The 288,358-nt window shown below is 34.8% G+C and overlaps 2 pseudogenes; both read left to right on the forward strand.

The window, feature by feature from the left end:
- Window positions 1-48,288: 48,288 nt before the first annotated feature.
- Window positions 48,289-48,744, forward strand: LOC131837224 (pre-mRNA-splicing regulator WTAP-like; annotated as a pseudogene).
- A 7-nt stretch (window positions 48,745-48,751) lies between these two features.
- On the forward strand, window positions 48,752-217,461 carry LOC131837225 (pre-mRNA-splicing regulator WTAP-like; annotated as a pseudogene).
- The last annotated feature ends 70,897 nt before the right edge of the window (window positions 217,462-288,358 follow it).

A 288,358-nucleotide genomic window follows, 5' to 3' on the forward strand; every position in this document is an offset into this window, starting at 1 on the left:
AAGATCAAAGAACAAGGACCTATTTTTCTTTTAAACTGAATTGTAAATATGAGAGTTTTAACATTGTTTTGCCATTAATCAGAGATCTCAGAGAGGAGCTGTTAGTCAGGAGTTTGTAAGACTAGCCTTAGAATCTATGAGGACTCAGGACCTCAGAAAAGCTGTTATACTCAGTTATAGTTTATTACAGTAGAAGGATACAGATTCAAATCAGCAAAGGGAAAAAGCATATTGAGGAACATTCAGGAGAAACCAGGCACAAGCTTTCAGCTATTTCAATGGCATTGCATGGATGCACTTATTTTTCCAGCAACTATGAGACAGTATGTGCATATTGTTTGCAGCCAAGGAAGGTCTCCCAAGTCTTGGTATCCAAAATTTAACTGGGGTTCGTACATGTAGGCATGTAGCACTTCTATAAGTGACCTCAGCTACACAGACTCCAGCTTCTTGGAGGCCAAACATTCATCGTAAATTTTATTAGTAGTATAAACTATCAGATCAAAGTGATACAACATGGCTGGAGGATTCAGGCATGCAAAAACAGGATTTCACCCTAAATCATATTGTTAGCATAAAGATTGAAACAAACAGTAATGCCTGCTGCAAAGCCTCAAGTATACTACAAGGGCTGTGAGCTTTTATTCCAGGAGCCAGGAAAGGACCCATCCTGAAGATAGGTTTGTTTTGGGAACGCAAGGGTTTGAGTAAACCATGGGGAGTTAATTTTTTCCTGCACAGTCCAACCCCTGGCTCTTGACTGAATTTGACTGTAGCAAAATGATTATATTTTCTTGGTTATCTACATTTAGTATAGCACTGATATAATAGATACAGCATTAGTAACAGTGTGTCCGTAATTCTCATTAGGAGAAGGTAGGGTAGTGTAAAGATAGGCTTAAAGCAAGAATCCATTCTGTAGAGCCCTAACATATATTTTCATATTTCTGCAGTTTTTAATTACTTCTCCCTTGATCTATATGCCTTCTGATGTACTTGTGTGGGGATATTTAGCATAAAGATTATCTAATGGTTAGCCCAAATGAGTTCTTCCTCTGGCCAGTAATTTTCCATCACAATTACATCTTAAAAAGGTTTTAATTTAATCTTTCAATGTTTTGATAACCAGTATAAGTATTATCATAGGACTTATTTATATATTTTTATGACAATGCCAGTGTTACATCATATCACAAGCTGATCATGGAACAATTCAGTTTCATTGCAGAAATTGGGAAGAAATAAAGAGATATTTGTTATACGTACCCAAAATAATCAACCCTTTCCCATATACTAATTTTTATTAATGGGCAACATCACAGTTGGCCACGATTCAGTTGTTTCTCAGTTCCAAGTCAGTTTGGAACAAGGCCAGACACATTGCCTTAGTCCAAAGGCTTATACTGAAGCTATTTATTTTGTGTTTTAATAATCTAGGCATCCCTTCCTCCCCTATGGATGTTAGGCAGAATAGTTCCTATTCTGTATGTCATCTCTATTGTAGATAATTTGGGGATTATTTCAGTCTTAACAGTATTAATCTTCTGACCCATGACCCTGCTCACACCCAGTTCCAAATGCATCACTCCATCCTGTGATAGATTGCTATTGGACCTGTCTAATCTATCAGCTTGGTTGGTGCAGCAATATCCAAGTTCGTCGTTACATGACAGGAGCTACTTTACAAATCATGTTGAAGGGTATGCTGTAAATGGTGTTACCTCTCTATAGAATAGTGAGGATATACATTATGATTAAGAGCTGAAATTCTGACAGGCAAACTTGGTTTTCCATACCCGTGTAACAATTAGGTATGTGTATAATAATAGGATTTATTTTTCTAAATAGAAAATTTGTTTAAAACCTATCTACAATTATAAATTCACTCCTTAAGATAGTCCTCTGTGTTTAGATTGAAGCAGGCTTTTATCTGTTGCTTTAGGCCATCTTTGATCACAAACACCTGCCTCCATCAAAATTTTGAGCTTACCTATATATATATATATATATATATATATATATATATATATTTAAGATTTTATTTATTTATTTGACAGAGATCACAAGTAGACAGAAAGGCAGGCAGAGACAGAGGGGGAAGCAGGCACCCTTCTGAGCAGAGACCCTCCAGATGCGGGGCTCGATCCTGTGATCATGACCTGAGCCAAAGGCAGAGGTTTTAACCCACTGAGCCACCCAGGCGCCCCTTTTTATATTTTAAAAAGTGGGGAATAGTCATAGAACTAGGTATACATCAGATTACTCTCAGGCCCATGGTCTATTACTCCTTTCTTGTGAAAAATATTATTTTTAAATTAAATAATATAGAATGTCCTAACCAACATTAGGATAAGAAAGTTTTGGGGGACTCCTGGGTGGATCAGTCTGTTGGGCATCTGCCTTCTGCTCAGGTTGTAGTCCCGGGGTCCTGGGCTCAGGACAGGCTCCCTGTTATGCAGGGAGTCTGCTTCTCCCTCTGCCTCTGCCTGCTGCTCCCCCTGCTTGTGTGCTCTCTTTCTGCCTCCTGAATAAATGAATAAATAATCTTAAAAAAATAAAAATAAAAGAATAAAGTTTTAGGTAAACTTCAGGATTAAATAATAAAGTTTAAATAAAATGTGTTATTTTTGTTAAGTTTTATAAAAAACTTATATAAAAATTTATGTTTTATAACTATACTGGAAATATTTTATGAGTTTAATTTGTTACTTTTAAGGTTCTTTCTGTGAACAAAAAGGTCAGAAAGTGACTTTAAATGTACAGTCTATAGAATTCCTTTAAATTAAAATATAAATTTAAAAAAGCTATTTTTTTTTAGTATGCAATAGAAAAAAAAATAGGAGAGTTGATTAATCATATTAAAATATAGGGATCCTGGGTGGCTCAGTGGGTTCAGCCTCTGCTTTGGGCTCAGGTCATGACCTCAGGGTCCTGGGATCCAGCCCGCATCAGGCTCTTTGCTAAGCAGGGGTCCTGCTTCCCGCTCTCTGCCTGCCTCTCTGCCTGCTTGTTACCTCTCTCTGTCAAATAAATATATAAAATCTTTTAAAAAATCATATTAAAATAAAAATTAACAGTATCAGACCTTTTGGAATTGATATTCTTGGTGTTACCCTGATTTTAATTATGTTTACTATCTCAATCTCTCTAATTCAGTCTTGATAGGATTTAATAAGGAGTTTAGATATGTCTTAACACTTTCAAATTAATCAAAATCCAAGTAATTTAATATTTAAAACATTCATCAAGAAGCTAAAGGTATTGTGATGCCACCAACGTTGGCTTTCTTTTTCAATATCCCTTTGGATATTCGAGGTCTTTTCTGGTTCCATATAAATTTTAGAATTATTTGTTCCATTTCTTTGAAAAAGATGGATGGTACTTAAATTGGCAAAGAAGAAGTCAAATTATCACTCTTCGCAGATGATATGATACTATATGTGGAAAACCCAAAAGATTCCTTCAAATTAAGATTTTGTTACTTGATACTGTGCAACTTCCATATAATTACTAATACTTGCTAATTAAAATTGTACTTCATTAACCTACAACAAACATACTGTACACCTTTTGTGGTGACTGTTCATATTTAAAGGGCACATTATACTTTATTCAGATATATTCATATATAATCCACCGTGAACTCTAGTCGGTTAATCAAGAAAACAAAGGCCATTCTAAGGACTTAAAACAAGAAGGTATTTAATGTAGGAACCTAAAGTCTTCCAGAGGCATGGTTCACATAAGAAACATAATCATTCAAGCATCAATTGCAGGATTCTTGTGCAAGCCTCCTTGAATGATGTCATCTACTTATAATATCCAGTTATTGACTAGTATAAGCTTGTCCAGAAGTTTCTAAAAATTTGCAATCTAAAGCTTTTGGGCAGCTTATACCATATAATAATATTTTCCTTTCTTTTCATTTTCCAAATCACTTATGAATGACTTTCATTAATGGAATCTAACCCAAAAACTCCTTTCAAGGAATTCTGAGAAATGGAATTCCCAGAAGTCTTCCCTCAGGTGTGAGAAGAGGCAGAGCAGAGTTAATATTCAATAATTAATTATACTCGAGACTATCATTTATAAAAGCTAATATTGCCCTGATTTCATTTCCCAACCATCTGAGAGAAAAGAAAAATGTAAAAACAATTCATTTGGCTTCTTTGAATTCAGTTTGATAGCAATTTATCTAATTTAAGGTTAATTTGGGAGCAAGAACTTAAAATGCAGACAAGAAATGATTTTTTTTGTGATAGATACATGTGCATAGACTGCAGTAAATAATAAGGGAACATCAAGAATGAAAAATGGTGTATCAGTATGTGAAACAGACTTGCCTAAGATTTATTTCATCAAAGTGACCAGATTGTTCATATGATATGGAGTAATTTTCTCTACATAGCCATTTATTCTTACCTTGTTCTCTATTTGCATAAAGCCCCATTTTAAAAAAATGTCCTTTCTCATTAATTTTTTGAAAATAATAAAACTGCATACATAACATCATCATAGTCTTAATCCTAAATGGAAGGTACTATCTCAATTAATATCTTATGCAGTTGCTACAGATTACTCCAAATTTTCAATAAATGGTTTGTTGTATATTTTATATATCATCCAATTATGCATTCTATTTTATATACCATAGTGTCTAGCATTTTATTCTATTATTATTTCCTTTAGGCAATCTTTTAAATACCTAATAAAATCTGTATGGATTATTAATCTCCAAAAATTATATCATTATTTTAATTGATAAGATATTTTAGACAGAATTGAAGTCTTGATCCCAATCTCTTCCTTCTCTTATCAGAGGCCACATTTTTCCTAAAATAAGTATGGGTCAGGCTGGTACATATATTAATGTTTTTATTACACTCCATTGTTTCTACAAATACTATAATGATCTTTCCCCAGGTTATTCCTGATAATATAGGTTATTATAGTTACTCATTTCCCACCACTATATGATGTCTTATTGTAAAAGTATATCAAAATTTATGCATTTCCTTATGAGGTATTTAGGTTGTTTCCTTTTCTTTCTCTTTTAAAAGCAAGGTCTTCATGCATATCCATGTATATATGTGTCTTCTTAGTCATGTATATAAGAATTTCTCTAAAGGATCTAAGATCAGAGTTTGCTTCAGAAACCACTGTAATAGTTTCATCTAACTGCCAGATCCACTGTCATTTTTACCTCTTTCACTTCCCAATACATTTCTACTCATTTTGAGTATATATTTCAAGCATTGCTTAAATAACATTTTCTTAAAAATGGAAAGTCATTTTCTTATGTAACTTGGGCACAGAGGTTAAAATAAGGATCTTTCCATCAGGAAGCCTGTGCCAGATATAATAAAGAAAGTGCAGGGTACTAAAAATGGTGAATACAGAAATAGAAGACAATTGATCTCAGAAGCTAGAAAAGTCTTTTACAAGTAAGGTAAAACCCGAAGGATAAATAGAAGCCACTCATTTGAAAGGAAGAATTGTAGAAAATGCTTAATACACAGAATATAATAAAAGTATTAAATGCTCAAATGTCTGAGCATAGTTCCATGTGACTTAAGTCTGTAAGAGTGTCAAGTAAAGAGGTGAATAGAGAGAACCCAATTCATTTAGGAACTCACATGCCATAATAAAGTGTTTTTATTTCATCTTGAGGGCAATGGAATTTCAGAATTATCATTTCAGCAGGTAAGGAGATAAAATGTAACCAAGTGAGATACAAAATAGGAAAAGTAAATTTTAAGGAAGTCAGTTAATTTAGACAAAATACTGTAGTGACTCAGGGAAGTGGCATTGAGGTTCTAGAGATGTAGCTGGATTTGATAGGCATTGAGGAGATTGAATTGCCTGGCTTAGTGATTACATGATACTAGAGTTAAAGCAGAGAGTCATCCATAAAAATTGTGCAGTTTAAGGAAGAAAAGTCACATCCATTTTAGGCTCAAACACACATTTTTAATGGATATATTCAGGAGTATATATAGGACATTTGATACCCAGAGTACATCATTTTTTAATATTTCCCCTTCTACAGGCAAAATTTTCTCAATAATAGTCTTATCATCATGAATAATAACCAGAATTTCATGAGTCATTCTTTAGTTTCAAAACCGTTAACAAGAAAATGAACCTAAAGTTCAAAGACATAATTCAATTTTAGTAAAATACTGCATATATGAACTGAACTTGGTAGTTTACCAGAAAACAAAAAACAACAAAAAAAACTTGGTAGTTTTTTTTTTCAAGGTTAATAAAGGCTTTAATTTCACACACACAAAAAAATTCTGTGCATAATTTGAAAGGGAAACAAAAACAAGAAAAAACTGTGAAGGATGCAGAGGAACCGTTCTGCTAAAACACAGAAAAAGTGTCACTTCATACAAACAACCTAAAGAATCAGAGTCAAGTCACTCTGAACACAAAGAAAGAAAATCACCTCACAAAAAATGTGGCTGAAGCTGCCAGCAAATCTGGTCGTGGCTCAGTTAGGCAAAGTGTAGGGGACACATCCTTCTGTTTTCCTTTCTATGGCGTTAAGTAAACAACACGACAACAGGCTAGAGGAATTGGGGTGGAAGGACAAGGTCAGAGAGGGAAGGAAACCTGGGGACAAGAGGTGTGTGGTCTCACTCCCTGTCTCTCCTCTGTTCTTGAAACAGACCAGAGCAGTTGATTGCTCTTATTTTGGCATTTGAGCTATTGCACTTGGGTTTTGATCCAGACCCTCATCCCCTCTATTGTTTCACCAGTGAACATGCCTATACTTTAATGTATAATGCCTATACTCTTAAAGTACTTTAAGAAAAGTTCAATGTTACTAAAATCAACTACTTACATTTATACTGACACAAATATAGTGTCCAAGATTCCTACTCTTTTTTACTGTTTTAAGTTTTAGAAGCAGATGAAATCTCTATTAGTCTCGTGGAATGACAGAATTGAAGTACTCAAGGTCCATTTTTTTTCTTTTTAACAATTATTGTAATCTCTTTGCCAATTTAGATTCTACTGTTTAAAAGCAGTAATGAGAAGTACTATAGAGCTTTGAGACAAAATGTGTTCCAGATATTCCCAACCATTATGAACTTACTTTCGGAAAGAAACATGGATAGGTGAGTTGCTATGTGTCAGGAAGCCAGCTGCATAACAGCGAGATCTCTAGATTAATTCAATTTAGTCAACAATGTACATTGTCAATGTTTATTAAAGAATAAGTAATGAATAGTGTTAATCTGGAGCAATGTATATGCAAACTGTGCAAATACACATAAATAAAATTGATGGTTTTATATATATATATATATATATATATTTATATACACACACACATAAGTAGTGTGATAGTTATATATTATATATTGTGTTTATATGCACTTAGAAAGATAAAACACTCAGTTGTTTAAAGGCTAGTGCTAAGTCTGGTAATGCTTTACACCCTATAACAATATCTAAGGGAGTGAAAAACAGCCTGTATCATTTTACCTCTGCTTGCTAATAACAGCATATATTGAATCTGTTTACTATATCAGTTAGTCACTTTTTTCTAAATCTGCTCAAAATCACCTGATAGACTAGGATAAAAGGGACAGGAGAAACCTTTATCAGAAACAACAAAGGGTTTTAGAAGATATTTAAATTCTCAGAAGAATTGGAAAAAAAAAACTTTTTTTTTAAATGAGTGCTTTATAGTGAGAAGCTCTAGATATACTATCATATCTAGACTGTCTTTTTAAAACTTGGTATTTATAATTAAACGACCATGAGTTAATGGACTATCATGCTCAGTTCTATAATCAAGAAAAAGGGATTTGCTATTAGATTCTACTTAGGGCAGAAAAAAAAAATCAATTATCTTCTCTGTCTCTTTTTTATAACATTTGAAGATTGATTTTCATTAAAGGTTTTGTGAATAATTGTCATTTAACATAACACAGTACTTAACTAAACTCTCCACTTATGGAATCAAAGATAAAATTTATAAAGTTCAAGGGAGACTGGGTGGCTCAGTTGGTTAAGCATCTGACCTTTTAAAAAAAAATAAAAGATTTTATTTATTTATAAGAGAGAGAGTGCAGGGGGAGGGGCAGTGGCAGAGAGAGAAGAAGAGAATGTCAAGCAGACTTTCCTCTGAGCTAGGAGCCTGATGTGGAGCTCCATCTCAGGACCCTGGATCATGACCTGAGTTGAAATCAAGAGTCCAGTCACCCCAAGGGTCTGACTCTTGATCTCTGCTCAGGTCTCAATTTCAGGGTAGTGGTTTCAAGCCCCCCATCAAGCTCTAGGCTGGTGTGAAACCTACTTTTAAAAAGTTATGAATTTCAAAAATATGCCAGTTTGAAATTTTCAGGCAATTAAAAAAAAATTTATTCATTTATTTGACAGAGACAGACATAGTGAGAGAGGGAACAGAAGCAGGGGGAGTGGGAGAGGAAGAAGCAGGCTTCCCATGGAGCAAGGGGCATGATGGGGGGTGAACTGAGCCACAGTAAGATGCTTAACGATTGATCTACCAGGTGCTCCATTTCAGGCAATTAAAAGGGTACACATAGAAAAAACTAAGGACATATGTGGTAGAATAATAGCAAAAATAAAATCAATTTTCAAATTATATATATATATATATATATATATATATATATATATTTTAAGATTTTATTTGTCAGAGAGAGAGCGAGCGAGAGCGAGCACAGGCAGACAGAGTGGAAGGCAGAATCAGAGGGAGAAGCAGGCTCCCCGCGGAGCAAGGATCCCGATGTGGGACTCGATCCCAGGACCCTGGGATCATGACCTGAGCCGAAGGCAGCTGCTTAACCAACCGAGACACCCAGGTGTCCCTCAAATTATATTTTTAATTATTATTTTTTTTAAAGATTTTATTTATTTGACAGAGAGATCACAAGGAGGCAGAGAGGCAGGCAGAGAGAGATAGAGAGAGGGAAGCAGGCTCCCTGCTGAGCAGAGAGCCCATCAAATTATATTTTTAATAAACAATTTTAACAAATATTGTGGCTTTCATCATCTCCCATAAGTTGTAGCTATACAGGTTGGTTTGCTTTGTTGATGAAGCAAAGTTTCTAGAAGTCAGATAATCTGGATTCAAATTTTTCAAATTTTTCTTCTATAAAATTCTGAGTAGTGTGACCAGATCAAATCATTGAATTTCTGTATGTCTCAGTGTATGATCTGAAATCATGTATTTCCACTTTATAAATTTGTTTGCATTATAAATCCACTTCAAATCCACTACTCTAGCTTCAACTTTCAATGACTTGAACTGTTTCTCCTTCCACCCTTGAGGAACATAACAGTTCCACATAGCTGCCTTTATGATTGATATTTAACCCCATATATATTTCTTCTATCCTGTTAATACCTTTAGAAATTTTTTTAAGCAATGTCTTTCTTTTTTTTTTTTTCTTTTAGGAATATTTTATTCATTATTGTTTCTCAAGTTAAGTCATTTTAATTATGTTTTTTATTTTTTGTATTTTAGTTAAAAATCTGCTTTAATTTCAAAACTAATTTTCTCTTTTTAATTTTTTTAAATTTTTAATTGACATATAATGTATTATTACCCTAATGTATTATTAGGGTACAGGTCTGTGAATCACCAGGTTTACCTACTTCACAGCACTCATCTAGCACATATCCTCCCCAGTGTCCATAACCCAATCACCCTCTGGCTACCCCCTTGCCCTGGCAACCCTCAGTTTGTTTGTTTTATGAGATTAAGAGTCTCTTATGGTTTGTCTCCCTCCCGGTTCCTTCTTCTGTAAGGGATCCCAATCCCATACACACACACACACACACACACATACATATACATATACATATACATATACATATACATATACATATATGTGTGTGTGTGTGTGTGTGTGTGTGTGTGTGTGTATCTCACTTCTTCTTTATCCATTCATCTGTTGATGAACATCTAGGTTCTTTTAATAGTTTGGCTATTGTGGACATTGCAGCTATAAACATTCGGGTACACTTGTCCCTTCAGATCACTACATTTTGCTGCTATAAACATTCGGGCTTATGTGCCCCTTCAGATCACCACATTTGTATCTTTAGGGTAAATACCCAGTAGTGCGATTCCTGGGTCATAGAGTAACTCTATTTTCAACTTTATGAGGAAGCCCCATGCTGTTTTCCAGAGTGGTTGCACCAGCCTGCATTCCCACCAGCAGTGAAGGAGGGCTCCCCTTTCTCCATATCCTCACCAGCATCTGTCATTTCCTACCTTTTTAACTTTAGCCTTGTTAATTTTAGTCATTCTGACTGGTATAAGGTGGTTATACCTTATTGTGGTTTTGATTTGTATTTCCCTGATGCCGAGTGATGTGGAGCACTTTTCATGTGTCTTTTGGCCATCTGGATGTCATCTTTGCAGAAATGTCTGTTCATGTCCTCAGCCCATTTCTTCATTGGATTATTTTTTCTTTGGGTGTTGAGTTTGAGTTCTTTATAGATTTTGGATACTAGCCCTTTATCTGATGTCATTTGCAAATTTCTTCTCCCATTCCATCAGTTGTCTTTTGGTTTTGTTGACTGTTTCCTTTGCTGTGCAAAACCTTTTGATCTTGATGAAGTCCCAGTAGTTCATTTTTGCCCTTGCTTCCCTTGCTATTGGCAATGTTTGTAGGAGAAGTTGCTGTGGCTGAGGTCGAAGAGGTTGCTGCCTGTGTTCTCCTCAAGGATTTTGATGGATTCCTTTCTCACATTGAGGTACTTCATCCATTTCGAGCCTATTTTCATGTGTGGTGTAAGGAAATGGTCCAGTTTCATGTTTTCATTTCATTACAGTGGCTGTCCAATGTTCCCAACAGCATTTGTTGAAGAGACTGTCTTATTTCCACTGGACATTCTTTCCTGCTTTGTCAAAGATTAATTGACCATAGAGTTGAGGGTCTATTTCTGGGTTCTCTATTCTGTTCCATTCATCTATGTGTCTGTTTTTGTGCCAGTACCATACTGTCTTTTTTTTTTTTTTAAAGATTTTATTTATTTATTTGTCAGAGAGAGAGAGAGAGTGAGAGGGAGCACAGGCAGACAGAGTGGAAAGCAGAGGCAGAGGGAGAAGCAGGCTCCCTGCGGAGCAAGGAGCCCGATGTGGGACTCGATCCCAGGACGCTGGGATCATGACCTGAGCCGAAGGCAGCTGCTTAACCAACTGAGCCACCCAGGCGTCCCAGTACCATACTGTCTTGATGACAGCTTTGTAATAAAGCTTGAAGTCTGGAATGGTGATGACACCAACTTTGCCTTTCTTTTTTAATATTACTCTGGGTGTTTGAGGTCTTTCTGGTTCCATATAAATTTTAGGATTATTTGTTCCATTTCTTTGAAAAAAAAAAAAAAAGGATGGAATTTTGATAGGGATTGCCTTAAAAGTGTAGATTGCCTTAGGTAGCATAGACATTTTCACAATATTTGTTCTTCCAATCTATGAGCATGGAACATTCTCCATTTCTTTGTGTCTTCCTCAATTTCTTTCATAAGTACTTTATAGTTTTCAGAGTACAGATTCTTTGCCTCTTTCATTAGGTTTATTCCTAGGTATTGTATGGTTTTGGGTGTAATTATAAATGGGATTGACTTCTTAATTTCTTACTTCTTAATTTCTTTTTCTTCTGTATTGTTGTTGGTGTATAGAAGTGCAACTGATTTCTGTGCATTGATTTTATATCCTGATATTTTACTGAATTCCTGTACAAGTTCTAGCAGATTTCGAGTGTAGTCTTTTCGGTTTCCCACATGAAGTCACAAATCTTTTAACACAGAGTTAAAGCTTGATTTATTCTTTCTAACCCTGTGTCTTTTGATTGGGGCATTTAGCCCATTTACATTCAGGGTAACTATTGAGAGATATGATTTTAGTGCAATTTTATTGCCTATAAAGTGACTGTTACTGTATATTGTCTCTGTTCATTTCTGGTCTATTACCTTTAGGCTCTGTCTTTGCTTAGAGGACCCCTTTCAGTATTTCCTGTAGAGCTGGTTTAGTGTTTGCAAATTCTTTCAGTTTTTGTTTGTCTTGGAAGATTTTTATCTCTCCTTCTGTTTTCAATGATAACCTAGCTGGATATAGTATTCTTGGCTGTATGTTTTACTCGTTTAGTGCTCTGAATATATTATGCCAGTTCTTTCTGGCCTGCCAGGTCTCTGTGGACAAGTCTGCTGCCAATCTAATATTCTTACCATTGTATGTTACAGACCTCTTGTCCCAGGCTGCTTTCAGGATTTTCTCTTTGTCACTAAGACTTGTAAGTTTTCCTGTTAGATTGACAGGGTATGGACCTATTCTTATTTATTTTGAGGGGGGTTCTCTATGCCTCCTGGATTTTGATGTTTGTTCCCTTTACAATATTGGGGAAATTCTCTACAATAATTCTCTCCAAATACCTTCTGCCCCACTCTCTCTTTCTTCTTCTTCCTGAATCCCAATTATTCTAATGTTGTTTTATCTTATGGTATCACTTATCTCTCGAGTTCTCCCCTTGTGGTCTGGTAGTTGTTTGTCTCTTTTGCTCAGCTTCTTTATTCTCCATCATTTGGTCTTCTATATCACTAATTTTCTCTTCTGCCTCATTTATCATCACAGTAAGAGCCTCCATTTTTTATTGCATCTCATTAATAGCTTTTTTGATTTCAGCTTGGTTAGATTTTAGTTCTTTTATTTCTCCAGAAAGGGCTTTTATTTTTCCAGACAGGTTTCTCTAATATCTTCCATGCCCTTTTTGAGCTTAGCTAGCACCTTGAGAATTGTTATTCTGACGTATTACCAGTGTCCATATTGATTAGATCCCTAGCCTTCAGTACTGCTTCTTGTTCTTTTTGTTGTGGTGAGTTTTTTGCCTTGTTCTTTTATCCAGATAGGAATATATGAATGAGAGAATAAAATGCTAAAAGGGTGGCAAAACTCCAGAAAAATGTGCATTAACCCAAATCAGAATGGACCCCAAATCATGGGGAGGAAGGGGTAAAAGAAGTTCCAAAAAATTAAAAAAAAAAAAAGAAAAAATATATATATTAGACTGGTGAATAGAACAGAGCCGCCCACTCCTTAATTTGGGGAGTATTTTGGTCTCTTAGAGGAAACTACCTCCCAAAATTTTAGAGAAAGAAAAAAAATACACAAAAATAAGGGTAAACATGATGAAGGGATGGAATATGACTGAAAAGAGGAAAATTTTTTTAAAAATTCTAAAAAAGGAGTTGATAAGATAAGTTGGTTGGGAAAAGGGGTGCCTGGGTGGCTCAGTGGTTTAAGCTGCTGCCTTTGGCTCAGGTCATGATCTCAGGGTGCTGGGATCCAGTCCCGCATCGGGCTCTCTGCTCAGCAGGGAGCCTGCTTCCCTCTGTCTCTCTCTGTCTGCCTCTCCATCTACTTGTGATTTCTCTCTGTCAAATAAATAAATAAATAAATAAATAAATAAATAAAATCTTTAAAAAAAAAGTTGGTTGGGAAAAGAAAGAAAGAGGAGGTGGAGAGAATTTGCTCAGGCTGGAAACTAGAACAAACCTCTGTGCTAGATTTAGAGTATATTTTGATCTATTAGAAGTTGTATCCCAAATTTTTTAAGAAGAAAAAACCCTTTGTGTATACAAAAAATAAAGTTAAATACAGTGAAGGATAAAATATGACTATAATAATGAAGGTTCCAAAAGATTTTTTTAAAGAAAGGTAATGTTAAGATAAACTAGTTTACAAAATGTTAGAAGAGGAAAGAGTAAAACTTAAAAAAATTAGAAAAAGAAACAAAAATTTAAAAATTTTTGATTAAATTTGCAAGACTAAATAATCATGGAAAGAAAGCCATGAATTCCATGCTTTGCTTTCCCCTCCTCTGTAATTCCACTGCTCTCCTTGATCAGTGAGCTTGGTTTTGGCTGAATGTTCTTGCTGATCTTCTGGGGGGAGTGGCCTGTTGTGATTCTCAAGTGTCTTTGCCCAAGATGGAATTGCTCCACCCTTTCCTGGGGCTGGGCTAAGTAATTTCGGGTTCTCTCTGGGTAGGTTTTGTTCCCTGAACACTTTCCCTAGAGCTCTGGAGGATGGTAATGAAAATGGCAGCCTCCCAATCTCTGGCCTGGAGGAACTGAGAGCTCAGGGCCCCATTCCTCCGTGCGCTCTAGGAGAAAAGCAATCAACCAGTCCCTTCTCCTTGGCCTCTGGCCGTGCTCCGAGCTCAGCTGGCACGAGACCCATCATGTCTCTTTCCACCTGGAGTGGAGACAGAGCCCCACCTGGAGTCCCTAAACCCTGCAGATCCCTGCCGCTCTTCCAGGGGGGTCTCCCCAGATCTGCCTCTTGTGGGGTCCCTGCTCAAAGAGCAGTGGTATGATTGTGCCACAGATCAGTTTAAGGTTACCATGAGTTGAGAGTTCATCCCTTGGCTCCATCTGTCGCCGGCTTCCCTGCTATAATATCTGTGAGCTCTGCAACACTCAGACACCTCTGATCCTTTTATGACCCCACAGGACTTGAGACCATGCTGTCCCCGTGAGGGCTCCACCCCCAGTTAGCCTCTGGAATTATGTCCCTCAGTGGAGCAGTCTTTTAAAAGTTTTGATTTTGTGCTCCACTGCTCCACCACTTGCCAGGAGCCAGCCCCTCCCCTTGCAGTCTATCTTCCCTTTGCTTTGGATTCACTTCTCTGCTGGTCCTACCTTTCAGAAATTGTTCAATTTTCTGTTTCTAGAATTGCTGCTCTTCTTCTCTTCTATCTCTTGGATTTGTAGATGTTCGGAATGGTTTGATAAACTATCTAACTGTTCTCCTGCTACCTGATGTCATCTCAAATCATTTTAATTATGTCATCAGTAACCATCCAGATACTTAACAGATAATGCTTTAGTTTTTAAATGCTCCATTTGAAACAAATCTATGTCTTAGAAAATATAAACTAATAAACCAAATTTTGATTGGATATATTTTATTAAACTCAACAGTTTATTCAATAAATTCATTTAGAATATATACATCATAACTCCACTGAATACTACCTAATTTATCTATCTAATTTTCTTTCATTAATAACATATTTCCCCTAAAGATATTTGACTTTTTATATGTAACCACCAAGCAATGAAAGCACATCATGTGTTTATGATTAGAAATTCAGTATTTTCATCATTAAATATACATGGAAAAGTCAAACAAAAATACATCTTATGAATTTGAATCTATAACAAATAATATCAGTGTACATTTTATGAGAAAATTGATGCTGTAAGCAGTCATTAAAATCAAATATAATGTAAGCAAACTGTAACATACATTTACAAAGATAATGAGAGGGGGTGCCTGGATGGTTCAGTAGGTTAAGCATCTGCCTTTGGCTCCAGTCATGATTCCTGAGTCCTGTGATCGAGTCCCACAGCAGTGCTCCTTGCTCAGTGGGGAGGTTGTTTCTCTGCTTCTCCCCTAGCTCATGCTCTCTCACACTCTCTTTCTCTCTCTCTTCCTCTTTCTGTCTCTCCTCAAATAAATAAAATCTTTTAAAAAAATCAAGTTTAAAATGCCTGGGTGGCTCAGATGGTTAAGCGTCTGCCTTCAGCTTAGGTAGACCTAAGGTCCTGGGATCGAGTTCCACATCAGTCTCCCTGCTCAGTAGGGAGCCTGCTTCTATCTCTGCCTCTTCCTCTCTCTGTCCCTCATGAATAAATAAATAAAATCTTTTTAAAAAAGATAATGAGAGGTATAAAAAATTGTCATTCTCCATATGCAAGTAAGAAGTACCAATCTTTCCACTGATACTAGTTTTGAAGACCTTACATACATTGGAAAGTTTTTTGAAAGGTGAAGCATTTTACATCACATATTGTATAATAAAGTGATAATAATACAAGATTTGCTTTCCCAGTGTGATGACAAAAGAGCCATAATTATTGCCAAGTCAATTTACAAATGGCTAATTGCAAGAATAAATAATTAACAACAAACCAGAACTAACAAGTTGTGATTACAACGTAAGTGCTAATCTTCCAGTTTGTCAAATAAATGAATACATTTTGGAAATAGAGATAACTGTAATAAATAAGTCAATAAGTAGTGTCATTTAGCTATGAGTGAATATATTCATCTTTTGACATTTTAAATAAATAATGATTTTTGTGTATAACTGCAAGTAATATTTTATTCCCAGTTTGTCCTTTTATAGTGTCACGTTTGTAACGATCCAGTGAAGACTATGTCAGCACTTTCATTATAAAATCCATATCTGAAGACATTATATGTGATAAAAATTATTTTCATAATGAAACTTGGGTTGTTGGGGCGCCTGGGTGGCTCAGTGGGTTAAGCCGCTGCCTTCGGCTCGGGTCATGATCTCAGGGTCTTGGGATCGAGTCCCGCATCGGGCTCTCTGCTCAGCAGGGAGCCTGCTTCCCTCCCTCTCTCTCTCTGCCTGCCTCTCTATCTACTTGTGATTTCTCTCTGTCAAATAAATAAATAAAAATCTTTAAAAAAAAAAAAAAAAAAAAAAAAGAAACTTGGGTTGTAAAAGCTCTTCCTAGGAGATATTTTAAATACGTTTTAAAAACTGATTTTTTACAGGAGGAGTATATCTGATTATGAGAATGGTGTGTATTGATAAGTGATAGGCTATTAGTGTCCTAAATTACCTTTTTTCTGCCTTTTAATGAGTATTTCTGACAAGAAAAATAATGGATGTTATTAAATAACTTCATTAAAAATAAATAAGCATTACATTATTTCTATAAATATATATTTAAACCAAGGCAATAATTGATACACTACTTTGCCTTTTCAAGGTTGTTTCCAATTCTTATTTATTTTTTTATTTTATTTATTTATTTATTTATTTATTTATTTATTTAGATTTTATTTATTTATTCAACAGAGAGAAATCACAAGTAAGCAGAGAGGCAGGCAGAGCGAGCCGGGGAAGCAGGTTGTCTGTTTAGCAGAGAGCCCAATGCAGGGCTTGATCCCACGACCCTGGGATCATGACCCAAGCTGAAGGCAAAGGCTTTAACCCACTGAGCCACCCAGGTACCCCATGTCTCCAATTTTTTAAAAAAGAGATTGATAGGAAGAAAAATACGTATGAAATTATTTGAGGGCGCCTGGGTGGCTTAGTGGTTAGGCTGCTGCCTTCGACTCAGGTGATGATCTCGGGGTCCTGGGATCGAGTCCCGCATCGGGCTCTCTGCTCAGCGGGGAGCCTGCTTCCTCCTCTCTCTCTCTCTCTGCCTGCCGCTCTGCCTACTTGTGATTTCTCTCTGTCAAATAAATAAATAAAATCTTAAAAAAAAAGAAATTATTTGATAAATTTGATCTTACAAAACCTACTTTAACCAAATTTGCCAGTTTTTAATTAACTATATAGAAAATAAAGGTAACCAAAATTCTTCTTACCACACTTCTGTATTTTAACTACTTACATTTTAAACAAGCCAAAAAAATTTGAGAGTAAAAAATTAACAAATACTAATATTGAAAAAATATCTTACTTCTTCATGGTCAAATTCAATGTAAGATTACTAGCAGAACAGACATAAAAGTAAAACTATTAAAATATTATTTCAACATAATAGATGTCTTGTAGAAAATAAAAAAATTATATTTATTTTAAGTAAAAGTCTGTATTAAAGTCCACAACTGTAAGAATTATATTAAAATTCTAATTTACACTATTTCATTGATTCAATCATCAATATTTTTTTACTACTCATAGAGCTTCTAAAATTATTTTATGAAGAAGATAAGGTTTTATAATAGCAGTTCTAAAATCTGGACATTTCATGGTGCAAATCTTCCCTCAAAAATAATTTTTTAATGAAATTCAGCAAATACAATCTTTGGAATTACTTGCTATACCTCTGTTAGGGTTTGTATTCATAGTAAGATTTCTAAATTCAGTAACTTTTTCAAAATAAAAAAGTATGTATATCATATGTTCTCTTGTTATAAAATACATAAAACAGATTACAACTATTTTTATCTAAAGATTTACCTAAGTGAATATTTAAAGTGGTAAAAAATAAAATAACTAGTATTTCTGTAAAATTTTATATATACTTTCCTGAAAATATTTAAGTGTGTGCTAGATATTTAATTATCTTGTTCTTTACTAGATTACTTTTGAAATAACCAAAATAACATAAGAGTTGTATCAAACCTCCATGATTTGGAGTAATATTATCCTTAGAACAGATACTTGAAGGACTGCTAATGTAGTTAAAGTACTTGTGTTGAGTTAGAAAAAAGGGACAAAAATTGGACTTAGTGATTATTTTTCTGATGAAATGCAAGAAGTGGAAATAAACTAATTTAAAGAGTCTGCCCAGTCAAGCTAGCCACCTAACTGGAATAGATGCATGTTGAATATGAGAGGCCTTTGGGGCTAAGTAGGAAGCATATGCTAGGTTCCTCCTTTCACTCCAGCTACACTACCTGAGACATTAGAGAGTCCTGGGAAGAGTCTACCACTTCCAGTCAAGATCCAGTAAAAGGAACCAGATTAACCTTCCCAGCCAAAACAGTTAAAAATAAGGAAAAATATGTGGGGGAAAAATGACACTCAAGACATTAGATATCAGTAAATAAATAAATAAAAGAGACCCATCGAAGATGGGGATCAAACTAGGAGTGAACTATAACTGGCTTAGCATATGACTTGGAGAAAGTGTACAAGGTACAATCTAGAGGGGTAAATGCAAGCTAAGCCGAGCTCTCACCCTTAGTCAAGATTCCAGGGAAGTAAAGATTAATAGAATTTGTAGGGCATATTAAAAGAAAAGAAGAGTCATGTGGATAAAGAGGGTTGCAGAGATCTATGCAGGATCACACTTGAGTATTCAGGTGGGTCTTGGCCACAGCATGCCAGGGAAGAAAATACCGGAGTCTAAGGAAAGAATCAAAGTAAGAGTAGAGGTATCATGAGTGCCAGGAGCTCACATAGGGCCTGCAAAATGCCTGTTCCCAAAAGCCAGTTTGGAAAACCTCATAATTCAGGATACGTCAATTAATATAGTAAAATTCTTCCTCGATTGCAGGGAAAAAGTTAACCCTAACATAAAAACAACTCCTCCCCTGCCACTGTTCCCTACAAAAGTAATGGCAGTTTAAAGAAAACACTAATAGATTACATTACATTACATTACAAATACCCTATGCCCTAGAACAGTTTTAAAGGCTATTAAAGAAAGACAAATAATGCAGCACTCCAGAAGGTAAAAACCACAATGTTTGATATTTAATCCAGCCTTGCCAGACATGCAAAGAAGCAGAGAAATACAATTCCTAATGAGAGAAGTCACACAGGGCTGACCCCCAAATGACAGATTATATAATTAGTAGAAAAGACATTAAAACAGTCAATATGACTATATTCTATGTGTTCAGTTAGCTAGAGCAGGTGTCAGCAAAATTTACTTATTTATTTGTAAAAAACCAGATATTAAAAACATAGGTTTTGTGAGCCATATAGCTTCGGGTATAACTGTAGTGTAAAAACAACCACTGATAATATGTAAATAAATGAATATGACTGTGTTTCAATGTAGGATTATTCACAAAAACTGTCAGAAATTAGCCCATGGACTATAATTTACTGACTCCTGAGGTATAAGAAATAATTCATATTGCAGAAGACAATACAGAAGAAAATATTTCTGAACAAATCGGTGGAAACTATGCTGACACAGAGACTAACAGATACAACAGAAGTTATCCAAAATGTAGCATAGATGAAAGATAACTTTTTTGAAAAGCATTAGTGAACTGGGACGAAGCTTCAAGTAACCAAATAACGGTGTAATTGGAGTGCCCCAACGAGAAGAAAGCAATAGAGTGACAAAAAATACTTTTCCTTTAATACTTTAAATCTTTCACTCTATCCTCCTCTCTTCCCATGGCTTTTTAAGAGAGATCCAATGTAATTCTTATTTCTGATCCTCTGTAAAAGAGGTGTCTTCCCTGCCCCTCTCCACCTCTGGCATCTTTCAAGATTTTCTCCTCGTCTTTTATTTTCTGCGGTTTGCGTATGTTATACCTAGTGTAGATATTTTCATGTTTACTAGTTTGGTGTTCTCTGAATGTCCGGGGTCAGTGATTTGGCATTATTAGTTTTGAAAAATTCTGTCATTATCGCTTCCTTCCTTTCTTCTTCTTCTGGTATTCCAATGAACACGCATGTCTTTTATAATTGTCTCATTGTTCTTGGCTATTCTGTGCTATCTTTTCTTTTTTTTTTCCCCTTGCATTTCAGTTATAAGCTTCTTTTGACATTGCTTTAAACTCATTGATTTTTCTTCTTTGGTACTCTTTATTATACTGATGGTTTGAAAGGCATCCTTCATTTCTTTTACGACATTTTGATGGCTTCCACTTCCTTGTGATTCTTTCTTAGATTTTTGATCTGTGCTTCCATTATCCACATATTCTTGTATGTTGTCCAGTTTCTCCACTAGATCCCTTAGCATATTAATGCTAAATTTATAGTCTAATAATTCCATTATCTTTGCCATTTCTGAGTCTGTTTTCTCTACCTCTTTAAGATGTGTTTTGTCTTTTAGTATGCTTCATAGTGTGTCGTTATTGTTGCTGTTCTTGCTGTCATTGTTGTTCTTGTTCTTGTTGTTGAAAACCTGTTATGGACTCCCTTGTGCCAACTCAGAAATCATATCTTGAAGCCCTCACCCTCAAAACAACTATACTTGGAGTCTATTTTTGTGTGTGGTGTAAGGAAATGGTCCAATTTCATTTTTCTGCATGTGGCTGTCCAATTTTCCCAGCACCATTTATTGAAAAGGCTGTCTTTTTTCCATTGGACATTCTTTCCTGCTTTGTCGAAGATTAGTTGACCATAGAGTTGAGGGTCTATTTCTGGGCTCTCTATTCTGTTCCATTGATCTATGTGTCTGTTTTTGTGCCAGTACCATGCTGTCTTGATGATGACAGCTTTGTAATAGAGCTTGAAGTCCGGAATTGTGATGCCACCAACGGTGGCTTTCTTTTTCAATATCCCTTTGGCTATTCGAGGTCTTTTCTGGTTCCATATAAATTTTAGCATTATTTGTTCCATTTCTTTGAAAAAGATGGATGGTACTTTGATAGGAATTGCATTAAATGTGTAGATTGCTTTAGGTAGCATAGACATTTTCACAATATTTATTCTTCCAATCCAGGAGCATGGAACATTTTTCCATTTCTTTGTGTCTTCCTCAATTTCTTTCATGAGTACTTTATAGTTTTCTGAGTATAGATTCTGTGTCTCTTTGGTTAGGTTTATTCCTAGGTATCTTATGGTTTTGGATGCAATTGTAAATGGGATTGACTCCTTAATATCTCTTTCTTCTGTCTTGCTGTTGGTGTAGAGAAATGCAACTGATTTCTGTGCATTGATTTTATATCCTGACACTTTACTGAATTCCTGTATAAGTTCTAGCAGTTTTGGAGTGGAGTCTTTTGGGTTTTCCACATATAGTATCATATCATCTGCGAAGAGTGATAATTTGACTTCTTCTTTGCCGATTTGGATGCCTTTAATTTCCTTTTGTTGTCTGACTGCTGAGGCTAGGACCTCTAGTACGATGTTGAATAGCAGTGGTGATAATGGACATCCCTGCCGTGTTCCTGACCTTAGCGGAAAAGCTTTCAGTTTTTCTCCATTGAGAATGATATTTGCGGTGGGTTTTTCATAGATGGCTTTGATGATATTGAGGTATGTGCCCTCTATCCCTACACTTTGAAGAGTTTTGATCAGGAAGGGATGTTGTACTTTGTCAAATGCTTTTTCAGCATCTATTGAGAGTATCATATGGTTCTTGTTCTTTCTTTTATTGATGTGTTGTATCACATTGACTGATTTGCGGATGTTGAACCAACCTTGCAGCCCTGGAATAAATCCCACTTGGTCGTGGTGAATAATCTTTTTAATGTACTGTTGAATCCTATTGGCTAGTATTTTGTTGAGTATTTTCGCATCTGTGTTCATCAAGGATATCGGTCTATAGCTCTCTTTTTTGGTGGGATCCTTGTCTGGTTTTGGGATCAAGGTGATGCTGGCCTCATAAAATGAGTTTGGAAGTTTTCCTTCCATTTCTATTTTTTGGAACAGTTTCAGGAGAATAGGAATTAGTTCTTCTTTAAATGTTTGGTAGAATTCCCCCGGGAAGCCGTCTGGCCCTGGGCTTTTGTTTGTTGGGAGATTTTTAATGACTGTTTCAAACTCCTTACTGGTTATGGGTCTGTTCAGGCTTTCTATTTCTTCCTGGTTCAGTTTTGGTAGTTTATATGTTTCTAGGAATGCATCCATTTCTTCCAGATTGTCAAATTTATTGCCGTAGAGTTGCTCATAGTATGTTCTTATAATAGTTTGTATTTCTTTGGTGTTAGTTGTGATCTCTCCTCTTTCATTCATGATTTTATTTATTTGGGTCCTTTCTCTTTTCTTTTTGATAAGTCGGGCCAGGGGTTTATCAATTTTATTAATTCTTTCAAAGAACCAGCTCCTAGTTTCGTTGATTTGTTCTATTGTTTTTTTGGTTTCTATTTCATTGATTTCTGCTCTGATCTTTATGATTTCTCTTCTCCTGCTGGGCTTAGGGTTTCTTTCTTGTTCTTTCTCCAGCTCCTTTAGGTGTAGGGTTAGGTTGTGTACCTGAGACCTTTCTTGTTTCTTGAGAAAGGCTTGTACCGCTATATATTTTCCTCTCAGGACTGCCTTTGTTGTGTCCCACAGATTTTGAACCGTTGTATTTTCATTATCATTTGTTTCCATGATTTTTTTCAATTCTTCTTTAATTTCCCGGTTGACCCATTCATTCTTTAGAAGGATACTGTTTAGTCTCCATGTATTTGGGTTCTTTCCAAACTTCCTTTTGTGGTTGAGTTCTAGCTTTAGAGCATTGTGGTCTGAAAATATGCAGGGAATGATCCCAATCTTTTGATAATGGATGAAGGACCTCAATGTACGAAAGGAATCCATCAAAATCCTTGAGGAGAACACGGGCAGCAACCTCTTCGACCTCTGCCGCAGCAACATCTTCCTAGGAACAACGCAAAAGGCAAGGGAAGCAAGGGAAAAAATGAACTACTGGGATTTCATCAAGATCAAAAGCTTTTGCACAGCAAAGGAAACAGTTAACAAAATCAAAAGACAACTGACAGAATGGGAGAAGATATTTGCAAACGACATATCAGATAAAGGACTAGTGTCCAGAATCTATAAAGAACTGAGCAAACTCAACACCCAAAGAACAAATAATCCAATCAAGAAATGGGCAGAGGACATGAACAGACATTTCTGCAAAGAAGACATCCAGATGGCCAACAGACACATGAAAAAGTGCTCCACATCACTCGGCATCAGGGAAATACAAATCAAAACCACAATGAGATATCACCTCACACCAGTCAGAATGGCTAAAATCAACAAGTCAGGAAATGACAGATGCTGGCGAGGATGCGGAGAAAGGGGAACCCTCCTACACTGTTGGTGGGAATGCAAGCTGGTGCAGCCACTCTGGAAAACAGCATGGAGGTTCCTCAAAATGTTGAAAATAGAACTGCCCTATGACCCAGCAATTGCACTATTGGGCATTTACCCTAAAGATACAAATGTAGTGATCCAAAGGGGCACATGCACCCGAATGTTTATAGCAGCAATGTCCACAATAGCCAAACTATGGAAAGAACCTAGATGTCCATCAACAGATGAATGGATCAAGAAGATGTGGTATATATACACAATGGAATACTATGCAGCCATCAAAATAAATGAAATCTTGCCATTTGCAACAACATGGATGGAACTAGAGCGTATCATGCTTAGCGAAATAAGTCAAGCAGAGAAAGACAACTATCATATGATCTCCCTGATATGAGGAAGTGGTGATGCAACATGGGGGCTTACGTGGGTAGGAGAAGAATAAATGAAACAAGATGGGATTGGGAGGGAGACAAACCATAAGTGACTCTTAATCTCACAAAACAAACTGAGAGTTGCTGGGGGGAGGGGGTTTGGGAGAAGGGGGTGGGATTATGGACATTGGGGAGGGTATGTGATTTGGTGAGTGCTATGAAGTGTGTAAACCTGGTGATTCACAGACCTGTACCCCTGGGGATAAAAATATATGTTTATAAAAAATAAAAAATTAAAAAAAAAAAAAAAAAAAAAAACAACTATACTTGGAGATGGGGCCTAGAATGAGGTGATAAGTGTTAAGTGAGGTCCTAAGAGTATGGCCCTAATCCAATAGAGCTGGTGTCCTTATAGAAAAATAAGACACCAGAATTTCTCTCTTTGCCATGTGAAGAAATGCTCAGACATCTCTTTGCAAACCAGAAAGAGGGCTCTCACCAGAAACTAGATCAACTGGATTCTTTTTTTTTAAATTAATTTATTCATTTTTTATTTATTTTCAGCATAACAGTATTCATTATTTCTTCACCATACCCAGTGTTCTGATCTTGAACCTTCTGGCCTCCAGAATAATTATTTATTAATTAAAATTAAATTTTCCTTTTGTAGAAATAGTTTTTATTTAGTCAATCAGTATGCATTTCTTTCTTTCTTTTTTTTTTAATTTTTTTTTTTGGTTTCCACTTTTGTCTTTTAATAAAGATACCAGTCCTATTGGATTAGGGCTTACACAAATGACCTCATTTAATTTAATTACCCCCTAAGAGACCCTATCTACAAATAAGCTCATATTCTGAAGTACTAGGGGCTAAGACTTCAACATATGAACTTCTGGAGAGGAGAGACACTATTCAGCCCCTGATACACATCATAATCTATTTTTTTAGAAACCAGTAATAAGGAGAAAGTCTTAAAATCATCCAGATATCAAAAGAACACATTGTATACAAAGGTGCAAAGGTAAAAATAATAGTAGACTGCTTGTCCAGTTTGACACAGAGGAATATGAAGAGACCCAAACATCTGATCAGCTTTGCCTACAGGACATTTATTGATTTCTGGGAACTACATTGGAGGCAGGCAGTACTATGCTGCATGTTCTCAAGAGCCAAAAAGAGAAGAAAAGAAAAGAAAAACCTCTCATAATTTCTAAACATTTAGAAGTCAGGTAACTTCTGTACTGGAGGTGGCCTTCTTCAGTCTTTCAGCCAGTCTTTTTCTAACTAGAGATTTGGCAGAGTTTAAAGCTGTGAGGTGGAAAGTGGGGAGTATAAAATGAAGACAAAGGGATTTACTCAAAACCCACACAGAGCAAAACTGAATCTCCCACAGTCTTCAGTCTCTCAATTTAAAGTTGGTATTATTTTACTCCTTGACTTTGCAGACTCTCAAGGATGGAGAAGACATACAAGACACACTTTTCCTTAAAGCCACACAAGGGAGTAGAAATTTACAACAAGAAAGGAAAAAAAAAAAAAAAAAAAAAACAGCATCTCACCTCTAAGCCTTTGATAAGAAAAGGTTTTTTTTTTTAATTTTATTTTATTTATTTTTTTATTATTTTTATTTTTTTATTTTTTTTATTTTTTATAAACATATTTTTTATCCCCAGGGGTACAGGTCTGTGAATCACCAGGTTTACACACTTCACAGCCTCCTTTAAAGAGCCTGACACATAGAAATCTTCCAAAGCCCAATAAAACATTTAATTTGCATTCTGTGTGCCTGGAAACATCTTCCAGATCCTTCTGACCCCAACTTATTTGTGTAGAGTTCCCTGTCAGAAGAATTAGCTCCCAAATTTGTTGGTTAGGAAAAGAGTGCAATTAACACTCCAGGGGACCTACACACAGAACAGCTTTATCTTGCAAAACAATGATACACATTTTATGTTTTGATAAACATAGATAATTAGAAACAGTTTCTGTTTCTAGCACTTAAAATTTTGCTCTGGTTAGATACCAATAGCTTGATTTTTGTAGATATTAAGATGCCATAAAATAAAAGCTCACTTATACTGAGCCACAGATTTAATGTAAGGAAGGTCAAGCTGAATATTTATGAATGGGATTAACAGATTCTGAAATATATTAAAGGGAGTATAAGGTGAAAAATGCAGTAAAATTTAAACAAGTCAGAAAATTCTGACTAAAGCATGAAGAATTTCTAAAACTTACCAGAAGAGCAATCAGTATTTTTTCACCTTAATTAAACATTTACTTAATGAACTAAAATAGAGTAATAGAACTGCTGGGGACCAACTTAAAATAAAAGTGAAAGAAATATCAGGCAGAGAAATTATGAAACAAGGAGGAAAAAGAAAAGAAACCTGGAAGATGGATCAGATTTATATAACAAATAATGGGAGATCTAGAGATAAAAATAACAAATGATAAAAAATAATTGAGAGCATAGGATATTTATCTGAACTAAAGAGGGACCTAAGTTGCATAATGTATAGGTTCATTAATTCCTAAGGAAAGTTATTGAAATTATACTTACAGGTATACACAAATATCTTAATGAAAGTCCTGAATTTCACAATTAATTAAAAAATTTAAATGTTCCAGAGAAAAGAAAAATGATACTTTTACACTGAAATCATATTGAAGTTTGATTTTTTCATTTTATTTATTTATTTGACAGAGAGAGAGAGAGATCACAAGCAGGCAGAGAGGCAGTCAGAGAGAGAGAAGAGGAAGCAGGGTCCCCATCGAGCAGAGAGCCTAGTGCAGGACTTGATCCAAGGACTCTGAGATCATGACCTGAGCCGAAGGCAGAGGCTTAACCCACTGAGCCACCCAGGTGCCCTAATCATGTAAATAAATTCTTATATGATATAAAAAATGGTGCGATAAAGGCATTGGAACCCTAAAATTTATACTGGCTAGGATAAAATTTTCCTGTTCATGGCAAGAAGACCAAAAAAAAAAAAAAAAAGGAAAACACAAAAATTGAAGACATAACAAGACTATTCCTCTCATATAATATTTAAGAAAAATACATATTCTAACGTAGTTACCGTATTAGGGAGTAAGGTTTACTTTCAAAATGTTCCTAACAGTTGAAACACATATGTTCTCTTATGTGTATCTATTGCCAGAAATATTAACCAACATAAGTGGTAACACAAAGAGTCAAATAGTCAAATCCAATTCCCAAGTACCATATAGATAACACTTAATGATTTAAAGAATACAGGGAATTCAAGACATAGAGTAACCATTCTTCCTTGGAAGAATCCAGGACATTGGACAAACCTTTCCATAAATCCTTTTTCTCCATAATTAGAATGCCTTCTATATCAGATTTAGTATGCAAAATTCATTCAAACCAATTTACATGGAGACCTTACGTATAAAGATTGCTATTTCACTAATGGAATATCCTCATTTTACCTTCCACTGTTAATTCACCTTATATGCTCATCCTCCATTATTCATCCAACTATCATAAACTCTATAAAATCCATAAGTTAAAGGAGTTTTGTTGTTTTGTTTTTTACAATAAGTGGCCCAGGTTTAAAACAATTCATAGATAATGAAAATGCATTAGCTTTCTTCTAATAAGCATCATAAGTAGTTCTCAAGAGGTCTGGATTGCTAGTATTATTCTCCAGCCACTCCGGGTGGCTTGTCATTGTAGTATCTTAAACAAGTAATAGGAACAAAGAGAATATATCAAAACTCAAAAAGGCAATAAAAGTAGGAAAAGGGAAAAAAGAAAGATGTAAATGCATAATGGTAAGTCATAAAATATGAACAACCTATTTGTTTATTGTACTAAATTTGAATGGGATGAATTCTCCATGGAAATAGTAACAAAAAGCTGTATATAATACAAATAGAAAACATGGGGAATAAAGATTGTGCAAAGACAATTTAACTGCATGAATATATAAATATGCATATAAACTGATAAAGTTTATTTTATCTACATTTAGGTTGAGACAGACAAAACAAATCTCAAAAATTTCAGATAATTAGGAATATCAGCAATAACATGTTTAAAAAATTATAGTGTAGCTAAATTAGAAATAAATATATAAATATATACATTATATGTGTTTGAATAATTTTTATTTTATTAGTTTTTTTATAGTTTCAAATTTGTATTTAAATGCCTGTTAGTTAAGGGCACCTGGGTGGCTCAGTGGGTTGAGCATCTAATCTTGGTTTTTGGTTCAGGTCGTGATCCCATGGGTCTAAGATCAAACCCCCTTTCGGGTTCCATGCTTAGTGAAGAGTCAACTTGAAGATTCTCTCCCTCTACTCCTCCCTGAACTAACTAACTTTCTCTCAAATAAAATAATAAATAAATAAATAAATATACACATACATATACATATATATGTTCTCATTAGTTAACATATAGTGCAATATTAGTTTAAGGTATAGGATTTAGTAATTCACCACTTAATATACAACACCCCGTGCTCAACATGAGTGCCTTCCTTAATACCCATCATGCGTTTATCCCATCCTACCTCTCATCTCCCCTCCAGTAACTCTCAGTTTGTTCTCTGTGGTTAAGAGTCTGTTATATGGATTGCCTCTCTCTTTTTGTTCATCCGTTTTATTTCTTAAGTTCCACAAATGACTGAAATCATATGATATTTTCTTTCTCTGACAAATTTATTTCACTTAGCATAATACTCTCCAGCTCCATCCACGTCATTATAAATGACGGTATTTCATTCTTTTTAATGACTGAGAGTAATATTCCATTATGTATATATATATACCAGTTCCTTTTTTTTTTTTTTTTAAGATTTTATTTATTTATCAGAGAGAGAGAAGACTCAAGCAGGGGGAGGAGCAGACAGAGGGAGTAGCAAGTTCCCCACTGAACAAGAATCCCAATATGGAACTCAATTCCAGGACCCTGGGATCATGACCTGAGCCAAACACAGACACTTAATGGACTGAGCCACCCAGCTATCCCTATAGCACTTCTTTATTCATTCATCAGTCAATGGACTTTGAGGCCCTTTGGCTAGTGGGGACATTTAGCTACTGTTGATAAAACTTCTATAAACATCAGGATGCATGAACTCCTTCAAATAAGTATAGCTGTATCCTTTGGACAAATATCTAATAGTGCAGTGGCTGGGTCATATGGTAGTTCTATTTTTAACTTCTTGAGAAACCTCCATACTGTTTCCAGAGTGGCTGCACTCTGGAATGCAGTTTGCATTCCCACCAACGTGTAAGAAGGTTCCCCTTTCTCTGCATCCTGGCCAACATCTGTTGCTTCCTGTGCTGTTAACTTTAGCCATTCTGACAGGCATGAGGTAGTATCTCATCATACTTTTGATTTGTATTTCTCTGATGATGAGTGATGTTGAGCATCTTTTCATGTGTCTGTTAGCCTTCTAGATGTCTTCTTAGGAAACATGTCTATTCATGTCTTCTACCCAGAACTAGATTTTTTTTTTTTTTTGAGTGGTGAATTTGGTAAGTTCTTTACATTTTTGGGTCCTAATACTTTATCAAATGTTCCCATTGCAAATATCATCTTCCATTCCGAAGGTTCCTTTTTGTTTTGTTAGTTGTTTCCTTCACTGTGCAGAAACTTTTTACCTTGATGAAATCCCAACATTTCATTTTTCCTTTTATTTCCCTTGCCTCATATCTAGTAAGAAGTTGCTATGGCTGAGGTCAAAGAGGCTTCTGCCTGTGTTCTCCTCTAGGATTTTTATGGTTTTAAGTCTCATATGTAGGTTTCATGCATTTTTAATTTAGTTTTGTGTATGGTAAGAAAGTGGTCCAGGTTCATTCTTCTGTATGTAGCTGTCCAGTTTTCCCAACCTGATTTGTTGAAGATACTTCTTTCTATTGAATGTTCTTTTCTGTTTGTTAAAGATTAGTTGACCAGATGGTGGTGGGTCCATTTCTGGGTTTTCTATTCTCTTCCATTGATCTATCTGTCTGTTTTTGTGCCGGAACCATAGTGTCTTGATCACAGATCTGTAATGTAACTTAAAGTCCAGAATTGAGATGCCTCAGCTTTTTGTTTCTTTTTCAAGATCGCTTTGGCTATTAAGGGTCTTTTGTGGTTCCATATAAATTTTAGGATTGTTTCTACCTCTGTGAAAAATGCTGTTGGTATTTTAATAGGGATTGCATTCAATGTGCAGATTGCTTTGGGTAGTATAGACATTGTAACAATATTTGTTCTTCAATTTTTTTTAAATGAAGCCCAATATAACTCCAATATTAGAAAGGAAACCACACTAGAAATTACAAAATATTTAGAATTAAATGGTAATAGCATTATATATCAAAACAGGAAGGATAAAGCTAGAGATAATGTAATTGGAGATATTGAAGTCTTAAAAAAAATTTTTTTAATAAATACTGTGCTGAAAACAAATGCACAGCTTTGTGTTAGTTCAGGCTATTATAACAAAGACCATAGAAGCCATGGTTAATAAATGAAAGGAATTTATTTTTCACAGTTCTAGAGGCTGAACGTCTGTGATCAGGTTTATCAGCATGGTTTAATTCTGGTAAGAACCTTTTTTCTGGTTGTAGACTCCCAATTTCTCAAGTCTTTACATGGCAGAAGACAGAGAGTGGAAAAAAACTTTGTTCTGACTCTTATAAGGGCATTAATTCCTTTCACAAGAGCTCCACCCTCATGAATTTATCTCATCCTTGTTACCTGCCAAGGCCCTGCCTCCTAATACCAGTGCATTACAGAACAGGATTTCAACATACAAATTTTGGTGGGGATATATTCAGTTAATAACAAACATGTCATATTGAATAACTCACTAAAATTATAAAGAAAATAATCAAAAATAACTATAAAGAAGGAATAATAAGAAGAACAGAAATCATGAAATAGAAAACCAAACAATAAGAGGCTTTAAGAAGTTAAAAATGGAGAGGCACCTGGGTGACTCAGTGGGTTAAAGCCTCTGCCTCTGACTTAGGTCATGATCCTGGGGTCCTGCGATCGAGCCCCACATGGGGGTCTCTGCTTGATGGGGAGCCTGTTTCCTCCCCTCTCTCTCTTCTTGCCTCTCTGCCTACTTGTCTGTCAAATAAATAATTAAAATCTTAAAAAAAAAAAGAAGTTAAAAATGGAACCCTTAAAAAAATCTGTGCAATAGACCAATCTCCACTGATACAGTTAAAGAGAAAAGTGAAAACAGTATTAGGAAGAAACAGTGGACATGATTTTATCACTTAACAAAAATATTTATTCCTTTGCTAATGGAGAACTTGAGGACATAATTTTTATATAATATTTTTAAATAAATCAGATGTTAGACATAATTTATGTATTTGAATGTAGTTATTGTCTTAAATATAACTGTATGTATATAATAATATTTTTACTATAATGTTTCTCTTCTGACCAGTAACACAAAATAAATAGTGAAAAGATAAAAATTATAATTATTTTAAATTGAACTTCTTAGTTATGGGTAAAAATATGGGCTGTGAAGATCACTTCTTGTAATATTTCCTTTAATGAAATTTAAATGAAAATTAAATTGACAGAATTTTTCTGGTATTATTAAGGTCTGAGAAGAGAAAAAAAGATCATAAATTATGTACAGTGATATATATCCACGTGTTTTATGAATTGGCAGGCATTCATTTGTAGTTATTATTTTGTTAATTCTGTTTTGGATCACATGAGAATTTTCAGCATATCTGAAACATTACAGATTCTATGGCACTCAGCTGGAGATCTTATAAATTTGATACATTGGCATTTATCATTAAACATCATGCCATTTTCCAGCCAGCCTTCATGGCAGTGTTCATGTCCCAACTAACTTCTGTACATTTTGCATAATGTTATATCTAACATTATATTGAACATTTGAATAACTTCAAGATATGCCAGTATATATATTTAACCATTCTGTCAAAAATCATTCTGTTTAATTTCATATGATAAATCTTTTAAAACTCAATCTACTCATTGTCTGAGATCACATTATAATGCACTTAAAATTTCTTCCTCCTTCACTTTTATTTTTAAAATATTTTCCTAGATAGAATGGTTGGTAATACTTTGAGGAACATTAAAGGACTTATATCCCCATATATTGTTTAGGACAGTCAGATATCATTGTAAGTAGTGCGTGAATGTGTTAATTTTTTTGATGCCAAGAGAAATTACACAAACTATTTAATACTTATTAAGTATACTTTCTTGTTAGCAAATGATCATAGCAATATTTTAATTATTTTACTTTAATAAAATACTTTGCTCTTCACCAAAGTATTTACAGGAGTTTACTTGTTAATAGGTAATAATAAATCTTTCCTTTCTCAATCTATTTACTTCTACCACACTTGCATATTATTTTATTTATTTATTTTGAAATTATTATTTTTGTTTTAGTATAGTTGGCATACAGTTCTATTTGTTTTGGGTATACAATATAGTGATTCAACTCTACATGCTATGCTCACAAGCGTACCTTCTGATCTGTCACCCAATAATGCTATTGTATTATCATTTACTGTATTCTTTATGCTGTGCCTTTTATTCCCATGATTTATTCATTCCGTAATTGAAAGCCTGTATCTCTCACTCCCTTTAACCCATTTTGTCCTTTTCCCTGACCCTCTTCTCTCCAGCAACCAGTCTGATCTCTGTATTTATGACCCTGGTTCTACTTTCTGTTTGTTTACTCATTTGTTTTGTTTTTCAGACTCCACATATGATTGAAATCATATGGTATTTATCTTTGTCAGTCTGACTTATTTTACTAAGCATAATACCTCAAGGTCCATCAATGTTGCTGCAGATGGTAAAATCTCATCTATTTTTATGGCTGAATAATATTTCCCTCTGTGCATATGTGTGTATACATACACACACATACCACATCATCTTTATCCATTCATCAATGGACTTCCATATCTTGGCTATTGTAAGTAATGCTGTAATAAACATAGGGGTACACATATCTTTTCAAATTACTGTTTTTGTTTTCTTTGGATGGATACTCAGTAGTAAAATTATTATGGAGGTTTTGAGAAACCTCCATACTCTTTTCCAAAGTGACTATCCCAATTTATATTCCCACCAAGAGTACACAAGCATTCCTTTTTCTCTACATCCTTGTCAAAACCTGGTATATTTTGTCTTTTTGATTTTAATCATTCTAACAGGAGCAATGTGATATTTCTTTTGACTCTATTGACTCTCTCAAATCTTTTCTATCTCCTTAATATCACCTTGGCTTCTTCATTCTTTTTATTTAAAATTTAAGTGAAAGTCTGGGCGCCTGGGTGGCTCAGTGGGTTAAGCCGCTGCCTTCAGCTCAGGTCGTGATCTCAGGGTCCTGGGATCGAGTCCCGTATCGGGCTCTCTGTTCAGCAGGGAGCCTGTTTCTCTCTCTCTCTGCCTGCCTCTCCATCTACTTGTGATTTATCTCTGTCAAATAAATAAATAAAATCTTAAAATTTAAGTGAAAGTCTTATTTTTTTATATATATATTTTTATAAACATATATTTTTATCCCCAGGGGTACAGGTCTGTGAATCACCAGGTTTACACACTTCACAGCACTCACCAAAGCACATACCCTCCCCAATGTCCATAACCCCACCCCCTTCTCCCAACCCCCCTCCCCTAGCAACCCTCAGTTTGTTTTGTGAGATTAAGAGTCACTTATGGTTTGAATTAAACCTACTCTTTCTAACCCATTCTCTGTCTTACTACTACTATTCTGGCTATCTCTTAACAGCCTCAGTGATTTCCATATTCTGATTCAGTTTCCTCATCTGACACTCAGTTTACTTTGCCTTTATTTCTATCAGTACACTGAATGAACCCTCATTAAGGTCAGCAATTACCTCTGTTACTTGAAATTTAAAGATTTATGTCTTATGTAACTTGACCTTATATCATCATTCTATATATTTGATAATTTTTCCAAATTGAAAAACACTCTCCATCCATAATTCCCTGAAACTATGGCTACTTCTTCTCAGCCTTCTTTTAGAACATATAACTCTACCTTTAAATCTTGGAGCTGCTAAAAATGTAGGCCCAGTTTCACTTCTGTAGATATTCTTGTCTTCAAGGGAGTAATGTCTCTGTCACTGACTACCTTTTCAAACAACAGCTGTCGGTACTTAGAACCTGCATATACTGACTCCTTTGTCACACATCTGACATCTGATTCATTGGTATCTCATCTTGAACATCCCAAAGTCATCTAAAAACACCATTTCAAAAGCTGAAACTTTAATGTCCTCTGTAAGATTACTTTCTCTTCCCCATCTTAGTGACCAGGATCATCCACCTCTAGTTCATAGGTAAGAAACCTAGGCATCCTCTCTATACTTCTCCTTATTGTTACTACCCCATCCTTCCCCAAATCAGTCCACCACCAAGTGTGGCATATCTTACTTCCTAGACAGCACTCAAGTAATTAATTCTTTCTATTTTAACTGGCAAAACACCTCCCCACAGTGCTTAAGAAAGAGAAAATTGCATGCCATCTAAATTGACTTTTGTGAAGCTATATAATCTCTTAGCTTTAGTTTCTTCTTCTATAAAAATAAAGCCCCATGTTGGACTCTGCCTGTCTGCTTTCCCTTTCCCTCTTCCCCTCTTCCCCTCACCCCACTCACACAGATACTCTCTTTCTCTCTCTAAAATATATCCATATATCTATATATCTACCCATATCTATCTATCCATAGCTATATAAATATAGACATATCTATATCTATATCTATATCTATCTATCTATCTATCTATCTATATAATATGATGTTTAATGGAGTCACAAAACTGGAATGGCTTACCTTAACGTGTGGGTGCAAAGAAAGCTTGATTCATAGTGTGGCATCATAAAGGACCTGAAGGATGAACCCACATTTGTTCATGATAAATGTGAATAGCCCTCCAAATGGTAGCATGTACAGAGTTGGCATGTGCACTTGTCTTGACTTGGGGTGGGGCCTGGAGTCAATGTTAAACTATTTGGAGGGGGTTGGGGAGAAGGGGGTGGGATTATGGACATTGGGGAGGGTATGTGATTTGGTGAGTGCTGTGAAGTGTGTAAACCTGGTGATTCACAGACCTGGGGATAAAAATATATGTATATAAAAAATATATGTTTATAAAAAATAAAAAATAAAAAATAAAAAATAAAAAAAAATAAAAAATAAACTATTTGGAGTCATAAAGTTTAAATCAAACAGTTAAATACCTCACAGTTAGCTAAAACTTTGACTTACAATGGAACAATACTTCATCTTTCCCTTCACTATTCGTTTATGTCCAAGTACATTTTGTCTCAAAGAGAATGATTCTAAATAAGCAAACAATCACTCAAACAACTCAACATGTTTAAAAGTATAAATCCAAATGCCTTTTGATGGGGGTCATAACCCCACTCTTCTCCTCTCCCTTCCACTACCTTCCTCTTTTTTCCCCTTGCTTTCATTCTTTCTTTCTTCTTTCATCCTCTTCTTTTCCTTTCTTCCTTCCTCCTTCCTTCCTCCTTCCCTCCATTCCTCCCTCCCTTTCTTCCTTCTTTCTTTTCTTTGTTTTGTTTTTTCAATAATGCCTATGCTGCTTTGCTTATTTTTTTCTTCTTTAGTCCTGTAGGAATTCTAAGAATTCTAGATAGTTAAACTCCGTCTAGTCTTCTGGCTTAAATACAGTTTTATTACTCATACACACACACACACACACACACACACACACACAGTTTGCTAAGAAAGAGAAGTGAGTGAGTAAATAAAACGAATTTGAAGTATTTGCAAAGGAGATGAAAGAATATAAATCATTCCAGTTCTGTCTGCTCTAATACCACTTTCATAGTGCTAATATCAGGCATCTATAATTTAAAAGAATTCACTCAGGAATGGTTGCATGTGTAGTCAACAGAAGGTGTTGTTATATAAGTGTGTTAAACAGAAATTCATATGTGCAGAGTTTCTTGAAAGTACAAATTCTGATTGCCTGGATGTTATATGTGAAGCTCTACTAGAATAAGGAATTGGCAGGGATAAAATTTGCTGTTTTTTTTCTGTTAGAGTATCTGCTTTATTTTCATAGAATTTAGTGTTAATTTTTAGTTTTGTTTTGGACCTTTGAGTCTATCTATCTGTTAAACAGAAATGTGTCTGTAACTCAATTTTATAAAGGCCATAGCTGTCTAAATCAAAATCCAACCTGATATATGAAACCACGTTTATATCTGAAATTATTAATCTCTCTAACTGCCTACATAGACATCAGTAAATGAAAGTGAAAAATGTCAGTGAAATGGTCTGCTGAAATGAATAATCTATTTGGCGTTTATACATAAGTCTACTGTGGAAACTAGATATTGCATGTTCATTATTTTTGTTTAAATATTTTAGTGTCTTTTTGAGTATTAATAAAATTCCTTGCATCATGATTTAAAGTAAATCATCAAGATCTGTCAGCTTTTTTTTCCTTTGTAGTATTGAGTTTGAAGTGAATTCAGTAGCCTTAGTCATGAGTATTGCCTTAGAGTCTTTTCATTCCTAGTGACTAGAACTGTGAGCTGACAAACTTGTCCTTACACTTTGCCAGTATTGAAACTGTTACAAAGGGATTATGAGATTTATCCAGGGCCAGAGTGCTAGTCATTGACTAGTTGGCTGAAAATTATGTTGCAGATGCCTAGTTCTTAACCCAATTGGCTGTGTAACATCCCTAGAGAACACTGGTGCTAAAAGATGCAGGCTGTTTCAATTTACTCTTTTAATTAAAACATAGAACTGGAGAAGAAACAAATAAAAAAGATGAAAGCAGAGCTTAAAATATCCTCTAGCTCACCCTCAGTATTCTTTGTTACAATTCTGCAGTAAGCCTCCCCCAACATATCTCTGAACAACTGCCACTTTTTCTATTTCATTATGCAACATGCCACATTTACAGGCTCAAAATGATACTTTACATTCCATTTCCTCAACATAGCATCATTAGAAGGAGCACATAATTCCACACACTGACGCCTAGAAAATGCAGTGTATTGTGTTACTTCATTATACTTCCTCGTTTAGTTAGAAACTGTAGATTAAAGAATCCATCAACAACTCTTATCAACACAAAGTGTTCAAAACCTATCAAATATAGGCAGCAGCTTAAGAGTAAAATAATAGAACTTGTTTTTAAGAGATTGGTATTAACATATGTTGGTGAAAAGAGAAGGACTAAAAACACAGTGTCGCCTAAGTCATTTATACATATAAAAACAGATCCCCTTTCTTCCTCAAGAAAAACTCATTCTGGATTTAAAGGTACTAAAAAATAAAATTGGAAAGAATTATTTTAGGTGGCATTATATATTCATTCATTCAGCACAAACTGGGTCTATGCTAAGCTTTAAGGAAATAGACAGATTTGGCTCTTCCCCACAAGTAGTTTATATTCTATAAGGTGGGGCAGACAATATGTATTTACCTACACAAAAAACAGATACTGATAAGTGGTAAGTATGGAAAGAAAATCCAGGGCATAAAGAATTTGCTGTTGAATGAGCTTGAGTATATGACTTGTAAAATTTGGATACACTACATTTTTTCCAGTTACTTTTATAACTATAATGAAAATAAACACATATTTAAAAGAAAAAAATAATTGACAATTCTGGATGAAAATCTAAATATAAAATGGCAACAAGATAGTTTAGTGCTCTGGCAAACTTACTGTGTCTGTTTAAATGTCCATGATAAAACAGGTTTAGGTATGATCAGGACCTATAATTAATGTAATTGAAAATTATACAGCTATGTGCTGTGGCTTCATTGTCTTTCTTGGCTTTGGAGAAATATTCCAAGATAGGGCTACAGAGAGAGATGATTAGGTTATGTTTACCTGTGTTATTAATACAAATAATTCAAGTATGTTCTTATTTGACAGGGGCATGCCTATTTTAAGTGCAAGAAAACCTTCATATACAGTATAATGCGGTGTTGATAATACAGATTCTGGAGCCAGGATCACTGTATGTGAATCTCAGTTTTGCCAGTTAACTGAATTATATAATACTGGACAAGATATTTAAACTATCTAGCATCAGTTAACTCAACTATTAATTATAGAAACATAATATTATCTTCCTTACATGTTTTTGTATGGATTAATTGACTTGATACATATATGCATATTTTATTTATTTTTTTAATTATTTTTTTTATTTTTTATAAACATATATTTTTATCCCCAGGGGTACAGGTGTGTGAATCACCAGGTTTACACACTTCACAGCACTCACCAAAGCACATACCCTCCCCAATGTCCATAATCCCACCCCCTTCTCCCAAATCCCCTCCCCCCACAAACCCTCAGTTTGTTTTGTGAGATTAAGAGTCACTTATGGTTTGTCTCCCTCCCAATCCCATCTTGTTTCATTTATTCTTCTCCTACCCACTTAAGCCTCCATGTTGGATCACCACTTCCTCATATCAGGGAGATCATATGATAGTTGTCTTTCTCTGCTTGACTTATTTCGCTAAGCATGATACGCTCTAGTTCCATATTTTTTTTTTTTTTAAGATTTTATTTATTAGGCAGAGAGGCAGGCAGAGAGAGAGGAGGAAGCAAGCTCTCTGCTGAGCAGAGAGCCTGATGCGGGACTTGATCCCAGGACCCTGAGATCATGACCAGAGCCGAAGGCAGCGGCTTAACCCACTGAGCCACCCAGGCGCCCCTATATGCATGTTTTAAAACAGTGCCACCTTCATGTTGAATATTCAATAAAGAGTATGGTGATGTTGAGGCTTATAATAATACTGATGCTAGAATATTAAGAGACAGTGAAATTTATTTTTATTAACATATAATGTATTATTTGCTTCAGGGGTACAGGTCTGTGAATCATCAGTCTTACACAATTCACAGCACTCACCATAGCACATACCCTCCCCAATGTCCACCACCCAGCCACTAGCAACCCTGTTTCTTTCCTGAGATTAATAGTCTTATGGTTTGTCTCCCTCCTGGATCCCATCTTGTTTCATTTGTCCCCCTCCTACCCACCATGACCACCCACCCTGCCTCTCAAATTTCTCATATCAGAGAGATCATATGATAATGAGACAAATTTAAACTTGCCGTATGAGATCAATAAATGGAATTGTGGACTATGGTTTTTGCGTTGTCTTGCATTCATACATATATAAGTTAATGTCCAATCAGGAGAGAGATACTACACATTAATTCGAACTGGGGAGTTTCAATATAAAGAATTATTAATTGCAACAGAGGACTAGAGTAAAAAGGGATTGTCTAGTAAGAAGTAGAGAACTCTAAATATAGAAACAGCAGCTGCTAACCCTAGGGTTGAGACCAAATGCCTTGCAGTAGTCTCCTGCTTCCCTGAGGCTGACGTGCAAGCCTTTTTACAGAAGGCAGAGCTGCTAGTCATGACAAGGAAGTACCAAACCCTACCCTTATCTTTAATTTTAACCCTAACCTTAACCCTATAGTAGAAACTGCCATAAATCTGCCCTCTGGGATGTCAGGAAAGCTATCCTTTGTGGGGGCTGCCGACTATCATGCACCGAAGGAACAGGACATTGGGGAAGCTGAGTGTGATTCAGGAGTCTGAGGTGACTCCGTGGTGATGGGAGAAGGTAGTAAGGAAGGTGGGGGCAGCAGAGGGCCCACAGGTATGCACTGTAGGAGCTGGGAGGAGAAGAACCTGCAAGCACTGAAGGAGCTGGAGAGAATGTCCTCCAAAATGGAGGGGTCTGGGTGCTCAGAGAAGCTGTGAGCCCCTTGGTGTTGCTGGCCTCTGTGTTCCACAGGAATGGGCACCGAGAGGTGCAAGTGCTTGCGGAGTCCCTTGATGTGAGTCAGCAGAACTGAAGTGGGAAGAAAAACCCCTTCCTGGAACGCCTCTTCAGTCTCTTCTACTGACAAAGCTTCTTGACAGCGTAACAGGAAAAACAAAACAAACAAAAACTATTTGAAGTGTCAAGTATCATTTCAGAAAGCTGTCTAACATGGTCAGTTTGGAGCTGGAAGGCAGTAAGACAATAACTGGTACATTATGACAAACAAAAACATTAAATATGAAAAGTTCCTATTTCTATTCTTTCTGCTAATTTATTAAACATACTTCATTCCAATGTGGATTCTAGAAATCCTTATGAATTGGAAAATCCACAAATACTATTTGCATTTACAGTACTGAAAACAAACTCTTTAATTGACAACCAATCCTTAAGAAAATTGTGTACTCATGGGGCGGTTGGGTGGCTCAGTCATTAAGTATACATCCAACTCTTGATTTCGACTTAGGTTATAATCTCAGGAGCCTGAGATCCAGCCTGGCATCTGGCTCCCCACTCATTTGGGAGTCTACGTAAGATTCTGTCTGCCCTTCCCTGCCCCCTACTCACTTGCATATGCAAGCTCTCTCTCTCTTTCTCAATCATTTAATTAAGGAAAAAAAAAAAAAGAAGAAGAAATTATACTCTTTAGGAGAACTATTGACCAGTGACATCATCTTTTAGAAATTTATTTGTATTCACATATTGCAAACTTTTCCAGAGATCTTTTACTATTTTAACATAAAAGCAATCCTGTCTCACATTAGTTTTTATATTACTTCACCCATCAGCAGCATTCCCTCCTTGTTGAAACATTTTAAAATATGGGTTCCAAACTGCCAGATTCTCCTCTAATACTGCTTCTATTCTTTCCTTTTCACTTGCCAATCCCTACAAGTACTATTTGTTCGTTGACCTCTTGTCTACCTCTGTTTATTTATGAGGCTCCTCATACAATCCCATGCCTTCTATCAGGATTGAAGACTCCCATTTATAAGAATATAGTACAAGCACTGTTATTATTATTTTTTAAATATACTCAACAGACAGACTGGATGGGAGGAGGAAAGGAAACAACCACATTTGGCATCTTCAACCATGCTAGGTAACAAGGAATCCGCATCAACCCTGGAACACAGGGATAGGCAGTCAGGATCAATGGCTTTTCAGTAGAAGCAATAGAGAGTATAATATGGAAGGATCCAACAGGTCTAAGAATGAAGATAATGCAACAAATTCTACACCCTAAGCAAGAGGTGTTAGGCAGAGTAACAAATAGGTGAGCAAATATGAGAAAACTGACAAAATTAAAAATCCTCACACATTTCAGTAATTGAAAACTGCAAGAGAAACTTCCTTTCCCATTGATAGAAGTTTACCCTAAAACTCTGCAAGGGGCAGAAATGCTAGGTGCAAATTCCGGGACTCCCGATGTAGAGTGGTTCAAATATGAAGAGAGATTCAAAGAAGGCCTAGTTCAAAGTAGTATAACAGCAAAAAACTTCATAAACACAAGAGAACTACTTTAAGGGACAGATTTGTTGAGCTCTGAAAGATACAAAAAGATACAAAGGAAGCACCCTGAATTGAATCATATACGAGAAATAGAGATGTGAGCACAAACAAAACAAAACAAAAGGTTTGTCTGTCTTTCTTTCTTTCTTTCTTTCTTTCTTTCTTAATCCCTCGTAAAAATATAAAGGGAAGAGTCTGAATATCATTGATAGAGTCAGGGACGCTAACCTACTCTATCTTAGCACTGTATGTGGAAAATTCCTTCTAATAATCTAGGAAAAGTCAGCTCTTTTAATCATGAAAAATCAGTAAGAAATTAATAATCAATTCACCTATACGTATTTTGTAACAAAAGGTAAAAATTAATGAAGCAACAGTCCAAAAGTTAACAAACACTCCCCCACCACACACACATACACACACACACACACACACACTAGAAAAATACAGTGTCCAAGAAGATGAGAATAGCAACAATTTTTCAAAGTGAGTCATAACAAATTAAGAAAATGATAAAGTAATTCCTATGAACAGAATGTGCTTAAAATTAGATGGTTAAACTACAGCACAGTGTTACAGGAAAGCTCACAGAACTTAGAAATAAAATTTAAAAAATCATTTTAGAAAAGACTATACTCAAAGGTATACAAGAGTGAACTGACATAACAGAAATCACAGGAAATAAAAAAATGATGAGCTGAAATTATGATATAGAAGCAAAAAAGGAGAGGCAACAAGTTTCTAGATTTATGGTTAAAGGAGATAAACAACAAAAACAGTTCTGCCAGAATGATTAGATCAATAGAAGAAAAAAATATTGAAAATCATTCATTAAGAAAAATTTCCTGAATGAAAGCTCAAATATGCATATTTAAAAACCATATACATTACATAGTGAAACAAAATCCAAAATGTTCAACAGTGAGACATATCACAGTGAAATTATTGGGTTTTCAGAATAATAAAAAAATTATTTTGGACATCCACATAAGAAAATCACGTGCTTTTAAGGGAAAGAAAATATGATTAGACCCATAATTTTTTAAAGGAACATTTCATTCCGAAACAGATTGAAGTAATCTATTTGGGATATCTAATTTTTCTATCAAGCAAAAATGTCTTTCAAAAATAAATGGAGAGAAAAAGACTATGCAAAATACCTGGGAGTATTGATCTTTGAAACCCTTCCATAGAATGATATAGATAAATTATGATGATTTGAAGAAGATTTTTCATATATTATGGAAGTGAGTATTTAATGTTGTTAAAAATCCAGGAAAGAATGATGGCTATGAGGATGATAAAACTGGATACAAGTGCATAGTCCCCAAAATATATTAATGAAGCTAATAAAGATAGATAGATAATGGATAAAATAAATAAAATTATGGAATGGACTGCCTTGCAGATATGAACTTGGAATGAAAAAATCAGATATTTAGAAAATGTGGAATGAACCAAGATACAGTATCTTACACAACAGGGGAATATGTGTGTTTATAGGATATTACCATAAAATAATTAATAGGCCAAGAGTACTGAATACCAAAAGTAAATAATACTACATAATTATATATAACTAATATTGTATAATTATTATATAATAACTAATACTATAATTATATAGAATTAATTTATATAAATATATATAAATACATGACATATATAGCAGATAAAACATTTTAATATGTGAGAGAGTCCCTTCCTATTTCTTAATATGACCAAAATAATTGATCTCAGTTCTGTAACTGCATGTGTGTGGGTTGTAATATATACTGCATATAATTATACAACAAATATTACTTTCATTTTAACCCCCTGACTTCATTACCCTCATTGTCCACATGCTCTTTTACTGCAGCCATGTGGAACTTTTTGGGTTTCTTAAATACCTCAAGTATCTCTATTCTTTCTGTTACATAAAGAGGTAAAATAAAAGGTAAGGGGGATGAAACAGAACCATAAGAAGAAACTGGGGAAACACATTTTGAAGCGAATTGCCATTTTTCTCTTGCACTAGTAGTATAGCATCAAACAGAGCTATTCTAGTTCTAATTAACTAATATTTGCTCATAAATAGTTTCTTTGTTACTGCCAGAGTCAAATGCTTTCAAAATTAATGTAATTTTGTCAAATCTTTCCTTAAAAGTGACTTTACTTAAAATTACCCAGATAAACAAAGTCTAACACAATAATAGCACATGATTTGAGTTTTCCAATATTCAGACCCATCCCAATCTAATATCTACATTTCCAAAGAACTACAACTTTTCACCTATCACATAACCTGTATTCCCAACATACCAAACATGAGATTTCAATAAAAAATATCTGGCTTTTAATATTCTCTTTCCCCCTCTTCTACTCCCTAGAATTTATTTCCTCTATTATTCATTAGCTGTGTCCTATTATTTTCTTTTTTTTAAAAAATCTTTATTTGTTTATTTGACGGAGAGTGTGTGTGAGGAGGGAGAGAAGCAGGTAAAGGGAGAAGAAGAAGCAGGCTCTTCCCTGAGCAGGAAGCTTGATGCAGGGCTGGATCCCAGGACCCTGGGACCCAGGATCCCTGAACTGAAAGCAGACACCTAACTGAGCAAGCCATCCATGTGTCCTATTATTTCAAGTAGAAGCTTATTCTTCACCTTTGTGTGCTCCTGTGTGCATGGCTAACAATCTATATAATGGTTAAATGAATTTGTATGTCAATATTAAATGAGTTTGTATGTCAATATTCACTTATTTTTCTTAAGGTTTATTTATTTTATAGAGAGAGAAGGAGTGGGTGTGGGAGGGGCAAAGGGAGAAGGAGACAGAGTCCTCGGCAGCTTCTGTGCTGAGTATGAGGCCCTGTGCAGGACTCGGTCTTGTGACCCTGAGATCATGACTTGAACTGAAACCAAGAGTCCAGTGCTTAATGGACTGTGCCACACAGGCATTCCTCAATATTCACATCTACACCTTATGTTCATGGAGAGGAGGTGGTGGTACCATATTTAATCTCTCTTTAGGCACATTGCAGAGTACTTGGCACATAGTTAATGTGTAGCAAATATTGATTAGGTAAATAATGGATGAAAGTTGGAAGAATGTTATAGAAATTCATATAGGCTAAATTTTCATTAGGATGATGAAAGAGAATTTTTGCTGAGTTTGTATGTAAACTGAATCATAGAGGAAGAGGATTATTCAAGAAAGGAAACAGTATACTAAATTGCCAAAGAAACAAACAAACAAAAAAAAATCTGAAGTGATAGAAAATATCAAGAATATGAAGCTTGCCTCTATTTTGGAATATTAATGCTAAGAACAAGTTGAGATTTAAAAAAAAATCAAACAGCCTGTAATTAAACCCATAAACCTCTCAAATATAGTTCAGAGAATCAGAAATTAATATAAGGATCAATCTGAGATAAATTTAGTTTCCTAGAAATTATATATAGAGGGAAAAGAGCTCAAGGAAACAGTAGTAAAATAAATATTAGAACCATTCTTATTTTGCTAACTTGCTGAAACAGAGCAATGATATACTATATACTCAATTTTTTAAGAATGAGTGTCTTAACCATAAGTTTAAGTTAAATAGTTTTAAAAAAGAAATGACATTATTACATTTTAATTTTTATTCAACCTCCAAAACACCATAATACAAAACATAGTTATTAAGTATTTTCCTAACTCACTCACAAATCCACTAAATTATTTCTTAATTTATAAATTATGCTTATATTTTTCTTTAATCCTATCACATAAAATTTGTAGACCTTAATAGAAAATGTATTATTTTCTACATATCTTTATGATATGTAAAGATAAAATAAATAACTTTTGGTGAATATTTTTTTTTTTAAGATCTTATTTATTTATTTGGCAGACAAGAGATCACAAGTAGGCAAAGAGGCAGGCAGAAAGAGAGAGGAGGAAAGCAGGCTCTCCACAAAGCAGAGAGCCCAATGTGGGGCTCGATCCCAGGACCCTGGAATCATGACCTGAGCGGAAGGCAGAGGCTCTAACCCACTGAGCCACTGAGGTGCCCCTTAGTGAATGTTTTTTGCATCCAACAACCCTCATCTTCATGAGATCAAGGATCATATCTTATTTATCTTGACATTTCAATGCTTATTCTAGTGACTTGCACTTTGAATACACTCACACAGCGAGAAAGAAATAACAATAGCATTTATTAAGAATTTATTTTCTTCTGGGGAGCCTGGGTGGCTCAGTGGGTTAAAGCGTCTGCTTCCGGCTTAGGTCATGATCCCAGGATCCTGGGATCGAGCCCCGCATCGGGCTCTTTGCTCAGCAGGGAGCTTGCTTCCTCCTCCCTCTCTGCCTGCCTCTCTGCCTACTTGTGATCTCTGTCTGTCAAAGAAATAAATAAAATATTAAAAAAAATTTTTTCTATGCAATATACATTGTGTGAATCACCATATATAATTTTAGCAATAGCTTGATGTTATAGGTACTTATATCTTCCTCTTTTTTACAGAAGAAACTAATGCTGAAAGATGAACAGTTAAAGAAAGAAAACTCTGCTAAAGTTGTATCACTGGGAAGTAGCTTACCTAAAATTTGAATCTCGGCAGGCTGGCTCTCTGTTATGATTCTATAATTACCAGAGGATACTCTTTTTCTAGAATGGAAAACAGATAAATAATTAAAAGCATGGTTACTTTCGTTTTGAAATTTGGGAAGAGCAGTTATATATCTTATATAGGTTTTACATTTTTACTCTGGTGATAAAGTCAGTATATGTCACACATACTTGATTTCAAATTGCTTCAACATTTATTTAGCAATAATTAAATTTGAGTTTATACTTAATGTAATCTATCTGTGTGTAGTACCTGTTGAGAAACAGTTCTCCCTGGGTCTCGTGGGGTTTTTTTTTGAATGTGTGTTTGCTTTTGGTTTTTGATGTAGCGTTCAATGATTCATCCATTGCATATAACACCCAGGGCTCAAAGCACTGGCTGCTGTTCTTCCAGACTATTTTGCAAGGATATTTTCATAGCAAATGGCCTTGAAGATAAAAATATTGTCACTTCTGAAACAAAGGGAAGGTACGCTAATTTCAATTTAGGAGAGATTTGAATTCTCTAAATGCAGAGTTCCTCTCCTATAATATAATCCACCCTATATGTGTGCAGTTATCATCTGGCTCTCTTTCTGTCTGTCTCCCCTTAAAACTGGGAGTCAGAGAACTAACAGAAATAAAGTGGATACTCTGGCTACTGCTATTGATTAACAATAAACTGTCCGTCTTTGAGTCAGGAATCTATCTACATACATAAAACCATAGCAAGCAAATTCATTAGTTTATGTATAGTATGAACCCCTAGACCCTTTAAAGTTCCTAATATATACATTATATGATTTTTTCATTACATATTATTAAATGAGTTATTTTTTAGGAAAGACATTTGCTGAATTTATCTAATATTTTAGAATATTTTAAAGACTCTAGATTTGAATGATTTGAAGAGACCATGAAAATTCATCAAAGATTGAATATGTAAGCATTTGAACTATTTGAAAAATAAATATAAATCTATTCCTGATCATCTTGAATATATATTTGGCTGGTAATGAATATTTTTAAAGCATTAGACCAGCTGTTCACAACAGGAGCCAATATGTCTCCTGGGGAATATTTGGCAACATCAGGAAACATCTTTGTTACACATTGCTTGAGTTACATACATTCATTGTTTGTCTCAACTGGGAGTAGTATTGGTTATTACTATCATTTAGCTGATGCAGACACCAGGGATGTACAGGACAACCACCCATAATGAATTATTTGGTACCAAATGTCATTTATGATCATGTTGCAAACCAGTTACACATATATGTGCTTCCACATCTGAATTTGAGAAATCTAAATCAATTTTCTCAATGATAAGAATGAATCTGCATATAAAATTTTAAGAATGTGAATATCTCTAATTTATCTATCATGTCTATAATACAATATTTCATGAAACTCAAGCCATAACATAAATGATAGCAAATAGTTAATAGAAAACCAAAATTTCAATCATTCTAAATTTTAGGATATATTTATATTTAGACATATTAGAGTAATATAGTCAAGACTTTTTTATTATTATTTTTGGTAATGAGGTATAACCAATAATGTATATAAAGAAAACAAGCTTTTATCATGTATATAGATGGGCATGGATGGGTATGAACATTAAAAAGAAATTATCCTGTATTTGGTTACCTAAGTCTATGCTATTACTATGGAAGCTGCAGTACTGTATTATCTATTTGTTATTCAAGGAAATTCTGTAATTTATATATATTACTTTCCAAAATCGTAATGTTGTGTTTGAATATTACCCGGTTTATAGAACAATCCTTAAGCATCCATGACTTTACAATTATAATTATAAAATTATATGTATGACCAGCATATGTGTATGCATATATGTATATATGTATACATGCATGTATACACAACTAGTTACATATAATTAGCTAACATGCACCAAATATCTGTGTTGTAGGGTCAAATAAAATTTGTCAAAATTGTTCTAATTGGTATAGCATTATCTGGTTCACAAGTGTGGCCCAACAGTGTCTTCATTCATATCACCCAGTATTAGTAGGATCCATCTACATATAATCAGAATTTTATTTTTCAGGGGGGAATTAACACTGTTTTAAAGACTCCAAAGAGAAATCCAGTATCGCTGTACCTGGCTGGCTAGTCGGGTAAGCATCTGGCTTCAGTTCAGGTCATGATCCCAGGGTCCCAGGGTCAAGTCCCATATCAGTCTCCCCACCCAATGAGGAGTCTGCTTCTCCCTCTCCCTCTGCTCCTCTCCCTGCTCATGCTCCACTCTCCTGTTTATGCTCTCTTTCTCATGCTCACTCTGTCTCAAATAAATAAAATATTTTAAAATAATAAATAAATAAATATCCAATATAGGAAGAGGAGCACAAGGGATATGGCAGGAATAAGAGTTGGGGAGCTGGGGTAGCATGTCTGGTGGCCTGAGTTGCAAGCAAGCAGTGCTGTCTTGGCCTATGTGACTGGCGCTAGCATGGCTTCTGTCTGGAGAGGATGCAAGCTGACCATTGAGGAACCTCTTCTCAGAAAGTTTTAACTGAGTGAAATAGACTTCAGAATTATGGCATAAGATGAGTTAATTCTCAGATGGAAACAATAGGAAGTATATGTTTAAGCTTTGGAGGGCAAGTGCACAGATCTTAATTCTAATGATGTAACTGGCTTAAGGGAGTCTGAAGAAAAACTAAAGCCAGCAACAAGAGTCTGCACACAGGGAAAATAATCCTTGTAATGTGACTAGCAACCAAAGAGGAAGAGATACAAATGTATACTGCTCAAATCCAGTATGGCAAGCAAGTCTAGCAGCCAAGCATTGCCCAAATGAGATCAACAGATGTGGTAGACCCAGCAATCAACTTGTTTTTTTTTTTTTTTTCTAAGAATGAAAGGTGAATTGGAACAGACTAATGACAAACTGAAACAAGCCTGAAAAAACTATGTACTTGGAAGTTTATGCTAGAAGTAGTTAACAATCATACTCCCCAGTTGAGACTTCCCTGATTATCCCACTAGGAAAAGCTATAGTGGGACAGCTAAATACTCCTTTCCACAGTAGTATTTAGACTTTTTGAGGGGGAAAAAAAAAAAAAAAAAAACAGGCCATAGTCTTATACTTTCCAGCTTGAAATTGTTCATGTAAAACTTACCAGATGAACCTTGTGTTGTACTTTTTTCTCTTCCCTCACCCCTGGCTTCAGAGGCCTCTTGGTGAAGGACTATTCCAAAGAAGTAGCCACTTCAAAAACTTCCTTCTATCAGCTTTCCCAGGGATGTGTTTTACACCTTGAAGCAAAGTTGGCTTTACAGAAAAAAATACAGTGAGGAGCTTAAGCGCAGTGAGAATGAATTGAATTCTTCATCACTCAACTTGACAGAAGTAGAAGGTATGCTGAGCACCATTCTAGTTTTTCAGCAGCAACTGAAAGAGTCATGCCAGTAGTTGGCTCAGCACTAATAACAGGGGTTTCATGCTCCAGCCCCAAGTAACAGCAGAACTACATCTCCTGAGCCTGAATGACAGGCAGAGGCCACAGGTAAAGTTGGCTGGCCAGTGGACCAAGTAATGGCTGTTCCTCCTGGCAGAGGACATTTGGGTTCAGATTTCACAGGAAGAGGGACATAGCCAGAGATGACTTTCCTTCTTCTCCAGATAATGGTAATAAAGCTTCCAACAGCTCAGAAGGGAGAACTGGAAGAGGAGATAGTAGTTAGGCAGACCAACTCAATGCAGGGTATGGAAGTGTTGACTTTCGCACTGGCAGTGTTCAGTTTCGTAATATTTTTTTCCAACAAATTTTTGTACTGTGCCATTTAATTTGGGGGTGATTCTGTCCAGTGAATCAACACATATTTTATTACAATTTAATTTTTTTCAGGGTGTTTTTTTTTTCTTTTCATTTTTTTTCTTTCTTTGTTTCAATACCTTTGTCACTTTGGAAATTGTAACAGTTAATTACTTTGTTGCTAAAAGGACATTTTGTGTAGGGTCAAATTACTGTTATGTGACTTAATGTATAGTTATAAATGGAAATCTTTCCTTAAAGCATAACACAATTATGTTTATAAAAATTTCTGTCTATCCTAGGATCTGCACAGGATAAGGGCATTCTTACCCATGCTAGAGTTAGCTATTAGAATAGATGTAGGTTTATGACTGCCAACTTTGCCAGTATAATAGTTTTAATGTAAAATTTGGACTTGCTGATGGAGTCCTATTGTACTTTCAGGGTTAGATACAGTTTTCCCCATCATACATCTGTGCCTTTTCTCTTTAGGTGACTGAATGTTTAGGAAATTTATGTGTATAGTACTCAGTTTTTATGAACTGTTGTATCCTGTTAATGCATACTGCTCTATGATTCCAGTATATCTTACCTATACTGAACAAACCTAAATAAAATTTTTCATTGTAAAAAAGGAAGAAAGGAAGAAAAAAAGAAAGGAAGAAAGAAATCTGGTATACCCAACACTTACTTCTACTACTTGGTTGGATAGTAACAGAATTTCATGGAAGGGTGTGATAATACAGCCATTTGGGAATTGTTTTTGCAAGTAGAATTAAAACTTGTAAGATTCCAAAGAGGATAAGTAAATTAAGTACTACATTCACAATTGAAGGACTCTATTCACATGTATTTAAGACAAAAATTTCATTCTGCATCAAAATTTTAGCCTTTTACTCAAATTATATCAGTTGTTGAATATATTTTAAATAGAGTTTTAAAATATATCTTACTGACTGAATAAATACCAATTCTAAAGATTTTCTTTCAAAATTCTGAGTTTTTCAGAGTCCATAGTCTCTCAATACTGTTATGCTGAAAATAAATAAATAAAATAAATAAAATTAAAAAAAAAGAAAAGAAAATTCTGAGTTTTTAAAATATAGATTTACTTACATTTTCATTAGTCATTATTTTATCATATGCAACCAGAAGTGTTTTCTACAATGTGTGTTTTGTTTGTACAGGTTGAGTTTGTCCAGGGATACCTGGCTAGCTCAGTTGGTAGATCATGTGACTTTTGATCTCAGGGTCATGTGTTTGAGCCACATGTTGGTTATGGAGCCTACCTAAAATGTCAAAAAAAAAAAAAAAAAAGTCCAAAAGTAAAATGAAGGAAGTAATGAGGGAAAGTCGAGAGAAATTATGAATTAAAATAGTATTTAAATGCTTATTAACTCTACTGAAGAGAAAAAGCCTTTCCATCTACATATATGGTTAAAGGAAAATGTTTCTTTTTTTTAATGGAGATGTAATGGCCTAAAATATTATATTAGTTTCAGGTGATATTTGGAAATATTGCAAAATGATCACCACAATAGGTCTAGTTAACATTTATTGTCATACAGTTTTTTGCTTTGTTTTGTTTTTTTATGATGGTAACTTTCAAGATCTACTCTTTCAGCAACTTTCAAATACACTGTATAACTATAGTCACCATGCTGTACTTCACATCACCATGGCTTACTTATTTTATAAGAATCAAATTCCTAGGCCATTCACATTGAGAGTGATTATTGTTAGATATGTTTTTATTGACATCGTGTTACCTTTGAAGTCTTTCTTTCTGTAGGTTGTCTCTATATTTCTGTTCAATGCTATTCTTAGGATTTTTCCTCTTTTATAGAACCCCCCTTAATATTTCCTGCAATGTCAGCTTGATGGTTGCATAGTCTTTTAAGCCTTGCCGGTCTTGGAAACTCTTTATCTCTCCATCCATTTTAAATGTCAGTCTTGCTGGATAAAGTATTCTTGGCTGCATGTTCTTCTCATTCAGTGCCCTGAATATATCTTGCCAGCCCTTTCTGGCATGCCAGGTCTCTGTGGAAAAGTCTGACATTATTCTGATGGGCTTTCCTCTGTAAGTAAGGAGCATCTTTGTCCTAGCAGCTTTCAAGAGATTATATCTACAATTATGATTCCTTAGTTTGACTATCAGGTGCCTTGATGTTTTTCTGGAATCTATAATCTTGAGTGGAGACCGTTTGGCCTCTAGTACATGAACGCTGGTTCCATTCGCATAATTGGGAAAATTTTCTTGAAGAACTTGTTCCACTATATCTTCTAGACTTCTTTTTTTCTCCTTCCCTTCAGGGATTTTATAGGTAGTAACCTCTTCGATATCAGCCACAGCCACTTCTTTCAAGATATATCTCCAAAGGCAAAGGAACAAAATTAAAAATGAACTTTTGGGACTTCATCAAGATCAAAAGCTTCTGCACAGCAAATGAAACAGTCAACAAAACAAAGAGGCAACCCACGGAATGTGAGAAGATATTTGCAAATGACAGTACAGACAAAAGGCTGATATCCAGGATCTATAAAGAATTTCTCAAACTCAACACACACACAACAGATAATCATGTCAAAAAATGGTCAGAAGACATGAACAGACACTTCTCCAATGAAGACATACAAATGGCTATCAGACACATGAAAAAATGTTCACTAGCTATCAGGGAGATTCAAATTAAAACCACATTGAGATACCACCTTACACCAGTTAGAATGACCACAATTAGCAAGACAGGAAACAGCATGTGTTGGAGAGGGTGTGGAGAAAGAACCCTCTTACACTGTTGGTGGGAATGCAAGTTGGTGCAGCCAATTTGGAGAACAGTGTGGAGATTCCTCAGGAAATTAAAAATAGAGCTTCCCTGTGACCCTGCAGTTGCACTACTGGGTATTTCCCCCAAAGATATAGATGTAGTGAAAAGAAGGGCCATCTGTGCCCCAATGTTTATAGCAGCAATGGCCATGGTCGCCAAACTGTAGAAAGAACCAAGATGCCCTTCAATGGACGAATGAATAAGGAAGATGTGGTCCATATACATTAGGGAGTATTATGCCTCCATCAGAAAGGGTGAATACCCAACTTTTGTAGCAACATGGATGGGACTGGAAGAGATTATACTGAGTAAAATAAGTCAAGCAGAGAGAGTCAATTATCATATGGTTTCACTTATTTGTGGAGCTTAACAAATAGCATGGAGGACAAAGGGAGTTAGAGAGGAGAAGGGAGTTGGGGGAAATTGGAAGGGGGGGTGAACCATGAGAGACTATGGACTCTGAAAAACAATCTGAGGGTTTTGAAGGGGCGGGGGTTGGAGGTTGGGGGAACCAGGTGGTGGGTATTGGAGAGTGCATGGATTGCATGGAGCACTGGGTGTGGTGCAAAAACAATGAATACTGTTACGCTGAAAATAAATTTAAAAAAAAATTAAAAAAAGAATCAAATTCCTACACCAGAAAACATGAATAAGTGAAAACTGATTTTCTTTTTTTTTAATAATGGAATTTTCAAAGCAATTAAGAAACTTGAGATACCAGGTAAGGAAAAAGACAGGGATTAAACAGGTATTGTTTAAACATCTGCATTACCCAAAGGAGTCCACAGATTCAGTGCTATCCTGATAAAGGTAATATCAGCATTTTTTCACAGAGCTAGAACAAACAATCCTAAAATTTATATGGAACCACCAAAGACCCCCCCATAGTCAAAGTAATATTGAAAAAGAAAAGCAAAGTGGGAGACATCACAATCCTAGACTTCAAATTATATTGCAAAGCTATAATGATCAAGGCAGTACTGTACTGGCACAAAAACAGACACATAGATCAATGGAATGAAATAGAAAACCCAGAAATGGACCCACCTCTTTTGGGTCAACTAATCTTTGACAAAGCAAGAAAGACTACCCAACAGAAAAAAAGAGTATCCTCAACAAACAGGGCTGGGAAAACTGGACAGCTACATGCAAAAGAATGAAACTGGATCTCTTACTTATACCCTACGTAAAAATAAATTAAAAATGGATGGAAGACCTAAATGTGAGACAGGAAACTCAAAATCCTAGGGGAGAATACTAGTAGCATCCTCTTTGACCCTGGCTATAGCAACTTCTTACTAGACATGTCTCCTGAAGCAAAGGAAACAGAAACAAAGATGAACTATTGGGCCTTCATAAAGATAAAAGGCTTCTGCACAGTGAACGAAACAATCAACAAAATTAAAAGGTGATCAACAGAATGAGAGAAGGTATTTACAAATGACATCTGCTAAAGGGTTCGTACCCAAAAATCTATAAAGAATTTATCAATTTTAATGTATTATAGGACAAACTGCCCCACACCACTATGCCTATACCTCCACTGAATACTATTTTTATCCTTCTTCCTTTCTATATTGACATAATTTTCTGAAAATAATCAAGCAATGCTTATGTTGCTTGACACCATTCCTTTTTCTCTTCACTATTTGGTGTTTTGTAATCATCAGGATACTCGGCAAGTTTCGGTTTCCTCTTTTCCTTGGGGATTTTCCAGCAGCAGCCATCTCAAATGATAGGTGGTTACATCTGTATCGCTCTATGCAATCAATAGAATCACATCCAAAATATGTATCTCAGACTTTTCAGAAGCACGAGAGAACTGAAGGCTATATTGGATTGTGCCCTGGTGAAACCTGTGTTTTCTATTAAAGAGTAAACATGGATCAGTCAGCCAAATATGAAAGTCTATTTGCCACATGGCTGTTCTTAAATGTTTCCTGGGAGATGTCAGTGAATCTTCCTTGGGATCCTGTGTTTTTCTATAGTCAAAATTATTTTTTATCTAGTTCAGATGATCAGCCACACCCAGCACACAGAACAATGCATTCATTGCCAAACTCACTACATTTAATGAATGTTTTGCTTTCCAATATGTTAGCTTACTTTTGAGTTATGTATTTTAATTATGCATTTTAATCATTCCCAATTTGTGATAAGAAACAGTTTATTACCTTCATTTAAAGACCTTTCTTTTAAGGTGCTGCAGATAATAAAACTTAAACTACTCTCAACAACCAGTCATGGATACAACTTTCTTTTTTGTTCACTAATGTACATGTTAGGGAGAATACTGTCTACTGATGAGTTCCAGAAATTCTCCATGAGCAATCTTCAGAGATTGGTACCATAAATGTGCACAGTGGCTAATGTTGATATTTGCTAGTTCTTTCTCACTGGTGCTTCTGATGAAATTAATAAATGTCTTTTGTGGAATATATGGATGTTTTTAAAAAATGGAGCCTTGAGTTGTATCTGTTTGAATTTGCCAGTATTTCTGAATAAACACATTTTGATTTTCAGTTGTTTCTATTTATTTCTATCCATATACATTTAAAACAAAAAATGTTAAAGGTGTTAGGGTGGAAAATTTTATCAATGTTCCCTTTTCCAGCATATCAGGTATTATTTCTTCAGATTTCCATTAGATCTTTCATCATTTATATAGACTTCTAAAATTAAAATTTACTTTTATTTGTATTATCCACATTCTTCTATTTATTTCTTTGTTCTATCAAAAACTGCATTAAATTTAACTCAACAGAGAAAAACTGTCTATCAGATACCATATTTTAGGCCACAGAAATATAAAATATTAGTTTAGCACTTGTATTTTTTACATTTATCCAAACAATTACAAATAACTACTGAATTGTATCTACAATCATGCAGCAAGTAAAACGATATATTTTAAAATTTGATAGGTAGTAATCAAATAAACATTTATATTTTGTGATGAAGTATGATGGAACTCTTTTTTAAAATAGGAATCTTTTGTAAAAGTTGTGCTGGTTACAGGATTTAAAGGAATATATAGAGATATATTGCTTTATGATTTTGTTTAAGTAGAATCTTTATAATAATAGATTGCATTATAATTGGGTATAGTACATGTTATTCCCTACACTTTAGAGTTATTCACATGGTGAATGTTTCATAATCTAGAAACAGAAATGGAGAGAGTACACAGATGGAGATGCTCCCTTGGGTAGAGCACTTGAACACTGGTGTGACACTCTGTATACAATGGATAACATCACAGGAATGGCCATTAAGTTTTACAACATAAATTTAGCAACTCAGTTTTATAAACAGTATGATTCTTAGGTCTTTACCACCTCTTCAGCTGGAATATGTTATAAAGATAATTTGATTTCCTTCAACCCAATTTTAATAATCAGTCCTGTCTTTTTTTTTTCCTTTTTTGTATTACTATTTAAATAAAATTCAAACTATGGGGAGGTCTTTTATTTTAAAAAATAGTCAATAGATGAACAATAAATTATCAAATATTCATTTGTTTGGATATACAATGTGATGTTGGTTAAATTGTCTTTTATTTAAGGTTATCCTGAAATGTGGAGTTGTGAAATGTGCTGTAAACTACAAATTACCCATTTTGCTACAAATAAAATTAATTCCATTTATTTACTGAAATTCTCTACCTATAACCAATAAATCTGTAAATAAACAGGATACTGAATTCATAAAACATGTTTATAAAGTAAATGGGAAGGTGGTAGGACTAAATACGCAATTACAAGGCATAGAACTGCGTGATAGCAATAACAGTATCTATGATTAGGAAGTTTCTATGCAGGGAATTAATCAAATCATCAATAATGGAAACAAAAACTTTAAAAACTCTGTCAGAACCAAGGCCACCATCTGAATGTGAAACATAACAATAAGAGCTGTCAAATTATCTTCCCATTAGAGTAAATGTGGTATTTTGACATTTGAGAAATGGCTATACTTAATTGGAGGAATTTTGTATATACTATTATAGAAGATGAATCCATAGTTGGGTTATAATTTGAGTGACTAAGTAATAATTGTATAAAGGAAATGACATGGTTTTCACAGAAACCTCAAACTTCTAATATTCCTTTGATTTTTTTATATATTTCAGGTTGTCTCCAGAGTTACTTGAAGAGGTAGTGCACATGGTCAATTAACACAGGTATTTTCATTCACTTGTGGTTCACATTCTTAAAGTGGAATTTTGAAGTATCAGACTTGAGGAGTTATTCAGAAAGAACCAACTGGTTCCTTGGTTCATGTGCTGTGATTACTAAACTATCTCCTGCATATCTACTGATTAACCTTGTAACAGGTTACCTTCTGTAATTTTGAACAGAATGAGACTTAACAGAACTTAACTTTAGTTCTCTAGCCCAATAACCTTGTGACAAACTTGGCCTTCATCTGCCAGGTACAATCCACACAAATAATAGTGATCATTCATTTGGCATCATACTTTAAATGAAAAAGGAGTATCGTTCACAATGAATGAGTTTATGTATTATTTATATTTATATTATATATATACTATTTATATGTATTTGAATTATTTCATTTATAAGCATTAGGTGGATTTAGGAGAAATTATGAGAAGAATCATAATTTGCTTATCATCTTCCCATATACTCTAACAGAACTGGTAATTAGAAATGACAGCCATTTTTTTAAATTCTTTTTTTCTTTACCTCTATTCTTTAAATATAGGCAGTTGAATGAAGAATGCTATATTTACTATATAGTAAAGAATACTATATTTTAATTTTTCATTGAAATTCACATCATATCCAACTTCTTTATATAGTTTCTACTTTTTAAAAATTTAATTTCTTTGCTGTGTAACAGATTTCATTGTTTATGCACCACACCCAGTGCTCCATGAAATACATGCCCTCCATAATACCCACCCCCAGGTTCCCCAACCTCCCATCCCCCTCCCTTTCAAAACCCTCAGATTGTTTTTCAGAGTCCATAATCTCTCATGGTTCATCTCCCCGTCCAATTTCCCTCAACTCCCTTTTCCTCTCCATCTCCCCAGGTCCTCTGTGTTATTTGTTATGCTCCACAAATAAGTGAAATCATATGATAATTGCCTCTCTCTGCTTGACTTATTTCAGTCCCATCCATGTTGATACAAAAGTTGGGCTTTCATCCTTTCTGATGGAGGCATAATACTCCAGAGTGTATATGGACCACATCTTCCTTATCCATTCATCCGTTGAAGGGTATCTTGGTCCTTTCCACAGTTTGGTGACTGTGGTCATTGCTGCTATGAACATTGGGGTACAGATGGCCCTTCTTTTCACTACATCTGTATCTTTTGGGTAGTGTAGTTTCAGGGTCATAGGAAAGTTCTATTTTTAATTTCTTAAGGAATCTCCACACTGTTCTCCAAATTGGCTGCACTAACTTGCATTCCCACCAACAGTGTAAGAGGGTTCCCCTTTCTCCACATCCTCTCCAACACACGTTGTTTCCTGTCTTGCTAATTGTGGCCATTCTAACTGATGTTAGGTGGTATCTCAATGTGGTTTTGATTCGAATCTCCCCGATGGCTAGTGATGATGAACATTTTTTCATGTGTCTGATAGCCATTTGTATGTCTTCATTGGAGAATGTCTGTTCATTTCTTCTGCCCATTTTTTGACATGATTGTCTGTTTTGTGTGTGTTGAGTTTGAGAAATTCTTTATAGATCCTGGATATCAGCCTTTTGTCTGTACTGTCATTTGCAAATATCTTCTCCCATTCCGTGGGTTGCCTCTTTGTTTTGTTGACGGTTTCATTTGCTGTGCAGAAGCTTTTGATCTTGATGAAGTCCCAGAAGTTTATTTTTGCTTTTGTTTCCTTTGCCTTTGGAGACATATCTTGAAAGAGGTTTTTGTGGCTGATATCGAAGAGGTTACTGCCTATGTTCTTCTCTATGATTCTGATGGATTCCTGTCTCACTTTGAGGTCTTTTGTCCATTTCGAGTTTATCTTTATGTACGGTGTAAGAGAATGGTCAATTTTCACTCTCCTACATATAGCTGTCCAATTTTCCCAGCACCATTTATTGAAGAGACTGTCTTTTCCCCACTATATATATTTTCCTGCTTTGTCGAAGATTATTTGACCACAGAGTAGAGGGTCCATATCTGGGCTCTCTACTCTGTTCTACTGGTTTATGTGTCTATTTTTATGCCAGTACCATGCAGTCTTGGTGATCACAGCTTTGTAGTACAGCTTGAAATCAGGTAACGTGATGCTGCCAGTTTTGTTTTTCTTTTTCAACATTTCCTTAGCAATTCAGGATCTCTTCTGATTTCATACAAATTTTAGGATTATTTGCTCCAGCTCTTTGAAAAATACCAGTAGAATTTTGATCAGAATGGCATTAAAAGTATAGATTGCTCTAGGCAGTATAGACATTTTAACAATGTTTATTCTTCTTATTCTTCTTCTTAATATTTATTCTGTAGTTTCTTGAGTACAGATCCTTTACCTCTTTGGTTAGGTTTATTCCCAGGTATCTTATGGTTCATGGTGATATAGTAAATGGAATTGATTCTCTAATTTCCCTTTCTGTGTTTTCATTGTTAGTGTACAAGAAAACAACTGATTTCTGTACATTGACTTTGTATCCTGCCACATTACTGAATTGCTGTATGAGTTCTAGTAGTTTGGGGGTGGAGTCTTTTGGGTTTTCCATATAAAGTATTGATGGGGTCCATTATCAAAGGAATGAGACTGAGACAAAGTGAAAATTATGCAAAGCTTTATTCGATGTCAAGCATTAGAAGTCAGACTGACTGGCCAGGGCTGCCTCCAAAAAGAAAGACACCCCCCCCTTGTTCTTACAGGCTAGTTTTATAGGGCACAACCACAGATTTCTACATATGTGGCTTTGGCTGATTGGATGTCTCTTACCTGTCTGGCCTTATTTTAGGTGTATGTTTTAGCAATGGTAACCCGGAACCTATATCAGTAACTGCTGAGGCGTTTATTAAACAACAAAATGGCTACCTGGCAACATGGAGTCACTAGGTCTAAGCAGGCCCAGGCAGGCCCAGGGGTTTAACAGGTTTTTTTTTTTTTTTTTAAGATTTTTATCTATTTATTTGATAGACAGAGAGAGATCACAAGTAGGCAGAAGACAGGCAGAGAGAGGGGGGGAAGTAGGCTCCCCGCCAAGCAGAGAGCCCGATGTGGGGCTCAATCCCAGGACCCTGAGATCATGACCTGAGCCAAAGGCAGAGGCTTAAACCACTGAGCCACCCAGGCACCCCGGGGTTTAACAGGTTTTAACATGGAATCGGCCCCAACAGTATCATCTCATCTGTGATGAGAGAGAGTTTGATTTCTTCATTGCCAATTTGGATACCTTTTATTTCTCTTTATTGTCTGACTGTTGTTGCTAGGACTTCTAATACTTTGTTGAACAAGAGTGGTGAGAGTGGGCATCCTTGTGTTCCTGATCTAAACTGGAAGGCTGTGAGCTTTTTCCCATTGAGGATGATATTTGCTGTGGGTTATTCATAGATTTTATGAAGTTGAGGAATGTTCCCTCTATCCCTATACTTTGAAGCGTGTTAATCAGGAACAGATGCTGGATTTTGTCAAATGCTTATTCTACATCAATTGAGAGGACCATGTGGTTCTTCTCTTTTCTCTTATTGATTCGTTCTATCACATTGATTGATTTACGAATGTTGAACCATCCCTGCAACCCAGGGATGACTCCTACCTGGCCATGGTAGATAATCTTTTTAATGTGCTGTTGGATCCTATTCGCTAGGATCTTGTTGAGAATCTTAGCATCCATATTCATCAGTGATATTGGTCTGAAATTCTCCTTTTTGGTGGGATCTTTGCCTGGTTTGGGGATCAGGGTAACGCTGGCTTCATAAAAAGAGTCTGGAAGTTTTCCTTCTGCTTCAATTTTTTGAAACAGCTTCAGGAGAATAGGTGTTATTTCTTCTTTGAAAGTTTGGTAGAATTCCCCAGGGAATCCATCAGGTCCTGGGCTCTTGCGTTTTGGGAGGTTTTTGATCACTCCTTCAATCTCATTACTAGATATCGGTCTATTCAGGTTGCCAATTTCTTCCTGGTTCAAGTTTGGAAGTTTATAGTTTTCCAGGAATGCATCCATTTCATCTAGGTTGCTTAACTTATTGGCATATAACTGTTGATAATAACTTCTGATGATTGTTTCTATTTCCTTGGTGTTAGTTGTGATCTCTCCCTTTCATTCATAATTTTATTAATATGGGCATTCTCTCTTTTCTTTTGGATTAGTTTGGCCAATGGTTTATCGATCTAATTGATTCTTTCAAAAAATCAGCATTATGATCTGAGAATATGCAGGGAATAATCTCAGTATTTTGGTATCGGTTGAGCCCTGATTTGTGACCCAGTATGTGGTCTATTCTGGAGAAGGTTACATGTGCACTTGAGAAGAATGAGTATTCTGTTGTTTTAGGGTAGAATGTTCTGTATATATCGATGAGGTCCATCTGGTCCAATGTGTCATTCAATGCTCTTGTTTCTTTATTGATTTTCTCCTTGGATTACCTATTACTGAGAGTGACATGTTAAGATCTACTATTAATGTATTCATATCAATATGACTCTTTATCTTGATTAACAGTTTTCTTATGTAATTGGCTGCTCCCATATTGGAGGCATAAATATTTACAATTGTTAGATCTTCTTGGTGGATAGTCCCTTTAAGAGCTATGTAGTGTCCTTCTTTTTCTTTGACTACAGTCTTTAGTTTAAAATCTAACTTATTTGATATAAGAATTGCTACTCCAGCCTTCTTTTGAGGCCCATTGGCATGAAAGATGCTTCTCCATCCCTTCACTTTCAGTCTGTATGTATCTTTAGGTTCAAAATGGGTCTCTTGTAGACAACATATGGATGGGTCCTGTTGTTTTATCTAATCTGCAACCCTGTGTCATTTTATGGGCACATTTAGGCCATTCACATTGAGAATGATTATTGAGAGATGTGTTTTATTGACATCATCATGTTACCTGTGAAGTCTTTGTTTCTATAGATTGTCTCCATATATTATTGTTCAATGCTATTCTTAGGATTTTTCCTGTTTTATAGAACCCCCCTTAGTTTCTACTTTTGAGATAACAGATCATACTGCATTGGTATCAATATAGGACTAGATAGAGGTTGTCTGTAAGAATGTGTAGACAATAGGATTATACTGTTTTTCTCCATTATATTAGAGATGAAGATGCCATACTAGTTCAAAAATTCCCAACTAAGAAATTACATGTTAAAATGTATTCTGTGGTGATGTATTTCTCTCTTATTATTAGGAGAATTTAATAACCAAATTTATTATTTGGTTATTCAAGAGAATTGAATAAGAAAATTAAGGTTATTTGGTTGTGTTAATTTAAGTAATAGATCTTCCTTTTCAACATGCTAATACAAGTTCACACTTTTGAACTGTAGTGTTTACTGTAATGTAAATGCCAAAATATATGAGTTATCTTCTGCTAAAAATTTTATTTTAAAAGTAATATCTATTTTAACAAAATGTGAAAAAATCAGAATCTACATTTAGATGTATCTGTACAACTAGTGCTCAGGATAGGGTTTAACAGCAAGGGGTCCGTCTATGAATCTCAACTCTACATTTATTGCTTATTGAACTGTGAAAAAAAATGAACCAATCAAATAGACATTTTGGGAGTGTTTGATTGAGTATGATGTATATGATATGCAATAAAATATAATTTAATGTTGCCATTATTTGAAACGGTAAACTAGTTAAGGAAATTTACAGATTTATAGTAGTAACTTTAAGATAACTAAAAAATTTTACTTGTGTTAAATTTTTACATTCCTTTTTCACTGTTTCTGGCTGGGGATTTCTCATGACATTGCATGGATAGAGTTGTTGCAGACAGAGGATCCTTTCAAAGACTTCTTTAGTCAACTATCTGGTTCTGAACTGGGAAGACTTGAACATCTGGGAGCTAGAGGAGATTACACTGCTTGTATGTCTCTCTCTATCTGTCCTGTCTATTTGCTTTCTCCAACAAGACAGCTTCAGGGGAATCAAACATTCTCCACAAATACTCAGGGCTTGGTAGGCATAAATCCTAATGGAGAAAGACCTGAGAGAAACCTGTTGGCAAATGTCCAACAGCATCATCTCTACTACCTTTTCTCTTTTACAAGTGCATCAATATGCTGGCCCATTTTTGGAAAGTGAGAAGTTAGACTCTAGTTTTTGTGAAAAGATTGTCCAAAAAAGAAATGCTGATGAGTTTTAAAATCACCATTGTCTGCCATCTGCCCACAAATTATTTATATTCCTTCCATATTCACAGTAAACTCTCCTCCCCTCAACTGACCAGTGAAATTGTATCTTTTATTGCATCAGGCATAGGCTCAGATTCCAGCATCTCATCTTTTCAATCAGGTTCAGGTATAGAGAAAGCAGTATGGATGCCATTCCCTGAGTTCAGCAACTTAAGTCCAGTTCTTCGAATGTGAGCCTTAATCTAAGGAGACAGTTATGCTCTCCATCCCCACCACACCAAAGAGACAACAGTGGGACAGGAATAAGGTAAGTGCTATAGTCTCTTCATCTTAAAATCAGCATGTGAGGGGAAACAGAAGGCAAACAAAAGTCATTGTGGTGGTAGAAGGAACCATTTTTAAAGAATGGTATAGCATGACTTTCATTTGTTTTCAAAAGTATGGACGAGAAATCGGAAATAAAATCCTATCAGATAAGAAAAAAATGAAGACTATTTGGATAACTATTCCTTAAACTGAGCCCTGGACTACATGCTTCAGAATAAACCAAGATACTTAAAAATAAAAATACAGATGTCTACATTTCAGCACTGTTCTAATGAAACATATTTTTTATTTGGAACCTGGTTATTTCATTTTTAGCAAGGCCATGAGGTGATGATTTTGTAAATTACAGAGACACACTGAATAGAGCTAATGCATATATTTCAAAGATTTTAAAAATGAAGAAAATTAAAGTTTTAACAAGTATAAATTCTATATAAAAACAAACAAAACAGTAATACTATGGAACCAGATCATGTTGGTGGGCATTTTTTTAAAACAATGGGATAGTTTAAATCTCATTAATTTTTTATATTGAATTTGAGATGGGAGTGCTAAAAGTAAGGAAAAACATTGAACTATATGAGGTGATTACATAAATGCATGTCAGACAGGAAGCATCGCTCTTGATTCTGAGAAAATTATGTTATCACAATTCATTGTCAATATTAAAAATAAAAACGGATTTTAGTGCTAAAATTATAAATTGTTTGGATAATAATGTCTATAGATGATGGCAGAGAAACAATAAAAATATTAAAACAGACTAAAAAGTCAAAATAACTTATATTTTAAAGTAAATGTGAGGGCTGCCTGGGCAGATCAGTTGGTTAAGTATCCAACTCTTCATTTTTGCTCAGGTTGTGAATTCAGGGTTATGAGATAGAACCCTGTGTCAGGCTCCTCACAGGGCATGGAGCCTGCTTAAGATTCTCTCTGCCTCTCCCACTGCCCTCCCCCATTTGCCTGTGAAAAACAAGAAGTGAATGTGAAAGATACATAGCAACTATATATAAAGAAATACATTATTTTATATAAAATTCTTAGCTCTTGAGTAGCACCAAAAATACAATGAAAGAAAAGTATCAATGTAGTACAGAAATTTAAAAAATTCATTCTATTTGTTAGGGGCACCTGAGTAGGTCTAAGTCTGTTAAGTCTCCACATTTTGGTTTTGGCTCAGGTCATGATCTCAGGGTCCAGGGATCGAGCCTGACATGGGCTCCACACTCAGTGCAGAGTTTGCTTCTCTCTTTCCTTCCCCCTCTGACCCTCTACTACCTGCCCCCACTGTGTACATGTATACATGTATGCTGTCTCTCAAATAAATGCATAAAATCTTTTTTAACAATTTCATTCTACTTGTTCCAAGTATCCAATGAGAAAGACAGTACAGAGGGGAGAAAAAGCAATTTCAGTTTTCCAGAAAAGTAGTAGATAAGTCTTATGGATACAATAATAAATATAGTTCATGGGAACAAGGAGAAATTTTAAAGAAAAAAATCTCTTTAGTGTGAAATTTAGCTAGAAATATAGAAGTTATATTCAACCTATGCCAAGTAGAGAGCAATTAGAGCCTAAGGCAACCTATTCTCTCTGGTTACACAGAGTTGGTCTCAATGAATTTTCCAGAGAGTTAATAAAAATATACAAAACCAAGAAATACAGTATAATAAACTCACCCCAAAAATTCACAGGAAGAGTAGATTTCTAATGATGATTTGTAGGACAACTGTAAGAATATGTGTAATCTTCAGTGTGACTACAGGTAACATGGCTTGTAGGGAGAAACTACAGCAAACCATTGGGAAAGAAGCAAGATAAGAAGAATGGCAAAAAACGGAAAGAATTTGGCATCAATATTTGCAGCTTTATATGGAAAAATACAGAACTAAAGATGTCTGTTAAACAATAAAAATTGGTATGTTGGAAGATGAAAAAAGACTTTAAGCATAAGACTTAATCGGATAACCTCAAAATGTTTGAATTCAAGTATTTGAATTCAGAATATTCAAGATAAGGTATAGAATGTGTTCAGTCTTGTGAAAGGGAAATTGAGGATTACATTTCTGGTATAGCAAGAACAAAAACCCTAGTATCAATAATAAGAAGGAAGCATAAATGGGTTTTGTCCTAGATATTATTAGCAAAACCTAATCCAGGAGTGTATAGTTAATGTCGTTTAAAGTTATAGTGGTGACCTGAATAATTTTCCCAAACTATACAGAATAATTGTTTTCCAAGATTGTGAAATTATACTATCAAAACCTAATTTTTATCTGTTATTAGTCTCAGTCTCATTATAATCACCTATGAATTTGAGGGTATTTGGTCAGAGCAACATGGTCCGTAGAAATGGTCAACGAACACTGTCATAAAAACTGAAAAGTGAGTTTCTCCCAGTTGACCATACATTATATTACAGAGCATCTCAAAAAGATGCAGAGATTTGGCTTGTATTAAGTGATATTGAGGCATGGTTTTACTTTAGGTGAAGTACTGCCAGAAAACAGGATCAATAGTCTATTTTTATATGGAAGTGGAAGAATTGAAGCAGGGCTAAAGCTGAATTTAGTAAAGAAGCTAAGAAAGATATATGTTTATATAGACATTTATATAGATGTATGCTGAGAGAGAAAATCAGTTTTATGGCCTTCATGTTTTTTATCTATGTTTAGACATAGTTTGTCTTGTTTTAACTCTCTCCGTCCTAATTATGAGTAACCTTCATGGATAATAGTGTTCTGTAAAAATATCTGTGATCATCAGGAGAGCACTGTGTGCTCTCTCTTAGTGCTAGGCCACTTACTTACCACTGACAGTAGTGGGAGTTTTTTATTTTCCCTCTTTCTCACATATAAACAACAACCAAGAAGTGTCTTCAGAATATGAGTGTGTGTGTGTGAATTTAAATCTGATGCCATGTGGATAAATGGTAAATATCTTAGATCTTCTCACCCCAGGATAAGTCCATGAGTTCAGTTCTCTCTCAAACAATCCAGTCCTGACATTGGAAGCAGTTGGGGTCAATGCAACTCTTTGTCTTTTTCTGTCTTTTGTTATCTCTGTTACTAATAACACCTCATGTAGAATTATAAAATATAAATTATAAAATATAAAATAAAAATGACAGAAAATCCAGCTTATAGAAATATATTTGAGTAATTGTAGCATCTTGGCTTGAATTGCTTTAGCATTTACGAGAGCAACAAGGAAGAGTTTATATATATATATTTTAATTTTATTTACTTATTTGACAGAGAGAGAGATCACAAGCAGGCAGATAGGCTGACAGAGAGAGGGGTGGGGGGAAGCAGGATCCCTGCTGAGCAGAGAGCCCAATGTGGACTCGATCCCAGGTCCCTGAGATCATGACCTGAGCTGAAGGCAGAGGCTTAACCCACTGAGCCACACAGGTGCCCCAAAGAGTTTGTATTTTAACATTGTAATTTTACTACATCATTATTATAATACCTCCCTGTTTCCAATTTATTACAGAACTGCATATGTTGGCACACAACTTGTTTTGATGGTGTTCTTTTCTCTCATATGTATATACATCTGTATGAAAATTTCATGGAGAACTTTTTTAAGTAGTTATGGTATGATCGGGAAACACAGTTACTTTGTTCTTATTGTTAATAGTGTCTACCTCCAAGTAATGATTTTACAGAGAAATCTTGAGGGGAGAGTCTCAGAAAGGTTACTGAGATGAAGGGAGTGTTTTTAATATAATGAAACAATGTAAACTTACATATATGTAAGCTAGTGAAATAATGCCAATAGTGAACTACCTCAGTGGGAACAGAAACACAGACTCAGAGATGAATATAAAAACAAGACAGAACACAGACATCAAAAAGGCAGGACTTCCCACCACACATGAAATGGATTTTGAACAAATTATATTTGGATCTCAAAGGACAGGGTACCGGAGCTGACAACCAGGTTATACACCTGAGATCCCCTGAGGATGGTGCTGTAAACAACCATCTTTAATGTAATTATCTCCCTAGAATTGAGCCAGGACAATATTTTTATTATGACTGACAAACTTTAAATACCTGATTATGGAGAGTACTAATTAACACAGCTCAGGCCATGTTCATACCTCAGGAGATATCAGTGCCATCTGATGAAGTTGTAGAAAGTGTTTTGTAATCAACATTAAAGCCTATGCAGGATACAATTAGAAATTAAATGTTTCAGATGAAAAGCCATGCATATGAAGTGCTTTGCAATCACCATCCTGTGATTAGGAGCAAGTCATTCCTCCAAATGTAATGTGTGTGGAGACATGCAGAAAATAAGATAACAAACCAAGCAAATAAATTTTGAATTCTCTTATCTAATTCATTTAGCCAAAGAATTCTTGGGTTGAATAGGTCCTCCAGCTGTCAAAGCATATAAAACCTTACATTTTCTCTTATGCTGTGGTATAGTCACTCAGGAACTACTCAAGTAAATAGGTATTTGGTAAAGTGAAGGTTATCTGGGTCTGTAGGAAAAGCTCTACGTGGTGTATTATGACCAGAGACTGACAAATATAAAGGTACTAATGTGTCCAGCCTCCCTTAACCCCCAAAAGAAAGGATTCAGTTGCAGCATGCAGATATGTGGACTCTCAAATTTTCTAGGAAAGAAACATGACATTCCTATATGTCCTTACTTCTTTGGAATAAAGAACATTGAGAAGTGAATGGGAGCTATGTGTAAAGATTTTTCTCCGAATTTCTATAAATTCGTATAAGGATAGAGAAGCCCTCCTGATGGACCCACTCAGTCTTGAGGTGACTTAGAAATTAGGAAGTCTGGACACTTAAAGTTTGGGTCTGAGGCTTTACTCATTTCCAGTACTCATCCTCGATCAGGATCAAGGAGAAGGCAGTGATTCCACCTGTTAGATTAGCACCAGTGAATCATGAACTGTAAGCTACCGACAACTCTAACTTGCAGTATTTTGGTACTTAAAATGAGTGTTATTTTCTAAACTGCTTGTATAATGAGATTGTCGTTCTGATAATAGATTTTTTTTTTTTTGTAAAGTTAAAGGACATAATCCTCACAAAACATCATGATGCCTGTTGTATAACAAATACGCAATCAATATGAGCAATTTATTTTTATTCATAAAAACTGTCAATCCATATTTTAAGTATTCTGCACATTATATATGTATACTCTTCTCTTTCAACCCATATGTCTCTGTTGAAACTCAGTTTAGGAAACTCTTCATGAAAGCTTTGAAATCTCTAACTGATGTGTCCAAGTCTGGTGCTAGGAGTGTGCCATTTCCTGAATTTGTCCCCTTCAGACCTTCAGATTTTGTTTAGACTTACTGCACCCATGAGAAGAGTTCCTGGACCCTCAGCTATAGCGCTGTACCTCCCAGGCTTCAATCCACTGGGATTGTAATGTATGATTCTGTGAGTCACCATTCCTAACTGACCTTCCTATAGCTCTCTTGTCAGTACTCTTGACCCATTGACTGAGCAGGGATGTCAATATATGTGTTAGTATACTTGGGTATTAAGTAAGGAAAATGAAATTTGTGTTACCCAATTGAATGAAAGTAATAAGAACACTAGTTCCTTATTAGAGAGAGAATGTAGGAAAAGAAAGAAATATTTTCTTTTTCTTTTTTTTTTTAAGATTTTATTTATTTATTTGACAGATAGAGATCAAAAGTAGGCAGAGAGGCAGGCAGAGAGAGAGAGAGGAAACAGGCTCCCTGTTGAGCAGAGAGCCTGATGTGGGGCTCGATCCCAGGACTCTGGGATCATGACCTGAGCCGAAGGCAGAGGCTTCAACCCACTGAGCCACCTAGGCACCCCAAGAAAGAAATATTTTCTATATTTTATTTCTGCATTTCATCTCTTTTTTTGGGGGGGAAGGGAGAAGCGTGAAAGGAAATAAAAGGTGAAAAAAAGTCAAGTATGCTCTGTGTTCAGAATAATTAGAGTACAGAATGTCTAAAATTGTGAGAAGAAGGAAAAGCGGATTAGACATGACATGGGCCTATTAACTCAAACCCGAGTTTTCAGGTAATATGCCCAAATGATTTGAAGATAATTTTTCATGTTATTTTCTATAACCCAAGTGTGGATGGGTGCATTACTTTTCTGTTTGCTCCTTTCAAGAATACAATGAAGATTTAGTTATTCTACTACTGAAATATATTTACCTCTCTTCACTGTTATGGACAAGATGGGACCTGTCCACTGAGACAGGGCAGCTGACACTCAAAGTCATCAGAGATTCTAGATCATAGTTCACTCTAGAGGATAATAAACATTACCTCTGAAAAAAACAAACCCAAATGTTCCTCTAGCTATCATTTCCCTTTAGAAAAATACAAATATAAAAGAGTGATAACGAATATACAAAAAATTATACACTGAAGGTGGGTGTCCTGGAGCCATCCCTAGAGAAGAATTAAGATTAGAAAGAACAAAGTTGAAGTTCTCAACAAAGTCAAACATTTTATTGTTCTGTGTAAGAGAAGATAGTTCAAACCTTAGTATCATCCAGAGATGTGTGTTTCCATGAACATCATTTCAACTCCTGACCTCATTCTTCTTTCCAAGTGTTCACACTTGCATATATTCTCCTTCTCCCCCTCCCTTCATATCCCCCACAATTTTCCCTCTCTCTCCTCACCTTGAAGGCTTTCAGTCCAAAACATACTTCTCCTAGTCTTTGGTAAGTCACCCCCTATTCACAGGAGGAAGTGCTGTCTTGTGATTCCTTTCAGAATTCTCATTCTCACCTGATATCAAATGTCTTAGTCAAAATGCATTTGCAAAATATATAAAGCTTATGAATGCTAATGGCTGAAGTGTTCTGTTCCGAAGCTACTTTAATGGAGAACGACACTTCGATTAGCTTCTTTTTGTGATAGTCTCAGTTAGACCTCTGTCAAAAACATCATTTTCTCTCTGTGGCAACAACCTAATGGCATACTGAAGAAAGAATAGTACCTATATTAGGAAGGATTTGACCCTGTCCTCTAAGCACAATGGTATCCTATTATTGTGCTGAGGAACATTAGTCTTTGTTCTGTTCTGCCTATGGCCTGTGCCACAAAGAAACCACAGGAATCAATGTTCTTTTAGTTTACAGAGGAAAGAGTAAAGGGTCTGATCCCAGTCTTTCCTTTGAGTGAGAGCCTTGTAAGAGATGCCAGTCTTTACTCAGCAACAGTCTTCCTTTTGGCATAATGATGGGAGCAGGCAAAGAAGACTCAGAATTATTTGTATCTTTTTTGAAATTACTCACTCTGATTCCTAAAATCAGTGTGTACAGAGACCAAAGTCTTTTTCCTCTAAGCAACCCTGAAGAAAACCTGTTTCCAATTTTATGCTTTATCCAGAAGTATATAATGAGATAAAGATGCAATTTTAACCATATTATTTTCCCAAATTTTGGAGTTCTATGTCTAACAAGCTTTACAACAATTTAAAACATTGTCAAAAAGGAAACTCATTCAAACTCTTTTAAAATTACGGTTTATTTTCTTTCACTTAGCATTGGTTAATGCTACTCATTTCTTTCTTATACTCTACTTGTGTTTGTTCCTCCTACTTTGTGTGATGTTTTAGGCTAAATACATCTGAATCTATGTGGCAACACATTGTTTTGAAAACTAAAACTGTATCAATATAAATATACATAATTATATATGTTATATTCATAAACTATACATATAACTGTTATTTTGCACTGCCTTATATAGAATGATGTTCAAATATGATTACTTACAGGAATAATCTAATATTCATATTTAATAACAATAAAACTCAGAGTCTTACCCATGTTTTTCAATGGGGAAAGTATTTCCCACAAAGGTGCATTTTGGAAATATATGGAGGTGTTTTCAGTTGTCATAATGATTATGTAAATATTATAGGCAGGAGCTATTGATGTTACATGTTTTATAAAAAAACATGTATTGGTGCAATACACTGAAGAGTTTTGTGTCCTCTTCAGATTTTGAAAGCCTCATCAAGAATCATGAGGTCAAATATGTTTTTAATTGTCTATTATTGTCTGAATGCATTTTACATAAAAAGATAACATATTTTTGCACTGTTCTAGTACATACTGATTTTTTTCTAAGAATACAATATTAGATAAATGCAGAAAATGCTTGCTTTCTCTGCAAAAAGTTGTCATTTCAGAAAATAATATGAATGATGACTGCATACTTTTTGAAGTATTTGATTATTGATAAAACATAGTTGCATTAACTACCATTTGTAGCATTCAAAGATTTTACACACACACACACATATGCACAAACATACACACACTCCTTAAACCAAGTGCAAAATACAAGGAAAAAATCTAATCTGCTGTATGTTTGCTTACTCCTAATAAATACATTTCTAAAATTTATGACTTCTTCATGATGTATACTAATTTCTGGAAAAGACTATTATTAGCTGAATGGGACTTCTTTCTCTCTCTTTTCTGGTCACTCTACTTGTCCCTTGTGGCAAATCTCCTGAAAACTCACGCCTTCCAAAAAGTTGAAACTGATTCTTGGTCATAGTAGAAGTGAAATAGTGGATATTAACATCAGAGTTTTGCTAACTTCAGTGAGTTTTCCACGGCATAACTTGCTTGTATGTTGTGAGTTTTTATGCTAACTGTCCTCTCTCAATTATGAATAAAAAATACCATATATATGTATAGATGTATAAAATTTAATATTCCATTACCTGCAAATTTAATATTTTATTAATCAGAAAACTGAAACCATTCTTATAATTTTGTTACTCAAAATTTTTTTTGTTTCTTTCTTTCTTTTAATTAAGTTTTTAATTTTAATTCCAGTATATTTAACATACAATGTTAGTTTCCAGTGTACAATATAGTGATTCAACAATTCTATACATAACTCAGTATTCATCATAAATATACTCTTAATCCCCATCACCTCTTTCACCCAAACCCTCTACTCAGCTCCCCTCTGGTAACAATCAATTTGTTCTCTATAGTTAAGAGTCTCAAAATTTTTAAAGGCTTTATAGTATTTGAAAAATTTTAGATATATAGCACATCAGAATTGAAAGTAAAAACCTGCCTTCAACAATTGATCATGCTTACTACTAAAGTTACTAAAGTCTCAATAATATCGAAAGGGTTTTTGAATTGGGGCACCTGGGTAGGCTTAGTTGGTTAAGCTTTAGACTCCTGATTTGGGTTCAGGTCAGGATCTCAGGACACTGGGATCAGAGCCCCATGTACCTTGGGCTCTATGCTCAACTGAGGCATCTGCTTTTCTCCCTTTCCTTCTGCCCCTCCCATTTGCACTCTCTCTCTTTCTCTCCAAAATAAATATATCTTAAAAAAATAAAGTGTTGAGGGGTGCCTGGGTGACTCAGTGGGTTAAAGCCTCTGCCTTCAGCTCAGGTCATGATCCCAGGGTCCTGGGACCTAGCCACACATCGGGCTCTCTGTTCAGCAGGGAGCCTGCTTCCTCCTCTCTCTGCCTGCTTCTCTGCTTACTCTCTCTCTGTCAAATAAATAAAATCTTAAAATAAATAAATAAATAAATAAAATGTTGGCTCTAGTTGTGAGTTGCTGATGAAGCACAAGTTTCCTCTAATATATACTTTATTATCAATTTATCTGGTAGTTATGAATTATGCATTATTAAAATACAGCATTTATCATTTTTTTTAACATGGCATATATTCCAGTATATTTTCTTTTTTTAATAAATATGTTTGATTATTAAATTCGTGTTTCAAAATGTAATGGGATTCTGTCTAGTAGTAACTGCAACTTTGTAATATTTTTAGTAAGTTTTAATATTGGATTTTCTTTTTTTTATTTTATTTTTTTTTAATTTTTTATTTTCTAATTAATTTTTATGTTATATTTTTATTTTTTACTATTTTTCTCCTACACTTTTGCCTACTTGTTGATTACTATATCTTTACAAGAAAAACCTGGAATTGTCATTTTTGAGAGTATTTCCCCTGATGTGTGGAATGGGAATGTATTTGGAATCTGCAGATTTTCAGCATGGTTCCAGTAATGAAGTAGCAATGCAGTGTTATATATGAGGCTACATGAATATCAAACTAAATCTGGCTTTTGGTTTTGTAGTTCTTAGTGATATTGTTTAAAGAATATATTTCCTGATAATCACCCAATAATTTCATTGAATGAATTAAATTAACCTTTTTACTTAAATAAAAATAGCTAAGTAATTATGAAATAAAAGCATTATTTTGGATTTACAACAGTACAGAGTTCTTCAAATGAGTAAGACTTTAGCACTTAGTTTAATAAAATATGCTTCCTAAAATATACAAAGATGTCATCAGACATTTGAGATTCTTCAGTGTTTATCTTGTTTCAAAAATAGCTTTAATTATTAAAATAAATCAAAGGAAGAAGAATTTTTATAACAGGTAAAAAAATAAGGAATGTAAATATCAGTGTCCATTAATTTCACTGGGCCACAGACACATATTCTTTTACATATTGGCTATAGTTTGCTGTCACACTGCAAGGTTAGTGTGCATTTGAGTAAATGCAACAAAGATGGTATGATCAGCAAAATTTAACATATTTACAATATAAAACTTTAAAGAAAAAAGTTTTTGACCCCTGAATCGAATAAATGAATTTTAATAATGTCTCAAGTATGACAAAGAAGAATGGGACAAAGGACCTGAGTAGATATTTTTCTAATGAAGACATGCAAATGGCCAATAGGTAATGAAAATGCTCATTGTAACTAATCACCAGTGAAATGCAAAACCAACCCACAATGATATATAATCTCTCACTGTTAAGATGTCTAAAATCAAAAGTTAACAAATGCTGGTTGTGAATGTGAAGAAAAGGAAATCCTTGGGCATTAATTGTTGGTGGGAATGTAAACTGATGCAAGCACTATGGAAAACAACATGGAGGTTTTTCAAGAAAATAATCTATTCTTTGGGAAAAATGTCTAATCAGGTCCTTGCTCACTTTTTATTTTTATTTTTTTTTCATTTGTTGCTATTGAGTTTTATGAACTTCTATGTTTCAGATATTAAGCTTTTATTGGTATATGGTTTGAAAATTCTTTTTCCCATTTCTTAGGTTGCCTTTCAATTTATTGATGATTTCTTTTCCTTTCCAAGATTTTTAGCTTGTTGTGGTTTCACTTGTTGGTTTTTTGTTGCCTTTGTTTTTGGTGTCTAATATAAATATAATTGCCAAAACCAATGTCAAGTAACTTATATGCTGTATTTTCTTCCAGGAGTTTTATGGTTTTAGGTCTTACATTCAAGTCTTTAATCAATTTTGAGTTGAATTTTATGTATGGTTTTAGACAGTGGTCCAGTTTCATTCCTTTGCATGTGGCTGTGCAGTTATCCCAACACAGTTTATTGAAGAAACTATCATTTCCCCATTGTACATTCCTGGCTTCTTAGTCAAAAAGTAATTGACCATATATTTATCAGTTTATTTCTGGCCTCCCTGTTATGTTTCATTTATCTATTTCTCTATTTTTATACCAGTGCCATACTGCCTTGATTACTACAGCTTTGTAATATAGTTTAAAATCAGGAAGCAGGATACCTCCAGCTTTGTTCCTTTTTCTTAAGATTGCTATGGCTATCCAAGGTCTTTTGTAATTCCATAAGAGCTAGGGTGTATTACGCTAAGCAAAAATAGGTCAGAGAAAGACAAATACCCTATGATTTCACTCATTTGTGGAATTTAAGAAAAAAAAAAACAGATGAACATAGGGGAGGGGAATAAAAAAAAAAGAGAGAGGGAAGCAAACCATAAGAGATAACTATAGAGAACAAATTGAGGACTGCTAGAGAGGAGGTAGGCAAGTGATGGGCTAAAGGGGGGACGGGACTAAGGAAGACACTTGTGTTGAATACTGGGTGTTATATGTAAGTGATGAATTGCCAAATTCTACAAAAAAAATTTTTTGTTGTTGCTATGAAAAATGCCATTTGATTTTTGATAGGGATTTCATTGATTCTATAGACTGCTTTGGGCAATATGGGCATTTTAATAATATCCATTCTCCAGTTCATGAGCATAGAATATGCATTTACTTGTGTCTTCCTCAATTTCTTTCATTAGTGTTTTATAGTTTTTTGGTTTATAGACTTTTTACCTCCATAGTTAAATTGTTTTCCTTAGTATTTTATTGTTTTGATGTTCTTATAAATGGGATTATTTAATTTCTTTCTGATAGTTCACTGTTGTATAGAAACACTACTGATTTTTATATATTGACTTTATGTCCTATAGCTTCACTGAACTATTTATTCCATTTTTGATGGAATCTTTAGTTTTCTATATATAATATGGAAATATATAAAATTTGTATAAAATAATATGTCACTCTGCAAATAGAGACAGTTATACATACTTCTTCCTTATCTTTTTCATCTTATTTTATTTTATTTTTACCTAATTGCTCTAGCTAGTAGGTAAAAGTGAGCTTGTTCCTATCTTAGAAGAGAAGATTCCAGCTTTTCACTGTTGAGTCATATTAGCTGTGGGCTTGTCAAATACAGTCTTTATTAGGTTTAGATACAGTTCATCTATATTCAATTTTTGAGAGTTTTTATCATGTATCTGTTGATAGGATCATATAAGGTTTCATTCTATCAATGTGGCATATCACATGAAAAAAGACCAAAACATTTTTGCCTTAGTTGAACTATCTTTGCATCGCAGGATAAAATCCCACTTGATTGTGTTGTATGATTCTTTAATATATTGTTGAATTTGGTTTGCTAATATTTTGTTGGGGATCTTTGTATTATGTTCATCAGGGATACTGCCCTGTAGTTTGTTTTTAGTTAGTGTCTTTGTTTGGTTTTTATGTCAGGGTAATGCTGGTATCATAAAATGAGTTTACAAGTGTTTCCTTTTCTTCAGTTTTTTGGAAGAATTAGAGGAGTGATTTTAATTACTTTATAGATTGTTGATAGACTTCACCAGATCCTGAGATCTTCTTTGAAGGTTTTTGATTACTTATTCAATCTCATTGCTAGTAATTGGCCTATTTATATTTCTATGTCTTCATGATTCAGTCTTAAAAGTCATACATTTCTAGGAACTTACTATTTCTAATTCCTTGGCAAATATTTGTCCATATCAATTTCTCATGATCCTTAGTCTTCCTGTGTTATTAACTGTAATGTTTCCTCTTTTCATTTTTTATTTGAGTTTTCTCTCTTTAGTTCATAGCCTTAAACATAGGCTAATCAGAAACCAGATCCTCGGGGCGCCTGGGTGGCTCAGTGGCTTAAGCTGCTGCCTTCGGCTCAGGTCATGATCTCAGGGTCCTCGGATCGAGTCCCGCATCGGGCTCTCTGCTCAGCAGGGAGCCTGCTTCCCTCTCTCTCTCTCTCTGCCTGCCTCTCCATCTACATCTACTTGTGATTTCTCTCTGTCAAATAAATAAATAAAATCTTAAAAAAAAAAAAAAAGACCCTTCTGATGAACAATTAAAAAAAAAAAAAAAAGAAAAGAAAAAGAAAAAAAAAAAAAGAAACCGGATCCTCAGGCAGCATCTGGGTAAAGTATGTAAACCCTTCCAGGAAAAAACTGGGAGACTGGTATTTTTGTCTGGCATCTCTGCATTAAACAAGGAGGAGGAAGGAAGAGCAGCAGGAAATGTTCTCACACTGTTAGCAACTGTTTCTTTCTTTGTTATAATGTTACAGTCCTGTGGGACTCATAAACACCAGCCCCACTGGCTCTTGGTACTAGCTGATTTGAGGGCTCATCTGTCAGGTGGCAGGTTTAAAAGTTAGGGCACTATGTTTGATCTTCAGAGAGAAGCTGGGAGTTCAGTTTCCTCCCAGTTGTAAGGTGCTGTGTTGGAGTTTATGGCAAGAGTGAGTCTCAGGTTTTTTACCCATTTCAGTATGTATTTTCTCAGTTGCTTGATGTGGAGGAGTCACTCAACTAGTTTGGATTTTTCTCAGAGGAAAACAGTTCATGTGTCGCTTTATATTTGGTGCAAACTTGGGAGGACAGAAATTCAGGAACCTCCTCTATCGACATCTTGATTAAGTCCTGGGATTCATGCTTGGTTCTCCATATCTTTCAACAGTACAACCCAACTGTTCACTAAGTCCAGAAAATCCAATTTCTGTATATTTCTGCAATTGATTGGGTACCTTTCTATGTTCTCTGTTTATGCATTAATTCTATTCTTCATCATGAATAACTGGTTTGTTCTTTGCCTCATCGGTTTCATTCTTCACACTCTCATCATTGTTATCTTTAGACTTTAATTAAATTCTACTTGAAATCATTCAGCAGGCTCTCCAAAAATATAAAAATAATATGGAATTTCATTCATAGTCTGGATTCTCTCTAGCATTTCAGTTTTGCTGTCAGTAATGTGTTAATCTTTCTTGTGGTTATACACACAGGACCTTGTTAGGATTAAATTACATATTCTATCCAATAGGCTGTTCAGGGTGTAATCTGTGCCATGCATTGTTTTAATTATGCAATAGGGAAATTAATAAAATATAGGCCATACATTTAGGATATGTTTCATCCAAGATCTGATCCCAATGAATTTTTGTATATGATTCTGGTGCAGTAAAAATGTTTTTTGGTTGGTTGGTTGTCTTTTCATGTTTTGTTTTGTGTTTTGGGGGTTTGTTTTTGGTCATGAATGCCACCGAATTATTTTTCTATGGTTAACCAACTTTAGTCACTTAAGTAACTTATATTTCCCCACCTTCTATATCCCTTTTTCTTTATGGATATTTTAACACTACATTATATATTATTATATTCTGCATTATATTATTGTTATATTTTAATAATATTATTTCTGCATTATATTATTAATTCTGAAATTATAGAGATATTACTCTAAAAAATCTTTATAGCCTTTTGTATATCTAAGTAATGTATCCAAGTAATTGTTTATTAAGTGTTCATTTATTTAGTTAATAAACTTAAAATAAATCAGGACATAAGGATACCATTTATTACAAAGAGGCAACATTGTGCTTAATGCATTTATTGTAAGAGTTCTTGGCTAAGTATTTAACTAATATTTTTGAAGAGTGATTTCAATGTTTGGTTGGCCTATAAGAGTTAATGAAAGCTCCAAACATTATTAGTATTTTTAGGAAATAATAGAAATCAGAAGAAGCATTCCTTGGGCTTTATAGTTATGAAATATTCTATAAAATAAGTTTTATAGTTGATATTTTTGTCTGGAAACAATAAGTTGGGTTACATGGCCATGAGAAACCCCTCTTCTCTATTTTTAGTATAAAAAGAAATCTTGAAAATTGATCTCTGAGGATGTAGAGGTGCACTAGGTGAAAAATAAAAGAATGTTGATATCACTATTGCCTGTAGTAGAAATGTCACAGAGCAGTTACAACTCTGCTATATAACCTAACCTTTCTATGTACTGGCCATTTATTTCTTTAATTTCTTGACAATGGAATTGTGCACTTTTCTTAGTTTAAATTAGAAATGTCTTCTGGACATTTATCTTCATTGTGACCTCCTGTATAAGGTTCAGGGATTTGGCTGCTCTGATACTTAATAGAATCTCTTCAAGTCTTTAATATATAGTGCCTATAGATACAGTGGTGTTAAGCATGATATAATCATTTCCATTTAAACACATATCTCTTTTTTGAAGTTATGCATTTTACACTGTAAAAATATGATGAATTAAAATCATAGCTCATGGAATGAGTTATTATATACAGTGTTAGCCATGTTCCAATACAAAACAAACATAAAACGGCCACTCCTTTGTTGAAACATGAATATTTTTAAACAATGAGGCTATTTGTTATTTGTCCACTTTAGCAAAATTTAAGTGGAATCCACCCTAGGCAATAATCCTGGTCTGTCATTTTTATATACAATCTCAGATCATGCATCTTTTTCCTAGCATCTCTAAGTATAGCTCATGTCTCTGCTCTCTGATCCTCCTGTTTCTAGTTCATTTTACCTGACACTATTGCAGATACTATTCTGCAGATTTTACCAAGTAGACATTATTATCGGAATCATTTTACTCTTAGCTTTTAAATAAAAGGACTTATGTCTTACAAAAAGAATTTTGGGTCACTAGGCAAAGGGGGGTTTGTGAGGCTGGCTAGTAATATACTTAAAATTGCACTGGTTTTAAAGTAGATTAGGTTTGTTGCTGCTGCTGCTGCTTCTTCTTCTGGGTGATTTTTTTGGCGGAGGTGGGGATGGTAATAAGGTTAAATATGTCATTTAAAGTGTCCCACTGAGTCAAAAGCTCTATGTACCAAGACCCAGATAGTGGAGACAAAATAGTTTGCACCCTTAATCATTGACTTCTAGTGAGTAAATATTATACTTAATGTTGTTTTAGGAAGTGCTGAAAATGTGATTCTGCCTGTCATTTCCACTACTGGGCTATAGAGTGTCCTAGAAAGAGATGTAATTTTGGTCCACACCTTATTTTCAAATATAAACTCTATTCTTTTATTCAGGGAAGTCATAATTCATTTTCTTCTTCAAATCTATGAAGTTTAAATGTGAAAATTACATCGTGGTAAATTGCAAGAAGGTTGATACATTATTTGATTTAGAATAAAGGATTTATAGCTAAAAGAATTTCTGTCATTTTTTTAATGTGCTGGTAAAGTGATAAGTACCTGAAAGTTAAAGAATTTGTAAACTCTATTTATATTTTTTTATCCTTTTGAGAGGAAAACTCTATATTATCCTTGATTGGAACATCAGACAGCTGCTACAGTATAAAATTACGGTTGATTTTCTATTATGACTAAAAATAGCTAGTGGGAATGTAATTCAGAGAAATACAACACAAAACTTATTTTGCCTCTAAACTTTCTAAATGCAACAGCTGTTACATGAGCCTATATAATAAATAATTAAATACTTCCATAAACTCAATAGATATAAAAGCTATGAGGATATCTTTTAGCAACATTATCTTAGAATATTAACTAAGTTAGCTATGAAGAACTAAAAAAAAATAATGTTTTGTTGGCAGTAAGACTTTTAACAAGCTAGGAAGTTGAAATGGTACAAAGTAAGACATAGTTTTGATAATTATAAGTAGGTGATATAAGTGGATATAAATGATATCAGCTATGTAATAAAATAATTGTTCTAAATTACACCATTACAGATATAAATCAGTATTTATACAGATGAAAATGAAAGCTAGTAAACATATAAATATTTATATTTCAGGTGAATGAGTTATTTAATCTTCCAAAAGAAAAAAAAAATTCTGAGGGAAAGAAGTGAATATTTTACAAAATCTAAAATTAGTTTAAATTTAGTTTTGTTAGAAAATGTTCTAAATATTAAGTGAAAAATTAATATTACCATGTTTACATACCATGAGGGGGAATTATTTTCTGTAAATTATTACTGTGTTTTGTTTGGTTGTTGATGTAATTTCTTTCCGTAGGACTCCACAGAGCTGGTTTTGTCTGTTTTTCTTTGATGTCAGAAGAAATCTAAATATAAACTTTCTCTTTCTGATTTTTTGTGGACATGAAAAGAATACTTAGATTGATAAAAGGTACATAAATTTACACATGCTAGTTCTTACAGATAGGGCTGTTTATACATACTCATCACAAACACATAATGCTATACACTCAGTTTCCATTCAGAACAATCGTTTGTACTTGAGTCCCTCCATAGTACCTTGATTCCAGGATTGCAGTTTTCTCGTTAGAAGTCAACATTTCTAATTAAGATTTTATATTCCACCCATTCCACCTTTCTCTAAATAAAATATGTTGTTTTCTTTATTTTCAAATTCTAACATTGTCTTAAGTATGTGTGCCTGTCCAATTTGGTGCTGGTAAAAATAATTTTCACTTAGTAGAGCATAATCCTTAAAAAAGGAGCTTTTATGTCCTTTCAGTATATTCTCAGTTGATTTAATGCATATACTTTCATAATTTTCATATAAATTCGTCAATTTATTTCCCACTTGAAACTACTTTGTTTTCTTATGTGTCAACATAATGGCACTTATCTAAACTTGCAAGTAATTATCCTATAGATAAATTAGCTCTTTTTGTTTGTTTCTTCTCCATTAGAATTTAACCTTTATAGACATGATCATCTTTATTTTTGTTGTTGCTAATCAACATCATGTGCCAGATATTAGCATGGAGCTTGGGATCTAGAAGATAAGAAGTAAATAAATAATTTAAATGGGGGGAAAATGGCCAATAAGAAATTAGTTAAAGCAAGTCCTAACATAAATAATTTTCCTATAATAATCTGAACTATAATCTGCTTCACTGCACAAAATATTTAGTAGGATTTATTTACGCACAGACTATGTTCGTTAATTTTAGGGAATTAAGGAATTCAAGTTGTGTTGCATGGTATAAAGTAATTAAAAATAGCAAAGGAAAAAGTTGAAAAGTCTGTGATAGATGGAGATGAGATTAGGAGAGGTCTCATCTGTGCTTCTTGGACCTTGTCCTTCACCTTCATTTTCAAGGGTCAACCAGAGATTTGAATAGTTGATGTATTCAAAGCCTGTGTCTCCCTACAGAAGTCTCCTTTTCTGAATTTCTTCTCTCACCAAGATCACTCAAAACTCTGTCCTCTGATCTCTCAGTCAGTAAGACTGAAGCAGACTTAGGATACTTCACATAGCACCTGTCAAATCCTACCCTCAGGTGAAAAGCTTTAAGAATGAGAAAATCGCCCAGATCTTTCTCTTCTTCCAAGTGTCAACTCAATTTTAGTTTTTCCCAGTTTTTTTTTTTAATTCAGTTGGCTATTTGTAGTATTTTATCTTAAGTTAGTAAATGTTATAAATAGATGTCCAGTTTATAAAAAAAAAAAAAAAAAAAAAATAGATGTCCAGTCCTATATAAAATACTTCACCTTTACTAGAAGTAGAACTCCTCTACAACTTTTAGTTCATTTTTTAAAGAAAAGAACAAGTGAAATAAATATATTATACTTTTTTCATTTTCATTTTTTTTTAAATTTTCATTCCAATATAGTTAAGATGCAGTGTTATATTAGTTTCAGGTATACAGTATAGTGATTCAACACTTCGATTCAACACCCAGTGCTCATTAGGGTAAGTACACTCCCTAATCCCCATCACCTATTTAATCCATCACCCCACTCACCTCCCCTCTGGTAATCATCAGTTTGTTCTCTATCAGTCTATTTCTTCATTTCTCTCTATATATCTCTTTCTCTCTCCGTCTCTCTTTTTTTTTTCCTTTGCTTGTTTGTACCACATATGAGTTGATATATAGTATTTGTCTAACTGACTTATTTGCTTTGCATTATACTCTGTAGCTCTATCCATGTTGCTGTAAATGGCAAGATTTCCTTCTTTTTTATGGGTGAATATATATATCATATCTTCTTTATCCATTCTTCTACTGGTGGATATTTGGGATGCTTCCATGATTTGGTTATTATAAATAATGCTGCTATAAACATAGGAATACATGTATCCTTTTGAATTAGTCTTTTTTCTAATTAGGGGGTAAAGTGTCCAGTAGTGTGATTACTGGATCATAGGGTAGTTCTATTTTTAACTTTTTGAGGAACCACCATATTTTTTCCACGGTGGCTGTACCAGTTTGTGTTTACACCAACAGTGAGAGAGGGTTTCTTTTTCTCCTCCTTGCCAACATTGATACTGCTTTTGTTTTTGATATTAGCTATTCTGATAGGTGTGAGGAGATACCTCATTGTGCTTTTGATTTGCATTTCTGATGATAAGTGATGATGAGCACCTTTCCATGTGTCTGTTGGTCATCTGGATGTCTTCTTTGGAGGAAAGTCTGTTTATGTTTTCTGGCCATTTTTAAATTGGATTATTTGTATTTTGGGTAATGAATTGTATCAGTTCTTATAGATTTTGTATACTAACCTTTTAGCAGAAATGTCATTTGCAAATATTTTCTCCCATTTGGTAGGTTGCCTTTCAGTTTTGCTGATTGTTTCCTTCACTGTGCAGAAGGTTTTTTTTTTTTTTATTTTGATATAGTCCCAAATTACGTAATACTTTATTATATGCAAACATCTAACTTTGACATTATGGAGGAATGTCACTACCATGGTTCCCTAGAGATTTTGCCCGTATCTTTACAGGCAAAGTTTTGAATTTCAGCTCATTTTAGTTAATCTTTCCAGAATTTCCATCGTCCCTACCCACCTTGGATTAGACCTGAAGAAAATGGCTGCTTAGCTGCAGTTTAAAATTACCTCCTCATCATTAGGACAACTTGTGTTGCAGTTATCCAGCCTGTTTTGTCTCAGAATCATGTTTTTTTGTTGTTGTTGTTGTTGTTACTGTTTTGTTTCATTTGTTTTGAATTTTTAGAATCATAGGAGCTAGAACCATTGACATATTCTTTTCTCTATGTCACTGGTAAACTGTGTACATTGAAACTGGCTCATTTTATCTTTACTGGTCAAATCAATCAGGCTCTCCCATTTGCTCTATTTTTTATGTGCTTAACAAAGATGATGAAGTCCATCAGGCAAGGATTATTAAAGCCACCTTAGAGTCTGTCTGTCACAGGTACCGTTCCCTTACAAGGTATGCTAGGCATTGTGTGTATAAAAATTTTTTTTAAGTAGAGAAGATTTGAGCTTCTGAATTTTGTTAAATCTTTCCTTTTGATTCTTGCCAGAATTGGGCTAGGAACATTTAATATACCGTATCCCTTTAATACAGTTAAGAAATTAAATGACTTAAAGCTATTTTCTGATTCTGGGAAGTCTAGTTTATCATTTTGGGATTTAAAGTCTACTGTTGGTGACAAGATGCTGTTTGGAGCCCCCTTTTAGCAAGATGTGCTACTCAAACACACCACTTACAACATCCCCTCTCATGCCAGTTAATTTACTCTCAAAGTTTCTCTGGTTCTTTGCACAGTTTCTCTACTCTACCACCAGTTTTGGAATTAGCAGTTGTCTCTAGAGGCTCAATTGTTTCCTCCTTCCTAAATTTTAGCCCAGTAATTTCCTACCGTCATGGTGATTCTTCAGTGGCTTCCAAAATACGATTTTTCCAAGCTCTTCCAATCATTCTCAACTGGAAATTTGAACGAACCTATGGACCACTATTACCACAAGTAAAACTCTTTAAATATTTAAAAGTATTACTTTACCTGTGATTTCTCTGTATTTTTGTTTCAAATTTTAAGTATGTTCAAACAATGTCCATAACAAAAATTATACAGGCTACATAAAAATAAGAATTATTAAAGTTATTTGAAACGATACTTTTTTTTTTCATTATGGATTGAAATAACATCTCTACCAGATCCCAGTATGGCTTTTTCATATTCCATTCTGAAATAGCCACAAACCCTTGAGAGTTACAAACTAAATGCCAAAACACTCATTCTCCCATTAGACAGACAAAACTGGAAAAATAATGAATTCAGATAATGGCATGACCTCATTTAGATATATGAAACAGAGCCCTCCAACAAAATTAAGGGTAGAGTTTCATATGGGTTTAAAGTACACCCTCAAGACTCTGCCTGGATTAGAAACTGGCCCTGACATTTCTTTACTATGAGAACCTGAAAGTGTTGCTTCAACTGCGTAATCCTCTTTATTCCTATCTGTAAATCAGGAATGATTATCAATGATAATAATTAGACCTACCTATTTGTTAAGGTTGTTTAAAGGAATACATGAATGGGAGGAAATCAGAGAGGGGGACCAACCATGAGAGACTCTTAACTATAGGAAACAAACTGAGGGTTGCTAGAGGGGAAGTAGGCAGGCGGATGGGGTAACTGGGTGATGGGCATTAAAGAGGGCATGTGATGTGATGTGATGTGATGAGCACTGGGGGTTATACACAACTAATGAATTACTGAACTCTACATTTGATGTTGGCTAATTGAATTTAAATTAAAAAAAGAAAAGGAAATACATAATTTAGTATATATAAAATTCTTAGAATGATATCTGGAATATAGTGCATTTTCAATAAGAGGAAAATACACTCCTCCAAAATAAGAGTAAGCAAGAATAGGAAACTTGGAATCTTGGAGTCATTAACTTAAGAAAAGAAAGAAATAAAAGAATTTCTCTGGATCATGGGGGGAATTAAGTTTCAAATTACTCTTGTGTCACAGCATAGAAAGCAAGAAGCTGAACTGAAAACTCTAAATGGCATAACTTTTCTTTAGCTGGTATGCTTACTGATTAATTTGATGCTCGTTTTTTAGAACTCTTTTTGCAATACTATTCAACTCTGCCATCTACTACAAAAGCCTTTCATTAAAGTACACACAATTTTTGTTACTGAATGTGCCTTACTCAAGTTTCTTACCATTTTCATGACCACAAGCCTAATACTATCTGAGAATTACAAAATTAAAATCTGTTTACAACTTCTACTTGAGGGGCGCCTGGGTGGCTCAGTGGGTTAAGCTGCTGCCTTCGGCTCAGGTCATGATCTCAAGGTCCTGGGACGGAGCCCTGCATCAGGCTCTGTGCTCAGCGGGGAGCCTGCTTCCTTCTCTCTCTCTCTGCCTGCCTCTCTGCCTGCTTGTGATCTCTGTCTGTCAAATAAATAAATACATTAAAAAAAAAAAAGATTTTAAAACTTCTACTTGAAAGTTTAATTTTAATCATAAACCTATTAGTTTTCCTATAATTCAGATTGAATTTGTTGACATTTGTCAACATCACTATTTTAACAGAATGTAACAACTTAAATTTACTGTAATAATACTTCTAAATATTATTTCTCAGGATAATAAAGATTATGAAATTTCTCCCAACCATCCAAATAACAGTGCAGATAACTCAAATGAAAACAGTTGTTAACTAAAATAAAACTACTCAAGGGGTGTCTGGGTGGCTCAGTTGGTTGTTTCTCCCTTCGGCTCAGGTCATGATCATGGGGTCCTGGGATTGATCCCTGCATCTGTCTCCCTGCTCAGCAGAGAGACTGCTTCTCCCTCTCCCTTTGATCCTCCCCATTGCTCATTCTCATGCTCCTGTCCTCTCTCTTTCTCAGATGAATAAATACAAAAAATCTTTTAAAAAATAGTAAATAAAATAGAACTACTTAAGAACATTCATGCCTATTATTTTATGCAACACTTGTTTTATAAGTTCCAGAAAAGGAACCTAAAAAGAACTCCTTGGTTTTGTGTGCTATATCCTTTGTTTTTGTTTTTTTTTTTCCCCCTTGTTTTCAGTTGTATTAATAAGTTGAGAAGAGCTTTGAATAATATAATGTAAAAATAATATAAATCCTAGATAATTGTTAAATAAATATTTTATAATGACAATGGAAAGATCCAAACCTTTTCTAAACACCCAAACCTTTCCTAAGGATTTTTTAAATATTATTTGATTTGAGAATTTATTTAAGAGTTTAATGCTAATATGATACAAGTAATTCAATTAAATAGATGAATACTTTATTATTTTATACATATTAGTACCTTTAGTAATTAATTTTTGAGGTAAGGCCTTACACTCAATACATATATGTCCTAGTATAAGTTCTTACTTTACTTACTGATAGCTGCTGCCTGGTATAAATGTCAGCTTGGATTTTATTATCATTTTCACTGTCCTCTATCACTAAGAAATAAATCTGTAGAATAATCCTGTTTATTCAGGGAGAAAAGCATTGTGTTATTACTATAAAAATATTTTTTGTCATTGCTTTGATTTTTATCACCAAGTGGGAAAAGTTTCATTTCTGGAGAATTTCTAACTACATAAAGGGAGGTGTCAGATATATGATTGAAGTAAGATATTTTGGTTATAGTAATGAGAATATGCAATATTGTGGTAACCTAATTTTGAATGACTGAATGAGCAGGAAAATAGACTAGCAGAACCTCATTCTTGAAATTCTCTTTGCATAAATATTTATTCTAAATACCTATATCGGTTATAAAGCTCACATTTACATACTTGATATTGTAAAACTATCACCTAAAATCAGTAGTGAAGTGATGGAAAAGCTTCTTTTTGTAGTTATTTATCTGAAATCCAGATTGATTTATATAGTATCATTTGTGTTTTTTTGTCAGACTCCCAGCTCCTTAATTTTGGACACATAGTTCAGCTCCATTGTTTTTATGCCATAAAAAACAACAACAACACACAAAAACACTCTATGAGTACATGTTTTTTTGATTGAATACACAGCAGAGTGCCTTTGATTTGCTTTTGGTGCTGGATTTATTTACTTATTTACTTATTTCTGGATTTTATTTTCCCGATATATTTCTAATGTAACTGATATTTTGCTATATTAATTCCTCCTAGCCATTTTCTATATTCTTTTATTTCCTTTTTTATTCTCTGACTTTTTTGCTAATCTCCTTAATTTATTTCAATTTATACATAACTACACCATTTTAATTTATTAACATATCTGGTACTAAATCTTTAAACATTAAAACAGACAAACAAAAATCAACAACTGTAATGATGTGCTAACAGAAGAGTAAAAAAAAAAGTTAAAAAAACAAATTGCACAGGCTTTTAAAAATAAACCACTCATCATTAAAATGTAAACAACTGTTAAATATATCTTATTGAACATATGAGATCCAAATAAGTTATGGAAAATAAACTATACATGTGATTATAAATTATATGCAAATGCACATACAAACACACAAATTTTAGTAGCCCCAACCATGTACCATGATACCTATTTAAAATTAATGCATAGTACATACCAAATTGTATACATTTTATGTTATTTCACAAGAATGTGTATTTTCTAATTATTGGTTGCAGAATTCTATATTTCTCCCTTTGTATTGTTCAGATTGTTTTTACATTTGTGTTTATTTGTTTTTTGTGTCTATCTTTCCTATTTGACCCATCTGTAAATAGCTGATATGAATTAGAATGTCTCATTTTAGTGGACTTAACAATTTCTTCCTCTAATTTTTTTTTTAAAGGTTTTTATTTATTTATTTATTTGACTCTAATTTTATCAGTTTTACTTAATATATGATAAATCTATTCCATCTAAACGTTTTCTAATTGCCTAATTCTAATCACCTTTGATGAATTACAGATTTTATCATGATGTAATAACTCTATTTATTCTTAATATTGATTTTTAAAGTCCATATAATTTTAATTTATATAAACAACAGATTTTTTGCTCATTGTTATTTTTATATCATGCTTTCATATTCAACTTCCTTGAGTGCTTAATCTTTATAGGTATCTCTTGTAAAGAACAAAAGACATTATTTAAATCAAATCTTACAAGGCAGGTTAGTGCATTTAAATGTGTTGTAAAATCAGCTACTTGATCCCCATGTTGCAACACCACTTCCTCATATCAGGGAGATCATATGATAGTTGTCTTTCTCCGCCTGACTTATTTCGCTAAGCATGATACGCTCTAGTTCCATCCATGTTGTCGCAAATGGCAAGATTTCATTTCTTTTGATGGCTGCATAGTATTCCATTGTGTATATATACCACATCTTCTTGATCCATTCATCTGTTGATGGACATCTAGGTTCTTTCCATAGTTTGGCTATTGTGGACATTGCTGCTAAGGGTTGCTGGGGGGAGGGGGTTTGGGAGAAGGGGGTGGTATTATGGACATTGGGGAGGGTATGTGTTTTGGTGAGTGCTGTGAAGTGTGTAAACCTGGTGATTCACAGACCCGTACCGCTGGGGATAAAAATATATGTTTATAAAAAATAAAAAATTATATTAAAAAGACATGGAAGAAACAAACAAACAAAAAAAATCAGCTACTTGAAAATGCATCCAAAAATTTAGTTTAAAAAAATCTGCATTTTTTAATTTTACTTTTAATCCTTTAAATATTTTCTATAGTAGACATCTGCACAGTTTACTTAAAACAAGAGTTTTAGAATACTGTCACCAATGATTTCCCACAATTTTGTCATGTGAAATATTAATTCTAGGTTGTGTGCGTGTGTGATTTATTTTGGTTTCTTAAATCTTATTTATTCGACACTTAAGTCTTATTGACGAAGTCAACTGCCTTCATGATCTCTTTCATATCTTCAGCATTTTACTTTCTCCAAAGGTATTTTCAACATGTTTGTATGATAAATCTGAGACCTTATGTTTATGAGATTGTTTATAGAATGGCCTTATATTTGGTAAATTTGTTTGGATATAAAATTCTAGAGAGTGTTATCTTGTTGAAAATAATGCTGTATCCTGTACCCCTGGGGATAAAAATATATGTTTATAAAAAATAAAAAAATTATACTTAAAAGAAAATAATGCTGTATTCTTGAGAATAGATTCTTAAATCTTGCTATTGAAAAATCGAATGCTAAGTAGACCCTGACTCATTTGTATGTATGATCATTTTTTAAAAAAAAATTTAATTATGTTCTTATTATATATTCTTAAGTATCTCTGTATTTAAATTGGTATATTTCCCTATCTTAGTAGTCTATAGACTTCTTTATCCTGAGGTTGTTCATTCTTCTTACATTCTACAAAACATGTCTGTTTAAGTATTTTTTTTCTGTTCTTAATTTTTTTCTTTCTTTCTGAGATTTGGGTCATTAGGATTATGGTAATGAGATGACAGCATTTCTCTTTTATCTTTCGTACACAGTATTTATCTTCCTTAATTATTACTATATATTTATTATTTATTTGTCCTTTTTTACAGCATTTTTGGAAGTGCCTATCTGAGGTATCATTTCAGTAATTTTTCCCCAGCTGTATTCATTTTATAATATATTCAGTCTATTCTTTTCTATACTTCAGTAATCACATTCTTAAACATAATATTGCCATGTGGATTCCTCTTGTGATTTTTTAGTTTATTACATAATGATTCTCATTTTCTGTTTTTTTTATTTTAGTGTGATTAATAGGTTTATATTTTATTATTTTTCTCTCTTTTATGGTAGTATCTTTTTTCTTTTCTCTTTCTTTCTTTCTTTCTTTCTTTCTTTCTTTCTTTCTTTCTTTCTTTTTTTGATTCAGAATCAGTTTCCTAAACCACTACATTTATTTTTTTAATTAACATATAATGTATTATTAGCCCCAAGGGTACAAGTCTGTGAATTGCCAGGTTTACACTTCAGAGCACTTAACATAGAATATACCCTCCCCAATGTTTATAATCCAACCACCCTTTCTTTACCCCCATACCCAGAAACCCTCAGTTTGTTTTGTGAGATTAAGAGTCTCTTATGGTTTGTCTCCCTCCCGATCCCACGTTGCCTCTCAACTTCATCATATCAGTGAGAGCATATGATAGCTGTCTTTCTCTGATTGACTTACTTTGCTAAGCATAATTATGGTAGCCTGTTTCTGATAGAATTCATATTTCCATTTTGTTTTTCTTTTAGGATAATCTGTTCTCTTCCTTTGTCTTTATAATCTCAATTAAAGTAATAAAATTCACTTAAAATCACTCAGAGATATTAATTAACAGCATGCTGTATATTAACTTTTAATATTTTATTATGCATAAAGTACATTTAGGATTATATACATAGTTATATATAAATTCATATATGTTTATAAATGTAAGCATAACAGCATATTTTCATACATGAATACCAATTAAATTCATTTCAACCCTAAAGAAATAGGTTAAAATGTACACATTAAAACATACTTATTATTCTTGGGGCGCCTAGGTGCCTCAGTGGGTTAAGTCTCCACCTTTGGCTCAGGTCATGATCCCAGGGTTCTGGGATTGAGCCCCACATCGGGCTCTCTGCTCAGGGGGGAGCCTGCTTTCCCCTCTCCCTCTCTGCCTGCCTCTCTGCCTACTTATGATCTCTGTATGTCAAATAAATAAATAAATTCTTTAAAAAATAAAATAAAATAAAACATACTTATTTTTCTTTACAATTTCAGACCAAATTATACAATAGATGTATATTTTTAAATTTTAAATAGAATGTTTCTAATATTCTAAATTTAACATATTTTCCACCTTTAATGTTCTTTACAATTTACAGATTTTCTCAAAATTTTTCCAGATAAGAACTTTAGAGGGAATCTGACTTCAGTAAATTTGACTGAAGAAGGGTGAACACTTTGTTTTTTTTTAAACCCAAAGCATTCTCTGTATGGCTCAATTTTGAAAATGTCAGCATTTGTATGACATTTTAAATTTCATCATCAAGGCCAAGTACTCATTAAAGATGTTTTTAAAAATAGATCAATTGAGAAATCATATAATTAAACTTTATACAAAAAAGAGTGCCCCAGTGATTTAAAGTTATATCATAACTATGGAATTTTGTAAAGCATGAAAAGTTTAAACTTTCACTTAGGTTTTTCTCTATTTTCCTTAGGAAAAAAATGATTTATGTTTAAGACAATACTTTCTATATAGTGAAGCTATATAACATAAAAATTTAAAACTCTGTTTAATACCAAATTACATATACAGGTTTACCTGATAAATTGTGTAATATATAATTTCTGTCATTTGATTTCTATAGTTTTCAGGAAAGATATTATTTACATAAAATATGTTATATAACTCCATAAATTGAATAATCATATAGAAATTATCTTTTGACATATGGATGTTATCTACACGTTTATTCTTTGATAAACAGCGTTCATTAAAATTTGCCCTTAGAAAACCAAGATGTGATAAATCAATGACAGATTTAAAATAATGAAAACAAATAAATATTTTTTTTCATTCTGGGATGCTATACCAATAAGCATTTTTTTAATAAAGACACTAAACTAATGGTCATCAAATACGTAACTTTGTGCCACTTGAACACCAAGTTACAGCAGGAAGAGAGACTGCAATTATATAGTAAGTAGAAATAATAAAATTAAACTTTTTGACCAGATAATCCATCTTATAACCATGTTCCCTGGGAGAGGCCAGAAGTCATATCTGTTGAGAGACATGTCTTTGATGTTTCTGCACATTGTATAATCAGAGGTGCTGACTATTTTTGTTTCAGACTACATTTATGGGAGTGTATTTTTTTGAAAGTTCCCTGGCACATCGAGTTGTCCCTCTTGAGTAAAGGGAGGATTTACTCACTTGTATCCTGTAATAATAAGTTTGAGTTTACCAAAGTTGGAGTTCTGCAGTAGTGACACAAACCCATGGTGTGTGTCGCATCTACTTTAGCCTCTTGTTTTACCACTATGATGGTTGTGGGAGAGGTATTACCACCAACATAGGGCTTAAGACAACACAAATGTGGTATGTCACAGTTTTTATAGGGCAGAGGTTTGGTCACACCATGATTCAAGACTTTATTCAGGCTCTCACTGGGCTGAAATCTTAAGTTTTAAGTAGAGCTGTGGTTGTCACCCAGGGCTCAGAGGCCTCTTCCAACCTCATTAATTGCTGATAGAATTAATTTCTGTGCAACTATAGGGTCTGAGGTGTCTGTTTTGCTGATACCTGTCTGCAAATGACTGCTTTCAGCTCCTATAGACCATCCTTAGTTCCTTGCCATGTGGCCCCACAGAAAATTAGCAAGCATGTTTTCATGGTTTCTGGCCAATCTGAGCATGTCTGCAACCAGGGAAAGATAACCCTCTGCGTTTAGAGAACTCATCTGATTAGGTCAAGCCCACTCAAGATAGTCTCCCTTTTGCCATATAACATAACATAATTGCAGGAATGATAGCTCAAAATATTCACAATTTCTTCTAAGACTCAAAGGAAGAACAGGATCACTGGGATCATCTAAGAGTGATACCTATCAGAGTAGCCAGGAGAAAGTGACACAGATACAAGTTATATAGCTTGTTATGCAATGTGCAATAAAGTCAGTTGTCTTTGAGAGAGGAATCGTGTACCATCTTCCAATAATTTATTGGTATAAATTGTTTTCTTCAAAATAGGGTAATATCTCAGACAATTTTCAATTTTTGACAATTGCCTTCACCAAACCAGTAGCTAGTGCATTGGCTGGAAAGACGCAAAATATATTTGAGAAACTGGTTGTTTATTTCTTCTTTAAGCTGAACATAATAGTAAGGTGTGTTTTGTTGGAATTGAGCAAACTGACATAATGCTACATGGTAGCATGTCACCTTCAGATCTCATTATGACGAGTATAGGGAGAGTGTCCCAGCATTCTCATATTGGTTTCCTGATGTAAAATGAGAGTAGAAATTACAGTAGAAAGACAAAAAGGGAAGCTTCTGAATATGTCCTCCTGCCTCAGCCAAGATGGTATATCAGGTGCCTTCCTGAATCCCATCAGGAAATGCTGAGACTAGCAACCGCATCAAAAGATTTATATGGGTTCCCTATAATATCCTTGTTTAGATCACTTGTCTGGATCTTTAAAAACTACATGGAACGTGGAAAATGACAGCAAACTACCAGAAACAAGATAGCCCCCAAACCAACTGTGGTGTCTTGGACAAGTGTCACTGCCACAAGATAAACAGGAAAATATGCTCTTAACTATGCTCATAAATAAAAAGATCATATCAATTATTTTAATGTGGGCAAGATAGCCGCATAGACTCATGTCTTATTCAAGATTATGTTAACATTTGTTGTTTTGTAGAAATATAGTCTTCAGGGAATTTGGTAGTCTTGAACATTCCTGAGAATATCATGTTGATCCACTATATTGATGACATTTTGCAGTTATGCAACAGGATCTGATAAGCAGGAAGTGTAAGTGTCTGCACGCCATAGAAAGACACATGTAAATGAAAGGATTGAAGATAAGTCTTATGTAGATGCAGAGACTCAACACAACAATAGTTAGGACTAGTCAGGACCAGTTATCTTGGTCCTGTTGGATTTACTGCTTTAAGATAAAGGTCACACTGCTACAGAACTTTTAAGGATCAAATATTTGTATTCCTCTCAAATTTATATGCTGATATCCTAATGCCCAATGTGATGATATAAGGAGGATGAGGCCTTTGAGATATGATTAAATTATGAAAGGGGTACCCTCATGAATAAAATTAGTATCTTAATGATGGAGATCCCAGAAACCTTTCTTACCCTCTTTGCCATGTAAGGATGCAGCAAGAAGAGACCACCTAAGAATCAGGAAATTGATCCTCACCTGACACTGAATCACACAGCACCTTGATCTTGGACTTCCTAGACTCCAGAACTGTGTGAAATAAATTTCTGTTCTGATAAGCCATATAGTCTATAGCACTTTGTTAATGCAGCCTGGATGGACTAAGGTACTCACCAAATCAGAGAGTCATGTAGGTTAAACAGCAGTCTACCTTACCCCAGAAATTATATATTTGAGATGGAGCTCAAACATACACAGTTTTTCATTTCAATCACCTCTTTCACACCAGGTCTTCTCCTTAAATTATACCTGGGGCCTAAAGTGGGGGAAGAAAAAGAGCTCAGTCTGGTTAACAGATGGGTTGACCCAATATGATATATGAAGTGAAAACAGAAGATGAACTGCTACAACACTATGAACTAAGTAAGGCATGTCCTGGGTCACTGGTGAAGGAAATACTCCCAGTGGCAGAAATGGAGCAGAACACTTGGTCAGTCATTTTTTTTTTTTTAAATGAAGGTTGAAATGGTCCAAATTAAGAACATTCATAGACTGTTAGTGCGAGAAATGGCTTGACTGGTTGGCCAAAGGCCTATAAGGAGTAAGTTTAGAAGACGAAATGCAAGAAAATGTTGGGAGAAGGCCTCTGTATAAAACTGCATAAAAAACTGTATTAAACTGCATATAGAAAAGCATAAAGTCACAGACCTTCATATTTCATATTTATGTCCACTGGAGTACTTCACTACAAAAGATCTTTTCATGCATTTAGACAAGATAATTTTTGTCTATAATAGCTAGTCTTTCTCATTGGTTGGTACAATGGTGTATATCAAAAATGAAATGCTTGATTTACTACCCCGTGAGCTCCCAAAACCTGCTGTTGACTATAAGAATTATTCTGTAGGCGGTATAATAATGGATCATGATCATGGAATCAAGTTTTCCTAATCTAGCCTACATTTTACAGAAGCTGTATCTAACGGGAAATAGATTGCACGTTTATATTCTAAACAAAGACATCAGCTCAGAGAAAAATCCCTGATGAGTTTGAGTAATATTCTTGAGGATACAATAATTACACAGAACTAGTAGCAAATCTATAATGTTCAAATATATTAAATCAAAAGACAGAAATATCTCTGGTATTCCAAACAGTTATTTCTAGTGAACCATTTAGAGATTTCCCCCCTGCCCTCAAAATTCCTGAATCCTTAGTTTTGTGGAATCTGAGGTCAGGAGTCCTGGTAGGAGTAGTGAGAGCTGATGAAGTTGCTTCTACAAGGGGTGCACAAGCAGATGTTGTAGTTATTGCCTTGCAAGCTGGGCTCTTCGTATGGAATAGCAGACGGAGTTACTGTACTTGCATGGGTCATTGGATCTGATGACCATCAAAAACTAGATTTGCTACATTATGGGTATAGGAAAATGTATGGAACCCCTGAAACCCACTGCTAAGTCACTTCATTCTTGCAAGCCTGATGGTGGTAAATGGGCAGTTCCAACAGCCATGGGCCATAAAGGATAAAACAAGTAGGGGTTTGATCTCTTTTTCTTTCTTTCTTTTTTTTTTTTTTTTTTTTAAGATTTTATTTATTTATTTGACACACAGAGATCACAAGCAGGCAGAGAGAGTGGAGGAAGCAGACTCCCTACTGAGCAGAGAGCCCAATGCAGGGCTCAAACACAGGACCCTGGGATCATGACCTGAGCTGAGGCAGAGGCTTTAACCCACTGAGCCACCCAGGCGCCCCATGAGGTTTAACTTCTTTGGGATAAAATCTGTGATCAACCATCCTAGATTTTCTGAAATACTAGCCACGGATAAAGACAATCTATCTTTGGTACTGGAGTGGGGCAGAAAATTTTAGTTTGGAAAAAGTTGCAGCAATAAGGGATGTAGCTTGTTCCATTAACACTTCCGAATTATGTCTTTTGTAGATAATGCAGACTGTGTTCCTAGACTACTCCAAGATTTGTTACAATTTTAACTTCTTTCTGTTCTAAATAAGATTTTTTTTGTTGTTGTTATTTTTTGTTTCAGTCACTTGAAATCAAACTGAATACTAATAGAAAATTCTGTATGTAAAAGAGATTGGTCCAGAAAAGCTTTTTCAAGTGAAAGAGCAAACAGATGGGAATGTAACACTAGGGAGTTCTAATATTTAAGGTTTGTGAAGGGGATGACGTCCCTAAGGAGAATAAAATTGCTGGACCAGAAGTTAGTACAAAACTAATGATGTTGAAGGTATTAAGCCAAAATAAGATTTCAAGTAGGAAGAAGCAGTCAATAACATCAGTTATCATAAAGAATCAAACAAGATAAAAATAGCAATACTCTTTTTTTCTTTTTCTTTTTAATTTGGTAATTACTATTTATTTGGTTAGTAGTATAGCTTCTCTGATTTTAAAACTCAATAATACATACTTCCCTTGCACTAATTTTGTTTTTACTCTATGGAGTGTATTTTCATATTAGCAATATTATTTTTTATACCCACTATTTTCAAGTGGTTCATATTTCCAATATCTTTTTCTATACTTTTTTGGAAATGCTTATGCTTATTTAAACTTTTGGTTTTGATGTTCTATTAACACATTTTTAGAAAATATGAAAGAGAAAAGGTATGAGCCCACATACCAACATATTAATACCCATATAATAAGAATCCAAAATGAAGGGTAGTAGTAATATATGGGAGAAAAATAGTTGAAGAAATAATGATTAAGAATTTTCTCATTAAAAAAAATGAGAAATCGTCTACTTAACATCAGATAGTGAAAAAGCACAATATTAAAAAAAAATTATATTCACAACCAACATAGAGGAATTTAAGAACACAACATACATCAACTAAGATATGCATATTTTTGAATACACATAAAAATGACAATATACTAAAATATGTAATTTTATATGCTAGCAATTAACAAAAATGATTACAACTGCTATTTAAAATTGCGTCCAAATACATGATATATTTGAGGATAAATTTAACAATATGCATGGGGAATCAATCTCCTGACCAGAAAAAATCTGTGTGTGGGGGGAGGGGAACCATGAGAGACTGGACTCTGAAAAACAATCTGAGGGTTTTGAAGGGGTGGGGGGTGGGAGGTTGGGGTACCAGGTGGTGGGTATTATAGAGGGCAGGGATTGCTTGGAGCACTGGGTGTGGTACAAAAATAATGAATACTGTTATGCTGAAAATAAATTTAAAAAAATAATAAATAAATAAATAAATAAATAAAAACCTGTGTGTATTTGGACCCAACCATAGGCAATTACAAAAGCTTTACCTGGCAGACCTCATGGGGAAGAGCTGCCTTCCCTATACCAGATTTGGTGCACAGTCAGTACACTGCAGTATCTAAAGAGAGATACAGTCAGGGACTCATGCTCTCCTAGCTGGCTATCTTCTTCGGCTTAGCTACATTCCTAGTCCAGGTGCCTTCCATTTGGAGTTGTTTATAAGGGAAATCTGAAGACATTATTCTCAACAGTACTCAGTACTTTTCTGCTCCTATTCCTTTCCCCATCCCTCTCCACTGTCCCTATGTCCATAAAACTGGAGGCATCTTTTTTTGGGGGGAGGGGGTGGAGAACTCTCTCAATACTGTAATGATCCTTTCCTCTCTCCGTGTGGTGATCCACCTAGGTGATAGTCCATGAAGGAAATGGAACAGGAGGCAGTTGGCATCCTCTCTGTTTTTAGATTCTTGCTTATACTGTGGCAATAAATGATTAAAGTCTTGACTGTCACTTTCATTTCTGGCTTGTTGCTTTAATTTTCTATCCTTACACCTGGTAACGCAACTTTCTCTTCAGCTCATTTGAGACCCTGACAATGTATTTAAAACTTTTACACTTAAAAGTACAAACATTCTTGAGAGAAATTAAAGAAAAAAGATAAGTTGAAGAATTGGAAAAGTCAGTATTTTGAAGATATCCATTCTCCCAACTTCATCTAAAATTCAGAGTGATCTTAGAATCCCAGTCAGGTTTTGTTTTGTTTTGTTTGTTTGTTTGTTTGTTTGTTAATAGTTTATTTATTTATTTGACAGAGTGATCACAAGTAGGCAGAGAGGCAGGCGGGGTGGGGGGGAGCAGGCTCCCTGCTGAGCAGAGAGCCCCATGTGGGGCTTGATCCCAGAACCCTGAGATCATGACCTGAGCCGAAGGCAGAGGCTTAACCCACTGAGCCACCCAGGTGCCCCATTTTGTTTGTTTTTTTAACACATTGAAAGAAAATTCTAAAATTTATGGAAAGATGAAGGATGTAAAGTAGTCAAAATAATTTGAAATGGATGAACAAACTGGAAAGATTTATAGCTTATTTAGTTTCAGTGTAAAAGAGAGTGTGGTATTTAAATAAGGATAGGTATATATATTAATAGAACAGATTACAGAGTATAGATATGACCACACACAAATGATCAAGTGCTTTTTTTTTTTAATTTTTGTTTTAGATCATGTTGGAATGATTTTTATTTTCCAGAAAAGTTTAAAATAGAGCACTGATATTTTCCAAATTTCCTTTATCCATTTCCCATAAGGTTAACATCTTACATAACCATGGAAAATTTGTTAAAACCAATAAATCAATATCAGTAAAATACTATTAACTAAACTGTTGACTTTGCTTGGATTTCAGCAGTTTTTCCAAGTTTTATTTCTTTGTTTTCTGTTCCAGGATGTAAAACAAGATACTATACTGTATTTAGTTTTCATGCCTTAGTCTCCTACAGTCTGTGAGTATCTCTCTTTCCTTGTTTTCCATGACATTGATACTTTTGAAGACTGTCTTGGTCTCTGCTCTCCTAAGAAATCACAGGAAAATGCAATCTTTTAATCCACTTAAGTTTTATCTTAGTTCTAGTATCAAATGCTATATATTTTGAACTTTTTCTTTTTTTCTGATAACTTAAAAAAAAGTGAAGTCATTTTATTAGTTTAAAAATATTTTGCCAAATGTATTAACTCAAGTCTTTGTGAGATGTCCTTTATCACTTGCCAGGAAGTTATCGTTTTGGTATCTCAGGCCAAAGTACCAAATACTAAATCCTTTTCATCCTCACCATCTAATTAACCAACTGTTCAATTCCACATTGCCATTTTTCTTCCAAAATCTCAAATTTTCATTTTTAAAGTGTTTTGATTATATAGATACCAAAGTTGCATAGTTACATAATTAGTACCTTGTTAATTTATATTAAGTCATTGCTAAATTACTTCCTCTTCAATGATAGTAGTCATTATCCTATTGCTGTATATTTTGGAATAGATACTTTTTTTCTTATGACCAGTTGAATTTTGGGGGTCTGGAAAAAGTGTAAACATTTATTCTAGTGCCATATAAAAGTCAGGATGCACTTTTCACCAATAATTCAATAACCCAACTACCTTTGGGAGAGTATCATGGGAAATTTTACATATCTGATTATAGAAGATTTAAGTTCTTTTTAATACTCCATTTTCTACTGATCTTACATCCAAATTCGTAATAAAATGTTGACAAAATGAAGTGATGTTGACAAAATGAAGTAAATTCATAATGTTGACAAAATGAAGTAAAAATCACAAGGTTAAAAAGTATGCTCAATTAAACAAATATTCTACTTTGTTCTACAAAGATTATCTTCTCTGAGTTTGGAAATCTAAACAAAGCTGTTGAAATGCTTCATTCATGTTTCTGGCATTAAAACCAGTACATAATTCAAATTAAATGCTCCAATAAACAAGGTTCTAATTTATTATTTTACTTGACTGCGTATTCAAGAAATCACCTGTTGTATTATTAAACTTGCACCACCTCATTTTTCTTTTATGATTCATTTTGTAACCCATTTAGGTACTGACATAAAAGCAAGTCAAAAGTTTAGAGAAAAAATTCTTTATCTATGCTTGTTACCAAAATCCAGCTTCAGCTGCCCATCACTCAAAAAGCCAGTACTCAAGAAATGAGTTTTGATTCAGGAGGCCAGCCACCTGGGGAGAAGATAGACTCTTGTCCAACCCTGAGATTCTGCCTGGCCCAGGGATTTTTTGAAGGACTTTAGGGCAGTGAATCAGTTAAGGGAGTTCAATGGTCTGTAACATTTCTGGCTTACAAGCAGACTAGATGGTGCCAGTTATAGACCTTATCATTGTGCTCAGAGGTTGTGCAAGAGGGGTCTGGTCCCTTAGTTCCCAGGGGTTGTGCAAAAGGGACTTGGGGTCGGTTCCTTGGTGCTAAGGGTGGGGTTGTGCATGAGGGTCTGGTTTCTGTTTCATGACATTTAGAAGTTCTCTGGTTTTGGATTTTTGTTTAGGAAAGAATGCATAATCTATAGATATACTAAGAAAGGTTTTACTAATGAATCATGTGAGCTATGTGTCTGTTGAAGCTGAAACGCTATTAGGGTGGCTGGAGGGGTCAAGGCAACTTTATGCTCAGTAATATGATTTAGTTTAAATACTTAAATATAAATCTATCTTTTAGCCCTAAATGTGCAATTAGATGTTAAGAGCTATATAATTATTTTCAGAAATACATATTTAAGCTTGAGTTTATTTGCCAAATTACATTTATACTCACCTGACTGTGCTTTAGTTAGGAGTGCTAAATAGTGTACACTTAAAAATTGAGATGTAATTTAAATACCATAAATTCATACTTTAAAGTATTCAATTCTGTTTGTTTTCTATATTGACAAAGTTCTGCAACCATTGTGTCAACCTTCTCTAGTTTTAGAATATTTCATCCTAAAAGTTAAGTACGTATGCATTAGCAACCACTCCCTTTTCCTCCTTCTCCTATCCTTGGAAACCATTAACATACTGTTTTTATAGAAATACTAATTTTTACTTTATATATAAATGGAATTACACAGCATGTGATTTTTGTGTCTAGTTTTGTCATGTAACATAAATGTTTAAAGATTCCATGATGTGGCATATATCAACACTCCATTTTGAAGTCTAAATACCATTCTAGTATATAGATACAATGTATTTTATTTATCTTTCCATCAGTTGATGGACATTTGAGTTGTTTCCCTTTTTTGTCTGTCAAAATAATGCTGCCATGAACATTTATGTACAACTTTTCATGTGAACATGTTTTCAATTTTCTTGTGGATATACTTAGAAGTGGAATTATTGGGACATATGCTAACTCTGTGTTTAACTTTATTGAAGAATTAAAATGCTGTTTCTCCAAAGCAAATGCAATCTTTTACATGCCCACCAATGTCTATGAGGTTCCAATTGCTACATTTCCTCACCAACACTTGTTATTGTCTATGTCTTAATTACAGCTATTCCAGTGGCTATAAATTGTATCTCATGGTTGTTTTGATTTGTATTGTACAGATAACTAAAACTGCTAAAAACATTTTATGTGCTTATTTGCCATTTATATAGCTTCTGTTTTAAAACTAGAATCCCAATAAGTTAGGAGAAATATGGTAGGGTAGGAGCTAGAAAAGCTGAAGAAAGTTAGTTGCAGACTTTTAAGTCTTTCTTAATCTCGATATTATTGAGTTTACATTTAGTTAGCCAACAATTTCAATCAATATGAAGAAACAGCAATATTAGTAAAAACAACTAAGAGCTATACATTTTAACATTACATTACTTTCCTTAGGAAAGAGTTTAGATACTGTGTCTAGATGGGCACTTGCCTTGTAAAAATGATTGAATCTCAATGAAAATATTTGAATTATCTAAACTTCAAGAGTCCTTTTAACCAAAGCAATTTGTATTGTCATATTCCTTATGTTTATTCTCTCTACATTCATCCAAGCAGCTCCATCATGACTTACAAATGCTATTTCCTTAGATCTGTTTGTCTTATTGAATGCTTAAAAACATATAGCATTCAAATTATTGAAAGGTCAAATACATATCTAAATTATATAATATATAATATTAATACACATTTTAAAAATATAAAACTAATTATTAAACCAAAAGCAGCGCTCTGGAAATAGTCAAAGTTTTACACAAAAGAGAAGTTATCTAATTAGCCAGAAAGGCATGTAATACATTTTTAAACAAAATTTTTGCTTGAAAATAGTAATGAAACCATTAATAATATTGAAGATAAAAAATGAAAACATTATTTATCAATCTTTCTTCTGAGGTTTCAAGAACTTCCATATAATGTACACTTGGCCATATTTTAAATAATCTGTAAAGAATTGAGTACCAGAGCTACAGAAGTTTCATTAACATGTTGCTGTTAACCCAGCTTCTTTTGTACTGACTTCATGAAAGTTAAATGAGAAATTGTCTCACATGAGGTATCAGATTTTTTTCTTAAAGTGAACTTTTTTAGAGTACATAGATACCAAGAACAATTCAGTTTTTCACTCAGAAGGAAGTTAGAAACACACTTATCACTTGTGCTATTCACTGTCACCTTCTAATGTATCTAGTTTCTAAGGCATCCTACTATAAGTTACTTATATCCCAGTGAACAACAGTGCCAGAATTGATCAATGATTAGTACTTGCTTTCAGTTTTTTGGCACTTGACATTACAGGGTTTAGTGGTAGTTCATTCCTATCTAGTATATTCTATTTTTTAAGTATTTTACCAGTTTATTTTGTATATTGTTTATTACCTGCACTAAACTGTAGTTTTTATGAGGGCAGGGTTTTTTCCCCACTTTGATCATAGCTCTATTGTCAAATCATTGAACATGCGTGGTGAAGGTAGATGCTCAACAATTGTATGTTGAAAAGAATGAATCATTCTTAAATTGGAAGTTAGATATATACATATCACCACCCAACTCTTCATTCAACAAATACTCGCTCAGGATCTAATATGGGTTAGGTCCTCTGATACAGTGTGGAAGTACACGAATGAACTTGTAGTCTTGTCCAAATGTTATTATTGAAATTTATGGAATTTTGTCACTATGGGTTGTATATAACAAACCTTTAATTTTTTGCTGTAATAATGGAAGATTTTTAAATTAGATTCCATTCTGGATTAATGAATGTTTTGTGTTTTGCTACAAGGCGTTTTTCCTGACCATGACAAGGTTTATTAAACCACTCAATGGTAAGATAGAGTTCTTTTCATAATATTTGAGTGTTTTGCTTACCAAGAGTCAGCTGTTTGGGCCACAAAGCTATTTATATCAATTGTAGGTATTATTATATTTAAAAATAGTTTTATATCCTATAGACCAATGAAATATGGGTATAAAATAATACAGATTGCTCTTTCTATAGGAAATAGTTTGAAAGTTGCTGAAAGATTGATAAATGGAATGAAATAAAATGCTGTTAGTTATAGGTAAGAACTTTTTAGAGCTAGTATTAAAAACTCTATAGAAAGTGATGTCAGTTAAGTATACTTCTTTCTCTGCTTTAAGAAAAAAACCTGAACATTATATATTAAATTATTTAAAGCACATACAAACATGCAGGTCACATGTGTAACAGTTTTATGATTCTCTGAAATAAATTTGTTCTATCATATGCAGATTTGGGGCGTATGATATAATAGAAAAGCATACGGGAGTGTTTAACATGAGTTAAAAATATCACCTTTGCTATTCATAATCTATGAGAATGAACATCAAAAGAGCTAATTTCATGGTCTTCAGTTTTCTAATCTGTTAACTTTTTGTGATGTTTCATAATATACAAAAACAAAGTAAATGCCAAAACAAGATGTCTCAAAAATTAAAGACAATGTTGCAAATATTTAATTCTTAGAAGTTAAAGTAAATTTTAAATAACACAAAACATTAACTTCCCTGAGAGTCTTCATTTTTGTGTTTTATGACAAAATTGGTGAACATAGATCAATTTACTTCAGTTTGCTTTGACCTTGGTAAAATGGTTAAAAATGTATTCAAGCTGGGTATTAGGGTACATGTTCTTTCATATAAACTCACTTGCTTTGCTTAATTATGAATACTTTTGTTTGTGCCGGTATGATCAAAATCGCCTTCACTAATTTTGCTAATTAAGATTTCAGGTATTAAAGGGATGTTGACGTATTCCCATAATAACATTCACATATCTTTGTATTTTTTCCTACTAACGTACTTATAAAAACGAGAGTCTATAGAGAATACTGAAGTTTTAGAAAATGCAGCAAGTAGGAAGAGATAGTAATCAAATAAGACAATATTCTAATATCATAGCAGGTTAACAGCCCCCCACAGAATCACTGTCAAACCTACAAATGTAAGACTACCATTTACTTTACAAGTGTATCCACATTTCACTTGTACTTATACATGTAATTCATGAATATGCAAACATTTTTACATATGTAAATACAGAAAAACTGAATATTAAGTCCCTAGGTAAAATCTACATCATTTAATATACAACATAAAATCAAATTTCTAGAGAGGGGGGTTTGGAATTTGATTTACTAAGGAAATTGATCTGTATAGAATATAATTAAACTCTTGAATATTAAATATACATTTTTTTCTAATCACTGTTTCCCACATTTTTGTCAGGACACAACAGAAAATACATGCAGAGTAAAATGGAATACTGAATCTTTATGTTTTAAATCATACCACTTCCAACATGGTCATATATATTTTGGGTATTTAAACATTCACATTTTTCCTGTAAAATTTTCCTTCTAACAAGATACAGGAAACCCCATGGTAATTTTCCATGGGAAACAACTCCACACCACCTTTCATATTTGTATTTATGAACTTAACAATTGATCAATAGGCAGACACCTATAAAAAAACTAATGTCAAATACCCCATAAATGTGTGGGCAAGGGAACTGCTGGAGGAAAAAAGAGGACATAAGTTTTAATATTGCTGAATAAGTACTGAATAAATGACTTACACTCAAATGACTAAGTAAAAGGAAGGAAGAAAGGAGAAATGGATAGAAGGAGAAAGTGGAGAGTGAGAGTCTCATTGACACCAAACACAAAATTGATTTAAGATGGTGGTAGAAAGTTAGAGATCTTGACTATATCAACAGATAATTTAGCTGCTCTTTAAAAAATACATTTATCCTCAGTTAAAAAAGATGTGGTCTTGAATCTCTACTAGCTTTTGATTAAATTTTCAATGATAAAGGACACCTGTTAGATATCACTGCTCAGTAAGAACACCATTCTTCAGTCCAGTGACAAAGAAAGTAAATGCATTAAATGCATAAGTAATTATTTTAAAAATGCATAAATTATAAAAATGCATAAATAATTATAGATACTAGGCTATATAAAATATTCTAATACTTAAAAGTAGATTATTTAGAAAGTACTCAGATCAAAGTATCTGTGTAACTTTGAGGCTATTATCCACTATTAATTGCCAAGTGAGATTTTACTGAGCTGACCCATCAACTTCTTTTTTTTTTTTTCAAATTTCTGAAACTAGTTGTTTTGGTGCTGATTGTTCCTGAAGGCTTTTCTTCACTTATTTTCCCTGATGTGTTAATAATATAAACAGAGATTTGTTGAGTATGTACTGCTCTTCTAACATACTTGTCATTAAATGCAACATAATAACAATAGACCTAGAAACACTGTAAGATTACAAAACATTACTGTGGAATTAAATATTTTCATAAAATGAGTGGTAGAGTTTTAATAATACACATGGCTTTTTAGCTTTAAGACTACAATTTTTGTTCCTTCTCGTTTATTGGGGAGAGGTTATATAATAGATAACACTTAAGATTATGTACTACATTTTTATAAAAATCTTATTTTGCCATAAATGGAAATATATATTCAATGAAGGCCAGGAAAACTAGAATAATAAAGAGAATTTTAAGGATTGATTGATAATTTGTCCTTAGGAAAAAATAATGGGGAAAAAAGGACTAGTAAAAAAAACAAGTGTTATTAATAATTTCACTTAAAGTTTATTATATGAATTATTTAAGAAAGAGTTGTCATTATTGTATTCACTGGTCCTAGCATCCTTTTTTCAAAATGATAAATTTTCACAGAATACCAGGATAGAAAGAAAAAGATAGAATATTAAAATTTTGGACTATTGCCTCTTGTGTATTAAAAATATATTGAATGTCTGATAAGCAGCTATTTAAATTAATTAATATTTACATCTTAATATATAAAATGTTTGGAATATTTTAGTCCAAAACTAACTTTGATACAGTGTTAAACTCTTCTACTATTTTGAATTTGATGTTGGATACATAACTATATAAATTTTCCAAAAATCATAAAATTGTATGCTTAAAAGAGTGAATCATACTCTATTTAAATATCTCAATAAAAATGTACAAATTATAAATTGCTTTTAACATTCATTATAGAGCAGACTCTATATATAATAGAAGAAATTTCCTGCAATGCAAATAAACTGCATAGAATTATTTTACAATTTAAATAATGACATTATAATTAATTTTTGAGAAAATTTTTTTAAATATATTTGAATTATTTATCTTTAAAATACTAATATGTAAGGGGAGCCTGGGTGTCTCAGTTGGTTAGGTGTCCATCTGACTCTTGATTTTGGCTCAGGTCATAATCTCAGGGCTGTGAAACTGAACCCCGCATCAGGCTCTGCACTGGGTGTGGAGCCTGCTGAAGATTCTTTCTCTCCTGGGATGCCTGGGTGGCTCAGTTGGTTAAGGTCCAACTCTTGGTTTCTGCTCAGCATGATCTTGGGGTCCTGGGGTTGAGTCCCGTATTCAGCTCTGCGCAGAGTCTGCTAGAGATTGTCTCCCTTCCCTTTGCTCTTCTCTTTCTCTCACTCTAAAATAAATAAACAAAACCTTAAAAAAAAAGATCTCTCTTCCCTCTGCCCCATTACCCCCGTGTGTGCATGCATGCATGCTTGCTTTCTCTCTCAAAAAAAAAAAAAAAAAAAAAATCCACAAAACCCTGTACAATACGTGTTTCAAAGATCAAACTATTGACTTACTATATATTATGTGATAATTTTAAATATTTATATAGTAAATAGACTTTGTATGACTGTTTTCATTAAATACAAGAATCTGTTTTTCTTTTCAAAGGGCTAAATATTACATATCAAGGACTATTTCTCAACTAACATTTCTCAGAATTTTACAACATAATTATACTGTTAATTATGGAATTCTGTAATATATAATACAATTTTATTTAGGAATTATCTCAAACTTATAGACAAGTACAGTAAAGAGACCTGGATTATAATTTTGAAATACTGCAGTTCTCCTATGTTCTGAGAGAGTTTGTTTAGGTGTATTATCTTCTTTCCCCTTCTAACTTCTGGTGGCTCTCAGAAATCCTTGGCATTGCCTGGCTTAGCAGCAATATCATTCTAAGGTCTTTCTTTATATTCTCATGGCTTTCTTTGTTTGTGTCTTTGTGTTTTTTCTTCTTATAAGAATACCAGTCATTGGGGCACCTGGGTGGCTCAGTGGGTTAAAGCCTCTGTCTTTGGTTCAGGTCATGAACCCAGGGTCCTCGGATCAAGCCCCATATCAGGCTCTCTGCTCAGCAGGGAGCCTGCTTCCTCCTATCTCTCTGCCTGCCTCTCTGTCTACTTGTGATTTCTGTCTGTCAAATAAATAAATAAATCCTTAAAAAAAAAAAAAGAACACCAGTCTTTGAATTTGGGGCCCACCCTAGATCCAGTGTGATAGTCTCTTCAGATCCTTAGGTAATTACATTGTCAAAGACTCTAATGATAAATGAAATGACATTCTAAGATTCATTGTGCACATGATTTTTTTTTGGGGGGGGAGGTAGGATTGAAATTATTCATTCTTAAATGTTTAATAGAATTCATCCATGAAATATGAATATCTTTTGGGGAAGATTTTCTTTCTCTAAGATTTTATTTTTTTAGAGTAGTTTTAGGTTCACAGGAAAATTTAGAGGAAGGTACAGAGCTTTCCATGCTCTCTGCCCCCATTCATGCGTAGTCTCCTACATTATCAGCAGTTCCTACCAGAATGTTACATATCCTACAACTGATGGATCTACTTTGACACATTTTAATCACCCGAAGTCCAATCTTTACATTACGGTTCATCCTTGGTGTTGTCCATGCTATGACTTTGGACAAATTTATAAAGGCATGTATCCACCAGTGTAGTACAGCAAATATTTTCATTGTGCTAAAAATCTCTCGTTCCCTGTCTATTCATCCCTCCCATACCTGAAACCTTGACAGTCAATCTTTCTATTGTTTTCATAGTTTTGCTATCTCCAGAATGTCATATAGTTGGAATTCTAAAGTATGTAGCCTTTTCAGAGAATTGGCTTCTTTCACTTAGTATTATAAAATTAAGTTTTCGGGGTACCTGGGCATCCAATACTTGATTTTGGCTCAGGGCAGGAACTCAGGGTGGTAGGAACCAACCCCACTTTGGCTCTGTGCTCAACATGAAGTCGGCTTGTCTCTCCTATTCCCCATCAGCCCCTCTGCCCATGTACTTCCTTTCTTTCTCTCTCTCTTTCTCTCTCTCTCTCTCCATAAAGTAAATACGGTTTTGTTTGTTTGTTTGTTTATTAAGTTTCCTCCATGCCTTTTCATTGCTTGATAGCTTCTTACTTTTGACCACGGAATACTATATCATTGTCTGGAGGCGCCATAGTTTATTTATCTATTCACTTACTACAGGACATCTTTGTTGTTCCCAACTTTTGGCAATTAAGGATAAATTTGCTGTAAATATCCATAAGAAATTTTTGTGGGGATATAAATTCTGGAAAGATTTTTAGTAACCAATTAAATATATGTAATTGTTAAAAAACTAGACAAACTATTTCTTTTGAGGCATTTTTGGTAATTTGTGCTTTTCAGGGAATTCATCCATTTCACCTACCTTTTTACATTTATTGATTATAAATAATAAATAGATTAGGAAATCCAAATATCTCAATCTCTTTCCTTATTATGTTATAACTTACTAATAGTTCCTAATGTTAATTCAATCTCATTTGACAGGTGTTATCTACACAAGATTCCTATTTGTGAGCCATAGAACCCAAGCAAGTTTTTTTTATTATCAGTGGATATTAATTCTTATCTGGTTTCTTACTGGTTTCTATTTTGATGTTATTATCTTTCCATTAATATATCATTACTATTTTTAAAAACAATGCATTCCTAGAATAATAAAGTGAGTTGCAGAGCACTGCCTTATTTTGTGTTCTGTAACCAAGTTCTCATAACATCTAGACAATTTCTGCTCTAAATGTTGAGTATGTTTGCAGTTTAAGGTAAGGTAAATGGTTCTGGTATTTTGAGGGGGAGACATTAACCATTTATTTACTTTTAATGTTTCTAGGACTAATATTTTCTATTTTTGAGTCAGTTTTTAAGTTGTATTTTTCTAGTAATTTCCTCTTTTCATATACATTTTTACATCAGAAAATATTAGACATATTTTCTCAGTGTTTGTTTAATCTCTATAGTGCCTGGGATGTCTCCCTTTTAACATTTAATACTATGTATAAATTCTCTGATTTGTTTTTTATTCAGAATATAGAGATTTTTTTTTGAGTGTCGGGGTGGCTTAGTCATTAAATGACTGTCTTTGCCTCAGGTTGTGATACCAGGGTTTTGGTATCATGCCCCGTGTCGGACTCCCTGCTCCCTGGGAACCTTGCTTCTCCCTCTCCTGCTTCCCCTGCTTGTGCTCTCTCTCTTGCTATCTCTCCATCAAATAAATAAAATAAAAAAGTAAAAAATAGAGATTTTTCTATATGATAATTATTTCCAGATAATTAGTTTTATTGATCTGTGTTGGATATTTGATTATACTCTATTATTTCTGCACTTACATTTAATATTTTCTTCCTTCTAATTCCTTACTTTATTATATTGTTCTTTTTCTAATTTCAAGTGTTGAAAACTTAGATTGTTTTGCTTTTTCCTGAGTAACCATTTAAGAGTATAACTCTTTGTCTAAGAACTATTTATTGCCTCTAGGTTTGAAAATTAGTGTTTTTCTTGTGATAAAATCTAAGTATTTTCAAATTTGTCATGATTTCTTCCTTAACTCATGATTTTTTAGAACTTATTTTTTTAATTTAAAAATATATGTGGCTCTCAAAAATTTTTAAAAATCAACTGTAATACAATGTAGTGAGGAAATATATTTTGTATAATATGAACTTTTGTTAATATTTAAGGGCCAGCTTTATGTCCTAGCATCCAGTCATTTATTAAAAGTGCATCCTTAAACATATATACTTAAAAATGTTTATATTCTAATTGCTAATTCAGAGTTCTTAATATATTTGTCCATTGGATCAATCTTACTAATTGAAGTTCTAAAGTCTTCCATAAACTTAATGACTTTTTGTCTTCCTTCTCTGATAATTATAGTCATAAATATATTAAAATTCCTTATAACATAGTAGGTTAATTCATTTCTCTTTATGTCTGTCATTTTTGAGGTTTATTCTTTTAAAACAAAGTTTAGTATTTTTATGGTTTTGGTCATTGAAATAGTTTTCATTAAATATTTGCTATATTTCCTTAATTTAAGCTTCAGTTTTTTTCTAAATTAACATATAGTTCCCCTCTATTCTCCGTATGGAATTTTTGAGTAACAAAGATTAAAAATTGGAAAAGAGAGACACCTGGGTGGCTCAGTTTGTTAAGCTTTGGACTCTTGATTTTGACTCAGACCATGATCTCAGGGTCTGAGGTCAAACCCCACAGCATTGGGCTCTGCAATGGGCATTGAGATTCTCTCTCTCAATATTCCTCTGCCCCTTTTCTGAAAAAAATAAAAAAATAAAAGATATATGTACAGTCTTAGAATTAGCTTAAAGATTATAACATTTGGAAAGAATACCACCAGATAAGATACTTTGCCCCATCTATCTTTTATTTTTGCTATTTCCTAGAAAATAAACATTTCACCTGCTTCTTAACAAGGATTGTGATTGGAAACCTTAAAGTAAAACTATCAAATATAATTAGTGTATTAAATATGTCAGGGGTTTTGTTTGTTTTGTTATGTTTTGTTTTTTGGAGAGAAGGGGAGAGAGTATGGAACTTGAGCATGAGATTGGGAGAGAGGCAAGAGAGAGGGAAGGAGAGAGTCCCAAGCAAGCTCCACACTCAGGGTGAGGGAATCACTGAACTCCATCTCCTGACCCTGAGATCTTGTCCTGAGTCAAACTCAAGAGTCAGAGGCTTGACTGAGCCACCCAAGCACTCCTCCAGGTTCTTTTTTTTTTTTTTTTAAACAAAACAAAACAAAACAAAATCCCCTTCATTTTCTTCTCTGAGTAGTGCTTCCACCATGTCTCAAACATGCTGTATTTTCTTTTGACTTAGACCTTTGTAATCAGTCGATCATTATATAGGTACAGCTGGAACAGGTTAAACTTACTATTTAATTAAGTAGACATGATTAAATGTACTGGTTTCTCGGGTTAATACAGCTGAGAGAATCTAACACTGTACCAGCCCAATGCCTAGATGGTGGTAATCAAATGCTAAATAAAGATTTAATTAATCTAATTAGTTATTTTAATAAGTGACAGAATATTATCTGTTCCAAAAGCTAAAATAATATGTTTATAAAAACAGAATGGTTACTTGTAGGTTCAGTAGATTGAGCCCATATGGATGAGATGGCGTTTAAAATAGGCCATGGTTGGCATGTGGGACATTGAGATAGAAGTAAAGATAATTTCAGTTGTAGGTAAAAGGGTGAGCAAAATCATAACAGAGAAGTTGTGGTTCTTTGATAAAAAAAAAAAAAAACTAACAAAATATATTTATGCAAAATATCAATAATATTAAGATGAGTTTATCTCCTTTCAGTGTTTATGGTAGATACAAATATCCTGTGGCCCACTTTCTGTCAGTCATTCCTCTCTTCCTTGATCATGATTATGTTGGTGTAGTAAAGTGACCAGCTGAAAAGCTATTCTATAGTCTTCCTTGCAGTGGCTGCTGCCATGTAATCAATTTCTTTCTAACAGATGTAGGAAAAAGCTGTTGAGCGAATCTTTCATAAGTTTATTAAGAATGGTACAGGAGGGAGTTGACTTAGCCTGCACATGTTTTTTGTTCATTGACTTTTCCTTCCTTTTATCTTAGTTCCCACAATATTAACATTATGAATGGAACTCCTATAGTAACTTGGAACTGTGCATAAAAGAGTACAGAATAAGAATGAAAAGAGTCTGGGTTCCTAAAAACACTAAAGAGCTTCAGGACTAGCCCTGGACCACCACCTTTGTATTTCTTCTTATGTGATAAAGGTAACCCTCCAATTCTTTCAATCCATGTTACCAGAATTCAGTTGCAGTTCCTTGATTATATATTATGAAGGTCAAATTTTATTTTTAATTTATAAGATATATATCTTTTGAAAACAAAACTGAAATTAACATTCCCTTGACAAAATACTACTTTATGTTAGTAATGAACATTATTTTTATCATGTATTTTAAATAATTAAATATTAGAAATTAAATATTGAAATCGTATTTTTCAGATACTAGTGAACACATATTACCCCAAATATTTAATGCATAGTACTTATACAGTGCTACAGAAGTTTGTTTATTTTTTCATGGTATAAATCAGCATTAATGACATACAGAAATACACATTTTTGGATTTTCTCTTTAACTATGGACATTGTAATAAAATTGTATACATTGAAAGAACTATTTTTTTCAAGATTTTTATTTATTTATGTGTGAGAGAGAGAGAGCACAAGCAGTGAGAGGGGCAAAAGGAGACACAAAGAGACAAGCAGGCTTCCTGCTGAGTGGGGAGCCCAATTTGGGGCTGGATGTGGGGCTCGATCCCAGGACCCCAAGATCATAACCTCAGCTGAAGGCAATCATTTAACCAACTGAGTCACCCAGGTGCCCTGAAAGAATTATTTAAATAAGCACTGGCATAAGCATGGTTAATTGAATTGCATATAACTTACACCTCAACTAAACCTCATAAAGAGCCTCATGTGATTTTTTTTCCTCATGTGATTCTTAAAAGGGTTTAACACTGAGTTATTTATTCACACAAATGAATTGTACATGTCTTAAATATGAAAATCTACTGAATGAAATACCACTTAATTTCCTTCTTTGTATGATAAAGAAAATAGTTGTCAGAACCACCATGTTGAAACAAGTTTTAAAAGTTCAATTTTGCCTGTTCTAGCAGCTTGCTGTTGTGAATATTTCATAGATTTTTTTAAAATAAACTAAGCTATGAGGAAGTGGTGATGCAACATGGAGGCTTAAGTGGGTAGAAGAATAAATGAAACAAGATGGGATTGGGAGGGAGACAAACCATAAGTGACTCTTAATCTCACAAAACAAACTGAGGGTTGCCGGGGGGAGGGGGTTGGGGAGAAGGGGGTGGGATTATGGACATTGGGGAGGGTATGTGATTTGGTGAGTGCTGTGAAGTGTGTAAACCTGGTGATTCACAGACCTAGGGATAAAAATATATGTATATAAAAAATATATGTTTATAAAAAATAAAAAATTAAAAAAAAAATAAAAATAAACTAAGCTAATTTAAGGTTGATGCTGAATCTGTCATCTGTGAAATTCTTCACTTTATTATTCTTCCATCTTCTCTGTGATGATGATCTCCCAGTGTATATCATTCAATTAAACTTTTGTCTATAGAGCTGCTTTTACTTATCTTGAAAACTGGTTTTGTTTCCTGCAATTCAGGCCCACATGAAAGCTTTGGTTCAGGATTGTTGGAATGGTTCTGTATGCAGTTTCTAAAAGGACACTGAATCTAGAGAAGTATGGTAACAATCATGATTATTTTGGGTGTTTCAGTTAGTCATAATACTGGATTATAGCCTATATCTTCTGGAAAATTAACCAGAGATTCTGTATGTGCTAAACCTGCACAAATTCTAAAATGTATTTAACCAAACTATTGCTTCTTGGGCCAGTAACAGATTTTTCTGTAGGGTTAAGTGGGCTCCAATGATATCTGAAATATTTGTATTAGTGGGACTGCATATTCCAGTCAGTATTTGGTGCATTTAAACTTGAATGCAAGTATGCCTGCATGCATTGCTTTTTCCGAGACTTTAGAAAGAAGAAAACCCTCACAAACCAGAACACCATGCATTTTTATCAGCTTGCTTAGAGAAATAGTCTGACACAATTTATTTTCATTTTGTGTCTCTCAAGGTAAAGTACATGCTCCAGGGTAAGAAAAGAAATAGGGAACAGATCTTTCCCTGAATTGATAGACATGACATTTGTGCAAGTAGGTAGATAGAATGATTCACAAAAATGGACTAGGAAGGAAGAAAGGTGAAATGTAAAAACTGGAACTAATGTTATCAACTCAATCTGTTATCTGAGCTCACAAGTTAAACATAGTATTGCAGTGTCAGCATTCCTCCAGGAAAGTAGAACGCTATAAATACCCACTGCTTGGAAGCGATATTTGACCTATAAAGAACCATCATCCCAACAGTACTTGCTGCAAAAATTGGATAATGGTTGTCTGCAAAGTGGCAGACTTTCTTTGGAGTCTGGGCTGAAACAGAGGAATTCTGTGTAGAATAGCAATAGAATATGTTGTGAATTTTCGGGTTTTGATTGACATGTTTTGTTAATTAAACATTTTCAAGAATTACCAGATTTAGCTCAGTATCCTGAGCACTGCCTTAACAGAAACTGTGATATTTCAGTTGCAAACTGTACTAAAATTCTAGTTGGATGGTGCAATCCCATAAAATCTGTAATCCTAATTGATGGAATAGCACTATTATTTCCTGTTTCAAAGCATATGTTCTTAGGGCTAATGACTTAGAAGTGTTTAAAACACAAGTTAAAGAATATTTAAAAATCCTTAGGCTTATCTTCATTTTGGTTTCTTTTATGTTTGGGCTGATCAGAAAAATGCTAATGGCACAGATACTCCAGTATTTTCCCTTTTGCAAAAAAAAAAAAAAAATGTTGATTTTTTTGATCTAGCAACACTGTTTTTCACACTTTTCACAGAACACGATAGCATTTGCATTAGGCATCAGTCTCAGAGCAACAGATTTTTTTAAAGGTTATTTACCATGCTCTTTTCTGAAACAATTTCTGATAACTCTCTGTTAGCAGCACTGTGACTGCTACTGTTCTAACATTTGATTTCAATTTATTTAGCTTCCATCCAACCTGAAAAAAACTAATCTTAGTTATGTACACTTTCACAAATGCTCATCTTCTCTAAAATTCTCATTCTTTGTTATGCCATATATTATGATAAACAATTTTAAATTATCATTTTAAAAATACCATGAATCCTCTACAGTGGTCAAGATAAACAGGTTAATGTTTTGATTTTCTTGATAAAATCCTTTTTAGTTACTCTTATTTCTTCATCTCCATATCTGTTTTATCATTGTGACTTTGATCCTCACAATGTATCTCAAAGGTGACCAATTGGGACAACTCCCCGCAAACTTTCTTAGTTATGTCTCCATTGTGTCTCGTATCAACTATAACAACATCTCTAGCAGATTTCCCTGCATCACTTCTTTCTCACTTATAATCCACAGCAGTCAGAGGACCTTTAAAATCTAGTTTATACTATCACTCTTGCCTATAAGCTCTCAGAAAGTTCCCATATTACTGAGAGTAAATTCAGACTCTTTTCCCCTAACTAGAAGACCCTGCCTACTTCCTCAAATTGATTTTCCATTATTATTCTACTATATTCCATGATATATTCTAGATATATCAGTCTCACATTGCCATGCTTTCTCTTGCATCTTCTTGCCAAATATCTTCTCAAATCAACTTTTCATTCTTAGAAAATCCTTCTCCATTCATGTATCTAAATTACCCCACTAACAATACAGACTTCTAGTTCTAGAATGAATAAGTCATGGGGATGAATGGCACAACACAAGGAATATAGTCAATGATATTGTATTAGCATTGTGTGCTGACAGATGGTAGCTACACTTGGGATGAGCATAGAAAAATGTATATAGTTGTTGAATCACTACGTTGTACACCTGAAACTAATGTAACATTGTGTGTCAACTATACTCAAATAAGAAAATTAAAATTAAAAACAATTACATTTTCACTATTATAAATAAATAACACCCACTATTATGAGGTGCTCCTGCATACACTATCTGATTTTAATTTCTTTAAATTACATGCTAAAATATCGCATAGATTTTGTTACTTTATTATTTGGAATATCTCCTATCCAGTCTGAGAATATAAGCTTTATTAGAGTAAATCATCAATAAGCTGTTGATCATTTGAATGAGGCAGAAAAAATGTTAGGAAAAGAAGATAAAAATTGCAAAAGAGTAAATTAAAAGAGGCTTTCAAACAATAGATAAGGTCTAAAAGAAAAACAAAAGAAATACTAATCTCTCTTTTCCTCCATGGTCATCATTTTCTTGCATTGTTTACTCTAAATGTAATATCATCCCCCACTGCTATACAAGCCCAAATTTTCATAAATTTTTAAGACCTAAATACAATTTTTTGAGTGACACTTTACAGGATGTCCAGGGCTAAAGTAATTCCTTTTACATTAAAATACCTGAAACATTTTATCTGTACTTCATTAATACTACTTAGCATCAACTTAAGATGTAGGTCTGGTTTCTACTTCTATATCCCTACTGTCCTGAACATGATTACATCCATATTATGAATTTACTACTAACAAATAACAGACAGGACTCAAACATGTATTTATTGGAAATAATTTATGTTCCATGCTTTCCAAATCAGATTCATAATGTATTAACATTATGTCACTATTCACATAATCATATATATTTTTAAAACTTTCATGTTTATTTGAAAAAGTGGAGATTACATATTTAAATAATATTTAAATATTTAACTATACATATTTTCTTCCATTCCATTTGTTTATATACTTGTTTGCCTTTTTTATTTCTTTCTAAATGTTTTTATACTAAGTGTATAAATTCCCCTTGGCCACTATCTAGAATTTCTGGAAGAAGAATCTCTCAAGTTTAGCAATAATTATTTTTTAAATTTTTTTATGTTTTATAAACATATATTTTTATCCCCAGGGGTACACGTATGTGAATCGCCAGGTTTACACACTTCACAGCACTCACCATAGCACATACCCTCCCCAGTGTCCATAACCCCACCTCCTCCAACCTCCCTCCCACCAGCAACCCTCAGATTGTTTTGTGAGATTACGTGTCACTTAGGGTTTGTCTCCCTCCCAATCCCATCTTGTTTCATTTATTCTTTTCCTATCCCCTTAAGCCCCCAAAGTGCATCTCCACTTCCTCATATCAGGGAGATCATATGACAGTTGTCTTTCTCCGACTGATTTATTGATACCCTCTAGGTCCCTCCACGTCATCACAAATGGAAGATTTCATTTATTTTGATGGCTGCATAGTATTCCATTGTGTATCTATACCACATCTTCTTTATCCATTCATCTGTTGATGGACATCTAGGTTCTTTCCATAGTTTGGCTATTGTGGACATTGCTGCTATAAACATTCGGGTGCATGTGCCCCTTTAGATCACTATGTTTGTAACTTTAGGGTAAATACCCAGTAGTGCAATTGGTGGGTCATAGGGCAGTTCTATTTTCAACATTTTGAGGAACCTCCATGCTGTTTTCCAGAGTGGTTGCACCAGCTTGCATTCCCATCAACAGTGTAAGAGGGTTCCCCTTTCCCCGCATCTTCGCCAGTATCTGTCATTTCCTGACTTGTTGATTTTAGCCATTCTGACTGGTCTGAGGTGATATCTCATTGTGGTTTTAATTTGTATTTCCCTGATGCTGAGTGATGTGGAGCACTTTTTCATGTGTCTCTTGGCCATCTCGATGTCTTCTTTGCAGAAATGTCTGTACTTGTCTTCTGCCCAATTCTTGATTGGATTATTTGTTCTTTGGGTATTGAGTGTGCTAAGTTCTTTATAGATTTTGTATACTAGACCTTTATCTGATATGTCGTTTGCAAATATCTTCTCCCATTCTGTCAGTTATTTTTTGGTTTTGTTAACTGTTTCCTTTGCTGTGCAAAAACTTTAGATCTTGATGAAATCCCAATAGTTGATTTTTGCCCTTGTTTCCCTTGCCTTTGGCGATGTTCCTAGGAAGAAGTTGCTGTGGCTGAAGTTGAAGAGGTTGCTGTCTGTGTTCTCCTCAAGGATATATTCCTTTCTCATATTGAGGTCTTTCATCCATTTGAGTCTGTTTTCATCTGTGGTGTAAGCGAATGGTCGGTTTCATTCTTCTGTATGTGGCTGTCCAATATTCCCAACACCATTTGTTGAAGAGACTGTCTTTTTTCCATTGGACATTTTTGCCTACTTTGTTGAAGAATAGTTGACCATAGAGTTGAGGGTCTATTTCTGGACTCTCTATTCTGTTCCATTGATCTATGTGTTTGTTTTTGTGCCAGTACCATGCTGTCTTGATGATGACAGCTTTGTAATAGAGCTTGAAGTCTGGAATTGTGATGCCACCAACTTTGGCTTTCTTTTTCAATATTCCTTTGGCTATTCAAGGTTTTTTCTGGTTCCATATAAATTTTAGGATTATTTTTTCCATTTCCTTGAGAAAAATGGATTGTATTTCATAGGAATTGCATTAAATGTGTAGATTGCTTTAGGTAGCATAAACATTTTCACAATATTTCTTTTTCCAATCCATGAGCATGGAACATTTTTCCATTTCTTTGTGTCTTCCTCAATTTATTTCATGAGTACTTTATAGTTTTCTGAGTATAGATTCTTAGCCTCTTTGGTTAGGTTTATTCCTAGGTATCTTATGGTTTTGGGTGCAATTGTAAATGGGATTGATCCCTTAATTTCTCTTTCTTCTGTCTTCTTGTTGGTGTAGAGAAATGCAACTGATTTCTGTGCATTGATTTTATATCCTGACACTTTACTGAATTCCTGTATAAGTTCTAGCAGTTTTGGAGTGGAGTCTTTTGGGTTTTCCACATATAGTATCATATCATCTGCGAAGAGTGATAATTTGACTTCTTCTTTGCCGATTTGGATGCCTTTAATTTCCTTTTGTTGTCTGACTGCTGAGGCTAGGACCTCTAGTACGATGTTGAATAGCAGTGGTGATAATGGACATCCCTGCCGTGTTCCTGACCTTAGCGGAAAAGCTTTCAGTTTTTCTCCATTGAGAATGATATTTGCGGTGGGTTTTTCTTTTTCTTTTCTTTTTTTTTTTTAAGATTTTATTTATTTATTTGACAGAGAGAGATCACAAGTAGGCAGAGAGGCAGGCAGAGACAGAGGAAGGGAAGCAGGACCCTGCTTAGCAGAGAGCCTGATGCAGGACTCAATCCCAGGACCCTGAGATCATGACCTGAGCCGATGGCAGTGGCTTAACCCACTAAGCTACCCAGGTGCCCTTTGGAGATTTTAGATGACTGTTTCAATCTCCTTACTGGTTATGGGTCTGTTCAGGTTTTCTATTTCTTCCTGGTTCAGTTGTGGTAGTTTATATGTCTCTTGGAATGCATCCATTTCTTCCAGATTGTCAAATTTGTTTGTGTAGACTTGCTCATAGTATTCTTATAATTGTCTATGTTTCTTTGGTGTTAGTTGTGAACTCTCCTCTTTCATTCATGATTTTATTTTTTGGGTCCTTTCTCTTTTCTTTTGATAAGTCTAGCCAGGGGTTTATCAATCTTATTAATTCTTTCAAAGAACCAGCTCCTAGTTTTGTTTATTTGCTCTGTTGTGTTTTTTTTTGTTGTTGTTGTTTGTTTGTTTCTATTTCATTGATTTCTGCTCTGATCTTTATGATTTCTCTTCTCCTGCTGGGTTCTGGGTTTCTTTGCTGTTCTTTCTCCAGCTCCTTTAGGTATAGGGTTAGGTTGTGACCCTGAGACCTTTCTCGTTTCTTGAGAAAGGCTGTACCGCTATATATTTTCCTCTCAGGACTGCCTTTGCTGTGTCCCACAGATTTTGAACCATTGTGTTTTCAGACCACAATGCTCTGAAGCTAGAACTCAATCACAGGAGAAAATTTGGAAAGAACCTAAATACATGGAGACTAAACAGCATCCTTTTAAAGAATGAATGGGTCAAGCAGGAAATCAATCTTTTGATACCTGTTGAGACCTGATTTAGGACCCAGGATGTAATCTATTCTGAAGAATGTTCCATGTGCATTAGAGAAGAATGTATATTCTGTTGCTTTGGGATGAAATGTTCTGAATATATCTGTGATGTCGATCTGGTCCAGTGTGTCATTTAAGGTCTTTATTTTCTTGTTGATCTTTTGCTTAAATCATCTGTCCATTTCAGTGAGGGGAGTGTTAAAGTCCCCTACTATTATTGTATTATTGTTGATGTGTTTCTTTGATTTTGTTATTAATTGGTTTATATAGTTGGCTGCTCCCACATTAGGGGCATAGATGTTTAAAATTCTTATATCTTCTTGTTGGACAGATCCTTTGAGTATGATATAGTTACCTTCCTCATCTCTTATTATAGTCTTTGGCTTAAAATCTATTTGATATGATATAAGGATTGCCACTCCTGCTTTCTTCTGATGTCCATTAGCATAGTAAATTGTTTTCCACCCCTCACTTTAAATCTAGAGGTGTCTTCGGGTCTAAAATTAGTTTCTTGAAGGCAACATATTGATGGGCTTTGTTTTTTTATTCATTCTGATACCCTCTGTCTTTTGATTGGGGCATTTAGCCCATTAACATTCAGGGTAACTACTGAAAGATATGAATTTAGTGCCATTGTATTGCCTGTAAGGTGACTGTTACTGTATATTGTCTCTGTTTCTTTCTGATCTGCTACTTTTAGCCTCTCTCTTTGCTTAGAGGACCCTTTTCACTATTTCCTGTAGAGCTGGTTTGGTGTTTACAAATTATTTCAGTTTTTGTTTGTCCTGGAAGCTTTTTATCTCTCCTTCTATTTTCAATGATACTTAGCTGGATATAGTATTCTTGTCTGCATATTTTTCTCATTTAGTGCTCTGAATATATCATGCCAGCTCTTTCTGGACTTCCAGGTCTCTGTGAATAAGTCTACTACCAATCTAGTATTTTTACCATTGTATGTTACGTATTTCTTTTCCCGGGCTGCTTTCAGGATTTTCTCTCTGTCACTAAGACTTGTAAATTTTATTATTAGGTGACGGGGTGTGGACCTATTCTTGTTGATTTTGAGGGGCATTCTCTGCACCTCCTGGATTTTGATGCTTGTTCCCTTTGCCATATTAGGGAAATTCTCTCCAATAATTCTCTCAAATATACCTTCTACTCCCCTCTCTCTTTTTTCTTCTTCTGGAATCCCAATTATTCTAATTTTGCTTCATCTTATGGTGTCACTTATCTCTCGAATTCTCCCCTCGTGGTCCAGTAGCTCTTTGTCCCTCTTTTGGTCAGCTCCTTTATTCTCTGTCATTTGGTCTTCTATATAGCTAATTCTTTCTTCTGTCTCATTTATCCTAGCAGTGAGAGCCTCCATTTTTTATTGCACTCATTAATACCTTTTTTAATTTCAACTTGGTTAGATTTTAGTTCTTTTATTTCTCCAGAAAAGGCTTTTATATCTCCCGAGAGGGTTTCTCTAATATCTTCAATGCCTTTTTCGAGCCCAGCTAGAACCTTGAGAATCATCATTCTGAACTCTAGATCTGACATATTACCAATGTCCATATTGAATAGGTCCCTAGCCTTTGGTACTGCCTCTTGTTATTTTTTTTGTGGTGAATTTTTCTGCCTTGTCATTTTGTCCAGATAAGAGTATATGAAGGAGCAAGTAAAATACTAAAAGGGTGGCAAAGACCCCAGGAAAATATGCTTTAACCAAATCAGAAGAGATCCCAAATCCTCGGGGGGAGAAAGGGTATAAAAAAGAGGTTCTGAAAAAAAAAAGAAACAATTAAAAAAAGAAAACAAAGAAAAAATATAAAAAAGAAAATAATATAAATAAAATATAAAATAAAATATGTAAAAGAAAATAAATAAAATATAAAAAAGAAAATATATTAGATAAACTAGCTAAAAAACGTTAAAAAAGAAAAGGGTAAAAGTTAAAAAAAATATTTAGCAGCAGAAAAAAAATTAAAAATAGACTAAATTAACTGCAAGACTAAAGAATCATGGGGAGAAAGCCGTGAGTTCCGTGCTTTGCTTTCTCCTCCTCTGGAATTTTGCTGATCTCCTTGGTATTGAACCTGCACTCCTTGGTAGGTGAACTTGGTCCTGGCTGGAATTCTTGTTGATCTTCTGGAGGAGGGGCCTATTGTAGTGATTCTCAAGTGCCTTTGCCCCAGGCAGAAATCCACCACCCTTACCAGGGGCCGAGCTGAGTAATCAGCTTGGATTTGCTTTCAGGAGCTTTTTTTTTTTTTTTTTTTAAATTTTTTATTTTTTATAAACATATATTTTTATCCCCAGGGGTACAGGTCTGTGAATCACCAGGTTTACACACTTCACAGCACTCACCAAATCACATACCCTCCCCAATGTCCATAATCCCACCCCCTTCTCCCAAACCCCCTCCCCCCGGCAACCCTCAGTTTGTTTTGTGAGATTAAGAGTCACTTATGGTTTGTCTCCCTCCCAATCCCATCTTGTTTCATTTATTCTTCTTCTACCCACTTAAGCCTCCATGTTGCATCACCACTTCCTCATATCAGGGAGATCATATGATAGTTGTCTTTCTCTGCTTGACTTATTTCGCTAAGCATGATACGCTCTAGTTCCATCCATGTTGTTGCAAATGGCAAGATTTCATTTCTTTTGATGGCTGCATAGTATTCCATTGTGTATATATACCACATCTTCTTGATCCATTCATCTGTTGATGGACATCTAGGTTCTTTCCATAGTTTGGCTATTGTGGACATTGCTGCTATAAACATTCGGGTGCATGTGCCCCTTTGGATCACTACAAAGTACAACATCCCTTCCTGATCAAAACTCTTCAAAGTGTAGGGATAGAGGGCACATACCTCAATATTATTAAAGCCATCTATGAAAAACCCACTGCAAATATCATTCTCAATGGAGAAAAACTGAAAGCTTTTCCGCTAAGGTCAGGAACACGGCAGGGATGTCCATTATCACCACTGCTATTCAACATTGTACTAGAGGTCCTAGCCTCAGCAATAAGACAAAAGAAGGAAATTAAAGGCATCCAAATTGGCAAAGAAGAAGTCAAATTATCACTCTTCGCAGATGATATGATACTATATGTGGAAAACCCAAAAGACTCCACTCCAAAGCTGCTAAAACTTATACAGGAATTCAGTAAAGTGTCAGGATATAAAATCAATGCACAGAAATCAGTTGCATTTATCTACACCAACAGCAAGACAGAAGAAAGAGTAATTAAGGGATCAATCCCATTTACAATTGCATCCAAAACCATAAGATACCTAGGAATAAACCTAACCAAAGAGACACAGAATCTATACTCAGAAAACTATAAAGTACTCATGAAAGAAATTGAGGAAGACACAAAGAAATGGAAAAATGTTCCATGCTCCTGGATTGGAAGAATAAATATTGTGAAAATGTCTATGCTACCTAAAGCAATCTACACATTTAATGCAATTCCTATCAAAGTACCATCCATCTTTTTCAAAGAAATGGAACAAATAATGCTAAAATTTATATGGAACCAGAAAAGACCTCGAATAGCCAAAGGGATATTGAAAAAGAAAGCCAACGTTGGTGGCATCACAATTCCGGACTTCAAGCTCTATTACAAAGCTGTCATCATCAAGACAGCATGGTACTGGCACAAAAACAGACACATAGATCAATGGAACAGAATAGAGAGCCCAGAAATAGACCCTCAAATCTATAGTCAACTAATCTTCGACAAAGCAGGGAAGAATGTCCAATGGAAAAAAGACAGCCTTTTCAATAAATGGTGCTGGGAAAATTGGACAGCCACATGCAGAAAAATGAAATTGGACCATTTCCTTACACCACACACAAAAATAGACTCAAAATGGATGAAGGACCTCAATGTACGAAAGGAATCCATCAAAATCCTTGAGGAGAACACGGGCAGCAACCTCTTCGACCTCTGCCGCAGCAACATCTTCCTAGGAAGAACGCAAAAGGCAAGGGAAGCAAGGGAAAAAATGAACTACTGAGATTTCATCAAGATCAAAAGCTTTTGCACAGCAAAGGAAACAGTTAACAAAATCAAAAGACAACTGACAGAATGGGAGAAGATATTTGCAAACGACATATCAGATAAAGGACTAGTGTCCAGAATCTATAAAGAACTTAGCAAACTCAACACCCAAAGAACAAATAATCCAATCAAGAAATGGGCAGAGGAGAGTGGGTTAAGTCGTGATCTCAGGGTCCTGGGATTGAGCCCCGCATAGGGCTCTCTGCTCAGCAGGGAGCCTGCTTCCCTTCCTCTCTCTCTGCCTGCCTCTCTGCCTACTTGTGATCTCTCTCTGTCAAATAAATAAATAAAAAATCTTAAAAAAAAAAAAAAAAAAAAAGAAATGGGCAGAGGACATGAACAGACATTTCTGCAAAGAAGGCATCCAGATGATGAACAGACACATGAAAAAGTGCTCCATATCACTCGGCATCAGGGAAATACAAATCAAAACCACAATGAGATATCACCTCACACCAGTCAGAATGGCTAAAATCAACAAGTCAGGAAATGACAGATGCTGGCGAGGATGCGGAGAAAGGGGAACCCTCCTACACTGTTGGTGGGAATGCAAGCTGGTTCAGCCACTCTGGAAAACAGCATGGAGGTTCCTCAAAATGTTGAAAATAGAACTGCCCTATAACCCAGCAATTGCACTATTGGGTATTTACCCTAAAGATACAAATGTAGTGATTCAGGAGCTTTTGTTCCCTGAATGCTTTCCGTAGAGTTCTGGAGGACGGGAATGAAAATGGCTGCCTCCCAGTCTCTGACCTGGAGGAGCTCGAAGCTCAGGGCCCCACTTCTCAGTTCACCCTCAGAGAATAGCGCCCAATTACTCCCATCTCCCTGGCCTCCAGCCGCACTCTGAGCTCATTAAGCCTGCAGCCAGTTCAAGGTAACCCTGAGCTGAGGGCTCACTCCTCGGCTCCATCTCTGTAGCCGGCTTCCCTGTTCTAATACCTGTGAGCTCTGCGACACTCAGACACCCCGATCCTTCTGTGACCTTGTGGGACCTGAGGCCACACTGACCCCGCGTGGACTTCACCCTGATTTAGCCTCTGGCGCGATGTCCCTCAGGGGAACAGACTTTTAAAAGTCCTGATTTAGTGCTCCATTGCTCCATTGCTTGCTGGGAGCCAGCCCCTCCCCACGCAGTCTATCTTCCCATTGCTTTGAATTCACTTCTCCGCCAGTCCTACCTTTCAGAAAGTGGTTGATTTTCTGTTTCTAGAATTGCTGTTCTTCTCTTTGATCCTCCATTGGATTTATAGCTGTTTGCAATGTTTAGATAAGCTATTTAACTGATCTCCTGCTACGTGAAGTAGTCTCAGCCTGCTACTTCTCTGCCATCTTGACTCTTCCCCAAGTTTGGCAGTAGAGTGAAATGACTCTTCCAGTGTCATTTTATTTAGTGAATTTTATTTAGTGAAATGACACTTCCAGTGATTTCAAAGAGTTTAAATATTTCAGTATTAAGGGCAGTGGTTTTGCTTTGTTTTTTTTTTTTTTTTTTGCATTATTGATCAATCAAATACAGGTGATTATAGATCTAGATATATCAAGATAGATATGTATTTAGATATGTATATATCAATATAGATATCTAAATATATAGGTATAGTTATTTACTTAGATATGCATAGATGTGTGTTTAGGTAGTTATATGTTTATATGGATTAATGGCTAGATATAGATAAAATTTTTTCCTAGTACTTAACAAGGTAGGAGCTTGATATGAAAAATTTCCATCCTTTTCCATATCAGCCTTTAGGTGTTTAAGCTCTTTGGTTAGGATTACTAAGAGAATAAATTCAAAACTAATATCAAATTATGGTTTGTCTGCCTTCAAAGCTCTTGGCTGTGCCCTTCAATCTTGGTCACTCTTTCTGCCTCAAAACAAGGTGACCTCTATGTTCTTTGAGAATATCATCCATATTTTCCTTCTGTTTCAGGATCCTAGGTACATTAACCTCTATGTTAATAGAGGTTACAGAGTGACCTCTATGTTCTTTGAGAATATCATCCATATTTTCCTTCTGTTTCAGGATCCTAGGTACATTAACCCACCAGTATTTCTAATTGTCATCTAGAAAGCTTAAGTGTACACCTTAGTGATGGCAGTTGGACAGGGTTCAATTGCTACAGAAATGACTCATGAGACCAAAATTACATTTTTTATAAACCTATGGTTTATTACAAGAACATTTTTACCATATAGCAACATATTTTTTAAATATTTTATTTATATTTTTGACAATATTCTCACAATTGTTAAGATCGAGCCCAACATTGGGTACTTAGTGTGGAGTCTACTTTAGATTCTCTCCCTTTCCCTGTCTCCACTCATGCTGTTTCTCTCTCTAAAATAAATAAATAAGATCTTTAAAAAAAAGAAAATTACAATTACATTGAAAGGCTGTCTCACACCAAGTGTTCAGAGAGTCAATTCAATATCTAACCATCTTGCCTTTGCAGGGGTATTACAATATGCTTTCTCTTTTGGGCCAGGGTCAAATATATCATAGATGTAACACCATGGAACCAGGGAGTCCAGTATAGAGTATTGGCTCAAACTTATATCCTGTAGATCACATATGCTTGGTTTTACTCTGTAACTTGACCCAGCATCAGAGCCCTCTAATAGGTCTCACAGAGACACATGCAAACCCTCAATCTCTGTGATCAGTAAACTATGCTCACAAACTTAGACTGATCTTTGTAAAAATGGTTATAAAATAACAACTAAAGCGGTGCCTGTGTGGCTTAGTCATTAAATGTCTGTCTTTAGCTCAGGTCATGATCCCAGGGTCCTGGGATCGAGCCATGTGTTGGGCTCTCAGCTCAGTGGGAAACCTGCTTCTCCTTCTCACCCTGTTTTTTTTTTTTTTTTTTTTTTTTTTTTTTTTTTTTACCTCTCTCTGTCTAACATATAAATAAGTAAAATCTTAAAAAAAAAAAAAAAAGATAACAGCTAGTGGGTAAGTGGGTAAGCTGATGCCTCAATGAGAGGCTGATGTCATCCAACATTATTTCCATTATTTCAGTAAAATGGCTCAGGACAATTCCAGATGTACTGGAATTAACTCTCAAGGCACAATATATATTATAATAATCAGAAGTACTTTTTTTAAATCAGAAAGCATTTTTGAACACTTTCTAGATGATATGGTGCAATGCAACTGAAAAGCTTACTCTTTCTGACAGACCCCAATTTACCAGTTTGTCCCAGTCCCTCAGATTGACATACCCAATAATTTTGAGATTCATATGTGTGATTTTTCATTTTAATTTATGTATGACTATTTTTATAGAAATTATCTGGTCTCCAACCTTTTATCAGCCAGTCCTTTCTTTTTTCTATTTTAATATGAAATGTTACTTGTTACTTCATTACATAGATTAGATTAAAAATGAACTTCTCTATTTAGGAAAAAGGTAAAAGGATTTTCTACTCCTGCTTCCTTTACATTCCAGTTCCCATATGATCCCTGAATATCATCAGGCAAATCCTAAAACTCCTGAAGCACAGCTTGGAAAATTACTGCTCTAACTCTATCCTGTTGTATAAAATATAAATCTGAGACACATTGAGGCCAACATTTATTTGTAAAGAAGTTTTGCATATTAGTAAGAATGTTGATAAGAATCAGATTTTTTCTCTAGCTTCCCAGGGTTCTTCTCAAATGGGAATATCAATAGCTGTCCAATTGGCACATAGATAATATTTTCTTAGAAATAGTACTATTTATAGAGCAAAATTAAATGGTAATTATAAAAATGTTAATTTAGGCAAATAAACATGCTCCCATAAATGTATGTAATCTTTTAATTCGTAAAGATAATCTTTTCTTTTTAAGATTTTATTTATTTATTTGACAGACAGAAATCACAAGTAGGCAGAGAGGCAGGCAGAGAGAGAGGGGGAAGCAGGTTCTCTTCTGAGCAGGGCTCGATCCCAGAACCCTGGGATCATGACCTGAGCCGAAGACAGCAGCTTAATCCACTGAGCCACCCAGGTGCCCCAGTAAAGCTAATCTTTTTATCAGTAAATATATTCAGCTTATGGAAAAGTATCATATCCTTAAATAATTAGTGTCTAAATGTTTTCTACAATATCTGTTGATTATCTATGTGCTAGTCTCATTTAATCATTTTTGCTAAATGCTTATTAACCTGGTGGGTTTTTTTGCTGTTTTTTTTTTTGTTTTGTTTTGTTTTGTTTTTTTTCTTTCACAGAGGTACATAAAATAATGCTTTTGTCTTAGAGTGGATGATACCTTCGTTTCATGAGATACATATATTTAGAAAGATTTTCTTTTTCTGTTTTAAAGATTTATTTATTTATTTATTTGAGAGACAGAGAGAGCATGAGAGGGGAGGGGTCAGAGGGAGAAGCAGACTCCCTGCCAAGCAGGGAGCCAAATGTGGGACTTGATCCAGGGAATTCAGGATCATGACTTGAGTGGAAGGCAGTTGCTTAACCAGCTGAGTCACCCAGGCACCTAAAGGATTTTCTTATGTCAGTTAGGCCAATGCATTAGCTGGGTTTGAGAGTTCAGTCACAGGTTTAACTTTACCTAAAATTCAGTTTCACTCAAAAGATAATGTTCTCTGTGGCTTTTTGCCACACTTAGTCTCTATCCATACTATGTTTGATGGAATTATTGTTCATAGTTACCTGGCCCCTTTTTGTAGATGCAGAAAACTGCACTCCAGTGTAATCAATGCTAATCAACCTGGAGCTGTAATTTGCTGCCAAGATAAAACATCCTGACCACTGCCATGTGAATTGCCTCAACTCCAGTTGAAATCAGATTTGGCCAGATGACCTGCTAAGACAACAGAATGTGAGCAGAAGTGATATACTTCAAAAATCATTGCACTATTTTTGCCATTGCCTTTTTTCCCCTCTACCACAACAATTATAGGACCCATCCAAGGGTAGCTCCTTCATCTTGTGTCCAAGAACAAAGACTTTTGGGACATGTTGGCAGCTGACTCAAAGCATACATTAAACAAAAGCAAAAGATAACCTTATGTGTCAGCCCCTGAGATTTGGGAGTTGCTTATTTTTACAGAAGAATTTAATGAAAATTGACCAAGATGAATTCATTTGTTAAAATATTTATTTTTGTTGGTTAAGTTAGAAATTTTAGCCTTCTGAAATGAGTTGTTAGTATGGCAGCTAACCCCCTTCATATACCTTGTTTTCTTGAGGGAGAAACAAACAATAAACACATAAGCAAATAAAAGAAAAATATTGTTTCTAAGAGCATTAGGTGTTATTGGAAATACATAATAATGTGTCTTTGAAAATAAGTATTTCTAGGATTTGAATATGATGACTAGGAAGGTATGTCTAAGAGGCATAAATTTGTGTTAAAACTCTAAATGACAAGAAGACACTAATAATATGAATATCTGAGAGCACAAGTTTCTAAGGAGGGTTTACAAAAAATTCAAAGATTGGAAGGTAGGAATAGAACATATTAGAAGAACAGAAAATATCATGGAGGACAAGGGGTGTTAGAGAGGAGAAGGGAATTGGGGTAAATTGGAAGTGGAGGTGAATCATGAGAGTCTATGGACTCTGAAAAACAATCTGAGAGGTTTGAAGTGGCAGGGGTGTGGGAGGTTGGGGTACCAGGTGGTGGGTATTATAGAGGGCACGGATTGCCTGGAGCACTGGGTGTGGTGAAAAAATAATGAATACTGTTTTTCTGAAAATAAATAAATTGAAAAAATTAAATAAAAAAAAGAAGAACAGAAAACAAAACAAAACAAAAAAAACAACCACCACCAGTAAGCATGACATATGATGAGCTAGGAAGGCAATGGTAGAAATGTATCTGAAAAGGTGGCAAATGCCAAGTTACATCAGGCCTTGCAGTCTGTTCCTAGGTGAGTTCACAATTAATATCGCATACCTGTAGCATGATTTCAATACATAATACATCAGTGCCATCATTAATACATCCTGATATCATTAATCTATTCCATTCAATTCTTTTTTCCTGGCCTATTTCTTTCCTCTCAATTTCATTGTCACCTTTGGTCCTTACCTCTTAAGCTATACTAAAGATATGGACTTGATGGGCACCTAGGTGGCTCAGTTGGTTAAGCCACTGCCTTTGGCTCAGGTCATAATATTGGAGTCCCAGGATCAAATCCCACATAGGGTTCCCAGCTTCGTGGGGAGTCTGCTTCTCCTTCTGACCTTCTCCCCTTTCATGCTCTCTCTCAAATAAAAATATTTTTTAAAAAGATATGAACTTGGTGATTCCTCCTGTACTACAGTATACATTGACTTTCTGAAATATCTCTTTTTTGTCACTTAACATTCTAGTTCAATCTAATTTCACCTCCAGGACCTTCTCTGGTGCCAATCACCCTGTGGTTAACTAGCATGTCTGATGAATCTCATCTCTTCTTCGAAGAAAGCAATACAAAAGTCTTTCTTTTCTATTTTTTTTTAAATTTATATGTTCTCAGTCAAATTCAAGTTTTTATTCAGAAAGGTATTCTCTCTTTGGATTGTTAGATTGTGGAGAATCAATATTTAAGTTAGTTTTAGGGTCAGTTATTAAAAAAAGTAAGCATCAACTCTGTCTTCTGAATATGATAACTATAAACTTAAAATATTTTGTCTTTAGTATTTTCTTAAAAATGAGAAATCAGTTTTCTGTTAGTTTAGGGCATAGAAATAGCTAAAACTAAGATAATAGTTTTATCTATTTAATCACAAAAGGATAAGAAAAATCTCTTTAGTTAAAAGTACCTGGATATGGAGTAAAAAATATTGTCTTCATGTGTATCCTTTAGCAATTTATTTAATAGTCCTGAGTATCTACTTTCCCTGTGTATCCTTTTAGTCCTCTGATATTTGTGTGTATCAATCAAAAATAAATATTCTAGAAACTGAATTTTCACAGTATTTACATGGGGAAGCAGGATTAAACTAGAGACTTTTTAGGAATGAAGAATATATTAATGAAATTAAGACACATGTTTGATTCGGAGCTTTTTAGAAGATTATTGTATATATTACAGTCATTGGGATTAATATATACAATATATACACAATATTTTAATTAATAAAATATATGCAATATATATATACTATATATATATATATATAATAGTTAATCAATAATGAGTACAGATGAAAAGTTCAGTATAACACCTAACATTGTTAGTGTCATTAAATAATAACATTGCATCGCTCTCTGCCTACTCAAGAATATTTTTTACGGTACTGAATATCTCAGTCTGAGAGTTCTTCAACATTGTAATTTTATATATTACATGTGAAGATGTAAAGGGATTAAATCAATACTGAATTTTAAAACTATTTTAGCTAAAAAATATATGTTGGTTAACAGATCTAATGTGTTTGTCCAAATAATATTAAATACATTTTCCAAAAATTTTCACTTATTAAATATAAAATTGGATAGAAATTTCTGTCTAAACCCTGGTCCCATTGAGGACATGCTATTCACATTATGGCTTGTTCCCCTGGCTAGATCCTCCCTGCTGGCAAGAAATATAGCACAGCCTATAGATAACCCCAAATTAGAACTCCCAAATGCTGGCAGGAGATGTTCAGCATCTGGCAACTGAGGCTTTTTAGTATTTGCCTCTACCTCTTTTCAGTTTTATTTGCAAATCCCAAATTATTAGATGTCTTTTACTCATATGCTTCTATTTACCCTAAACAATTCACTTTGCCTGAAATACATCTTATCATATGTAATGATAATTTTCAAGACATAAAGCTTATAATAAAAAGTTATACTCTGAACATGAAAGAATCATTGTAAACTCCAAGCATATTGGCAGCCTATGGCTGACTCAGGAAAGCAAATTCATGAAAGAGAAGCGTGATTCAATTTAGATAAAAGGAGAACTCCTGTTATTATCTATAAAAACATGTTTGATAGGTACTCCGTCCTGAGGGAGGTGGGGTGGTAATTAGTAATTTCAGGTAAAAGGTTGCTGTAAACAGATAAGAAACTAAAATGGAATTTACTTTTGAAGCTTATAGACAAACCAAGCTTTTATTTTTTATTTTATTTATTATTATTTTATATTTTTTAATTGAAGCATAATTAACATACAGTGTTCTCTTAGTTTCAGGTATACAATAACTATTTAGCTTTTCTATACATTCCTCAGTGCACTTCCAGATAAGTATACTCTTAATTACCTTTATCTGTTTCACACACTCCATACCACTCATCTCCCCTCTGGCAACTACCAATTTGTTCTCTGTATTTAAGAGTCTGTTTTTTGTTGTTGTTGTTTGTTTGTTTCTCTCTTGTTTTCTTTGTTCATTTGTTTTGTTTCTTAAATTTGACATATGAGGGAAATCATATGGTCTTTGTCTTTCTCTGATTGACTTATTTCACTTAGCATTATACCCTTTAAGCCCATTTAAGTTGTTGCAAATATCAGGATTTCATTATTCTTTATAGCTGAGTAATATTCCACTGTGTGTTTATACATATGTGTGTGTACATGTCACATCTTCTTTCCATTCATTTATGGATGGACACTTGTGTTGCTTCCACATCTTGGCTATTAAAAATAGTGCTGCAATAACCATAGAGGTACATTTATCTTTTTGAAGATAAACACCCAAGTAGTGGCATTAGTGGATCATATGGTAATTCTTTTCCAATTTTTTTTTGAAGAACCTCCATATTGTTTACCACATTTTCTAAAGAAAACATACAGATGACCAACAGATACATGAAAAGATGCTCATCCCAAGGCTTTCACTGGTTCTTATCGGTTACGGGTGGATTTCAGTTAATATATTATTTACATATGCATCTTTGTGTAAATATATTAATTGGGTGCTTTTGAATTTCAGGTATTTCAGGGAGATGGAAAACATTTTTAATATGATATGCTTCTTAACACTGTCTAACTTTGTAAATGATTCAAATGTATATTTCTCTTTTTTTTTAAGATTTTGTTTATTTATTTGACAGACAGAGATCACAAGTAGGCAGAAAGGCAGGCAAGTGGGGGTGGGGGAAGCAGGCTCCCAGCTGAGCAGAGAGCCTGATGCGGATCTCAATCTCAGGACCTTGGGCCTGATCCCAGGACCCTGGGATTATGACCTGAGCTTAAGACAGAGGCTTTAACCCACTGAGCCAGCCAGGCACCCCTCAAGTGAATATTTCTAAATCTATTCCACTAAAAATACATAGTCAGATCTGAGTTCAAATTTTGGCTTAAAATAAAAAATAAAGACTAGTCTCAAAAATTCTCAGGCAGACAAAACCAGTTTAGGGATACATACAAAGTTTAATTTAACTTGTTTTGCAAGACTAACGACCACCTCATGTCAGTTTGGGGGAACCATTTAAGTTTCACCTGTAAATTCTGGAGGCACAGGCAAGAGATAACCAGGTCATTAGTTATATTTCTGATTATAATTTATCCCTAAATGAAAATTAAGATTTGTTTTTATGAAAAACATTAATCTGTAGTTTTTTAATTTTATATGAGTAAGAGTGTGTGTGTGTGTGTGTGTATACACAAATGCAATATTAATTTGAAAAATACACATGAGCATGTGGTCAGGATATTATAAAAGGGTTAATGTTTTCTCTAGTCATAGGTTTAGAATGAAACAAAACAGGAAAGGAAATACTGCAGAAATACATTAAATCACATATTGAGATACTTTTCAATAGGTAAAAGACATGCAGTTAAAACACCTCCTTAGTAGGGTGCCTGGGTGGGTCGTTTGGTTAAGCCTGCAATTCTTAATTTCAGCTCAGGTCATGATTACAGGGTCATGAGATCAAGCCCCGTTTCAGGCTCAGTGCTAGGCATGGAATCTGCTTAAGATTTTCTTTCTCCCTCTTCCTTCCCCACCCCTCCACCTAACTCTCTCTCTCTCTCTCTCTCAAACAAAACAAACAAAAACATGTCTTTAGTTCTCCCAGATATACAAGTTATGTGATCAAGTCTGTTCAATATCAGCTTGTGCTTTATGTTGATAGATTTTCTTTCTTTGATATTTCATTAACTGTGACTTCAACTTTTCATAATCTTGTTATGACAGAAAACTCTAATCCATTATTTTTAAAGCTAAATTTTGAAAACAACTCCATTTGGAGGAAAGTTACAAGTTGCATTTCTCATGACAGTCATCAGGGTTTTATTATGCTATTTATCATTCAAAACTGTTATACAAGAAGTAGTACATTTTTAAAGAATATAATAAATTCCCAAAGTTAGAGATCAATAGGATCTAACGATATTGTACAGACGTTTTAATGCCTGTCAAACTGTAATATACATAACACTGATAATATTCAGAATTTTGTGTAACATTGATAAATTACTTATTTAATTTTACATTTATTGCTTGATAATGTATCTAGAACAGGAAAATGTAAAAATGTATCTAGAACAGGAAATCAATGACTTAATAGTTATTATTCCTAGGGCATGTCTTAGACATTCTGAATTGATTTAAAATTTAGTAGAAAAATATTACATGGTTATTAGTGTAAGTGGTATATAGATATGACAAACACTGTCAAGGTATTCAGGGAATACCAAATTTTGAGGATTATTGCCAAGATATCTATTAAATATTTTATAATAATTTTAAAATATCAGAAGTCATACTAGTTGTTTTTGTTACCTAAGATCATCTCAACAAAAAAAGGCCACATTAAATGATCAATTTAACCACATAATCTTTTAACAACTGCATTCCTGCTTCTAAGTGCATTAAGTTCACAGTTCGTAAGTCGTTTGTTGTAATCTTTATATTATCTTTATGTAATCTTTATATAGTCAACAAATATTGACTTTAAGAGCAATCTTCAGATTACTCTTTTTCCCCAAAATCTTGGCTTGAGATAATCACAGAAAGAAAGCACAGGATATATTTAAATCTTTTGTGTCTTGGGACACCTCAGTGGCTCATTTGGTTAACTGTCTCCCTTCAGCTCAGGTCATGATCCCAGGGTCTTGGGATTGAGCCCTGCATCAAGCTCCCTATTCAGCAGAGGGTCTGCTTCTCCCTTTCTCTCCTCTGCCTCTCCACCAGCTTGTGCTCACACATGCTTTTTCTCTCTCTCAAATAAATAAATAAAATCTTAATAATTAATCAATCAGTCTATTGTGTCTTCACCATGGTACTTGCTTCATATAACAATAGAAACAGGGTCTGCCATATATGCAACCAAATAACATTTTTGGACAAAGGAATGACATCTTTCTTTAGAAACATGTCCTGGAACCATTTTGTTGTAGACTCTTATTTATGATTATTTTATAAATAAGTCAGGAGTAGTTTGGCAAAAGTTCCTAAGCAAGAACTTAGTGAAATATTGCTTATAATAAGTAGCTAAGAGTTTTGCATCATTATCTGTTATTTTATTTGTTTTATTGATGTCTATGTATGTTACTTAAATCCTGGTCCTCAGAACAGTTGTAGTATAATCACCTGTGGTGATCATCAAAATGCAGTTTTATGAACCACCCTTCAGCTAGAATCTCTATGGAAAGGACCTGAAATCTTTACGATTTCCTTGTGAGGTTCTAAATTACACTGAAAATGAAGTATGAGAATCAGGGATACTTACAGGATATCCTTTTTTTTTTTAAGATTTATTTATTTATTTGAGAGACAGAGCACCCATGTGTGAGTGGGGGGTGGGCAGAGGGAGAGACTCTTCAAGCAGACTCCCTGCTGAACGTGGAGTACAACTCAGAGCTCCCTGCTGAGCATGGAGCCCAACTCAGAGCTCGAACCAGGACCCATGAGATCAAGACCTAAACCAAAACCAAGAGTCAGGTGCTTAACTAACTGAGCCACGCAGGTGCTCCATCCTACAGGATAGTCTAATAGAGGTCATTGTAATGTTGGTTGACAGTGCACTTCTTTTTTTTATTTTTTTTTTTTTTTTTATTTTTTTATTTTTTATAAACATATATTTTTTATATACATATATTTTTATCCCCAGGTCTGTGAATCACCAGGTTTACACACTTCACAGCACTCACCAAATCACATACCCTCCCCAATGTCCATAATCCCACCCCCTTCTCCCCAACCCCCTCCCCCCGGCAACCCTCAGTTTGTTTTGTGAGATTAAGAGTCACTTATGGTTCGTCTCCCTCCCAATCCCATCTTGTTTCATTTATTCTTCTACCCACTTAAGCCTCCATGTTGCATCACCACTTCCTCATATCAGGGAGATCATATGATAGTTGTCTTTCTCTGCTTGACTTATTTCGCTAAGCATGACAGTGCACTTCTTAAGAGTTCTTTTTTTGTTTTTATAAAGTTACTATTTATATAGAACAATACAGTTTGCAGATGCTTGTGTACATACTCAGAAGTATTTTCTATTTAAGAAGTTTTGCCATGCTTACTGTTTACATTGGTCAAGGCATGGGAATGATCAACTTTATTTTTTCATTGTATCACTCAGGATCCAGATGACACACACAAATTTTAATAACTCAGTTTATTTACAAAAAATTAATTCACAAATTTTGGTGGTATATAGGAAAATCATAATGAATAGTTCTCAAACTTAGGTTAACATTGGTAAAACTACCGTCACTTCTGGGTCCAAAAGTTAGAGAGGAGGGAAAGACTTAGAATTCATAAGATAGGACAGTTTGGTAAAACAAACCACTTTGGGAAAAGCAGTGACATTTTGTGATGGGATACAACAAGCACAAGTTAGGCTCCTATAAGGAGAAGCAGGGAACGGTATTCCTTGACCTCTCTCTCCTCAATCCCTCCAAACTCCTGCCATGATTCCTCATTGTATGAACCCAAAAGGCAGTCAGGAGACATGTAAGCTCAATGATGTGATTTTTACAGTCCAGGTAGCCTGAAGAAGGATAGGATAGGGAAGGGTGGCTCTGGAAGGACACAAAATATATCTAGTATACTTAATCTCATTATATGCAGGTATCATTGCTTTCTACTTCGAGTTGTTTGATAATGATATATGTCTGAAATTGTGTTTTATATTATGAGACATGATTTGTTATGAAATAGTGTTATGTGAAATGATTTATATCTAATATAGTACTGCTATAATTTGCATGTATTTGTGTTTAAATGTGTGTTTATATGTCAGTATAATACAGATGTGATGTGTATATGACCATATATTAAAAAAGGAAAAAATTCTCCTCTCCCTATAGGCACTTTCTCACTGAAGTATCACCTAGGTTTCCATATTTTCTTTTCATACTTACTGGTTTAATTTTTCTTAATGTATATATCTCCTTTAGTAAATTTCAAACATAATACTCCTATTTTTTCTTCTTACATTTAAACATATATACAACCAAATATAAAGTATTTATATTCTGCTTTGATTTTATTTTTGATTTACACAAACACACATGCATACATATCTGGTGTATATTTATTCATGTGATTGCTTTGATATTCTTATTTTTTTTTAAAGATTTTATTTATTTATTTGACAGAGAGAGATTACAAGTAGGCAGAGAGAGAGAGGAGGAAGCAGGCTCCCTGCTGAGCAGAGAGCCCAATGTGGGACTCGATCCCAGGACCCTGAGATCATGACCTGAGCCGAAGGCAGCGGCTTAACCCACTGAGCCACCCAGGCACCCGATATTCTTATTTCTAATGTAAGTCACATAATAAATGAATTGGTAATTATTTCTAATGACATTAACTTTTGTAAAATAGTTTGTGGATTAATAAACACACATTTCAATTTTGTTTGCTTTGTAGGTTAATTGGAAGATTGTACAATTAATTTTTAATGGTGGCTTTATTTCAACAATCATTCATTACTTCTATTTGCATAGCCTTGGATCTGCTATGGGCAAAAGGATGGGAGTCTGATTCTCAAAGTAATAATAATAATAATAATAACTGATAAAGTACTGGGTTCATGGTGCTGTGCAATAAATTATATGTATTTGTATACCCTGAAATTTTATATAATTGTTTATTCATTCCAGGAGATTTTTGTCATTGTTGTTTTTGCTTCTTTGGGATTTTCATCATAGACAGAAAAAGTCTAGGAACAAAGAAAATTTTATTTCTTCATTTCCGACATATATATAAATAATTTCCTTTCCTTAACTTATTGCATTATCTGGGACTGCCAGTATGATGTTATATAGGGTTAGTGGAAGTAGACATCCTTGTCTTGTTCTTGATTTTAGCTGGAAACATGGTAATTGGTCACTATTGACTGTGATAATATTTGTAGATTTTCACAGATTTTTTTTTTAAGTTGAGGAATGTAACTTCTATTCCTGGATTGGTAAGAGTTGTTTTGTTTTGTTTTGTTTTAATCATGAATGAATGTTAAATTTTTGTCGAAAGCTATTCATTTTGTCTGAATCTATTGAAGTGACAATGTAATTTTTCTTATTTAGCTTTTTGATGAGATTGTTTGGATTAGTTGATTTTTGAATATTTAACTAGCCTTGTATACCTGGAATAAAACCTAGTAGGTCATGTTGCATAATAATTTTTATACATTTCTGGATTCCATTTTCTAATATTTTGTTTTAGATTTTTTGTATGTATGCTCATGAAAGATATAGGCCTGCAGTTTTTCTTTCTAGCATTCTTTCTGGTTTTGGTATTAAAGTAATGCTGGCTTTATAGGTTACTTATAATATTCACTGTGCTTCTATTTAATGGACGAATTTGTAGAGCATTGGTATAATTTCTTCCTTAAACATGTGGTAAAATTAACCAGTAAACCCACCTGGGCTTGGTGTCTTCTGGTTAAGAATGTTATTATTTATTTATTTATTTAATAAATATGCACCTATTTAGTTGGTCGAGCATGAAACTCTTGATCTCAGGGTCATGAGTTGGGGCCCCATGTTGGTCATAGACACTACTTAAATAATAATAACCTATTCAAATTGTCTATTTCTCCTTGTGGGATTTTGGGTAGATTCTGTCTTTCAAGGAATTGGTCCATTTTACGTAGGTTGTCAGATCTGTGGATACAGAGTTGTTATAGTATGCTTTTTAAATACTACAGAGATTACTGGATATAAAAACTATGGACAATTCTCAGCAGGGAGCCTGCTTCCTCCTCTCTCTCTCTCTGCCTGCCTCTCTGCCTACTTGTGATTTCTCTCTGTCAAATAAATAAATAAAATCTTAAAAAAAAATAAGGAATAAAATTATTGTCAAGATCTTGATAAGCTAAAAGACTAGGCATAAATTATAATTTTAATGAAAAATATTTTTAAGTAACACCTGATCTGCAACAAAACAAAGTTGATCTTTAGTTCACTGCATCGTTAGTGGTAAAATGGACGATGAAACTCATGTTGCATATTTCAGATACATATTATATTGCCAATTAAGATCCATAAAAATTTATGGATATCAAAAATAATAATATTCAGGGGCGCCTGGGTGGCTCAGTGGGTTAAAGCCTCTGCCTTCAGCTCAGGTCATGATCCCGGGATCTCTGCTCCGCAGAGAGCCTGCTTCCCCCTTTCTCTCTCTGCCTGCCTCTCTGCCTACTTGTGCTCTCTCTCTGTCAAGTAAATAAATAAAATCTTTAAAAAATAATAATAATAATATTCAAAATATAATATGCTATTTTAGTATGCCTTTGAAAGTCATATCACATTTTAGATACTATCAGATCTAGATGATAAAGATTCACAGAATTACATAATGGAAAAATTTTTGTTGTAGAATCAGATAGGGACCTCTACTTCAGGTCAAGATAGTAAACAAAGTAATAGACTTATCCTTCTGCTTTAAACAAGTAGAAGAACAAGAAAAACACAATCCACCTTGTATGTAATATATTACAAAACCAGCATAAATGTCCATAAATTCCCAGAGAAAGAAAGAAAACATGATTGATTAGACACAGTTTTTAAAAGAAAGAGGTAAAAATTCAGCTAAAAGAGTATTAGAGGGGAAAGTGATGCAGAGTTGGAAATCTCCAGATATCTCCAGAGAGGGCCCCTGGAATCTTGACTTGAATATTGATCTGTACATGAGGGCAAATTGTCTAAGGTCCAGGAAGAGACCATCAGAAAGGAATAGTACAGAGCTCAGGGAGTTGGGAATAATTTGTATTGTCACAAGGTATGTGAGAAAGACATTGAAGTGCATAGGGCATGAGGTAAAACATTTAGAGAGGTGTGTCTTTAGTAATAGCTAAATTGACCCTAGATTATAAGCTTTTCTAGATCTACAGTAAAAAATATTTATAAACAAACTTGGAAAGTGTCCTATGGATTTAAAGTATTTAAAGGCATATCCAAACTTCACTATTTAATGGAATTACAACAAAATTCAGGTCGCAAAAATATAAAATTCATAGTCTATCGTCTTATCAAAATTTATTAGTCACAAAAAGGAGGGACATATGGCCTGTGATCTAGAGATAAATACATCAGTAAGAACAAACATGCAGCAAATTGATGGTGCAAGCTGGGAGAGGAAGTCAGTTATTGTGAATAGGCTACAAATTTTTAAGAAGCTAGAGGGAACTAGTACTACAATGAGAATAAAACATAATATAATATGATAAACACTGAGCTCTAATATTCATACTGATTTTCTCTCTTTGTTCTATTATTATTGATAGAAGGATGGTGTGTACTCTCATTATTTTATAGGCTATATATATATACACACACACACACACACACACATATATACTACATATATTGGTACATATATTGCTACATATATATTGATATTCTATTATTCAGTACAGAAATATTTAGGATTTTATGTCTTACTTAATTGACCACTTTATCATTGGGAAATGACCATCCTCATTCCTTATGACATTTTTTGCTTTGAAATCAGTTATTCTGATATTAGTATAGCCATTTCAGTTTCAATGTTTGAATAATGTTAGCAGGTTATATTGTCCCATATTTTTTATTTTTTTTTTACTTTTTAAAAATTAACATATAATGTATTATTAGCCCCAGGGGTACAGGTCTGTGAATCATCAGGCTTACACACTTCCCAGCACTCACCATAGCTCATACACTCCCCAATGTCCATAACTGAACCACCCCCTTCCTACCCCCCTTCTCCCAGCAACCCTCAGTCTGTTTTGTGAGATTAAGAGTCTCTTACAGTTTGTCTCCCTCCTGATTCCATTTTGTTTCATTTTTTCCTTCTCTACCCTCAAACCCCCTACTTTGCCTCTCAGATTCTGCATATCAGGGAGATCATGTGATAATTGTCTTTCTCTGTTTGACTTATTTCGCTCAACATAATACCCTCTAGTTCCATCCATATCATTGCTAATGATGTTTCATTTCTTTTGATGACTGCATATTATTCCATTGTATATATATACCACTTCTTCTTTATCCAGTCATCTGTTGACAGACATGTAGGCCCTTTCCATAGTTTGGCTATTGTGCACATTGCTGCTTTAAACATTGGGATGCACGTGCCCTTTCCAATCACTACATTTGTATCTTTAGGGTAAATACCCAATAGTGTGATTGCTGGGTTGTAGGGTTGGTCTATTTTCAACTTTTTGAGGAACCTCCATGCTGTTTTCCAGAGTGGCTGCACCAGCTTGCATTCCAACCAACAATGTAGGAGGGTTCCCCTTTCTCCACATCCTCACCAGCATCTGTCATTTCCTGACTTGTTAATTTTAGCCATTCTAACTGGTGTAAGGTGGTATCTGATTGTGGTTTTGATTTGTAGTTCCCTGATGCCAAGTGAAGTGGAGCACTTTTTCATGTGTCTGTTGGCCATTTGGATGCTTTCTATGCAGAAGTCCCTGTTCATGTCCTCTGCCCATTTCTTGATTGGATTATTTGTTCTTTGGGTGCTCAGTTTGATAAATTCTTTATAGATTTTGGATACTAGCCCTTTATCTGGTGTGTTGTCTATAAATTCCTTCTCCTATTCTGTCAGTTGTCTTTTGGTTTCGTTGACTGTTTCCTTTGCTGTGCAAAAGCTTTTGATCTGGATGAAGTCCCAATAGTTCATTTTTGTGCTTTCTTCCCTTGCCTTTGGCGATATTTCTAGGAAGAAGTTGCTGAAACTGAGGTTGAAGAGGTTGCTGCCTGTGTTCTCCTCAAGGATTTTGATGTATTCCTTTCTCACATTGAGGTGTTTCATCCAATTGAGTCTCTTTTTGTGTATGGTGTACAGAAAAGGTCCAGTTTCATTCTTCTGCATGTGGCTGTATGATTTTCCCAACATTTTTTGAAGAGATTATCATTTTTCCATTGGATATTCATTCCTGCACTGTCGAAGATTAGTTGAACATAGAGTTGAGGGTCCATTTCTGGGCTCTATATTCTGTTCTATTGATCCATGTGTCTGATTTTGCGAGTACCATACTTTCTTGATGATGACAGTTTTGTAATAAAACTTGGAGTCTAGAATTGTGATGGCACCAACTTTGGCTTTTTTTTTTTTTTTCCTGCATTCCTCTAGTTATTCGAGGTCTTTTCTGATTCCATATAAATTTTATGATTACTTATTCCATTTCTTTGAAAAAAAAAATGGATGGCATTTTGATAGGGATTGCATCAAATGTATAGATTGCTTTAGGTAGCATAGACATTTTCACAATATTTGTTCTTCCAATCCATGAGCATGGAACATTTTTTTTCCATTTCTTTGTGTCTTCCTCAATTTTTTTCATGAGTACTTTATAGTTTTCTGAGTACCAATTCTTTGCCTCTTTGGTTAGGTTTATTCCTAGGTATCTTATGGTTTGGGGTGCAATTGTAAAAGGGATTGACTCTTTAATTTCTCTTTCTTCTGTTTTGTGGTTGCTGTATAGAAATGCAACTGATTTCTGTGCATTGATTTTATATCCTGACACTTTGCTGAATTCCTTTACAAGTTCTAGCAGATTTGGAGTGGAGTCTTTCGTGTTTTCCATGTAAAGTATCATATCATCTGCTAAGAGTGATAGTTTGACTAATTCTTTGCCAGTTTGGATGCCTTTATTTCTTTTTGTTGTCTGATTGTGGAGGCTAGGACTTCTACTATGTTGAATAGCAGTGGTGGTAATGGGCATCCCTGCTGTGTTCCTGACCTTAGGAGGAAAACTCTCAGTTTTTCCCCATTGCGAATGATATTTGTGGTGGGTTTTTCATAGATAGCTTTGATGATATTGAAGAATGTATTCTCTATCCCCATACTCTGAAGAGTTTTGATCAATAAAGGATGCTGTACTTTGTCAAAGGCTTTTTTAGCATCTATTGAAAGTGTCATATGGTTCTTGTTCTTTTATGAATGTATTGTATCACATTGATTTGTGGATGTTGAACCAAACTTGCAGCCCAGGGAAAATTCTCACTTGGTCGTGGTGAATAATCCTTTTAATGTACTGTTGAATCCTATTGGCTACTATTGTGGTGAGAATTTTTGCATCTGTGTTCATCAAGGATATTGGTCTGTAATTCTTTTTTTTTTTTTTTTTTTTTTTTTTTTTTTTTTTTTTTTGATGGGGTCTCTGTCTGGTTTTGGGATCAAAGTAATGCTGACCTCCTAAATTCAGGAGTTTGGAAGTTTCCAAAATAAGTTTGGAAGTTTCCCCTCCATTTCTATTTTTTGGAACAGTTTCAGGAGAATGGGAATTAATTCTTCTTTAAATGTTTGGTAGAATTCCCCTGGGAAGCTGTCTGGCCCTTGGCTTTTGTTTGTTGGGACATTTTTGATGACTGCTTCAATCTCCTTACTGGTTCTGGGTCTGTTCAGGTTCTCTATTTCTTCCTGGTTCAGTTTTGGTAGTTTATATGTCTCTCTGGGAATGCATTCATTTCTTCCAGATTGTCAAATTTGCTAGTGTATGGTTGGTCATAATATGTTCCTATAATTTTATGTTTGTATTTCTTTGGTGTTGGTTGTGATCTCTCCTCTTTCATACATGATTTTATTAATTTGGGTCTTTTCTCTTTTCTTTTGGATAAGTCTGGCCAGAAAATTGTCAATCCTATTAATTCTTTCAAAGAACCAGCTCCTACTTTTGTTGATTGGTTCTGATTTTTTGTTTTATGTTTTTGTTTTTGTTTTTTATTTTGGTTTCTGTTTTTCTTAGTTTTTCCATGAATTTTTTCAATTCTTCTTTAATTCCTGGGTGACCCCTTCATTCTTTAGTAGAGTGCTCTTTATCCTCCATGTATTTGGATTCTTTCCAAATTTCCTCTTGTGATTGAGTTCTAGCTTCAGAGCATTGTGGTCTGAAAATATGCAGGGAATGACCCCAGTCTTTTGGTACCTTTTGAGACCTGAATTCTGACCCAAGGTGTAATTTATTCTAGAGAATGTTCCATGTGAATTAGCAAAGAATGTATATTCTGTTGCTTTGGGATTGAATGTTTTGAATATATCTGTGATGTCCATCTGGTCCAGTGTGTCATTTAAGGTCTTTATTTCCTTGTTGATCTTTTGCTTGGATGATCTGTTTATTTCAGTGAGGGGGTTGCTAAAGCCCCCTACTATTATTATATTATTGTCATTGTGTTTCTTTGATTTTGTTATTAATTGGTTTATATAGTTAGCTGCTCCCACATTAGGGGTATAGATATTTAAAATTGTTAGATCTTATTGGACAGACCCTTTGAGTATGATATAGAGTCTTTCCTCATCTCTTATTATAGTATTTGGCTTAAAATCTAATTGATCTGATATAAGGATTGCCACCCCAGCTTTCTTTTGATGTCAATTAGCATGGTAAATTGTTTTCCACCCCCTCACTTTGAATCTGGAGGTGTCTTTGGGTTTAAAATGAGTTTCTTGTAGACAGCATATTGATAAGTTTTTTTTTTTTTTTAATCCATTCTGATACCCTGTGTCTTTTGACAGGGGCATTTAGCCCATTTACATTCAGAGTAACAATTGAGAGATATGAATTTAGTGCTATTGTATTGCCTCTGTTCCTTTCTGGTCTACTACTTTTAGGCTCTCTCTTTGCTTACAGGATCACTTTCAGTACTTCCTGTAGGGCTGGTTTGATGTTTACAAATTCTTTTAATTTTTGTTTGTCCTGGAAGCTTTTTATCTCTCCTTCTATTTTCAATGATAGCATAGCTGTATATAGTATTCTTGGCTACATGTTTTTCTCTTTTAGTGCTCTGAATACATCATGCAAGTTCTTTCTGGCCTGCCAAGTCTCTGTGGGTAAGTCTGCTGCCAATCTAATAATTTTAGTATTTTATGTTACAGACTTCTTGTCCCAGGCTGCTTTCAGGATTTTCTCTTTGTCAGTAAGACTTGTAAGTTTTTCTATTAGATGATGGGGTGTGGACCTATTATTGATTTTCAGAGTGGTTCTCTGTGCATCCTGGATTTGGATGCTTGTTTCCTTTGCCATATTGGGGAAATTCTCTGTAATTCTCTCCAATATACTTTCTCCCCACCTCTCTCTCTTTCTTCTTCTTCTGGGATCTCAATTATTCTAATATTGTTTTGTCTTATGGTATCACTTATTTCTCAAGTTCTCCCCTTGTGGTCCAGTAGTTGTTTGTCTCACTTTTGCTCAGCTTCTTTATTCTGTGTTAGTTGGTCTTCTATATTATTAATTCTCTCTTCTGCCTCATTTATCCTCACAGTAAGAGCCTCCATTTTTTATTGCACCTCATTAATAGCTTTTTTGATTTCAGCTTGGTTAGATTTTAGTTCTTATTTCTCCAGAAAGGGCTTTTATTTCTCCAGACAGCATTTCTCTAATATCTTTCATGGCTTTTTTGAGCCCAAATAGCACCATGAGAATCATGATTCTGAACTCTAGATCTGATGTTTTACCATTGTCCATTTGATTAGGTCCCTAGTCTTTGGTACTGCCTCTTGTTCTTTTTTTTGTGGTGAGTTTTTCTGCCTTGTCATTTGATCCAAATGAGAATTTATGAATGAGAGAATAAAATACTAAAAGGGTGGCAAAGTCCCCAGAAAAATGTACACTAACCAAATCAGAAGAGACCCCAAATCAGGGGGAGAATAAAGGGGGTTAAAAGAAGATTTAAAAGGGGCGCCTGGGTGGCTCAGTGGGTTAAGCCGCTGCCTTCGGCTCAGGTCATGATCTCAGGGTCCTGGGATCGAGTCCCGCATCGGGCTCTCTGCTCAGCAGGGAGCTTGCTTCCTCCTCTCTCTCTGCCTGCCTCTCTGCCTACTTGTGATCTGTCAAATAAATAAATAAAATCTTTAAAAAAAAAAAGAAGATTTAAAAAAATTAAATATATACATATATATGTATATATAAATTAGACTGTTTAATTGAACAGAGCCACCCACTTGATTTTGGGTGTATTTTGGTCTTTTAGAAGAAACTACCTTCCAAAATTTTGAAGAGAGAAAAACTTATATATAAATGAAAATTAGGATAAACATGATGAAGGGATGGAAAAGGACTGTAGGGATGAAAATTTTAAAAAATTCTAAAAAAGGAATTGATAAGATACGTTGGTTGGGAAAAGAAAGGAAAAGAAAGTGGGGGAAATTTGCTCAGGTTGGAGACAAGAACAAAGCCCTGTGCTAGATTTAGGCTATATTTTGATATATTAGAAGAAATTGTATCCAAAAAGTTTTTTAAGAAGAAATAACTCTATATGTGTACAAAAAAATAAAGTTAGATACAGTAAAGGATAAAATATGACTATAATAATGAAGGTTTAAAAGTTTTTTTTAAAGAAAGGTATTGTTAAGATAAATTAGTTAAAAAACATTAAAAGAGGAAAGAGGAAAAGTTAAAAATATTAGAATAAGAAAAAGTTTTAAAAATTTAATTAACTTTGCAAGACTAGAGAATCATGGGAAGAAAGCCATGAATTCTATGCTTTGGTTTCCCCTCCTCTAGAATTCCACTATTCTCCTTGATCTGTGAGCTTGGTCTTAGCTGGATGTTCTTGCTGATCTTCTGGGGGAAGGGCCTGTTGTAGTGATTCTCAAATGTCTTTGCCTGAGGCCAAATTGCCAGGGACCAGGCTAACTAATCTCCTCAGGTTCTCTCTCAGGATCTTTTGTTCTCTGAGCACTTCCCATAGAGCTCTGGAAGATTAGAATGAAAATAGTGGCCTCCCAGTCTCCCTCCCAGAAAATCTGAGAGCTCTGGACCCCACTCCTCAGTGTGCCCTTGGAGAAAAGTACTCAGTCTCTCCCATCTCCCTGGTCTCCAGCCACGCTCCAAGCTCACCCAGCCTGTGACCGAGCGTTTTTGTCTCTGGCACACAGCCCGATTTGGAGTCTCCAAACCCAGCAAATTCCTGCCTCCAGAGATGGAAGGTGGGTTTCCCCAGATCTCCCACTTGTGGGGTCCCTGCTCAAACAGCAGTGGTCTAACTGTGCCATGGATCACAGTTTAAGATAACCCCAAGCTGAGCGCTCACTCCTCAGCTCTGTCTCTGTAGCCAGCTTTCCCACTCTGACACCTGCAAGCTCTGCTAGACTCAGACACCTCTGATCCTTCTGTGACCCTGTGGGACCTGAGATCACACTGTCCCCGTGAGAGCTCCACCCCCCACTTGGCCTCTGGAGCGATGGCCCTCAGTGGAGCAGACTTTTAAAAGTTCAAATTTTGTGTTCTGTTGCTCCACCAATTGCCAGGAGTACCCCACCACCCCACCCCACGAACTATCTTCCCGTCACTTTGGATTCACTTCTCTGCCCCTCCTACCTTTCAAAAACGGGTTGATTTTCTGTTTCTAGAATTGGTGCTCTTTTCTTCGATCTCTTGTTGGGTTTATAGGTGTTTGGAATGGTTTGATAACTATCTAACTGAAGTCCTGCTACCTGTTATCATCTCAGTCTACTTCCCCTCAGCCATCTTGACTCCTCCCCTGCATATTTTTATTTTTAATAAATTTTCTTCTCTTTTTTTAAAAAAGATTTTATTTATTTATTTGACAGACAGAGATCACAAGTAGGCAGGGAGGCAGGCAGACAGAGAAGGGGAGGCAGGTTCCCCAATGAGGGGCTTGATCCCACCACCGTGGGATTATGACCTGAGCTGAAGGCAGAGGCTTTAAACCCACTGAGCCACCCAGGTGCCCCAATTTTCTTCTTTATATTTAAGTTTTAGTAAGCAACATATATGTGGGTCTCACTCTCTTAATCAATTTGAAGAACATCTGCTGTTTGATTGGGTTGTTTGTTATTTACATCTAATGTGAATATTGATATGGCTTGATGTATATCTACAATCTTGATGTGGTTTTCTATTTGTTTCAACTTTTTTTCTTATTTTTCTGTTTTACTTTTTTTTCCTATTGAGTTTAAAGCAATTTTCAAGTAAATAACTATAACTGATAAGAGAATTTGGAAGGCCAGAAGAATATATTTTCAATATATAAAATTAAAAAATATGTATACACACTATTAATGAACAATTGCAAGATAATATAAAAATTTAATGCCTTATAGTATAAGGTATTGATATCATATATAATAATTTGTATAATGCATTATAATGTATCCTTATATATTATTTATTATTAGTAGTATGATATTAGTATAATGTATATGGCTTATAAGGTAATATCAAAAACATATTCTTATGATTAATTTTATAAATATGTGCAAAATTTCTAGGATGAAATTATATATTTCATTTGTACATATGGAATTTATATATATGGAATTTGCATATATATGGACCTTATATATATAAATTATATATAAATACAATTTATATAATACATCTAATTATACCTTATTATATAATAAATTTATTGTATTAATAATATGAATTAATATTAACATTACTATATTACACTATATAAATTATGATTTATGGATTTATAAATTTATGAATATATTAAATATAAATTTATATAGTACCTATGCATAAATACTATATAAATTTTTATATAACATTTTTAAAATATTTTATTTGTTTATTTGACAGAGAGAAACATCACAAGTAAGCGGAGAGGCAGGAGGGAGTGGGAGAAGCAGGCTCCCTGCTGAGCAGAGAGATAGATGTGGGGCTCAATCCCAGGACCCTGGGATCATGATCTGAGCTGAAGGCAGAGGCTTTAACTCACTGAGCCACCCAAGTGTATGGAATTTTTAAAAGCTTAAATAGCTGGAAAAAATTCTTAAAAATTAATAACCCAATAAGATTTTTAAATGGGTAATATGTGTGGACCATTTTACTAAAAAATAAAAGAATCATTTAATAGTCATCATCATTCAAATAATTACAGAACAACAGCATTATATATCTACTAGAATTGCTAAAATTAAAATAGTAGGCAATACCATTCACTAGAGTCCTTCACTTGTTCAGTATTTTTTCCCACACCATATTTTGTCTATATAGACACTGTAGTTATCAAGCTGTATATATCACTTTAACATTTTCACTTAAAATTAGCATCTATGATGTAATTCATATTTAGAGGGGTTTTTCATCTTAAAAATGTAACATAAAGTATTGATATCTAATGTATGAGGTGAAAGACTGATAAGCTTTAATCACTGCCTTCCATTTATGTATTCATCAATTGAATTAATAAATATCTGTCAAATACCCACCATATACTAGGCTGTGTTCCAGCACTTAGAATTCATCAGTGAATACAGTGGACAAAATGACCCTGATCATATCAAGTTTAGAGTTTAGTTAAATGAGAGGGACAAAAGTAAAGCATGAACTGGTAAAAGGGAGTGGGGGGATGCTGCTGTCTTGAATAGGGTTTTATAGAAAAACTAACTAAGATGGAATCTGAAGGATAGCCAGGAGAGAAGCTGATTAGTGTAGACATTGAAGTCCCAGACAGAACTTTCTACTGCTGAAAAATTTCAGGGACAAAAGTGATTGATATTTAATAAATTTGTGATTCTTTAAATGTAGAAATTGAATACTTGATTTTAATAACAATGTAATTTAATACATACATATGCTACATTCATATTATAGATGGGGGCTACTCTCATTCAACTACCATCTCATCCTGTTGATTATTTCAGTAGATTTGCCTATTTTTATTTTTATGTGGTAATAATGATCATTATTAATATGAATTTATTCTGAGGGCAACTGAAGCAAAATCCCATGTGGATGTTTAAATTCTCTCATTTGTAAGTTCAAGTAGATGGTAAAAGTGGCCAACTATTCCATTAAACTGCTATAACCTAAGGCAATCTGTTCTGAAAATCACTGGGTTGTGAATTAACTACCAAAATAAAGGGGAAGACCTCTTAGTCACATTTCACTGGATACACATGAATAAATCTTAAGAATTAAGATTAATTTCTCTAACTGCTGAACCAGAAATGGCTATATTATAATAATATAATGCCCAATATTCCATTTATAATCTCAGATGCATTATGTTTGCTGTGTAATGCATGTATTTTTTTTCTCTTTTTTTTTTTTTAAGATTTTATTTATTTATTTGACAGGCAGAGATCACAAGTAGGCTGAGAGGCAGGCAGAGAGAGAGAGGAGGAAGCAGGCTCCTTGCTGAGCAGAGAACCCGATGTGGAGCTCGATCCCAGGACCCTGAGATCATGACCTGAGCCGAAGGCAGAGGCTTTAACCTGCTGAGCCACCCAGGCGCCCCTAATGCATGTATTTTTAATACTATATATTGTTTAGAAGTTGGTTCTACTGTAAATTCCTGAACCTTTATTCTACAAATTTTACATATTAGAACTTATTGTAAACTGTCCATGATAAAATATTCCTCAGAATTTTTAAGTCCCAGCTTCAGGTATATATTTTAATTGTATTTTAAATTATATAATCTATATTTATATAATATAGTAACATGTTTCAAATAATGTATGCTTCATAGAATTTTCAGTTTTTACATATTGCACTATTTTGTAGAAGTGAAGTGAAAATGAACAATCGACTAAGGTAAGCTAACCTAAATTTGTTATGTATTAACCTTTCCATTCTAAATTAAGTCTTTACAAGTGCTAGGATAACAGACAAATTTACCCTTTTCATCAGACTCTAATAATGGCTGAACACTAGGTTACTAAATGCTTTCTCTTCACTTCTAGGATTTTTGTTTGGGTCATTATAATTATTGTTGCTGCTGTTGCTGTTGGTGGTCGTGGTGGTAGTGGTATTTTGCTTCCTTTTAGGCTCTGTTAGAAGGCAGGAAGTTCCAGCTGGGCTCACCTACCTTTTTAGGTACTAGAAAAAAGTTAGCATGGAATGCAACCTGAAAATGTCAACAATATTTTACCCAAAGTATTCATTTAAATACCTCATGTATTTAAATATCTTCATATTGCTAAGGTCCAAAGTTGCCTTTAACTCTCAGTGCATGTATATAATCAAAGAGAAAACTAATTTTCAAAATTTTTTTTATTTCCTTCCTTTTAAAGAGAATACGATGCTAAAATAACACAAAAACTGTGCAGAACTAAGAATAAATAATCAAACAACTTTTTCTTAGGATTATAAGAGTAGCAGAGAGCAGTATAAAATCAATAATTTAACTTTTTCAAAATGAGTGGAGAGAAGAAAGGAAAATAGAGGAGAGATAAACATGAAAATAAATAATGACTCTGGTCTGTTTTTAGAGATGAAAATATCATTTTAAGTGTGTTTATTCTTTGAGTAATATGTTCATTTGATACAAAATTCAAAAATTATAAAAAAGTTGGAATAGAAAGTGGCCCTCCCTTATACCTAGTCACTTACTTTCCTTATCTGATGGCTGCCCAATGTTTTCTGCTTTCAGAAATATGCTATGGATAAACACCTAGTACTGCAATTGCTGGGTGGTAAGATAGTTCTATTTTTAACTTTTTGATGAACCTCCATGTTGTTACTTAAAGGATACAAAAATACTGATTGGAAGGAGTAAACCTTGATGTTTATAGCAACATTATCAACATTAGCCAAATTATGGAAAGAGCCCAACTGTCCATTGACTGATGAATAGATAAAGAAGTGTACTCGTGTGTGTGTAAAACACAATGGAATATTACTCTGCTATCAAAAAGAATAAACTCTTGTCATTTGCAATGACTTAGGTGGAGCTAGACAGTATTACACTAAGAAATAAGTCAGTCAGAGAAAGACAAATGCCATATGATTTCACTCATGTGGAATTTAAGAAACAAAACAGGTGAACATAGGAGAAGGGGGAAAAAAAAAGAAAGGGAAGTAAACCATAAGAGACTCTAAACTACAGAAAACAAACTGAGGGTTGATGGAGGGAGGGGCTGGGATATGGGCTAAATGGGTGATGGGTATTAAGGAAGGCACTTTTGAGGAGTCCTGGATATTACATGTAAGTGATAAATCACTGAATTTACTTCTGAAACCAATATGACCCTATATATTAACTAAATAGAATTTAAATAAAAACTCAAAACAAACAACAAAAAAATGCCCTACACTTGTGCAATGATGTACACTTATATTTTCATTTTCCTATTCAAGTGGTAGCATGTTGTGCATATTATAGTTTGTTTTACAATTTATATCTTATAGATCATCCTATATCACTACAGAAATAACATATTTTAGAAGCATTTATATTTGTTTTTGCATTTTATAGCCTATTTAATATTATAATGTTGATTTTTTTTTGCTTATTAAAGAAACTTGCATATATTAAAGAAATCAGTCTTTTACTTGCTATATGAGTTGAAACCTTTTTTCTAGTTACTATAAACCATTTTCCCAGACAGAATTGCCTTACTGTTTGGTTGGTCAAAATTATTAATATACATTATTTTACTATTTTGCATAGCATATTTAGAAAGAACTTTTCTATCCTAATAATAATAATGACAGCAAAATATCTTGTGAGGTATGTTTGCACATTTAGAGTCTTTTTATATAGTGTACCTTAAAAGTGGAGTTAATATTGTGTAAGTTTTGTTCATTTCGTTTTTAGATATATTTGAATTTATCCCCAAATGATTTACTTCTGACCTTCCTTTTGTCACCATATTTTAATTGTCTTCTAATGTATAATAAATCTCATATTTATTTGGGTATATTTTTCTGGCTTACTATTCTTTTTCATTGTTTTTTTCATCTATGTGTTATTAATCACTACAGTATAGCTCTTAATGTATTTTAATTTCTTGAAATGGTAGGCTTGTATCACCTTATTATTAATTTTTTGAAAAAACATATTATCTAATATTACATTTTAATTTATTCACCTGGATTTTTTTAAAATAAAACTGATTTGTTTTAAAAAGTTGTGGTAATCAGTTTATAGTTTTACCTAAGTAGACTTGCTATGACACTGTCTTTCTGTTTCATACTTGGAATCCTTTAATTATTTGGAGTGGGGGATCAGTAATGAAACAAGTTTTATGTTTTAGTATTTTGCTTATTTGGTCTTACATATACTAGTTTTAGAATTATTATTATAAATGAGGGTTTTTTCATATTATATCTTTTAAATGGTTGATTTCTGGAGATAAAATGAGACTATATTAAAATATTATTTATATTAACTACTTTGTTTTATATATTTTATTTTAGTTAATTTTCTTTGGGTTTTCAAGGTATACGTTTCAAATAGCACAACTTGTATCAAGACCTTTTAAGAAATGTAGGAAGACATATTCATCCAGGCATAGGCTCAAGTGTGTCTAAGAACCAATCATCATATGGCTGGGAGTGACACATCTTGTATATAGCATGAGCAGGATGAGAAGTCACAGGAAGGCTGAACTAACAGATATTCAGACATCCTTGTCTTGGCAATTTTAAGCAATATGAAATAAAGATACATTAAAGTATGTAAGACTAAATTTGTTTTTGTATTTTATTATGCAGTCTTGAGGGGTTTTTTTTAGCAACTAAGAGCAGACTTGTTTGACACATTATTCTTCTTGAAAAAATCCTTATTTTATAAAGTATATATTTAATTTTAATATTTAAATTAGTATGAGACATAGGCCCCCAGGTGGCTTAGTCAGGTGAATGTCTGCCTTCAGCTCAGGTCATGATTCCAGGATCCTGGGATCGAGCCCTGAGACTGGCTCCCTGCTCAGCATGCTGTCAGCTTCTCCCACAGCCCTTCCCTCCACTCGTGCTCCCTCCCCCATCTCTCTTCCTTTTTCTCTCTCTCTCTAATAAATTAAATCTTTAAATAATGATTATGAAATATATAGAATTGGTATTTCATTAGTGATTACACTTTAAAATAAGTTTTAAATGGGATTTTAATATTAATGTAAACTATGCTAAACAAAAAACATGGTATTTGTAAATTTATATTTAGCCACAGTCATATGGATGTCACTGTATAAATATACTGTGTTTTGAATTGTTAAAATGATTTAAAGAGAAACAGACAAATTTCAGTTTAAAAAAAATCATTTCAGGGACATCTGGGTGGCTCACTCGGTTAAGTATCTGCCTTTAGCTCAGGTTATGATCCTAGGGTCCTGGAATGGAGTCCTGCATCAGGCTCCTTGCTTGGTGGGGGAAACTGCTTCTCCCTCTGCCTGCTCTAGCCCCCACTCCCTCTGCTTGTGCGCTCTCTCTCTCTCTCTCTCTGACAATAAAATAAAATCTTTTGAAAAAATTATTTCAGATTGATTAGCATTATTGACTAAAATGAGTGCTTAGACATTTGCAGTCTTTTCTCTTTTCTTCCTTCTTTCCTTCCTTTCTTTCTCTCCCTTCTTTTCTTTTCTTTCTCTCTTTCTCTCTTCCTTCCTTTCTTTCTTTCTTTCTTTCTTTCTTCTTTCTCAACTTAATAGTTAAAAATTCTTCCAACTTCCACATAGAAGCTGGAATTTCAGACACTTGTTCTTCTCACGCTTTAATGTGTAGAGTACAGGAACCTGATCCTACTTGAGCAGAAGCTTTACAGGAAAAGGAGGAAGGGACATATCCCATCTGGCAGGTATGGCAAGACCGGATATGCCTTCACTCAGTTTCTAGAGGCAGGAGTGATTCTGACAATACCTAGTATTACCATTAGGTGGTCCTAGCTGCAGTGTCCAACTGTGCAAAGTTATTGTGCAGCCACTGACAGTGATATGTATGTCAGACTAACTCTGCTATACTATCTGAAGGTGGTATTCCTGACTGTGTCATCTTTAAACCTAAATCTCTGGCTCCCTTACTGATTCTGTGAACTTTCAAGCATCCTTTAATAAATTACCATGCCTCATAAATTAACTAGATTCTGTTCTAATTGCCTTTGTTAAAGGTGCTAAATATCTATACCATAAATCAGTATTCCTTAACCTTCACACTCTTGATATGTCAGACTAGATAATTCACTGTTGGGAACTAGGGAGTGGTTGTCCTCTGCATTATGGGATATTTATCAGCTTTTACCTACTAGAGCCAGTAGCATATTCCCATTTGTGACAACCAAAAATGAATGTCTCAAAGACCCTGCCACGTTTTTTTAATTTTTAATTTTATTTTTCAGTATTCCAAATTCATTGTTTATGCACCACACCCGGTGCTCCAAGCAATACATGCCTCCTTAATATGCACCACCATGCTCACCCAACCCCCACCCCCTACCCCTCCCCCTCCAAAACCCTCTGTTTCTCAGAGTCCACAGTCTCCCATGGTTTGTCTCCCCCCTCCGATATCCCCCCACTCACTTCTCCTCTCCATCTCCCAATGCCCTCCGTGTTATTCTTTATGCTCCACAAGTAAGTGCAACCATATGATAATTGACTCTCTCTGCTTTGCTTATTTCACTCGGCATAATCTCTTCCCCGTCCCATCTATGTTGGTACAAAAGTTGGGTATTCATCCTTCCTGATGGAGGTATAATACTCCATTGTATATATGGACCATATCTTTTATCCATTTGTCTGTTGAAGGGCATCTTCGTTCTTTCCACAGTTTGGCAACTGTGACCATTGCTGCTATGAACATTAGGGTACATATGCCCCTTCTTTTCACTACATCTGTATCTTTGGAGTAAATACCCAGTAGTGTAATTGCAGGGTCATAGGAAAGCTCTATTTTTAATTGGGGCATGAAACCATTACATTTCAGTTTCTAAGAAAAATGCCCAAAGGCTGATAAATTACTTTATGGAAAAGTATGAATATGGTTAAGTTACTGTCACTTGGGACTTTGGTTCTCAGTCTTGCAGTTAAAAATTATATTTTATCTGTCCAATTAGAAATTAGTACACCCCAGTAAAGTGTGCTTTCCTTTTATTTATTGTAGTAAGATATACATTAAATTTACAGTTTGACCATTATTCAGTGTACAGTTTTATGGCAATAAGCATATTCACATTATCATGCAACCATCAGCATGATTCTTCTCCAGAATTTGTGTTCCCAAATTAAGTGTTAAGTCCCTTCAGCCCTCCCACTACCCCCTGGTGATCACCATTCTACTTTCTTTCTCTATGAATCTGTTACTCTAGGAACCTTATACAAAATCAATCATTCAATTTTGTCCTTTGTGATTGACTTACTTCACTTAGCTAAAATTTTCAGTGTTATAGGATGTGTAAAAATTGCTTTCCCTTTTAAGGCTAAAAAAATGTATAGATCACATTTTGTTGATCCAATCATCTGTTGGTAGACATTTTGGTTACTGTGAGCATTTGGCTATTGTGAATAACACTGTTATGAGTATGAACATACAAACATCTGTTTGAGTCCCTTGTCTTCACTTATTTGGGGGATACACCCAGAAGTAGAATGGCTGGATCATATACAGGCACACTCTTAATTCATCATCATTGCAAATTATTTTTTTGATTAAAAGAGCACAACGTATTTCTCTTTGTACTATAAAAAAGTTTGTCACATTTTTAAAGACAACTCAAAGTACTTGACAAGAGGGGGGTCAAAGTGTATTTACTTACTTATTTACTTAACTAATTTATTAGTTAGATGGTTAGCAAGTAATGCAAAGTACTTTTTCAAAAGAAATTGACAGCAAGGTGTTCATACCTTGACTTACTGAGAATATATTTAATTAGATTTTTCTCTCAACTCAGTATCCATCAGGCTAACTTTCTGGGTAAAAATCACTTACCTTGATATCTATTTGATGTTAAAAAGATAGAACTTTATGTAACCAATATGCTATTAGGGAAAAGATCAGAAATGGATATTCCCCAATAAAAGGGGGTTGTGTTGGAAAGGAATAACAAAACATGTCCAACCCATGCAGAAACTGACAGTCATTTGAAAATATTAGGTTATTCAAAAATCATTCTCTTAAGATTATCTCCATACAGATTGCTTTTGGAAAATGAAAAACACAGATATGTATAAAGAAAAAAATGACAATTACCTATATATCCATTGGCCAAACGTAGCCATTATTAACTGTTTGGCACATTTCCTTCTAGTCATTTTTATGTAGATTTAAAGAAATTAAATTTACCTAAGTGAGTAAAGCATATTTATTCTTTATCCATCATTCAAAAAAGTAAAAAAGAACAAATAAAAATTGTGTAGTAATTTTATTGTTCTATAATTATCCTTGTTATAGTTCACTGAACCTCTGCAGATAATCTATTTATCTAGACAGATATATTTTTTACAATGTGATTTTACTTTGGGATGCTATTTACATCTTAAAAATAATACTGTGCTGAATTGTTCTATAAAGAAACAAAAGTGAAATTGAAAGAAATTTTTAATTCAAATAAATGTATGTTGAAGATGAAGTTAATTTCTTAGCTATGTTATTTAATTTTCAGTAGAAATGACTCCCAGCCCTTTAGGATAAGGACATTAGTATTCTTACATTTGATTGAATTTCCTCTGCCTCCCAATCTTAATTGTTAGTCTTAACTTTACAATGTCTAGTTTGTAACATTAACATTCCTGTCCTACATCTAATATTTGCATAAGTTTGATTTATCTTACATCTTTATTACATTAATACTATTTGTCAGTCCTTTACCATTTTTTTCTACTTTCCTCAGTTTAACTATAATTGACTAAATATTTTAAATTTATTTTAAAAAAATAGGTTTAATAGTATAGATATACAATTTACATATGTGGTGATTTAGTGAATAATAAAAAGCATTTTAACTTAATTTGGAAAATATAACTTTATTGAAGCATTTGAGTAGACTTTTTTTTTTCAAGATTTTTTTCATTTATTCGAGTAAAGGAGGGAGTGAGAGAACATCAGGGATGGGGGAATATGGCAGAGGACAAAGCAGGCTCCCCACTGAGCAGGATGCCTAATGCAAGGCTCCATCCCAGGACTACAGGATCGTGACCTGAGCAGAAGGCAGATGCTTAACCAACTGAACCACCCAGGGACCCCTTCAGTAGACACTTACAAAATAAATTTAGATTCATTCCTTCTCCGTATACCAAGATAAAATAAACACATATGGAAAATTTCATTGTAAAAAGAATTTATTTACAGGCAAATAATTGGAATGTCTGTTTTAAACTTGGAATAAGGAAGAGTTTTCAACAATTACCCCCAAATTAAACTATTACATAATAAATATAAAATACCTTCACATGCAGAGAAAATGCCATTTGTTAAATTCAAAGATGAGTTTAAATAAATATTTATAACTCACATACCAAAAGAATATATGCAGAGATTATAAGAAATTAAAAACTTTTTAGAAAACCAGTCAATGCACTATGTATGTTTACTGACCCTATTTACCAAATATCCATTTCTGTCTTGGACTCTTGTAGGATTGCACTTTCTTTCTACTTAGATTAAATATGATTATGTGATATGTTTGGACAGTAAAATGTGTACAGTAGTGATGTGTGTCACTTCTGAGTGGAAACTTTTGGCTCAACTGCCTCCTCAACTTTATTTAAGTGCTCATGGAAGTACATGTGAAGATTGAATGTTGGTCAGCCCATATTCCTTATAGATTATGATCAGCAAAGTTCCTAGCCAACTTGTGATATTTGGCACAATCAATAAATAAATCTTGATTTATACAGCTACTTGAATTATAAATCAAGAATATTTTTAAATTATTAGAGTATAAACTAGTTCTTCCTGATTGATACACAGTACCAAACAAAAGACTCAAAAAGACAAGTCATCTAAAGTGCATTACATGTATTTTAGAACATCTTGAAATTTTAGAACATCTTGAGTTTCCAGTGTATTGTGCAGTCTAGTACAAGGATAAATGTACTACTTGTGGAGCAAAAGCTAGAAGTAATTCACTCTTGAACAGGAATATACTCATAGATAGGGTTAACGGACATCTTTGTGTCTGCCAATATCATTGAAAAAAAGAACCAGAACATGAGGCACACTCTAGATTGAAAGATGGTATTGAATTGAACAAAGTGAAGAGTGTGCTTTAAGTTGAAGAGCCAGAACAAGTATTACATGTGGTACAAAATCCTTGTGATAACGTTAATGGGTAATTATGAGATTCCTTTATCCCTTTCCTCAAAGTCAACTCTCTGAAAATATCCTGATGTTCTGAGACAAGTAAATCCTCTCTTAAGAATAATTTTCCTCAATTGTATCACTCAAAAGAAATCCTACGTATGTTGTATTTTGGAGCAATGGTAGAAATAAAAAATTTCCCTAATCAGCCAATTATCCATGCTAGGAGATAGATTACTAAAGTTTACACTCTTTTCATGATTAAATCATTGCCAAATCATCAACAACCCAAAGTAAGGAGTCTATTTCATCCAGTATCCTCAGAATTATTCTTTAATAGCTGAAGAAGCAAGTGGTAAATGTAGCTACTATATATGCAAAAGGTTTTGGGGTGCCTGGGTGGCTCAGTCAGTTAAGCATTTGCTTTTGGCTCAGGTCATCCAGCTCCACATTGGGCTCCATCCTCTGTGGGGAGCCTGCTTCCCCCTCTCTCTCTGCCTGTCATTCCTCCTGCTTGTGCTCTCTCTCCCCTCTCTCTAATAAATAAAATCTTTTAAAAAAAGGTAAATATCTAATTTATATTATTTTCTGACATATCTTTATTAACTACTTGGAAATAATGACATATATATATATATATATATATATATATATATAGAGAGAGAGAGAGAGAGAGAGAGAAAGAGAGAGGAGAGATTCTAACTTAAAAATTATAATTATGAACATTTAATTACCTGACTTAATGGTATGTCTTCCTCTGTAATTTCATCTTATTTTTCCCTCCCTTCCCCTATTACCTTCTATTTTGTTTCTTAAATTCCACATATGAGTGAAATCATATGATAATTGTCTTTCCCTGATTGACTTATTTCACTTAGCATAATAACCTCTAGTTCCATCCACGTCATTACAAATGGTAAGATTTCATTTTTTTAAAATATCTTATAATCTGTCATCTCAGTTCTCAGGTTTGAATCCAAAACTTTCCACTTATTTGGTGTTTTAGGCAAATCTTTAGCAGAAATTAATCTTTTTCATTCAAATTCAAGTTAGTTAATGTATAATCTGGTATTGGTTTCAGGAATAGAATTTAGAGGTTCATCACATACATACACCAGTGCTCATCAGAAGTGCCCTTCTTAATGCCTATCGACTATTTAGCCCATTCCCCCATCCTCCCCTCCAGTAACCCTCAGTTTGTTGAGAGTCTTTAAGACTCTCTTATGGTTTGACCCACCTTCTCATTTATTTTATTTTTTATTTTTTATTACTTTCCCCTATTTTCATGTTTTGTTTCTTAAATTTCATATATGACTTCAAATCATATGGTGTTTGTCTTTCTCCAACTATCATATTTCACTTAGCATAATTCACTCTAGTTCTATCCACATTATAACAAATGGCAGATTTTGTCTTTTTGATGACAAAGTAATATTCTATATATATTGTAATATTCTATATATAGATATAGATATAGATATATAGATATAGATATTACCTCTTCTTTGTCCATTCATCAGTTGATGGACATTGGACTTTTTCCATAATTTGGCTATTGTTGATAGTGCTGCTATAAACATTGGGGTGCACGTTTCCCTTAAAATCAGCAATTATGTGTCTTTTGGGTAAATACCTAGTAATGCAATTGCTGTATCATAGGTTGGTTCTATTTTTAACTTTTTGAGGAACCTTCATACTTTCTTCCAGAGTGGCTGCATCAGTTTTCATTCCCACCAATAGTGCAAAAGTCTTCCCCTTTCTCCAAATCCTTGCAAACATCTGTTGTTTTCTGAGTTAATTTTAGGCATTCTGACAGATGAGGTAATATCTCATTGTACTTTTGATTTTTATTTCCCTGAAGATGAGTGATATTGAACATTTCTTCATGTGTCTGTTAGCCATCTGTATGTCTTCTTTAGAGAAATGTCTGTTCTTGTCTTCTGTGAATTTCTTAACTGGGTTATTTGGTTTTGGGATGTTGAGTTTGATGAGTTCTTTATAAATTCTGGATATTTTCAAAAATCTTGCACTCCATTGGTTGCCTATTAGTTTTGTTGGTTGTTCCCTTCACTGTGCAGAGGCTTTTTATCTTGATAAAGTCTCAATAAATCAATAGGTGTTTTTTCCTTTCATTTCCCATGCCTCAGGCAATGTTTCCACTAGAAGTTGCCATGGCCACTGTCAAAGAGATTGCTGCCTCTTTTGCCTTCTAGGATTTTGATGGTTTCCTATCTCACATTTAGGTCTTCATCCATTTTGAATTTATTTTTGTGTAATAGTATAAGAAAGTGGTCCAGTTTCATTCTTCTGCATGTTGATGTCCAGTTTGCCCAACACCATTTTTTGAGGAGGCTTTTTTCCATTAGACATTCTGACTGCTTTGTTGAAAATTAATTGACTATATAGTGGTTGGTCCATTTCTGGGTTTTCTATTCTGTTCCATTAATCCATATGTCTGTTTTTGTGCCAGGACCATGCTGTCTTGATCATTACAGCTTTGTAAGACAGCTTGAAGATCAAGGTTGTGATGCCTCCTGCTCTGCTTTTCTTTCTAACATTACTTTGGCTATTCAAGGTATTTGTGGTTCAATACAAATTTAAGATTGTTTGTTTTAGCTCCGTGAAAAAATGCTGGTGTTATTTGAGTAGGATTGCCCTGAATGTGCAGATTGTTTTGGGTAGTATAGACCTTTTCACTAATCCATGGGGATGGAATGTTATTCTATTTTTTTTTTGGGGGGTCCTCTTCAATTTCTCTCATAGTGTTCTATAGTTTTCAGAGTACTGATCTTTTACCTCTTTGGATAGGTTTATTCCTAGATATCTTATGGGTTTTGGTGCAATTATAAATGGGATCAATTCCTTAATTTCACTTTCTGCTGCTTCTTTATTGCTGTATAGAAATGCAACAGATTTCTGTATGTTGATTTTATATCTTGCATCTTTGCTGAATTCATGTATCACTTCCAGCAATTTTTTGGTGGAGTCTTTCAGGTTTTCTAGAGAATATCATGTCATCTCCAAAGAGTTAAAGTTTGACTTCTTCCTGGGTATTCTGGTTGCCTTTTATTTCTTTGTGTTTGTGATTGCTGAGGCTGACTTCCAGTATTATGTTGAAAAACAGTGGTAAGAGTGGACATGCCTCTCATGTTCCTGACCTTTGGGGGAAAGCTCTCAGTTTTTTCCCCATTGAGGATGATATTAGCTGTGGGTCTGTACTAGAAATGAATCTTAATTTACTCGTTAGTAAAATGAAAATAATTTTTTCCTAAATTCAAAGTATTGCTTTGGACATTAAAGAAGAGATGCAAATCCAGGCATGGTACCTAAGTTTTGGTAGATATTAAGCTAATGTTATCTATTTTAACATCTGACTAAGGAAACAAATTAATCTGTGCTAATGGAAGACATTGGAAGCCTCAAGTCAGGCTGACTCCTGTATGCAACAGTTGTGTACTTTGTTATTACATGTATTTCAGCTAAGAAATTTCTAGAGATTTTTGGAGGAGTCCATAATACATAGCAGGTATGATTTTGATCTTACATAACTCAAACTGCAAAGAAATTTACTTTTATCACACAAGTGTGAGCTCAGTTAAGAATATAGTATAATTGGTGATTAAAAAACAGAGTACAGCTGTCTCAAAAAGAATCAGACTGTGCCTAATATTCTCTGCCTTCTAGAAATTATTTTAGATATGCTAGTTTTCTGAATAAGCATTGAGTTTCTATTAATGAATTATTATGATAATCATAGACACTTTAGTTAAAATATATTAAAACAAAATTGTATTGAAATATGCAATCTGTTCTTTTGAGTATATGTACAAAGTAATTAATATATGGAGTCACATTTACCTCTACTTGTATCATAAGCTAAAGATAGTGATCTCATGGTTGACAGACCAATAACATAGAAAGTGACATGGCACGCTGGGTTTTCTTTGAAGTATAATTCTGACATTTACTTTGAAATACCAGTAGCACTGAGAGGCCGTGCAGCCATAATTCAATTTTTAAGAAAAATGAGGTTCTATATATTGTGGTTCTGTTTTAAAGAACAGCCACTTTTTTATTTGGCCTCTCAAATAAGTAAAAGTGTTGGTAGTTTGTATTTTGTATTATTATTATTATTATTGTTTTTTCTTTTGGAATTTTGTTCCCATAACTCCTAGGGAATAATAACATTAAGACATAGTGCCATTTCCATATTCGATGTTTCTAAGATATGTTTCTAAGATATACCATTTTTCTTTGAAAAATCTTGTGAAGAACATTTTTAAACATTTTATGTAAGTGAAATTTAAAACTTTGATGGATTTTTAGCATAAGTATGGAAATAGAATGCCATTGATATTCTCAAAAAAATTTTAAGTATACTTGAATAATAAGAGGAGGTGGTACTGTATTTTCTAAACAAAGCACAACATTAATATTGATGATTTCATATGTATTGTCCCTGAGCTCTGATAAAGGAGAGAGGAAATTACACTAATGGCTAATATTTGTCCAAGTGCACCCTGGATATTTTCTTTCACATTTTTAAATTGACTTTTGTAATAAATCATTGAGGGAGGTATAACCATAATCATTTTATTTTTTTTAAGGATTTTATTTATTTATTTGACAGACAGAGATCACAAGTAGGTAGAGAGGCAGGTAGAGAGAGAGGAGGAAGCAGGCTCCTAACTGAGCAGGCAGAGAGAGAGGAGGAAGCAGGCTCCTAACTGAGCAGAGAGCCCAATGCTGGGCTCCATCCCAGGACCCTGGGATCATGACCTGAGCCAAAGGCAAAGGCTTTAACCCACTGAGCCATGCAGGCGCCCCCACCATTGTCATTTTAAAGAAGAAACAGGTTTAGGAAAGGAAGATGATGTTTTAAAGGGCATTAGTTAACATAGTTATAGAAATATAATTTAAACTCGAATTGTTTGACTAGTGCTCTTTTGTCTAGTGCTCTTTTGACTAAAATCATCTGTTCTGCCATTTACAAAAAGTCTGAGTATGACAATGAGTAGAATTTTACTCTAAAAGTGTATGCTATTACCAATATAAAATTTTAAATTTTTGAGGCAACTGAGAAACTGAAGCATCATTTAGTGACTGTGAGTGAACATATACATGATGGTGAGAAGTTCATTTTGTATTGGGTAAGCTTGTCTATGATGTATGTGTCATGGATGAAGCTATATATAAAGGTCTGAGGTAGATATGGGAACTCGCAGTAGGGGACTTTGAATGTGATAAAGGATACAGAATATAAACAAATTTATATAATAGAATTTATATAATTTATATATTCATATAATTTATATTATATAATAAAAAATGAAATGAGTAAATTTAAAACTTCATTAGATATGCAAAACCAAACCTGACTTTGGGCAGGTTACTTTAGTTTTTTCATCTGTAACATGTAGGTAAAGATAATGTCTAGTTTAATGAAAGTTCTGAGGAATGCATTTTAAGAAGAATGGCTTTGGTAGTGTCAGAAGGTCTGGTTCTTTCAGGAGACTCCAGGGGAAAATTTGTTTATTCCTTGCCCATTCTAGAATCTGGTGGCTGTTGGTTTTCAACCACATCACTTCAATTTATGCTTCTCTTCTTCTCTGTCAAATCTCCCTCCACCTCCTTCTGATGAGGACTGATATTACATTTAGGATTCATTTGGATAATCCAGGATAGTCTCCCTATTTTGAGATTTTTAATTTAATCATGTCTGCAAAGCCCCTTTTGCCATGCAAGGTAATGTAGAAAAGTTCCAGTGATTAGGACCTGTGTGAATTGGAGGACTATCTTTTCATCTAACTCAAATCCAAGTGTATATGGGTAGTCTCAATGAATCCTCTAAACACCCAAATTCAGCTTGTTGTCTATTTATTCATTTTATATGTGAAGAAATAAAAAAAACAGAGATTAAATAAGAGTTTACAAGTAAACTGCAGAGCTAGAAGTGGATTCTCAAACATCTTACACCAGAAACCACTCGGAAAGCCACCCAGTGCCTAACTAAAAGAAAACCATTAAACAAATAAAGGATCCCAAAAGGTGTGAAGAAGAAGGTCCTAATGGATGTATGTAAAAATATATGTGAGGATATAAAGGCATAAAAAATGATTTTTTATTTTAGAATCGTAATCTTTACATAATAATCCTTAGATAATATCCTTAGATAATAATAATAGTAATCCTTAGATATTAGATATCTGTAATGCTTAGATAATAATCCTTAGATAATATCCTTAGATAATAATAATAGTAATCCTTAGATATTAGATAAAATAATATCTATATAATAATAGATATTTATTAGATAATCAGTAATCCTTAGATAATTCAAAGACTTACTTAGAATGGCAGAACAAAATGTAAATGCTGTCAAACATGATAGTTAATAAAGTAAATGTGAATAGAAATAGGGAAGGAACCAGATGAAAAGGTAGAGTGACAATTGCTTCTCATGTAAAATGAGGGAAAGGAAATCCTATATATGCTATTAAAAAAATAGATTATTATGAAATCAGCAAGATAATAGGAATAAAAAGTAATTATGTCACCATAAGATATTTCTTTCAATCACTAAAATAAAACTATATTTAATGCACAATATAATGGCCACACGGAAAACAAATGAACAGGAAGACACTTCACTGCCTGTTACTTAACATTAAGTCAATATCCCAGGAGGTCACAAAAAATGTAAAATGTCTGTTAATTGTAGGAAATGTTATAACCTTCAGCAAATTATATCACTATTTAATAAATAAGTTAAAGTAGTTTATTACATGACAAAATGTAAAGGGAAGGAAAATGTTCTCTAGTGTAAATGGATGAGATGTTACTGTGACAGAGCTAATTAGGCTCAGGAGAATTTATGCACAGTTAATAAGAAGCAGAGCTAAATGTTGTCTTAATTTACCCTCAAGATCTCCCCACACCCAAAAAAATGTTCATTCAGGTTGCACTAATTGAGCCAATGACCATTAACCCCTCTTTTCTGGATACATCCCCATGCTAACATACAGAAACTGTGCTATTGCCAAAGAGCAAAATTCATTTTGTTTTGTTTTTCCATGTATCTTTTGACAAGTATCAAAAGTTTATTCTATTTAAAGGTAAAGCAGATGCACAGAATTCAGAAATTTATTTTTTCTCTGCAAGGCATTTTGATTATTGATTTTTACTTTTAATATTGCATGATAGAGAGTAAAAAGGATTTATAATTACGAGTATTATCAAATGGGGTTAGACAAATACTCTCAAATGATGTTTGTGAGTGTCCCTCAGAATGCCCCTTGAAGTGAGGCCATCTCTTTATAACTCAAAATTTTTAATATCTTTCATCTCTCCTAAATGTGCCTGTTTTAGACACATGCATAGAGATGTGCAGTGATATATCAAAAAAATTCATTAAAAGAGTTTAAATCAGATTTGGTGTAAATGACCCTAAGTCATATTTTATCTGTAAAAATTGATGTATCACTATGTATATTAAGTGGAATAATATTTTCAAAATTGAGCATGATATTTATGTCTGGGCAGATTTATATCAAACTTCAAACTATATATTTTTTTAAGGATTTTATTTATTTATTTGACAGAGAGAACACAAGCAGGGGAGCAGGAGAAGCAGGTTCCCCACTGAGCAGGGACCCAATGTGGGGCTTGATCCCAGGACCCTAGGATCATGACATGAGCTGAAGGCTGATGCTCAACCAACTAGCCACCCAGATGCCCCCAAACTATCTTTTTAATGGTAACACAGAATTATTTTCTAATTTATAGATTTCTTCATTACTTAAAGGGCTTATTATGAGTCTGTGTTATTTTGGAGATGAAACTATTTTAACATTGTTTGATAAACCTCATTAATAGAACAATTTAAATGATCTTAAAGGACATACTTGGCCACATGAAGTTTAAATTAATAAACAAATGAAGGGAATGGATAAATTTAACTTACATGATAAAAATGGAATTACACTCTTTTGATGTTAAAAAATAAGCACACCGAAAAGTAATGCTGTTAGGAATACATATTGATGAAGGGAAACAACGTAAAAAGAAAACAGTGTATTGGTAATAATAGGATTGAGAAAGGTTATTATGATAAACAGGAGTGTAGTCCTGGAGATTTTCAAAGCTAGATACAATTTTTTGTTAAAGTCATTGATTACATTAGATGGTGAATTCAAAGTTACTAATTGCATGATTAATACTCCGGTTTCTCTTCAGATCGTATAAATCTTTTGCCTCTTTTGTACTAATTTCATGATTAAAATAAACTGTAGGGAGGAAGGGAAGCATCCATGAACAAAGAACTTTGATTATTTAATTCCCATGGACTTGAGTTATATAAGAAAAAATTGAAAAAAAGTTATTATATAAAACTAATACCCTAAAACATTCTTAAATATGTTTGTTTTTAACATTAAAGATTTCTTGTTAAACTCCACACCTGTATACATAAAACAGAGACATAAATACTCAAAAATGTTGTCAGAAATTTTCTATAAATTATGTGTTTAGACAAGTATTCACCCCTTTTCTGTAATGTCTAAACTTTTTATAATCATTATACTTCCTTGAATATTAAATATTCAATAAAATATATTTTGGACTAAAAAACTTTAAAATATAAACTACAAGGAGTCTTTCTAGACACATTTGAAGAAGGTCACTGGAACTTTTTATCTGCAATTCTATTCTTTTTGATATTGTACAATAGAGACTAATGAAGGAAATTTAAGTTACAATTAAAATGAATATTTAATAATGTGTGCATAATGTCTCCCCCATTGACCACATGCCAAGGTCACTCTGAGTATTTTGATTAATGTGAAGGGATTTTTACTTGAGTTGTTATTAAAAAACAAAGGAAAAAAGAAAACAATCCACACAACTGTTTTTACCTCTGATTTATTAGTACCCTGATCTTCAAATATTAAATAATTTTCATGGATATATGCTATGTTACAGTCACTAAAAATTACCAGACAATCTGACTTTCAGATTCTGGAGTGACCAGCAGGTACAGTTGATAGCATTTATGTATTTACATATTCTCTAAGGATTGTGATACAAATGCATGTAGCAAAAAAATATATGGCTTTCCCCCTTTAAAGAATTCATAGCCTTGGGAAATAAGACATGTGACCAAATATAGATAACATGCCACTTTTTTTTTTTTAAGATTTTATTTATTTGACAAAGAGTGAGAAATCACAAGCAGGCAGAGAGGCAAGGGGAGAGAGAGAGGATGAAGAGACTTCCGACTGAGCAGACCCCATGTGGGGCTTGATCCCAAAACCCTGAGATCATGACCTGAGCCAAAGGCTTAACCCACTGAGGCACCCAGGCACCCCAATAACTTGCTACTTTATACAGTTATCTATAAAGCTGAGTGGAATTGCTATGAAGCTGATGTGGGCAAGCAGCAATGGATAATCATTTTGGGTGTTCACAAATAGGAAAAAAAATTGTTGCACATTGGATCAAAAGGAAATGATGTACCTATAAGAAAGCTCAGCACATGTAAAGCCACAATACCAGCATTTAAATATTCATAAGTTATTTAAATATGTTTTTTAAAGATTTTAGCATATATAAAACTCTTGCAGTTTTCAATGGTGCATCAAGTGTGATGCATAGTGTCTAAAAATGAGTTTTTGACAGGAGGACAACATGGGAAAATACACACAGTATATTTTCATAAATTTCTGTGACGACACTATGCTCTATGGGGTCTACTGAGGCAGAAAGGGGAGAGTGATTCCTTCTCTTTTTGAGGAACCTAGACTGTTTTCCTGAGGACATGACTTTGTATTGGTCTTGGAAAGAAATGTTAGCCTATAAAATGTATACCAGGCAGGGGCACCTGGGTGGCTCAGTGATGTAAGCCTCTGCCTTTCGCTCAGGTCATGATCTCAGGTCCCAGGACCTAGCCCCTCATCAGGCTCTCTGCTCAGCAGGGAGCCTGCTTCATCCTTGCTCTCTCTGCCTCCTGCTCTGTCAAAAATAAATAAATAAAATTAAAAAAAAAAAAAAAAAAAAAAACACCAGGCAGAGAAAGGATGGAAGGGATGAGGATTCTCTTAGTGGAAAGGTAGGGGTAAGAATACAGGGTCCACTGCCTGACTGCTTGACTGGTCTTTCACTTTTGATCATGCCTCCATAGTCTTTGCTTTGTAAAATTTGAAGGAACGCATTCACATTGTAATGAATGCTGGTGTGCTGAAGCCCTAATGTAAGCAAAAGAAAGACAAAAAGAATATGAAAATTCAGTATAGGGATATTTTTATATTTATAAATATAATTATAATTTATAAATATAATTATAGGGATATTCTTATATTTATAAATAATGTACATCTACTATTGTATTTCTAGTGATACACTATAGAACAGTTTTAAAAGGACAAGTATGAAATAAATTGATCAATTTTTGATCAATTATTAAGGTTTTTGGCTATGTTCTGTGTTTGAGTTTGTAAATGTCTGTAACCGTGCTTTAATGATGATATTGATACTCTGTATTCTTTCTAAATGTACTGTGTTTTGGAGAGATTTATTTTTAGCAATAATAGACAAATATCTATCTCAGATTGTCTTTTTTGATAATTTCAAAGCTTTTGGCAGCTTATTCTCAAATCTGATTTAATTGTATTGTTTCAAGCCTGTAATATAGCTAATGACTTATTTGCATTTTCCATTTACTTATAATTCTTAAAATTTGCATTGCGTGTGTTATGTTCTTCCTGGAGTTCCTTTTCTTTTTCTTCCACATACTTGGTATCATGAGGGTTAAACTTACATATTTTGTTTTTATGAACTCACATACCTCAGACACATAAACTAAAAAAACCACTATATTAAATTGGAAGGAAAATACTAAAACCTGCTATGTTGAGACTTTCTCTTCCTCATACGTCAAAGCTATTATATGAGCTAATTATTTTTCTATAAGTATCAGCATACTAATTTTCTCTTAAACGAATCCACTTTTTCATTTTTATTGAAATACCCTAAGGAGGTGTTATCGTCGTTCTTCACTATATTGCATTGAAGTCTGTGGAATCAATTGTGAAGAAAATGTGATCAAATCTTAGAAAGCCATGCATGATGTGTTTGATAGCCTGGATATTATTGGAAATCAATAAAAGTTGATGGAAAAATATTTTTAAAAACTGACATGACCAGAATTTTTGGTTGAATGGACAACTCTCTGGCACAAAGATAGGTGGAATGGAAAAGAGAGTGACTTTCAAGATTCAGAATGTTCCCTTCCCCTTATGTTCTGCAACTGCATTTTAGTGCCCCTGATTCCTATCTTGGTCATCTTTTTTTCCTCTTTGAGATCCAACTGAAATAAGAAAGTAATATCAACCATTCATGAACATCAGTTTATCAGTTACCTAGCAAATGACTGAGAGACAAATTATGTAAACTATGAGGAGGTAAGAAGTTGAATGCCACAATGATTAGACAGAAAGTCCTGACAGCCTGGGAAAATGTGCAAAGTGTGAAAGGCCAGACTTTGAATATAGGCTGCCCTGACTGGTCCTATTTGACAGTAGGTCCCATTCTGATGTAAGTGTCTAAGACACTGCCTCACCAAATTCACGAAGAGTTCGTGACAATTAAACCAGTAGGGGCATAACTTCCCCAAAAGGCCTCGCATAGACATGACTAGAGAAATATAAAAAGTCCATAATATGTTGAGCCTGATTCTCAGGAGCCCACTCTCTCTTGGCTCTATTGGTGAGGAACATTTAAACTTCTTGCCTCACACAGAGATCTATTCCACAAAGAATGAACCTGCTGAAAATGACTGTCCAGTTCACAGCTTTATATGTAACAAAACCATCAAAGGGATCAGAGTCCCATTTCACAATTCTATACTGAAAGGGAAATGTAGAGCAAATGGACACTGAGCATAAAACAAACTTAGAAAAAGGTTTATAAAATTTTCAATCCAATTTTGTGACTAAGCATATGCAGTGTGGGTGAAGATTACATCACTTTAGCATGTGTGAATTTGATGGTAGATGTACTGCTTTTTAAAATTAAAGAAAATTTTAAAAAGTAGATCTAGCCCAAAATGATTTTTTTTTCCTAAATCATTTCGTATATATCATAGCATCTTTTGACTCTCTTAAGAACTTAAACCAAATTCCATGAGTTTACAAAATAGAAGGGGCTGTAATTTAGGAAGAATAGTCTCCTTATAGATATAACCCATTCAATATTTATCAAACCTACTAATGACAACCACATTGTTAAAAGCTAGGGGCAAAAGACCAAATACAAATGTAAAGGAAGAAATGCAAATATAAAAAGTGTACAGCAGCTCCAACTTGACATTTCTGTATATCTATACTAACTTGATTTTTTCTAGGAGAGCTTTCTTTCTGCTCATGAGTCAAGGAAGCAAGGAGAACTTTACATGCAGCTGGAGAAGGAAACTGACTGTAAAGAAAGACGTGAAGTACTGCTAACCTGTCCTCATCAAGCTCAACAATACCATCTTGTTGACCAATCTACTGAGACTTCTAGAAAAAATTGACACTTTTTATCATTCCTTTAATCCAAGAACTCTCTTCTCTTGATTTCTTTAATCTCCCAATTTTTGACCCAGTTTATAACTGATCTATTTCTTTCTGGGACTCTGTTCTGTATATATTAGTTTCCTTTAAATTTCGAACTTTGTTATTTTTTTACCTTTAGAACCCTCTATTTTTTGTGAAAAATCCTCTACATGGAATACCAATAGTTTTGCTTATAAATATGCATTCCTATATTCACATATGTTTTGTGTTTCATACATGATTTCAAGGTTAGATATTGTTCTTTCTTTTACACCTTTCTTGGTAGCTTAGGATAGATGATTCTCACACTGTGTTGATAAATCAATATGTGCAGTTATGGGTTCCTTTTAACAGATTTTAAAATGGCAAGTATCTTAAACAAAGTGCTCTTAAAAATTCACTTGCCAGTAGGCATGTCATTTCACCCTGCATTACAAACAGGCCAAACAATGATGGAAAAGTCTAATAAGCCAGACAGGCCATAGAAATTAAATAATTATCTAAGCCTACTCACATTAATGACAACAAAGTCCAATGAGATTAAATGACAAATCTAAGGCTCTGCATGGAGTAAATATTAGAGGTAAGAATCATGTTTCTAGAGTCCTATTCCTAAGCTGTCACTCAGCACCTAGTTGCTAAGGAAACAGTAGCACAGCATTAGGAGTCTAAGATGGTCACAAGAGATCTATGAGTCACCTTTCATCACCAGTTCCTTCCTGTTTTCAATTCCCAGACACTGATCTCTCTATAAATAATAGAAAAAGAATTGTTGAACATAATGGTTGAGGCAGAAAGTTTACAGCTTTCCTCTCAAAGAAAATAATGAAGTTATCGGTTAGTGATTATCTGGACATAGTCATCCTAGGAGAAACATGATTCAATTAATTTCTTGCCTTGACTATATTCTTACTCTCCTGCCCTATTCCATTAAGGATTCAGGTTTTTAAATGTACATAAATATATATAAGTATTGGTTATAGAAGAATTATTTAATTTAGTGATACTCAAGATATTAGATCACGATGTTCACAGCTTCAAGTTGGAAATCATTCAGAAATAATGATTACTATTTGGAAATTAACCATTCATTGTGGGTTCAGAGAAAAAACTTTTGCTTAGTGAGTCATAAAGGATGCTCATCATATTAATTTTACTACAGTTGGGATGTCACAAAAGCAGAAGGGCTGGTAAAACATTTTGTGGGCTGGTAAATATTTTTCATCTATTTGCATGGTTGACTGTATCATTTAATAAATTTGTTTTAAAGAGCCCCATGCCAAAGGCAGTAAAATGTGATATGAGAGGATAATAAGCCAATTAAAGCAAATTACTGCCAAGCAAGATAATTATATTTAGGCTTAAATAATTTTGTGCACTGGATTTATTACTGTGTCATAGTATTACTGGCTAATCAAATGTAGGGCAAACACTAAGAAAATAAAGAACTTATATATGAGAGTTAACTTGTATGACGATATGATTTAATTGTTAGAAAGAAATATTTTTATAAATAAAATTACAGTCATATCTATATTCACGTTTTCAGACAATGTAAAATGTTGTTGCTTTTCAAAATAATAAGCTGAATTTGTAAGTTAATATTATGGCTTAAAGTGAATTTTTTCATATTATCATTTGATATTCACAAATATTTAAGGCTTTGTATTTACTGCATTTTTTAACTCAAGTGACTCAGAAATTATGTAAATTATTTATTGAAGTATAAATGACATATAATGTTATATTAGTTTCAAGTATACACTATGTTGATTCAACAGTTCTATACATTACTCAGTGCTCACAATAAGTGTAGTCAATACAAAGTTATTACAATATTATTGATATTTTTCCCAATGTTACATTTTGAATCTCCTTGACACTATTTACTTTGTAATTGGATGTTTGTACCTCTTAATCCTTTTATGTTTTTCACCCATACCTCACCTCCCCTCTGGTAAACATCATTCTCTAAGAGAGTTACCAGTCTGTTTTTCATTGTTCATTTGTTTTTTAAATTCCATGTATGAGTGAATTCATGGGATATTTGTCTTTCTCTGACTGACTTATTTCATTTAGCATTATACCATCTACATCCATCCATGTTGTGTAAATGGCAAGCTTTGTTCTTTTTTATAGCTGAGTAAAATACCATTGTATGTGCATACTACCTCTTCCTTATCCATTCATGTATCGATGCACACTTGGGCTATTTCCATAATTTGCCTATTGTAAATATTGCTGCAACAAAAATAGGGCTAGATATATCTTCTCAAATTAGTGTTTCCATATTCTTTGAGTAAATCCCCATTAGTGGAATTACTGGATCATATGGTAAGTCTATTTTTAATTTCTTGAGAAATCTCCATAGTTTTCTGCAGTGGCTGCACCAGTTTTCATTCCCACCAACAGTGCACAAGGTTTCCTTTTTCTTCACATCTTCACCAATACTTGTTTCTTTTGTTTTTGATTTTAGCCATTCTGACATGTGGGAGGTAATATCTCATTGCGGTTTTGATGTGTATTTCCCCCATAAATGATGTTAAGCATCTTTTCATGTGTGTGTCTTGGCCATCTTTCTGTATGTCTTCTTTGGAGAAATGTCTCTTCATGTCCTCTGCCCATTTTTAATTGTATTAATTCTTTTGTTTGTTTGCTTAGGTGTTGCATTGTGCTTTTATATATTTTAGATATTAACCCTTTATTGAATATGTCTTTTGCAAATATCTTCTCCCATTCAGTGTGTTGTCTTTTAGTTTTGTTGACTGTTTCCTTTGCTGTATAGAAGCATTTTGTTTAGATGTAGTCCCAGTAGTTTATTTTTGCTTTATTTTCCTTGACTCCAGAGACATATTTTTGAAAAATATTGCTGTAACCAATGTCAGAGAAATTACTGCCGGTGTCTTCTAGGATTTTTATGGCTTTACACCTTGCATTTAAATGATTCACCCATTTTGAGTTTATTTTTGTGTGTGGTATAAGAAAGTGACCAGATTCATTCTTGTGCATGTAGCTGCCCAGTTTTCCCAAAACCATTTGTTGAAGAGACTATCTTTTTCCTGTTGCCTCCTTTGTTGGAAGATTAAAAGACCATATAAGTGTAAGTTTATTTCTGGGCTATTCTATTCTGTTGATCTGTGTGTCTATATTTGTGCCATTATCACACTGTTTTGATTACTACAGCTTTGTAGTATATCTTGAAATCTGTGATTCTGATACCTCTAGTTTTGTTCTCCTTTTTCAAGATTGCTTTCATTGTTTAGTTTCTTTTGTAGTTGCATACAAATTTTAAGATAATTTGTTCTAGTTCTGTGAAAAATGCTGTTGATATTTTAAGAGGGATTACAGTAAATCTATAAATTGTTTTGGATAGTATGGACATTTTAACAATGTTTGTTTTATCAATCCATGAGCATGGAATATCTTTCCATTTGTTTGTGTTGTCTTCAATTCCTTTCATCACAGTTCTATCCTTTTCAGAGTACAGGTCTTTTACCTCCTTGGTTAAGTGTATTTCTAAGTATTTTGTTATGTTTAGTACAGTTGTAAATAGGATTGTAGATGGAAAGTTTTCAGCTATTATTTATTCCAATTCATTTTCAGTTTTATCTCTCTTAGAATATCAATAATATTTTGTGGTAATAAACTAGAAATTATTTCATGTTATATAAGCTAATATTAAAAATTAAATAAAATAGTTCATGTAAGACTCATATATTAATTTTTGTAACATTACATTCCCTCTTATGTAAAATGAAGGGAATATTGCCCTGATATAATTTTCTTCTCTCCTTTTTTGTTATTCTCCTAACCCAGTAATTAGTAGTTAATCCTTTAAAGTTTCCTTTGTTTTTCTCTTCATCTCATCAATGCTTATGTGGGTGTGAAGCAGGGCTTATTTCTTGAGCCTATTTCTTTTTTATTGTATTTACCCTTTTGGTGACCTCATGCTCATGTTTCTCAAATTTAGGTCTCTAACCTGCCTGTCCTTTGAACTTCAAAGCCATGTACCATGCCTACTTGTCATCTATTGAATATTTAATCTAATTTTTCCAAAACCAAATTATTCATCTTTCATCCAAATATGCTCCCCATATTGTTTTCCCATTTCAGAAAACCACAACACAGTTCTTCCAGGTGATTAGGGAGAAAACTGTGAACTCATCCTTGATTGTTCTCTTTCCTTCTTTCTTTCACAATATGTCTAGCAAACTGTGTCAGGTGTAAATTCAAAATCATTTTTTTTTAACGTAACACTTTCATAACTAATATTTTGAGCCAAGGCTGAGATATTGCAAGAGCCTCCTAGAAAATCTTCCCCTTTATGCTCTTGCTACCACTCCCATCATGCACTTGGCTGCTTTCAATGCAGCAAGAGAGTGGTTTTTCCCAAAATTAGGTCAGATAATATCACTATTCTGATAAAAGACACCTAATGGCTTCCCATCTCACTCAGAGTAAGTGCAAGCCGTTCCTTCTGTTATTACTTTGCCTTAATTTTCTAAGGCTCTCCCCTCTTTCAGTAGATCCCAGCTACTCTGGCCTCTTCATACTTCTCTAACATGCCAGGCATGTTCTCATTTTAGGGCCTTTATCCTGCTGTAGCCCCTGTTGGAAATGACATTTCCAGATGTCTACATGGTTTCCCCCTGCTTCCTTTAGGCTTCTCTTAAGCTTGGCAATTCATCACCCCATTCACTGCTTTATTTTCTAAAGAAATACACACACACACACGCACACACCAAAGTCTCACATAAGTAAAACTGAATCATGTGTCTGAATTCCTTTATAACTTTGGTTCCACTTACAGTTACAAACTTTTAAAATTACAGTATTTCATGCCTTGAAGCAATTTTATGAGCTAGATTGGGCCATGAAATGGAGGATATTAGAGAAGAAAATAAAGGATTTAAAACTTTATGATTTTTCTAAATTTATTATTCTGAGAAATCATGAGATACTCATACCAGTGTTCTTTCTATATTTCTTCAAGCACAATATTAAGAGCAAAAATATTTTATTATCCTAATATCCATCTTTTCATATGTAATAGTTGTATATAGTAACCACTCTAAAATGGAATTATTAAGAATAATTTATTGGTACAATAACATTAAAAACAAAGATAATAGTAATAGGAATTATAAGAAGTGCTAAAATTTAAGGACATGGTTGCTATGCATAGGAAATATGTTAATAATTTTAGACAACTTTTTATATTTGGCATTTACATAAATTGATGAGGTAGTTAGTATTATTCCCAATACACAGATAAAGAAATTGAGACTTAGTGAACTTAGCCAACTTGGTCATATTTACCAAATGGGTTTCTGGCTGAGCAGAATTCAAGCTGTTTAGATTCCAAAGCCCAACCTTCTTGCAGTGCCACATATATTATTCATACTGCAAAATCATTTATTCAGAAATTTGAAAATACCAATTTTGAAAATAAAATGGTTTTATCTTTCAGATTAACGAATAGCAAATTTTTATCAATGTTCTTTTTTAACAATTTCTGTTCTATTTGTATAATGAGACTATGAAATACACATACCTAAATATAATATAATCCCAAGCTGAGAAATGAGAAAATAATCTATCTATATGAATACAGAAATAACATAACACAATAAAATTTTTTTTAAATTGAATTCTGTCAAAATCTATGAGAATTAATTATTTGTAATAATTTTGTTAGTTTTGTTCATGCCATAATCTTCCATATCCATATATATATATATATATATATATATATATATATATATATAAAAATTATACTTTCCTAACCTGTAAAGCTTGTATAGTCATGGGTGATAAGAAACTGGCATGCTTATAAACTGATAATGGGAGTATAACTTAACATTTCAGAATAGTGATTTTTTTAAAGTTTTTAAGACTATAAAATGTGCCTAAACTTTAAAATTGCAATCTCATTATTTTGGCTCTAACCTAGGCAGATAATAGCAAAGGAAAACATGATATGTAAAAAAGAGGGGATTCAGAGTGTTGCTTACAGTATAGAAAGCATACAAAAAGTAGATGATTGATTAAGTGATTATGATACATACACACGAGGTCATTAATAATGAAATACTATTATCCTTTTGATAACAACACATATCAGATCACCATCAAGAGTGCTCTGACCTTGTAAAAAAGTACTTTATTTATTTATTTTATTTTTTATAAACATATAATGATTTTATACACAGGGGTACAGGCCATTGAATCGCCAGGTTTACACACTTCACAGCACTCACCATAGCACATACCCTCCCCAATGTCCATAACCCCACCCCCCTTCTCCCAACCCCCCTCCCCCCAGCAAACCTCAGTTTGTTTTGTGAGATTATGAGTCACTTATGGTTTGTCTCTCTCCCAATCCCATCTTGTTTCATTTATTCTTCTCCTACCCCCTTAACCCCCCATGTTGCATCTGCACTTCCTTATATCAGGAAGATCATATGATAGTTGTCTTTCTCCGATTTACTTATTCAGCTAAACATTATACCCTCTAGTTCTGTCCATATCGTCATGAATGGCAAGGTTTCATTTCTTTTGATGGCTGCATAGTATTCCATCTTCTTTATCCATTCATCTTTTGATAGACATCTAGGTTCTTTCCATAGTTTGGCTATTGTGAACATTGCTGCTATAAACATTCGGATGCATGTCCCCCTTTAGATCACTACTTTTGTATCTTTAAGGTAAATACCCAGTAGTGCAATTGCTGGGTCATAGGGTAGTTCTATTTTCAACATTTTGAGGAACCTCCATGCTGTTTTCCAGAGTGGTTGCATCAGCTTGCATTCCCACCAACAGTGTAGGAGGGTTCCCCTTTCTCCGCATCCTCGCCAGCATCTGTCATTTCCTGACTTGTTAATTTTAGCCATTCTGACTGGTCTGAGTTGATATCACATTGTGGTTTTAATTTGTATTTCCCTGATGCCGAGTGATGTGGAGCACTTTTTCATGTGTCTGTTGGCCATCTGGATTTCTTCTTTGCAGAAATGTCTGTTCATGTATTCTGCCCATTTCTTGATTGGATTAGTTGTTCTTTGGGTGTTGAGTTTGCTAAGTTCTTTATAGATTTTGGACACCAGCCCTTTATCTGATATGTCATTTGCAAATATCTTCTCCCATTTTGTCAGTTGTCTTTTGGTTTTGTTAACTGTTTCCCTTGCTGTGCAAAAGCTTTTGATCTTGATAAAATCCCAATAGTTCATTTTTGCCCTTGCTTCCCTTACCTTTGGCGATGCTCCTAGGAAGATGTTGCTGTGGCTGAGATCGAAGAGGTTGCTGCCTGTGTTCTCCTCAAGGATTTTGATGGATTCCTTTCTCACATTGAGATCCTTCATCCATTTTGAGACTATTTTCGAATGTAGTATAAGGAAATGGTCCAATTTCATTTTTCTGCATGTGGCTGTCCAATTTTCCCAACAACATTTATTGAAGAGGCTGTCTTTTATCCATCGGACATTCTTGCCTGCTTTGTTGAAGATTAGTTGACCATAGAGTTGAGGTTCTATTTCTGGGCTTTCTGTTCTGTTCCATTGATCTAGGTGTCTGTTTTTGTGCCAGTACCATGCTGTCTTGATGATGACAGCTTTGTAATAGAGCATCTAGTCCGGAATTGTGATACCACCAACTTTGGCTTTCTTTTTCAATATTCCTTTGGCTATTCGAGGTCTTTTCTGGTTCCATATAAATTTTAGGATTATTTGTTCCATTTTTTTTTAAAAAAAATGGATGGTATTTTGATAGGAATTGCATTAAATGTGTAGATTGTTTTAGGTAGCATAGACATTTTCACAATATTTGTTTTTCCAATCCATGAGCATGGAACATTTTTCCTTTTCTTTGTGTCTTCCTCAATTTCTTTCATGAGTACTTGATAGTTTTTTGAGTATAGATTCTTAGCCTCTTTGGTTAGGTTTATTTCTAGGTATCTTATGGTTTTGGGTGCAATTGTAAATGTGATTGACACCTTAATTTCTCTTTCTTCTGTCTTGTTGTTGGTGTAGAGAAATGCAACTGATTTCTGTGCATTGATTTTATATCCTGACACTTTACTGAATTCCTGTACGAGTTCTAGCAGTTTTGGAGTGGAGTCTTTTGTATTTTCCACATATAGTATCATATCATCTGCGAAGAGTGATAGTTTGACTACTTCTTTGCCGATTTGGATGTCTTTAATTTCCTTTTGTTGTCTGATTGCTGAGGCTAGCACTTCTAGTACTATGTTGAATAGCAGCGGTGATAACAGACATGCCTGCCATGTTCCTGACCTTAGCGGAAAAGCTTTCAGTTTTTCTCCATTGAGAATGATACTTGTGGTGGGTTTTTCATAGATGGTTTTTAATATTGAGGTATGTGCCCTCTATCCCTACACTTTGAAGAGTTTTGATCAGGAAGGGATGCTGTACTTTGTCAAATGCTTTTTTAGCATCTACTGAGAGTATCATATGGTTCTTGTTCTTTTATTAATGTGTTGTATCACATTGACTGATTTGCAGATGTTGAACCAAACTTGCAGCCCTGGAATAAATGCCACATGGTTGTGGTGAATAATCCTTTTAATGTACTGTTGAATCCTATTTCTAGTATTTTGGTGAGAATTTTTGCATCTGTGTTCATCAAGATATTGGTCTCTAGTTCTCTTTTTTGATGGGATCCTTGTCTGGTTTTGGGATCACTGTGATGCTGGCCTCATAAAATGAGTTTGGAAGTTTTCCTTCCATTTATATTTTTTGGAACAGTTTCAGGAGAATAGGGATTAGTTCTTCTTTAAGTGTTTCATAGAATTCCCCTGAGAAGCCATCTAGCGTTGGGCTTTTGTTTGTTTGGAGATTTTTGATGACTGTTTCAATCTCCTTAGTGGCTATGGGTCTATTCAGGTTTTCTATTTCTTCCTGGTTCAGTTGTGGTAGTTTATATGCTTCTAGGAATGCATCCATTTCTTCCAGATTGTCAAATTTGTTGGCGTAGAGTTGCTCATAATATGTTCTTATAACTGTCTATATTTCATTGGTTAGTTATTTCATTAGTTGTTATTTCATTACGAGAATTGTGATCTCTCCTCTTTCATTCATGATGTTATTTATTTGGGTCCTTTCTCTTTTCTTTTTGATAAGTCTGACCAGGGGTTTATCAATCTTATTAATTCTTTCAAAGAACCAGCTCCTAGTTTCATTTATTTGTTCTATTGTTTTTTTGGTTTCTATTTCATTGATTTCTGCTCTGATCTTTATGATTTCTCTTCTCCTGCTGGGTTTAGGGTTTCTTTGTTATTCTTTCTCCAGCTCTTTTAGGTGCAGGGTTAGGTTGTGTACCTGAACCTTTCCTGTTTCTTGAGAAAGGCTTGTACCGCTATATATTTTCCTCTCAGGATTGCCTTTGTTGTGTCCCACAGATTTTGAACCATTGTGTTTTCATTATCATTTGTTTACATGAATTTTTTCAATTCTTCTTTCATTTCCTGGTTGGCCCATTCATTCTTTAGAAGGATGCTGTTTAGTCTCCATGTATTTGGGTTCTTTCCAAATTTCCTCTTGAGACTGAGTTCTAGCTTCAGAGCATTGTGGTCTGAAAATATGCAGAGAATTATCCCAATCTTTTGATACATGTTGAGACCTGATTTAGGACCCATGATGTGATCTATTCTGGAGAATGTTCCATCTGCACTCGAGAAGAATGTATATTCTGTTGCTGTGGGTTGAAATGTTCTGAATATATCTGTGATGTCCATCTGGTCCAGTGTGTCATTTAAGGACTTTATTTTCTTGTTGATCTTTTGCTTGGATGATCTGTCCATTTCAGTGAGTGGAGTATTAAAGTCCCCTACTATTATTGTATTATTGTTGATGTGTTTCTTTGATTTTGTTATTAATTGGTTTATATAGTTGCCTGCTCCCACATTAGGGGCATAGATATTTAAAATTGTTAGATCTTCTTGTTGGACAGACCCTTTGAGTATGATATAGTGTCCTTCCTCATCTCTTATTATAGTATTTGGCTTAAAATCTATTTGATCTGATATAAGGACTGCCATTCCTGCTTTCTTCTGATGTCCATTAGCATGGTAAATTGTTTTCCACCCCCTCACTTTAAATCTGGAGGAGTCTTTGGGTCTAAAATGAGTTTCTTGTCAGCAACATATAGATGGGTTTTGTTTTCTTTATCCATTCTGATACCCTATGTCTTTTGATTGGGAAATTTAGCCCATTAACATTCAGAGTAACTATTGAGAGATATGAATTTAGTGCCATCATATTGCCTGTAAGGTGACTGTTACTTATATTGTCTCTGTTCCTTTCTGATCTACTACTTTTAGGCTCTCTCTTTGCTTAGGGGACCCCTTTTAATATTTGCTGTACAGCTGGTGTGGTGTTTGCAAATTCTTTCAGTTTTTGCTTGTCCTGGAAGCTTTTAATCTCTCCTTCTATTTTCAATGATAGCCTAGCTGAATCTAGTATTCTTGGCTGCATGTTTTTCCTCATTTAGTGCTCTGAGTATATCTTGCTAGCTCTTTCTGGCCTGCCAGGTATCTGTGAATAAGTCTGATGCCAATCTAATATTTTTACCATTGTATGTTACAGACTTCTTTTTCTGGGCTGCTTTCAGGATTTTCTCTTTGTCACTAAGACTTGTAAATTTTACTATTAGGTGATGGGGTGTGGACCTATTCTTATTGATTTTGAGGGGGGTTCTCTGCACCTCCTGGATTTTGATGCTTGTTCCCTTTGACATATTGGGGAAATTCTCTCCAGTAATTCTCTCCAATATACCTTCTGCCCCCCCTCTCTTTCTTATTCTTCTGGAATCCCAATTATTCTAATGTTGCTTCATCTTATGGTGTCACTTATCTCTCAAATTCTCCCCTCATGGTCCAGTAGCTGTTTGTCCCTCTTTTGCTCAGTTTCTTTATTCTCTGTCATTTGATCTTCTATATTGCAAATTCTTTCTTCTGCCTTCATTTATCCTTGCAGTGAGAGCCTCCATTTTTTTATTGCACCTCATTAATAGCTTTTTTTATTTCAACTTGGTTAGATTTTAGTTCTTTTATTTCTTCAGAAAGGGCTTTTATATCTCCTGAGAGTGTTTCTCTAATATCTTCCATGCCTTTTTCAAGCCTGGCTAGAACCTTGAGAATCATCATTCTGAACTCTAGATCTGACATATTACCAATGTCTGTATTGATTAGGTCCCTAGACTTTGGTACTGCCTCTTTTGTTTGTTTGTTTGTTTGTTTTGTTTTTTGTTTTTGTGGTGAATTTTTCTGCCTTGTCTTTTTGTCCAGATAAGAGTATATGAAGGAGCAAGTAAAATATTAAAAGGGTGGCAAGGACCCTAGGAAAATATGCTTTAACCAAATCAGAAGAGATCCCAAATCGTGAAGGGGGAGAAAGGGGATAGAAAGAGGTTAATAAAGAAAAAAAAAAAAAGAAAGAAATAATTTAAAAAAACGAATAAAGAAAAAATATAAAAAACAAAAGATATATATATATATATGTGTATATATATATATATATATATATATATTAGATAAACTAGTTAAAAAACGTTAAAAAAGAAAAGGGTAAAAGTTAAAAAAATTTAGCAGAAGAAGAGAGAAAAAAATACATTGAAAAAGAAAAAAAAATTAACTGCAAGTCTAAAGAATCACAGGGAGAAAGCCATGAGTTCCGTACTTTGCTTTCTCTTCCTCTGGAATTCCACTGCTCTCCTTGGTGTTGAACCTTCACTCCTTGGTAGGTGAACTTGGTCCTGGCTGGATTTCTTTTGATCTTCTGGGGCAGGGGCCTGTTGTAGTGATTCTCAAGTGTCTTTGCCCCAGGCAGAATTGCACCGCCTTTACCAGGGGCCGGGGTGAGTAATCCACTCGGGTTTTCTTTCAGGATCTTTTGTTCTCTGAGCACTTTCTGTAGAGGACGGGAATGAAAATGGCGCCCTCGGTCTTGGCCCAGAGGAGCTGAGAGCTTGGGGCCCCACTCCTCAGTGTGCCCTCAGAGAACAGCACCCATTTACTCCCATCTCCTTGGCTTCTGGCCGTGCTCCAAGCTCACTAAGCCTGTCACCTGTTCAAGGTAACCCCAAGCTGTAAGCTCACTCCTCAGCTCTGTCTCTATAGCCGGCTTCCCTGTTCTAATACCTGCAAGCTCTGTGACACTCAGACACCCCCAATCTTTCTGTGACCCTGGGGTTCCTGAGGCCATGCTGACCCCGCGTGGGCTTCACCCCGGTTTAGCCTCTGGAGCAATGTCCCTCAGCGGTACAGACTTTTAAAAGTCCTGATTTTGTGCTCTGTTTTCCACTGCTTGCCAGGAGCTGGACCCTCCCCCCGTGGTCTATCTTCTCATCTCTCTGGATTCACTTCTTCGCCAGCCCTACCTTTCAGAAAGTGGTTGATTTTCTGTTTCTACAATTGCTGTTCTTCTTCTCTTCAATCTCCCCTTGGATTTGTGGCTGTTTGCAATCTTTAGATAAGCTATCTAGCTGATCTCCTGCTACCTGAAGTAGTCTCAGCCTGCTACTTCTCCGCCATCTTGACTCCACCAAGTACTTTATTTTTTAATGTGAGAAAACCAAAGAGATAGTAATGTCTATTCCAATTGCTAAAATAATGTCACTAAATTGTGTGTATGTTTTATTTAGAGCCTGTTTACTCAGTGACATGAAAACATGTTTATAATATAAAGATTAACTTAAAAACTTGTAAGATAAAAAGAAACACTTTCCTGAATTTTTTAGCAGAAATAACATTCTACTTCTAAATTAAAAATAAATTATCTTTTTGTATTATATACAAAATAATTGTGGGTACATAATTATTTATTGTAGACTATAATTTAAACCCAAACTTATAGTACTCAGTTTATTTTAAATGGTGTGCTACAATTTTCATAACTTTTGTTTGCTTTTATTTTCATCTTACAAAGTATACTTAAAAATAGCATTTATATTTAATAACAAAATAGTCACATTTCTTCTTCTTTTTAATTGACTTATTTTTACAGTTTTAATTTGAAGCCTGCAGATTCCCTCAATAGATGTGAAAGTGCCCATTCCACAGGTAATTTAATTTTTCAAAATTATATATGATAACTGCCTACTAATGGTGCCATCTCTTCATAACATACATTATTCTTTGATACAGTAGAAAGTACCTCAGTTTTAGAAATTTTCTTAAAACTATGAGATTTTTCACTTTCATGTAGAATTTCATTTTTCAATATTTCAGTAGTTTCTTTTATTAATCTGTGGAGTTTTTTAGTGGAGTTTTTCATTATTCATTCAAAAAACAACTTACCACCAGTAAAGTCACCAATACCTTCATGTTTGCTTTATCCTCACCCTTGTCATTTATAGCATGTCCTTTAATAACCTATTTTAAAGAGAGTGAATTATTAGTAAATATTCTTCTGAAAAACTTCAAGTGAAAAAATACAGAAAAAGCATTGCTCTAATTCGACATGCTTGTCATAGAACATTTAAGTGTTCAGATTCAATTATTACTACAAAGATATATCTACTGTTGTACAGATCTCCAGAATTTCATTTTGCGTAACTGAAACCTTATATCCATTTACAATAAGTCCTCCTTTTCCTCTTTTATTTAGCCCATGACAACCATCATTCTACTCTCTGCCTGTATGACTTTGGATATTTTGCATACCTCATATGAGTGGAATCATGCAGTATTTTTTCTTTTGTGACCGCTTATTTCACTTAGAATAATATACTTCGGCTTCATCCATGCTGTTGCAATACCAGGATTTCTTTCAGTGGGTAAATAAATGTTCATTATGTGTATATCTCATATTTCCTTAATTCATTCATCCATCAGTGGATACTTGGGTATTGTGAATAATGCTACAGTGAATATAGAGGTGCACATATCTCTTCCTGATCCTAATTTTAATTCTTTTGCATGTTTATGTAGAAGTGATTGCTGGATCATATACTAATTGTAATTTAAATTTTGGGGAGGAACCTCCGTACTGTTTTTGCAGTTCCTTTACCATTTTACATTTCCACTAGGTATAAAAGTTCTAATTTCTCCACATTCTTACTAACACATCTTTTTTTTTTAATAATAAAGCCATCTTAATAGGTATGAGGTAATATCTCATTGTGGTATTGATTTTCATTTCTCTGATAACTAGTAATATAGAGCACCTTTTCATATACTTGTTGGCTATTTATATGTCTTCTTAGGAGAAATTTCTATTCAAGTCCATTGCGCATTTTTAAATCATGCTATTTTTCTTTTTTTATATTGTGTTGTAGGAGTTCCTTTATATTTTGGATATCAACCCCTTATCAGATATAAGGTTTGCAATATTTTTCTCCATTTTGCAGATTGCCTTTTTATTTGTTGATTATTCCCTTTGCTATGCAGAAAGTTTTCAGAGTTATATATGTCTATTATTTATATATTATGTCTATTTTTTTTTTTTTTTTTTTTTGGTGAACAAATCTGGATGCATCATACTTCTTGATTTCATAGTATGTTACAAAGCTACCATGATCTAAACATTATGGTACTGATATAAATATAGTCATATAAACCGATGAGACAAAATGGAGAGCCTGGAAATAAACCCTCACATATATGGTCAAAAATCTTTCAGGGACACCTGGGTGGCTCTGTTGGTTAAGTGGCTGCCTTTGGCTCAGGTCATGATCCCAGGGTCCTAGGATCAAGTCCCACATCAGGTTCCTTGCTCAGAGGGAGCTTGCTTCTCCCTCTGCTTCTCTGCCTGCTGCTCTCCCTGCTTGTGTTTTCTCTCTCTCACAAATAAAGTCTTTAAAGGAAAAAAAATCTTTCATATGGCTGCCAAAGCTACACAACAGGGAAGTCTAGTTTCTTCAACAAATGGTGTTGGGACAACTGGATATCCATATGCAAAAGAATTAAAGTGGACTCTTACCTTCAACTCATCTTACACTATACACAAAAATCAACTCAAAATAAATTAAAGGCTTAAATATAACACCTCAAACTGTAAAACTCCTAAATTAAAACATAAGGGTAAAGCTTCTAGACTTTGGTCTTGGCAATGATTAGCTGGTACAACTTAACAGTATACTGCAATTTTTTCCTCAAAGTCACATCTAGAAAATGAATTTCACTTAAACAAAAATCTAATCTAAGTTAAGCATCTAGTGAAAATTGATAATTTTTTAGCTGACTCCCTGTATTGAAACTTTAAGGTTCTATGAAAATGTCTGTTTCCCTCTTTTTTTCTTCTGTCACTGAACATACATACATGTATATGTGTGTACACAACTTCCGTATATATGGAATATCAATATATTTATCACATTCTCTGTTTCTGTTTCTCTTTTTGTCCCTCTCTCCCACTCTTTCTCTCTCCCCACCTTGTAGAAGAGAAGTGGTATGGAATTAAGGACCAAAATTATAGTTTATTAGTTCATCATGCATTAACATGAACTTGGAAAATTCAAATGGCCTTTGGATTTGCCAAATTTAGAAGATTTTGGAAAAAATTCTAAATATATCTGGGTCTCTTCTCTATCTAACAAGGAGGTGTATTCTTGATGACAATTTTAACTTTATAAATAGCTACTTCTATCATTATAAATTTGTTTCTTATTTTAGTGTAAATTATTCCTAAATCTTCTAAATATATGGTGATATATATGGTGATATATGTTTTTTTATGATAATAGAACTTATATCTGATTTTATTTTATCCAATATAGTTTACAGAATATATAAAATTAGAAAAATTAGGAAAGATTAAAAATTACAATTTATTAAATCATTAAATAAGACACAGATTTGAAGTAATACATATTTTCCTTGTGTTCATGAGATAAATAGATAAATTTAATCACTGGCAGATAATGTCCTGGATTCCACCTTTGAATAATTTTTCTTACAACTTTTAGTGCCTATTCAATTGGTATTAATTTTATTATTATTTGAGATGTTTGTGTTTATAGAATATATTATTCCCTATTAGTAACAATATATCCCATATAAATTGTTATTAGTGAGCCTAATTAATCATATTCAACAAAAAGAAAGTAAATCATTTTGAAGTTCAGAATTTAAGATATTGGGAGGTATCAGATAAAGGTATTTTTTTTAATGCAGATGGTCTTTTTCATAAAATAATGCTTAATTCCAGTTTTTCATTATATAATTTTTCATCAGCCTTATAAGAGACTTATTCAAGACTAGATGACATAAATTCTTTTTAATAGATTTCTTATTAACATTACAGAATATAACAGTTCTAACTCCAAAGTTTAATTTACTAATTAACGATAGGAAGCAGGATCCCAAGGCTTATAGTACTTTGCTAAGTACTAGGAAGCCAGAATTTTTTAAAAGTAGAATGATGGAAAAATAAAAAGCAAATCATCATTTGCTCTTATGAAAGCAATGATTAAGTAATGAGAAAATGACAAATTAAAGGAATGTTTTCTAAAGATAACCCTTAACAGGAAGCTACTACTATGACTATGTGCTATCTCATTAACAATGATTAAACCAAATGATATAAAGAGAGATTATATTTTAGAAAGGTATGTATAACACACAACATCTACAAGTGTACTATCATATTTAGAATATTTGTATATAAGTTTGCAGTTGAGTTCTACAACAATGATTACGGAATTTCACATATAGCATCTTTTATTTAAATATTCATGAATCTTCATATCTTCAACATTTTGTGAGGAGGGACTATTGTCACCTTTGGTGAGATGCTTGTTAAGGTCTTTATAAATACTGTTTGTGTTTTCATTTGTATGTGTTTTAAGCTAAAATATTAATTTTGAAAAGTTAAATATCAAAAATAATTTGAAATATTTTACCTTTTAAATTATACAAAATTCTGGATATCTTTACTTGCATATGTTGTTAAATAGCCTTAGTTTCTATATACACAGACACACACATATATATTCTCTCTCTTTCCCTTAACAATGTTAGGAGCCATAATCAACTAATTGTTTTTGCTATTTTAAACATTAGTAGGGTGCTTCATTACTGTCATAGATTATTCACTTTAATGTTTGTATTTAGGTAGTTATTATAAAAATATTACATATTTTGAAACTACCACCTTAAATATAAAAGCTATCAAATTACTCAGTAGTAAATGGATCTAAAAACATCAAACCAAAAACAACATCCTATTTCAGAGGGAGCCATTGAGAAACATCTGTCTCTCCTAAATATAATTAAGTAATCAACTAAAAGGGGCCATGTGTTACTGAGTAACTCGTCTTGAGTATATTTGCATTAATTCTCTAATCACTTGTAAAATACTAGTTTCAATGAAGTGTGACATGGCATATATTATGAGAACAAAATTATTCTTAAGTTTCAAAAAATGATTAATTTCTATATGAATGTCTTACAGATGCATTTTTTAAAAAGATTTTATTTATTTATTTGACAGACAGAGATCACAAGTAGGCAGACAGGCAGGCATAGAGAGAGGAACAGAAGCTCAATCCCAGGACCCTGGGATCATGACCTGAGCTGAAGGCAGAGGCTTTAACCCTCTGAGCCACCCAGGTGCCCCCAGATGCATTTATTTAAAAGAGGTTGCAAATTCATGAAAATACTGCAATGCTGGGAATGGCCAGCAATTCCTGTACTGATAGATGAGAGATTGCTCCAAAATTTGCTGTGAAAGAGAGAAGGCAAGGAGGTCCATGCTCAGAAAGGAAGACCCTTTGGTCTTCTTTGCTCCCACTTTTACTGGTCCTTCAGGAACATCACAAATCCTTATCACTGTTTCTCAAGCACAAGATGTCTGACAAGGGGTCTTAGTGGAACTAGGAGGATCTGTTTATGGGAATATGCTAATCTGTGTGTTCTATGAGTTCTGCTAAAAGTAACCTAAGCCACAATGCATACAGCTCTTAGATCCAGGGTGGCTATTTGGGCCAAGAAAGCTTGGGGAGGGCAACTTCCCATGGCATTCCTCTGGCCGAGTGGTCAGCAGGCCCCAGCATTCCAAAGGCCTATGCCCTTTGCCAGAACCTTCCATAGCCTCCAGTGGCTTCTGTGGTACATTTTAGCAAGCCATGTATTATGGATGGTTTCATGCCTTACATCAGCCCCAACACTGCACTTTAGTGCCACATACCTTATGAGTTCCCTATGCTTATAAGAATATTGCCTTTCATATTTTCAGAAATTTTCAGTTAAAGTCTCAAAGAGTGGTTTGTTATTTTTTGTTTATTTTTCTCTTCTTTTTTTTCATTAAAAAATTCCAAGTGAACTGCATCAGCCATGACATTAACTGTAATATGATATTTCATTCAGAAAACAACTATCTTTGAAAGTCCCATCTACTACTGAGACAATGTTTCAGTCCACCAGACTGATAACTTGAGCCTCCTCTATCATTCATGCTCAAATATTTATCTACATTACAAACATTTCAGAGCTATTTGTCTGGATCTGCCACAAATCTTGTTTCCACAGCTATTGCTTAGGATTAAGTACTAATTTTTACTTTAAATGGCTTCCTTATCATAGATATGTTCTCTTTCTTTCACCATTTTCCAGTTATCTTAAAGATTAAAAGAGATCTTTCCCACAGGCTTTTTATATGTCCTTCATTATTATTAATCAGAGTTTAAAATTGACCCTAATTTTTCTATTATTCCATCATCAGGATATTTAAAATTTAATGTTTGTGTACTTTTTAAGAGATTTTATTTATTTGTCAGAGAGAGAGAGAGAGCACAAGCAGGGGGAGTGGCAGGCAGAGAAAGAGAAGCAGACTCTCTGCTGACCAATGAGCCTGATGTGGGACTCCATCCCAGTACCCTGGGATCATAGCCCAAGCCAATGGCAGATGCTTAACTAACTGAGTCACCCAGGTGTCCTGTTTATGTATTTTTAATAGCAAACATTAAAAATAGATGATAAAATAATATATTCATAATCTAATTCAGAGGTCAACACATTTTCACATACTGATAAATAAGTCAGTAGAATATGAGTAAGTTTGTAAAAATCTTAATGCTGAAAACCAACTTGAAATAATCACTTTAATAAAACATTTCTGTGAAAACAGTAAAATACATATTCTTTAATTTTTTGACAAAGTTGCCAATACAATTGAATGACAAAAAGATAATCCTTTCAGCAAATAGTCCTTTTACAACTGGATAGCAATATGCAGAAATAAATGAACTTCAACCATTACATTACAATATTACATGATTGCCAATGTTAACTCAAAATTGATCATAGACAGAACATACACGGTAAAACCATCAAAGTTTTGTAAGAAAATCCAGGAGAAAATCCTAGTGCACTTGTATCTAGCAAAGTTTACTTAAACGACCCAAAACTATAAAAGAATAAAAAATTTAGCCGGTTGTATTTCTACCCAATAATAATGAACTATCAGAAAAAGAAATTAAGAATAACACTCCTATTTACAATTACAACAAAAGGAACAAAATACTTTAGAATATATCTAAGGATATGAAACCCTGCATTCCAAAAGTTATGACACTGATGAAAGAAATTGAAGGAGACAGAAGTAAATGGAAATATATTATATATTATATGCTCAAGGATTGGAAAAATTAATAGTGTTAAAATGTCCATACTATAAAAGGCTTGAATAGTCAAAGCAATCTTGAGAAAAGAGGACAAACTGAGGTATATAATCCCTGGTTTAAAACTACAGTACAAAACTATGGTAGCCATAAAAACAGACACATGGAATAATGGAGCAGAACAGACAATCCAGAAATAAATCCACATATACATGGTCAATTAATTTGCAACAGTGGTGCCAAAAATACACAATAGGTGAAGGGCAGTTTCTTCAATAAACAGTGTTAGGAAAGCTGAATATTCACATGCAAAAGGATGAAACTAAACCTCTAACATACACCATACACAAAAAGTAACCCAAAATGAATTAAACACCTGCACATAATATCTGGAATAAATTCCTAGAAGAAAACATAGCTGGTAAGCTTCTTGACGTTAGTCTTGACAATGATTTTTTTTTAATTTGACACCAAAAACCAAAGCAACAAAAGCAAAAATAAATAGGATGATATCAAACTAAAAAGCTTCTGCATAGCAAATAGAACCATCAACAAAATGAAAGGGAAACCTACTGAATAGAAGAAAATATTTGCAAATCATATATCAGATAAACAGTTAATATCCAAACTATAAACTTTTTAAAAAGTATAATTCAATAGCATAAAAACAATCTAATTAAGAAATAGAGGATCTGAATAGACATTTTTTCCAAAGAAGACATACAGATGGCCAACATACATATTAAAAGATGCTTGACATCACCTGATCATAAGGGAGAAGCAACTCTAAACCACAATGAAATATCACTTCATACCTATGAGAGTGGTGATCATCAAAAAGATAAAAACTTGCATGTGTTGGTGAGGATATGGAGAAAAGAGAACTTTTGTGTACTCTTGGTGGGAATGTAACTTGGTACAGCCACCAGAGAAAACAGTATGGAGGTTCCAAAATAATTCAAAATATAAAATATAAAAAGAAAATAGATTATGTCCTTCGTGGTATTCATATGTGTTCTGCTGAAACACTAATTCTAAGCTTTTGCTATCACAATTTGTGTTGTTTTATTTTCAGTTTCAATATAACTTGCAGAGTGGAGCTTTCCCTAAATTTTCAACTAGGTTGAGACTCTTGAATCATTTAGACCCCCCATCACATCATATGTATATTTATAGTCCCATGAAGACTGAAATCCCTACAAAGAACTGTGTCTGCCTTATCCTACTGCAAGTTCCTGGAACATAAGAGAATATGATAAACATTGACTTATATGGTGCATATATACCTAATAAACTTCTAACACCCTACAGATGAAGAAATGGAGATCTAAGAACTTTCATAAATTCACAGTATAACTGGCTGAAGACCAGAACTACTACTACTAGTCAAATCTTCCAATTCTCAGTTCAGTGTGTGTGTGTGTGTGTGTGTGGCTTTTTGTTTTACCTTCTACATTAGGTTGGCTAAAGACAAAATTAATTATTAAAATGAGTAAATCTCCAAACTTGAAATTTGTTATGTTTTTTTCTCCCTTACCTACAATCCAAAGTTGATTTACAGATTGGATAACACTTTCTAGTTGTGATACAATGACCAAGGTTTTTTCCATTTTGGAACATTTTTGTTTTTTAAATTGTACTATATATTTATTTATATTTTATTCCACATACAGCAGTTGAAAGTATACTTCTGAAAACTATAATATACATTGTAACAAATTAAAGAAACAAACTGAAGAAGTTTTAAAATGGCCAAAACTTAAAACACATTTAAAATTTGTATATTCTACAAGAAAATAATCCTGAGTTTGCCAGTATTTTGTTTTGTTTTGTTTCAAGTTTTTATTTGAATTCTAGTTAGTTAATATATAGTGTAATATGGTTTCAGGAGTAGAAATCAGTAATTCATCAATTACATATAACACCCAGTACTTGTCATAACAGGTGCCCTCCTTAATACCTACCACCCATTTAACCCAACCCCACCCACATACCTCCCCTCTAGCAACTCTCAGTTTGACCATATGGATACTGAGTTTATGTTGGAAGCTGTCTCTGTTCCACCCAGCTGGAAGGGAGAATGACCAAAGACATTCTCTGTGGGAGATTTCTGTGGGCTGGACCTGAAAATAGTATACATTACTTCTTCCCACATTTCATTCATCAGCTTAGTCAAACAGCCTCGCCTACATGCAAGAGAAACTGGGAAGTGGACTCTAGGTGCGTGACAAGAAAAAGTACAACAGCCAGTCTTTGCCAAATGCAATACACTGTGATTAATATGTAGATTCTAGAATGTCAAAATATAAGTGCTCTCTTTTAAAGTGGTACCTATTAGGAGTAAGGTTAGGCATAACCCAGTATCTAACATACCGAGCTAATTTTGATGGGCATAATTTAAATCATATGACAAAATAATGGCATTTCTGTATAACTTAAAGGCCATAAAACTGTAATCACCTCTTCTAACTAAAATGTTCTAATCAGTACTGAATTACACTTCTTGTTAGGTCAAAATTATTATAGTTACTCTGCTTCATAGTTTCATACTCTTGTTAGATATTAAAATGGTGAAGGCAATTCTTTTATTTTCTTAAAGAATAGATTATCATAAATGTCACTGAGGTCTATATGCTCTAGAAGAAACAAAGGCGATTTTACTTTGGATATAAAAAAAGAAATTCATTTTATTTATCAACATCAAATTCAAATTTCCTTGTATTGAGGAAAATACTACATGGGGTTCAGGGTTAAAATGTTAAGAGTAGAGGTGCCTGGGTGGCTCAGTCAGCTAAGCATTTGCCTTCGGCTCAGGTCATGATCCCGGGGTCCTGGGATCAATTGCCTTGCTGGGCTCCCTGCTCAGAGAGGTGTCTGTTTCTCGCTCTCCCTCTGCAGCCCCGTCTGCTTGTGCTCTCTGTCTCAAATAAAAAAATAAAAAAGCCTTAAAAAAATGTTAGTGTAAATAATGCACAAAGAGAATAATGGTTGTAAGTTGAGTTGACTAAAATTGCATGTACTACACAACAAAATGGGAGAAAACATACATTGCCAATGATGCAGTTTTTCTCAAAACTGGAAGTTGTGTTGGAAGCAATGTCATTTTTAATTCTATCAATATATTTTTTCTTCAAGGGTAATTTTGCAAAAAAAAAATTAAAATTGCATATTTTCATGTAAATTCACTAATGGTATATGGTTTGGTTTCTATATTTTAGTGTGTAGAAATAAATTTCCAGAAGAAAAATACTCAATTTAGGTTGATATAATTGTAAAAGCAATCGAGAGGTGACAGTGATTTGCATTCATTCTTAGTTTCAATTTGTATCTGAAGAAGAAAACCAATTCAGTTTCACTAGGCCTATGGTCAAGGCTAATTTTCCTGGCTGTGCTTCTGCCTATTTGATAACCCTGGCCAAATATTATGTTGGCATCACTGTCAATAATCAAGGAGATTTAAGGGTAACATTACACAAATTAACAGCAATTTATATAATTATATAATTTTATTTTTATTTAAGTATCTGATAAATAATACCTATTATTGGACTGTTTTACTATTACATAATAGTTTTTGAAAATATTCAGTCACATCAAATTTAACTGTGGTGTAACAGAGAATCCACGTATTTTAAAGGAATATACAAAATGTGGGAATGCCACTTCATTATTTACCAAATTAAAGCAAAGCAAAAGTACAGATTTGATGGTCATTTGTGTTATGCATGTGCTGTATCTGTATTATACGTATGTGTTCTAGGCTTTTAAGAAAAAATGGACTTTTAATACAAAGGATAATTTTCATGTTACAGTTATAAGCATAACCAAACTGAAATAGAAAAGTAGTTATCTACACATGTATATATAGTTTGGCTTGTCACTAGGGCACTATAGGATATGGATGACCCTACACAAATACATATATAAAATATATATTCATAAGTAGACTCTACCCACATAGTTTGACTTAAATATAGAATTAGTGGGTCTGTTATGGTGGTTTATCAATAATTATTTACAATAATTGATAGAGAAGGGTATTTAAGTACTTATTGTCTCACCAGTACATACAAAACCTCTTTATAAAGCCCAGGACCATTTCCTCATGTTTAGGTCTAGGGATCATCTCTTTGTGTTCCTTATTATCAAATTGCCAGTCTGAGAGCCATCGTGGAAACATTGACTAGAGAAAGTGGACATGTGGTCAGTCATACACAATCTTAAGCCAAAGCTTAGGTGATGGATCATAGATGGAGAGCCCTGAACTCTGAGTCAAAGTGTCACTTACGATCACTGTTATCAGCACCCTTCTTCCTACTCAAATTAAAGTAATCTCATCAAACAATTACAGGCCAATGAGCGTGATCTACTCTCCAGGCCACGTCCTTGTGACTGAGGTCTGGCCACTGTGCCCCAAGATGACCTGATCTGCCCAAGATCCACAGCTCCCCAAAGCCATCTGATTGAACACATTCATGAGACAGAGTGCTGGAAGTATGGTAAGGTATGATAGCACTAAAAAATGCAGATTTTTATATAAGCTTATAATTTATATTTGATTAAAAAAAATAAGATGCAAAGTTATCCCATACATAACGTGTTGAAAACTAAAACTAGAAATACAGTTGAATATGGGATTAAAATTTAGTATTAGCATAAATAATAACATGAGACCTATTTATAAGTGATAAAAGAGAAAAAGAAATAGCTCTAACTAAAATAGATATAATATGTCAAGATATAGACTGCATAATTAGAGAAAATGAAGACAGACAATATTCCAGCAAATGAACTGGGCCAACATTTTGTGTTGTCAAAACAAAAAAATCATGAAAAATTACAGCAAAAGGTGTATTTTGTATACAAAACCTTACCAGTGTTGATGTACATATACGTTCTCTGGTATTTAAAATTTTTTGATAACATATTGTTGATAGGCTCTCAAAATACAAGAGAGATTGTAAAAAGAAAGAATAATACAGTAGACATTTAATGTATGCCATACCTTTAAGAGAATAGGAAATTAATATTATGCCCCCAAATAAATACAAATTAAATTAATTAAAAGTAATTATTTTCAAAACTTAGGTTAATCAATTAGTTATTTAAAGTTATTTTTTATAAGTTTACATATGTGAATAGTAAAGTTTCATTAACACAGAATATTTTAATCCACAAGTGCTTTATAAAGTTCATTACATAGTTGGTTTTTAAGATTTTTAAATTCTCACTGATTTTTCTCAAAAAGTATCTAGGTTCACCATAATAATACAATCCTAGTGAAGTCATGTAAGTCTCAATGTTTCCATTGTGTAGCATTGCTTTATAAAATAATTATTCACAGTATCAAAATAATACTTGACTTTATTAAAGTTAAAACTTTAGCTCTGCAAAACTAATTTTAAGAAAACAAAAAGGCAAGCCACAGAATTAGATTAAATATTTGAAACACACAGATCTAACAAGTTTTTTATATATACAGAATGTTTATATATAGATCTATATAAATATATATAACCCTTACAACTCAATAATAAGAATCCAATTTAAAATGGTCAAAATGTAAGCAAACACTTTACAAAACAAGATCTATGTATAATCAACACATAAAAATTGATTAAACTCATTACTCCTCAGGAAGTGCTAATTAAGGCTACACTGTGATAACACCACATACATACAGGAATGCTTTAAACTAAAAGCATTAAGATAAATAGGAAAAAAAGAATACAGACAGAAATAATTGCTAGAGAAAATGTGAAGGAACTGTCTTGCTGGTGAGTCATGAAAATGGGGCAACTACTTTGGAAAGCTATCGACAGTTTTTATAAAGTTATATGTTTCTCCCTAATTTATATGAACCTGCCTTCTTGTCATATGCATGTATTGAAAGAAGCATCATTTTCTTCCTATTGTAAATAATTTATACTTGAGGAACATATGTTATTGCTTCTATTTCATCAGTTTTGAGGATACATTCTTTTTTTTTTTAACTTAGTGTGCTCTTTTTATTGTTTCAAGTTTTTATTTAAATTCCAGCTATATGTTCTTTAAAAGTTTTGAGGGCTTGTTATTTTAATGGAACAATAATTATCAGACTGATAATAATAGGAACCATGATTTAACCATTTATTGCTCATCTATTTTATGGCAGGCCCTCTTTGGGACTCTGAGAAACATAAAAGATTAAAATTAATCTTGCACTTGAGGACCCACTATCTGCTGGCAAAGATATTTGTCACTGTATTTCAGCATTCCTAAATTGCCATGGATTATAATAATTATTTTACATACTCTTAAGAAAGAAAAAAATACTGTCAATTAAAGCTGAGCAAATCCTCTCTTATATTATTAATTATAACACACTTCCAGATTTCAGACGTATTAGAATATAGAAAAATATGCATTTAGAACATCTGAAATATTATACTGGTATCAATGTGATAAATGCTGAAGACAGAGAACAAAGAGAAGAGAAATAGCTAAGGCTGGTTTTTCTTGGGAGAATGGAGGAGAAGGTATTTATGCTATATCATAAATGATAAATAATATTTAAGATATATCATAAAGAGGGCACCTGGGTGGCTCAGTCTTTAAACATCTGCCTTTGGCTCATGATCCCAGGGTCCTGGGATTGAGTCCCACATCGAGCTCGCTGCTCAGGGGGAAGGCTGCTTCTCCCTCTCCCACGCCCCCTGCTTGTATTCCTTCTCAATCTCTCCCTGTCAAATAAAATCTTAAAAGAAAAAAAAAAGATATGCCATAAAAAAATGGAAAGAGATTTTATGGTAGCACATTTAAGTAAAGAAAATATTATCACTCTTCGATGCCTAAATTTTATAATCCTACAGTAAGTCACTAGTAAAATGTATTATCATAATTTCAATTCACCCTCATGTATTTCATGCTATTGAGTGCTACTCTCTGTTTGTCATTATTTTAATAGTTATTTTATCCCTTCAGACCATAGGTTTTTGTGGAGTTTTTTTGTTTTTTATCTAAATGGCCTAATTTTTCCTTTATTATCTGTGTCTTAACAGTTTACACACTACCATCAACTACCAGATTTCAAAGTCAAACTTTCAGACTTTTCTTTCTGTTACATTGAAGTATTTCCCTAGCAAAGCCCATGTGAAAATACCATCATTTTATTCTTAATGCCAGGGCTCTTTTGAAAGTTTTCAGGCATTCTGTTGCTAGAATGTACAGTCATTTTACTCAAGGAATATTAGACAAAATGTATTTTTTAGAAAAATAATTCCTCCAAACTCCTCCACTCTTTGTGCCTCAGTTGGAGATTTTTTTCTGCTATAGTTTGAGGTAGAACTCTAGCCTATTAACTTTACTGGTGAGGTAAGTATTTTATGTAGTTTTCATAATCCACAATCAGATTAAACAGTGATACCTATTTCTTTTAGTCATCTACATCTTTTCAATAATACCCTATCAAAGGCTGTCTGCTTATTTGTTTAAATATCACATATTAAAAATGTATGACTTCATTTTTAAAATTACCCTCCCCAAAATATTATATTTATTGAACTTTTTTTTTATTGAACTTTACTAAGAACTGCTAATTGTGAACAAATGATAATAGGTAATGGATAAACAACAGAAAAGATAAAATGGTCTATTTATTTTCTTTCTTATTTTTCTATACCACTACCAGAAAAATATTTATTATCCCTATGTTTCTGAAGACATTTTCTGTGAACTGAAAAATAAGATTTTGAATAAATACATAAATGAGGTTTGAAGAGACATTTTTAAATGATTATAACATGCCAACAATATGCAAAGTTATTTCATTGAAAAGCTCTTTCAAAAGCTTTAATAGGGATATTTTTCCAATTCTCATGGAGAAGATAATGACTAATTTTCATGTTAATGCTATGACCCTGATAGAGGGCAATTATCTCTGAAAACCAATCAAATATTCATTAGAGCTGAATAAATTTGTTATTTAACTTAACTGCCTTTTTGGAAACTCAAATGCCAATTTTAAAATGATCTAAGGAGTATCTGACTGCATCAGCTGGCCCATGTTTTAGGGTCTTCTATCTAGGTACTCTAGTATATCATCTTAAACACTGCTATTCTTAACTTACTTCTAGATAAAATTTACATAAAATGATCATGCTCAATATGATGTATGAGAGCATAAAAATTCAGAATGCAACTAGAGTAATAGCAGTGAAGTGAAATTTGATGTACTCCCTCCTGGCTGGTCATGTGCCAAGAAAGATGATACCTGAACAACTTCTAATAAAGTCAACTGAAGCAGATCCTTGGAAAGGCTGATTCCATTTTGTGGTAGCTGGTAAAATGGAGGAGTAAACTGAACCCACATGCACTGTATACTCATAATTCCATAATCATACAACCAGAGAATCACAGAAAGGAGTAATCCTATCATTTTCTCTCCTCTGAATGCATTTATATTTCATATAATTCATTTATATTTCAGCTTCTCTTCCTAAATAATATCATATAAAAGATTTCTTCTTATAAGTTAACTGTTTGAACTCCCAAGTCCAATTTTTCCATTGAAAATTAAAGAATGGCTGTTATAAAGTCATACATTGTTGGCAAATTGGTTTGGCTTTCTTTCTTTTTTAAAATTTTTTTCTTTAAAATATATAGCTGTGAGTCCATCATTGAACATAAAAAGTAGAGCATTGCTTGTACTTTGCATCCACTTATGTTCTGCTCCATTTGCCTATCTTCCTACCCTCTAATCCATAGATAAACACCAGACTTTGAATTGAGCATTCATTATTTCTTTTGAAAAATATTACACTTGTCTTTAAATAACATGTTATTCAGATGTGCTTTTTTAACACAAATTCTAGATAAAGGGTATCACTGTGTGTAGTCATTTAGAAGTTACATTCTTCAAAGAAAATTAAATTTCTAAGATTCATCTGTATTAAATATACTCCTCCGTGTATCTAGGTATCTTTTAATAGATTTAAATATTTTTAACATAACAACTTTGCATAAGTTTTATTAGGTGCATTTCTAATTTCCTTCAAATTGTGTGGTAATTATAAATAGCATTATTTTTATTTAAATTTAATTTTTTAAAGTTTACTGATATAGAAGTATATGACTGATTTTATGAAATTTTGGCCAATTGTCAGTTTTTCAAATTTTGAAATGTTTAATTGTTGCCCTAGCAATGACCATTTTACTTTCTCTCTGAATTTGACTACTATATTGAATTTCTCCCCATAAATTTTTAAATGTTTAATTGTTGCCCCAACAACACCTTGCTACTTTCTCTGAATTGACTACTGTCAGTACCTCATATAAATGGAATTTTACAGAATTTATCTTTTTGCAGTGGGTTTATTTCATCTGGCATAATACCCTCAAGTTTCATTCAGGTTGTAGCATAGTTTACAATTTCCCTTTTAAAGCTGAAAAATATTCATTTGGATATATATACCACATTTGGCTTACCCATTCATCTATAAATGGGCACTTAGCTTTCTTTTACTTTTTGGCTATTATTAATAATGCTGCTATGGACATGACTGTTACAAATATCTCTTCAGGACCCTGCTTGCAGTTCTTTTGAGTATGTACCCAGAAGTAGATATTTATTTTATATTTTGAATTCTAATCTAGTACTAATGTATTACTTTGTTCTTTAAATAGCTACAGTTTTGGCTATCAGAAGCTCTTTGATTTGGTATCTATGTCCCTCTGTCATACCACTATTACTGTGTTCAGACATGCATGTGTGTGTGTATGTGTGTACAAGACTGTGTGCAGAGCTCTAGATCATCCACTGACACTACAAGATATTGTAGGCTCATATTGTGTAGTTCCTTCTTCAGTCTTTAAATCAGAAGACTTTGTTTCTTCTGCTGGTGAGCGATATTAGAAACCAAGATTGAAATGGTAAGTGTAATCATTGCTACTGAGATTCTTCTAAGCCCTTTTAGCTTACAGGGTAAGAAAATATATGTATGTTGCTAACCTATGTATATGCATATATATGTAAATACTTCTCTCTATATATGCCTTCATACTGATTTCTCCAACCCTAATCCATTACCCCATGGGTCTTTATAGTTCCATCCTCATAATTACATGTAAATGGACACTCCAATAGTGAAAAACCTGATATTCGCCTTCTGCTATCCATTTGCTTAAGGGTTCAATTTCCATATACATTATAGCACCATCAGACTTGTTGCCATGTGGGATGCCTGGGTGGCTCAGTTATTTAAGCATCTACCTTTGACTCAGGTCATGATCCTAGAATCAAGTCCTGCATTGGGCTCCTTGCTCAGCAGGGAGCCTGATTCTTCCATTGCCTGCCACTTCCCCTGCTTGTGTGCTCTCTCTCTCCCTCTGACAGAATATAATAGAATAACTGTTAACATTTATCCCTGTAAAAAAAAAAAAATGTTTTTATGTTTTAGTCTGCATTGTTTATATATAATTACATTGTACAGAATCAAAGATTACATTTTTATATGCAATTTTTTTACCTTCAGTTTGAAAGATTCCATTCATTTATGTAGTTATTTTTAATTGTTTAAATATTTTTATTAACATATAATGTATTATTAGCCCCAGGGGTAAAGGTCTGTAATTAGCAGGTTTACAAACTTCACAGCACTCACCATAGCACACACCCTCTCCAATGTCCATAACCCAAACACCCTCTCCCTACTTACTCCCCCTGGCAACCATCAGTTTGTTTTGTGAGATTAAGAGTCTTTTATGGTTTGTCTCCCTCCTGATCCCATTTTGTATCATTTATTCCTTTCTTACCCTCACAAAACCCCACATTGCTTCTCAACTTCTTCATATCAGGGAGATCATATGATAATTGTCTTTCTCTGATTGATTATTTCGCTAAGCATAATACCCTCTAACCGTCCATTCATTGCAAATGGCAAGATTTCATTTCTTTTGATGGCTGCATAGTATTCCATTGTATATATATAACACTTCTTCTTTATCCAGTCATCTGTTGATGGACATCTAGGTTCCTTCCATAGTTTGGCTATTGTGGACATTGCTGCTATAAACATTCAGGTGCACATGCCCCTTCAGATCACTACATTTGTATCTTTAGGGTAAGTACCCAGAAGTGTGATTCCTGGGTCATAGGGTAGCTCTATTTTCAACTTTTTGAGGAACCTCCATGCTGTTTTCCAAAGTGGCTGCACAAGCTTGCATTTCCACCAACAGTGTAGGAGGGTTCTCCTTTCTCCACATCCTCACCAGCATCTGTTATTTCCTGACTTGTTAATTTTAGCCATTCTGATGAGTGTGAGGTGGTATCTCTTTGTGGTTTTGATTTGTATTTCCCTGATGCCAAGTGATGTGGAGCACTTTTTCATGTCTCTGTTGGCCATCGGGATGTCTTCTTTGCAGAAATGTCTGTTCATGACCTCTGCCCATTTCTTGATTGGATTATTTGTTCTTTGTACATTTAGTATGTTAGATTTTGGATACTAGCCCTTTATCTGATATGTTGTCTATAAATTTCTTCTCCCATTCTGTCAGTTGTCTTTTGATTTTGTTAACTGTTTCCTTTGCTGTGCAAAAGTTTTTGATCTTGATGAAGTCCCAATAGTTCATTTTTGCGCTTGATTACCTTGCCTTTGGCGATGTTTCTGGGAAGCAGTTGCTGCGGCTGAGGTTGAAGAAGTTGCTGCCTGTGTTCTCCTCAAGGATTTTGATGGATTCCTTTCTCACATTGAAATATTTCATCTATTTTGGGTCTGTTTTCATCTGTGGTGTAAGGTAATGGTCCAGTTTCATTCTTCTGCATGTGGCTGTCCAATATTCCCAACACCATTTGTTGAAGAGACTGTCTTTTTTTCCATTGGACATTCTTGCTTGCTTTGTTGAAGATTAGTTGATGACAGAGTTGAGGGTCTATTTCTAGGCTCTCTATTCAGTTCCACTGATCTATGTGTCTGTTTTTGTGCCAGTACCATACTGTCTTGATGATGACAGCTTTGTAATAGAGCTTGAAGTCTGGAATTGTGATGCCACCAACTTTGGTTTTCATTTTCAACATTCCTCTGGCTACTTCACTGGTTCCATATAAATTTTAGGATTATTTGTTCCATTTATTTGAAGGAAATTGATGGTATTTTGATAGGGATTTCATTAAACATGTATATTGCTTTAGGTAGCATAAACATTCATAATATTTGTTCTTCCAAACCATGAGCATGAAACATTTTTCCATTGCTGTGTGTCTTCCTCAATTTCTTTCATGAGTACTTTATAGTTTTCTGAGTACCAATTCTTTGCCTCTTTGGATTGGTTTATTCCCAGGTATCTTAAGGTTTTGGGTGCAGTTGTAAATGGGATTGACTTCTTAATTTCTCTTTCCTCTGTCCTGTTGTTGCTGTATAGAAATGCAACTGATTTCTGTACATTAGTTTTATATCCTGACACTTACTGAATTCCTGTACAAGTTCCAGCAGATTTGGAGAAGAGTCTTTTAGGTTTTTCACATAAAGTATCATATCAAAAAGTATCATATTATATCATATCATATCACATCAAAAGTATCATATCACCCTGAAAAGGGTGATAGTTTGACTTCTTTGCTGATTTGGATGCCTTTAATTTCTTTTTGTTGTCTGATTGTTGAAGCTAGGACTTCTAGTACTGTGTTCAGTTGTGATAGTTAATATGTCCCTAGGAATGAATCCATTTCTTCCAGATTGTCAAATTTGCGAGCATACAGTTGCTCATAATATGTTCTTCTAATTGTTTGTATTTCTTTGGTGCTGGTTGTGATCTCTCCTCTTTCATTCATGCTTTTATTTATTTGGGTCCTTTCTCTTTTCTTTTTGATAAGTCTGGCCACAGGTTTATCAATCTTATTAATTCTTTCAAAGAACCAGCTCCTAGTTTGATTGATTTGTTCTTTTTTGTTTGTTTGTTTCTAATTCGTTGATTTCTGCTCTGATATTTATTATTTCTCTTCTCCTGAATGGGTTTAGGCTTCCTTTGATGTTCTTTCTCCAGCTCCTTCAGGTGTAGGTTTAGGTTGTGTACTTGAGACCTTTCTTGTTTCTTGGAAAGGTTTGTATCATTATATATCTTCCTCTCAGGAACGCTTTTGCTGTGTCCCATAGATTTTTAACCATTGTGTTTTCATTTTCATTTGTTTCTATTAATTTTTTCAATTTTTCTTTAATTTCCTGCTTGACCCATTCATTCTTTAGAAGGATGCTCCTTAGCCTCTATGTATTTGGGTTCTTTACAACTTTCCTCTTGTAACTGAGTTCTAGCTTCAGAGCACTGTGGTCTGAAAATATGCAGGGAATGATCCCAAGCTTTTAGTACCAGTTGAGACTTGATTTGTGACCCAGGATGTGACTCTATCCTGGAGAATGTTCCATGTGCATTAGAGGAGGATGTGTATTCTGTTGCTTTGGGATGGAAGGTTCTGAATATATCTGTGATGTCCATCTGGTCCAGTGTGTCATTTAAGGTCTTTATTTCCTTGTTGATCTTTTGCTTGCATGATCTGTCTATTTCAGTGAGGGGGTTGTTAAAGTCCCCTACTATTATTGTATTATTGTTGATGTGTTTCTTTAATTTTGTTATTAATCGGTTTATATAGTTGGCTGCTCCCATGTTGGGGGCATAGATATTTAAAATTGTCAGATTTTCTTGTTGGACAGACCCTTTAAGTATGATATAGAGTCCTTCCTCATCTCTTATTATAGTCTTTGGCTTAAAATCTAATTTATCTGATATAAGGATTGCCAACCCAGCTTTCTTTAGATGTCCATTAGCATGGTAAATTGTTTTCCACTCCCTCATTTTAAATCTGGAGGTGTCTTTGGGTCTAAAATGGGTTTTTTGTAAGCAGCATATCTATGGGTTTTGTTTTTTTAACCATTCTGATACCCTGTGTCCTTTGATTGGGGCATTTAGCCCATTTACATTTAGGGTACTTATTGAGAGATAGGAATTTAGTGCCATCGTATTGCCTGTAAGGTGACTGTTACTTATATTGTCTCTGTTCCTTTCTGGTGTACTACTTTTAGTCCTCTCTTTGCTTAGAGGACCCCTTTCAATATTTCCTATAGAATTGGTTTGGTGTTTACAAATTCTTTTAAGTTTTGCTTGTCCTGGAAGATTTTTATGTCCAATTCTATTTTCAATGATAGCCTAGATGGATATAGTATTCTTAGCTGCATGTTTTTTCTCATTTAGTGCTCTGAGTATATCATGACAATCCTTTCTGGCCTGCCAGGTCTCTGTGGATAAGTATTCTGCCAATCTAATATTTTGATTATTGTATGTTACAGAGTTCTTATCCCGAGCTGCTTTTAGGATTTTCTCTTTGTCACTAAGACTTGTAAGTTTTACTATTATATGACAGGATATGGACCTATTCTTATTGATTTTGAGGGGGGTTCTCTGCACCTCCTGGATTTTGATGCTTGTTCCCTTTGCCATATTAGGGAAATTCTCTACAGTAATTCACTCCAAAATACCTTCTGTCCCCCTCTCTCTTCTTCTGGAATCTCAATTATTCTAATGTTGTTTGGCCTTATGGTATCACTTATCTCTCAAATTCTCCCCTCTTGGTCCAGTAGTTGTTTGTCTCTCTTTTGCTCCTTCTTTGTTCTCCACATTTGGTCTTCTGTATCACTAATTCTCTCTTCTGTCTCACTTATTCTAGTAGTTAGGGCCTCCATTTTTTATTGAACCTCATGAGTAGCTTTATAAATTTCAACTTGGTTAGATTTTAGTTCTTTATTTCTCTAGAAGGGTTTTTTTTTTTTTTTTTTTTCTCCAGAAAGGGATTCTCTGATATCTTCCATGTCTTTTTGAGCCCAGCTAGCACCTTTAGAATCATTGTTCTCAACTCTAGTTCTGACATATTACCAATGTCCATATTGACTAGTTCCCTAGCCATTGGTAATTTCTCTTGTTCTCTTTTTTTGTGGTGAGTTTTTCTGCCTAGTCATTTTATCCAGATAAGAATATATGAATGAGAGAATAAAATACTAAAAGGGTGACAAAGACCCCAGAAAAATGTGCATTAAGCAAATCAAAAGAGACCCCCAAACCATGGGGATAAAAAAGGGGATAAAAAGTTCAAAAAAATTAAAAAGAAAATATATATATATTAGACCTGTGAATAGAACAGTACCACCCACTTATTTTGGGGAACATTTTGGTCTCTTAGAAGAAACTACCTCCCAAATTTTTAAAGAAAGAACACATACACACACACACACACACACACACACACACACACACACACACACTGAGGGTAAACACCATGAAGGGATGGAATATGACTGTAAGGATGAAAATTTTTAAACAAATTCTAAAAAAGGAGCTGATGAGTTGGGGAAAGAAAGAAAAAAGAAAATAGAATATGCTCAGGCTGGTGACTAGAAGAAAGCCCTGTGCTAGATTTAGGGTATATTTTGATCTATTAGAAGTTGTACCACAAAATTTTTTAGAAGAAAATATTTTTTTTGTGTATACAAAAAATAAAGTTAGATACAATGAGGAATAAAATACGACTGTAATAATGAAGGTTAAAAAGATTTTTAAGAAAGATATTTTTACGTTCAACTAGTTAAAAAAAGTTAAAAGAGGAAAGAGTAAAAGTTTAAAAAAATTAGAATAAGAATAAAAATAAAATTTAAAAAAATTCATTAACTTTGCAAGACTTAAGAATCATGGGAAGAAAGACATTAATTCCATGTTTTGCTTTCCCCTCCTCTGGAATTCTGCTCTTCTACTTGATCAGTGAGCTTGGTCTTGGCTGGATTTCTTGCTGATCTTCTGGGGGAGGGACCTGTTGTAGTTATTCTCAAGTGTCTTTGTCTGAGGCGTAATTGCTCCACCCTTGACAGGAGCCAGGCTAAGTAATCTGTTCGGGTTCACTCTTGGGAGCTTTTGTTCCCTGAATGCTTTCTGTAGATCTCTGGAGCATGGGAATAAAAATGGCAGCCTCCCAATCTCTGGCCTGGAGGAATCAAGAGCTCAGGGCCCCACTCCTCAGTCCACCCTCAGAGAAAAGCTCTCAGTCACTCCCATCTCGCTGGCCTCCGGCCATGCTCCAAGCTCACCTGGCCTATGACCAAGTGCCTCTGTCTCTGGCACACAGCCCTGCCTGGTGTCTCCAAACCCAGAAGATCTGTGCCATTCTTCTAGAGGTCTCCCCAGTTCTGCCACTTGTGGGGTCCCTGCTCAATAAGCAGTGGACTGACTGTGCTATGGATCACATTTTAAGGTAGCCCCAAGTTGAGAGCTCACTCCTCAGCTCTGTCTCTGTAGCCAGCTTCCCTGCTCTAATACCTGTGAGCTCTGTGACGCTAAGGCACTTCCAATCCTTCTGTGACCCTGTGAGACCTGAGACCATGCTGTCCTTGCAAGGGCTCCACCCCCTCTTAGCCTCTGGAGTGATGTCCCTCAGCAGAGCAGACTTTTAAAAGTTATGATTTTGTGCTTCATTTCTCCACTGCTTGTTGGGAGCTGTCACCTCTCCTCACTTTCTATCTTCCCGTCGCTTCATATTTACCTCTCTGCCAGTCCTACCTTTCAGAAATTGTTCAATTTTCTGTTTCTAGAATTGCTGCTATTCTTCTCTTCAATCTCCTGTTGGATTTGTAGGTGTTCAGAATGGTTTGATAAACAATCTAGCTGATCTCCTGTTACCTGAAGTCATCTAGGCCTGCTACTCCTCTGCCGTCTTCATTTTTGTAGTTATTTAATTCAGCACATTTTTCTCCACCCCTTTATTGGTGCTATGGTCTAAATACTTGTGTCTGTCCAGAGTTATATATTGAAATTTTAACCCTTAAGTGTAATAGTGTTGGCAAGTGGAGCCCATGGGAGGTGATTAGAGAGGAAGAAGCCTTCCTGAGTGGGATAAATGCCCTTATCAAGGAAAATCCCATACAACTCCCTGGCCCCTTCTGCTATGTAGGGATACAGGAAGTCTGCAACCCAGAAGAAAGCCTTTACTCAATCATACTAGCTGATCTCAGACTTCAAGTCTTTGGAACTATGTGAAAAATAGTTCTGCTGTTTGTAAGCCATCCAGTCTGTTATATTTCAGTGGCCCGAATGGACTAAAACAGTGAGGCTGTTAAAGGTAGTTGAAATACAGTCAGAGTATTCTGTCACATTTTGCTTTCTATTCTAGGAATATCCAACCTCCTAAATAAAAATTTTAAAATTTTCATACATTAAATTTCAATGGGTTTGACAAAGGCATAATGTCAGGTAACTGTGATTATATGTCACAGAGAATGCTTTAACCTGTCTGTAAGTTCCCTGTGCTCTCTCTGTTCCACTCTTCACTTCTCCCCAAACACCTTTGAAGCAGTGATCTTTTTTACTGTCTCTATAGTTTTGCTCCTTCCAAAATGCTATATAATTGGAATCATATAATACCTACTTTTTCACATTGACTTCTTTGACTTGGTAATATGCGTTTAACATTCATCCATGTCTATGATGGCTTGATAACGCATTATTTTTTTATTGCTGAATAAAATTCCATTATATAGATGTCACACAAATTTTATAAATCCATTTCATTATTGGAGGACAAAGGTTGCTTCCATTTTTTTGGCAATTATGAATAAAGCTGCTATACACATTTATTTGCAATTTGTGTGTGTATGGTGTGGGCATAGTTTTTCAAATGAGCTTGATAAATATCTAACAGTGTGATTACTGGATTATAAGGTAAAACTATATTTAGCTTTGTAAAAAAGTGCTAAACTATCTTCCAGAGTAGCTGTAACATTTTGCATGTGGCTGCACCACAAGCAATGAATGAGATTTTCTGTTGCTCCACATATTCACCTGGACTTTTTGTATTTTAATCATTATAATCGGTGTTTAGCTCAGTGTTTTGTTATTCCTTTATGATATTTGGTGTTAATAATCTATGCTTCTTTTCCATCTGTATATTTTGGTGAGATGTTCGTTCAGAATGTCTTTTTATTTTTATTTTTTCTTACTTGCTTAGTTTTATGAATCCTTTATATACATAGATATCAAGACTGCTAGCATGCATTTCAATATTTTCTCCCAGCCTGTGTCTTTTCTATAGTCTTTTAATAGTGGCTTTGGGAATACAGAAGTTTTTCTTTAATAAATTCCTACCTTAAACTTTTTCTTTCATGAATTTTGCTTTGGTGTTGTATCTTAAAACTCATCACCAAATCCAATATCACCTATATTGTCTTCTAAATTTTCTTCTACAAGTTTTATAGTTTCACATTTTACATTTAGATCTATGATCCATTTTGAGTCAATTTTTGTGCAAAGACCATATCTAGGTTGTTGCATATTTTATAGATTTTTGTGGGACAACATTCCTTTCTATATCTTTATAAAGAGTGATGAGATTACACCTCACCATTTTTTTACTTTTATATACTAATTCATTCATATTGGATGGGAATATTTGTGAATGAGTTTTGCTACTATATTCATGTATGCAATTAACTTTTTAATTTTACATTTTATTATATTTTTATTATTTTTCAAGACATGAATATTCCTCCCTCATATAATTCGTTGGAGGAATCTTCTTTTATTTAAAAGATTGTGTGTAAGAATTATTCTGTGACTATTGTGGGCAGATTTTTGCCTGTTCATTTCTCTGGTCATTAGAGGACTTTTCAGTATTTATATTATAAATTATATTTATATGATTGCTTCACAGAAAGACTAAACATTTCAGATGTCACTTTATATTACAAATTAAAAATAAGAACCTAGGTTGTTTTAATTTCACAGAAGGTATACAAAATGCAGACTTGTCCACATGATTTCAGCTTTACTGTCAGTGGCATGATTTCAGATGGAATGGGAAAGATCCTACCCTAAGGTTGTAGAGAGAAAGGATACCCAGTGTAGTAAATGATTATCATAATGGCTCCCAGTGCATAGCATCTCCTTCTGTCCACAGATATTTGCAATATAACAGCTATGGGCCCTTATATAAAGAAATAATTATTTATTTATATTCTTGAATCTGTGCTGGTTGAGCCTTGTATGGACCAATATGGTATAGGAGAAGAGACATATGAATTCAGGAACCTAGGACATAAAAGATCTTCCTTCTTTTGCTCTCATCTTGACAACTTGAGAATACCAGGTGTAAAGTCTAATCTAACTTGCTGGAAGATGAGAAGTCACATGGCAGAAAATTGAAGCAACCAGCAGAGTGCCCTTGGGTCTTCCTGTTCAGCCCATCCACAATGTGAATACAATTACATGAGTGAGTTTTCAGCCTCATAACAACGCCATCCATTACACTTGTTAATCCATCATCATCTAATTAATCCACAAATTTAGTCAGTTTTCCATAGTTTCCCCTATAGCTATAGATAATACTTCAGCACTTTCCAGAATGTCCTCACATAGAAATAAAAAAATATCTTCTTCTTTTTGGATATACCATATTGTTGATTCATTAAGTTGAACTCATAGCCAGTAGCACTTTAACTCATACCCAAGAAAGCTTATCTAACACAAGTATTTTCTCCACAAGGCAAATCATAGCTTTCTGTGTTAATGTTATACAGCCCTTCAGCCAAGATTGCTTGACATTTTAGTTAAGTCGCCAAAAAAAAAAGTCCAAATATATGGCAAAGTGACACCAAATAGATCTTGAAAGGGAAACATTTTCTTTTTTCCCCCCATTAAAAAAAAAATAACATATAATGTATTTTTTGGTTCAGGCGTATAGTCTGTGAATCATCAATCTTATACAATTCACATCATTCACCATACCATATACCCTCCCCAATGTACATCATCCAGCCACCCTATCCCTCCCCCACAACCCAAAAGCAAACCTGAGTTTGTTTCCTGAGATGAAGAGTCTGCTATGGAGTTTGTCTCCCCCACCCCGTCCCATCCTTTTTCATTTTCTCCCTCCCTACCCACCACAACCCCCTGCCCTGCCTCTCAAATTCCTCATATCAGAGAGATCATATGATAATTGTCTTTGTCTCATTGACTTATTTCACTTAGCATTATACCCTCTAGTTCCATCCACATCATTGTAAATGGCAAGCTTTTTATTTCTTTTGATGGTTGCATAGTATTCCATTGTATATCTATACCACCTCTTCTTTATCTATCTATATGTTGATGAACACCTAGATTCGTTCCATAATTTGGCTATTGTGGACATTGCTGCTATAAACATTGGGGTGCATGTACCCATTTGGATTACTACATTTGTATCTTTAGGGTAAATAACTACTAGTGCAATTGCTAGGTCATAGTGTAGCTCTATTTTTAACTTTTTGAGACGCCCACATACTGTTTTCCAGAGTGACTGCACCAGCTTGCATTCCCACCAACAGTGTAGGAGAGTTTCCTTTTCTCTGCATCCTCACTAACATCTGTCGTTTAACCTTAAACGACTTGTTAACTTTAGCCATTCTGACTAGTGTGAGGTGGTATTTCACTATGATTATGATTTGTATTTCCCTGAAGCCAAGTGAGGCATCAGGCATCAAACTGAGTTGAGCAGTTTTACGTGTGTCTATTGGCCATTTGGATGTCTTCTTTGCAGAAATGTCTGTTCATGTTCTCTGCCCATTTCTTGATCGTATTAGTTGTTCTTTGGGTGTTGAGTTTGATAACCTATGATTCCTGTGCCTTGGTTTTATATGCTGAGACTTTACTGAATTCCTGTTTGAGTTCTAGTAGTTTTGGAGTGGAGTCTTTTGGGTTTTCACATAAAGTATCATATCAATTGCAAAGAGTTAGAGTTTGACTTCTTTTTTGCTAATTCAGATGCCTTTTATTTATTTTTTATTTTTATTTCTTTTTTTTTAAATTTTTTATGTATTTATTTTTTTGTCTGTTTGCTGAGACAAAGACTTCTAGTACTATGTCGAATAGCAGTGGTGATAGTGGACATCCCTGCCATGTTCCTGAGCTTAGCGGAAAGGCTCTCAAGTTTTCCCTACTGAGAATGATATTTTCTGTGGGTTTTTCATAAATGGCTTTGATGATATTGAGGTATGTATCCTCTATCCCTACACTGTGAAGTTTTGATCAAGAAAAGATGCTGTACTTTCTACGTTGATTTCTGCTCTGGTCTTTATTATTTCTCTTCTGATGGGTTTAGGCTTCTTTTGTTGTTCTTTCTCTAGCTCCTTTAGGTATAGGGTTAGGTTGTGTACTTGAGACCTTTCTTGTTTCTTGAGAAGGTTGTATCGCTATATACATTCCTCTCAGGACCACGTTTGCTGTGTCCCACAGATTTTGAACCATTGTGTTTTCATTTTCATTTGTTTCCATGAATTTTTTCAATTTTTCTTTAATTTACTGCTTGACCCATTCATTCTTTGGAAGGATGCTCCTTAGCCTCTATGTATTTGGGTTCTTTCCAACTTTCCTCTTGTAACTGAGTTCTAGCTTCAGAGCATTGTGGTGTAAAAATATGCAGGGAATGATCCCAAGCTTTTGGTACCAGTTGAGACCTGATTTGTGACCCAGGATGTGATTCTATCCTGGAGAATGTTCCATGTGCATTAGAGAAGGATGTGTATTCTGTTGCTTTGGAATGGAAGGTTCTGAATATATCTGTGATGTCCATCTGGTCCAGTGTGTCATTTAAGGTCTTTATTTCCTTGTTGATCTTTTGCTTGCATGATCTGTCCATTTCAGTGAGGGGGGTGTTAAAGTCCCCTACTATTATTGTATTATTGTTGATGTGTTTCTTTAATTTTGTTATTAATCGGTTTATATAGTTGGCTGCTCCCATGTTGGGGGCATAGATATTTAAAATTGTCAGATTTTCTTGTTGGACAGACCCTTTAAGTATGATATAGAGTCCTTCCTCATCTCTTATTATAGTCTTTGGCTTAAAATCTAATTTATCTGATATAAGGATTGCCAACCCAGCTTTCTTTAGATGTCCATTAGCATGGTAAATTGTTTTCCACTCCCTCATTTTAAATCTGGAGGTGTCTTTGGGTCTAAAATGGGTTTTTTGTAAGCAGCATATCTATGGGTTTTGTTTTTTTAACCATTCTGATACCCTGTGTCCTTTGATTGGGGCATTTAGCCCTTTTACATTCAGCGTAATTATTGAGAGATATGAATTTAGTGCCATTGTAGTGCCTGTAAGGTGACTGTTACTTATATTGTCTCTGTTCCTTCCTGGTGTACTACTTTTAGGCTCTCTATTTGCTTAGAGGATCCCTTTCAATATTTCCTATAGAATTGGTTTGGTGTTTACAAATTCATTTTTTTTTTTTTTTTTGACAGACAGAGATCACAAGTAGGCAGAGAGGCAGGCTCCCTGCTGAGCAGAGAGCCTGATGTGGGGCTTAATCCCAGGACTCTGGGATCATGACCTGGGTTGAAGGCAGAGGCTTTAACCCACTGAGCTACCCAGGCACCCGGTATTTACAAATTCTTTTAGGTTTTGTTTGTCCTGGAAGCTTTTTATGTCCCATTCTATTTTCAATGATAGCCTAGCTGTATATAGTATTCTTAGTTGCATGTTTTTCTCATTTAGTGGTTTGAGTATATCATGACAGTCCTTTCTGTCCTGCCAGGTCTCAGTGGATAAGTCTGCTGCCAGTCTAATAATTCTACCATTCTTGCTACAGCCTTCTTGTCCTGAGCTGCTTTCAGGATTTTCTCTTTGTCACTAAGACTTATTGGTTTTACTATTAGATGACAGGGTGTTGACCTATTTTTATTGATTCTGAGAGGGATTCTTTGTGCCTCCTGGGTTTTGATGCTTGTTCCTTTCACCACATTAGGGAAATTCTCTGCTATAATTTGCTCCAATAGACCTTCTGCCCCCCTCTCTCTTTCTTTTTCTTCTGGCATCCCATTTATTCTAATATTGTTTTGTCTTGGGTATAACTTATCTCTCAAATTCTCCCCTTATGGTCCAGTAGTTGTTTATCTTTTTCTCAGCTTCTTTCTTCTCTATCATCTAGTCTTCTACATCACTGATTCTTCTACCTCATTTATCCTAGCAGTAAGAGCCTCTAATGTTTATGGCACCTCATTCATAGCTTTTTTTTTTTTTTTTTTCAACTTGGTTAAATTTTAGTTCTTTTATTTCTCCAGGAAGGGATTCTTTAGTATCTTCCATGCCATTTTTCTTTTTTTTTTTTTTTAACCCAGCTAGCACTTTGATAATCGTCATTTTCAACTCTAGTTCTGACATCTTACTAACGTCTGCATGGATTATTTCCCTAGCCATCGGTACTGCCTCTTGTTCTTTTTTCTTTGAAGTGAGTTTTCTGCCTTGTCATTTTATCCAGATAAAAATATATTAATGAGAGAACAAAATACTTAATGGGTAGCAAAGACCCCAGAAAAATATACATTCACCAAATTGGAAAAAGATCTGAAACTGGGGGGAGAAGAAAGGAGGGGGAAAAATCATTCATACACACACACACACACACACACACACACACACACACAAAATTAGATAGGTGACTAGAATAGGGTTACAGACTTGGTTTTGGGTGTATTTTGGTCTTCTGGAAGAAACTGCCTTTCAAAATTTTAAAGATCTTATTTATTTATTTGACAGAGAGAGATCATGAGCACGCAGAGAGACAGGGAGAGAGAGAGAGAGAAGGAAGCAGGTTCCCCGCTGGGTAGAGAGCCCAATGCAGGAATCAATCCCAGGACCCTGAGATCATGACCTGAGCCAAAGGCAGAGAGGTTTAACCCACTGAGCCACCCAGATGCCCTGCTTTCCAAACTTTTAAAGACAGAAAAACATAAATATAAAAATAAGGGTAAACACATGAAGGGATGGGATATGACTGTACAGGTGAAAATTTTTAAAGATTCTAAAAAGGAATTGAGAAGAAGTTCAATGAAAAAAAGAAAAGAGGAAAAAGTGTGACCAGTCTGGAGACTAGAACAAAGCCATGCACTAGATTAGGGAATATTTTGATCTGTTAGAAGAAACTGTATCCCAAAATTTTAAAGAAAGAAAAACCTATATATATTCAAAAAATAAGATTAAATACAACAAAGGGATAGAATATGAGTATAATAATGCAACTTAAAAAATCATTTTCAAAAAATTATTGATAAAATAGAATAGTTAAAAAATGTTAAAATAGGAAAGAGGAGAAATTTTAAAAAATAGAATAAGAATTTTTTTTTTAATTTAACTTTGGAAGACTAAAGGGTTATGGGGAAAATGCCATGAATTCTATGTGCTGTATTCCCGTAGTTCTTAAGTTTTGCAGTCCTCATTGATTGGTAAACTTGGTCTTGGCTGGGTATTCTTGCTGATCTTTTAGGAGAGGGGCCTGTTGCAGTAATTTTCAAATGTCTTTGGTTGAGGCAGAATTGCATTGCCCTTGTCAGCGTCCAGGCTAAGTAACCTGCTCAGTTTTGCTCTTGGTAGCTTTTGTTCCCTGAATGCTTTCTGTACAGCTTTGGAGGATGGGGGTGAAGATGGAAGCCTCCCCATTTTAGGCCCTAGAGGAGTTGAGAACTTGGGACCCCACTCCTAGATACAGCCTCAGAGAAAAGGAGTCAGTCACTCCCATCTCCCTGTTCACCAGCCACACTTCATTATCTCCCAGCCTGTGACCAAGTATTTCTATCTCTGGCACACGGCCCTGTTTGGCATCTCTAAACCCAGCAGATTCCTGCAGCACATGCCCATGCTATTCCTCTCAGAGTTGGAAGGAGGGGTTGACCCTGGATATGCCACATGTGGGGTCCCTTCTCAAAGAGCTGTGGCCTGACTATGCCTGGGAACTCAGTTTAAGGTAACCCTAAGCTGATATTCCAGCCCTTAGCTCTTTCTCTGTAGCCAGCTTTCTCACTCCGATACCTGGGAGCTCTGCCACATTCAGACACCCGGTCTTTTTGTTACTCTATGGGTCCTGAAACCACACTGTCCCAGCAAGGGCTTCACCCCCTGCTTAGCCTCTGGAGCGAGGTCCTTCAGTAAAGTAGACTTCTAAAAGTTCTGATTTTGTGCTCCCCTGCTCTACCACTTTCCTGGAGCCAGCCCCTCCCCCCACAGTTTATCTTCCCATATATTGCCTCAGATTCACTTCTCTGCATGTCCTATGCTCCAGAAAGTGGTAGCTTTTCTGTTCCTAGAATTGCTGCTCTTCTCTTTGGTCTCCTATTGAGTTTGTAGGTGTTCAGAATGGTTTGAGAACTATCTAGTTGAACTCTTGGGACCCGATGATATCTTAGGTCTCCTACTTCTCTGCCATCTTGCTCTTCCCCCAGACACTTATTTTCTTTTCTTTAAAAGATTTTATTTATTTATGTGACAGACAGAGGTTACAAGTAGGCAGAGAGGCAAGAAGAGAGAGAGGAAGGGAAGCAGGCTCCCTGCTGAGCAGAGAGCCTGATGTGGGGCTCGATCCCAGGACCCTGAGATCATGACCTGAGCTGAAGGCAGAGACTTTAACCCACTGAGCCACCCAGGAGCCCCATAGACACTTATTTTCAATATGAGACCTGAAACAAGAAGGGAGTGTGCAGCCACAGGAATGTCAGGTTATTCAAATTTTCAGTGTTCTGAGCATGTATGCTAGTGACTACAACAGTGTCTCCAGTAGTGACTTGAGGCTCACCAATAAATTTTAGCAAGTGGTCAAATTCTCAAATATGCAATCCATGAATAAAGAGGATTGACTGTATATGAATTATATATGTGTACATCTGTATATAAAAATTTAATTTAACAAATAGCAAATATATTTGCTGGATATGAAAATTCCCATGTGAAGTCACATAAGGTGATGGTGCTTTGCCATCTTATTTCATCCTCCTATAGAAAAGCAGAGAATAGAGATGACAGGCAGCAGTGCGATGGAGTATAAGAAGCTCCAGCTCTTAGACCATCTAAAGAGGTTTGATTCCCAACTTGGGTACCTGTTAGTGGAGTAGTAGTCTCAGGTAAGTCACTTAATATTTTGAACCTTGCTTTTTCTTTTTTAAAACAAAGAAAATAGAATCTATTAATAAAAGTTCCTTTTAGGATCTAAGATTATATTCCCCCCATCACCCAACCCCAGGTATAGTGGTTCAACATTCACTAACTTTATGTTCATGGAGATTTTACAGAATAAAACTGCCATGAATAATGAAAACTATATGTATGTTTGTGTCCACGTGGTTTTAGGCCACATTGACAAAATAGGTTACATCTAAACATTGGAACATTATTCAGCTGCAAAAAAGGTACAGATTAAATGCTCATTGCAAACAGACAAATGCTCAAAAAACATGCTAAGTAAAAAAAAAAAAAACATAAGGGACTACATAGTCTTTTATTACATGTATATAAATACTCAGAAAAGGCAAACTTACTAAGATTTAAAGTAGATTAGTGGGGGCTGGGGGTAGGAGTAGGAATTCACTGTAAATTGGCATGACAGAATTCATTGGAGAAAAGGGCGTGCTCTAAAACTGATTTGTGGTGATGGTTATGTGACTCATTAAAGTTATTAAAAACTATCATAGAACTCTATACTTGAAATGCTTAAATTTTATGACAATATCTGATATATAACAAAACTGTGATAATAAGGGTGACTTATTTGTTTAACTGTTTTACTCTTGGGGTAGACCTAGGTAGACCTCTTTGAGCTCACAAACTGTTTTTTCTTCATTTCTGAAACTACATTTGTTGATTGAGATGCTATACACTCTCATCCTACTCTGACTTTTCTGCCTCACTATTTCTTCCCGCCACTACCATTTTTTAAAAGATTTTATTTATTTATTTGACAGAGAAATCACAAGTAGATGGAGAGGCAGGCAGAGAGAGAGAGAGAGAGGGAAGCAGGCTCCCTGATGAGCAGACAGCCCAATGCAGGACTCGATCCCAGGACCCCGAGATCATGACCTGAGCCGAAGGCAGCTGCTCAACCCACTGAGCCACCCAGGTGCCCCCTGCCACTACCATTTTTGATGCCCAAGTCATTGTAGTGTTTTTAAAGTCTAACACATACCTACAAATGCGATGCTGTTATCATTTCTTTAATATATCAGTTCATTCAATAATCATTGCCTCCTGGATTTTAACACAATGCAAATCCCTGGAGATGGAATGTTAAATAAAATAGGCACAGAGTTAACCTCCTGGAATTCATTGTTAAGTCTCTTCATTCTGGGTTCAACTAGAATGGTTCATTGCTCAAGAAATTGAAATAATTTATCTAAATCTTTCCTAGTCTACACATATACTCTGACAAAATTGAGTTTTCACTCCACTTAAATAATCATTTTGAGATGAAATGGACTGAAAAGAAAATGATAGTGATGCCATGAATTTCTCATTTACTGATCTTCTGTTACTGGACCTAAGTAGAACATTCTTTGCTTTCTGTGTTTTCTTCACATTAGTAAATCTGGCAGAGGTTATGATCAGACCATTACTTTGGCTTTTGGGTCTCTTAAACTATAACATGATTCCATTTTTTTTTGAAAGTGAAGTCTTCAAGGTTATATTGAGACTCAAAGGATCATCTGGAGAGGTTAATAGGTTGCTGGTACAGCTCCTACCTTACTAAGATTTAGTCTTTTGGTAGTGCTTTCCACACAGACACAGACACAGAAAAGATGTTTTGTTTTGTTGTTTGTCACAAGTAGGATTGTTTTTATCTCATCCATCCTGCCTAAGACTGTTGACAGGTTTGTTGAGATTATCTAGCTCATAAACACAGAATACTGAATAAACAAATCAATTTCCTGCTCTAAAGTTTACACATTTAGTCCATTATATCCCTTAAAATGCCACAAAAACTGAATCAATGATAGTGATATCTACTCACTTGCTTGGAAATAAGTGTTGACCTGCAGGCAGAGATACAGAAAAATCCTCATGAATCACATTTGTTTTAACAGCATTTGCACAGATTCAAAGGCAAGATGATCATCCTGTTATTGTGCTTTTGGAAAGGTCTACCAGTGCTATATAATTATTCTTGCTATGTTTTCTTTTATTTCAAGTTTCTCTTTCTGATATAATATCTGAGAATCTTGTTTAACAGTAGTAACCTCTTTCAGAAAATTCATAAGATTTTTACATCATAAAATAATGAAGACAAGTCTTCTAAAGAAGCCATTTTCCTTCTGTCCATTAAAATCTATAGGTATCTGTGGGATCTCAAAGGAGGTGTTTAATGCAGTCTGGTGTTGTGATCAAACTACCTTTCAATGTGTCTATACCATTTTGCATTCCTACCAGTGAAAACTGCAGAACTCTCAGCGTATAAAATCTCTGCACAACCTCTGCACTAAATAATGGTGAAATAAATAAATTTGGAAATCTTCTGACCTTCCCTTTATAGAAGTGCCTATCTTAGTTATGTTATGAGATGCAACAGAGATAATATCCATTTTTTCATATTGTGTACTCTTAGCAAGATACATGGCCTCCCATACTATATAACTAACCACATTTATCAAAATTCCTTGTAGGTAAGAGGACTACAGTGGACTTGTAACTAAATTCTGTCCAAAATTATGTAAGCCCAAGTGACTCTATCAGCTACTTACCTTAGGAGATATTTTCCCTTTCTTATTTGTCCTTCTATTTTGCTACCTTTAAAATTGCTGCAGTATCTTGGATCATATGGTTTGGAACCAGGTTTTAGGATTGGTGGAGTGATTAGCTGTTGGTTCTTGAGAATGTTCTGGAATAGAATAGAGTCATCATTTTAACCTTGGATGGCTTTCCTCAGGTTGATTTAGGTGATAAAAAAAAAAATCAGAATAAACTTCTACACAGTTTAAGGCACTGTTATATATTTCTGTTACTTATGGCCAAACTTTAAATTGGAATTTTAGGAATAACTGAAGGTAATCATTACTTTTAAAGTAAGGGAAAATAAATTTACTTCTCAAAGCTAAAGTACAACAATTGCACAATGAATGTCTAAATGTTAATGAACTATCAGAACTGGAATTTTAGGAAAAACAAAGTCATAGAGGCAACCACTGACATGACAAGGGGAACCTAGGCAAATAAGAGACAGTGTTGCAAATAAACTAAAACATAGATTATATTGACCAAAAAAAAAAAAAAAAAAAAAAAAAACAACCTAAATTGATCCTCTGTGAGTCATTTATTCTTAAGTACAATGTTTAAAATTTTCACCATGGTTGGATTATTGTTATAACAGGGTTATAACATCTATCACATAAGGAAACATTTGCTATCTATTATCTGTCTATTATATATTCATTGTACTTAGCACAATGCTTGGAATATAAGTACTTACTCAATGTGAGTTGCTATTATTTGCTTTATTCTATGTCATTTTTTTTTTAAGATTTTATTTATTTGACAGATCACTCAAGTACAAAGAGCAGGAGTGGCAGGCAGAGGGTGAGGGAGAATCAGGCTCTCTGCTGAGCAGGGAATCCAGTGGGGGTTCTATCCCAGAAATACGGGACCATGACCTGAGCTAAAGACAGACACTTAACTGAGCCATCCAGGTACCTCTCCCTGTTCCTTTTTTATTAACACTACAGGATTCATGGCCTTATCTCTTCAGACACTTCAAGCTCTAAGTATAGTGGCTTGCATATTTGATCAAAATAATTATGAAATTTAAAGGCTTTTTCTTCTTCAAATTTTTATTTTAATATTACTGGGAATATCTTAATGAGATTAAAAATAAACAGTTTTTAATGATTATGTGGTACTATCTCATAAAACACTTATTTATAAAAGTAACTGAGCTTTGAAAGTTAAAATTTCTAGCTAAAATCACACATTAATTTGGTTCAAAGGTACAACTGTAGGCTCCAAATAGTTTAATTGTAGCTAAGTGTATTTACTCTGTATCACATTATTTCTTTATTTTCTTTTTGTAACATATTTTGTGAACTGACATTTTTAATACATTTTCTCTTATGTCATAAGAAAATACAAAATATTTAGGGAGTGTCATTTTCATAACAGAGTTTATAAGTTAGCTTTCCCTTAACTTTTTTTATTCTTCTTAAGTTCTTGTCATTGTGTATAAAAAATGAAGAGGCATGTAAATATAAAAGAACTTCTGTAAGTAAGTGTTCTTACTGTATACCATATATTTGCCAGAAGAGATTATATTTAAAATAAAGAAAGATAGTAAATAATAGTGACAGTTCAAATTTTGTACCAATTTCACCTTCCATTAAAAATATATTACTATATTTATATGATTTAGTGGAATTGTCTTGCAGTAAAAAGGCAAACACTCTTTGACAGTTAGACTCTTGCTGTGGTTGTCAACTTTAACAACCACTCAGATGACTAAGGGTTGTATGGAAGCCAGTATATCATGACCTGTTTAAATCACTATTAGTTCCATAGCATGTTTTGCTTCAAGATTCAGCTGAAGCTTGGGAAATAGGGAACTTATATAAGTTGGGAACAAGTTAAAAATAGTTGAAAAAATGTTAAAGTCATTGTCATTTCTATCGTCTAACCAAGTAATATGGATATCCCAAATTTAATATGCTGATTGAAAACACTTGATGTTTAATCTTTTATTTTCCACACATAAAGAAACATGTACTGAAATTTCAAAGAAATACTCTCTTGATATTTATTTTTATTAGATTCAGCATTGGCTAGAAACTAAAGTAACTTTAGGAAGCCTGAGGGTGAAAAAATAAATTTTATGAACTATAAGCTATATTTGCTGAATAACCTAGAGCTACTTCATATGTTTTTTCATTGTGATGCTAGTATTTCTGAAGTTGTCACTAGTCTAGAATATACATTCATACTTTGAAATTCTTCCCTTTAAGCAGACAGTATCGATCCACACAAAGATATGGTAATATCCACAGAGCATGTTGCAAATGTTTAGAAAGTATATATTGAATGGCTATACCATGAAACAGTCACTGTGTTTTAGTATTAATAGTAATGCTAAAGGTCATTTAAGATAAGAATTACAAGGGTATTGGAGACATTTTCAGTGTTTTTGAAACCAGCAAAGGCCTATGATTATACTTCTAGTACAGGGCTATATATGAGATTTTAGTTGTACATGCATAGGCCTTAGTCAAATCTCTTTGTTCTTTGGTGTTTATAGTAACCTATCAAGATACTTACTAAAATAGCACATAAAAAATATTTAATTCAGTTGTTATCTCAGTCATCTAGCAAATATTCATTTATCATATAATTTCTGGGAATTATGGCAGTGAATAATAAGAGGTAGTTTTATAAATCTTGCTTACTTGGCAAGAAAGAATAAATGCATAAACAACTAAGACAGACAAATTTATATACTCACAACAGTTCTAAAGCAAAATGTATGCATACAGGCTTACAATAAAAAATGCACATCTTTATTTACCATGGATCATGGTAAAATTTTTTAAAAAATCTTCTAAGCAGTCTCATTCAGGGATGCCTGGGTGGCTCAGTCAGTTAACAATCTGCCTTTGGCTCAGGTCATGATCCCAGGGTCCTGGGATAGAGTCTCACATCAGGATCCTTCCTCATAGAGGAGCCTCCTTCTCCCTCTCCCTGCCACTTCCCCTGCTTGTGCTCTCTCTCCATCTCTGACAAATAAACAAATTCTTTTAAAAAAGAAATAAAATAAGGTCTCACTCATAGTTTTTAATATATTTCATGTGTTATTCCAATAAGGTTGCACATACAAGTATTGTAACATTTCTTAGGAAAGATATATTCATCTTAAACATATAAAATAATTAGCCGATGCTTATTCTAATTTATTTAATACCTAGCCCAGTTATTTGGATTTTAAGTTGGTAGTTTAATCCATGGAATATATTAAGGTTGATTGGGGAAAAAAGGAAAGGAATTTGACCCTTCAATAATGAGTGCAAAACAGTCCTTAGATTATTCTCCTCTGTAATACTGTGTTTTGTGAAAAATTTATATATATTTGACTTGCGGGGTTTTCTCCAGGCCAGAACAATTATTTCCTGCATGAATTTTCACCTCATCTATGTTTCAATTTAAGTTTAATTAATTTACTTTTTGAGAAAATTCAAGTATAAAATAGAGAAAATTATATAATTAAATATGGAATATCAGAATATTTGAATTCATAAATCAAATTTTGACATATCTTTTATTTACATTTTTTTATTTTGCTCCCAGAAAGAATGTCCTTGACCAGTTTTGTAGTAACTGTATAAAGTCATGAATACAGCTTAAGCTTTTATATTTTTTCTATGAACAGGTCTATTGCAGAACAGCAAACAAAATATATTTTAAACATTGTTCAATTTTCAGCTTAAAATGTCTTCTCCAATTTAAAGTTTCAGAGAAAAGAAAACAACATATCATGACGAGATGTTAAATAAATCATGATAATGTGACATTGATTAACTTTCATTTTACAGAATAGACAGAAGTTTTCACAAATTTTTTAGAAGTTTTAAGTTAACTTTGTAATTTATGAGTAAGATATTTCTAAAATATTTCCTGTTTATTTCAGTCCTTGTCAGTGTTCTATCATTTGGTAGGCATTAAGTACTTAATTTTTGATCATGTAATAAATTAATTATCCCAAGACATTTGCACAAGTTCGGTCAAGAATGTAATACTTAACTATAAGTACTTAGAAGCTCAACCATATATAGCACAAGTAGGCATCCTCTCTATTCACTTAGGAGATGGACTTAAATTTACCCTTGGTGGGGCGCCTGGGTGGCTCAGTGGGTTAAGCCGCTGCCTTCGGCTCAGGTCATGATCTCAGGGTCCTGGGATCAAGTCCCGCATCGGGTTCTCTGCTCAGCAGGGAGCCTGCTTCCTCCTCTCTCTCTGCCTGCTTCTCTGCCTACTTGTGATCTCTGTCTGTCAAATAAATAAATAAAATCTTTAAAAAAAAAAAAAATTTACCCTTGGTGATTATAGGAATATAAAGAACAACTCTAAGAACAGAAATGGCATTGGGATGACATAATCAAGGGAATATCATTTCTTTATTAGGGAGTATATAAATATCTGTATAATTCAAAGAAACAAATATAAATGGGAATATAATAGGCAGAATTTTGTCTCCCATCATTTCTGCCACCTGATGGTACTTCAGAAGTATGTTATGCTACACAGTAAAAGAAATATTACAGATATAAATAAGGTTACTAATCATTTGACTTTGAAATGGGGAAGTCATCTTGGATTACCTGATGGGTGTGGGTAATCACATGATCCCATAAAAACAGAGAGCTGGAGTAGAAGAGAAAATCAGATAAATTTAAAGCATAAGAAAAATTCAATACATCATACCTGATTTGATATTAGGAGAGATTCTGTTAAAGAAGTGGGTGTTCTCAGTCCTACAATTGCAAGGGGCTGAATTCTGCCAGTGAATTTGAAAGAGGACCTGAGTGCCAGATAAGAACCACACCCTGGCTCATACCTTGAAAATCCAGTCACACAGTGTTAGACATCTGACACAGATTAACTATATGACAGATGGGTGGTGTTATAAATTTGTGATGACTTGCTATAGTAGAAATAAAAAGCTAATTCCGTTATGTGCAATATAGAACTACGAAGGCTAAAGATCAGTTTAAATGAAAGAACTAGGAATAATTTGATTCTCTTAAAGAGATTTAAAAAAAAAAAATGTTTGTTCCAAAAGGAAACAAAAGCAAAACAAAACATAAATCAAGGGCTAGGGAATGGTAATAATCATACTGGAGTTTCAACTTGGAAAATTTTGCAACGAAAATTTCTGTTTTCTCTACATAATAATGAGGGAAATGGGAAGCAGCCACGTGATATGAAAGATAGACTATACCATCAGAAAAAAGAGAAGACAATTTTAGCATCAGATTAAATGGTACAAATGAGAATGGAACTTTTAAAGACATAATTATATGTTGGTAGAGTTCATTTTACCTAAACTTTCTAAACACCAGAATCTGCATGTAATTTCAGTTGGGTTCCCTAAGTTCAAGTACTACTGTACAATTCTGGAATATTTATATAAAAATCTCAACATGAATATTTGAGATGAAATATCTCATTATAAAGAATTTCAAGATGTGCTGTATGGTAAATTAGTAGCTTTAGTATACATGTATCATATATATATACTACATTCATACATACATGCATATGTAGCAGGATACATATGTAATACCACATAATCATATCAATTGATACAGAAAAATGAAAAATATATTTATTTATGTAAAAATTATCATCAAAATAAGTATAAATAGAAGGCATTTTCTCAATTCGATAAATGATCTATGAAAATATCACAGCTAATACCATACTTAATGGAAAGCACTGAGTGCTTTCCCCTAAGATTGGGATAAATCAGGTGTGTCCACCCTCACAATTCTGTTTTCTGGTATAGTCTAAATTCTCCACTAATACTATTTTTTTACTGTTAATAATAATGGCAGATGTTTATTGAGTCCTTAAATGTTATAGTAGACACAGATATGAGCATTTCAACTGAATTTATTTATATGATTCCTATAACAACTTACTATCTGTGATATTCTAATATCCATTTTGAACATGAGAAATGTGAGGCATGCAGAGTTTAAGAAATGTTTTTGGTTGTTACACAGTTACTGACACAATTGGGTTTCATACACAAGAAGAAATTCAAATTGAATTTTACATGAAACCGAACACACATTTTTTTTCAAATAGTTCCTTCGTGAAAGACAGTTGAAATATGCTTTCTACCCAATATAGTTTCACTGAATTAAGAGTATGTCACTGTCTTTTTTTATTCCAATTTTTATTTAAATTATGGTTAGTTAACATATATGGTGAAATTGGTTTCAGGGGGTACCTGGGTGGCATCTTCCTTCTGCTCAGGTCATGATGCCAGGGTACTGGGATTGGGCACTGCATAGGGCTCCCTGCGTGGCAGGAAGCCTGCTTCTCCCTCTCCTACTTCCCCTGCTTGTGTTCCTTCTCTTGCTGTGTCTCTCTGTCAAATAAATACATAAAATCTTTATAAAAAATTGGTTTCAGGTGTAGAATTTACTGATTCAACACTTATATGTAACACCCAGTGCTCATCCCAACAATTGAGCACACATTCTTAAAAGTGAGTCTGTAATGTTAACAATAATAAGGCTTTTTAATATAATAAAATATATAAATGACTCAAATGTTATTTGGGAAGATTAAGTGAATAAGAACAACAAAAAAAACATTTAAATTGCTGAGGAATAATGGTGCTCTTATTTTAAATATTTACATATTAAATATTATAAATAATATGGTACATTATAAAAGAGAAAAGAATAAGAGCAATGAAAAGTGAAGAAATTCCAGATACTTACAGATGTACATACACAAGCACACCTCACAACATTCTTATATAAAAAAATACATAGGCATTGTAAATTTCTATACTGTAAATACAGAAAATTACAATTTCCTCACTTTAATCAAACCCTAATTACCAATGTATTATTGTTCCAGTTACCAATTATTGATAAAAATCTCATGCTGATTCATGAAAGCTACTACATCCTATAAGCTATGTTTGGAAATGGGTGCCTGGGTGGCTCAGTTGGTTAAAGCCTCTGCCTTCCTCTTGGGTCATGATTCCAGGGTCCTGGGATTGAGCCCCGCATAGGGCTCTCTGCTCAGCAGGAAACCTGCTCCCTTCTCTCTCTGCCTCTCTGCCTACTGTGATCTCTGTCTGTCAAATAAATATATAAAATCTTAAAAAAAAAAGATATGTTAGGAAATATGGAGCATATATTTACATATGAATTAACATAAAAGGTAACCTAAATCAGTATTTATTTTACATATTCTTAGGATTTTTTTTCATTAAGAAAGGCAGTGAAAATTTCTATGGTATGAAATTATGTATTAATATGATTCTGAACCAGTTAACTTGAAACTTTTTAACCTAAAATTTTTTACTATGGAGAACTATATTGTTTTCATTTAAATTGTACACCATGTGTATTAATTTGCTTGGAGTTACTATAATGTAATATCATATACTGGGTGGCTTACACAATAGAAATGTCCTTTTTTCTGTTCCTAGAGTCTGGAAAGAACAAGATTAAGACTCCAACAAGGATCAGTTTCTCATGAAACTTCTCTTCCTGACTTGCTGATGGCTACCCTCTCCTGTCCTCACACCGCAAAGAGAGGCAATCCCTGGTGTCTCTTCCTCTTTTATAAAGACATTAGTTCTCTCAGATCTGGGCTCCACCTTTATGACCTCACTTCTTAAAAGGCTATATCTCCAGTACATGGGGATTAGGGCTTCAACATATGAATTTTGAGAAAACAGAATTAAATTCAGCTCATAACACGACGTTTGGCAAAATGATTGATTTACCCTATAATTAACTCACAATATTCTCTTCGGTATAGCTAAAATTAACTTGCAGATTCTTGTTAAATACATAACTGGAGGCAGTGATAGTCCTTATAAAAATGTATACAAGAAAAAGAGGAATTGTGAGAGATCATTAAAATAAACACTAAAGAGTTTTTATTTTAAAATGTAAGAAAAAATTCTCAGCTTGGGGCAGTAAATTAATTGTGTAAAGGAAATTATAAAGTTGCCTCATAATGCAAAGACTAATATGAACATATATAGATTTTATTATAGCCTTATCTAAAAGGAGAAAAAATGGAAATATCAAATATTGAAAAATAGGGGAGTAGCTAAAGAAAAACTGGTACTTCCACAAGATAAAATAATATTAACAAATTAAACTTTATTTATGAAATAATATTTACTCAACATGAGAATAGTATCAATATAATATTATTAAGGAATATGTATATTATATATAAAAGTATGTTATCTTTGTTTTGCATGAATGTGACTAAATTTATCAATTTTTTAAAAGATTTTACTTATTTATTTGACAGAGATCACAAGTAAGCAGAGAGTCAGGCACAGAGAGAGAGGAGGAAGCAGGCTCCCCACTGAGCAGAGAACCCGATGTGGGGCTCTATCCAAGGACCCTGAGATCATGACCTGAGCCGAAGGCAGAGGCTTTAACCCACTGTACCACCCAGGCACCCCAAATTTTCTAATTATATTTAAGATGATCTAATTTAAAAGTATGTACTGTTAGATTACATCATATATTATTAGGTCGTCCTGGGGAACACCAAAAGATAGGCAAAATCTTCCAGAGGAGCTATAAAATTGATAACTTACATAAAATCTTTATACATAGAAAACTCTACAAGTATGGGAAATGTATAGTGATAGCAGATTTTTTATATATAATCATTAATTATAATTTTATGAACAAACTTGGCTAGACTATGAAACTCATTTTTTGACCAAACATCCATTTAGATGTTTCTGTGAACATATTTTTTAGATGAGATTAGTATGTCATTAAATAGATGTTGAGTAAAGTAGATTACCCTCCATAATGTGGGTGGGTCTCATCTAATCTTTCTTCAACTTTAGGAGAAAAGACTGTGGTCACCCAAGGAAAAAGAATTCTGCCTGTAGACTTCTTCAGACTCCAAAGTGCAACATCAATTTTTCCATGGGTCTCTAATCAGCTCACCTGCCCTGCAGATTTGGACTGACTTGCTAGATTCTCTCAGTCTTGTAAGCCAACTCCGTAACATAATCTTTCTTTTTCTCTTTGCTATAACTTTATCTATGCTTATATCTATATCCATGTCTATTATCTGTGTAATCTATTGGTTCTGTTTCCCTGGAAAACTCTAATTCTTATATCATGGCTTTTACCTCTAATTTCCCTTAGTTATATGGGAAAGTAATATGTGTGTGTGGTTGTGTGTGACATACAAGCACACACATGTGTATTACACTGATACTTGATGGAAGAATTAGGTACATTTTTTAGCTTTTCAGTGTTTTAGTTCTATGCTAAGTATATATCATTACTAGTAATAGTAGTAAAAAATTTTAAATATGATAACAATGCACTCAGGGTTCATAGCATATTAGTTAACACACTATGAACTTGATTTCTCTTAATCTGTTATCAAAGTTCTTATATCTGTGATAATTTGAATGTGGTTTTATATTACAATGTATAATATGTATGTTAAAGTCAGACTGTAAGAAATAGACATGTTACTAGATGAATAGAAATAATAATTAGGAAAGTCAAAAGCAGTAGATAACAGGCTTTGAAAATGTCTGTTAGTCAAGATTTGAACAATTTAATAACTGGCAACAGTACATGCTATAAGATACTTTGAAAAAAATTTATATATATATATATATATGAGCACACATAACCATGATATATTCATCCAGTAATGTAAGCGTTTTTCAATATTAATTTTAATACCACAGCCAACAACAAACTTTCTGTATAAACCATTCCTATAAGGCACATAACTAGAGGTGCCTCCACAGGGTGCGGCCCAGAATAAAGATGGCGCCAGCTTGCCCTCTCTTCCGGCCAACAAGGCGCCAATTTCACAGTTTCGGTTCCTGAAACCTATGGCACTTCCTCCTCTCGCCCGATCTTATTGGCTCCTCCCCCTCTGTCCTCACTTCCCTTCTGCTGCTCTATATAAGGTGTGCCCCCGCACAATAAAGTGAGATCCTGCTTCGACAGATCCCCCGAGCCTGGTGTCGTCCATTGGTGCGTCCGGGTTCGCGACACTCGCCATCCCGCTCAGCCCCGGGAAGGGGCCTCTGGCTGGTCCGGTCGCCTCCACCCCTCCGAGGGAACCCCAACAACTGTTGCCCCATGTGAGGAACCTCGCTCTTCTCGCTGACGGGCCAATCAGTCAACGGGTGAGTGTACCCCCATAAGTTATGGGGCAGTCCTCTTCTAAAAACGACCCCCCTGTTAAACCAAAGAGGTTCTACCCCTCGCTAGACCCCTTTGACGCGGCTCCTTGGCCCCCGGACCTCCAACCCAGATCTCTGGCTAAGGGCCCCCCTGCGCGCCCCCCTTCCACTAACCCCTTTATTCAACCATCAGCGCCCACTCCTCCGCCTCCTTATTGCCCCCCCCTCCAGAGCATACCTCCCCTGAGCCCTCCAGTTGTTCTCTCTTTCCTGTTAATGTTAACCCAGGAGGCAACCGTCCAGCTCCATGGTACCCATGGGAGCCTGGGGACCTTAAGGAGCTCAAAAAGGCAGTGTTGGAGGATGGGCCCAACGTCCCCTGGACATAAACCATCCTCCGAGGTCTGGCCCATTCCCCATATACGGCGGCTGACTGGCGGTCACTAGCTAGGGCCGTTCTTCCGGGGGCCCTATATATAAAGTGGACAGCCTTATATAAAGAGGAATGTCAGCAGATTGCAGAAAGAAATGCCTGAGCCAATCCAGCCATCCCTATAACTATGGGAATGCTTGCTGGGACTGATGGCCAGTATGTATCCGGAACCCAACAGGCAGCCATCCCCCCCCTTACCAGGACCAGATCCGAGCTGCTGGGCTCGCGGCTTGGAGCAAACTTGAGGAGGGGCCTTCTGAGTCACCAATAGTAGGGTTACACCAAAAAACTAACGAAGATTTGCCCTCTTTCATTGATCGGGTGGAGAAATCCGTTAAGAAAAAGATGCCCCCTGGGGATCTCAGAGACCATTTCGTCACAATGGCAGTATGGGAAAGAATGACCCGAGATTATAAGATGGCCTGTGCTGGCCTAAAAGAAAGATCTATGGACCGCTGGGTTATTGCTACAAAAGACATTGGGTCCACATCGCATCAGGCGCGAGCTATGGCGGCAGCCTTAAGAGAGCATCAACAGGACAGCCTTGAGACGCTAGTGTGTGTAATGCAGCAGGCATCATTGCAGCCCCACCAGGCCAACCTTCCCCACCTGTGCTTTGGCTGTGGGCAAGAGGGGCATTTTAAGAGAAACTGCCCCCTAGGGCGCAAACCAAGCTCCCCACAACCTGTTGATACGCCCCGAACACCATGTCCTAAATGTAGGAAGGGGTTCCATTGGGCCAAGGATTGTAGATCTAAGTTTGATATCCAAGGCAAACCTTTAAACTCCAATCGGGGCAATCCCCAGCCCCGTTAAACAAGGGGAAAACACTTGTCAAGGCTCATTGGACAGTTCCTTTGGTCCCAGGCCTCCGCCCCAAAATGCGTCTTACCATCGGAGACAAGTCCTTTAAATGTCTCATTGATACAGGTGCTGAATGCACTGTCCTCAGGCAAGAGGAAGTCCCCCCTTCTTGGAAACTTGTCCCCGGCCCTCCCCTACTGGGGGTAGGAGGCCAGTCCAGCTTTTATGAAACTGCTAACCCGTTATGTTGGGTAGATCCAGATGGCAACAGAGGACAGATTCACCCCCTAGTGGCCCCTGGCCTCACCGCTAACCTACTTGGTCAAGATATTCTAGGGGCAACGGAGGCCTTCATTACTACTGACCATAAGGCCTTCTTTGATGATGTACTAGATGAGGAAGAATACCAACAGCAGTTCCAGGAAGGAAGGGACTCCCATCCTAATTACCGAGAGGACCCCTATCTTGAGAGCATTAGGCAAAGGTATCAGTCCCCCCAATTCTAAAAGCCACTGCCCTGCCCCAGGTCCCTAAGATTACCTGGAAAGAGGGACCTCCCATTTGGGTGGAGCAGTGGCCTCTCCCTTCCCACAAACTACAACAACTCCATATCTTAGTGCAGCAACAGCTCGACCTAGGACATATACGCCAGTCCCTTAGCCCTTGGAACTCACCCATTTTCGTTATCAAAAAACCCAATGGTACATGGAGATTACTACAGGACCTGCGACAGGTCAACAATAAAATGGTCCCCTTTGGAACCCCCCAAAGGGGACTTCCATGGATTCCAGCCATTCCATCCAACCATTTTATTATGATATGGAAAAGTTCGCCTTTTCCCCTGCCCGCTCTTAATTTCTCCGGGCCAGATCAGAGGTTTGAATGGACGGTCCTCCCCCAGGGGATGGCTAATAGCCCATCAATCTGCCAGAACATATTAGCCCAGATTTTTACATCATTTTTCAGAAACCCAGACATTCTCTTACAATGTTTTGCCACTCTAGGACTCCCCAAACAAATTAAAACTGATAATGGTCCTTGCTTTACTAGCACAACCTTTAAAACCTTCCTCTCAGAATGGAACATCTCCCACTCCACCGGCATTCCTTATAACCCTCGAGGACAAGCCATTGTGGAAAGACAAAACCGTACCCTCAAACACCAATTACAAAAACAAAAGGGGGAATCCCTTCCCCCACATGATCAACTCAAAAGGGCACTGTTCACCCTTAATATTTTAAATTTTTCAAAATACGATCATTTGACAGCGTTCCAAAGACACTGGTCCGCCATAACCCCTTATACCTCAATATCGGTCAGATGGAAAGACCCCCTGACTGGATATTGAAGGGGACCTGACCCCCTCCTCACTACAGGTAGAGGGTTTGGATGCATATTCCCCCGGGAAGAAAAGAAGCCTATTTGGGTGCCCGCACGAGACATCAAATACCTCCCAGCCCCAGAAAACAACAATAACCCAGACCCAGAGAGCCCACAACTCTCTGAGGAACCTTTTCTCCCTATCTGACCCACAGATCTACAGTCAAAAGATGATATTATCAATGCTCCTGACCCTACTGGCTCATGCACAAGTCACTATTGCGGGACTCGGTGACCCAGGTAAAGCCAAGGCCCTGCTCCGAAGAATGCAGGGAACCAATCAAAAATCTCATGCTCAGGTAAGTTCGCTGCCCTTATACTAACATCTCTAGATGGAAATAAATGCCTTGGGGCCATAAATTCATACGTTTGTTGGAATGCTCCCAGAACCGTCCCTACATCACAAGGAAAACCTGGGCCTTGCCCATGCTCCGCATTCCATCCCTCACTCCACACTGCTTGCTACACAGACACCGCCCAACAATGCTCTTTGGATAACAAAACATACTGGTACACAAAGCGGGGGACAAACTCACCCAGCGATACGGGGGCCGGCAGCAACTCGATGCCATCCCCTTGTTATGGCACCCCAGGGCAGGATGTCTGCTTCAACTCCATGGCACCCATAGGAGTATCTGCTGGGGGCGGGCCCCAAGATCAAACCCGCAATGCAATTGTATCGCGCAGGATTGAAATTATGATCAAGAGCCAAGAACCTCCTGTCTATCACCCCCTAATCTTACCTGAGAACCGGGGAGTGCTACAGCTTGACCCCGAAACCAAAAGTATTCTAAACACTGTCTTCGCTCTCATAAACTCCTCCAACCCCTCTCTCGCCCAGAACTGCTGGCTATGCCTTAAGAATGGGCCTCTTCTGGCCCAGGCCATTTTAGTCAACAATATCTCATTATCCCTACTCCCCTCATCATGTCAGCTTCTACCGCCCTGACCCAACATATATATTTCCCCCCTCTCCCCTAATACCTCCTGTCTTTGGGCGCCCCCCCCTTGCTGATAATTCCTCTAACCTAGATCTCGGACGCATTGACGATGTTTTCTGCAGTAATAACTGCCGAAAAGGGAGGCATCTGCTCGTTTTTGCAGGAGGAATGCTGCTTCTATGCCAACAAATCGGGCATAGTTCAAGATAAAATTAGAAAACTACAAGAAGACCTGGAAAAGAGGCGTCGCGAGATGTGGAACAGTCCGTTCGGGACCGGCTTCGGTGGCCTTCTCCCATACTTCCTCCCTCTTCTGGGCCCCCTCTTTATTCTGCTCCTTGTCGTTTCCTTTGGCCCCTGCCTTAACTCAATTTATACAAAAAAGGATGGAAGCCATTCAGTTAATGAATGTTCAAGTACATTACCAGAGACTGGCCACCCCTCATGAAGAAATCTATCATTAATCTTTATTGGCCAATGACGGGTAAGACCCCATATCGTTTGGGGCAACCTAAGACAGGCCTTAAAGGAGATGCCCCCCCGTAGCAGCATGATATTCAGTGACGGGTAAGACCAATGAGAGACACAGAGCAACCTAAGACAGAGGACATACCTATGCTGTATGACCCTTAATGACGGGTAAGCCTGTTGTCTTGTCACTGGCAACCTAAGACAGAAGTCATGCCTACGAAAACAAAAGGGGGAAATATAAGGCACATAACTAGAGGTGCCTCCACAGGGTGCGGCCCAGAATAAAGATGGCGCCGGCTTGCCGTCTCTTCCGGCCAACAAGGCGCCAATTTCACAGTTTCGGTTCCTGAAACCTATGGCACTTCCTCCTCTCGCCCGATCTTATTGGCTCTTCCCCCTCTGTCCTCACTTCCTTCTGCTGCTCTATATAAGGTGTGCCCCCGCACAATAAAGTGAGATCCTGCTTCGACAGATCCCCCGCTCAGCCCCGGGAAGGGGCCTCTGGCTGGTCCGGTCGCCTCCACCCCTCCGAGGGAACCCCAACACATTCCAATAAGACTATTGTGGCACCTGAATGGCTCTGTCAGTTAAGCATCTGCCTTTGGCTTACGTCATAATCCTGGGGTCCTGGGATTGAGTCCTGCATCGAGCTCAGTAGGGAGTCAGCTTCTCCCTCTCTTGCCCCTCTCCCTCTGTCTTAAATAAATAAATAAAAATATTTTTAAAAAGACTCATAACTACTCAGGAGAACAAATCAAATATAAAGTGTTAGAATTCTTCCTCTATCTCTTGGGAGGACTTAGAAATTCAGAGGCTCTGTGACTAGTTCTCTATCACCATTGTTGCCAACACTTTATTCCCCAATATCGTGACCTGTGCCTATATAAGAAATACATTTGAAAAATTAAAACTTCCAACTGGATTAATCTACTGAATATTATCTATTAAAAATCATTTTGGGGGTGCCTGAGTGGCTCAGTGGGTTAAAGCCTCTGCCTTCACCCCAAGTCATGATCCCAGGGTCCAGGGATCGAGTCCCACATCAGGCTCTCTGCTCAGCCAGGAGCCTGCTTCCCTTCCCCTCTCTCTCTGCCTTCCTCTCTGTCTACTTGTGATCTCTGTCTGTCAAATAAATAAATAAAATCTTTAAAAAAAAAAAAAAAGATAGTAACTCCTTTCCTAAATTTAAAAAAAAATCATTTTTTTGGCCTAGCTATGCCACAAAAATCTGCAAAATATTACACATATACCTCACCTTGATTCCAAGTTTACAGAACATGGGGTGACCTTTCAGTTTAGTTTCATTATTACTCTATATATGTAAGTAATAGGATCCTGCATTCTAAGCTTGGGGGCTACCATTAAAAAGCTTTTCATAGATTCTAATTTTTCCTATGTAATATGTGTGGCTGAGGATGGAAAAAATGTTTTGTGTACTTAGATATATACATGTGATTTTGAGGTATTGTGAGGGTGTGTCTTATATTTCAACCATTGAGTATGTAACCATGAGCTCAGATAAAGAGTAAGGTGTGACATTCAAGCTTTATTAATCGACCTTGATGCAAATAGTTTGTTTACAGAAAGTAAGTAGATTTACATAGGACAAAATGAAGATTGTTTTCCTAAATTAACAGATTGCTATTTACTTATGATCATTTTACTTCATGTGGATAGAGTTCATTGAGAATGAGAGTCCATACACAACAGTTTGTACTTCTTAATAGACATATATTACAAAATATTTACCAAACCCTGTAAATTGAGGCATAAGATATCTCTTTGAAATATTATTTATTTTCAGGGATAATAGATTTAAATTAGAATATGTTTTATGCCACAAAACTATTCAGTTCCACTTCCCATCAAATATCTGCTGTCATAGACTAACTGCTTCTTAATCTCCTTTAAAGCAGAATTAATATAAAATCTTTATTACTCATATTTGAATTTTGAAAACTCATTGTCTGAATTTTTCCAAAGACTGTCATGTCAATTTAAAATATAGGCCCCATTCACTATAATACATAATACAAATTATGGTACAATAATTATTTATACTTTTATTGTCTTAAAAGGAATAGCTCCAAAAATTAAGCCATAGTCACCTTTTTCATGTTGATACTGCAAACAGTTTATCTTTTAGCTTCTATGCTTCACTTTATTGGAATTTTTAGTCTTACCAAATGTTTACTTATCAACACACTGATTTTATATCCCTATTAAGCTTTCACTCTGTAGTAAAGAAGAAGCCAGTCTAGAATCCTGGATATAAATTCAAATCCAACTTGGCACAGCTATAACTTACTGAAAGATCTTCTATGTGTTTATTGAGCTATTTCATGCTATTTTGCTGAAGTCATGAAGAAATCAATTGCATCACAGCTGCAATACTTGACCTCAAATGTCTAGATAATGGCAAATAGCTTGAAACTAGCTATGGAAAGAATGCGTGCCTCATCCCATAAAAGTCTTAATCAATACCGAATGCTAAATTGACAGATGTTGTAAGACTTTAACACTATCTGTACTTAATAGTAGTCTCATTTCATGTATTTTCAGTTACTTTCCTAAGTACAGCTAAATTAATTACAATGATTACTTTCATTTCCTTATCTTCCATTAAGAATAAGAGCCTGTTTCAATTTGTAATAATGACTATCTGGGTCTAGAAAGATAATAAATAGCTTTATTCAACTTGAGTTGATAAATGGTAATGTTTGCTAATTAAGTAGTTTTGAAAGGGAGGGATTTTTTTCTTCAATAGCATTTGAGAAAACAAATACTTTTTTAAAGATAAATATTGCATGATAATACAGATTTTTCCTTTCTAAAAAAAAAAATTGGAATTTGTAAGTTTAAAACAATATTGTCCATTATTCCACCCCCCTAGATAATCACTGTTGAAATCTAACTTGGCAACTTCTAGAGCACTGCTTGCTGTGTTTACAATTTGGAAAGCATATTCTATAAGTGCTAAAATAGTTCAGATTCAATAAATTAATCTTTAATCTTAACGTGGTTATGTAATTGCAAAGTTTATTATAGATGACTTTTTCATTTATTTATTATGTGTAAAATATATTACCAATGACTTTCTGCAGAATATTAACACCACAACTGTCAAAGGGGGGTTAAGTGAGTATTTTTCTTTAAAAAAAAAAAAACAGGCATCATATCAACAAATTTATGTGTGGTAATGTTGACATATCCCTAATGCAAAGGAGATGACATTAAACAAATAAGGTAACTACTAAAATTCCTTATTTTCCCTTCCTCTCATAACTTCTAAAGCAGCATTTGGTAACAGTCTTAAACAAAATAACAATTTGTAAAAACAGGTATAATTTACAATGATGCTTAATTTTAGGTGTCAGTTTGACCAGGCTCCAGTGCCCAGATATGTGTTCAAATACTATTCTGGTGTTTCCATGAATGTGTTTTTTATATTAAATTAAATTTAAATCAGTGGACTTTGAGGAAAGCACATTATCCTCCATAATGTAGGTCCAATCCAATAAAGGCCTTTGAAGAACATAATCTGATGGCTCTAAGCAAATAAAAATACTGACAGCAGACTACACTTGAACTCAAACTGCCAACTCTTCCCTGGATCTCCGTCTGCAGGCCTACCTAAACCTTTGAACCCGAGTCTCCAAATCATGTGAGTCGATTCCAAAAAATAAATCTCTTCCTCTTTTTATATGTATGTGTGTACACACATATGTACATGTGTATATGTACACACAGAAGTGAAGCATAGAGACATATATACATACACACATATATCACACACATTCTGTTAGTTCTGTTTCTCTGGAGAACCATTATTAATGCATGCATGCATGTATTTAGTAAAAATAGCTAGGAGAAAACTTTAGTATCATAATTGGAATTTGAACTAAGTTCTTAGCTTCTCTAGGTCAGATCTGTGCCATATCATATTTTTTCTGTTTTTCTCAAGTCCAAGGTCTGCCTCTACCTCCAGCATAAAATATTCTTGTTTCCTCTTATTTGTTTCTCAAACATCTTTTAAGTAGCACTATTCTTGTCAACATCTATATTACATAAAAATAAAATTCACAGTGGCACCTGGCTGGCTCAGTTGGTACAGCATGCCACTCTTAATTACACAGTTATTAGTTCAGGCCCCACCCTGGCCATGGAGCCTATAGACACACACATACACACACACACACACACACACACACACACACACACACCCATTAAGTAAGAGATGTTTGTGTGCCAGCTCTACCACTTAATAACTATGTGTTCTTGAATAAATCATTAAAGAAAAAAATAAAATTCACAGAAAATAAAGGAATTCACTTAAGATGTTCAGTTCAGTGGAACTTGAAATAGATGTGTCAATTCGTGATTAGGACTATAAACCAACTGATCCGCCTGACATTGTCCCACTTTATACTCTCTCTTATTTTTTCTTTTCTCCCCTTCATGGTTTAATTTCTGTAGAGGTGTTTATACTTCCATTCTTTATTTCCTCAATTTGAGTTCTTTTTAAATTACTCCATCTTGACTTCTCTCTATATTATACAAAAATGTCTCCACATTTAGCAAAGATCTTTTTTTTTAATGATTCCTTGACATCTCCATATCATTTAATAAAAATTGAACACTTTGCAAACCCCTGAATTTGTCAGAAAAGTATTGTGATCTCCACATTTTCATCCTAAAAACAGGAGATAAAAACCCCATGTGAATGATGTCCTCCCTAAACCAGGAGAAAAGAAACATTCTTTTCATCAAAGATAGAAAGTTAAGTCTGAGAAAATTCTGTATAAATAGACCTTGTTAAAATAATTTTCATCTTTCTTTAGCTGTCCCATATATTTTAGTTCTGTTTCACAATTGCATCTCTTTGTTTAACACCATATAAAAGCATTCCAAGTCTGCCACTTTTTTGGGTCTTTATTTCCTTTTGGGAGCTTCAGTGTCACATAAAATTTAAACTTGTGCTTTTCTCTTGCTAATCTGTCATTTGTTATTAACACTAGCCTAGGCCTAAAAGGGAAGAGAAAAGAATTTCCTTTATCACCCACTCTCCTTTAGTAAATCAACTCTAAAATGTTGATCTTTATCCAGGGTCTCTGATCTTTTTGTTACATTCTCTCATTTTGATAACTCAATGGGTCTTGTGATTTCTATCACTATATACAATCTAATGACTCACTTTCCTTCCCATCTCATATAGAAAGCTTTCTATTGAGCTCTGTATCCATTTGTTTGCATAATATTTGCATTTGGTGTCTCTCAGGCACCTACTATTTAGAATATCCAAAGCATAGTTTGTCATTTCCTTCAATTTACTAATACCATTCAGAAATCTCTATGAGGCAAATCACCATCAGGTTGCTCAAGTCAAAACCCTGTGAGTTTTACTTGACCCTTCGTCTCTTTATGGTCTATTCCAAGTCAGTTGCTAAAGCCAACCTTGTTTTCTTAGTGCCTTTTATCTCTTCTGCCAGCAGCAAGGCCTAGATTTATGCTAGAGCCTCAAATACTCTCCCTTCTAATATTATTAAAAGTGTTCTCGGAAGGGCCTACTTAGCCAGAGCGGCCCCACCTTGGTTGAACAGCCATTTTGTTGTTTATGCAGTAAAACTTAAACTGACCCTGCCCCCCCCCCCCCGGGAACTTACTTAAAAGCAAGTCGGGGAAACCAGTCCCAGGTAACAAAGCCCAAATACAAGGGTGGGTCAGGTCAGGTGGAGATAATAGCCCGAATGCAGGGATGAGTTGGGTCAGGTGGAGACATCCAATCAGTAGAGTGTGCCAACTGTCTCTCTAGCTACCAAGGAGTGTGGGCCCCACCTTTTGGGTGCCAATTCTCACCAAGGTGATAGGCTAGTTCAAATAGCTACTATGGGGTGAATTGTAATTCAATTGGCCACCTGTGTGTGGCCAGGCTCAACCACATGGCCTTTGCTCTATAAAAGTTAGTCTGTGAGGCAGGGAGGGGTCGCCCTCTCTGTAAGAGATGTGGCCCCGAATGGTCGGTTTGATTCTTGATACTTGGTGTGAAATAAAGCTTTGCTTGACCTTTCCTTTGTATCGGTCTCATTCCTTTGATCATGGACCCATTATTGGGGGACCCAACATTCTCCATAATTCTGTCAATGAGTTTCATTTAATAAAAATCTGATTAGATAATTTCTTAGGTTGAAAAACCCATGTCTCCCTGTCTCCATTAAGCAAAATTTATGGAATGACTACAAGGCAGTATAATTTGACTTTTCTTGTGTTACTTCATTTCTTATTTATGTGCTAGTGTTGTACCCGAGTTTTCCCGTCTGAGAGACCACCAAGGAGCCAACACCAATGCAATCACACGAGGGTTTATCTAAAAAGCTTAAGCTTGGGCCCAAGTATACTCGACACAGTGGAGTAGGGACTTGGACCCTGAGCTTAGTTAAGGAAGGAGTATTTATGGGTTCCTGTTACTAAAGCAGGGTGGGGATTCCTGTTACTAAAGCAGGGTGGGGGTTTCTGGAACCAAAGCAGGGTGGGGCTTCTTGTTACTAAAGCAGGGTGGAGGTCTCTGGAACTAGAGCAGGGTGGGGCTTTCTGTTACTAAAGCAGGGTGGGGGGGGTCTCTGGAACCAAAGCAGGGTGGGGGTTCTTGTTACTAAATCAGGGTAGGGATTCTTAGAACTAAAGTAAAGTAGGGGAAATTTCAGCCCTTGGGCACAGGGGTCTGAGATGGCTGCCAGAGCTAATATGGCTGTACTTATGCTAAGGCTAAACCTGACATGGGAGGGCCTTAATATTTCTCGGCCTCCACATTAGTTGTAATGTTCTTTTTTCTTTTGTACCTCTAATATCTTACCTCTTTCTTTTATAGATTCTTCTGATGAAATCATTCTTCCCTTATGCTGCATTTAATTTTCTCCTTCCCTGGCCATTATTTTCATCTTTACTAAAATGTCATTTTTCATTAAAGCATTTTCTAGATAAAATTAACTTCCTATGTTACCTGTAAGTTTCTTCCATTTCTAATTTGCACAACCAAAGCACATGTAATTTTTTAAAAGATTTTATTTATTTGACAGAGAGAGAGAGAGAGAGAGAGAGATCACAAGTAGGCAGAGAGGCAGGCAGAGAGAGATGGGGAAGCAGGCTCCATCCCAGGACCCTGAGAACATGACCTGGGCTGAAGGCAGAGGCTTAACCCACTGAGCCATCCAGGTGCCCCAGCACATGTAGCTTCTATAAAAATATTTTTTGCCTCATTTCATTAAGTTCTATAAGGAGAACCAAACATATATGACTGCCATATTCAAACCTATAACTCAAGAAATTAACATAGGACTTAATACAGAGGGTTTTCAATATATAGTTTATAAGAAACATTAAATATAATATTCAGATTAGAATCACAAGTTTTAGTAAAATCTATTTTACTCTTTCTTTATTTTTGTATATTATAATGAATACTAAATGACTATGGGGAAATGCATAAATCCTTGAAATTTCTTCTTGAAGGAAGAGCAACAATGAAAAAAGTATTTATTATTATATTATATGGTACTACTTACATGATTAATCTAAAAAAGTCAGACTTATTGAACCAGAGAGTAGAACAGTAGTTAAAAGGAGTTAGGGAGTGGGGGAAGGGAGAGATACTGGTTAAAGGGTATAAACTTTCAGTTATAAGGTGAATATGTTCTAGGGATCTAATATGCAGTATGGTGAGTGACTATAGTTAATAATACTGTATTGTATACTTGAAATTTAATAAAAGAGTAGATGTTAAGTGTTCTTACCACACACACACAAGTTGAATATATTACATGATGAACATGTTAAACAATTAATGGGATTGTGGTAATTCTTTCACAATGTGTGCATGTGTGTCTGTGTATATATAAAGACAAAAATATACATTATAATTATATATAATGTATTATATATATTATATATTTGGAGTCTACAATGTGATGATATATATATGTCTGTATAATTATTATATGTCTGTATACAGATATATATAATGATATGTATTTATTATATATATTAATTTATTATATATGTTTTATTTATATATTATATATATCATTATATTATTATTAATATGTCTGTAGACAGACATATATATATCATCATATTGTAGACTCCAAATATATATAATTTTTGTCAATTATACCTCAATAAAGTTGGAAAAGAAGCTATAAGATGTTGCTAAAATCTATTTCAACTTACTCAAATGTTTTCTCACTGTACTACTCTAGACTCTATTCCAGATTTTTTCTCAGAGAATTAAGATAGCACTCAAAAATCTTCAAATTAGAACACATTTTTGGCAAGAAATTATGAAATGAATGTAGTTTAATGTTTAGCAGATTTTTAAAAAATTTTCTGTCTCATAATGATTTATTGATTGTTTTTCTATAACAGTCAACTCCCTGTCACTTTATTTTTTTATTTTTTTATTTTTTTATTTTATTTTTTTTTTAAAGATTTTATTTATTTATTTGACACAGAGAGAGAGATCACAAGTAGGCAGAGAGGCAGGCAGAGAGAGAGAGAGGAGGAAGCAGGCTCCCTGCTGAGCAGAGAGCCCGATGCGGGACTCGATCCCAGGACCCTGAGATCATGACCTGAGCCGAAGGCAGCGGCTTAACCCTCTGAGCCACCCAGGCGCCCCTCCCTGTCACTTTAAATGTCATTTATATTCAATTAATTAATATACAGTGTATCATTAGTTTCAGACATAGAATTCAGTAATTCATCATTTGCATATAGCACTAAGTGCTTATTACATCACGTGCCGTCCTTAATGCCCAATACCTTACTTCATTCCCCCACCCATCTATCCTCCAGCGATCCTCACTTTGTTTTTTATAGTTGAGAGTCTCTTACAGTTTGTCTCCATTTCAGATTTCGTCTTTTTTTTTTTTATCACTCCTATCCCCTATGATCCTCTGTTTTGTTTCTTAAGTTCCACATATGAATGAAAAATTTCTTTCTCTGATTTACCTCACTTAGCCTAACACCCTCCAGTTCCATCTATGTCCTTGCAAATGGTAAGACTGCATTTTTTGATGGCTGAGTAATATTCCATTGTATACATATATAGCATATTTTCTTTATCCAGTCATGTATTGATAGACATCTGGGCTCTTACCATAGCTGTCATAAACACTGGGGAGCAGGTTCCCCTTTAGGTCACTATGTTTCTATCCTTTGATAACTACCTAGTAGTACAATTTCTGAGTCATAGTGCAGTTCTATTTTTAACATTTTAAGGGACCTCCACACTGTTTTCCAAAGTGGCTATTCTAGCTTGCATTCCACATACATTGAAAAAGGGTTCCCCTTTCTGCAAATCCTTGAACAATTATTGTTTTTTGAATTGTTATTTTAAGCCATTCTGACTGGTGTGAGATATATCTTTGAGTGACATTGAATATTTTCTCATATGTCTGTTGGCCATTTGTATGTCTTCTTTGGAGAACTATCTATTCACGTATCCTCCCCATTTCTTAATTAGGTTATTTGTTTTTTTTTTTTTTTTTTTTTGGATTTTGAGTTTCATAAGTTCTTTATAGATGTTGGATACTAGCTGTTTATCTGATAAGACATTTGCAAATATCTTCTCCCATTATGTAGACTGTCTTTTTCATTTTGCAGACTGTTTCCTTTGCTGTGCAAAAGCTTTTTATCTTGATGAAGTGCCAATACTTCACTTTTGCTTTTGTTTCCCTTTGGAAATGTGTCTAACAAAAATCCTCTAGGATATTGATGGATTCTTATCTTATATTTAGCTCTTTCATTCATTTTGAGTCTATGTTTGTGTATGGTTTAAGGAAATGGTCCAGTTTCATTCTTCTGTATGCGGCTGTACAATTTTTCCAGCACTATTTGTTGAAGAGGTTTTCTTTCATTGGGTATTCTTTCCTGTTATGTCAAAGATTAGTTGACCATATTGTTGAGGGTCCATTTCTGGGTTATCTATTCTGTTCCATTGATCTATGTGTCTGTTTTGTGCCAGTACCATATTGTCATGATGACTACAGCTTTGTAATAGAGCTTAAAGTCCAGAATTGTGATATCACCAGCTTTGGTTTTCTTTTTCAACATTCTTTTGGCTATTAGGGTTCTTTTCTGGTCCCACACAAATTTTAGGATTACTTGTTCCAGCTCTGTGAAAAATACTGATGGTATTTTGATAGGGATTGCACTGAATGTGTAGATTGCTCTGTGTAGCACAGACATTTTAAAAAGTACTTCTTCTTCCAATTCATGAGCATGGTATGTTTTTTATTCCATTTCTTTGTATCTTCCTTAAATTTTTTATAAGTATTCTATAGTTTTCAGAGTATAGATCCTTTACCCCTTCGGTTTGGCTTATGCCTAGGTATCTTATAGTTCTTGGTGCAATTGTAAATGGGACTGATTCCTTAATTTCTCTTTCTTCTGTCTTATTTGTTAGTGTATAGAAATGCAATTGATTTCTGTGCATTGATTTTATATCCCAGAACTTTGTTGAATTCCTGTATGAGATCTAGCAATTTTTGGGTAGATTCTTTTGGGTTTCCACATAAAGTATCATATCATCTGTAAAGAGTGAGAGTTTGCCTTCTTCTTTGCTGATTTAGATGCATTATATTTCTTTTTGTTGTCTGATTGGTGAGACTAGGACTTCTAGTACAATGTTGAACAACAGTGGTAATAGTGGACATCCCTAACATGTTCTTGACCTCAGGGGAAAAGCTCTCAGTTTTTCCCCATTGAGATTTATATTCACTGTGGGCTTTTTGAATATGGTTTTTATGATATCAAGGTATGTTTCCTCTATACCTACAATGAGAAGAGTTTTAATCAAGAAAGGATGCTCTATTTTTTCAAATGCTTTTTTTTTTTTTTTTGCATTAATTGAGAGGATCATGTGATTCTTGTCCTTTCTTTTATTAAGGTGATGTATCACACTGACTGATTTATGGATGTTGAACCACCCTTGCAGGCCAGAAATAAATCCCACTTGGTTGTGGTAAATAATCCTTTTAATGTATTGTTCTATCCCATTGACTATTATCTTGGTGAGAATTTTGGCACCATGTTCCTCAGTAATATTGGTCTGTAATTCTCTTTTTTGGTGGGATCTTTGGTTTTGGGATCAAGGTAATGCAGACCAATAAAATAAGTTTGGAGGTTTTCCTTTCATTTCTGCTTTTTGAAACAGCTTCAGAAGTATAAGTATTTGTAATGTTTGATAGAATTTCCCTGGAAAGCCATCTTGTCCTGGACTCTTATTTGTTGGGAGATTTTTTTTTTTTTTAAATTACCGCTTCAATTTCTTTGCTGGCTATGGGTCTTTTCAGTTTTCTATTTCTTCCTGGTTCAGGTTTTGTAGTTTATTTGTTTCTAGGAATGCATCCATTTCTCCAAGATTGCCTAATTTGTTGGCATATAGTTGCTCATACTATGTTCTTATAATTGTTTGTATTTTTTCAGTATTCATTGTGATCTCTCCTCTTTCATTCATGATTTTATTTATTTGTGTCCTTTCTCTTTTCTTTTTGATAAGTCTGGCTATGGGTTTATTGATCTTATTAATTCTTTCAAAGAACCAGCTCCTGGTTTTGTTGATCTGTTCTACTGTTCTTTTGTTTTCTGTTTCATTGATTTCTGCTCTAATCTTTATTACTTCTCTTCTCCTGCTGTGTTTAGGCTTTATTTGCTCTTCTTTCTCCAACTCCTTTAGGTGCAAGGTTAGTGTGTGTATTTGAGACTTTTCTTGGTTCTTGAGAAAGACCTGTTTGCTATATACCCCTCTCTTAGGACTGCCTTTGATGCATCCCAAATATTTTGGAATAGTTGTCTTCATTTTCATTTGTTTCCATTAATTTTTTAATTCTTCTTTTTTAACTAGTTAACCCATTCATTCTTTAGTAGGATACTCTTTAACCTCCCTGTGTTTGTGTTCCTTCTAAAATTTCTCTTGTGAATGAGTTCAAGCTTTAAAGCATTGTGGTCTGAGAATATGCAGGGAATGATCCCAATATTTTCGTACCTGTTAAGACTTAATTTGTGACCCAGTAGGTGATCTATTCTGGAGACTGTTCCATGTGCACTCAAGAAGAATGTGTATTGCTTTAGGATGAAATGCTCTGAATATATATATAAAGTCCATTTGGTCCAGTGTATCATTCAAAGTTCTTGTTTCCTTGGTGCTCTTCTGCTTAGAGGATCTGTCATTGCTGTGCGTGGTGTATTAAAGTTCCCTACTATCATTGTATTATTATCAATGTGTTTCTTTTAATTTTGTTATTAATTGGTTTATATAATTGGCTGAGCCCAAGTTAGGGGCATAAATATTTACAATTGTTAGATCTCCTTGTGGACAGACCCTTAAATTATGATATAGAGTCCCTCTCCATCTCTTACTACAGTCTTTGTTTTAATAGTTAATTTGTCTGATATACTGATTGCTACTCCATCTTTTTTTATGATGTCCATTAGCAAGATAAATTGTTTTCCACCCCCTCACTTTCAATCTAGAGGTATCTTTGTGTCTAAAGTTAGTCTCTTTCAGCATATTGGTGGGTCTTGCTTTTTAATCCTCTCTGATATACTATGTCTTTGGATTGGAGCATTTAGTCCATTTGCATTCAGAATAATTATTGAAAGATATGAATTTAGTACCATTGTATTACCTGTAAAGTATTCTGTAGATTTCTGTAGATTGTCTCTGTTCCTTTCTGGTCTTTGCTACTTTTGGGCTCTCTCTGCACTTAAAGGCTCTCATTTAATATTTCCTGCAGGGCTGGCTTAGTGATCACAATTTGTTTTGGTTTCTGTTTTTTCCTGGAAGCTCTTTCTCTCTCTTTCCATTCTGAATGACAGCCTTGCTGGATAAAGTATTCTTGGCTGCATATTTTTCTCATTCAGCACCTTAAATATTTCATACTAGTCATTTCTGGCCTGCCAGGTCTCTGTGGACAAGTCTGCTGCCAGCCTTATGTTTCTACACTTGGAGGTTAAGGACCACTTTCCCCTGATTTGCTTTCAGGATTCTCTATCTCTGAAAATTGCAATTTTCAAAATTGCAAGCTTCACTATTATACATTGGGGTATTGAACTTATTTTTATTGATTTTGATGGGTGTTCTCTGTGCCCCCTGCACTTGAATGCTTGTTTCCTTATTAGGGAAGTTCTCAGCTATAATTTGTTCAAATAAACCTTCACCCCCCATTCTCTGGGAGCTCTATTATTTAAATATTACTGTACCTTATGGTATCACTGATTTTCTGAAGTCTCCCCTCATGATCCAGTAGTTGTTTTTCTTTTTCTCAGCTTCTTTACTTTCTGTCATTTTTATCTTCTATGTCACTGACTCTTCTCCCTCTGTCTCAGTAATAGTATTTTTAATTTTAGGCTAATTAGATTTTAGCTCCTTTATTTTGGCAGTATCAGATTCTCCAGTGTCTTTTAGCTTTTTTCAAACCCGGCTGGTATTTTAAAAATCATGCTTTTGCATTCCAGTTCGGACATATTACTTATATTTACATATATAATTACATATTGATCAAATCTATGGCAGAGATTACTACCTCTGTTTCGTTCTTTTGCTGTGAATTTCTCCTTCTAGTCACTTTGTCCAAAAAAGAAAGGAGGAAAGAAAGAGAAAGAAAAAAAACCCAGCAAAAATAGTAATAATAACAAATAGAATCTTTGGGAAGTGATTCTGTTGTATGCTGTACACAGTCTGCTGTTTAGTTTTGGCTGCTTTTTCCCACTGGGGAAAGTTCCTCTACAAAGTTCCTCCTTGTTTGTAGTAGGGAGTGTTTGGTCCTTTAAGTAGGTAGGCCTTGATCTGTTTGTGAAGTTAAGCCAGAAGCTGAAGTTTTGGAGCTTTCTTAAATCAGTAGACTTAATAAATGAGGGAACTTATGTTGGTCTTTTGAGGGAGAGGTCCGCTGTTCTGGTTCATAAGCTGAGTTGCCCTAATAAAAATGTTCCTGCCAGGTCGAGGAGAGGGGTTTAATATAAGGTACTCCAGTCTCCACTACAGGTGTTGTTTTTCTCTCTGGATTCTGACTGTGATGATAAACAGGAGGAGGGAGGAGTGGTGGAGGAGGTAGTATATGGTGTCACCTAGTCCTCTTGTCCCTGGGGAGCAGAACTCCCAGCAGGTGCTGCTCAGAAGGCCCTCTTAGAGAAGTGAGCAATCTCCTTTGACCTGAGCTCTCAGAACTCCTATATTTTATCTCTGGCCAGAGCTGAGATTCAAAACTCCAAGTTTTAAATGGCCTGGTAATGTTTATGCCCACTTTTGTCCTCTGGGAAGGAGGTTCAACATGTGTCCAGCACTGTCCCATCCCCAAAAAGCCATTGAACAGTGCACATGAAGAGTCTAGAGTTTATTGTAATGCTCAGCAAAAAGCTAGAGTCAGGTTATTAGCCATCTGCACTCCACTCAGTCTCCTACACCCCTTTGTCCCAGAAAAGCGTTACAGAAGCTTAAATCTATTTTGACAGACAGCAAAAAGTGTCTGCCAGGTTATCTTCAATCTGCTTCAGTCTCTGCACTCTGCTCAGTCTCAGAAAAGTGGCCAGTAGTTACTTGCACCCAGGTTTAAGCCTATTGTGGCTCACACCAAAAAATTGAAAGGTTTTCTGCCCTCTGCATGTACTTCTGATCCCACTGCTGAGCTCCACTCAAGGGCTTCCTGGCTAACCCTTTGTCTTCAGAGAGGACAAATATGGTCCTCTAAATGCCCTTGAGAAGGGGATCAGTCTCTCCATGAACAACCCAGGGATCCACTCACCACAGCTTATTATGCTGTCACAAACCACTACACTCTTTCCAACTTTCTTGTTTTTCCTGACTTTGCTCTGCAAACTGAGCTTCCTCCCCTTACCAGCTTCAGGGCTTCCTAATCCCAAGTTCAGGGCTCCAAACTTTGCCCCTGTCAAATTCTCTCGTTCCAACTGTACAGACTGTTTCCATGTTCCTCTGATTCTCTTCCTAGTTATTCAAAATAGTTGAAGGTTGGTCTAGTTGTATTCCATAGATGAGGCAAGTTCAGGATCCCCCTAATACTCTGCCATCTTGGAACTGCCCTCAACTCCCTACCACTTTGAGCAGTGATGATCCAGTAAGTTACAGGCACTCAATACTGAGGTGTTTGTTTGTTTGTTTGTTTTAAGAATTTTATTTATTTATTTATTTAGAGACATCATAAGCAGGGGGAGTGGAAGGCAGAGAGAAGCAGCCTCCCCACTGAGCAAGGAGTCTGGGACTTGATCCCAGGACCCTAGAATCATGACCTGAGCTGAAGGCAGACACTTAACTGACTGAGCCCCCCCACCAAGTGATTTTTTTTTAAATTTTAAGAACATTCATAGAAATAATAGGGATTGAATATAATATACAGATTTCCTTAAATAAAGTGACCCAACTCACTTATTTAAAAAGTTGTTAAAAACTTACTTAAATTTTATTATGATTCACAGGACCAAGACCAAATTGACCATCATTTCAGCCTCATTAACCTGATTATGTAATAAGAATTTGGAAAACAATTTATTTAAAAACACCTAACCTGTATGTCATACTAAACTAAGTTTAACACATTCTTAGAGCAATAAATTACCATCTGTTCACTTTTTCTAAGGGCTAGAGTGTTTTAGATTAAAACAGTGATACTGAAGAATTATAGACTGAATTATGCAGTTTACATTTGCTTATTCAAAAGAATATATAAATAATATCAATACATTAGCATGTAACTATATGTGATCTGCTTTTTAAATTCCTTTTAAATATTATCAGTATCAAACATCAAAAATATAAAACAAAGCAGAGACCTTAATGGATCTAAAAAAATATTCTGACCAAGTCATTAAATCATACATAGTATTACTTTCATCTTTGTTTTATTGTCATTACTTTTATATGGGTTTTCTTATTATCTGTTAACACAATTTCACAAATGAGAAGGCAATGTTTTATACCCGACATTAAAGCTCAGAAATGAAATAAATATTTTCAGTTCTCTTTACTGGTTAGCTAAACTAAATTGACTAAACTTAGTCTAGTGAAAACACACTCTATTGAGCTTATACTAGTTGGTATCTAGCTTCAAGTATACAAATAGGTGACATATCATGGTAAGGATCATCCAGTCTGTTTTAAAAGTGACATCTTCAAAATTTAAATGTAACTGATTCTTCTGTATATTGTATCATGAGAAAAACTATAAAGAGACTTAATCTAAATCTGTTCCAAAGATGTATTCACCTAACTTCATTGATTCTTGTTCACATTTGGTCCTCCCATACCTAGTTCTAAACATAAATTCATAAATTCAACAAATATGCTTTGAGTACTTCTAATGTATGAGTCATATTTTCAAGTGATGTGAATGGAGTTCCTGCCTTTCAACGGGCTATATTTCTGTTGCTTTCTGCTAATTCTTGGTTTGGTTACCTAGTTACACCTCCATATATGGCTTTTAGATTTGCTGTTCCCATTCTTTTGTGAGTCATCGCATGTGCTTGATTTTGCTTCAACATGCACCAAAGGCCCCCAAAAGTGCCACATCCACAAATTGAGGAAGATTTAAACATATGGTAAGAATAACTAACCATTTATAATAGACTCTCTTCCTTCTTGATAAAAAGACTCTTATTTTTCATATTCTCAGTGCTGATCAATATTGGAGACAGAGAGTATGTTTAAACCATGTTTCATTTCTATTCTTTCCAACACTGAATTTTATCTTAGAAAATTAATATGTGGAGGGGAACCTGGGTGGCTCAGTCAGTTACACATCTGTCTTTGGTTCAGGTCATGATCTTGGTGTCCTGGGATTGATCCCACTTTGGGCTATCTGCTCTGCAGGGTGTCTGCTTCTCCCTCTCACTCTCCCTCTGTGCTCTCTCACTCTCAGTCTCTCAAATAAATAAATAAAATCTTAAAAAAAATAATATGGGGAAACAACATGTAATAGACATCAGTTACATTTAAAATATTAATATAAATTTGTGATTGTCATGAATAATAGTTTATTTTTGCCCTCAACTAATTTAAAGGAGAAAAACACTAACCCAAATGAATAATTCAATACCTACTCAGTGTTTTATTTTAATATAAGGAAAAATGGAGACTGTACACAAAATAAAACACAGAATATGTTAGGTAAAAAGTGTAATGAGGAAAATAAATTTCATCCAAGTGAAATGGATAGTTGCAGTTTAAAATGGTTGTTAGGAAAATAAAACATAAATAAATAAATAAATAAATAAATAAAATGGTTCTTAGGGTGGGTTGCTAAGAAAAACTGCACTGATATAAGAACCTAAATGCTATGACAGAGTGAGCCACTGAGTTAACAGGAGGGATAGTGGCCCAAGCAGAGGGAAAAGAAATTGCAGAGACCATGGATTAGTTTATGTGATTTGAGTGTTTAAAGAATAGCTAAAGAGGCAGTGAAAATTACTTTTGGAAATAAAAATAATAATTAAAAAAAACAAAAAATTGGAAAAAGAGGAAAAGGGAAAAAGAAAAAAAGAAATAAAAGTAATAGATCAAGTAAGAATCTGGAGAACCACATGGAGGTGAAGACTTTGGTAAGAAAAGAGATACTTAATATTGAATTATAAATTATCATCTATATTGAAGATACAGACCCAGTTGCTGTTGTTGCTATTATTAAATCATATACCTGATACCTATGATCAATATTGGAAGATGGGATCCAGGGGGGGAAAAAAAAAAAAGGCTCCTGAGTGGGTAGATGCTCAAGCACAGGAAAAGGAGCAAATAGAGAATGATAATTTAAAAGAAGAAGAGAAATCATAGAGTTAACTATCATTTATATTCATATATAAATCCTTAAAAATACAGAAATCTTTGGCATATATGAGATGAAGATTTCAGTCCTACAAATCTAAATCCTAAAGCATAGTACTAGTATACATTTGTATTACATATATAATCGACATACTATTTCTTTTTATTTTTTAAGATTTTATGTATTTATTTGGCACAGAGAGAGGGAACACAAGCAGGGAAGTGGGAGAGAGAGAAGTAGGCTTCCTGCTGGATACAGGGCTCAATCCCAGGACCCCAGGATCATGACCTGAGCTGAAGACAGACACTTGACAACTGAGCCACCTGGGCACCCTTAATCAACATACTATTTCTGAGTATCTTATAAAAAATAGTCTATCAAACATTATTGTCACATAACTTGGAGTTTGCATTGCATCACTTTATGTTCTCTTTTTGCCTTTTTTTCTTGAGATCCTCTCTTTAGGTGTCTGGGTTTAGAAATAGTTAAGGATAAAATATACTCATACATCTTAGATTGAGGGAACTGTAACCCAGAATTGTGAAGAGAGACTCAATTTCCAGTAACTGTACTTTACAAGTCCTTCTGAAAGTGTACATTTTTATACACAAGCATATATTTAAATCAGTGTACATACGCAAACTCTCATCAGTCTCAGCAGTTCTAAACAGCCAGTCTAAAGTCCCAAATACTAGGTCACATGTTTTGAAGTAATTTTCTTTTTTTTTCTCCTAGTCTGTGGCTTTTTCTTTCATTTTCCTAACAATTTATTTTGCAGAAGTTTTTAATTTTGATAATGTCTGATAAACCATTTTTGTGTGTAGGTTGTTTTTCACCAATAAATGTTATAATATTTTAAAAAATCGCAAATAGATACTGAATGTTGTCAAATGCTTTACATATCTATTAAGTATTATCATTTGAATTTTCTTTGATATTTGTAATGTGATGCAATTCACTGATCAATTTTTGAATATCAAACATATATTACAAACCCAAAATAAGTCCTATTTGTCCTTGATGAGTTATCCTTTTAAATACTGGTTAAATTTGGATGGATGGATGGATGAATTGATTGATGGATAGATAAACATAAATTTGAGTTGTTTTATGTCACTGAGGATGATTGCATCCTATATATTCATGAAGCATAGTGGTCTTTATAAATTTAGGTTTTCACTTTGTTTTGTTTATTTTGTCTTTTACTGACACCAAGAGTAAGCCTAGCTTCATCAAATGTTGGCAGTATTCTCTCCTCCTCTATCTTCTGAAAACTTTATGGAGAAAGGATCCTAAACAGTTTCCAAATCTAATTTTCAGTGATCCCCACCTCCTGTTATTCATGGCCTTGTGTGATCCTGTTCTATTGAGATGGTCTGGACCTAGTAACTTCTAATAAACAATATGGCAAAGGTGACAGGATGTCACTTTTGAGATTAGGTTATAGTAGACTATGGCTTAGTCTTAGCTTTCTCTTTCATACCCTCTTCTCTTGCTTGATCTGATGATTCAAGATGCCATGTTGTAAGATAATTTATGAAGTGGTCCAAAGGACAAAGAATCTGGGAAGTCCTCCAGACAAGTACTGATGAGGAACTGAAGCCTCAATCCAACAGTCTACAAAAACTAAATCCTACCAATAACAACATGTGTGAGCAAGAAAGCAGAAACTTCCAGCCAAGCCATAATTGACTGTAGAAATGTACAGAGACCCAGAACCAGAGGAACTGGCAAAGTCACAACTTCTCAAGTAAGCACTGGGAGTCTGCATCTTTCCTGAAATTAATTTGTCAAATTTATTGGCATAAATTGTACTTAATGTATCCTGATTATCATTTTAATCTTTATAATTGTATTAATGTCTTCTTTCTCATTTCTGATTTTGGTAATTTGTGTCTTTCCTGCTCTGACTAGCTGAAGGTCTATCAATTTTATTGATCATTTCAAAGAACCAACTTCATTTCCTGAAATATTTTTCTGGTTTCATTGTCATTATCATCTTCTCTAATTTTATTATCCCCTTCCTTCTGGGAAGGGATGAATTTTAACTTATTTCAGTAGTTTCATAAGCTGGAGGCACAGTCATTGTTTTAAGACCTTTTCTCTCTCTTATGAACGTTTGATTCTATTTTTTTGTGAGAATGGTTTTAGTTGCAACCTACAAGTTTTGATTTGTTGTTTTCATTTTTATTTCATTCCAAATATTTGGAGTTTTCATTATGACTTTCTTTTGATGATATGATATTTGCATTTTAATTTCCCAATACTTGGGTAATTTCAAGATATATTTTATAATTGATTTCTGGATTAATTCTGCTTTATTATTGGGTTAATGTAGAGCATTAACTCAGCTATAATACCTGCCTTGCTAAAATGTGACACAAAGGCCACTGAGGGCAGGGAATGGTCTGGAGAAGGGTCTGGGCTTTTGTAATGCTGAGGCCTGCCATGACCACTCTACCTTTGGAAAGCCACAGGGACTTGTCTCCTTAAGCTTTCTTAGCTCAAACAGCTGCCCTGTTATCTAAGAGATGTATGCTTGTTGCTTAGGCTGTGTTTAGCAGAACTCTCAGAACAGGCAGATTAGCATATTGTATCTTTCCTGTAAACAGACCCTCCTAGTTCCTAGTTCCTGCAAAAACCCCTTGTCACACATCACATGCTTGAGAAACAGTGAAAAGAATTTGTGATTATCCTGAAGGACCAATAAAAGCTGGAGAAAAGAAAAGTAAAGGGTCTCCATCTCTCAGCTTTGGCCCCGTTGTCTTCTCCTCTCTTTAACAGCAAAGTTTGGAGTAATCTTTCATTGTTAGCACAGGGATTGCTGGCCATTCCCATTCTCACTTTATGAGAAAATACTTTAAATGATTTTATTCCTTTAAATTTGTCAAGATGTTTTTTTAGAGAGAGGGGCAGAGTATGTACTATTTGAAGACTATTCCACGTGCATTTGAAATGAATGTGTCTTGTGTTGTTGTTTGGATGGATTATAAATATCTGGTCAGATAGATTGAGAATGTCCAGATCTCTATACATAATGGCTTTCTGTGTACCTTTTATCTTTTATTGTTTATTTAAAAAATAAAAATAAAAAAAATCTTAAAAAAAATTAAAAAAATTGATTACTGAAAAAGTCTGAAACTCTAAACGTGTGTTTATCTTCTTTCAGTTTTTTTTTTTTTTTTTGTATCATTTATAATGTCTCTCTAGTTAAGTTCACAAGCACTAAGAACAATTATGTCTTTTTTGGGGTTTTAAAATTTATTTTATTTATTCACTTATTTTAGTTTTTATTTAAATTGTAGTTAGTTAACACATAGTATAATATTGGTTTCAGGAGTAGAATTTAGTGATTCATCACATACATATAATATCCAGTGCTCATCAAAAGTACCCTTTTTAATGTCCATCACCCATTCAGCCCATCTACTGCCCACCTCCTTTCCAGCAGCTCTTAATTTGTTCTCTGAGGTTAATAATCTCTTATGGTTTGCCTCTCTCTTTTTTTTCCCCTTACCTTTTCCTATGTTCATCTGTTTTGTTTCTTAAATTCCACATATACGTGAAATCATATGGTATTTGCATTTCTCTGACTGAGTTATTTTACTTAGCATAGTACACTCTAGCTCTATCCACTTGTTTCAAATGGCAAGATTTCTTTCTTTCTGATGGCCAACTAATACTCCATGGCATGTATACACCACATCTTCTTTTAAAAAAATTTACTTATTGTAGAGAGAGAGAGCATACACAAGCATGAATGAGTGGCTGGGAGAGGTAGAGGGAGAGGGTAGGGAGAGAATTTTCATAGAGTCTCCCCACTGTGTGTGGAACCCAACACAGGGATCAATCCCAGGATCCTGAGATCACGACCCAAACTGAAACCAAAAGCCGGCCACTCAACTGAATGAGCCACCCAGGTATTCCATACCTCATATTCTTTATCCAATCATCCAACAGTGGATAGCTGGGCTCTTTCCACAATTTGGCTATTGATGATAGTGATGCTATAAACATTGGGGTACATGTGCCCCCCTTCAAATCAGTATTTTTGTATCCTTTGGGCAAATACCTAGCATTGTAATTGCTGGGTCATGTAGTTCTATTTTTAACTTTTTGAGGAACCCCCATATTGTTTTCCAGAATGGCTATACCAGTTTGCATTCCCACCAACAGTTAGGTCTCCTTATTGCATAACCTTTCATCAATGCCTCTCATTTTCCTTTATAATAATTAAAAGTTCATTTTCTGTAAGAGGGTTGCTGGGGGGAGGGGGGTTGGGAGAAGGGGGGGTGGGTCATGGACATTGGGGAGGGTATGTGTTTTGGTGAGTGCTGTGAAGTGTGTAAACCTGGCGATTCACAGACCTGTACCCCTGGGGATAAAAATACATGTTTATAAAAAAATAAAAAATTTAAAACATTAAAAAAAAAAAAGTTCATTTTCTGAGGTTAGTGTAGATAGCCAATTCTTCTCTGGATTAATTATGGCAATACCTATTTTTATATTCTTTTCAATTTTATTATCTGTAGACAGCATATAATTGGGTCTTGCTTGCCATTATACATTATCTTTAAGTGATATCTTTATGCTATTAACTTTCAATTCATATAGTTGGTTAATAATCTATTTTCTTACTTGTTTTCAATTCTTTCTGTTTCTTTGCTTGATCTTTCCTTTCTTATAATATATGTGACTTCAAATATAATGTAAGAATTTTACAATCATGGGGTGCCTGGGTGGTGTAGTCATTAAGCATCTCTCTTCAGCTGAAGGTCATGATCCCGGTGTCCTGGGGTCAAGCCCTGAGTGGGGCTCCCTGATTAGTGGGAAGCCTGCTGCATCTTCTCCCTCTGCCCCACTTGTGTTCCCTCTCTCTGTCAAATAAATAAAATCTTTAAAAAAACTTTTTACAATCATATATTGCCAATTCTACCTTCCCAACTTTTGTCTTATTATCTAATTTGTTAAAATTCATAAAACATTATTTTAATAATTAGTCAGCTATATTTTAAGGAAATTAAAGAAAGGAGAATGAATTTTATGTTTATATTTATATTTCTCTACCATTTCTGGCACTCTTCATTTCTTTGTAGATCTAAGTTTCATTTTGTAGCATATGCCTTGTCTGAAAACTTTCCTTTAACATTTTAGAGTAATTTTGATCATTATGGATCCTTCCAGATTATGCATATATTTTTTAAGATTTTATTTATTTATTTGACAGAGATCACAAGTAGGCAGAGAGGCAGGCAGAGAGAGAGAGGAGGAAGCAGGCTCCCGGTTGAGCAGAGAGCCCGATGTGGGGCTCTATCCCAGGACCCTGGAATCATGACCTGAGCCGAAGGCAGAGGCTTTAACCCACTGAGCCACCCAGGAGCCCCACCATATTTTATTTTTTTAAGGCAGTTTTAGGATCACAGGAAAATGGTGAGGAAGGTACAGAAAATTCCCACTACCCCTATACCTGTATAGCTTCCCTCATTATCATTATCCAGCACCAGAGATGTACAACCACAGGTGTACATTTGTTACCATTGATAAACCTACATTGACACATCATTATCATCAAAAGACCAGGGTCTACATCATTACTTTAATTTAAAACATAGTTTTGCTGTTTGTAGAATTCTCATATATATATATATATATATATATATATATATATATATATATATTTTTTTTTTCCCTTTAGCTCTTTAAAGGTGCTCTTTGAAGGGGTTCAGAGCAAGTCTTCACAAATTGTGTCACTTTGAAATGTGGACTATTTTGAGCTGAAGGCAGTGGAGATTTTTTAGGTTCAAGAAAAAACTTTTGCTCCTTAACTGCCTAGAATAATCTACACTGAAGGGGTATTTCCCAGAATCCATGTTATTAAGACAGAACTAGCTGAAATAAATCCAGTAAATCACCAAAATAGTAATTATTAAAAGCTTAATGTGGTCAACGAAAAAGATAGTTTGTGAGTCAGAGCACTCAAACCAAAGCATGGAATGAGGTTCAGGGATATATTTTTATAGAACAGCTTAAATAGTGAGAAAGCAGTGACTATTTATTTTTCACAGTGATTGGTAATAATAATAGAGTTTTCTTAAGGTAGGGAATTGGTTAGTGATTCTCTCATTTTAATTTTCGAAAACTGTTTTACTTACAAATTCCAGAGGTTTAAGCAATAAATGACCTAGGTCAATTAGTCTTGAATAAGCTAACTTGGGCTCTGTATGACTAAACTGGTTTTGTCTGCTTAGGGAATTTTCAAGGTTGGTCTCCATTTGTTTATTTAGCAGTTCTTAGATGCTTGCTGTGTTTTTCCCACTCTTTTATCACTTTGCAATTCTGTTTAGGTAATTTACTTTGACATATATGAAGTTCACAGATTCTTTACTCAGATATGCTGAATTTAAAGACATTTTTTTGCCTAGTTTTCTGTTGTTTTTATTTCTAGATTTCCATTTGATTCTTATTGTTCCCATACCTTTACCAAAATCCCCAACTGATCATCCCTTTTATTTACTTTTTAAAATAAAGCCCTTATCATAGTAATCATAGTTTGCATCCCTGTCTGATAATTGCTACATATGGATCATCTCTAATTCTAGGGCTTTTGATTATGTTTCCTTTTATGCATGTTGTGTGTGTGTGTGTGTGTTCATAATTTTTGTCTTATTCTCTTTGATTTTGCAGAACTTTGTGTAGGAGAGTAAATACTGAGGTACATTATATTTATATTAAGAAATGGGCATGCCTCCTCTTTGCTAGAACTTAATTGTGTGCATGAAGGGTTTCAGAGGTGGGTTGGATTTGGGTGATGTTCTTATGGTTCCCATCAACGCACTTAACTATTGGCTTCAATTTTCTCTAGTCTTACCTTTTGCTTGTGTGGCAATTGAGTTGCTGGAATATTCTCAATGTTCTTGTTCCACTCTCAGCTTTAGGCTTTCCTACGTGCCTGTGTCTTAGAGGTCTTCCTTTATCCTCCTGCCTCTCCCCTAGTGGTAGGCTGCTTTATTTGTTACTCAATGCAATGAGCTAAATGTGTGTCCCCCAAAATCAGATGTTAAAGACCTAACCCCCAATATCTCAGAATTGGTCTCTTTGGAAATAGGACCTTTGAAGCGGTGATTAAATTAAAATGAGGCCCTTCATTCAATCTCTCTGGTCACCTTCTAAAATACCGTTTGTGGTATTAAGTTACCGCAGCCCTTGCAAATTAATAGTTTAGGTTCTCTAGCTTTTATTGGGGATGTGAGGATACCCATCTCTTGCATTGATGCAAACATTGCCTGTATTCCTGGACCATTGGTGTCGGGATTGCTTAGTGATTGTTTTTTCTCCTCAGAATTAGATGTCCAATTGCCTGGACCCAGTACGTCCTCCTGCTCTTTCCCACCTGTAGTGTTTTTTGTTGCATTTGCTCATTTTTCTCTGTTCTTTCTCCCCAGTTGCAATGGATCTTCAATTGTGTCACTGAGATGGCAGTCTTTGGTCTTCTTTTATCAAAGGATTAAGACTTTATTCCTTAGCACACCAAGTTCTAGACAGTTTTTGTTGCTCCTATCATGGTAGCTGCTCCCTTACCCAGGTTTAACACTATTTTGCTGTCCATAATCCTTCTCAGATGCACATAATGAGATTTGTAGAGAGTGTACAAGTGGAACAAATTTGTCTTGTTGAAGGACTACACTCCCACATTAACTCACACTGTCACCAGCTAGACCCAGGACCTGATTTTTACTGCATACCTGTTTGTATTCACTAACCTTGATCTTACATTTTCCCCTAAGCTCTTCTTTCTGATTTCCTCTTAACTCGGGCAAATGAAACCTGAAAGCTCTGTCACCCCAGGTGATGATAATCACCCTAACAAAATCGATGCCCTACCCCCAGTCTGTCCAAACTACCCAGACAATTTGAGCTAAATCTGACTTGCACCTGAGCAGATGGACTATGGAGTGACCTCTGGAATGACCTACAATTACCCTTACCTCACTATAAAACTAAATATCTCCCCAATAAGGGGCCTCAGCCTTATTTACATAATGTACAATGTATGTATAGACATATTCATTGAGGCAATGTAAGACGTTATGGCCAACTCTACATTGGATGACAAGACTACCCTATCTAAATAGTCTTTCTAATCCTAAACAAAAGGAACTCATTCATCCTCAGTAAGGGAGTCATGTCTTTGGTCTCTTTATTTGCTGCAAATAAGTTTTCTTTGTGCAAAAAAAACAGCCTAGTACTGTTTCTGACTCACCAAAGAGTGAACTCATATTGGCTCAGCTACATAATTATCTTAGCGACAGTTTAAAATTTTAGCTGAGTTCTTCTTACCTATGTTGCTCTGTGTACTAGGGTAACTACTGTTAGCAAGTCACATCTCATTGGTGACACTATTTTCCTTGAATTTCTGGCTCTCTGGTTATACTTCAACCTTAACTTTCCGATAGTTTCAAGAAGAGTTATAGATCTGCATTTTATCTGTCTTATACTTGTTGTTAGATTGGGAAATAAACTTTTCAACTTTGTGCATCCTAAGTGAAAGCAGAAAGGGGAAGAAATTAATCTTCACTAGGGGTAGCATTAATATTTGGAAATCCAGCAACTTCCTTGTTGAAATATTTAATAAGTAAATGGAAAGAAAGTAAAGGAGCTAGAATTTCCTGATATATTTTAAATGATAACAAACATGCAATAGCCTGTGCTTAAGCTAAGCCCTGAAAAAACCAGCAAATTTTGGGTATACCACATCGCTTATGCAAATTAAAATAGTTTATTCTGCATTACTCATCAGATTAGGTATCTTGAAGTTTGTCAGAGACTTCCCTCCCAGGTAATTCACTACGATGTGTTTTACATTTATCAACTATTTGACCTGTGGGAGTTCTTTATAATATCAAAGCATACCTCAAGAAGTAGTTATCTGATTAGTTTTGTAATATAGTAAGTTTCTCACTCATTTTTGATGCAAAGTTTTAAATATATTCCTATCTTTCTAAGTTAATGAACTCCAAACACCTGCATTCATAATAAATCTACTCCTCTGAATTGTGTCTTTGAAAGATGCATCAACATTAAACTTCTTTAAATTATGATTCAGTCAGCTGGGATTATAACCACAGAGTTTATATACACAATTCAGAAGGTAAAATCCAAACAGTAACTCATATTAGGTTAGTTCTAGGCAGCATCATGAGATTTTTTTTTTTCCTAACCTCATTTCACCTTTTTATTCCTCTAATGTCTAGTTCATTACTTCCAAATCTATCTTTCAAATGGCTAAGATATTCTTCAACTAAGCTTCTCTGGTTAGATGTTCTTTCAATTTCTTTCTTTTTTCTTCTCCCCTACCTCATTTTCTCAGGTTCATTCTCCTCTTTAGTTTTCAATTTCAATTACTATTTATCACCCGAAAGGATGAATTACAACAAAAGCAGTCTTTACAATCAAGCTATTTAAAAGAAAATCAGTTAATGGAATGTATTTCAAAACTGACAAATAGCTTCACCTTTGCTTCTTCCTCCCGTTCTAAAACTAGGTTTCTTTCAAAAGCAAAGCTCAGTAGGCTTATGAATACATTTGATATGAGAAAGAATGAATAGAAAATGCATTCACTTTGGGAAAATTCTACCAAGGGAACTTGCACTAACAACCCATAATTATGAGTCTAAAAAAACCCAAAATTTTAAAGTTGGGTCTTAAAGACTGTAATAGAATGCTCTACAAAGGCTTTTTTTACGTCTCAGCATACATTTTTTTTATCTTTTCAAAATTTTTAATTCCAGTATAGTTAATATACAGTGTTACATTAGCTTCAGGTATACTGAATATACTGAATATTCAAGTGTACAATATACTGATTCAGCAATTTTATTACTCAGTGCTTATCAAGATAAGGGTACTCTTGATCCTCTTCACCTAGTTTATCCATTCCCAACCCACCACACCTCTGGCAACCACCTTTTTGTCCTCTATGTGTGAGAGTCTGTCTTTTAGTTTGTACTCCTTAATTCCTTTGTTTTGTTTCTTAAATTCCACAAAACAGTGAAATCATAGTATTTGTCTTTCTCTGAATGACTTATTCAATAGCATTATGTTCTACAGATTCACCATGTTGCAGCAAATAGCAAGATTTCATTCTTTTTTAGGACTGAGTAATATTCCGTGTGTGTGTGTGTGTGTGTGTGTGTGTGTGTGTGTGTACCACTCCTTCTTTGTCCATTCATTTATCAATGGACACATGGGTTTCTTCCATAATTTGCCCGTTGTAAATAATGCTGCAGTAAATATAGGGGTGCATATATCCTTTTGAATTAGAGACTATATTCTTTGAGTAAACACCAATGGTGGAATAAGCTGGCTGAATGGTAATTCTATTTTTAATTTTTGAAGAACCCCCCCCCCCCCATAATGTTTTACTCAGTGGCTGCATCAGTTTGCATTCCCACCAAAAGTGCATGTGCAATCCTTCTTTTTTTACATCCTCACCGACACTTGTTGTTTCTTGTGTTTTTGATTTTAGCCATTCTAACTATAGCCATTCTAACTATGAGGTTAGAATGAGGTTATATCTCATAATGGTTTTGGTTTGTATTTCCCTGATGATGAGTGATGTTGAGGTTCTTTTCATGTGTCCACTGGCCATCTGGATGTCTTCCTTGGAGAAATGGCTGCTTATTTCTTCTGCCCATTTTTTTAATTGTTTATTTGGTGTTGAGTTGTATCAATTCTTTATGTATTTTGGATACTAACTCTTTATCAATAGGTCATTTGCAAATATCTCCTCCCATTCAGTATGTTGCCTTTTAGTTTTGTTGATTCTTTTTCTGTGCTGAAATTTTTTTTCACAAAGCCCCAATAGTTTATTTTTGCTTTTACTTCCCTTACCTTAGGAGACTTATCTAGAAAAATGATACTACAAACCATGTCAGAAAAATTACTACCTGTGTTTTCTTCTAGGACTTTTATGGTTTTTGTTCTCACATTTAAGTTTTTAATCCATTTTCAGTTTATTTTTTGTGTTTGGTATAACAACGTGGTCCATTTTCATGCTTTTTCCTGGAGCTGTCCAGTTTTCCCAATACCATTTGTTGAAGAGACTTTCTCCCATTGCATTATCTTACACCTTTTGTTGAAAATTAATTGACCATATAGTCACAGGTGTGTTTCTTGGATTTTAATCCTTACACATTGATCTATGTGTCTATTTTTGGGCCAATACCATGTTGTTTTGGTTGTTACAGCTTTACAGTATAATCTGAAATATGGAATTGTGATACCTCCAATTTTGGTTCTCCTTTTCAATATTGTTTTGGACATTTGGGGTCTTTCACGGTTCCAAAGAAATTTTAGGTTCATTTGTTCTAGTTCTGTGAAGAATGCTATTGGCATTTTGAGAGGGACTGCATTAGATCTGTAGATTGCTTTGTATAGTATAGACATTTTAATAATATTTGTTCTTCTAATCCATAAGCATGTTTTTTTTCCATTTTGTGTGTTTTTACTTCCTTATATTTTGTTTTATATTTTTGTTTTATATTTTTGTTTTGTATTTTTTGTTTTTATATTTTTCAGAGTTTTTATTTTTCAGAGTACAAGTCTTTCACTTCCTTTGTTAAATTTATTCCTAGGTATATTACTATTTTTGGTGCAATTATAAATGGGATTGCTTTCTTAGTTTCTCCTGATTCATTATTAGTATATAGAAGTGCAAAGGATTTATGCACATTGGTTTTTTTGTATCCTGCAAACTTTCTAAATTCATTTATCACTCTACTATTTTTTGATGAAGTCTTCAGGTTTTCTACATACAGTATCATGTCATCTGCAAATTGTAAAAGTTTTACTTCTTCTTTACCAATTTGGATACCTTTTATTCCTCTTTCTTGTCTGATTTCTGTGGCTAGAACCTCTAGTAGTAGGTTGAATAAAAGTGGAAAAAATAGACATTTTTGTCTTGTTCTTAATCTTAGGGGGAAATCTCTCAATTTTTCACCTATGAGCATGATGTTAGCTGTGGGTTTTTCATAAATGGGCTTTAGTATGTTGAGGTATGTTCCCTCTAAACCTATCTTGGGTTTTCTTGTTTTTTTTGTTTGTTTGTTTTGTTTTGTTTTTTAATCATAAAGGGATATTGTACTTTGTCAAATGCTTTTTCTGCATCCATGAAATGATCAAAAAGTTTTTAGCTTTTGTCATGGAGGGATGCATCTTGTTGCTTGATTTGTGAATACTGAACCATGCTTGCATCCTGGGAATAAATCCCACTTTGTGGTGGTGAATGATCTTTTTAATGGATTCAGTTTGGTAGAATTTTGTTGAGAATTTCTGCATCTATATTCATCAGAGATATTGGCCTACAGTGCTTTTTTTGTGATGTCTATTTGGTTTTGATATCAGGGTAATGTTGACCTTATCGAGGCAATTTGGAAGTTTTCCTTCCTCTTCTATTTTTTTGGAATGGTTTGAGAAGAATAGGTATTAAGTCTTCTTCAAATATTTGCTAGAACTCACCTGTTAGCCATCTGGTCCTGGACATTTGTTTTTTGGCAATGTGTATTGTTGTTGTTGTTTTTAAGATTATATTTATTTGACAGACAGAGATCACAAGTAGGCAGGCAGGCAGGCAGAGAGATAGGAGGAGGCAGGCTCCCTGCCAAGCAGAGAGCCCGATGCGGGGCTCGATCCCAAAACCCTGGGATCATGACCTGAGCCGAAGGCAGAGGCTTTAACCCACTGAGCCACCCAGGTGCCCCTGTTGCCAGTGTTTTGATTACCAATTCAATTTCATTGCTGGAAACTTGTCTGTTCAAATTTTCTATTTCTTACTGATTTGGTTTTGGATTGTTAAATGTTTCTATGCATCTATCCATTTCTTTTAGGTTGTCAATGTTGCTATGTAGTTTTGTAAAGTATTCTTACAGTCCTTCATATTTCTGTTATGTTTATTGTTATTTCTCCTCTTTCAGTTCTGATGTTGAGTCCTCTTACTTACCTATTTATCATCTATATATTTTTGATTTATCAGTTCAGTTGATCTTTTCAAAGAAGCAGCTCCTGGTTTCATTGATCTGCATAACTGGTTTTTGTTTTTAGTTTCTGTTTGCTTTATTTCTACTCTAATCTTTATTTTCTTCCTTCTGCTGGCTTTAGGCTTTATTTGTTGTTTTTCTATCTCCTTTAGGTGTAAGATTACATTGCATAGTTGAGATTTTTCTTACTTCCTGGGTGTTTTGGTATAAATTCCCATCTTAAACTGCTTTTGCTACATCCCAAAGATTTTAGACCATTGTGTTTTCATTTTCATTTGTTTCCATGTATTTTTTTTTTAATTTCCTCCTCTATTTCCTATTTGAACTATTCCTTGTTTAGTACCATGTTACTTAACCTCCGTGTATTTGTGATTTCCAGATTTCTTTCTTGAGGTTCACTACAACTTTCAGTGCTGTAGTCTGAAAATATACATGGTATGATCTCAATCTTTTGAATTGGTTGAGGCCTGGTTTATGACCTAATATGTGACCTCTTCTGGAGAATGTATGTGCACTCAAAAATTATGTGTATTCTGCTGTTTTAGAATGTAGTGCTCTAAATATATCTGTTAGATCCATTTGGTCCAATGTGCCACTCAAAGTCACTCTTTCCTTTTTGATTTTCCATTTGGATAATGTGGTGTTAAAGGCCTCTACTCTTGCTGTGTCCTACCAATTACTTTACATTTGTTATTCATGCCTTCTGGTATTTGGAATCTCCCATATTAAGTGCCATGTTACATGTTACAATTTTTATGTCTTCTTTGATCCCCATTATTATATAGTGTATTTCTTTGTGTATTTCTACACTCTTAAAGTCTGTTTTGTCTGAAGTAAGTATGACTATACTGGCTTTCTTCTGCCATCCATTTGCATCACAAATGCTTCTCCATCCCTTCCCTTTCATTCTGCATATGCCTTTATGTCTGAGATGAGTCTGTTGTAGGTCGCATAAAGGTGGGTCTTGTTTTTTATCCACTGTGTCACCATATGCCTTTAATTGAAGCATTTATTTCATTTACATTTAAGTTATTATTGATATATATTGCCATTCCGTACTTGCTTTATGGTTGTTTCTACAGATTTTCTCTGATCCTTCTCTTGATCTCTTTCACGGTTTGTTGGCCTTTTTTGGTGATATTCCTTTCTCTTTATTCTTTGCATATCTATTACTGTTTTTTGATTTGTGGTTACCATTCAGTTTGTATATAACATCTTCCACATATAGCAGTCTATATTAAGTTGATGGTCACTTCAGTTTGAACCTATTCTTTACTCCTCTTACCCCTATATTTTAGACATAGGTGTCATATGTTACATCCTTTCATTTTGTGAGTCCCTTGATTGATTTTTTACAGATAGATTTATTTTTACTGATTTTCTTCTTCCTACTTTCCCTACGGTCTTATTGTCTTTCTTTTCCACTCAAAGAGTCCTCTTTAATGTTTATTGTAAGGCTGATTTACTGGTCATGGATTTCTTTAACTTTCATTTGATAGGAAGCTCTTTATGTCTCCTTCAGTTTTAGAAAATTAGCCATTAGCCTTATGGGATTTTCTTTGTATGTAATTGTTTTCTTTTATCTTGATGCTTTAAGCCTTCTCTCTTTATCATGATTTTTGCCATCTTAATTACTGTGTGTCTTGGTATGGACCTCTTTGGGTTGATTTTGTTAGAATATCTCTACGCCTCCTGGATCTGGTTTTCTTTTCCTTCCCCAGATTTGTGAAGTTTCCAGCTATTTTTCTTTATATATTTTTTCTGCCCCCCCTTTCTTTTCCTTCTTTGGGGATCACTATAATGTAAATGTAATTATGATTGATGGCATCCCTGATTTCCCTAAGTCTGTTCTCATTTTGCAGAACGTTTCCCATCACCTGCTCAGCTTGATTACTTTCCTTTATTTTGTCTGGCAGGTCACTGATTTACTCTTCTGCTTCCTCTAGTTGACTTACTATTTATTCCACCTAGTATATTCTTTTGTTGCTGCTTATAACAGCTTTATTCATTATAGCTTTTAAAGTATAAACAATCTTAAGTGTCCAACAGTGGAGTGGATAAATATATTGTGGAATATTCCTACAGGGGAATAGTACATGGCAAAGAGTATATGTACTACTACTACTACATCTAAAAACATGGATGAATTTCACTATGGTGAACAAAAGAAGCTAGACACAAGATGATGCATATTGCATGATTCCATTTCTATAAATGTCAATAACAGATTAATTTGTGATGGGAAAACAAAACAAAACAAAACAAGCCAGGATGGTGATTGTCTCTGGAGAATAGTGAAACATTGTGACTGCATTGCTAATAGTATTCTGTATATTGATCAGAGAAGTTACAGATATGTGTTCATTCTGTGATTCTTTAGTTGCATTCTTCACCTCTGATTAGTGGTTTTTTAAATCTATTTGTTAAAGGTCACACTGATATCCTCCACCCTTTCCTCAAGTCCAGTGAGTATCACTATGATCATTACTTTAAATTCTCTATAAGGCATATTAATTATCTCCAGTCACCTAGGTCTCGTGCTATGATTTTTGATCTGTTCTTTCATTTGGGACACACTACTCTGTCTCCTCATTTTGTCTAACTTTCTGTGTCAGGACAGTCAGCTATGTCTCCTGCTTTTCAAAGTAATGGCCTTATAAAGAAAAGGCCCTATAGTGCCCTTCAGTGCAATGTCCTGTGCTCACCAGAACCTTGGGGCTTCAGGGGTGTCTCTGTGTGATGCATGCATCCTGCTGTTATGGCTGTGCCACATTTTCCTTTAGTCATCTGTAAAGGCTCTCTTTGCCTGCTGTGGACGGTGCTTGGTCCCTGTAGTGTTAATGTGTCAGTCTGGGGACACCTTGGGCTTGAGTTGCGTTAGACCAGGTATTTGCCGGAGCTGTGATAGCACTGAACTGAAGAATGCTCCCACTGTTTTGTCCCCTGAGAAACTCTGTTGGTTGGTAGAGCATAGAGCAGACCTGATATCTACCCCATGCTCACTGCTGGGGCCACAGTCAAATTAGTTTGTGTAGTTTTTTCCCCTCTTCCCTGGGCAGGAGTTACTTTGGGGCAGCTGGCGGAGGTGAATGCATAGTGCCATCTGGTGGCCTTGCTTTGGACAGACACTTGCCAAGGGCATGGATGGGGCCAGTCTACAGGAGAACTCTGGGGCACGTATGTGGTCCCAACAAGGTGTGCACTGGTCCACTGTGGTAGGGGACTTGCAACTGCCCCAGAAAATTCCTGCCAAAGCCAGGCTGAAGGGAGAGTGTACAAAGGAAAATATGAGAGTGGGGTACCTGGTGTTAGCAAGGGTTTCCTTTGCGAGGGAACTGGTAAGCACCTGGAAAAACTACTGAGGGGGAAGTTTCACAGAAGGGTTCAGGGTCTGGTGCTGTTAGCAAGCCAGGTGGAAAGTGTTTGTGCTGTGCTGGTTCCCACACATATCTGTGTATCTAGGCTGGGGGTGGGGAGGGAAATGACACCTGCCAACCCTTTTGTTCTTGGAGATATGTCCCGAAGATCTTTGGCCCCGCAGCACATGCTCTGAGGTTAGTAAACAAATCTACCTCCTGCATGTATACTCCAGGGTTTTTTCAAATTGCTGTTTCCATGCTGTATCTCCAGAGGATGTTTGTTATGCAATTTCTTTAAGGGGTGTGGGGCTACTCAATTTCTTCTTGCTCTTCTGGCTCCCCCAGAGCCAAGCCTGCTCATTTTTAAGTTTTCAGGTATTAAGCCCCATTGATTATAAAAACTCCCCAAAATGTTGAAAATAGAACTGCCCTATGACCCAGCAATTGCACTATTGGGTATTTACCCTAAAGATACAAATGTAGTGATCCAAAGGGACACATGCACCCGAATGTTTATAGCAGCAATGTCCACAATAGCCAAACTATGGAAAGAACCTAGATGTCCATCAACAGATGAATGGATCAAGAAGATGTGGTATATATACACAATGGAATACTATGCAGCCATCAAAAGAAATGAAATCTTGCCATTTGCAACAACATGGATGGAACTAGAGCGTATCATGCTTAGCGAAATAAGTCAAGCAGAGAAAGACAACTATCATATGATCTCCCTGATATGAGGAAGTGGTGATGCAACATGGAGGCTTAAGTGGGTAGAAGAAGAATAAATGAAACAAGATGGGATTGGGAGGGAGACAAACCATAAGTGAATCTTAATCTCACAAAACAAACTGAGGGTTGCTGGGGGGAGGGGGTTTGGGAGAAGGGGGTGGGATTATGGACATTGGGGAGGGTATGTGATTTGGTGAGTGCTATGAAGTGTGTAAACCTGGTGATTCACAGACCTGTACCCCTGGGGATAAAAATATATGTTTATAAAAAATAAAAAATTTAAAAAAAAAAAAAAAAACTCCCAAAGTTAAGCCCCTCTAGTTTTCAAAGCCAAATGTTATAGGGGTTCATATCCCCAGCATGGGTCTCCCTGCCGAGGGTGCCTGGTGTGAGGTCTGTTCCTCTCCTCTCTACAATCTCATAGCATAGCACCCCTCCCTCTTGTGGACAGTACCATGGGGGCATTTTGGATCCCAGCCACATTTCTGCTCTTCCTACTCTCTTTGGTATGGCCTCTTCTCTACATTTGGCTGTAAAGAGTCTGTTCTGCCAGTGTTTGGGTCATTTTCTGGGTCATCTGTACTGATGTGAGTGTTAACTAGGTGTATCCATGGGGCAAGGTGAACCTAGGTTCCCCCTACTCCACCATCTTTCCCAGAAGTGTCAGTGCATAGACTTTGAATGTTTAGTTTTCTTGCTTTAACATGGTAGGTTAGGTTAAAAAAAACAAAAAACAAAAAACATGGTAGGTTAGGTATGTGTACTAAAAGATGAGGGCAGAGGGCAAAGAATGGATAACAATGAATAACAATGAAAAGCTTTTCTTTTCACGAAGTCTTAAGAATTATTCATATTTTTTAATAATTTGGTATTTTGACCAGCACCCTTTTCTTCTTCATATTATTATTTTGCATGGAAAAAACCCCAGACCAGTGCCTGATCTCCATTATGAATTATAACCTTGTACTATTTGAAAACACAGATAATGAAAATAACAATTTACTTCCTATAATTAGCTGGAAAATGTACTATTTCCAGTTTTTGTGCATGTTTGCCCTTTCTCTTTCTTTATTAAATTTTCTCTTGTTCATGTTATAATTTTCATTATTCTTAGAAAAAGCCTGTTGTATTCTACCCAATTCTGAGAGGAATGATACCTGTAAAGAGATGTAATTCCAGGTAAAATGTTACTATGATTTCACTATTTCTTCAGAAATCACCTGTATAAAACATCTAAGTCAAAGGTATGTTATTGATATTGGAAAGGCACTTTCTATATCAAAGACACCTTCTATGTCAAATCAGTTGTAAAGGATAAAAAGGGAAATGGAGAGAACTTTGGCTCCCTGGGTTGAGGGAGCCAAACACTCTTTGTAGGGTGCATCAGATGCTTTAATCATTCATTAGTTAACAATAGAGGATTTTAGAAAGTTTTAAAAAAACGTGTTCAGGATATTTCTGGAAAAGAGTAAATGGAAATAATTTTCTTTTGGAAAACTCAAATTTAGCATATATTTTAATTTTACCTCCACTAAAAGTAGGAGTAGGAAAACAACAGTAATAAATTTTACCTCTGTTCTCTTACTGTATCCTAGAAACAGCTCTAAATTGGAAAGATAAAATAAAATAACGTGATTATTCTGAGAACTTGGACTAAAGCAGCTATTTGGGAAATATACAGCCTGACTGATCATTTAATAAAATCAGACAGTTTTTTAACCACAGTTACCCTGTTTTTATATTTTTCTGTTCAGCCATCATGGAATATGGTGAGGTAAAAAATACTTTGTGACCTTTTATTCAAATAAGGTAAGTAAAATATTACATGCCATGTGGGCTGTATATTATTATTAAACTGTAGTCATTTCTGTGTGCGTTAAGGTAACACATTTTACTTGAGATTTTATAAAATCAGGCACTATGTTAAATGTCCTACAAACCTTCCAAATTTTATGGGGTGCTCACCTTTCCCTCCTTTGTTTTGTACTATTTTTTGTTAAGTAAACTGTACGCCCAGTGTGGGGCTCATACTCACAATCCCGAGATTAAGTATTGCACGCTTTACCAGCTGAGCCAGCCAGGTGCCTCTCCCTCCTTCTTTATTCAAGAAAAGAGATTTGGATCTATATTAAGAACAAAATGGGATCTTCAAAATAAGGAACTTATCTCCCAATGTGGTAACTAAACTGGAAAAATGTTCAATTTTTCCATATGATGTTCTCTTATATTTTATTCAGTCACTGTGGAAGGAATCTAGGACTGTACACAGGCAGGGCATTCCTTTTGCTTTTGTGATGGGTAGAAACACAACTGAGACATGATCTAAATAGCAAAGCATATGGTGGATGCTCTTCACATCTGCTTATGATCATAATAAGATTAGTCATTAATATTATTATTTATAATGCAGCAGTCACAGTGTGAAGCACTTTATGTGTATTGCTTCATTTAGTTCTCATAAATTCTTATAACTATTATAGATGACAAAAAGAGAAACTGAGGCTGAGTAAAGGATTCAAATCCACTTTTAAACTTAAATATAAAGTTATTCATGTGTTTACACATTACCCAACCTAGCATTCTTGTGAAGAAGACCAGTTATAAATATGAAGCCAAAGGGTTTAGAAACAAGGATTTAAGTGAAATAGGAGGTTGGTGGGTATGTTAGTTTAATATATGTCCACTAATTTTTTGACATTTCTGTGATAGTTAATTTTATGTGATGAGGCTAATTTTATTGACGAGGCTAAGGGATACCAGATAGGTTGTAAAACATTTCTGGTTATGTTTATGAGGGTGTTTCTGGAAGAGAAAAGCATTTGAATCTGCATACTGTGTAAAGATCATCCCAGCTAATGAAGGCAGACATCATCCAATCCACTGAAGCTTGAACAGAACAGAAAGGCAAATGGAAGGTGAACTGCTCTTTGCCTAAGCCCAGACATCCATCTTCTGCCCTCAGATATTGGCACCTTCAAGAGACCTGGAGTTAATTATACCATGAGCTTTCCTGATTCCCTAGGATGAAGACAGCTGATCATGATTTCTGAGCCATAATTATGTGAGCCAATTCTTATCATAAACCTCTCTAACATATGTATCAATATCTACATATATATATAAAATATATATACACATGTGTATTTATTTATATAATATATATGTATAAAATATATAATATATAAAATCTCTCTATAATTATGTGAGTCAATTCTATAATAAGCCTAATATATATATTGGTGTTGTTTCTCTGGAAAGCTCTAATACAACTCCCTACAAAGAGTGAAATCCACCACAAATGTATTCCCCTTAGTGTGCGAGCTAGACTGAGTATCTTCTAATGAAAATAATATGGTGTCTTGGTCACTAGATAGTAAGTCATCATTGTTTCTTCATTGGTCTTTCTCTTATATTACTCATTCTGGGGAAATCCAGCTGCCATATCATGAGGACACTCTTGCAGCCCTATTGGCAGAGCTACATAACCAAGATCTGAGGCATCCTGCCAACTGCCCTATAAGTGAATCATCTTGGAAACTTCTGGTGGCCATATCCCAGACTGACTTGTTTACTGCAGCCTTTTTAAGACCTAGAAAGAGAGCCATCTAGCTATACAAGACCTGAATTACTGGTCCAAAGAAAACATGGTAAGATAATAAATGTTTCTTGTTTTAAGCTGTGATGTTTTAGAATAATTTGTTACCCAGCAATAATTAACCAGTACTTATCAGTTATGAATGTTGAGCCTGTCTTAAAAAAATGACAAGCAGAAGAAGCTTTTAAAATATAATAAATAATGATCAGACTCTCCCTTCTGAGAGGTCAGGATGTAAAAGAACATAAATAAAACACTGTATATAATCCAATGTGACAGTTTTCCTTCTAGGAAAACAGGCAGAACAGGAAAACACAGCCATGTGCAAGGTCGGAGGATTACCTAGGAGGATTAGGAAAGATTTCATCAGAAAAGTAAAATGAGGACTAAGATTTAAATCAACTGTTTAACTTCTCTGAGCAAGTTATTAGACTATGAAATAAAATGATGTGTTTAACATATAAATAAGTCCCACAATTGACAGCCTTTCTCAGGGTCTGTGAGATGAAGATTTATATCTGCTTCATAGAAAAGAAATACAAGAAACCTGGTTCTATTAAGTGCCTGAAATAAAATTTAAAGTAGAAATTGTCAGAGGCAAACATTTGTTTTCACTAAATGAAACTTAAGTAAAATTTAGCATACCTGGTAAGAAAAACTGGTTAATGTGCAAGAAATTTGCATTTTAATAATTCTTGTATAAATAATATTCCTTCTAGGGCAATCATTCTAAATTAATTTTTTTTCTTTTCCATTATATGTAAGATAATATTTCTTTCAAAAATATTTCAAGTAAGTCCATCAATTTGCCTATCTAAAATTATATTAAGAATATGGAGTCACCTTTGGACTAGTATTTTTAGTATTCATGAATGTAAGTCTTTTCTACTTTTGAGTGTAACAATTCTTGGCAATTGGACATTAATAATAACGTGACCAGATGTAGTCTAATGTTAAATGTTCTTTACTCAATTTCACATAATTTCAGTGACTTGTGATTTCAAAATTAATTATCAGATCTGCCTAAAAAGCTGCAATTTCTACATAAGTGATCATTTTAAAATTGAACAAAACCCAAACATGCTCTCTTTTTTATGGGCATACTTAGGATGAGATTCTGACACTGCCTGAATTCACTGTAGCCAGTAGCCAAGAGTGGCAGATGAGAAGATAGAGCAAAACAAAACAGAACATTATTGTTATCAATAATAACAACAGGAAGAAAAACAGAGTAGACCACATTCTGAGGACAGCTTTGGGGGTGGGGGAGGTAGGGGGGGCCACCACACAATTCAGAAGGCAATTGTGGAATGTACATGGTATTGTTTTTGTTTATTTACTTGTTTTAGGGGAGAAACAATGGAATTTTGAATCTGATGAAGGAAATTTGAGTTAGACTGAGCTTCATTTTTACTAAATGTGTGAAGGAGTTTAAGACACTTCTCAGTCTCCATTCCTTTGTAAATGAGAAGAGTAACAATTCCTCATACTTGGCTCTTCTTATTAAGTTGAATCACATCAAAGTATGAGTAGAATGTCAGGCACTATACAGATGTTAATTCTTACTCTTCTAGTCCATTAGGCTTTTGGGTTCATGTCTGATGACAAACATATTTATTCCCAGCACTTATCACAATTACTGCCAAATAAAATGTGGCCTTAAATCTGACGGATTAAAATCTAGAAATAGCTTCATTTTCTAAACCCTTTCATGTAAGTGCATGAGTTTATCTTTTCAACACATGATATTAAGAGAATTATTTCTTACATAAATTATGAATATAAATTCAGCAGTAGAAAATTTCAGATGATATGTTTTATGCTTATATTTTATATATATAAATATATATATAAACTATTTTTCTCATCCAGTTACCTTGAGAAATACTGTCATATATCCTGACACTGTTAAAAATAAAATAGAAAAGTAAGCAGCATGGGTGTCAAACTAATGTAGTAAGAAGATAATAGTGTAAATTAATCTAACTGTAGACTAAGAAAGAGAAAAGAGTATATGGAGATTAGGGTAAATACAATAGGTCAGTCTAACAATAAGTACAAGGTGTCTAGAAGCAGATATTTCCCCATGGGACATGGCAACCAGAATTCTAGGATTAGCCAATACTTGTAAATGCAAATAGGCATGCACTAGTACTTATTGGGAGGATCTTTCAATAATACCTCAAGTAGAGTATATATTATAAGCCAAATCACTCTAGAAATATAAGGTAACATTAAAGCTAATCACTTAATGTTTAACAAGCTCCCCATTTTAAAGAACCACTTTAGATATTTGGGCGGGGGGAAGCACCTGAACCTACTTTTCCCAAAAGTAGAATCTTGGTTTGTGTTCAAGATTCTGATGTTTAGGGGCACCTGGGTGGCTCAGTCAGTTTGGCTCAGGTCATGATCCCAGGGTCCTGAAATAGAGCCCCACATCAGGTTCCATGCTCAGCGGGAAGTCTGCTTCTCCCTCTCACTCTCCCTCTTAAAAAAAAAAAAAAAAAGATTCTGATATCAAAAATGGATAAAAGATTTAAAACAAAAGCATTTCAATCATAGTGTCATTCAGTATATTTTATGTCAGTATGTCTTTTTACAGTATCTATATTTTAGTGTTTGTATTTATAGTAGAATCTTATTTTTTTAAAGATTTTATTTATTTATTTATTTATTTATTTATTTATTTTAACGAAGCCTAAAAAATTGCATGTTTAAGCATGAGAAGGGGGGAGAGGCAGAGGGAAAAGCAGGCTCTCCACTGAGCAATGTGAGGCTGGATCTCAGGACCCTGGGATCATGACCCAAGCCAAAGGCAGACACTTAACTGACAGCCACCCAGGGGCCCCCAATGCAGAATCTTTTGATCGGGCCTTCCCAAGCCTATGTTTTACTGTATAAATGATATTCGGTTCTATATATTAAAAAAAAAAATCAACAAACTTGGGGTACCTGGGTAGCTCAGTTGTTAAGTATCTGCCTTTGACTCAGTTCATGATCCCAGGGTCCTGGGATCCAGCCCAACATGGGCTCCTTAATCGGTGGGGAGTTGCCTTCTCCCTCTGCCCCTCGCCTTGCTCCTCTTTCAAATAAATAAAATCTGTAGAAGATAAGCATTACATATAAGTTATTTTAACGAAGCCTAAAAAATTGCACGTTTAAGACCTTTCACAATTTCGGAGATTAAATACTGTGATGTTTTCATAAGGATTTTGACTCTTCTGGAAGTTTAAATCTTAGGATTTTTAAAAAAATAATGGTCTTGATAAATAAGATAACAATAAGCATATATTTTCACCATATATCCTTAGTTAGAGGACAGTAATTGTACTAATTACATTGTATTGTAGCAGATATTTTTCACAGTCTTAATGATGCAGAGTAGGCAGAGAACACTTCTCTCCTAATTCTCATATATTTGCTTCATGAGAAAAGAATTCTTCCTATGATAGGATTTTCAATCATTTGGATCCCAAGAGCTTCTGGATTTCAGGAATAAAGATAATTTTACATTACCTGTTAGATATTCCTGAAAGTAAAGTCACAGTGCTCATATATACATTTTTTTCTTATGAACAACAGAAATATTGCTTTAATGTGTGGTGACGAGAATAAACACAAGAGTGAAATGATCTTTAAATGCTATAAAACTATTTGTGTGTTCATTATAGCCAGAATTAGAGACTTCTGGATGCACAATGACAGAGGTGTTAGTCACTTAATAAAATTTATACAGCAATGAAAATCAATACCTATTCTGGAACAGGCAAGATGGCAGAGGAGTGGGAGACCCTGTTTCAGCAGGTCTTGTGAACTGAGATAAATATCTACCAAAAAAACTCTGAACCCCCAAGAAATCAGACTGAGATGTAAGATTATATACTTCTGCATCTCTATGAGGACAGAAGATCATAAGTGGAGAGGAGTGGGAGTGCTCTGACTGATATCAGAGGATAAACAGAAGGGGGAGGGTGCCACCAGAAGTGACCCACTGGAAAGTAATACCCCAATATAAAAATGTCCTGTGCTTGGGGACCAGCATTGACTTGGGAGTCTGGATAAATACTCAAAAGGAATAAAGGGTCTTAAGGGGCAAGTGGTGGGGTCAGGCACCCAGAAACACGGCCCTCAGTCCAGGGTCCCAGGGTGGTCACAGTCGGCACCCACCTGTCCCTGAGAGAGCGGGGGGGGGGGGTGGTTCCTGTCAGTGGTCCCTAAGCCCTTCCCCTGCATGCACCACTGCTGGGTGCACCCAGCGTGGGTGTGGGCTCCAGACAGCAGTCCTAGCAATGAAAGCCACTGGGATCAGGCTTGCCCGGACCAACATGGTTCATGGTTTTAGTGGCACAGGGGTTCAGAGACAAGTGGGGGCCTCGGGCAACTGAGACCATGGCTGGAGGTGTGTACTGCCTCTGAGAGATTACAGTGAACAGTGGAGTTTGCAGAGGGGGAGTCTGTGTGTTCTGAACCATCCAGAGGGGAGCAGTCTGAGGCTTCTCTCTTGAGGCACAGGTCTGCCTGTGGACAGTTAACTTTGCCCTGACCCTCCAAAAAGGCGCAAAATGTCACCAAAGAAAAAACCTCCAGAGAACAAAAGCCTGAAAAACCGGTTTCCACAGCCCCTTGACAGGGAGCAGGCCAACTCAGCCCAAGCAAGAGTGACTGAAAAACAGCACAGCAGGCCTCTCCCCCAGAAGACAAGCAGAAAGAACAAGAGGACAACAACCATAGGGTCCCCATAAAACTGTAAAACTCCAACATCAGGGGAAAACAACATATTAAGCTCCTGGTATTGCCCCAAAACCTGTATATTTCATAGATACAACTTTTTTTTTTTTAAGTTCATTCTCACAATTCATGTTTTTTTTTAACCTACTTAACATTACAGCCAGATGTTTAATACAACATAATCCATAACAAATTTTTACCTTGAACTTTTTTCATGCATATACCTTTGTTTCCTTTTTTAAATCTTATATATATATATATATATATATATATATATATATGCATCATAGTAGTCCTTTTTCCCTATTTAATACTACCCCTATATATAAACCAGTTTTAATTTCCCTGTATCTCTAGAAAGTTGAGACCTTTAACAACAATAGTAAGATATACCCTGGAAGAACTGAAATGACCTAACTTGCCCACATCAAGGGTTTATAACCACCTTCCCATCTCATTCTTTTGTCAGTGTTTCTGTGTATTTGTTTTTGTTTTTGTACTATATAAATCTTATTCTTGGGGCCCAAGAACAAGATTTTAGCTGGGTTTTTCTTTTGTTTTCTTTACCTTTTTAGGTCTTTGTTTGTTTTTGATTTTTACCTTGTAAGTCTCACTTTTGGGATTCATTCTGGCTGTTTTGATTTTTTTTTCTTCTCTTTTCTCTCTTTTAGATGATGACTTCCAGTTGCTCTGAAAATTTCCAGAGTGTACCTTGCCTGGATTGTGGTTGATACATTCAGCTATATATCCCCTCAACGACCTCTCACCAAAATGGCTAGGAGGAGGAACACCAAACAGAGGAAAAATTCAGAGACTGTGCCCTTTCCATCAGAACTATTGGTTATGGACATAAACAATATATTGAAAATAGAATTCAGGGTTACAATTATCCAGGCAATGGTGAGGTTGGAGAAGATCATGAGTGGCAATAAAGAATCTCTAAGGGTGGAAGTGAGAGCTGATCTGGCAGAACTTAAAAATGCTATCAGTGAGATCCAATCTAATATAAATACTCTAACAGCTAGGGTAAATGAGGCAGAATATTGAATTAGTGATCTAGAAGACAAATTGATAGAAAAAAAGGATCAGGAGGAGGCTTCAAACAAACAGCTTAGAAACCATTAAAACAAAATTAGGGAAATAAATGATGCCATGAAACATTCCAACATCAGAATTATTGGGATCCCTACAGGGGTGGAGAGAGAAAGAGGGCTAGAAGATATAGTTGAACAAATCCTGGATGAAAATTTCCCTAACCTGGGGAATGGAAAAAGTGTTCATGTGCTAAAGGCAGAGAGGACATCTCCCCTTCCCAAGATCAATGAGGGTAGAAAGACCTCCTGGCATGTGATTGTGAAATTCATGAGTAATAAATTCAGAGAAGATGTCTTAAGGGCAGCTAGGGGGAGGAGATTCCTTACATATTGGGAGGGGTGGTGGGGAAACCATCAAAATAATGTCAGACCTGTCCACAGAAACCTGGCAAGCCAGAAAGGGCTGGGAAGACATATTCAGGGCACTAAATGAGAAGAACATGCAGCCAAGAATACTTTATCCAGCAAGGCTGACATTCAGAATGGATGGAGAGATAAAGAGCTCTCAAGACTGGCAAAGTTTAAAAGATTATGTGACCACCAAGCCAACACTACAAGAAATATTAAAGGGGAGGTCTATAAAAGAAGAAAGAACCCAAAAGTGACACAGAACAGAAATTTAGAGACAATCTATAGAAACAAGGATTTCACATGCAACATGATGCCATTAAAAAACGTATCTTTAAATAATCACTCTCAACGTGAATGGCCTAAATGCTCCCATAAAATGGCACAGTATTGTGGACTGGATAAAACAACAGGACCCATCCATATCCTGTCTACAAGAGACACATTTTAAACCTAAAGATACATCCAGACTGAAAGTGAAGGAATGGAGAAGCATCTTTCATGCCAACGGGCCTCAAAAGAAAGTTGGGGTAGTGATTCTCATATCAGTTAATTAGATTTTAAGCTAAAGACTGTAGTCAGAGATACAGAAGGACACTACATCATTCTAAAGGATCTATCCACCAAGAAGATCCAGCAACTGCAAATATTTATGTCCCCAACATGGGAGCAGCCAACTACATAAGCCAACTGCTAATCAAAATAAAGAGTCATATTGATAAAAATACATTAATTGTAGAGGATCTTAATACACCAGTCTTAGCAATGGACAGATCATCTAAGCAGAAAATCAACAAAGAATCAAGAGCTTTGAATGACACATTGGACAAGATGGACCTCATAGATATATACAGAACATTCCACCCTAAAACAACAGAATACTCATTCTTTTTGAGCACATGGAATTTTCTCCAAAATAGACCACATACTGGGTCACAAATCAGGGCTCAACTGATACCAAAAGATTTAGATAATTCCCTGCATATTCTCAGACCATAATGCTTTGAAACTTGAACTCAACCACAAGAAAAAGTTTCTAAGAATTCAAACACATGGAAGCTAAAGACCATCCTGCCAGGAAATCAAAGAGAAACTTAAATAATTTTAATGGAAACCAATGAGAATGAAGACACACCAGTCAAAAACCTATAGGATATTGCAAAGGCAGTCCTAAGGGGGAAATATGTAGCCATCTAAGCCTCACTCAAAAAAATTGAAAAATCCTGAATACACCAACTCTATTTACCGCCTAAAGAACTGAAAAATCAACAACAAATTAAACCAACCCCACACACAATAAGGGAAATGATTGAGATTAGAACAGAGATCAGTGAGTTAGAAACTAGAGATACAGTAGAACTCATAAACGAAACTGGAAGCTGGTTTTTTGAAAGAATTAAGACTGATAAACCACTGTCCAAACTAATACAAAAGAGAAAGGACCCAAATTAATAAAATTATAAATAAAAGGGTAGAGATCATGAGTACCACCAAGGAAATAGAAAAAATCATCAGAAAATATTATCAACAGTTATATGCCAATAAGTTAAGCAACCTAGAAGAAATGGATGCATTCCTAAAAACTTATAAACTTCCAAAACTGAAGCAAGAAGAAATTGACAACCTGAATAGAACAATAACTGTAATGAGATTGAAGCAGTGATCAAAAACCTCCCAAAAAACAAGAATACAAGGAGGACCTGACAGATCCTTGGGGAATTGTACCAAACATTCAAAGAAGAAATTATACCTATTATCCTGAAGCTATTTCAAAAAATTGAAACAGAAGGAAAACTTCCAGACTCTTTATGAAGTCAGCATTACCTTGATCCTCAAACCAGGCAAAGACCCCATCAAGAAGGAGAAATTCAGACTAATATCCCTGATGGATATGGATGCCAAGAGTCTCAACAAGATCCTGGCTAATAAGATCCAATAGTACATTAAAAAGACTATCTACCCCTGTACCCCTGGAGTTAATAATACATTATATGTTAATTAAAAAAAAGATTATCTACCATGACCAGTTGGGATCTATCCCTGTGATACAAGAGTGGTTGAACATTCACAAATCAATCAATGTGATAAATAAATCAATAAGAGGAGGAAAAGAACCACATGGTCCTTTCCATTGATGCAGGAAAAAGAATTTGACAAAATACAGCATACTTTACTGATTAAAACTCTTCAAACTATAGGAATAGGGGGAACATTCCTCAACTTCATAAAATCCATCTATGAAAAACTCAGAGTGAATATCATTCTCAATGGGGAAAAACTGAGCGCCTTCCCATTGGGATCAGGAACACAACATGGATGCCCACTCTCACCACCGGTCCTCAAAATACTACTGGAAGTCCTAGAAACAGCAATCAGACAACTAAAAGAAATAAAAGATATTCAAATTGGAAAAGAAGTCAAACTCCCTCTCTCAGATGACACAATACTTTAAATGAAAAACCCAAAAGACTCCACCCCCAAACTATTAGAACTCATACAGCAATTCAGTAATGTGGCAGGATACAAAATCAATGCACAAAAATCAGTTGCTTTCTTATAAAGTGACAATGAAACTATAGAAAGGGAAATTAGAGAATAGATTCCATTTACTATAGCACCAAGAACTATAAGATAACTTGGTATAAATCTGACCAAAGAGGTAAAGGATCTGTACTCGAGGAACTACAGAACACTCATGAAGGAAATTGAGGAAGAATCAAAAAGATGGAAAAACATCCCATGCTCATGGATTGGAAGAATAAACATTGTTAAGATGTCCATACTGCCCAGAGCAATCTATACTTCCAATGCCATCCCAATCAAAATTCCACCAAATTCGGGGCACCTGGGTGGCTCAGTGGGTTAAAGCCTCTGCCTTGGGCTCAGGTCATGATCCCAGTGTCCTGGGATCAAGCTCCGCATCGGGCTCTCTGCTCAGTGGGAAGCCTGCTTCCTCCTCTCTCTCTCTCTCTCTCTCTCTCTCTCTGCCTGCTTGTGATCTCTGTCTGTCAAATAAATTTAAAAAAATTAAAAAATCCAGCGAATTCAATGTCATCCCAAGAAAATTGGGTGATGGAACAAACAATCTTAAAATCTGTATGGAACCAGAAAAGACCCCAAATTGCTAAGGAAATGTTGAAAAGGAAAAACAAAACTGGGGCATCATGTTGCCTGATCTCAAGCTTTATTACAAAGCTGTGATCACCAAGACAGCATGGTATTGGCACAAAAGCAGACACATAAACCAATGAACAAAGCAGAGACCCCAGATATGGGCACTCAAATCTAAGGTCAAATAATCTTTGACAAAGCAGAAAATATATAATGTGGAAAAAGGATAGTCTTTTCAATAAATGGTGCTGGGAAAATTGGACAGCTATGTATAGAAGAATAAAACTTGACCATTTGCTTAGAGCATACACAAAGATATACTCAAAATGGATGAAAGACTTCAATGTGAAACAGGAAACCATCAAAAGCCCAGAGGAGAACATAGGCAGTAACGTTCAACAATGGCCACAGCAATTTCTTTCAAGACATGTCTCCAAAGGCAAAGGAAACAAAAGTGAAAATGAACTTTTGGGACTTCATCTAGATGAAAAGCTACTGCACAGCAAAGGAAAGAGTCAACATATCAAAGAGGAAACCCATGGAATGGGAGAAGATATTCACAAATGACATTACATACAAAGGGCTGATATCCAAGATCTATAAAGAACTCTCCAAACTCACCTCCCTAAAAACAGAATCATGTCAAAAAATGGGCAGAAGACATGAACAGACACTTGTCCAAAGAAGACATACGAATAGCTAACAGACACATTAAAAAATGTTCTTCATCATTAGCCATCAGGGAAATTCAAATCAGAACCACATTGAGATACCACCTTACACAAGTTAGGGTGGCAAAGATTAACAAGATAGGAAATAACAAATGTTGGAGAGGATGTGAAGAAAGGGGAACCCTCTTACACTGTTGGTGGGAATGCAAGTTGGTGCAGCCACTTTGGAAAACTGTGTGGAGATTCCTCAAAAAATTAGAAATAGAGCTACCCTATGATCCTGCAATTGCACTATTAGATATTTACTCCAAAGATAGAGATGTAGTGAAAAGAAGGGCCATATGTAACCCAGTGTTCATAGCAGCAATGTCCACAATCACCAAACTGTGGAAAGAGCCAAGATGTCCTTCAACAGATGAATAGATAAGGAAGAGGTGGTCCATGTATACAATGGAATATTACTCAATCATCAGAAACGATAAATACCCAACTTTTGTATCAACATGGATGGGACTGGAGATTGAGATTATGCTGAGTGAAATAAATTAGTCAGAGAGTCAGTTACCATATGGTTTCACTTACTTGTGGAACATAAAGAATAACACGGAGGATATTAGGAGAAGGAAAAGAAAAGTAAGTTGTGGGAAATCAGAGGGGGAGATGAACCACGAGAGACTGTGGACTCTGAGAAACAAACTGAAGGTCTGGAGTGGGGGTAAGCCTGCTGGTGGGTAATAAGGAAGGCATATATTGCATGGAGCACTGGATATGGAACATAAACAATGAATTTTAGAACACTGAAAAAATAGAATTAAAAAGAAAAGAAAATTAACACCCATAGAAAGAGAACAAGATTGACAGTTGCCAGAGGCAGAGGATATAGGGAGTCAGAAGATACAAACTTCCAGTAATAAGTTAAATAATAGGGATGAAATATACAGCATAGTGACTATAGTTAATTCTCTATTATGTATTTCAAAGTCACTGGAGAGTAAATCTCAAAAGTTCTCATCACAAGAAAAAACATTCAGTAATAATGTGTTGTATTGTTGGCAAACAGATTTACTGCAGTGATCATTTCAAAATACATACAAATTTGAATCACTATGTTGTACACCAGAAACTAATGTGATAATGTCCATTTTACCTCAAGAAAAACAAGTCAATAGCTAGAACTACACACAGCAACATGGCAATATGGATGAATCCTCATAGATATAGTTTGAATGAATGAAACCAGATGTGACAGAGGGAATATACACACACAAAGAAAGACACACACACACACACACACACACACATAATCATTTAGTGTTTTAAATACAAAAAAAAAAAAAACAAGTAAAAGATTTCTGCTGTTAGAATTCAGGATGATGGTTATACTTGGTGAGAGAGGGGTGGATGAAAGGGGAAATGAGAGGATTTTCTGGGATGCCAGTCATGAGTGATGTTCTTTGCTTAATCTTTTGTTTACATGGGTGTGTTCAGTATGAGAAATTGAACTATAACATAGTTGTGAGAAATTCTTTATGAGTTCTTTGCATTTCTACATGTTGTGTGAGGAGAGACACTGAAAAGATAGTCTGAAAAAAAGGTAGCCCGAGGTATTAATACAGAGAGGTCCTTGGGAAAGAGAGAAATGGCTCTCTTCAGGGTGGACAGAAGATTTGTTTCTGATTAGGGTAATAAAGATAATGCCTCTCTCTAGGAAAAAACTTTAGTAGGCTGGTTTGCAGCCTTTTATAAGAGATTGGGATTCTCAAAGTTCAAATTTCCTCTCCTCTAACACAACCCACTGCATGTGCAGATGTTACTGGGCCTTCCTGCATAATCATGTAGAGACTGAGGCTAAGGAAATCTTGTAAATGACCATATTTTAGTTATTGTTATGCTGTGAACAATAAACTATCCTTTGCTTCTTCCTTAAAAGTTTCATGACTTTTAACAGCATCTATGAACCCCTGGCATGCTAACTTGTTAGTGTGAGAGTATGGTAAGATCTCAGACCCTTCAAATTAAAAAAAATTTTAATTCCAGGGGCAACTGGTGGCTCAGTCAGGTAAGCATCTGCTTTTGTGTGTATATCTTCTTTATCTACTAATCTATTAATGGATACTTGGGCTGCTTCCATAGGTTGGCTATTGTAAATAATGATGCAATAAACATAGAGGTGCATATGTTTTTTTCGAAGGAATGTTATCATATTCTTTATGTAAACACACAGTAATGAGATAACTGGATCATATGGTAGTCTACTTTTAACTTATTGAGGAACCTCCATATTGTTTTCCATAGTCACTGCACCAGTTTGCATTCCCACCAACAGTGCATGAGGGTTCCTTTTTCTCCATATCCTCATCAACACTTGTAGTTTCTTATATCATTAATATTAGCCATTCTGACAGGTAGAAAGTAATAGATCATTGTGATTTTGATTTACATTTGCCTGATGATGAGTGATGTTGAACATATTTTAATGTGTCTGTTGCCCATCTGTATGTCTTCTTTGAAGAAATATCTGTTCATGTTTTATGTCCAATTTTAACTGGATTTTTAATTTTTGACTTAGAGTTGTATCAGTTTTTTTATATATATTTTAGATACTAACCCTTTATCAGACTTCTTCCATTCAGCTGGTTGCCTTTTAGTTTTGTTGATTGTTTCCTTCACTGTGCAGTTTTTGTTTTGAGGTAGTCCTCTGTGTTAGTTTTATTTCCCATGTCTCAGTAGACATATATAGAAAAATGTTCTTATAAACTCTTAACATTTCTTAACACTAAAATAGCCACCTAAAAATGCAGTAAATGTACCATATTTTTGGATAAAAAGTAAACTACAGGTTTGGACACTTGTCATAATGCATATTTTTTCATGCATAAATTATACTTTAATACGAACTTAAATACTTGGAACAGTCTTGATTCCTTCTGAAGCACAAACCACAATAGGAAGCAAATGTAGAAACTAAAGATTTCTTCTAGAACAGACACAAAATCAAAACACACAGAAATATCACCTAACACTCACAGAGTTACTTTTTGTGTCCCAACACATTAGTTACTCTTCTTGGGAAGAGCATATTACTAAAGAGAATATATTTGTTAAATCTTTATAATTTTATGAAATTTTGATTGAATTTCCATTTGAAAAATTACCCTAGGATATTGTGTCATATATTACTTGATGTTTTTCTTCAAATCAGTAACACTTAAATATTATTTCAAGAGTTTAAAGATTGTAACTTTATTTTTTCATGTTGTTAAAAAAATCCAAGGTGGATGTGAAATTCAATATTTGCCAAGTGAATAGTATTGTTTGTGCCTTTTGAGGGGGTATCTGTTGGAAAAGGATGACATGATGGTTGAAAAATGATTATAATGCCTTATTTGGGCAAAGTTTAAGTTTAGGAGCATGTGAACTCCTATCATATTGAATTCCAAGTCTATTGTGGAAGAAAGTTAAGGTAATAGGTCCCAGCATAGTGATTAGGGAAACTGATTTTTCCAAAATTATTTAACAACTTTATAGAGAAGGCGCCTAACCTTGACTTCACTAAAATGCCTTTTCTTTGTAGTCACAAATTTATCTTGAAAGGGCAAAAGTTCTTAAGTTTTTCTGCTTAAGAAATACATTTACAGTACTGAATGACAAGGATTTCTAAATGTGATAATTCCTTGTCATTTTAATGTGTGAATATTGTGCAATTTCCATCTTCTAAACATAGAAAAAAGTGATTTTTAATGTAACTTATAGACAATAAAGCATTAAAAAGGAAACTTAGGAACTGATGATAACCAAATACACTAGAAAAATAATACATACTCAGGGCTTCAATTCTTAGAGCGTGCAGTTTTCTCTAAAGTAGTGTCAATGACTCAACTCTGTGTAATGATATTTAGATTAATAAGAAACAAAACCACAAAAATGGCCTAATAGAAAATAAGTTATCATGAATGGAAACATATACTATATGAAATATTTTGCATAAGACCCTATGGGATTCCCCTCAGCTATACAAGTAAGCTAGCTCTCACAACTGAGTCTGTACTCCTGGGACTTTTGTGTTGCTTTTCAACTTTGATAGAATAGAAGAGACGGGATGAGGATATTGAGCCTGACTGGTTAACCACCCTAGGGACAAGGGCTTGTGAACTGCTTAGTAGACTTTTCAAAATAAAGTATAGTTTTTGAAATATAAGCAAGTAAAAGGACACTTATAATTTAAAGAGAAAATTTGTTTCAGGTAGTGATATTTTTATGGGTCTTTGATCATTGCTGTCACCTCCCTACACCCCAAATCAGATATTTTTAGTTAATGAATAGCCATCATTCTCATCCTATTATTGTATCCAGAGATATGGTAGTTCAATTACATTGTTAAAATCTTTTGACTTTAACAAGTTATACAGTGAATTTACTAAAATCATGGCAACATAATTACTTGAAATTGCTTTTCACTAAATCATGTTATTAAAGAATTTTCCCCTATAAAAATGTATATTTGCATAAAATCACCAGAAATGTCCAATGGGCATTAAAAGTTCAATAAGCCAGTTCCTGTGAAGATAGCAGAGCAGGAGGACCCTAAGCTCACTTTGTCCCATAGATACAAGTAGGTAACACTCACATTAGTGCAAATAACCCAGAAAACAATCTGAAGACTGGCAGAACAAATTCCACAATTAAAGGTAGAGAAGAGGCCAGCTGGAAGAAGATAGGAAGGGTGAAGACACAGTCTTAGAGTAAAAAGTAACCATGACAATCCTTGGTTGGGACAGAACCGGTAGTGCTGAGAAGGATGAAAAACAGACTTTCACACTGAGAAGCCCATGAGCAGGGAGGACAAATTGCTATAACATGTGCCTTTGAAAGTAAAAGGGGATAAATTTCATGAGCTCTTACAATCATCAGGACGTAAAGCCTGAAATTTAAAAAAACTCATGGGCTCTACTTTGGGAGATCTGAAAAAGCTTTGGGAAGTAGAGCCCCCACCCTTAAAGAGACTACACAACAAACAGCACATGCAGATACAGTATAGAACAAGCTGTTTGAAAAACATGGGGGCAGATGGTTGGACAGGGGGTTGGTTGGGGTGGAGAGAGATTTGCTCATCTTAGAGCATGGTATGGAGAGACAGGGAGATCCCTCCAGGAACAAAGGACCTGCCAGGTGTCATTTTCCTCTCCCATCTCCATCATAAAGAACAGCCACCTATGGTAAAGAGTATAGCATCCAAACTCTTACCTCATTTGTTTACACCCATCCCCCCTCTCTCCCCACCCCTCACTTGCATGAATCCAATCTTCCCAGTTATGCTTACTTTAGTCCCTAGTCCCAACACAGCAGGACCCCCTCCCCTAGAATACCAGTACAGACCCTATCAACACTTCTGCCTTCAGTCATGACCTCAGTCTTAGCAGCAGTGAAGGCAGGTCTCATTCTGTAAGCAGACCACCACACTCCTGCTAGGGACAAAACATTACCCCATAACAGGCAGAGTACCTCTTCAGATACCTGGACTGAAATAAAAAGCGGACTAGAGTCAACAGCAGAGTACACACAATGCAAATAGGT

The sequence above is a fragment of the Mustela lutreola genome, chromosome 7 (assembly GCF_030435805.1).
Source record: "Mustela lutreola isolate mMusLut2 chromosome 7, mMusLut2.pri, whole genome shotgun sequence".
Lineage (NCBI taxonomy): Eukaryota > Metazoa > Chordata > Mammalia > Carnivora > Mustelidae > Mustela > Mustela lutreola.